Source organism: Thunnus maccoyii, chromosome 13 (assembly GCF_910596095.1).
Source record: "Thunnus maccoyii chromosome 13, fThuMac1.1, whole genome shotgun sequence".
NCBI classification, from domain to species: domain Eukaryota; kingdom Metazoa; phylum Chordata; class Actinopteri; order Scombriformes; family Scombridae; genus Thunnus; species Thunnus maccoyii.
Genome location: NC_056545.1, coordinates 12,454,268 through 12,742,625, shown reverse-complemented (window position 1 = coordinate 12,742,625; position 288,358 = coordinate 12,454,268). Strand labels below are relative to the sequence as shown.

The window sequence follows — 288,358 nt, the reverse complement described above, 5'->3', positions numbered from 1 at the left end:
GTAAAGGTCCAGCATGAAAAATCCTACTTAAGTAAAAGTACATAAGTATTAGCAGCAAAATGTAGTTAAAGTATGAAAGTAAAGGTAGTGGTTTGGTTTCTCTGAGTGATATATTATTATATATGACATCATTAGATTATTAATACTGAAGCAGTGTGTGAGCAGCATGTTACTGTTGTAGCTGCTCGAGGTGGAGCCAGTTACAGTTAGCTAGTTTAGTCCAGTGGTTCCAACCTAGGAGTCGGGCCAAAGGGTCACCAGATAAATCTGAGATGATTAATGGCAGAGGAAAGAAGAAAAAACAACAGATCTTGTATGTTTTGAATATTTATTGAAATGAAACCATGTGAGAAGTTTAGAAGGAAAAATCACTATTTGGTGGAGCTGTTAACAATTCATAGACATCTGTAATGTGACCCCGACTACACACTGCTTTCTGTAAGTTTTCCAAAGCCAAAAAGGTTGGAAACCACTGGTTTCACCTCTAACAATGTGTTGTATTTTAAAAGCTTGTCGTGTTATCCATTGTATCAAATCTTCATCTGAAAGTAACTAGTATAAGTCAGTACTTGAGTAAATGTACTTAGTTATTTTCCACTGCTGATGGCTGCCACAATACAGCAAAGTACACCATTATCAGCATTACTGGACAAAGATGTACCAGAATTAGTATTAGTGTTCAAGTGACACATAGGTTACAACTAGGTAAGGTAAGGTAAAATGTAACATTTCATGGTGTTGCCTTTTGTTTGTGCAAAACTAGATTGCCTCACTATCAATGTAGCTACGTGCAAACTGTTAACTATGCTTACAGAATTGAAACTATGCAAATTGTTAGTTAGATATTTGCTAGGATTGATGCACAGAAATATCCCAAACACCCTGGAATAATCTAATGACAATAATGAAAACAATACAGCTGAAAGGTGGGGTAAGTATGATAATTGTATAATTGTATAATTGTATTTGTGTACCCTTTGCCTTCAAGATTGATTATTTTATCCTAAACCCATTAAAAATCTAATCACGATTATAGGGTCACATCATATACAAAATAACATCAATTCAGTGGCTAAAGGCATGCTTGCAGTTTCCATTTCCATATAATGTCACATAATTATTCAGAGGCCTGCCTGTACGCCACACATGCTCTTGCACAGTTGAGCGATTCAGAGAATGTGCGATGGTATCAAATCACTTCGACAAGTAATACATTTAAATCAATCCTCACCTATTTGCAGGCCTGTGCATTATTCATAGCAACTACTATTTTCAGTCTATTTTGGAGCTGCTTCTTGGTTTTGCATTTGATGTGCAATTGGCTTTGGCATTTGTTTGCATGTGTTTGTGTGGACGTGTGACTATTGAGGGTGTTTAGATGGATGTTCATATTTGAGCAGTTCTGCAAAAACCTCACATCATGGAAAAAAAAACACTGAGTTCCTGAATAAATGCAGCATTACTGTATGGCATCCATTTGGAATCAAAATTACTCGCAGCGGTGCCACTGAACACTGCATAATAAAATGTAGATTGTGTTCTGAATGAAAACTGTAGATGTTTACCAGAGTTTGCGTACAGTCCATGCTAATCAGAACAACAAATTCCCAATATAAGAGTAATTTAGTGATGCATTTGATTTTTAAGGAGAGGATTAGGTTAGTCTTGTCTTAAATATCATGTTGCCAAGTCCCTCTGACAACATTTTAAAGAATCTCAGGCTTCATATTTGATAAAGTAGGCTCTATCCAAGATTACCAAAATAAATCTTCTTTAATCAGGGGCTCACATATTTTATCCTAGCTTCAGTTAATTTCACAATCATCTTGAGCATCTTGAACCCTTGCTACTGGCTAAGTCATGGCTCTGGGCAAATGTCAGCTAATTGCTTGGAATGTCATGTTTATGAGTAAATCTAGTGTAGTCTACATTTGCGCAACCGAGCATTATCTCAGCTTCGCTATGTCACAAACTCATGAGACAAAACTTACCAGATAGCTAACAGGTCTGTGAGTGACTCACATTAAATGAGCAGCTTTGGCTGATGAAAGTGAAATGTCCTATGTGCCATGCTAAAAGCAGCATTAAAATGACCCATGAATCAGAATGTATATTGTGCAGTAGGCTGTTAAAATAAAGTAAACAGAATAAAACCATGGAAACTGACTATGAGTGCTGAGTGCATCTTGGTTGAGGGTGAAATAACAATGATCTTGAAGGTTTCCACCCCCTTTCTGCTCTGGCTTTCTTTCACACACCTTACAATTTCAATCACAGAACAAAAGGTTGTTAGATTTCAATCAGGACCAAATCATTTTGTTTAAAGTTATAATTCTTAAGATTTTCATTTAATCAAACCCCATTTTGATACTTTTTTTGTATCAAAAGAGTCCTTAGTAGTCCTTGGCAAGTTCGTAGTGATTCTCACAGACACTGACAGAAAAAAAATTCACGATCATCTGAATACAAGTAATGTAGCACTCAGACCTTTTTCCCTGTTTGTGTGCATATGGAATTTAAATATTCATACTATCCAGAGACTCTGTGGTGCAAAGACAATACTAGATTACATTTGAAAAAAGAACATATCACATGATACCCTTTTAGGGTTGAGCGTGATGGGCTGCTGCATTGTCAAATCCCTCTCAGAAATGAAGTGACATTAAATGGGCAGTGCTGTCTCACTTTTTCAAGGTATGGTAAATAAAGGTCATTTTGTTGTTTACTATGTAAAAGAATCCAAATTGCCAAACAAAAGTTTTGAAATGAAATAATTTTAAAGGTTGAATGATAAGTGGTTTTCCTCTCAGTAGATAAAAATTGCCACTTCTGGGGCAAAAACTGCCAAAGTTACAGCAATTATTTTATTTTATTACATGTATCCAACATAGGTTTGGATACATGAAATATTTCAACCAGCACACTAATGTCTGTATCAGACTTGTACTTGTCTTAACATACAATATGTACTGTACATGACACACTTGTAATATGTGACAGTTACTGTTCACTGCACTCTTTCTCTTGTTTTGGTTTCACTGAGTTTATCTTAAAATTGGCAGAGCCAGCTAATTTAGCTGGTACTACAACAAGGTGAAGATGGTTTTTATTATTTATATTTGGTTGGCTGATGTTTGGGCAGTAAGTGAAGCAATTCAAAATGTATTAGGAAGTCTTTAGTTAGCCAAAATGTTATTAGCGCTGGTGCAAAAACTCAAAATATCAAGCAAGCAAAAAAGAAGGAAAGAGTTTATATCTCCCTCATAGTCCTTGAAATAATGTTTTCAAATCTTGACTTTGTTGCATGGTAAAAAGTAAAGATGTTCCAGCCTGTTTAAAGCTATAATATGTAACTATTCCGCATTAAAATGTCTAAAAACAACTAGACCTATGTTATATATTTTGTTGGGTTGTGTACTTACTTTATCTCAAATGTTTCCAACAATTTTCAAACCCAGAGAAATCTGTAATTTTAATCAAGGTAACGGTCCATTTCATTTCATTCCCTGTCAATAGCATTATACCCCCTCTACCAAAGAGTATACGCACACAAAATGCATGTGTCTGCGTTGTGTTTGTCCACTACAATTGCGTCTCCCAAAGATCATATGCCTACAAGATAATACAATGGCGTTGTGGCTGTTTGCCACAATGGCGTCTACCAAAGAGTATATGCATACAAGATAATATGTCTGCATTGTGGTTGTTCGTCAGAATTCTGTCGAACTAAATTAAATTAAACTGTTATAAATTGACTTTTATTTGGTTTTAAGCCACATTTTTATGATAAACTTTTTAGATCTTGGTTTTTAACTACATCGGACGTCTGGATCTTAAGGTTTCAGAGAAACAAGTTGGGCGAACGTTAGCAGCAGCTCTGCTATCAGCCCGTCCCAGAAGTGTGGTGCTTGCCGACCATCGTCAGAGAAACATTGATCTTTTACATGAAACAGCTTTATTCAGTATTTTTACGTTTTTAATTCTCATGTACGTTTGTTTTTGGAGAGGAGGAGACTTCTGCGAATAATTGCGCTCCTGATAGACACTTGCTGAACGTCTGGATCTTAAGTCATCAGAGAAACAAGCTAAGCAAACATTAGCAGCAGCTCAGCTAACAGCCCCTACCAGACATCTGGTGCCAGCCGAACAGCACAAGAGAAACACTGATTTTTTTTTTACATGAAACTGTTTTATTCAGTGTTTTCACCTGTTTTAATCACCTGGTCTGTTTGTTGTGGGGAGGAGGAGACCTCTGCTAACAGTTTGGCTCCTGGTAAAAAACACTGGAGTAATCCTAACTCGAAGAAGCTGATTGTTTAACAATTTAGACAACAATTCTCATGATCCCATGCTACTTCACACCGTCATCACACTCACTTTTGTTATTGTTTTGATTGAGACCCCTAGCTGCTGAAATTACATATTGTGTGTTTAATATATATTATTTAGATAACAAATTGATTAATGTGTGCCTTTGTTCTTATCACTGAAGAATACAATGCATACTGAAGGGTGAGACTTGGGAGTGGGTCTGATATTGAAGTGTTCCCATGGTGTTACCTTTTTTGTTTATCATTTTATTTGTTAATGTTTATTGGAACAGTAGTAAGATCCATCATACAGTATGCAGTGCACAATAACTGGGCCATATCTCAAACTAACAGAGCATGTTAAACAGTTGGGTTAAGCAGCTTCTGTACAGCAGCTTCAAAGTACTGCAGTCCCTGCAGAACCCAGTCTGTGGTGGAAACATCACCCTAAGCAAGGTTATTTATTTTCCTCATGATGAGGAACACGAGATATAATGTGCAGTGGCTGTGGCTCAGGAGGTGGATCAGGTTATCCATTAATTGCAAGGTTTGTGGTTCGTTGCCTAGCTTCTCCTGTCCTTTCAACATGTCAATGTGTCCTTGAGCAAGACACTGAATCCAAAACTGCAAAGGGTGATGAATTTATTTTCTTTCTCTGCAAAAATAGAAAAGCGCTATACAAGTGTAATTCATTTAACATTTACATACTGCACTTGGTTGACATCTGTGTTGTAACTGTTGCTTTAGATGGCAGGGACACACATGTTGTTAACCACAATTGCCCACTATTGGTGGGGTAAATGTTTAGTGGTTCTTATTCTTAGACTAGATACAGGGATGCAATGGCATATTAAACTTGTATTCTGTCTACTTGAGTGAAGACGCATTTGGGAGGTTAAGCCTGCTTAGGCTCTATCCATGTCGCCTCAATGAATTCCCAAATCTGATCAACTCAGGGAGCAAAAAAACAAGAGCCGCCATCCAAGTTTAAGGGCTAGCACGTGGCAGCATAACTTTATAAGCACCAGCTATTAGGGACCTAAAGGTTTGGGGCCCAATTTATCAGAAAGGACAGAGTGGGAATGGTAATTTACTGCTCTACAATGTCTTTCATTTGACCCCTTTTAGTATAGTTTCAGTGTAGATTACCTTCTAACCACCACAACTACTCAAAGCAAGTACAGAACTGCTGTTGTTAAAAAGTAATTTTAAATGAGTGCTTTTATTATAAATTTGTTTCCACCAATATTGAACATCACTCATTGTGAAAATCTTTAAGAGGCTGATGCTGAACCATTTTAGATTTTAGACTACTGCTGAGTCTCACAAGAACCGCTTCAATGCGTCTACTGGGTTTACATTGAAATAGATGATGACTTGAACAACAGAGCCTCTTCCGGATCTGGCTATCAGTGAGGTTTTTTTTTTGTTTGGTTTTTTTTCCAAGTGCCTTCTAAAATATCCAGGCCCTCCAGCTGGACAACAAGTTCAGTGGGATCAATAATAAAAAAACGGTCAGGCCAAGGAGCCATTGCATATCCACTTAGGGAAGTGATGTGGCAGAAAAGGCAGAAAAAATGCCACTGTGCTTTAAAAGTCATGTGTTATTATGTGTTTTCACTAGCCTATAGCAATTTCCTCATTACATTTAAAGTTGTTTCAGTTATTGATCACTCCCTTGCTCTCCCACCATTTTATTTTTATCACCTCTCTTGTGTTGTCATGACTAAACAAGCCAACATATTTATGAAAATTATAATTTCTTAATTTACTTTCTGTCATGCAATTTGTGTCATATCCCATGTTCGACAAGTCATTGCATTTCCATTTCGCTCTTTGTGTATTGTATGCACATTCTCTCTCATCTTTATGTAGTCATGACTCTTTTGTGTGTGGAAGTCATTTAATTTCAAAGTCCCTCAAGTTCCTATTTCATATATTTCCAACCCGTATTTGCTACATAGGGTGTGTCCACCTTAGGATGTCCTGTTAGTTATAATATGGCAGTATCATGCTTCAGCAGTGTCACAAGGATAGCTCTTTGGAGAGACAGTTCAAAAAGATGGGAAAAAAACTCATCCAGTACTCCCCTTCCACCCCATTCATGAGTTATATCCTGATGAAGATTAAAGTGAACAGTTCATGTACCCACAGTGAGCCAAAAAGTGTCTCTGCCACCATATTGTGCAGTTTTTGCTTCAACCAGCTAAAAGGATAATTAAGAAACCTTCCTTCCCTCTGAGGACCACAAGTTAATGCAACTGTCAGTAGGCTTGCTAAGTGACAAAATGTATCTATTTTACCTCATATGCTGTATTTTTATTATGCCATTACTTCCATGAGTCACTATAAAACAATGTCATAATGTGCAACATGGATTACCTCTGTCTTGATTTATGCTCTTTATGTGGGTAGAGAGTGAAGAGTTGCTACTGTTTAAGTATGTCTGTGCTAAATGGAGCTAAGGTGATTTGTATAGTATGTGTATACAGTACATTGAGTGTATACAGTATTGAATAGTCCATCCATCCATCCATCCGATTGTTTTACAATTTGTCTGTCAGACTTGTTCATGGCTTGTGCCTACATTATTGCTAAGTGATGACAAAAAAGCTTCAGGCCTTTGCATCACTGATATCATAACATAATCATAATTGTTTTTAGCATTTCATGCCCTATTAACACTTAATAACCCTCAATTATTATCGAGAGCTCTGAGGGATCTTGGCTGCAAGGTTAAAAGTTACTGGCGGAATAAAGAGGCAAAGAGCCAGGCCTTATCACCCAACATCACTGCCCAAATCCATGTTCTTGTGGCTGAATCGGAGCAGATGCCTGCAGCCAGAGTTCAAACTCTTGTGGACAACCTTGCCAGAAGAGTGGGGGGTGTTCCAAGAGCATTTTTTGGAATTAGATGTTCAACAATCACATATGGATGTAATATTTTGGTGTCCACATAATTTTGATCACACATTAGTGCACACTCTAACTAACTAACACTATTATTAAAGGAAATCCTTGGTAATTTGAGGGTGACATTTTTTTTAAATGAAATGAATGAATTAAAAAAAAAAAATCCCTGAGATCTAAGTGCAATGTACACCTGCTGTGTCACATACAGTAGCTTTGTGTCATTTGACACACCAAACGGACAGAAGAACTCAATTAAGGTACAGAAGCAAGGACAGTCCAATTTAGGGAGTAAATGTGATAAAATCACAGCTTTCCCGAAACAGGAAATTAAATCCTGACCCAGCAACGATTGTCATGTGTTGCCCTTTGCTGGCCTCTGTAGAATTTCATATGGTGGTAGCCACGTAGCCATGTGCCTGTCTTGAACTATACGTTGAGTAATTAGTGGGCTGTTGCTCAGCAAAAAGAGCAGAAGGCTGAAAGGTGATCAGTATTTCTGAGTAAGAGGTGATCAGATCATGCTGGCTCATTAGCTTGGTTTGTTTTACTAAGTGTTGTTGCAAAGTGTTTCCGGCAAACCAGTCAATCAGTGACTAAACTGTCACTTAACATCTGCTGACTGGCAACTTTGACACCAACTTCGACACAACAGAGGGCGTGTCCAGGTGGTGGTGGGAGTATTAATGGAGAAGAGGCCTTCACTTCGTCTCTACACCAACCAACCCTCATCCATCTCCTCCTTTTCTTCAGACTCTGAAGGTGAGCTGTTCTCTCCATCTTCCACTCCTTCGCCGCTATCTACCCATTCATCTTTTTCTTCCCTATCTACCCCGCCATCATCTCTTCCTTATCTGTTCTTCACTACTCCTATCAACACATCTGTCCCCTCCTCCTCTAACTCCACAGGTGAGCTCCACCTCCTCCACTACTCAGACTATCTATATACACCTTCTTGTTCTCTTCTTTCCCCCCTCTGTGACTTTAGAGGTGAGCTATTCTCCAACTCAGCACATCTCCTCCATCAACTTCCTCTCTTCTTTTGCTGATCCTTTTTGGTCCTTCCCACTACCTCTCCTTTTATTCTCATCTCTTTGACTTCCTATTTTCGTCCGTCTCTCTCTACTCCTGTGATTCTCACTGTCCAGTTCTCCCTCTTTGTCTTTTCTCATTCATTCCTCTCTCCCTTCTTCTTCTTCTTCCTCTCCATCTTGTGTTGATCAGAGCTTTCCTGCTTCTATGTTCTCATTTAAACATGTTTGTGTGTCTAGCTCTTCTCCATCATGGCAGCGCTGTGGCTCCAGTCTGCCTCTCTGCTGGTCCTACTGGTCATGTTGTGCCCAGGCTCCAAAGCCATTTCATCACAGCACCTGTGTGGCTCTCACCTGGTCGAGGCCCTAAACTTGGTCTGCGGGGACAGAGGCTTTTTCTACAACCCCAGGAGAGACGTCGACCCTGCGCTGCGTGAGACTACCAACTGCAAAACACTTAACAGCACAAAATAACATCACCAAGGCGTACTATATTTTATAACTAAGAACTTTAGGGTCCCTGATGCAGGCACACTTAGGCCAGATAATAATAGCAGAGCAACATTTAAGACTAGTATGTGTGAGAGGGGTTTATCCCATGACATTTTAGGGCCATCTCACCCACACAGCTCTCAGTTCAATCCCTACAAGCTTTGTTTGGGCTAACTTTAAACCAGCACTTTTGACTTTTGCCTTTAAATGCCTGTCCCATCAGGTTTCCTACCTCCAAAGGCAGGCGGAGCAGCACCAGCAGGCAGCGACAACGAGGTTGCCGAGTTCGCCTTCAAGGACCAGATGGAGATGATGGTGAAGCGAGGCATTGTGGAGCAGTGCTGCCACAGGCCCTGCAGCATGTTTGAACTGGAGAACTACTGCAACTGAACAGCCAGCTTGGACCCCAGTGATTTGTTTGTCTAGCCTAGCTTAGCATAGCTTTGCTTCTTGGCTAACTTAGTTTGCAACCTCTATTACTTCCCGCAATTATCAGGAGACCGGCAGTGCTATCATCCCTCTGTAAATCCAACCATTGTCAACCATTGCTGATAAATTAATGAAATTATTTTTCCTAGAAAATAAAGTTCTGTGAATTGAGAAAGACAGAGTGGTTCTTTTTTTTATCTTTATTGTCAAGCTCACTGTCAGTCACGTTACATCATTTATAAATACTAAAAACTGTGGAAGGTGTTGTTCTAATTCTCAAAGTCTAGCCCTCATTAACCAGTTTGAAGCATGTGAAATGTGAAAAGTCATCATGTGGCCTGTGTAGATAGCTGTAATGATTTTTAAAAAAGCGCATCTGTCCATCTGATGCACAAGCAGAGAAGTGGAGTATATTTGGAGTATATTGTACCATGAACGTCCCTTATTTTCTATGTTCTGTGGTCCTTGCACAGTCTCACTTGTACAAGTGAGTATATCACCAGTGCTTGAATTGCAGTAACACATTCCTCTCTCTGATGTTGTTCTTGGCAAGAAAAAAGTTAATTGTGATTCTGAATGGATACGGCACATTTGTATTTTGCCAGTGTAAAAAAATGATCAGTCAGCAGTTTGGCAGGATCATGCTGGCAGCTTCTCTTTGAATGAAGTTGTGTGTGATGGTCACTTTTCAGAATAGTACAGTAAACTCTCTCATATGAATACTGAAATTGAAATATTTAACATTATGTGCAAGGCTTACACAGTATCATGTGGTTGTAAGTAGTCTTTCTCTAAATGAGCAATGGAACAAATACATGATTTTGTGTGTGTGTGTGTGTGTGTGTGTGTGTGTGTGTGTGTGTGTATTTTCTGTCACATTTAGCAGAGGTCAGCACTCCCCCCTGCTGGCTGCTCTGCAGATCTGTTGGAAATTAAATATGTCCTTTGAAGCCTCACAAACATTATAGAAGAAGAATTTTACACACAGGAAAAATAAAAGAAATAACGTTTACATTCAGAAAATGTTGTAAATTACTGTAGGCAGTTGCTTATCCTTCCCGTGATGTTGCAGTATTTTGAAATTGAAATACATCCTACTGGCTAAGTGCAGTGTTCTGTAGAAGATAGAGAGAAGGTAAGGCTTCATAATTAGAGCAATTGCACAGTTCCATATGACTTACAAAGTTTAGTGCAATGGTAATAATCATAAAGCAAATGCATTAGGAATTTGGGAGGGGATGTCACACTGTCCTCCACTGAATACTTACGGAGACACACACACACACACACACACACACACACACACACACACACACACACACACACATATACACACACAGAATCTCTTAGTATTCCACTTGAGACACCGAGCCTCCATATTGCAATTTCCTATTTGAGTCTTATCTAGAGCAGCCTGGAACTGCACTCCAGTGAAGCTTCACGCAGCTCCCTCTGCTCACCTGCTGCTATTCCATCTCTGTTTCTATTTCTCTCTTTTTCAATCCTCCATTCTCACTTTCACTCTCCTCTCGTTGCCTGTGCAATGTCACAATTAGTATGCTAAGAACCAGTAAAGCTTTACCTGGACATCAGTCACTCAGACAATCAGTCAGCTGTCTCACTGTCTGTCAGTCAGCTGATCAGTCCCCAGCTCACACTCCTGTTGAATTACTCATTCAATTGCTCGGTTGATCCCCCAGCGACTTACTCACTCACAGTCATCTTTTTTTTTTGTTACTTTTCTTATTTTTTGTTTTTAGTCTCACCTGTCTGCATCCTGAGGAGCTGTACCTGCACCAGTCATACAGAAATAGACATATTACTTAAATACCACTAAAAATTGATCACAAAAAAGAAATATAGCATATATCTATATAACATATTAGAAGAAGCAATTCCTAGTTGCTCATTGTTTTTAATTTCCCTTCTCTCCATTGTGGAGCTGGCTTTTTTTTTTTTCATTTTAGCCCTCACACTGAACAGTCAAAAGTGCTTGTTTGAGCAACTGTTGAGTGCTCTCTAGGACAGAATTGAGTGATGGTGATATTTCACTATAGAGACATGGTGCAAGGCTTCCTCTGACAGTTACACTCCTGGCTTTTGGTATGTACTGTACATTTGAGAAGAAAGAGAATAATTCACATGACACTTTTTACCAGATGTTACATGACAGGTTTATACTATACAGTGCTTGATAGGATAACATAACACTTTTCACTTGGTGTTTTTCTTATGTCTGTTCTTGAGGCACGTGTGAAAAGATGTTTGACAGTTTGTTTTTGAGCAGTGAGATACAGGATCCCCAAAACTGTCAGCACAGCAACAATGGTAATATTCTGCCTTCAGTGGAAAATAAAATTCTGGCTGTCATACTTTTATCAGCCCTTTAAGGTGACCTCTTTAATTGTTGCAGAAAGAATGTGAAAAAAGAGAGATACAAACTGGCAGGTAGAACAGAAGACGGATCCTGTGTTGCTCCCATGATTACATTCTGTTCAGGCCCTGTTGCAGAGAGAAGGAGGAAGATCAAGTTTCAGCCACAGAATATGAATTTTATATCTGCAATGCAGCCAAGAGGTACCTTCAACAGCCTGCCTGTTTGGCACTGGACAGTTAAGATCTGTCTTTGGGTGCCAGCTGATTTTTATGAAATAAAACTCTTTGGTTTGATAGTAAATATCAGAGTTGACATAAATTATACCTCTCCTGTTGATACACTTCACTGCACTTGAATGAGATTTTATTTCATGCAGAGTTTTTTTTTTTTTTTTTGTCAATTTGTCATTCTGCTGACTAAAGTTGTTATCCTTGCATTTTTGTGGATCCTATCCAAATGCCTGAATAATGAATAATAATGAATCAAACACCAATGATATGAAAACAGATAATGGACAATGTAGCCAAAAAGATCAGACAAAGACAAGAAAGACAAAGAAAAACACACAAAACAGAAACCCTGAGTAATTGGCGTGAAGCCCGAGACACTTGTGTTGGGTTGTACAGTACCTGGTCAAGTTCTAGCTTGTAACAATGAAATATTCATGGATTGGTGCATGTTTCTGTCACAATGGGCTACACTGAATGAAAGGTCATTAAAGTCAATCCAACAGCAGTGTGATGGATGAGTGGATAAATGTTGACAGGGCTCTTCTATTGCCTAATCACCACAGAGGTTTCACAGATTGTTTCACATATAATGGAGGTACCCCTACAAGGTTTATTTATTTAAGTGGTAGATTCTTTATTTGAATGAAATTTGTTAAAGCAGCTAACTCTTTTATAGTAACAAATGTATTGTTTAAATGTCCATAATTCTTTATGATGTAAATTCACCATAGCAAGCCATACTGTATGTGTCATTCAGTTTGTTGCAATGTCACCAGTAGTTGCCACTAAATCCTACACACTGCACCTTTAAAATACAAATGAGATGTTAATGGTAGGTGTCAACTGATCTGCAACAGCACAATACAGCAACAACATCATAACAAACTGGTTAAAATCAGCCCTAAGGCCACAACAAGCCCTTGCCAGGCCAGATATTCTTTGTGACTTTTTCTGCCTAGATCCGGCTCAAGAATTAAGAGGTCTCTCCATATAATGACGCTTCACAGCAGCCCCAATGCATGTAAACATCCCATTACATTATAGCTGCTTTCTCTTGATTGCAGCACAGTGTTGTCTTGCTGTTTGCTCTCAGTGCTTTCGTCTTTTCCACTACAGCCCAGGTGGTCTTCATACACACACATATTTGTCTCATCTATGTTTTATAATGGTATGGTCTGAGTTTTGTGCAGGTGTTTATGACATTGGAAATTGCATGTTTACTCATTATAAAGCAACCAATATGGCACCAACAGTGTGTGTGTGTGTGTGTGTGTGTGTGTGTGTGTGTGTGTGTGTGTGTGTGTGTGTGTGTGTGTGTGTGTGTGTGTGGCTTAAGGGTCCTTAAAGGGTCAGTTCACCCAAACTACAAAGCCATATTTTCTCACTCACTCACTACTGGTATCTAGCCACTAGGAGCATACAAAAAACATCATGTGTGTCCAGTTACTTTAGGAAAACCACAAACTTCACCATGGATGTATCCACTGGATATTGTTTCATCTGACGAAATAGTCCTTTTGAAAACTGTTGACAGCGTCTTCTGTGAATCATCATCAATAATGGGGGCACTGCTTCTAGAAAGAGATGTCTGTGTTGAATTATTTAATGTAGTGTTTCAGTGATGTGAGCACCACAAAACTCTTCAATTGTAGTGGGGTGGAGGCAGAAATTGCAGAGATGGATATCTCAAAACCTGCATGGCCACATACAACCAAAATATCAGCAAGGTTAAATACCACAAGAGGTGAGTGAGGTGAGTATTTTGGGTTATGAAACTACAGAAGTAGACAGTACCTGCAAGTTTGCTGCTGGTGACCAGAGCTGATTGAGCTACAGTGAAAACTGGAAAGGGGCTAAACGCTTATCCACAGATCAGTGTATTCTACTGATCTTCTTCTGACCTGAGCATTTTCCATGGAACACATGGGGCTGAATCACTCACTGACCTGTGAGGAATTTTGTTATTATGACATTCTGTCTGTCTCTCCAGTATGGCAAATCAAACTTAAACCTACATAGACACCTAGACGTGGATGGAATTGGATGTATTGAGTGGGGTAATTGCTAGCCTCATCCACAATGACAATGGATGATTGTGATCTGATCCCAAAGGACTGAATGAAACTTGGTCTTTGAAACAAAGCGTCTCACCTATAATTTCACATTGATCAACTCCTATGGTTCAATCTATCCTGTCCCTTTGGATTAGAGACAGAAAATTGAAAAAAGGGGGAGGTAAGCTCAATTTTTCCAATCTAAACCTAACAATACAGCATCAAAAACATCAAAGAATACAAAATGACACAATGTCAATAGGACATTTTGTTGCTTGAGGCAACATGGCATTGAAAAACAGCTTGAAGATTAGTGTGTGGGGAAAATCTTGCCAATCCTGACAGCTCAAGGTCAGACAATTCCAACAAACACACATGCACAGAAAGAAATACACACTCACGGGCACACAGGAAATACACACAGAAATATTGTATGTACACCTTCACACTAATATACACACATACACACTTGTAGCAGCCCATTGTTGTCAGGCTTGTCAACAAATTTGCCCTTCCTGATGCAAAACATCTGATTCCATTATTACGCAAACCAAATCAAGTTGGTTTCAACAGTGCAAATTCAATTTCAGCACTGATAGGCCTTGAGGAAATGTAAAGTGGGGCTGTTTCACAGTACAGCACATAATAATCGGGGGGGGGGGGGGGGGGGGGGGGGGTCATTGTGTCGTGTTTGTATATCATTATCTCTGAATGTGCACCCATGTATGTTCAACATGAACAGCAACTAGCAAAAAATGTACTTCATTTGAACAGTTGATAATGATCTCGGCTAATATCCAAATGTTTTCCATAAACGGTCCTTCCTATCTGACAAGTCACAAGGAATGAGGAAAAAAAAAAAAAAGATAGAGGAGTGAGGTGAAGGGTTTGGTTCAACATGCACCTACATAGTCAGACGATCCACCTCAGACAATATCTGTAATCTGCATAACAATTTAATTATAATCTGCTTGAGCCTCTCCTCCACAGTTCTCCCCTCTTGAGTAACAATCGCAGCAGTACCAAATCAGCCTCTGATTGTTTTGGCAAAGCACTGGCTATTTAATCAGGTGAAGTGAATGACGGCCACATTGAAGAACAATCCCCCTTTAAAGCATTAATCACAAGATAATTGGATTGAAAATTCGGGAGACGTTGTCTTTGTATTCCATTAGCCTGGAGTGGATTTCTCATCACTCTCTGGCGGTGAGCACTCCCGCTTCTTTTTTTACATACCCCATGCTCTCTTTCACTTCGCCTGAAGGCTTTTAGAAGAACATAGAAAAAGTAACGAGAGAAAAGACAGATAAAGGAAAAAAAGAGTATAGAACGAAAAGGGAGAGAGGGAGTGGAAAGAGAGTAAAAAGGAGGAGTTTGGTAAATTTGATTCACTTAATTTTGTATAAAGGGGGCTGGTGTCCTCAAAGGGTAAATTGACCCAGTCATTGTGATGAATAGGCTCAATTAATCCACCTAGTGTGGGACAGGGGTTAATACATGTGTTAGGAGACACCCCCTTGTTGGCTAATTTCTCAGACATCATCTTACATCTCTTCAAGTGAAGAAATCACTTATTGTCACTTTCTCCTGTCCTCTGTCTTTTTTCAGTGACTAATGTTACGTGGTATGACTTAATGTGTACTTTGTTGCTGACTGTAACACACAGTCTTCATCAACAGATGGAGTTTCAGATGTCATAAGGATGGTTGTGTTGACATGTCAGCTCAGTAGCTGGTATAATTTCATCCATACCACTGTTAGGACTTCTTGTCTGCATTGAACGCATTTAAAAGTTCATTATTGAGCTTGAAAATAGTAGTTTGATAAAATGTACCAGCTCTGCAGAAGGGACAGAAAATAATGCTGGTAGGGTGGTAACAACAGCATTCCACGATACATCTTTACAGACACGTTATTAACTTCTATCATTGTCCTTGTGCCCACTGCTGCCAAGTGACATCCCTCATTATTTAATTAGCTGTTGAGTAATATTTAACAGTCAGTATTTCCTGAATGACAGGTCAATCCCACCCTCCTCCTCGCCTTCTTGATTCCATGTGTCAGAGATAGTTGGAGCAAAATTCAGAACAGACATTTTGACTTGTCATAGTAGGAAAAGCTCAGGCGTACTGAAACTGCTAGATGGAATTCAGCCATCTTTTTATTTTATTTTTTTTAATTTACACCTGTTACACCTTTTCCCTAATGTGTCTGAGCATCTTCCATGAAAAAGAGCTATTTCAGTCTGACCTCACCTCAGAGGTCCTGCACAGCCATGGTAAACGCACACAGGTGATTTTAATTATTGTGGCTGATTAGACCTCTTCTCAGGTCTGTGTGTCTGTGTACAGAATGCCCTTGAGTGACATCTCCTTGACTTTCTTGTTAGCTTTGTTAGCTGTGGGGTGAGACAAATTACACGTATTTAATTCTCATCAGTGCATTGAGTCCTCCAACCTTCAACCTGACCAGAGGTCTAATCAGACAGAAGTGAAAGCACCTGTGTATGTGGTTGTGCACAGGGCCTTTAAGAAGAGCTCTAATCAGGCATTTTAAGTGAAAACATCTGTGTGGTTAAACCATTAGTATGTAGGTGTTTTAATCTTCTCAACACATTGTAGTTCTCAGTAGAGTTCCAAATATATTTTAATATGGTATTGTCCTTTTTGCAGGCATCATTTTATGTACCATGAGTAAATTGATGCACATGTTTTCATACAAATTAGACAATATTTTGCAAATATTGAAGAATATTGGACATCATAAGTTTCAAAATGAAAAATTCAAACTTCTTTTACATATTCCATGGTTTGTGCATGTGTGTACACTTTCACAATGACTGAGATGTATGACAATGAACAATGTGTACATAGAGGTTCATAAATCTGGCACAGAATGCACATATCTGCTTTTGTGCGAACACACTCTGTCATGAATCTATAAAGTTTTATGCATCTGATCCAGGAGTCTAGCCAAGGTTTTCAATACTGTGAGCACTTAGTAAATTGCACAAGAGTAATTTACACTGGACTAGTATGATATTCTGTACATCTTCCCATTCTAAGAAACCCCTTTATATCTCTTTTCTCCTATTTCTCATTTTACTCAAGCTTCAGTGTATTACTTTTTCATCACTTTAAATTGGATATCCCAGAATAATAGTGACCCTGTCTATTATTAATACACCGAATCCATCATGGCAGGAAGAATCAGGATGTGGAAACCCCATGAAAGATCTTGAGGGCTTGGGGAACTTATGATTTCTCTGCACGCACATCCTCTGCCTACCTGTTTGAATGTGTGTCTGATAAGGATTTGAATAGGGTACATTATACAAGACCCCTGCCTGCAGATCTCTTTTCACTGACTGCTAATAAGAACAATATACCTCACAAAAGACACAGCTCGCACAGGAAAGACAGACTCAGAATGTCATCGTTTATCTATTCCATTTTACTTTTTCATATTTGGCTTAAGTCTCAACAACATATTATTTAACAGTGTAGGGAAAAGTAAATCCATCAGACTGGCTTAACTCTGTTGTAAGGAAATACTTTAGAATAAAGAATTTTGAAGCCAACATATTCCTATTTTTTACACTAGCAACTTATACTGTCTTTGTTATGAGCTTATAGTGTGTTCTCTGTGTAAAACTTTGTTATTAAAATTGACTGGTAAGTACACCATCTGATAAATATAGTGGTGCAAAAAGTTCATCCAAAATTAATTGAGAGAACAATCTCACCCAGAGCTCAAATGATTAGTCAATTAATTGGTCAGACAATACAAGCAAGCTGATTACATCACTTTTGGCTCTGGGAAATGGTGATAGGCATTTTTAAAACTATTTTCTGATATTTTATTGACAAAACAATTAATCCATTACTCAAGATTAATTAACGTTGAGAATAATCATTAGTCGCAGCCCTTATCTCACTTCAAGGTCCATACTGTATAGATGTCCTCTCTAGATTTTGATCAGATTACATGATTGTCATTAGCAGATGGAGTTTGTGTTTGTTTTGTTTCTGGGCAAACTCCATCTGCTTATGAAAATCTCTAGAACAGCTACTAAATAGACCTTGAGATGAGATTGTGTTGTTGTCAAAAATGTGCAGTATTTCACTATGAAACCCTGTGGGGTAAAATTTTTAAGTCTGAAATTTGTATGTAAAGTAGCTTACTAGGTACTTAAAAACCATATTTACATAAGAGCCATACTTTCAATTACAGATTTTTGTGGATTATAATATATTAATACTGATTTAACAGCGATAAACTAATATCTATATATTATATTTATCGGTCTAGCTCTAGTTTAAAAATGCTTCAGTACTGTGAGAAATCAGGAAACTTCAGTATTGTGTCATTTACTAGACAACCAACAAACAAGTTTTGAAGAAGCGAGACTCAAACCAGAAACTCTTTGTTGTATTCACCTGTATTTCAAAAGAAAACTCCCATTTCAGTCTATTGTGATAGAGGAGGCCTTAAGGACACTTTAGGGAATCAGAAGTAGTATTGTAAGTTATCAAAAGGGAACAACCACAGGGAAAGTGTTCTTGTCTACCTCCACTTAAAGTCTGTGTAAAGGAGAGATTTATTTTGAAACACATTGTACATGTTAGAAAATAATTGCTGAAAACATGTGAAAAGACTGTGAACTATGCAGTATTGAATTGTGGAGTTAGAGTGTTAAACTGTTTTTCACCATTTCTGTATTCAGGATTTTTTGGGTGGGCCTGAAATAGTGGATCCATGACGTAGAGGGGTGTATAGCATGACCCCTCCCTTAACACTGTTCAAGAACTAGAGCGCCTGTGCAAGGAGTTATTTCAAACCTAGTTGAAGTGTCCATCGGGTTCTGACGGGTAGAGTCGGTCCACCCAGATAACATATCCATGTCCCACTGCTGGTGCAGTGTTGCTGCGTGAGCCGCGTCTGAGTGGCTGCCCTCTCTGCCTCTGTCCAGTCTCACACACGCTGCATCAGGCTGCATTGAGGACGCTACTCCAGTGCCTTCGCCATCACTACAGGCGTACTCCTGCGGCTGCTACATCCAGTCCCTCGCCGGCGCTTTTCATCAAATAAGTGAGTAACGTTGGCACCAAACTTCATTGAAAAAAAACAACAATTTAACATCGTAATGATTTGTGATGGATCACTTGTTGACTACTCATTTAAGTTACATTTTTACTGAAATAAGTACACATTTACCTACAAAATAGGTGCTGAATTAAACAGTGGCTCCTAGTGTTGTGATATTTTTGAAATATCATCCATGTTGCTAGTCATACAGCTACAAACACGTCCTATTTTATATTGTGTATTTTTTAAGGGAGTTCGGCATGAGTTTTGTTAAGTTCAAAGGCTCAGAGGCTGTCCAGTTGGGCCGTACTTTCAGCACCTTCAGTGGACAGACCCCCAGTGCTTCAGAGCTCAGAATACAGCTTGTTTTTCCACGATTTTGAAACTAATTTTATATACTCTGCATTCTTTTTAATCATTTAAATTTGGCTGGTGGTTAATAACACATTTTTCTGTGGTGTGAAAAACTCAAAACACACATTTATTATTGCTTTACACAGACTTTAAATTTATGCAAAACAAAACCAGATGGCAGTGCTCTCCTACTCTATCTTGATTCACAAAGACAGTGCCAAATGCTATATCTTCCCGGGGACATCACAAGAATTAATACAAAGTTTGACAATGATGTCATCACATGTCAAATATGCATTATTTATGAGAATGGCACTGTAGCCAGCAGCTTTTTTTTCAGCAGAACTCCAATACCATGGAAACAGAATATACAATGGGCATCAATCAAATGTCCCCACACCGCAACCATCACAGACACACATACACACACACATGCACAGCCCACCTACAAAATTATGTAACTGTTTTGTAACCTGTAAAGATTTGGGTCTGAAGAATCCTGCCTCATTGTCCAGTTTGACCTTTTAACAAGTTTGTGTCAGCTCTCGCAGCTTGACCTTTTGTTTCCTCCAGCCAATGGTGCCTCACACATTGCAGAGAGGAGCCTCATTACCAGCTAATTTATGGCTGTCAGAATCCCACCTGCCTGATGTATACTTTATACACTGGCTGTGCTTACATGAGTGTGTACTTGTATGAGTATGTGTGTGTGTATTCTTACTGAACCTTTTGTTCCCCAAAGCTGATCAAGCACATATGCACAAATAATCATGCACAGTATTCAGACTCACAGTATGCACAACATGCATGCAACACTAATATAGGATGCATCCACTCTGTGTCAATGTAATTCAGTTCTCAGGGCAAGAACACTTGAAAGTTGCAGACAGGTTCAAATGTATAAAAATGTGAGAATACAAAGACTATTAGGAAATGTTTTATTATTAAGATAAGATGTACTTAATTGTCCCCTTCGGAAAATTTTTCTTGGGCTCAGTGTATCACAAAACATTTATTTCCTAAACATACTTACATACACATCTCACATCAGTATTACACATTTCTTAAAAATTAAAAACATATATATTCATTTATTTATTTATAAATGTTATGAAAAATAAATATAGTTCAATTTCTAGTCTAGTGTATCATAGAGATCTTCATCATGACTGAAAGGAAAACATTCTACACTATATCTAACTCATCAACAATAAAGAGATTTGTCACAATGCTTAACCATACAATGCAGATGAATATGGCTGTTTGACACAATGCATGCAATTTACAACTTTTAAAGCATAACTTTCATCAATATTTGTATGCATAATCCCACAATAGAGACAATTAATGTTGCCCAAATTATAGACACAATCAGGGTTCTTGAGGCACATTGATTTAATTAGAGTGCTCTACAAAACCTACCATTAATCAAAATGTCATAGTGAGAAAAAGTTGAACTGTTTTTTTGTTTGTTTGTTTGTTCTATGCAAAGTTTGAGTATTTACCGAGAATTCACATTTACGTGTGAATTTCTACACAGATCTGTTGGATACATGTCCATTTATGCATAATAATCTGTTAATTTGTACAACAGACAATTGAGCATATGTGCAGGCATGGTGAAGTGGTTTTCAGTGGTTTCTCTGTTATTGCTCTGATTTAGAGTTGCTCTTTGTTCGAGGTTGATGGTGTTTGTCTTCATTAGTTTTACTTTGTCGCTTTTTGGTACTTCCCCAGCCAGACATCAAATTGAATGCCTTGTTAACATTTATAGTGGAGTGGAAAAACAACACAGCACTGGTTTAATATTTCTTTTCTAAATGGCCTGAGGTTGTACCAATTTTCATGGAAAAAGTCAAAGCTGCAGTTGTATGCTTGATGTGTTTACCTGTGAGGCAATCAACAAACCGAGCTTTCAGACATGGGTAATGTGCAGAGGGGTTGCCACACAAGTATATCCTTTACCATAAGGAGGCTATTGGAATCTCTAGTAATTTATTTGAATAACTCATTTCAGCGAAGAAATTTATCAAAAAATAACAGACTGGAAGGATTGTGTTATAGTTCTTTTGTCAATGAAGGTGGGAAACAGCATAAATAAAGCATAAACTATGCTTTTGATAAACTGACAACCTCATATGTCTAATATGCTTACCAATAATAATTCTTTGCAAAAAAGCAAAATAAAAGATGATTTCTTTTTCCTTTTTTTAAACTTCTTGAACTTTGAAAGATCTACACATATTTCAATAAAGGTAACAGATCAATAAAGGTGTAGCCATATGGGAGTAGACATTTGTTAGTGAATCACAGGTCTGCTCACCTCATCATCTCCCTCAGCAACACACAGATGTCTCTAGCTGAGTTGGATAATTGTTAATGCATGCTGGCATACTTCATAAACAGGAGGAAAAAAACAATTATGATTATTATGGTATGGTGTTATGGTATCAGTTGTTTAAACTTTGAGTATTATCTAATTGTTTGACAGTTTGATAATGAATTACAAGCACAATATGGAAGCTGCTCTGGTGGCTCAGAATAGTCTTTTATGTTAATATAAAGTAGCTAACCATAACACAGTTGAAAGAGACACAGCGCCTCTGAAAATATTAATGACATCTGGAGATATATAAGACGCAGTGTAAAACCAGCCATTGTACTATCATTAAATTCAACTGTAAATCCAGGATTTGAGAACAAAGCTTCTCTTCACCGTAAGCATGAGTGACATTCTATTTGCTCTGCATGTGTCCATTTGTCTGTATCATTTGTTGCATTAACAATTATGTGTTTTTTCATGTTCTTTCACCAGTTACACAAGGCCCCGTAAGGAACTGACGACCTAGAAACTGAGATTCTGTCAACTGGCTTCAAAGCAGTTTCAGCAGAGTTTTGGTGTTCTCAGTCTACCCTGTTTGCCTCTGATGTAATACAATTCAAGTGCAAGTGTAACATATTGTCATGGTGTGTGTATGTTTGGGTGTACTTGGACTAATGGTATTTAGGGGACCTGTTCATAGAACTACATTGTGGGGACTCACCCCCCATTTGAGGACAATAGCCTTGTCCCCACAAATTTAAACTTTTATTTTAGGACTAAGACTTGCTTTTTTCATGGTTAGAAATAAGCTTAGATTAAGGTTAGTTAAAGGTAGAGTCAGTCATTCTAGGGAAAGATTGTTGATAGTTGAACTGAACATCCAACAAATACACCCCTCCCTTAGTGCTCCTTCAGAAGCTCCGCCCCCAAAATTCATGGACACGCATTGCCAAAGCAATAACCAAAAGAGAAATATGGTGGAATCCACAGCGATGCATCAGCTGTAGAGTCACTTCTGTTCCTCTCACACATTATCACAAGTGGAAAGAAAATTTCATCTCATGTGAGTCCATCCACACTCTCCACTTTTCTGTGACCTCCTCACTTCTCACTCAACCTGCGCTCTGCGTCTCTGTCCACAGAAGCAGCTGTCTGACAGCTGCAGCTCTTGGCAAGCTGAGAGGACAGCAGCCGGCCAAACTGCCTTCATCAAGCTGACTGACAGCAGAAATTTACTGAACCAAAATCGTTTGTATTTCGGCTCCATGAAAGAAATCGACAGTCTTTGTATTTATTACGGATGCGGTTAACAAGTTCAAAACACATGTACAGCAGAATATCTGTGTGATTTAAACAGCTGCCTGCTCAGATTACACTTTGCTAAAGGCGAAAGAAATAGACTCAGAGTGTAAAAAACATGGGGTGGGGGGTCTCCATGAGACTGTCTCAGATTCAGTGTGAATTGAGACATCTAATAAAATGGAGGTGTATTTGTTCCCTGAGAAAACACTTTCTAGGTGAATTTGCCACGGCCTTTCTCTCTCCAGTTCGCCAGCCCTCCCTCACCATTCAGTAGATGCTGGAGATGGGAGACTGTTATGTCCTCACACAGACAGCTGCTCTCTTGACTTCCCCCGTCCTGTGCACGAGCATGAACGCCCCATGCTGATTGGCTGGGTAGACTTTTGTGGCTTGGTCTAAGACACTTTGTTTGTCTCCCATTGACAGAGCCAGGGCTGTGTATGAACACCAGACTTTATTCAGTGCACACACAGAATGGACAGCTGGCAAACCGTGAGGAGATATTCGCTGACAAAAAGCGTATTGAACAATCTTTCTCCAGGATCACTGACTCTACCTTTAAATGACTAGCTTTGAGAGAAAGTAAATACAATTTACCCAAGTGACAAAAAGACATATCAGTGTGTGAGTTTTGCATATACAGTTTTGAAGGTGATACTTTATATAAACTATACAAATGATGAAAAACCAACACCTGTAAAATGAAATAAATACTTTAGACATTTAATACAGTTCCATGTGGCCTTAGAGTTTATTAGTTTTTTGTACGTGTGTATGTGAGAGAGAAAGAGAGAGAGAGTCAGCTAAAAGTACTAAATGCCATCTCTAACCAGATAGAACTTGTGCAGTAATCTTCAATCTTGTATCCACCCTTCTCCTAAGTATACTGTGTTTTCCCCTATTAAAATTTCATACAGCACAATGTGCTTTTAAATGCTCCTACATTGGTTGGCTTCCCTGTATAAATCCAAAGGGAGGATTTCCAAAGGAACCATGGATGCTGGTAAACCCCTCAGAGGACACAGCTGCAAATGCTGAAAGATGGCAGGCTTTACAGTTCCACTGCCTTGAAAAAGGAGACTCAGTAGACTCAGTTAACTCAAAAAGATAAAACACTGTGTATTATTGTACTGCATAGTGAATGCAATACCCTGGGATACCTATTCTTCTGTAACATTTGAAGTGTAAAATAAATAAATAAATAAATTTAAAAAATCATATGAATCATATGAAGTCTCTAGTAAGTTGCCCATAATCTACATTATAATCCCTAACAAAGTAAGTAAGCAAGTAAACTTTATTTATAGAGCAGTACTAATGGCCACATTGTGTTTTACAGATACAACAATTATATTCACTCAATTGTAAAGTAAAATTTGAGATGAAATTCAGTATATTTAATGACATACTGTAAATTCTTCATGTCGAAAGATGTTTAGTCCTTCCATCAAAAACTAAACACAACTTGAAAGCTGTACTGAACACAGTACATACGTCTAGAAAGAATAGTCTTCCATTTTCTTTTAGCTACAAATTTAGTTTTTTAGGTTCAGCTGTCATCTGTACTCAGTTTCAACCATTTATTGTGGATACACAAAGATACACAGGGGTCAAAGTGTTTTCCATGAGGAAATGACATAAAAGACTCACAGCAAGTAGCATCAGAAGTTGGAAATCAGTGATGCCAAACAAAATTACATCAAAAATTACTTGCTCACTCAGAGTAGCATGTTGACTTATATGGACGACTGAGCATACACCATAACACTTATTGGTGTTTTATGCTCTGGCAACATGGTGCTGTGTTTGTTTATAACATTGTGAATGGCACATAAGAAGTGTGATGTGTCACAGTAAGGAGCTCTGCACACAAATAAATGTTTTTTTATGACATGTATTTCTCTAGCATTCAAATGAGTCAGCCTGCAATCTCAACAATTCTTTACCAGCTTCACTTCATCAGAGATCTACGACATTCTAGCAACCACTGGCTCTCTCAAACATTACATATATCTTTCATCAACAGAGCAGCATCTGCAAATCTAGTTAATGTTTCCAGAAGATGACCATGTCCCAGCGGGTTTCACAAGAAGATCATATTATGTCACTTCTTGTGTGCCTCATTATAGATAATTGCATACAATTATGCAAATTAAAGAAATGTGCTGTTTCTCTGAAGATTTGACACATCTCCTCACCCACTCATTCTTTTCAATTTTGTCTCCTTGTAAGGCCTCTACGATTGGCACGTCTAAAATACAGAGAACAGATTTTTTAAAATTCTTTCCTCAGTGTGATTGGTGTCCTTGACTTTTGCTTCTTTTGTGTATGTGTTCTCTATCCTTAGACCTCTTCTCTATCCTTAGAGAAGAGGTGCTCTTTTGACAGCACCTGGACATTGGATCCATACTCTTCATATATGTTTCTGATTTTCCGTATTGAAATTTGTCTATTGTTATTTTTGTCCACTCTGTACACACATCATCTTATTGTATGCTATCTGTCCTGGAAGAGGGACCCATCCTGTGATTTTCTTGGGGTCTACAAGGAATACACTTGCTGATTTCACTATTGACAACTTCAACCAGGAAGGAAGAACTATTTAGTGAAATCATTGTCAACAAAGGGCCCTACTTGTTTTCCTCTCCCTGCTGTACGCAATGTACATTCTCTGTACTGAAGGACACTCAAAATTAGCTACTAATTAAGCATAATTATGTTAGTGCAAACCAGAAGTCAGTGTAATCAAATTAAATAAAAGCAGCCCCAGAAGGAATAATTTATTTTCAAGATTAGCCAATCAGTCTTCATCTCAGGCATTTCATCGCATGTCATCTGCTCTGTCACGCCACACACACACATACACACACATACACACACACTCAGACAGTGTAGCCTATTTTCAGAGAGCTTAATTAAGCTCAGGTGTGCCTTGTTACTGCCTCTCTTTGCCTGTTAAGCCAAACCCTGTCACAAACTTTACTGTCATACACAGGACTTACATCAACTGACTGGCCGGGACAAGTCAGACACCTGTGGAATCGGTGCCACCAGAGACTGGTGCCAGAGAAGGTAGCAATTGTGGAACACTTAACACACCAGAAATTGGCACAACAAAATGTATCAGTGTATCCAAGTGAAATATGTGGTTCTAGGAGCTTGGTAATGTGGTGGCTACTCACAGGGCTAGTTGGTAAACAACTGTAGCTGGCGAACCAATTGCAAACATGCTAGCCAGCTGGGCAACATGGCAAAGCTGCCTATATATAGGTACACTATCATTATTCCTCAGGTTTTCTGCATCACATTTTATTATTAGAGAAGATATACATCTCACAAAAAATAGGCATTGTTATGCCTTTGGTATCAAGTACAGTAAAAAAAAAGTTAGGTGAGTTGAGAGGAAGAAAAGCCCCTACCAAACTTGAATCTAGACTTTCACAAACTACACAAAAACTTCAATATATTTTGGCAAGTTTTAAAAAGGTTTATGTACCAATGCACTTTACACCAGCTCAGTCTCTTTAATCTGTATAGAAATAACATGACTTTACACTTTCAAATTGTGTGCAGTGTATACACCAAAGTCCAATTTTGCATGCAGGTGATACATCAATCCTACCCAATGAAGTGACATCAATATAATGCAACTTCCTCTTAGTTTATAAGGTGATTTTTGGCTTATTAGGAGGGTGGAGGTTGGGTGGATGGCTAGATAAGTTGTTGGCAACATGGATAGCAGGAGCAGGGGGAGACCACTGTTCGAGACCACCAATTGGATCTTCAAAATCACGTTGGGCAATTTCACCGTACATTTTTAATGTCATGTCTGGCATTTTAACTGGAGATTTTTACCGTCACGTTGGGACACTTTTGCCGCATTTTACTGTTTTAACCCAAACCATGATCTTTCCCTAACTCTAACCTAGTGGTTTTTGTGCCTAAACCAAGCAGCAACCCAGCGGAGCTAAAAAATGAAGCCAACACAGAAGTGCCAAGAACTGCAGTTCCTTAAATACTCACTTCAGGCTGGCTCCAAAAGTGAGACAATACCCATAGACCCCTATGTTAAAATGACCAACTTTACAGCAGAAATAAACATGTTTACAGCCTGGTACAAAAGATGGTTTTGGTCTCTATAGCTAATTCCCCCATTCATGACAACTGTACAGGGGTTGAATTTTTATATAACCCACCTGTTTAAATTTTATTAAGGCTTAAAGTTATGCATAATTAAGGGTGTGGCCACTTTGAGTGACAGGTGGGTGCCATCAAAGGCAAGTCACTACCACAGCAACAACGTTGGTTAGGTAACGTAACCATGACATAACCCCAGATTCACAGAATATAGGTGTAGCCGTAACTGTTGCTATTTCAGTATGTTTTCAGTTCAGGAAAGTTAACTGTAACATTTTGGTCGCCTTAAGAAGTCTTGTTCAGTGTTTGGTTGTACTAAAAGACCCTCTAAGGAGTCAGATGTTCAGTTTTTTCCTGTAAGTACATTTTGTTTTAATGGTTTTAAGTCTAGTTTGTGCTAGCAAACATTAGCATTAGCATTATCACACTTAACCATAGACTGTAAATGCACCATGCTAATCAAGCTAGCAGCTTGCATTAGGGTCAGCTCCACCCTCTCGTCCAAATATGGTCACTTCTTGCTCCAAAAGTCCAAAATGGTGACAGTCAAAATGCAAACTCTAGGCTTCAAAATGGGAATCAGTGATATCATGGTGGCTATGTCCATTTTTTAAAAAAATTTTTTTTACAATCTATGGCATAAACCTAACCAACAGCATTAAATGAGTGGTTTGCATATTTTAAAGGTGAATTAACTTGTTCTCCTACACCACAATCTCACCTTGACTCTCATTTTGACTCTGGAATCAAATAAAGCGTGAAAAAGCATAAACAAGAAGTAGCAAGCAAAATATTTCTCTCTTCCTTTCCTCTCTCCTTTTCAGTGTACCTGTCTGGCTCAAACAAAACAAGTTTGCAAGTTTGATGAGTTGGCTTTAAAGAAATTGATAACATTCAACCATGGTGTATGACATTTTCAACTACTGAACTACACTGAGTGCACTACACTAGTGCACTGAGTGTCTGACACTAAAAAGGTTTCAGACAGTGGCAAAGGCTCTCAGACACATTTGCAGTCTAGTTTCATGTCTGACATTGCATGACTGAAGCTGCCTCTTGCCTCAGGATACAGTGTCTGGTGTGTTGCTTGATTTAGATGTAGTGATGGATGTAAGGATCTGGCAAATGACTGAGAAAAGGTCAAACAACAAGAATGACAAAGTTGTTTTGCTAAGGTCAGAAGTTTGAGAGCAAAATAAAGTATGGTTAAAGGTATCAAACTGTATGGGGAATGTTTCAGTATGTTACTATTACTTTAAATGAGAATCTTGTTTACATTTGGAACCGAAATGATGACTTCTTTAAGCAAACCTATACCCTCAGTTTTGCTGTTAGTCTGTAGTGACAAGTACCTGTGGCTTTAATTTAAATTGGTTGATCAGTAAAACGTTTAAGATTTACTTACTGATATCAATAGTTGATTGCATATTTAATGATAGGAAATAACACAGCTTCCCTTCAGGGCTTCACTTAAGGATTTTGTTTTTCAACTGACATATTGAAGATAGACATATTATCACCTTATAAAGTTGATGCAGCTAACATGTTAGCAAATAGTGATCTATTTATACATCTAGCAAACAAAGAGCAACATTACCATTTATTGGGAGTTGTGTTTCTGTCCATTGTATCTGTTTCACTACATATCCACTGTCTTTTTTCTGTTTTGGTCCCCACCTACACATGAGAGATTTACCAGGCTCTTTAGCTGCTAGATGCTCCAATGTGTTGAACAGCTATCTGTTCACTTTGTTTGTCTGCTGTTTTGTGCAAGATAGCAGGTTAGTCAGAGCTTTTTTTTTGCTGAAAAGAGCTATCCTGTGCAGCTTGAAATGATATTGATGGTAGCAGTGACAGCAGTGTCTGTTATTGTTCAACAACAATAACAGACATTAAAATATAGTACAATTACAGGTATTCCTCTAATAAACAAAGTACACAGCTGTGCAGATAACAATAAAAATGTAAACAGAACGAAAATAACAACAGAAAACGTAACAAAGTAGTTACTTTTTCAACTGAGGATGACAGTTCTTAACCAGACAAGTATTTCCTCCTATGTAGCCCTGTACATCTCTTTACAGGTTTTGTGCAAGGAAAATTAGCCTGTCAACAGCCTCAGGATGTGCCACAGACTGCATTCTTAAGACAGGAAGTGAGTGTGAAGTGAAACAGTCTGGTAAAACGGTAAAACACCTGTCTGTGTTTGACAAGTAACGCCACTGTTTATCATAACCTATCGATTAAAAAAAAACAAGGTCGACCAACTACATGTGAACTCGCATTTTGTGCCTAATAACATACGTTGCTTCTGATACTCATTTTGACGCTTTATTCGCTAGCATCTGAGCTGTTGTCGCCGAACCTGATAGCCTCGCTCTCTGCCTGGACTGGTGCTGTGTTTCCCTCTTATTGCAGGAGAACTTGTGAGCAAGTGGGGGTGGGGTTGTGTGGAGAGTGTAAGAGAGATGAAAACACTGGCAGGGCTTTACAGAAGAAACGGGTTATGTATTTTAATGCATCAAACTATATTGATACAAGCAGTATTGAGGGGGGGGGGGTACTGTAGTCTGGTACTTTGGACTGGTACTGTAGTCTACCATTTCCTTTACATCCAGTGCATAAAGGAAATGAAAGCAACTGGAATATTATGTTAATGTATAAATGCATTAGTGAAAGTAAAATATGTCCTCTCCATGAATAACTAAATGGCACATCATCAACTTAGGCAGACCAGATACATACAGATTGCAAAGCCATTTGATTCTACAAGTATAATCATCTAACAAACCGAGATGTAAACATTATATAGCGTAAAGGCTCTTCCATGAGGCTCCTATCCAAATGAGATGGAGGGAGAGATATTCAACAAACAAAACAACACGAGTGAGCACATAAACACTAATAAAGCCACACACTCTTACACAAAATCACACACACATCTACCAGGTGCTTGAAAGCTTTATAAAAAGAGCACAGTCACTCAATTTATGTAAAACATATGTGTGTTTAAGTGTTTGTGTAATACATTGTCTATGTAACTTTCATGCTTTCCTATTAACATAAAATGAGAATTACAGAATTAAACTCCAATTATATGGTTACAGGCTGCATATATATAAACAGCTAATCACATGATCCATGTTGCATATAAACATTTGGCTCATTCTTTGATTAAGACTAATTTGATGAGATACAAATGAATAAAACATTCACCATATCCACGTACGTCACTGTGTGAGTCACAGAAAGCACAACTACTTAAACCAGGGTACAGAACAGACTTTATAGCCAAAGGCATGCCTTCAAAATGTGTCTATGTTTATTCTATATACAGCAGCTGTACTGAAGCCCGTGGCAAAACTATCCTCCAATGTGTCATAAGTCTTTTGCTTGCAATGACAACCATTCTTACACACCACCAGCACCACAATGTCATCTCCTCCCAGAGTGACACACATCACATATGTGGCTGTTTCATATACACCATATATGTGCCTTTTAATATCTTTTTCTGTGAAAATAAGATGATCACGCTCGTGCTTGTGTTAATGAGTGTGAAACATATCACTCCTCCATACCTTAATCCTCAAATTCAAACGCACATCTAAATTTAACCTGCTAGCATTTTCAGATTGGATGACAAACGTATAGGAGACTGACGTAGGATTGAGACATCATACACATTTAGCCATGTTTTATTTAGCTTTTAATTACTCCTGTCTCTTGGTATCTTGGAATGTGTCAAGATTGTCAACCCACAGCTGAACCAGATGTGGGGGCAGAGAGTTGGGAAAGGAGGCGAAAATAGACGTGTGAGAGAGAAAGACATAGACAATGTGTGAGGGAAAGGGAAATCAAGCAATAACAACTGCATTATGAGTTAAATTTAAAGCTATATTTGCCTTTTCTTTTTCTTTTTTGCCACTTGGAAGCAGAAGAACTCCAAAACAAGCTGCTGTACAAAGTTGCTATGGCCAATGTTTTAGCAATCGATTGCCTATTTACACATCTAGTAGACACAGAGCAACATTAGCATTCATTTGGAGTTTCATCCCCGTGATGAATGTACAACCAATAAACACTGTCTTTTTAGGCCTATTTTGTTCTCAACAAACTCTTAAGAAAAAATGTCTAGGTTTTTAGTTTGCTAGATTTAACTTTCTTCACCAGCTAGTCACTAACTTTGTCTGCAACTGTCTGGTGCTGGGTAGAGAGCATGAGGTGGGTTTATTAGAGACGTGTAGTTGCCTGCCACTGCTGGACAGAACCGTGCTGTAAATTTTTTGACTGTGAAAACCAAAACAGTACACTAAAAGAGGCTATAAAGATCTATAGAGCTTCAGTTGGGTGGTTATTTGTTACTGTTAGTGAGGCCTTTTAAATTACACAGTCATTTGAATATTTGTTAAAGAATTCAATTGGTGATATTCTTTCTTAATGTAAACAAATCCCATGAGAACACCAAAATAAACAAATTGATCCAATTAACGAGAACTGTCTGTGTCTCCAGTGACTTATATAACTTATTTTCCTCTGCTGTAGACTTACATTGCTGTCTAAAAACTATTAAAGACACATCAATGAGCCACACTGTTGCACTGGGTGACATGCTCTATCTCACATGGGCTCCACCCTCTACTGGACTCTATGGGTAATACTCTCCTCCAATCACACGCGCACAATCGCCCACCATGGCCTACAGACATTCCAGTTCATGTTAACTGGGCTGGGTTGGGTCCACTACTGCACTCAAGCAGTTTGGATTATTAAGTAGTAGGAGGGCCGCGGCAACTAACCCATAGCCGGTCGGGCTCAGTGAGGCAGTCTGATGACATGTTACAGCAGGCGAACATTCATCAGGCTCAGCCTGCTATAGAGCGGAGCCTGAGTGAGACAGAGCAAACATTATAAAGGGCTCTGCTTGTGTTTATAGAACTAGAATTACAATACCCAGTCTTACACCATCCACTGAGGTGGCTGAGGTTTCGGGATCAGAGCGGCAGCAAAGCACTGCCTTACTGTGTGAGACACACATAATCGGTAGGTATGTACTGGTTGGCCTTCTATGTACATGCAAATTTCAGGGGGCTTATAAAACTAGGGTTACAATATTATAACCTTTGTTCCTTTATTACCATGAACCATGAACATGGCCACTGTTTATTTTGAGTCAATCTTTCATACTGTGCTGTTGCCATATACGCTCTAGTGCACCACATGTGTATTAATCCACCACTGGAAATGCACTAATTGAATAACATTTGCCAAAAACTCCAGCTGTTTTAGAAAATGACTTAATTCAATTCATGTTGTCATTTTTTTATGAAAATTAAAAATTTAACCTGACACAGACTAACGCATTGTTGGTTTTGGTCTTTTCATGGGATTTGTTGACAGTGAGAAAAATATAGATCAACGGCACCTTATCCTGTAATAAATGAATGAGCTCACATGCTTCCACAGTTACAATAAATGATGCACCTGTAACACAAACTTTTACAGTTTTTGTTTATATCTTTGCAGGCTCAGGCGTTAATATCCACTGTTAAATATGAGGTAGCAGAGTATCTTTTATGACTTGTGATTATGTGTCTGTTTGCTCATAACAGTATTGCAGCTTTTAGCTAATTCCCAGCTACAGTATATGCGTGATATCTGTGCTCTGTGGAGGGATGTTTACCTCAACATTTTCACAGAAGAAATAATAATGTATGTATTCCACAAGGAGCAGTAACAATCATAAACAAAGGATCATGTTGTATATATCAGAACACAAAGATCAAATCATAGATCAAAACAACATTGTCTTTTGGTCTCTATTCCTCTTTCCTCATATACCAACAGGGAAAGAATGTTTTATTCAAGACTTCCACAGGAAGGTTGCTCAGTCTGTTTTTTTTTCTCCCTTTTACGATCTCTTACAATTCCCTTTCATCAGCAGACATGCTGATTTGAGAATTTCACAATTTCTGCTGGAGGCAGAGGCACAGGGGATTCCTAGATTGGATTTATTTGAGTTCATTTTTTCATGGTAAAGGATGGGACAAAAACATTTCTCAAAAGAAATGATAAGGCTTGCTAGACAGACCATCGACTTATTCACAGCTCAGTAGGGTGTAGAAATGCTGAATATTATTTTGTGGTTAGCATTTGGAAATTTGGGAGGTTGTGTTTTTTGTAAGTACTGATCATAAGACACCTTTGAAAATGTCCCTTCAGGAGTCACACTCCTCTTAGGACACGATTTCCATTGATTCTGTCATCCAGAAGTTAAAGCACTTATCAGCATGATTATTACTATAGGGACTGTTTTACAGTAGTACCTTTTGATGAATTCTTTCTGTAATTTTAACACATCCCCCTTTTAATAATGTGACAGACTTGTTTCATCAGACAAGGACTTTGGGAACAAAACTATGAGATGAATATAAATTGATGGTCATGTTAGAGTGTTTCCATATTTTACATGCTATACAGCAGGATAGGGTAACTATTTGACCTTAGCCAAACATGTAATTTCTTGCATCCATATACAACGGTCAAGCTCCAGCACAGGTGCTTGTGTAGCTAAGGTAGAAAAAAAAAAAAAAAAAAAGCGGGTTTGTTCTGTACAGCATCTGACAGCATTGCATTGCAGCTACACTTCGGGTCAGTTGTGTCTTCAATGTCCATTGGAAACATTTCAAAAGCGGAGCATCTGTAAAACCAAATGTCAGCAAAACCCCTCTTAACTATGTTGTAGCTCATTTAGATGTGGTACCAGATGCTTTGTGGCTTGAATAAGACAACTTTTTTAGCTCAATCTCACAGCACAGCTGCTGTCATTAACCTATATTTTGTTAGAGTTTTTTGTCTGATGATTTTATTTTTTTTATCTTCAGAGCAGCTGCTTGAGAATGACTGTTGGTTAAAAGGTAGGTAAGTATGTATTTTTATAAATTTCGTACTCATGTAATCTCAAAACAGAAACAGAAAAATATTTAAATGGGAGTAACTATATTGTTAATTCAGCTGCATTAAAAACACATTTGTGACCACAGAAAAAAGGAACTTAATGGATCATTAAACATTAGTTTTAAGTCAATTTGCTAGTAAATACAGACATTTATATAAGTGAATTTAACGCTTCAGAGAAGCAAGCTGCTCTGACAAAAATAGACTTGGCGCATGAAGATAGTGAAGCGGGCAAAAGAGGCCTGTGTGAGCGTGCATGGACACACATGCACCTGCTAGAATGGCAGTGAATCGTCTCTGGCAGCCCTGACAGAGCCGGAACACGACGCAGCCAGATCCTGTGTCGACTGGCCTGGCCGTAAGACTGTACTACTGACTTCATTTCATTTCACAGCATCAACAATGTTGCTCCATTGGTCTCTCCTGTTATTGTCCTTTGGATAAATCAAGTGTTGGGGGAAAAAAATTCTCCAGTAGGCTTATGAGATGATAAAATGGTTCTCTGGTGGAACAAGTCTCTGACTGGATTCGTTGCTCCAGAGCATGTGACAGTCGACTGTTTCCATGTTGGTCTAAGATTCACATCATTGATGTTCCTGTCACACAGCCACTTTGTGTTGTTCCAACATTTGAAAGTAAACCTAGAAACATGCTGAGCTGAGTTGATATTGTCATTTGTCAAAGACATTTGTCATATAAATATGATCCATTTTACAAAGTGAGTTGCAGCATTTCCAAATTAGGGGATTCAAAACAAGGGGTGGTATTTGAGCTTGCATAAATTTGTTGAGCAGTCTTGATTACACACTACTTGAACCCCTCTTGTTTTTATATCTGACACTGAGAATGGTAGCCACTTGTGTGGTGAGGATAATCAGAGGTGAAATCATAAGAAAACTAAAATTGAGTATTTTCCTGACTAGCAGTGTTCTTACTGAAAACAGACAGCATGTTTTCAAGTAAAACCATCAGTGAACTGAGTAAATAATTAATGCTGGAAAATAGATTTTGGAACAGCAGTATGGTTTCCAAAACAGAATTGCCTCTTTTCAGTGCTGCACGTCAGAGGTCACCACAGAACATGCCTCACAGCACAGCAATCAGTATGGGGACAGTGTCGCCGATTCGGCAGTGATGGTCAGTAATGTTATGTAAATATGGAGAGAAACTATTATGTTCACAAATGGGAGGGAAGTCAGCCGATTTCAGCTGTCTAATGAGTGCGAGCACGCACATGTTAACTCCTGAAGCTGATGCAGGATGACAGTATAAATTAAACATGAGGCAGTCGTTGACATTTGTTTTTTCTATCCTTTCACAGCTGCAGATTGCTGGTTTTTGTGATCATATTATTGACTACATAGTGGTTGTGATGTTGCCAGAAACCACTTTTGCCCTGGTGGGTGCTCCTTAGTATCTGGGGAGAAGTTTGTTTTTTGTTCTTAATTTTCAGAAACAGTACGTCCACACCCAGACAACCAGATTCACTAGAATTTAATTAGGATGAATATAAACAGTTTCTACTGTGGTTATACCTGAAATTAAAAGGCATTTTGGGAGATCAGATAGCTATCCAACTGTGCTTAAATGCCTATAAATTTTGGTGTAAATGCACTGATGGATAGTGATTAAATCACTCTAATTGCTCTTAAAGGTGAAACGAGAAAGTGTTAATATATCCATCTTGTTAAGTCACATCTTTTGTGTGACTATTATGATTTAGAGTACAGAAAAAAGTGCCAATTAAATTGTGGGAGAGAATATCTGATTTTTATCTAACTGCAGAGGACACATCCTCATTAATCAATGTATATTATATGCAGATACAGCTGATCTTTTCACTATCTGGATAAAAGTTGCATGTTAATCAGAGATCATAGGGTCTATATACATAGTGAACTGAAGGGAAGGGTAGGAAATGTGTCAATGCAAAGAGAACAAGTACTTCAGGAAAGATTTGGAGGCTCTCTGCCTACAACTTAAAATTGGAAGTGACTGCTGCTCTGGAGATGAAAGGTCACTCCCCTGGTGAAGCCAGGACAGAGACCTGGTTTGACCAGGCTGATGCAGGGACACAGAGGCAAACAGCCAGCACTGGCAGAACAGAGAGCTAGCCTGTAGACGAATGTTCAGTACATGACCTTTGAATGTAGCATGAGTAGCAATGAGTAGTACAGAAGGAAAGTCAGATGAATGAACAGTAGGATGTTAAAGGGGATGCATCATGTACATTTCCAGGTCTACTGGAATAACTTCACATGATTTAAGGTTCAAAAACTCTTAATTATTTATCTTATTCATTTATTTATCTTACACAGGCTTTATACTTTATCCAGCCCCTAAGTTCAGCCTCTGTCTGAAACAGGCCGTTTTAGCTCCTGTGCCTTTAAGGCACCCCAAAGGCTACATAAACAAACAGTAGTAGTAGTAGGATTTCACTTCTCTTTCTCATTCTTTACTCAAAATGTCAGCTTCTCAAATACATCTGTACATGTTCGAGCCAAAATCCAATCCGAAATATGCAAGTGGACAGTGGCGGACAACCCATGGAAAAACCTTACTGTAGCAACAAAGACTGGAGAACAAAGAATGGATGGCCATCTATGGGCATGCACGAGCATCTGTTCGATGGGGAAGTAGGTGTAACACTGCAAACAGAGCAGGCTGAAGCCTGGGGTTTTGACTTGCAGGGAACATTTTTACATACCTTCACCTCATGTCTTGGAACTTTGCCCATGTTTAACATAGACATCCATCATTATAACAGTAATTATAACAAAATCACAAAAAGCAAGATATGTCATGATATGTGGCATTCTGAAAGAGATAAAGTGGTTGGAGGAAGTCTTCAAGGAAGCTGACCAGGAAGTAGATGCTCAAGAATACTGTTTTACTATAAAATTCTTTATTATATGTAATCAATAAGATCATACTTGCCTTGTGTTTTGTCATTCAAAGGGACAGGCTAATAATTAGACTTGTGGAGAGAGTGAGTAAAACGTAGAGAAAGGCGGTGTAAGAGAGAGTAAGGGGGGATGAGAAAAGGAGACAGTCTATAAGGCTACTTTATATTTTGGTTCTTTTTCTATTAACGGAGATGGATCATCACTAGGTCAAACCTCAATTTGTTATATGACGATAGTGAGCCACAATCAATCCACTAAAATGTTGTGAGTAGTTTCATTTTAGGAACAATGGATTGGAGGAGGAGGAGAAGGATAGGGGGAGTGCAGTGATGGAGATTAATGTTAAAGTGGACTAATGGACTGTCTAAGCACTCGCCATGGACAAACTCTGTAATCAGCCCACAGACGCTGCTTGGGTTTGCGGCAGCAGGCTGCAATGGGGTTGCACATAGAATTTATTAGAGTGTGTCTTGGCAAAATGTCTCATTTCCCAAAGCCTCCCCATCCTGTGATCTGCATCTTAATTGTTTCTGTGTTTACATCCTGATCTGCAACAGTACAGTTTTCTGTTTGAATCATTATAACCTTGATGATGCTCACTGTCCATCTTTCTTTTTTTCTGTCATCCTTTGTCACTTCTCTCCTATAACTCACTCCATCAAATTTCTCCTTCTATTCTAACAAGTCCTTCAAATTAAATGACAAAATGCTGGTGTTGGTCCATGTTCTCCAGAATGATGCATATAAGACACATATATTGGATATGATGCCCCTATCAGCAGGATGACAACGCTATCACAACTGTTTTATGATCTGACAATGCTATGGTTATGTTTTGGTTAGATTTGGGCACAAAAATGACTTGGATAGGATTAGGGAAAGATTGTGGTTTGGTTTAAAATGATTAGGATATCATTATGGTTGGGTTAAAATAACTAAAATGCTACTTTGTTATGGTCAGGGGACCTTTGTTTCCATGGTTACAGTAATAAGAACTTGGTTACAGTTAGGTAATGACCATGGTTACAATAAATGTTAACTGTCTACAAACTGCAGTCTCCTGTGTCTCATAATTCCTACAACCACTAGAGGGCATTGTCACTTGAACGTTAACTTTTTGGGCATTTGCTCGTATTTCTCGGGAGGATAGCCTCTTCTGTTCACTCTCTCTGTACATGGTCTTATTCTCTGTATTCTAACTTCTTGTTCATTCAGCTTAGTCAGCCATATTTCACTTCCCATCCCATCACTGTCTGGGTTAGGAGGCTAAGGGGGTGATATGTGTATCTGTGTGACTGACATATGAAAAAGGTCATATAGAGTATGCGCATGCGGCACAAGAACTATGACTGACATTACACGACTGTCTGAAGCCAGCAACATTGGTGTGTGTGCAGTAATACTGTAATTACACCTTCAGTCTATAACAATTGCTTTTTCTTTTTTTTTAGTAAAAATAAGCCTTCAAATGGCTTCAGTCACAGATGTCTAAAAATTAATAAACAACTGTGACTTGTTACAAGGCAGATCAAATGAGGGCCTTTTTATCCGATCTGCATTGAAAAACAGATTCGATTGAAAAAAAAAATGTGAATGCATCAAGTATATGTGAAATGGCACTGATACTATTGCTTTGTAGCATACTTTTCTCACTCTCCAGGAAAGCATAGCTGAAAGTTGAAAGTGGTATTCTTATGTTTGTTAAATGTATGACAAGCTGCTTTGGAAACATGGAAATGCAAATTGCATTGCCTTTAAACTTTTTCTTTTTACTTTCCTTTTTCATTAATTTGAAGCTTTCATCACATGCTTATATATTTGAAGCAATAAACTTCAATCAGTACCCTGCATATCTAAATTGAATATGTTTTACACACCCTGGACACCCTGCAGTTCAAATAATTACAATAATATTTACACTACAAAGAGGAGAAAGACAGTCGTGTAGTAAATATCAGTAATGTAAAGGCAAATATGCCTGATGGCAAGTGCATTGCATGAAAACAGCATTGAAAAACTAAAATAGCTCAATTAAAAATGCAGTATCTCAGAACTCAGCGGTTGTGGGTAAATTTATGTTTTTTTAAAATTTTACATATATCAGAAGTTTGTCCACATGGCCCGCAATTCGCAGTTAGCAGTGTTTAATTCAGACAGTGGAAACATGGTCTAACAAACAAGGTTTGTGCAAAACTATACAGAGGGAGAAGAGCATTCCATGTCACCTTATCTCATATCATCATCCTATCTGGTCTAATCTCCCATGTGTCATGTTGCCATGGGGATCATAGCCAAGCTCTCTGGGTCTCCTGTCAGGTAATGGAAATGTCTCTGGCACAAACACGATGTGAGTGTGTTCTGAATGCAAAACAACTTGTCTCAGTGTCCAGCCATCAAACCGAGGGAGGCTCTGAAACAGTGGTTGGCAAGCATCCATGGGCTGACAGAGCAAATCAGAGCAGACCACCTGATGTCCCAGAGATGGAAGGAAAGTGACATTTAGATGTAGTTGATCGCAGAGTCAAGCCGCTTTGGATGTGAGCACCCAGTCTCATGAGATTGTAGATGAGAAACCTATACTGACATCACTGTAGGGATGAAGGCAAGTGATGTTTGCTGTGGAATTAAAAACAAGATATAGGAATGAATATGACAACACAGTTTTTTTCTGTCTATATTTAAAAGCCATGCCACTTGACAGAACTATAATAAAAATAAATAGTAGGTAATTTAGGTAAATAATGTCAACTACAGTACTTACAAACTTTATTTTTCCAAAGTTACATATTAGTCATTGGGTATGTTTTTTAGTCTAGGAATGTCCAACCTTCCACTCATTAACAAATAGAAAAGCAGCTTTCTATGATTTTCCCCTTTGTTTTTGTGTTGTCAATCTGCTGTACATCCTCTGTTAGAAAGCACACACGGGGCATGAAGTTGTGTGATGGAGCTTGTGACACATTGTCAATAGTACAACACATGGTAATTATAGTAATGGCAGTAGGAGAAATGTGTGACACACTTATCAATGGCTGTTAATTTGATGTATTGATCATGTGGATGCCACTCTAGCTGTAATATTCACCTATTGAGTCAGTGTGCTATTATTGGTATAATCTAGACATTCTGTAGGTTTAACACTTACATCAATTTCATTTTTGTCAAGACAAATGAACCAATACTGTACCTTGAGTTGAGGTTGATAGAGCTGTTCCACTTGGATGAGAATGACCTGAGGAAGTCTATCCCATGACTATTCAATGGCATAATAATAAAGAAGAGGCATGTACCTGTTGAGGTCAAAATTCAGCAACACTTGTAGTATATAGAACAACTTTACTATTAATATTATGAATTATGAATTATTATTATTATTATTAGTAGTAGTAGTAGTAGTAGTAGTAGTAGTAGTAGTAGTAGTATTGCCGTATAGTTCTAAATCTCATGAAAGTTATTTTCAGACACAAACATCTAACTGGTAAAAATATGAAGGTGTAAGTTGCAGCAAAAATCAATCATTAAATACATATTTCTAACTGGAAAATGGAAATCTTTTTCTCCTGTTTTTAACACTTAAATGTCACTCAGACCCAGACTTTCTCATGCATTTCTTGTATTTTCCCCTTTCAATTTGAATTAGTTCACCTTCACACTACTGAACCAATGCGCAGATTTCTTTTATTTATTTCCTCCTTTGTCCTTGTAGGGGCTGTAGAAGTGACTGAATGTGCTGTTCGATTTGATGCTGAGAAGTGCGCCATGCCCTCATTTAGGTGGTGCTAATTCACACTTCTGTGACTATCATCAAAGTGTCAGTGATGAAATGCATGAGCATGTACACACACACTAACACACACATACACATTGTCTATCACTGACCACTTTCTCGCACCCCGGGCCTTGCAGCTGTCTGTAGCTTGGTTTTAATCACTCTCTTCTAGGGTGAAGACAGGTCACTTTAATCTCAGGGGTAAGTCACATTGACCTTTCATATCTGTGAAGGAGACCTCTACATAACCTTTTATGAGGAATACAGAATGTGTCTCTCACTTGGCATCCAATGCTAGGAAGTATGAACAAGAGCAGGTCATAGCAGGAGTAGGACATGATGGAATTTGGCCCTCAAAAAGAAAGCTAGTATAGACGCAACCATTGCAGAAATGCCTGATTTTTCTATACTTATATTCTTATTCATGTTCAAAATTGTTGTGCACACTGAGTTTTCAATGTAATTTGTCACTTCAAACAGAAGTGCAATAACATAATAATGCCCCACATTAATACCATTTTTTCACCCTGCCCACTCCAAGCTCAGTGCACTATTCAATAAAGATTACAGCAAACCTTGACTACCTCAACCATAACAAATTTTTATTGATTTTAATTTTGACACATATACCTGCTGGGCATACACACCATAGCACAGGAGACTCAGGATTGTCGTACCTTATTACCTTGAACAAGGCATGCATATGGATGACAGAGCCTTGCAGAGCAAGGTAATATAAAACTGAGTGAGATGTGGGGATCTGACAATGACAAGCAGGTTTTAATGAGGAAGAGAAGCTTTAGAAAAATGATTTCCAACAAATCTCCTTGTTCTTGTGACAACTCGTCTCATACATGACCAATGATAGTGTTTACCTTTCCTCCACCGAGATGAACAATAGAGCATTTTTGGGATGTTGTCATTGATTGACTCTGACATGGAGCTGTAATGGTGGTGAGCAATGATAAGGAGACAAACACAGCGGGAAAAGAAAGAGAAGAGGAAGATTAAGTCTGACACACCTCCCTGCGTACATGTATCCTTGCAATTTTTCATTCAGTGTAATTGTGCTGTCTATTTGCAGACCACAAGCATATAAACACAAAAGTATTAATTAGCCAAAGTGTAGGGATAGATAACCTGATTATGCAGGGAAAGAAATTATGAGAGATTAAAGCAGCAATTATGTGGCAAGAGTAGTTTTATTCCTTTTTACCTTTTACAACTCATGCACATAGACTGACACAAAAATGGATGTCTGCAGGAGTCAGAGGCAAAGTGTCAGCGAAAGAGCTGGGACATCTACACTCACAGGGTGCCATCCAGTCTCATGTCTGCCCGTCTCCTTTGCCCAGGGAGAGGTATTATTTTTGAATGCCAGAGTTGTTTATGCACTGCAAAATAACACCCTGAGTGGGTCGAAATGAAATCTGCACAGGAGACTGTGATGGGGACCATATTATTTTCATTACATCTGCTGAGGCTTGAGCTGTAGCTGGCAAAGAAAGTAAAAGGAAGTGAGACGAACACTGTCAGCAGTTCACATTGGACTGCTTCAACATGCTGTTCTTTGATTCTGCTCATAGTACACTGTGGCTACACAGCCACAAGTTACATAAATGCCAATAAATTTATATTACTTTATTGATTTCTGGAAAACCATTCTCCCCTGGTTTGCTCACCTTTCCAAGGAGGCCAGGCCAGGATCAGCTGCAGACTCATCTTGTATAGCTTCACGTCCATCTTAAATAATCCATATCTGCAGAAATTATTGTCAGAAAATGTGTGATAATGAGATACTGCCAAGCCAAAGGCAGAATACTGACAGGTTGTGAGTTTGAAATAGGGTTTTTTTTTGCAGTAGCCCCTGGAGATGAAACCTTGGTTGGTTTATTTTCCCAGATAAATACGCTACAACAGTATAAATAAATACACACTGGCTGCATTGCTAACTTGTATTTGCACATTAATGAATAATGGCTTAAATCCTCCCCATCTCACTGGCACTTCAATTAAATTTTATTTAAATGCTGTGACATTTGACACTTGTCTTGAAATCCCTTGCTTAATGTTAATCCTGGCTTTTTTATGCTGGCTTGAACTGAAACATTTGCACACTGCCTTCCCATTTCATTTATTCTGGGCCCCGACAAGGCCCATTTCATGGTGGTCAACACATTCAGTGTTTTTTCTGTGACTGCAAAGGGTACAGGTGTCTGAATTTGTCACAGTATTCTGAGTTGTCTTGCTTGTATTTAATGTCAGTTGCTCCATGTTTGTTTCACTCCAAAATTATTTTTAAGGTATATTATTTCATCTTTAAACATAACTGGATTGTTTTATGCTGGTGATTGTGCAAATGTATCTAACATGCATCAAATTCTTTTCATCCCCTAAGATCCATATAAAATAGGTCTCACAAGGAGACATGAAATGAATGCACACACATACATACCTCTGCACACCATAGAACATATCTTAAAAGTGCTGTGTGCCGAATATAGTAGCTTTTAGCGGAACGGACTTGGCAGAAATGGAATATTATATTCATAAGTATGTTTTAATTATTGTGTAATCTCTGAAAATTAGAATAGTTTTGTTTTCGTTGCCTTAGAATGAGCCCTTTATATCTACATAGGGAGCTTGTCCTCTTCCACGGAGCCCGTCATGTTGTACTGCCATGTTTCTACAGTAGCCCAGAGCAGACAAACCAACCACTCCGGAAAGGGTCTTTTGTGTTTTTTGTGGCCACCGTAGGTTCTCCTACACACTTAGAGGAGGGGGGTGTATTCAGTTTGTTGCAATCTGCAACCTTACTGCTAGATGCTCATAAATCCTACACACTGCACCTTTAACAAAGGAAGAACATTTCATAATAAAGCTATTTATTTTACAGCCTGGGTAATGATGCTCTGTCAAACACGTAATACAAGTGATGAAATGTAGAAATCACCAGAAATCTAATCTTTACCTAATGTGTGAGGTCCAAATGGCAACCCAATCTGGGAATAGTTATTCTATCTATTCAGCTACACCCACACACACATAGAAACTTGCACACACAGATGAGCATCTCATTCAGAATGGACTATTTCCACAGTGCAGCAAAGCTTCTATTACTGCCAGAGCGGGCATCTTGATTATTCAGTCTATTACAGCAGCACAGCATGGTACCTCTCGCCAATGCTCCTAATGGGCCACTTATTATACTGCCGTATTCTACCACCAGTTCAACTGGCCTGGTTCTGACTGCAATGATTGCTCCAATGTTGAATACCCAAAAGTAAAAATGTAGCACACACACAGATCTTCGGGACAAAGTTGACTAATTTCAATTTCACCATTTTATTCTGGCCATGTCAACAAACATGCTAACGTTTCGGCCTAGTGGCCATCATCAGAGCATCAGATTGCTATGTTTTGTTGCACAGAATAACAATAAAATCTGCTTTTTTTGTTTTCATTGTTGTTTTTCCTTTTGATAAATGTGCAATTATGAAACAGGACACAATTCAGAGGTTGTCAGTAATGCTTGCCTGCTTAACAGTGAATGTTCTGTCTTCCATTTGGAGCATTTTAAGTCTCTGTGAAAGGACCTTTTGACCTACTAATTTTGAAATTCTAAACATACACATTGTTTTCTGTTATTTCTGTGCATTATGCAATCCATTTATTATACATTCCAGTTTTTATACAGGACTCAATGTGCTTAATTACCTAAATAATCCCAAGCTCATCTGCACCTTCCTTGTCACCTCAGGCCACTTCAGCACCACCGCCTCTTGTCCTCGGTAAGTAAAATGATTGTATAACTGCTTCTTTTACCATTATGTCACATAGTTTCAGGTAACAACACTCTACTAACTCTACTGACATTTAATTTTAACTCCTCTCCAGCCATGACCAGCTGTTCAGAAAGGAGATGAGTTCTTCCTCATCATCACAGGCCACACTGGGACTTAACTGTCATGTCAGAGGTAAGCTGCGCATGTGTCGGTGTTGTGTTTGGCTGCCAGAAAGCTCTCAAAAACTTACTTTTAAACTGACTTTTACCTGGCTTTGAGTTGCTTTTTATGTCTCGTGTTTTTAGATATTGGTTGTTTTTAACAATATCTTTTATTGGATAACAGGATTTTAGCCATTGGGTGTCTGATTTTTAGGCTATTCAGAACCACAAGCTGAGCAAATGCCATGACGCTGCTTAGATCGCCTTCTGGCTGGGAGAGCTGTCTCTGTCTCAGCGAGAAGATCTTTAAGATGGAGTAAAGAATTCACAACCTATACAAAATCCAAAAAGCTGAAAAACTCTTGGACACAATTGTCTTCGGAGGCCCAGCACAGGGCACCGTCACTAGTGCTGAAGAATAGGCTGGCACTGCTTCTTATCTGGCTGATGCTGCTTCTCCTCCGGCTGCTGCTGCTGCTGCTCCAGCCACTGTCTCTGCTGCAGTATCCGTCCCTGCAGTCCCCTGGCTCCTGCTTGGGGCTAAACCAAAATCCCTGGTTAGCTGCCCCACTCCATTACACCCGCAGCACTGGGAGGTGATTGGTGACTGCAACAAAATGAGGGGGAGACTTTCCCTTCCCTCCTCTCGTGTTCCAACAACACAGGACATCCAGCTGGTGAACCATTTTGACATCCTAGGTGAAGATTTCCCTTCACTAGCAGCAGGCCAGTGGTCTCTTCCGTGTCTCTCACCTCCCAGGTCAAAACCCTAGCATTGGTTTCCAGTCAACTTCACTGCATGTCCGCCTCGCAATAGGAATAATGTTGCAGCTCCATCTCCATCCCTATGTGTCTCTGGTGGTCTGGAGACCCTGGAAGAGGAGCCAGCTGCCCTGCCAGGAACAGCTACTGTCTAGCAATGGAGGCCTCAGCACCAGGCTCCATCCAACCACGACCATAACAAGCCGGTAACCAGTGCGGTAGCCTGTGGAGCTGCTGTCCGCTCCCACAGCCCCCACCATCAACTGTCATTATTAGTGACACGATTATCAGAAATGTGGGAGTCAGCAGAGCACACACTCTCCGTTTCCCGGGCGCTACTGTAGGAGACACTGCTGATAAAGTCCCAGGCATTTTAAATTCCTATCTCAAGGTTGACAGGGTCCTTGTTCATGTTGGTACAAAGGACACCCGGGAGCAGCAGTCCAAGCTGTTATACCGAGACTTCATCCATCTCCTTAACATCCTCAAACTGTCCCACAGCAATGTAGACGTGTCCATACCAACGCCCACTTATGGTCACAGCATGGGACATTTCTGCTCAGCCTCAACACCTGGCTCTCGTTAACCTGCAACACCAACAATGTGCACTTTGTTGATAACTTCAACCTTTTCTGGAAATACGGTCACCTCTTTGGTGCAGATGGGCTCCATTTAAACAGAGCTGGCACACAAGTGCGTTCCAACAATCTAGAGGACAGCATCCTTCATCCCCGTGCTTCCTTACACACCTGCTCCCCAGCAAGTCATCACGTTCAGTCCAGTGCTGACCTGTCCACCCCATGTGACTGACTGTTTCCCCCATCTGCCACATCCGTCATTAACTCTGTCACCGCACTTTTTCCCTATACAGACAATTATCAGGGACAAGGCATCCCATCCACGCTCCACTGTGTGTGGCAGATCAGACCTGTGGTACCTGTGCCCCTTGGCCAGGGCTATTGTTAACAATAAGTCTTGCCCTTCAGGATAGTCCTGTTGAATGCACACTACATTATAAATAAATCCTTCCTACTGAACGATTTATTCATTTCAAAAGGTTTGGATTTTCTGTTTCTGATGGAGACTTGGCAGAGGTGTATGAATTACGACCCTTTAATCAAACTGTTCCTACCTGATTGCTCTTTTATCTGCACTCTGAGTGCAGATAAAAGAGCAAGATAAAAGGGTGGAGGACTCGCTGTGGTCTTCAGGAACTGTTTTCAGAGTCAGTCGGTGGGCACAAGAGTCTTCTCCTCTTTTTAATTGTAGTTAACCAAAGTTGGTCGTTCTAATCCGACCCCTGGTTGTAACAATTCTTTTACATCTGAAATCAATGATATTTTTTATCCTCCATCATAAGGTTGGACAGAAATATTATTTTTGGTGATTTTAATATTCATGTGGATGACATCTCTTGCAACTTGTAGTCACTGAGTCTTTTAATTATATTCAACACACACATTAGGTGGCATACTCTGGACAATGTTTTTACACATGGTTTAATTATTGACTCCATTTGCTCAGAGGTTCTGCCTATTACTGACCATAATTGTGTTTTGTTCAACCTGTCTTTTAACTTAGATTCTCTGCCCAGTAAAATTTAAAGTGCTCTCACATCTTAAATCATCTCACAGCTGAAAAGTTTTCTGCAGCTTTTGACTCAAGCACAGCGGTGTGTTCTCATGCAGATGTAGATTGTCTAGTTCAATCCTTTAACACACATTGCTCCTCAGTTTTGGATAAAGTAAAATGCGGCTGGTCCCCTCTGTAAATTCACCCCCCTGGTTAGATGACACCATTTGTTGTTTCCAGCATAAATGTTGGAAGGCAGAGTGACTGTGGAAATCCACAAAGCTCCATGTTCACCGTCTTTCCCACAAAAACAACATGGTTAAACAACATGGTTAAAGATGCAAGGGCTTCTTATTTTGCCAACCTTATCTCCACCAGTAAAAGCAACCCCAAAGCCTGTTTGAAACTATAAACAACATTCTCACTCCTGCACCTCCAGAGGTGCCTGTTTTGTCAAATGATGATTGCAGTAATTTTCTCTCCTTCTTTGTAGATAAGATTAGAGATGTCTTCTACTCTCCTCTCCACTTTTGCAATTCGGCCATCAATTCTGGGCTGTTTTTCTCCCATTTCCCTGTAAGACCTCACTGATCTGTAGGGTAGTATGAAGTCCTCCTCCAGTCCTGTTGATATTTTACCCATGTCCATGCCTAAAAATGCACTTCAGTCTATTGGTTTATGTCTGGTCTCTATTATAAACAGCTCCCTCCAATCTGGCTTTGTCATAGCTTACTTCAGACATGCAGTTGTTCAGCCTCTCCTGAAAAAAACAAACCTTGATCCATACGTTCCCAATAATTACGAGCCTATATCCAAGCTGCCTTTTATTTAAACAATTTTAGAGAAAGTTGTTACCAAACAGCTCACTGCTGTCTTGACTGCATGCAACATTTTAGATCAGTACTATTAGGGTTTCCTTCTGAGGCATTCCACTGAAACCTCTCTTCTCAGAGTCTCCAATGACATAATGATGTCTTTTGATGTGGGTGAGTGCACCATTTTGGTGCAGCTGGATCTTAGTGCAGCTTTTGACACTGTGGATCACAGTATAATGATTGAAAGGCTTAGGCAGTGTGTTGGTGTCTCAGCAAGCGTCCTGGTCTGGTTTTCCTCATACCTCTCAGATAGGAGTTTTCTGTGTCACTTGGTCCTTACAGGTCTGAAACTGCTGCTTTTTCCTGTGGTGTGCCTCAAGGCTCCATCTTGGGTCCTATTTTATTTGCTTATATATGCTTCCCTTAGGTGTTATTAACATGTTATTAGCAAATTTAGAGATGTATCCTATCACTGTTGTACTGATGAGATTCAGCTCTATGTCTCTTTTAAGCCTGATAACTCTGACAAACTGCCTGTGTTGCACAACTGTCTGACTGCCATTAAGGACTGAATGTCTAACAACAGACAGAGGTTCTTATCATAGCCTCAGACAGTATAGCTCCCAAGGTTGCTCAGAGTATTGAGTCCCTTTCCTCAGCTGTTCAGTCTAATTTAAGAAATCTCAGTGTTGTATTTGGTCAGGCTATGCATTTTGATCAACATATTAAATCATTGACCCGTACATGTTTTTTCAAACTAAGAAATATCGCAAAACTCAGTCTGTTGTATCACAACTGGAGCTAGAGATGATTATTCACGCTTTCATATCATCTAAGCTGGACTATTGTAATTCCCTTTTGACCTGTCTCAGCAAGTCATCTCTGAACCATCTACAAATGCTCCACAATGCTGCTGCAAGGCTGGTCCAGCAAGACAACTCACATCACACCCATTTTAAGTTCTTTACATTGGCTTCCCATCAGGTTTAGGATTCATTTTAAGGTTCTTGTTTTCAAGTATAGAGCCCTGCATGGACAGGCACCTGAGTATATCCGGGACCTTCTCCATCCCTATATCGCCATTAGATCACTTACGTCTTCTGACCAGGGCCTACTGGCTGTCCCTCGCTGTTGACTGACAACAAAAGGTGATCGTGCCTTTGAAATAGTGGCTCCAACACTATGGAACTCTCTTCCTTAAGACATACGGTCTTGTGGTCTCTGTAGAAACTTTTAAAAAGCAACTGTAGACCAATCTTTTCATATTGGCCTTTGTCTCAGCTTAAGATGTCTTGTGATTATTCTTGTGTATTTCTTTTGGGGTACCCTGTTGCCCGTGTTTTTGTTTGTATGTTAACTTTAACTTGTGGCTTAGTTTTTTAATGTTTGTATGTTTTATGGTCTTAATTTTAACTTTTATTCTTGTGAAGCACTTTCTGAATTTTATTTCTGTGAAAGGTGCTATACTAAATAAACATTATCATTATCATTATTATAATTATTATTATTAAGTAAAATGATTGAATGTTGTAGTTGCCATACACAGGGTAGTGGTTTTAAAAAATATTATACACATATTTATTTCAGTTCAACTGGATTTCTTGTTTGTGCCACATTGTTAACTAACACTAAACCATGCAATGAGAGTCCAGAGTTTCTTGCAAAAGACACACATTATTCCTCTCCATATGGTCCGGCAGTTTGGCCCTAGCAGTTGACCACAGGACCAGGGCTCTGTGGCTCAGCCCCCCTCAGTCTAGGCATATGGCCTTGTTGGCTCCACTGGGCCCAAATGATACACCAGCCACTGCTGCCATCCAGCTCTCTGCCAGGTAACACCCACCCACAGACACATCAGTGAGGTCTGTGATAGCATGGAAACTGTGGTTGTTTTTGAGCAGTTTTGGCTCATGCAGTTTCTGTCATGTTTTCGTTTATTTGCCTCAGGCGTCAGCCCCGCAGCAGGTTGTGCAATTGGTGTGAAACACTGTATGACGGAGAAACACTGTATGAAGCGCTCTGTGGCAACAACATGAGCATCTGTGTTCTTTTTAGGTCAAGTCATTATGCTTTTGAATTAAAGAAATCAAACTATTCAAGAACAGGCATGTAATCAGCAATGCTATTTCCTTTATTGAAATTCATGTGAGCTGTTTACCAAGCCTGAGCTAAATTCCTCTATGGCTCCAGTAATTTGAAACAATCTCACACATGAATTATAGTGTATTTGACTTAAATGGACTGTATTGTGTAACTGCTTTATTTACTCCATTAATCAGAGTAAAAATAATATTTTTCCCTGTCTACTTCAATCTATTTATATAAATAAATAATAAAAGAGCAAAAAAGAAGTGTTCACTTGGATTCAAGTTATTTTCTTTCAAAGAAAGAGATGTTTATGTTTCATACAGAGATTTAGGTGGTGTACGGCATCTGTTAAAAATAGCATAAACGTACAAAAAACAAAATTCTAGATGTGTTTTTGATGTTTTTTTATTGCAGGAACGTGTAATGATATTTATTGTACCCCAACTCTGCAGGGGATCTTCAAGCTTCTCATGCTAATTTAAATATTGACACAGCACAGCGACAGAATTGGCAGAGAGGTCAACAAAGCCATGGACTCGTGCTGTATATATCAAAGTCAAAACAGAAAAAAATACAGGAAAAAAAAAGCTAAGGTAAAAGTAGCACAGCTATCAATAAAATCATCTCATGGTGTGAGATGCAGCCTCAAGCTGTTTTCCTTGTGTCAGTCATCGTTTCTAATTAGTGCACATTCAGTGGATGTCCCGACATACTTTGGCTGAGCCCTCACTGTGCCATTTGATTACAAACAGCCAGTGTTGATTGTGATGATAAAGAGACTTGACCCATGGGTGCCCTCCTCTCAACTGAGCTAGCTCACACCTTAGCAGACTTTCTGTGGATATTTGTGGAGGTAATGAGGAGGCTTCACCAGAGGCAATTAGTGAGACAGTGTCTATAATAACAAGTACTGTCTGTGCCACTGCTAAGGCTTCTGATGCTTCTAATTCAGTTAATTAGTGTAAACTTTAATGAGTAATACCCAATTAACTCCTGAGCTGGATCAATAGAGCCAATGAGCTATCAATATGATTAGCTCTTAACCTTTCAGTTTAGAGGTTGGGAAAGCTTAGAGAAGGATCAATGAGAACACATATGTGAGGTTTGTGTTTTTAAAATCTAATACATAAGATGCAGTGGTTTCTTTAAGTTTATTTTTAAAAACTGATAAGTGGTCAAATATCTTTTGAGTTTGGCAACAACCACGGAGATGATCAATTTTTACTTTGGTGTTTTGTACATGCAGTCACCCAATATATTCAGACAGCATCTTATTATACTGTATTATCAGCCTCCCTGTAATATTCCTAACTAACTGCTCTTGTTGCCAAAAAACACATCACCTCCTATGCTGCAAAGAAATTTTCTAGAAATTAGATGATTAAAACAACATGGTGGCCAGTGGTCATTATTTACCTGGATGAGACCGCAGGCACTGAGGGCTTCTGCTCACACACTAGCAATGTTGTTGTTGATGGATGATAAATAATAAAACTTTCTGGTCAGTCTCCGCTTTCCTAAAGCGCCGGTATGGTGGAAAACAAGAAAAATGAGCTTTGGGAAGGTGGGGGCCCTCCTGTGCTGTAAGATTACTCCATTCTATCTCCTCTGTCTTTTTGAATTATTTCACTGTCTACTTAACGAGACTCAGTACGCAGCAGCATTTTCAACTTTTTGGATGAAGTTTTAAAATATTATCTTTCTCTGTTACTCAGCTAAAGGAATATAATATATCTGTGCTAAAGCTAAGCTAGCGACCTTTGGCTAAGTTTGAAAAAGTTATTTTTACTTTGTTAGGACACTTAGACATTATCTTACTGTTCTGAAACATCCTTTTGAAATCTCAACTGTGCAACAGCAGGTTCTTCCCCTTCCTATTCAGGATCAGACTCTGGTTCATAGACCGCTATATACTGTCTTACATCTCCAGCTGCAGCCATTACTCCAGGTGAAGATGTGCTGTGAGGGAATTTGCGTTATTCATTAGGTCATTTTCCGATTGGCTGGGGGTGAAGGTGGGGGCCACACCTCCAGCCAATCAGAGGTCATAAATAAAGCCAATTATATGTAAATAGCTTCCGAAATAGCCTGCTGGAGGACAGAGGGGAATCTGGGCTGTAGGGGATAATGTATTTAGAGAAATCTAAACAACTTTTGGTGAATAAAATGTCAAAGATGTGTTTAGACAGATGTTCAGTTCAGACACAAATTATTATTCAAAGTATATTTTTAGAACAACAAGGTCATAAACTGACACAAACAGCTCCTTTAGTTATCTATTGCAGGAACCAGTCATTGCAACACACACTAATAAGAGATGAGCCCCTGCAATGCCACATCCTGTCTTTACAGCTGGTCCACCTGGCCCCCGCTAAGCATAACAGAGTTTGCATACCTGTTAAAGCCATACAGGTCATCTTGACCTCACAATGATTCAGCATTTCAGTACACATTTTCAGGAAAATTCTACAGTTGTCTAGCTTGGTGCACTAACCTTTGACTCCAACTGTAGAAGACTGTTGTATCTATTCAAATGAATCTGTCTCTTTTCCTCTAGGATCCTTTAGAAAACAAAACAAATCTTGGATGTGAAAAAAAATCAGTATTAATACTGAATGTACATTAACTTCTGTTTTTATTAGCAAGATAAAATATTGTCTTGACTTGTGATATTCTGCATTCTGTGTGATGTTTAGAGGCCTTGAGCTTCTGAGACAGAAATGCCAGTATGCATACAACAGTGCATATAAAAAGTGACAACTTTTTTCTGGATGAATGATTATAAAAAAAACTTAAGCTATGTTTCAGGAAGGGGACCTTTTGTGTGGCTGATTTTATTTGTAGAGTTTGGTACAGAAGACAAAGTTTTTTGTTTGCAATGTAATGTAAGAAGTTTTGTTCTTGTCTATGTGGGCACTTGTATGAGCATAACACAATTAATAACTAACTAACTATAGCCTACAGGTTAGCCTAGCATGCCAGCTTGCTATTGACCACTCCTCTTTGTCATGTTGCCGACATCTGGTGGACTGGACCAGTGGAGCTGGCAATGGCTAATATTAGACCTAATATAATACTGTATTTTTTAACAGCGTGGAACAGAATGGCTAAAAGTATTTGCTTCTCTAACAATAAGCGACAATTATTGATAGCCTGATAAGTACATTACAGGAACAGCCCCCTTGTCTGGGGTCTTGATTGTTTTATAGGTTTTGGGGCGCTGTCCCTTGTGCCCATTTTACACCCATTTACTTGTGTTAGCTGGAGGTGGGGTCTGGTGGAGGGTGCTAGTGGTGAATTAGCATGGCTGGGACTGCACACATCAGGAAAGAAAAAAACAGATTAATTTTTTTGCTGATTATTTTTATACTATATCTTCTCTTGAAGTAATTCCCAAATGAAAACTAACTAACTTATTTGCTTAATGACTCTGAATTAAGCTTTGCAGCTGGTGGAGCCACACATGTGCCCTCTATCAACTAGTTGCCACTGATGTTGGCAAAACATACAGTACAGTATATTTATTAACTTTTTAAAAAAAAGCTAAATATTACTTTAATGATATTACTATATATATATTAATATACTTGTATACACACTTTTTAGAATCAAACATTGTATTGTGACATACTTAGTAACCTGCTGATAGAACCAAAAGTTGTTCTCAAATTACAAAAATCATTGGTTTAGCAAGGGCTGAGTCTCTTTCCTGAATACTAAAATTAGATTTCACTTCGACTGAAATTGAGACGTTTAGTCACTGCAAAACATTTTAACAATGGGAAAGAAAACATCATTGCTATCCAGCTAAATCATGCCAGAGTTGAAATAACTGAAACAATCTACAGAGGTAGATGAGTGTGTGCATTGCATAATATATTTCAAGCAATGATTAAATGATCTAATGGGGATTATTGCATTTGTACGTGTTATTGATGTTTGCCATCAACTCACACAAGAAGACTGCTGCTACAGATGAATGTCCTCTGAAAAATTGAATTCTTTGAAGTACTTCTCCACAAGAGGTTTTCATTTTAGTGCTCTCAAGAGAGTGATCAGAGAATCTAAAAACGAAACTCAATTAACTGAATGAGATCATCGCTGTTTCTTTCTTGTCCTCCTACATTCATATTCATTAAAATCAAGCACACAAAATACAGTTTGAACACACCCGCACACACACACATACATTGGTTTTACTGCATCTCCATGTGTCACCAGCCTTTGCGCTCAATATGTGCACACATGCAATTTCAGACCAGAGAGAGACAAATACAGATAGCATTTGCGTGGACAAAATTAAAAGGTATTTTCACAGGACTGAAGAACAATGAGGTTAAACATAATGGATGAATATTTAAGAGACACAAACATACATATACAAGTGAGACAAATTCATTGTTTTGGAAGTAACAAGTTAAGTCGGGTTATATCTTCACATTCATCTGTGACAAATATCTAAATTTAGACATTGATGATTCTTTATTCATTTTACAAGACAACATTTACCAAATCTTGAAATCTCGGATAAATATCATGTTACAACATTGTGTCAAGGGTTAACTGACATCATGTTAGATTTGCTTGAATTCATCTCATTTACAATGGTAACAAGTTTTCACATCTGAAAACAGTACCAAACATAAAAAACTTCCTACCTCTCTCTTGTCAATGCTCAGTCAGCTCCAAACACTAATAGAAAAAAATGGCTTCTGTCAGTCACTTGCCAATGAGCAATCATACTCACAAGAGCAATTCCCTCAGGGGCAAACAACACATGGAAGCGTACATTTTAATAGTGAGGGCACAAGTCAATTCAAGTCAAATGGCTAAAGTGCAAGTGAGGTCAAAAGGCCTTGGTGTTTAAGTCAAAGCCCAGTTGCTAATCATCAGACTTGTGACTCAAGTCTGACTGGTGACTGATTCAACCACACTGTCACATCTGTAGCTGTCTGTGCAGAATTTGGCAAAAAGGGAGTCTGGTCACGTCCTGTAGCGGCTGCAGTTCAAAGTGATGTAACTGGCTTTGCTTGCTGTGCATGTCTCACTTCGTGCTCCACCTGTTCCTTTGCCCTAACACCGCACTACGCTGGCACAGGACCCATGTATACAACCACACACAAACAAGCAAATACACACATGCATACGCAAACACGCACACATACACATGGACACGCAAACACACGATGACACATGTGTACATGCAAACACCTTCATATGTTCACATAGCCTGTACATGTGCATTGTGTACACACAAATATACTCACACACACACACACAAACTTCCCCTTTACAACCTCCAACAGCTGCGACAACAGGAGGTTAGAGGAGTAAAATAAATTAATAACATCTGCAGACTGCAGATTAATGGGAGAAATCATCTGTAAATTAGGCATGCAGCTTATTCATCTGCTCATTCATGCATTGAGGGGAGAGAGCAAGAGAGAGAAAGAGAGAGACATGTGAAGTCACAACATGTAACAAGGCAGCCAGCCCACCTTCAGGAATATATTACGAGTGTGTTAATTTTGCAGAATCATTTTAATGGTTTTAATGTCTCATAAAGTCTCATTTGTTTTCCCATGAATTGGAAATTTTCTCAAAGAGCTGTTTAAACTCACTTATCACTCACAGTTATTTATGAATTACAGCACAGTGTGAATAAATGTGCCTTGTCAATATGAAATAAAAGATGATTATTTTAAATTCTTATTCAAAGCATTCTCCATTACAATACAGGGGGTGTACAGTGTGACCCAATGAACTTGAAGATATACTCAAGTGGACAAAACAAAAACACTGATGTTTAACTTTGATAGAATATTTTCCCCTCTCAGCACACATCTCTGCAAAGATATTCAGGAGCAGTCAACCTCCAACATCAACTGCCCTGAGGGAGTATAGATATTTCCAAAATTTCACACAGCTTTCAATAACTGCAAACACATTCACATTTTTGGAAAGTATTTTCTTGGGTTTACTAATACTACCGCCAACTGCTGTATTTGTTCTAGCCTGTTTATGTGTTGGACATTATATCATATTCTGATCATGGATCCCATCAGATGCTAGTTGGGTGGTCGATCATCTGTAAACAAGCATTTGTATCAACGAAGTCTGTTATATAGAGAGCAACAGATTGATTAAACAGTGGGGGATGTTGAAATGCTTGGTAACATTGGCTAAACAATGTAACTGTTGTTCTGTGAACAAAGGTATAGACAGTAGTGGGACTCTTTAGACTTGATCATTTATTCTTCATTCACACCACGCACAGAAAATTTGCTGGTAGGTTTTTGCAATACCTTCCAAAACAACCCAACAACTTATTCTTTATCCTTAAATCTCTTTGCAATGAGTGGAAATGCAGGGAAACTGTACAAAGACTTTGCTGGTGTTCACTGAACTAGTGCTTCACGGTGTGTAACTTTCATTTTATTTCACTCAGGCTTTGCCATCTTGGTGCTTTAAGGGCAAAGATTGATATCCAAACCCCCTGCCATTACACAGACAGGACAACTGAGACTCATGCTGTATAACTGGAGCAAGCTGCCACTCTGGACAGGAACTGGAGTGGCACTACTGTCAAGCAAAACTGAGAGATGTCACCTTTGCAAACATCAGCTCTGAAACTTTTTTTTTTTTTTTTGATATATCACACTGAGTAGCCTGATGCACCTTAAGCAGATAAAATATTTGAAATCACCCTAAAATACATCCATCCCAGAACCAATGCTGACCATTACAATGCTCTACAAAGAGCCTCCCCTTTCTGTTATGTGATAACAAGTCAAGCTTTTTGTCTGAGCGGCTGACCCTTCTTTCACCTTTCTAGCTGCCCAGTGACACCTCAGTCAGGCAGGAAATTAAAGAATTTGTTCATCTGGGGATGCTGCTTTGAAGCCCCGGCAAACGTATGCGCCAAACCACTCTGAATGTGGGTCGTGCTCAAAATAAAATAGATAGCATCTGCATTGTGTAACAACAAGCAAACTTTATGTGCCCCTAGGGTAGTGCTTTACAGATGACTGACAAACTAATAAAGATTAATATACATAGTAAGACAGAATAAATATAGAGAACATTTGGAGACTAGTGCACGCTAAAAATGTAGAAATATTTAAAAAAGGTTAAAGTTTCCATATTTTAATGTTTACTAAGCTGACTAAACCATATGTGGTTGAAGTGTAATAAATACAAGGCACAGCTATTGAATCAAATACAGCTTGTCAAATTTCTTCAAAAAAAACTGTAGCAATTTCCATCTGAAAGTCTGTAGCTGCTGTTATTTTATCTTTGTTTTTTTGATATAGCCATCCACCAAAACATCTCATACTACCTTGCTATCAAAGTCATGTAAGATAAATTATCTTTTTCTCCATGTATGTATGTAAAAACTGGCTTATAACTGGACTTAATTTTCAAAGTAAGTAGGCAGCCTAGTTCTTCACTGATATGGTCCACATTAATGTTATGTAATTTGTCTAAAAGAGAAAAAATTTATCTGAAGTTATTCCTAAAGAGCAGGGTCCTGAATAGTACCATTAAAACTGAGATGACATTTTGAATACTGGCACTTTACTGTATATGTAAGTGTGTATCATCTCCCACTCCAAGTCACATTAAACTCTTCCAACTTCTAATGTCTGCCTTTTACGCCTCCAGCCATACACGTACTCAATAGACGACTGACATGTAAGAGGGCTGAAACAGGAATAGAACAGTGACTCAGCCTCCATATTAAACTTTCACCATAAAGAATTTAAATCTGCTAAACAAATCTGACATATTAGCGGGGGGGGGGGGGGGGGTTCAGTTATGCTTACATTAGGAAATTCAGCCCATGTCTCCAAATCCATCAATACATTTGTAAAACTTGATTGAGGTTGTACTGTCCCAGAGTAATGCACATCCAAAAACGGCCATTTTTTTCATTGATTCTTCTGCAGCACCTGGAGTCTTTATTAGTTGGCACATATTTCTCCCCCTGGCTTGGCCTGTTAAAATGAGCTACAAGCTTAGCAATGGCCTGTGTCCTGACACCTCCTTCGTGAAGAATAGGCAAGAAGCAAGAGGCCAAGCCATTACCATAGCACAAATTGACTTTGCTTGACAAAGTCAATTTAAATTGAACACTGTACAGTTTTTTTCAGCCAAATGAAAACATTGTCAGTAAGAAATTGAATGGATGGATGGCAGAATGGTAGAATTAATGATCACAGAGAAATCTTATATACGAAGAATGAATTGGCTTTGTGTAACAGACCATTAACAGCAATATTGTATTTATAACACGCACCTTCCTCAGCAGGTCAACTCTCATCGACTGTGGCCATGCAGAGCCAATTATATCTGCAGGTTCATCCGTGACAGCAGGTCACGCTGAAAGGTCAACATCATCAGTGCATTCCAACCTGCACATCTTCCCATCTCTGCATGGGTCTTGGCTTTAATGTTATGCTTAGCAGAAAGTATGCTATCATCATTAAATAAAGCTTATGACAGCATATAAGCCAGTGTCCATTTTGATGGTGTCCTAAAGCATGCCATCACTGGCAATAATTACTGTTGTAGGCCCTTTGGGTGAAATAGGTAAGGGCCAAGCTAATTATATGGAGCCTGAGCATATTGATCTAGTGGGACAAGCTTTCTAATCATTGGCCTCATGCTGATAAAGCGTACATGGCTGCTGAAGTCAATCTGTCAAATACATTTCAGGCAATATGCTGTACCTGCACTGATGAGTTCTCCTTGAGTTTGTTCCTGCAGCAGGAATCTCATTTCAAATGACGTGTGCTCTATACTTTGCACAAACTTGAGCTGAATGAAAAATGTCATTTTGATTTAAATCTGTTCTTTCTCATTGTAATGAAAAACAGTTTTACAATGTCCCCTTGTTCCAGTTGCTAATGAGAATACATGGGGGAAGTAGTGGAAAACTTTTGTCCTTCAAGCAGGAAGACGAAAAGGTCCAAATTAATTCACATAAAAATGCATGTTAGGAGTGTTCCGCCTTTTTACTCTGTGCCTTGCTGACCTTTATTAAATTCTGTCTGCCATTGTTCTCTCTCTGTCAGCCAAAAAATGTTAAATACTTTATCATAGGTACATTTTGCCTCTAATAATTTCATATAAATATGTAATTTGTCCTCCTCAATTACAGTAAGTCTTCAGTGTCCTAGACAATTCATCCATGAACGTTAAGAGAGTTCCAGCAGCTTTTTTCATGGTTCATACTTTCTCTTTATTCACACTCTCGACTACAGTGCGCACAGAAGCACAACACACCAGTTGGTTAATTAGGATGAAACTTTCTCCTTTCCATTCATCTGACATGCTGAAAATCATTACAATTCACAAAGCAAAGCTTATGCTTAGTACAATTACTACTTTAAATGACAGAAAATTATGTTGCATCAAAAACTGATGCCGTGTTAAAGGGACCACCATAAATTTCAACACAAGGGTGACATGGCGGACAGAGGTAGACATTCTAGCAGTACTGCTAGTGAGCTAATCTCCTAGCATGCTAATAGCTGGAAAACCACCATTTATATTTTAGATAATCAATAGCTGTGCTTTTCATTGTGCTATGGCTCTTACCCTAAACATTGTGTGCCTCTCACTCAACCATTCACAAGATGGCAGCAAGGCAGTGGGAGCAATTAGGGTTCAGTGTCTTCATCTTGGACTCTTCAACATGTGGACAGGAGGAGCCAGGGATCAATCTGCTAACCTTTGCAATTAGAGGATGACCAGCAGTGAGGCTGATTAACAAACTTTATCATGTGTTTCTTCTTCCTTTAAAAAGCAGATGATTTCAACTTTAAAGTAGAGAAGGTTGTGTTTTTGACTGCTCTACCGATGACCTTCTTGCAGTACAAGGTTGTAAAAGTAGGTTAAAGTATGTTGTTTGTTTTTTTCACTAGCAAGAGAACTCTTTCACTTCCATATACTGTAGTTTCTACAACAGTAAAGAAGTGAGCACCGGTGCTATGCTGTGCCCTTTTAGACTGATTTGAATTATGATCTCTCCAATGTTGCTCTATTTTCTGTGGGTGTGGAGGTATGGTTATACCAACTAAACACAGAGCTTCTTGAATACATAGACAGTGATCAGAATCCTTGCTTATTTTTATCATTGTCACTGAACATCAATAGGAGCCCAGTTTCATGCAAAGAGTGTGTAAAAGGTATGCCATACAGCTTGAAAATTTGACTTTGTTTTCCTTTTAGCAATGTCAAAGTTTCTATCCCACATCTTTCTTTAATCTGTCCATTGCTGCTCATACTGTATCCTCTTACATTAGTAATGCCTCCTTCCCTTCCCTGTGCGCATGTATCTGTCTGTGGTTTGCAGTGTATCTGTTTGACGGAGTGCGTGCGTGATTAGACAAGTCTTAGCATGATGTGTGTGTCATCTTTGAGCACATGTAGTGTATGTGTATGTGAAATTATATGCACAAATGCGTGTCTAGGAGGGCCCTAGCCCTGTCTCAGCAGGCCGCTGGTACACTGGCTTCAGTGTCTGGTGGCAGCTGTCTCTCTGTATGTCCCTGTTTCAGGTGACAACGTAGCTCTTTATGTCATATCATTGTTCTGCCCGAGCACTCAGACACCAGTCCTCTGGCTCAGCTGCTCTCAGTGAGACTTGATAGCTCTCCCCAAAGAGGGAAGGTGCTTCAGAGATAAAAACAAGAATGCTTATTCAAACGCCAAGCCTGCGAAATGGGTGCATGTGTGTGTATTTGTTGATGCATGGGTGTGCATGTGTGAATTTGCATGCCCGAGTGTGTGTGCTCTCTCCTGTATCATGCCTCCAGTATTTTGGGACAGCTGTCTCAAGAGCCCACAGCTCACAGCAGGATGAGCCAGTAAAGAAAGGCATCCACTTTTATTTCTTTATTATCTTACCCAAGGGCATGCTGATATAATGAATATATCATTCTGTTATCTGGAGTGAGCACAGTGCACTTGCTCATACTTTTTGCCAAGTGGACTTAAATGATTTCCAGAAAAGTTTCACATTTAAAAACTTGTCCAGTCCTACCTTTGTACATTTAAGTAGTTTATCTGTGGCCCTCTGAATTTCTTCTGAGGAGTTAAAACTATGTCAAGGTGATCTCAGTTGATATCCTTCCCAGAGTGTTAGTGTCTGTGTGTGCATCTGTGCGTGAGAGTGTGAGATTTAAAGTCTTTTTAATACAGTCATATCAAGGCCCAGTCACAGATAAAAAAAAGTGAGAGCTTAGCTTATTCCTTTACACAGACAAAGTTGTAAGTTAGGTCATCTCACCATCATCTTCCACTTAAAGTGGATTTGGAAAGGGGGCGCTCTAGATTTAAAAAATGGCACTGAATGCAGGTGATGCCCTTGGTGCTGCGGACACATCCAAGATTGCACATACCCCCCAGAAAAAATAAAAAATAAAAATCCACAATCTCTCCCCACACATGCCCCTGCTTTCCGGTTTATATTCAATTACCACACTCTAATTTTGCTCAATGGCCCACAAGACCAAAATAAAGTCTCTTCTTATACGGTCAGTTTACTTTTGAAATTGTTTGTTTCTCTGCCTCTCCTAACTTTTCTGTAAAATACATACTTTATCTCAGGACACAGAGTATCTATTTCCATACAAATTAAAGTTTGACGAAGGCATTTCAAAGTAAAATAGTGGTATGGTTGGAGGAGTAGGTGGGGAGATGGAGCTAAGCCTCTGAGAAACTGGCCCTCTGGGAGGGAAAGGACTAGAGACTCGGAAACCAGGCAATTCATCAGTGACTGAGAATGCTGTGATCTGTTTCAGCCAGCAGCATGTTAATGTTCTTCTCCTGACTGGATCTGTCACTCTTCTTCCTGGTGTGAGCACATAGGGTGCCAGTTTAATCTCACATAACAGATGTTTAGTGGAAGAATATCAAATGGAACTTTCCTTAAGGCGTTGATGAACTATCCAGTCAGTTTTATTCCACATCAACAAAAGCAGTTTCACAGTTTTAGTCTTCAGGAAGCAAATAAATGTAGATAGGAAGATGTTTTGACAGAGATCTCTGGAAAAAGCGTGAGTTGGTTCTCATTATTTGATAAATCACAATCTCTGACTTAAGTAAAACATCTGGACCTTTTCACACTTGCAGAAAGTAAAGTCCGGAGTGCCTATTGAGGTCCTTCAGTTGATGGAGAGCCTCAAACAACTGCCATACTGGCTGGCATAAACCATGGCATTCCCAATCCTGCTAGCATAATTTTATAAAAACCAACTGCTGAGATAGCTAGTTTCACAAATGTGAGTCATAAATGACAATTTCCACTTTGCCAGACACATGTTGTGAAAAAGAAAAAATGCACAAACAAAAGAAATACAAACCTAGAGATAAATTTCATTGTATGCTTCTCAAAAAACATCACCATGGTGGGGGAGAAAACTATAGAAGAGGGGACTACAGCTTGTGTTAAACTTGGAGCTCATGAAGGTCACAAGACTTTGCAATGCTCATGTTATTAATCATGACTTTCAAATTTTCAAAGTTAACTGTAGACTGTCATGGAAGTCTTGAGCTTGCCAATTTAGAAACAGCAGGAGCTTTGGATGTATTTAAGCAAAAAGATTTATTGACAACTTTATCGATCAAGGAGACATGTGGTACAATTCAAAGTGCAGCGCATGTTACTCAAACTCTGAAGAAAAGAATTGACCAACACCTAGTTATCCTGGCAGCACCCATCTCATGACCCGATAAGAAGACTCTGCCTAGCAGACAACCTTGGCCCAAGTCATAACACAGAAACCTTGCTATAAGATAGTTTACTTTAGTGCTGTGGTTCTCATGGCAATGGCCACTGAGGCGAGGTCGGCCTGACCCAAGAGGAAACAGCTGGACTTATGGAAAAAAGTAGTGAAATCCTGTTGCTATACTTTGTTTCATAGTTTGTTGATGTAGCCTGAGCCTTTCAAGCAGCCAAAAGTTGGCTGTGATGCACCTTCTGGAAGTAAACCAATCAGAACAGACTGGGATTCTTGGGAGGGAGGCCTTAAAGAGACAGGAGCCAGCCTGTTTCAGAAAGAAGCTGAACTGAGGAGCTGCGTAAAGGGTCAGAATAAGATAAATAAGAAGTTCTTTTGAACTGTAAATCATACAAAGATATTCCAGTAGAGCCCCAGATTTAAAATATAGACCTGGAAATGTGCATAATAAATCCCCCTTAAGCCATATTACGGTCATATGATGAAAACATATTTTTCTATAAGGTTTGTGTCATATGTACTGAAAACAGATAAAGTTTATGAAAATGGGCAAAGGTGGAGTGGATCCAACTTTGAACATATACAGATACAGCCCATATTTGAGCAAAATTCAAACTTTATTTTAGACCTACAAGAGGGTCCATAGCATATAAAAAGGAAAAAAAAAACATACAAGATAAAACCACAACAATCATCATTCAATTTAGAAAACAGTTCATATGTAGGCTGTTCATATCTCTCCAGAGATATGAGCCTGGATGAGGAGTAGCTCTTCCTAGGGCTGGTTAAAGGCTCTATGATGATGTTCTCTGACTCATCCAAGCAACACATAAAATTGTACATCAGATGTCTCATGACACTGTGTCCTAACTGAATGTGACATGAGTGAGCATCAACAACAAAATCAGTTTGATTACTTTGCTTTCTTTTGCAATGTCCTAACCGGCTGTGAGTGACACAGCATTGCGCAGCGTGACATGGCGGGCCTTTTTGAGCTGAACTTTTGTTGGATGCCCTGTTTCTATTTACTTCCTGTCACTTGCATTGAAAGCGCTATAGGGCACCGTGTCATGGACGGGGAATGGCTGATTCATTTAGGTGAAATGTGGAGCTGTACCTCGTTTCACTACAAAAACCTAAAAAAAAAAGCTGGAGTAGTCTTATCAAGGCAAATGACCATTGGTAATAATAACCTACTCGCTGTTGGCTATGTTGTATGTCATTTCCAGTAAAAAACATATCCCAATATAAAACGTGTGTTTTCTTTTCTTGCTTAAAAAGTACAAACGTAGGAAGACAGCAAGTACTCACTCATCTTTTGCTTGAGTGGTTACATCTCCAGTCTGATCTGGAGCGCACAGCTGATAAGTACATGGTTTGTTTACATGACATAACAGAAGTGCATACTGAATGGATTCAGTGTGGACAGAGAGCATCTGATGCAACGCGATAGTCAGATGCTCGCTTGCTGTTAGGACACGGTGTTAGAGGTGTCTCATATGTAGGAACACCAGACAACACAAACAGTTGGCATTATGCCATCTGGGAACCTGAAGCAGCAACCTCACAACATCATTGTAAGCCACTATGAGCCTCTGCGTGCTACTTTTCTTGTAGCAACACTGAGCTGTATACAGAGGTGTACAGAGAGCACTAAATAATGAACATTTTACATTGACAGAAAACATACTAAACTTGCAAAGCAACATATTGGCCTGAGCATATAATTTACGACACTGTGAAACAAAGGAAAAACTAATTTCCTATCCTCTCTACTTCTGACTATCATGACATTACTCTTTTTAACATTAAATTTAATGTCATAATCCTTGCCGTACTGTGAGCACTACTTCAGGATTGCTGCAGCCAGCACTACATGGACTAAATGTTACCAGATCATCAGCATGCATACTGTAAGATGAATGATAACAGCGTTTCCAACAAGACAGCCTGTGTTACACCCATTCAATTGTTGTTTGTTTGACTTTGACTGTGTAGTTATTGTTGGTGATTTTAACATCCATGTTGACGACCCCGAGGCCATCAACATGTTCTTGATAACAACCACTCTGGACTTAATTATCTCCGAGGGTCTGAACATTTCCAAGGTTTTCGGTGACTGATGTTGCTCTCTCTGATCATTCCTGTGTTTTCTTTGAGAGCACTATCTCCATGCACACAAATGTTCAAACAGAAAAAAATGGTATATCACTGAAAAGACCAGTGAAATATTTATTCAGCCTATCTCTTCCACACCCACCCTCTCTTGGGTCTCAGTCAATGAGCTTGTAGGTCATTTCAGTTCTAAAATTACAAATGTTATTGATGCCATTGCAACCACTAAGGTGAAGGTGGTCTCTGGTAAGAAAAGGTCTCCATGGAGAAATTCTGCGCTGGTCAGAATAGAAAAAAGAGACAAAAAAGAGACATCTATAAAACAAGACTTCACATTTATACTTTGGAACTGAGAAATGCAAGGTGGTCCTTCTTCTCTGACATCATCACCCAAAACAATGACACACATGCCTTGTTTGCTACTATCAACAGGGTAACAAACCCTCCTGTCTCAGTAGCCTCTGAACTTCTATCTACCACTTAAATTAAATTCAAATACCATGACACAATTCCATCCAATCAACCATAAAAACCTGGAGGACATTATACAACATCTGAAATCCTACTCCCGCTGCCTTGATATTCTGCCAACAGGCTTTTTCAAAAATGTCTCAAATTGCATTTTGTTTTTCAACAGCTGAACAACTTCTTGGCACTAAACAAGTGTTTTGATGATTTGATTTTGACCACACCACAGCACTTACACTGTTCTTGTTAAGGTCTTCAATGACATCAACTTAAACACAGACAGTGGCAGAATTTCAGTGTTAATATTACTCGATCCCAGTGTTGTATTCGACATGGTCGACCACAACATATTACTAGACAGACTGGAAAACTGGGTGGGACTTTCTGGCACAGTACAACCAGTAAATTGGTTTGAATCCCATTTAAAGGACAGGGATTAATTTGTGTCTATATGTGTAATTGTGTAATTACACATCTGAGTGGACAAAAATGACATGAGATCCCCAAGGCTCCATTCTGGGGCAATTAAACATCTTCATGCTTCCACTGGCTCATTTTATGGAAAACAACAAAATATGTTACCATGATTATGTAGATGACACACAGATTTACATAAGCATATTACCAGGTGACTCGGTGACTCTGGTCCAATACAAGCACTGAGTAAGTGCAGTGAAAAAATCAACAATTGGATATGCCAGAATTTTCTTCAGTTGAAGTTATTGTCTTTGGAGCCAAGGATGAACAATTAAGTCAGTCAATCGGTAATATTAAAAACCACAAACCAAGCCATAAATCTTGGTGTATACATGAATTCAGACCTGAATTCCAACAACCACATTAAGACAATTACAAAGTCAGTCTACTATCGCCTTAAGAATGTATCAATGAGTAAAGGACTTATGTCTCAGTAGGACTTGGAAAGACTTGTCCATGCATTTATCTTCTGTAGACTTTACAGGTCTCCCTAAAAAACTGATAAGACAGCTGCAGTTGATTCAGAACACTGAACCAAGAAAGTGGATCTTATCACTCCAGTTCTCAGATCTTTACACTAGTTTCCTGTCAATCAAAGAATTGATTTCAAAATGCAACTGTAGGTTTATAAAGCACTGAATGGTTTAGGGACAAAATACATTTCTGAACTTCTGCTACATTATGAACCATCCAGACCTCTTTGCTTTCTGTCCCCAGAGTCAAAACTAAACATGGAGAGGCAGCTTTCAGTTTTCACCACATACTGTATCTGTAACAAACTCCCAGAAAACTGCAGATCTGCTGCAACTCTCAGTTCATTTAAATCAATGCTGAATACTTTTCTCTGTGCCACTGCCTTCTATTAAATCAAATTATTATTAATTTCTTACACTGCACTATAACTTTTATCCTTGTATTTTATACCTGTCTTATTCTATTTTAGGTTATTTTGTTTTCCATCTATTGGCTCTTTAATAACATTTTTTGATTGAATTTAAATGTCCTTTTATGATGTGTTTCTTTTGTACTTTTAATGTTTTATATAAAGCACCTTGAATTGTATTGTTGCAGAAATGTGCTATATAAATAAACTTGCCTTGCCTTAAAGCCAAACTGATTATCAGAGGTGAGAACAAGCATTTCCAACCTTGTTAGCAGGATTCTTTCCAGCTCTTTAGAGAGAATACTGGCAATGGCAATAGGTCTATAATTATCCATGCTATTTAATATACCAGCCTTGTCCTTAATGACAGGCACTAGCGATACAGATGTGATAGAATCTGGAAGGACACCGTGAACTATGAGACCAGTAAAACACACAGCAAGCAGAGGACAGAACCTGACTGGCATTCTTTAGGTATTCTGCAGTAATAGGATCTATACCAAAAGCCTTGTTATCATCTAGCATGATAATGGTATCATAAACATCATCTGACCTGACTACCACGTTTTCAGAAAGATAACATTTTCAACTACATTATTTTTGACACAGTTCAATAAATTACAATAATGTTCACGCCACACATTAGCTATTTTGTCTGGGCCACATGCACCCTCAATGTTGGATGGTTAGGAAGTTTTACTATTATTCATAACTCTGACCTCTCTCCAGAAGTTATAATGGTTATTATTCTGCAGCTTCCTGGCAAGTGAACCAGCGCTCATTGTGCTCTCATCTTGTTTCTTTTGATAAAACAAAGAGCATATTTAAATCGTGCATTGGTAAGGTTTTTTTTTTTTGTACAAACAATGACCCCTGTCTAGGCCTTCCTGAGTCTGACCAGGGTTTAACCTTTACATACTGTTCATATTCTGACCCTTCATAGAATGGAGCAGTTCACTTTTGACCCGGTTCAAGTGTTCCTTAATAAATCCCTATACCAAACCACAAATGTGTTTTGCATCCATATATAGCTTATCAAGAGACAGTGTTTTCTTTAGGTTTGACACTATTCATTTATAAAGAAAATACATTGACAATCCCACTATATTATGATCTCATGTTATCTAAAACAGGAGAACAAAACAGCCATACGTATTTCATTGAATTTCAAGTGAAGGATGCAACAACATTTTTGAATAGTAGGTTTAATTATAACCATTAAAACCATTAATCAGCGCTGTCAGTAAACCTCCTTTTTTGTCAATTGTACACAATCAACTCTGCATTGAGTGTATTAGTCATAAAACAAAACAACAAACTGGTTTGCAAATTTCAAACTAACAACACCAACTGCAAAAAAAACATTACTTTTGCAGTCCTTTTTTGTTGTGCAGAAGTTGCATCTCCCTCTCTTTTGTCCCCTTTTGGCAACTGACTGTGGGACCGCAGACTGATAAGGACAAAGTTCAGAGTACTGGTGTGTGGGGAGGGTGGCATCATGTTTGCATGAGAGAAATCACAAGGATCTTTCCTCCATTTTCTCTATGTTGTCCTCCTCTTCCAATACTTTCTCTTCAACACACTGTCTCCCTTTTCATCTTGGAATAACAGATCCACCAAATCAGTCCTTCCACTCCACCAAATCAGTCAAATAGGGGCTCAGGTACTTTTTATAGTCCTATGAAAGTTGCCCTCCACTACAGGGAGGACCATGTTGGGCAACCACTATGTTGGTTGCCTAGGAATTAATGGGTTTTTGTTAACCTGACACATCAGATAGTTTATTACAAAGAACCATCTTAGAAGTTGTCCATGGAAACTGTTTGGAAAACTTGGAAGATAGTTGAATGAACCATCTGTCTATCACCATCTTGCCTTGCAAGGCAGCTGGATTTGTGAAATCATGAGATCACGCAAGAATCCTCATAGGACACTGATTGGTCCGAACCATCGGTGGTTCGGACACAAGCGTGTAACTTGAAGCCTGACAAGATGGATTGTTGCGTGATGTTGTGATCTTGCAAATCCAGCTGCCTTGCAAGGTAAAGTTCTCATGACAGTGTCAAGGTATTTGTATATTCTGGGCCACTTTAGGAAAAGTCATTAAACCGAACAGTATGTTGAGGTTAAAAGTTTCTCTAGCTGCAGCATGTTGCTCAGCCACAAAATCATTCCATCCACATTTAATGTTATGCACCTTGTTCTTATGTTTACAAAAGGGCTTACTAGAGGCATTAAGAGCAGTCACATTATTGTCACACACGGTTAAATACTGTACCATGATGTGACTTTTTACAGTTCATATTAAAACAGTGCATCGCTAGGCAGTTCAATATTATTTTATATTTGTCCACCAAACATCTTGTTTTATCTGCAGCACTGTGCCCTATATGTAGGCCACATACACTGTATGATACAACCCGGATTGTACTTTTCCTCTTCACTCCCTAGACGGTATCTACTGCCTACTGATCCTTGCTCCAACAGACTCAAGGAACACAGGAACATCATCACTAGGCAGTAGCGGAGAGTTCTGAGAGCTGGTCTGTAGTCAAGTGACTACAAAATAATCCTCATCCTCCATCCTGGAGCCGGCCCATTGCTCGTCCAGATGTGAAACCAGATACGCTGTTGGCCCAAAACCATTATTGGCCCACTGTGCCAAATGACACCAGTCCAGGTCCGTTTAACAGATCTGGGCTAGAATATATTATATATCAGCAAATGTTTTTTTGCTAACTTGGCTGTTTTTTGCTTAGTAAGAAACTTAAAGGGCTTGTTGTGAGGGATGAACCCAAATTGATAACAATATGGAGGTGAGGTGGAAATGTCAGTAGCCACAGGTGCAGAGGTTGGAAACCAGTCCACAAAAAAACAATGAATTAGAGTGCTGTTAATGGGCCGGTGCATTGTTTCGACCCTTCAACATCAAGTCCACCAGCAGAACTTAAGTGCATTTTCTGCAGACTTCACCAGACTTTGTTGGGAAATTTCATAGCATTTTGGATGTGTCAAGGATAATAATATAGAAAGTAGCAAATGATTTAGGTTTTATAGTGCAAATATATCATATTTATTGAAAGGTTCCTTTTTATTTTGATGTATACATTTATTTATGTAGCACGGCATGATATTGCACACAAATTGTCAATGTAAATTCTATTCAAAACTGCACACAAACACAAAGCTGGATTACAGGGTCAATATCTCAGTATTTGTCATATGTGTGGCATCAATTGACATCTGAAGTCTTGTCTCATAAAACATTTTATTCCCTTGCAGCCTTGACATGAAGACATCAAGCTCTTCACACACATATATGGTCATATGACATATGACCAGTCTGCATGGGCCCAGTCTGCAAATCTGGAGGATGGACAGACAGCAAAAACATTGTAAACACAATGATTATGATTGCTTGAAGAACAATAAACACTTGATATTTCTCCACTTTACATTCACTTTTCTCCACTTTACCACCTCTCTCTCTACTCTGTGTCCCACATGAGTGCAAAAAGTAATCAAACACTTGCAAACTTGCAATACACATTTCCAAAACAGCCATCAACCCCTTGTATTCATTCTCAGCATGCAGTATGAGTGCTTGAAGAAAACAAACATTCAGATTTTTGTTCAAGGATTTGTTGGTGCTTTTTTTCCATCTCTCCTCATTCGGTTCCACTGATGGTACTTGAAGCTTTTTTCTTTAATCAAACCCCCACCCCCACCCCACCCCCGCAGTTCACATCTCCAAGGTTATGTGCATTTCCATGTCAAAGGAAGAGTTTCTGGGTAGACAGTCTTTCCAGTCAAAGTTGTGTTAACGAGAGCATGGATTCTCATCAGGTGTAGCACTGTGATTGTAAATGGTTATACTTATGGTTTCACCTAAGCTCTTTTATTACTGCATGTTCCGCATTGGTATTCTGTCCAAGTCTAGGTAAGGGATACGGGATGCAGAGGGCAAACATGAGACAGAATTTATGAGAATTTGCCACATTTTGCATCACTTGTTTACCCAACTGCTCTAAAATTATGCAACCAATCAATGTTTTGGCCTAGAGCAACAAATCAGCAGAGAAAAGATGTGCATACACAATTCATTGACATTCTGCAAATATGATTGTTATTGGGGCTTTTTGTTTTGTTTTTTTGCTTCATACTTTTCATAGTGAAGAAAACAATCCAGAACACAACATGCTGACAAATTTGGGCAAATGTCAGAAAAAAAAAAAAAATCATTAGTCACTGAAAAAATAACGGCAGACTGGATGATTATAGATGTCATGACAACGTATCGTGTCCTGTTATGATGTGACGAGATGAGACAAGATGTGACATGACGTGATGTGACGTTAGGTGGCGTGACATCTTTTGCTCAAAGACAACTGAGAATTTTAAAGCTTAATATGAGATTGCAATGCATTTATTATTCCTTCCCACACTTCCTAGATTTTCAGTTTGTTCAATTGTATAGATCCTGGTTAAATGAGGAGTAGGGGAATCAGATGGTTCAACCTTTCCTATTAAATGATAAGAAGGCCATCTGCTGACAGGTCCGCATGTTAAAAGACTTGCCACTAACAAATACAACACAGTCAATCCAATTCCTCTTTTCTGCATTGTTGTTCATCAAAGGAAGCCCAGAGGTGAAGGTTATATGGGAGAACGTCTAATGGTGTGTGGACCAAATCAATCTATTTCTCCTCCCCAGTGGCTTTCCACAACACGATAAATGGAGGGAGCCTCTATTTCCCATCTGTACTCCACATGTGTTGTGTTAATGTGTCAAACAAGATTTGAAGCCAAATAATCAGAAATGGATTTACCTAATTTTTCAAGTGACCTAACAATTTCAGGTAGGTGAGGCAAGGCAATTATATTTTTATAGTACATTGTATTTCAAGCAAACTCAAGGTGTGCTTAACATTAAAATGCATAAACCAACACGTATAGAAAATCTAATCATTGAAATACAAGTCAACAGTTACATTCAAAGCATGAATTATGAATGTTGTCAGTGAGTGGGTATAAAACCCAGATAACAAGACTTATAATTCTGTCTAAAGTGAACTTGTTGCAGCTGCATTTTCAGTTGTTCATCTGATTGAACAAAGATTTTACAAAACATGTGGGTCAGCCTTTTTCAGCATGTATCTACATTTTGTTAGAAAATTAGAAATACAAATTGTCTTCATTTCACAGCACTGCAGATCTGATTTAAGTTATCTAAACCATTATTAGCTCATTCATTATATTCAGAGTACTTTATGGTACAATGAATAGATTTTTGTCATAAGAGACTACAGTGTTATTGGGAATTCACAGTAGAGACAAGACATGACCATCCATCCGTTCAATCTACACCAACTCTGACCTCTGTTACGAATTTCACTGTCCTAAGAGCCAGCTGTCATGTCAGCAGGCAGCCAAACTGTCTTCACCAGGCTAACAAAAAAAAAGTTTTCATGTGGGCCTCATTAATAATATACAGGATGGAAACTACATTTTTACTTATTGATTCTTTTTTCCCACTGTAACTCAACATGCCAAGTGAAACTGGTTAGCTCATAGTCAAACTGTGGCTCTTGATCATTTATTATAGATACAGTAAATAAGTTCATCACATAGAGACAGCGGCACATGTGTGTGACTGAAACAGCTGCCAGTGGAGATTGCTTCATCAAGCGTGCCAGAGGAGAAAAATAGATTTGAATCATGAAAAAATAGTGTTGCATGGTGTTGCATGTCCCACATGCTTGAGTCTGAGTCATTGTGGAATTTAACATTTGATAGATAAAAGCGAATGAAAATTGTTCTCCCAACAAAGATGACAGCACCAGTTGTTTCAGCAAATGCCCAAAATTACATGTTTACCTTCAAGTGACAAAGCTCTCTAGCAGCTGTAGGACTTGATAACAGAATTATGAAACAATGTGATGTTGTTATAGAGCCCAGTCTTGCAGAGTAAAGGTAGAGTCAGTCAATCTGGAGAAAAATTGTTGAAATTTGAACTTAACACCCAATCAAATACACACCTCCCTTTGTGCTCCTTCAGAAGCTTGCCAAGACAATGACCAAAAGAGAAATATAGCAGAATCCAGAGCGATGTGTCAGCTGAGTAATTTCTGTTCCTCTCACACATTATCAAAAGTGAAAAAAAAAATTAATCTCATGTGAGCACAACAGTCTATCCACACTCTCCGCCTCTCTGCAGCCTCCCCACTTCTCACTCGACCTGGGTTCAGCGTCTCTATCCACAGAAGCAGCCGTCTGTCAGCTGCAGCTCCTGGGGAGCTGAGAGGACAGCAACCGGCCAAACTGCCTTCATCAGGCTGACTGACTACAGGAATTTACTGAACCAAAATAGTTTTCATGTTAGCTTCATGGGAAGAAATCAACAGTGTTTGTATTTATTGATTAATTAGTACGGTTAATAAGTTCAAAACACATACATGGAGGGGCAATTCTGTGATTTAAACAGCTGCCTGCTCATATTACGCTTCATTAAACGTGACAGAAACAGACTCGGAACGTAAAAAATAGCAGGGTCTCCATGAGATTGTCTCGGATTCAGTGTAGATTGATACATTTAATAAAATGGAAACGTACCTGTTCTGTGAGAAAACACTTGCTATGTGAATTGGCCATGGCCACCATTTGACGGGTGCTGGAGATGGGAGACTGTCATGTCATCACAGATAGCCTGCTCTGATGACTTCCCCCTATCCTGTGCACAAGCAGCCTGTTTATTGGCTGGAATAGTGTTGTGTGGCGCAGTCCAAGACACTTTGTTTCCCATTTACACAGTCAGATCTGTGTACGAACACCAGATTTTTTTTCAGCGCACACACAGAACAGACAGCTAGTGGACCGTGAAGTGATATTAGCTGAATTTGACAAAAAGCGTACTGAACAATCTTTCTCCACAATCACTGACTCTACATTTAAGTCCACAGAAGAAGGAGGCTGGATGGTTGGAATGGTCAACAAAATGGAGACTGCTGTTACCAACAGTCAACATAGGTTTCTCTTACTATGTGTTCAGACCCAACACAAAGCCAATGCAAGTCAATGCAAAGACGCAAGTAGACGACGCACAAATTGATGCAAAAACATGACCGTGTGAGTTGAAAATGTTTCATGAATCTTTTATGAATCTGTTACATAAATGAAAGCGAAAATGTGCTTTGCGTTTTGTCTGAACACACCTTTAAGCATGAACGTCATGATTGTTCTGTAACCTTCACTACGTAATCATTTTAAACCAAACCACAATCTTTCATTAACCCTGTCCAAGTAATTTGTGTGACTATAGCATATTACTATAGCAGTGTTAGATAAGAAGATGGTTTTATTTCATTTCTATTTTTTAGGTCTGTAATGGTTTTGGAAGGCACTTATAAGTAATGTTGTCTTACTCAGTCAGCTCAGAAAAATGCTTGTATGTGTCGTTTTGGAAGGCAATCACAAACTTTATTTTGTAGTTTAATTTGCAAGGCTTGTTGAAGCATATCTGTTCCATGCAACAGCTGAGTGACAGACCTCAAAAACAAAATCGCTGAGTCACAACTTACACCCTTGTGGTGGTACATTGTTGCACTATATTCAGCAATACAGAAAATGTGCAGGTTATAAGCACATATGGCCAAAAATTTGGTTACTTCAGTATATTTAGCAATTTTTATGTTGCTGTGAAGGAAAGGTTGGCTATATTATATATTTTTCACAAAATCCAATGAAAAGACCAAAAACACACAATAGGAAGATACAAAATAATGTCATCCTTATTCTTTATGGACAAAATATTTTACTGACATCATAGGGGTTTAGTGGTTACTTCTATTGGGGCAACTAATACATTTAAAAAACATCACTGCATGACATAATAATGTGCCTTACCTTTTTTCCAGTATTAGCTGCCACCCTGCTGAAAATCAAATGTAAATCAGTTCTACTGTATAATTTGTGCTTGTAGATGTTCAAGATGTTTGGTGGGCTACTGTTCAGGTTCATTCAAGGTGGCAACAGTGTTTCAGAAAAGGAAATATGCAGCCTACTTTCTGGCTCCTTGGGCAGCAGATGTGGCTTTACTCTAGACCGAAGGACACATCCTTGGTTTTAAGGTCAGCAGCTCTGTTAATCTGTCGGCCTTAATCACCTTTCACATTAGCATGTTGCCACTGCTGTGGATCGATCACCTGCCCACGCTCTCCATGTGTTCTGGCCTTTGTTCAATCACACTTGTCTGATTCGAATCAACTATAATTTATTTGTCTTACAAGCGGAGGAGACGCATACCAACCCAGCTTAATCAGTGTTGGATGGGGGAAGGTTGGCAACGGATCGATCCCTTATTCTCCCATCACAGGGTTACCTATGTGGGAGGCAGTATACCAGCCAGAGACAGTGATAGCTATAGCATTCACTTTTTGTTGTTAAATGATTCCCTTAATTGTAATCTCCAACAAATAAGGAATCCTAAAAGGCATGCACAAAAGTAACAACCCTGCACAATATTGTTTATGGCAGTCTGATAGTCTGACACTGTGGGCCCCCAGAAGACAAATTCTCAGACAAACTCAATATCCATTTAGGAAAATGTGAATTTGTGTAATTTTACCAATAGAGTACCCCTCCTTGGAAAGTTAAGCATCAGTTGGTTTTTTGTATAATCGCATTAAAACTCATTAAAGGTGCAATATATGACATTCAGCCGCACTAGATGTCACACTAGCACCAGCATCTCAGACCAAAACAAATGTGCGCATCGTTGGAAAAATGGCATCTGAAGAGACAGCTCAACAAAACTCAGATCAAACTGTCAAACTAGGCAATGCTGATCAAGTATGAATCAAGACTCTGTTAGTGCATCGCATTTCTCACCTCAAATGTTTTCAGACACATTTTAATGTTCTGTTTGAGAACATTTGTAAATTGGCCACAGGAGTACACGGAAGGACTCGCATGGACTAACATGCACAGGGACCGGCTATCAAAACAGAGAACACAGGGGCTCGGATTATAACACACACAGAGGTAGTGCGATTTCATTCTCTGCTCAGGTTGCCATTACTTGACTATATCTTTACATGGCAAATAGTTGTTTGCTGATATATAGTGGGGCTGAATGTTGTATATTGGACCTTTAAGATCCCAGGTTATGCATTTTACAAACTTATTTTGAGAGTTTCTTGAGAATTACAAAGTATTCCAAAGTACTTCCGCGGATTCTTGGCTTTAATTTTGACAGTCTCAATGTCTTTGAGCTCCCACATGGATGTCTTGCCATCTGTTGCATCTCAGCTCTGTAACTCAGCCCTTATACATCACCTGTCAACCTATACTCAGTGTTTTGACAGGCTGCCCAATTTATTTCCATATGGCTGATTCCTAGAAAGTAGTTTTTAAGGCACTGCAGAGAAAAGGGCCACACACAGAAAGGAGTCTTGAATATATGCATGTTGTAACATATGTAATAGTGTGGACCTATCCCAGGTGTATTAATGTACCAAACAGATTCTCAGGACAGCACTGCCTTCTTCCATGAATTTACAATTCACTTATCATATAACATTCATGTTTTTATCCGAATGTTTTACATAATTATGTGTCCATCATGCACTCAGACAAGGAATTATACCAGAGAGCCACAGGCCTTCCACCAGAGAGTAGTCTTTCAGACAAAATACTGATCAATTATTCTTCCAATTTTTCCTGATCTTCTTTGTATACTGTACATATGAATGTGTTTGTGGTTGCAGGGCTATATATTAACATTTTATATTTTTGCCACTAACAAATAAGTTCTTATGTAGAGCTTTACTGTATTTACTGTTTAGTTCAATCATATGCAAATTAACCAGATTATTGTGCAACAATTGATTATTTAATGCTTGACATTTGTAAATGTGCTTCAGTTTGAAAGTTTGGATGATCTCCAATCACAATAGCCCCTCTCCTCCTCTTTAACACTATAAAAGCAGCAGTTTAATGAGAGGAGAGTCCTAGCAACTATCTGTAGGATACTGTTCTTCTCTATTGAAATGTTTAATTTAATTTATTATTATTTTGGTCTCATTACTGGTTCTCAATGTAGAAAATTAAAAAGAAATATATCAAAGCTTTAATAAACCTCTACAGTCTCTCTCTGTTACCCTGAGTAATAATATTTTTTTTTAAAAATGGCTTTAAGCTGACCTGAACATTAAACATATTCAAATGACCACATGGAATACACTACATTTTAGCCTCCACACATAGTTTTATGTCTGTCTCTCTTTCTCTCTCTGTCTGGTCCAATATGTATCCTTACAGTACCTCTATTCTCGAAAATGGTCTTGCAGAGGATGATGTCTCTTTGCATCAAGAAACCACTTACTGAAAAACTGACACTGAAACTGGTCAATGAAAATGCTCAGTGGCATTGAGCAGTGTGTTTTACTTATGAATGTGACTGTTTGATTTTGTGTGTCTAGTACAGTGTGTGTGTGTGTGTGTGTGTGTGTGTGTGTGTGTGTGTGTGTGTGTGTGTGTGTGTGTGTGTGTGTGATTAAAGTTAACTGGAATGCTTGGATGTAATAAGTGATGGCAATATGGGATGCATGGAAGCATCTAAGTTCCCTGTAGAGAACCAATTAGATGGAAGCCTGGGGAACGCTCAGAGCCATACGTTAGCTTGCCAGCATGTAACAGGACAAATGTAGGGAGGGGGCCTTACTTTTCTAAATACACACACACATTCACACACACTCACAAACACACATACAGAGCAAATACATATGTGGCATACACAAGTACATGAAGAGCACATAAGCAGCCATAAACATGCTGCCATGTTCAAGTACCAACACAACTGTTTTCAAGTAGTGACTTGAGATGAATTACATTCTCAAGCTGCTCTTTTTATCTCTTTATATTTTGATGTTTGAGGGGGTGTTTAAAATGTCAAAAGCACTCAGAATACAACAAGCAACAATTTAGAAAGCAACTTCCATGGTGCGTATAGGATTTTCTCTTAAATCCCCAACAATTTAACATCACTTAACTGACTTCTGCAGATGCACTCACACATACATACAAACACAAGCAGAAAAAAATTCTGTTAACTAATGGTGGCATAATTGTATGCGTGACATTTTATAGAACCAAACCTCTCTCCCCTTTTTGTCTTCCATGCATGCTCAGTTGATTTGTAGTGGGCTGGTAATTAGTCAAGCAGGTGGGAAGTCATTAAGGAACAGACGCTCTGTTCTCATCAGAGGAGAAACCTGAGTAACTGAAAAAAGAAGTTAGTGCTTTATGGAAGATGTATATAGAGTGTCACAATGTGTAGTATCCATGTTTTAGTAAATGTATTGATGAACCACCATATAAAACACTGGCAAGTTTTATCTGTAATCAAAAAATAAACATTACAATTTAGGCTTAAATTAATTATGAATCATCTCATGCAAATGAATTCAGCACTGGGACCAGTTATAGATTTTTAATGGTTGCTTTGGCAAGGAAATCCATACTACAATAGTCCAAAATATGTTTTCCAAATATAACACAGTTTACCATTCTCTGCTTTTAAAGCAGTATTAATGGATTTTTTGCCCACAGCAGAACAAGCTGTAAACTCAATATCGACATATTATCACCAACCAAGCTGTTATGAAAAAGGTTTTAGAAAACAGTTTTACATTCAGCAGACAGAACAACACTATCATTCATTCATAGTCCAATATTCACTACTCTTTTAGCTCTGGTTTGGTCTCCAACAGCTCCTGAGAAAAATATCTGGCTCTTTTGCTGCTCAATGTTGCACATATTTGTTGCTATTTTTGTCTGTACTGGGCAGGCAGCTTGTAGTGGGTTTATCAGAGCATTTTATCAGAATGTGAAAACAGCTGCCTGCTGCTGCAGGAAATTATTGTTGGTTGATGAGAGTGTTGAGACTGAACTGAACAGTGAGTTGCAGGCCGTAAAACCAAAACAATGCAATCAAAGATATTAAAATGCTCCGTAGAACTGAGGGAAACTGCGGAGTCGGATGATAATTTTCTGTGTGTTCATCATGGTCGTACTACATTAAGTCAATGTAAAATGACACAGATCATGAACAGTACCTGCTGATACAGATACTATGCCAACTCTTGTGTTTCCTCATAACTGCTTGAACTTTCACAGCATCAGCACTGAGTCCTTCCCAGAACTGCATGCACTGCAGCTCATGGCCCAGTGTTCCAACTCTGAATGTGAATCAGTCTACCTCACTGACATTACCTTCCTGTGTAACATGCTGCAGGCAGTAAGGGAGATAACGCTAACTCACATTGATCCTCCATTTCAGCTCCTTTGTTAGCTGATTACTGGTGAGACGTGTGACCACAGGCTGTTACATTGCAGAGGCCCAATGTCAGGTCTAACTTAAGGCAAGGCAACCAGAATATATTATGTAGAGTGGTTCTGATATATCCCTGAGTGCAGTTAATCTCTGATGTTGCACTGGACTTGAAGGACGCTGATGGCGAATTGCCTCTGAGGTGATATGAATCAACATTTTACACAGAACATTGCATGAGCATTGTCAGATGCCTTTGTCTGTTGTCTCCTGGAATTCTACACGTGCCCAGTAGTGAATATGAGCTTGCATTGGGATCCAGGAGAATAAGCATCAAAGCCAGGAATTTATAGAGATATAAAGCTTAAACATGGCATATTCATACTTTTAATGACACTAAAATATATTTTTTCTTTTGGTCTGGAACATGATAGCATCCATACAGACACATAAGATCAACATTTTGATAAAAAAATTCTCTATTGCTGCCAAATAAATAATGTTGCAAGGAATTTGAGAAGAAAAATACAGGAAATCAAATAGACATGTTACACTGAGAGTTTGACCATTTCAAATGCTTAACAGCACACACCTTCTACAAATTAAGAAAAACATTAGGGTTTTTGAGGGTTTTTTCATACATATTTCAGATATTTGATTCTCATTTCCAGCCTGAAACTGGAAATGAGTGCTGTTAAGCCCACTGTACACTACCTGCCCAGCACCAAACGGCAGACAAAGTTAACAATTAGCTGTTAAACATAGTGGAAGGTTCAGCAGCTAAAGAGCTTCATATTTCCCTTAGGTGTTGAGGGAGAACAAAACATAGTTAAATGCAGAGTGAATATTGAATTTACGTTTACCAGATGGCCAAAAACATGATTCCCAGTGAATACTAATGTTGTGCTGACTGCTGGATGTGTAAAAAAAAATGCGTCTCTTTGCAAACTTGTTCACCGTAAGAACTTCATGAGGTTGTGTTTCCAGCTTGTTGTGGTACCCTTAAGTGGCCAAAATCATCAATCAATGCAGGTTAAAACCATCTCTTGCATTCAAAAGACTGCTAATTTTTGGAAGGTGAATAATTTGGTTAACTTAATTGTGAATTCAATACAATTCTCCTCCTGGTGTCACAACATTTTAGATAGCCAGGACCATGACCATCCAGGAGTGCAACACAATCCAAACAAAAGGTGATTATGTCTCCCTCCTCTCTGCCTCAGGAATCAAATAGGACACACAGAGATTTAGCTAGAGGGGAATTTAATCTTCTAGAGAATGCTCTCAAACTATCATTTAACTTGCTTTGGGGGGTCAGATGAGGGGATGAGACCTGTGAATTAAATTTTGGGATAACCTGTTGTTTTTTTTTTTCTCGTTTTTTTTTTCAGGAAGGACAGCTGAATGTCATGTTGCTCAGAGCGGTGTTTCCATTTCATTGCTGCAGACTTTGCTGGCATAGCAGGTGATAACTTTCTGATGTCTCAAAGCAAATATAACATCAGTTTTCCATTACATCGAAGAGAATTCAAGTATTATGGCTTGCCAAATGCTCAAACTGCTTTTATACTGCTTTCAGACCAATTGTTATCATTGTAGCATTTATTGAGCAGTAGTTTATAGTTGTTAAGTAATGTGTAAATTAGTTGGAATTGACCCTCAGTGGTGCAGTGCACTTTACTGTTATGGCTATGGCTTAGAAGGTACCAGATCATCCACTAATTACAGGGTCAGAGTTCAATCCCCATGTCCTCCTTTTCAAAGTGTCCTTTACACTGAAGACACTGTGCCTCAGTTTTTCTCCCAATGGTCCAGTTAGCACCTTGCGTGGTAGCTCGCTGCCATTGGTGAGTGCATGTGAATGGGTGAATGAGAGGCCAATTATAAAGCGTTTTGGAGAAAGTGCTAAATGAATACAGCCATTTACTGTTTTTATCCAGCTGTGTGAAGAGCAACGGTTTCCAAATCTGGGCTCTATTTTGGTTTAATTTTTCTTTAAGATCTGATCTTTTGTGGACTGGAGAAATGCATTATTACTTATTTCACTTTAACAAACAAAGGCAGAAACAAGAACAAGAACAGCAACAAAAAGCAGCAAGTACAACTCCAAGTTAAATGACAAAATACACTATTGGTCCATGCACTCCAGAACAGACACATAGAGTTGTTTTCTGATCTGACTCCCCTATCGGCAGGATGACATAATTTATTACAAATCACTGTTGTGTTCAAGTCTGATATTTAAGTCCATCTATCCACCCTGCCCTCCTCCCTATGAGGACTTCTATGATAACACTATAATACTGAATGTACTGAATGTAAACATATCTCGTTTTTGGGCAGTTCTCACAAAAACACGTCAGTCATGACATATAGATAAGCTAAAAGGTTTTGCTTTGTAAGTTAGTAGCACATGTCTGTGGTTCCAAAGTAATTTCTTGAAAAAATGGAATTGGGTGGAAAATTTGCCTCTAGCAACCCAAACAGGGAGGCTCCATGTGGTGTGTTAATCAAGCAGGTGCACAAGGCTGGAGTTGCCATTTGAGTGTAATTTTAGGGAGTGTGCAAGAGGTATTTCTGTACTTATTGCATTTGCATCTAAGGGAGGATCACACAAATAATAGGTGGAGTTATGTTAACTGAGGGTGATCCTTTAATCCTTTGGATTTACTAAAGTCACACAATTAGCACTTGTCACTTTTACATGAAAAAATTTCTGCCTTGTTGGTGTAAAAATTGTGCAAGTGGAATTTACAAGAGCCATAAGAAATGTTGGTGGAAAAAGAAACTTAATAATGCATCATAAAAATATCTAAAAAGCTGCACTGTATCAGTTACCTAAAAGTGAAGTTAGCCTTTTCTATATCTTCTTCCATCTCTTTATCATTTCCCACAAAGTTTGAATCCTATTGCATTATATTTACAAGATAAAGACTGTAATAATATCACTTTATGATTAATAGTTTTCCTCAGATGGAGTTGAAGTGGAACTAAGTAAATGTTTTCGAGGATCATTACGATATCACTTACTTTCTGAGCTTGTTGAACTTAACCCTCCTTCATGTGCAGAATGGTCAGTTCATGAGCTGCTGCCTTAACAAATCAGCCAACAAATACAAACAGATTTCTGTCACAAACAAAAAAACAAAAAATGTCCTTCGTAAATCTGGCCCCAAGTGTGTATTAAATGCATAATAAGATCAATGTGGTTATGGTGACGGTGCACATTATGACTGCTTACTGTTTGAGAATTCACACCAGGCGTATCCATAGCAACAGAGGAGTAAAGACTATCCTTTTTGTCCCCCTTATGCAGCCTCACACCCCTGTGCCCTTTTAAATTCACATTTTCAGGCTGAGCAGTCAATTTCAAAATACATAAAACAATAGTCTGTCTTTCAACATTTGGATTCAGCAACACATTCACACAGGTTTTCACCATCAGAATCAATTAATCCATTTGATAAACAAGCACATTATATATTTGAAGTGCAGAGACACAGCAAACATACTGATAGAGTTAACTGCCAACTGAAAGCTGAGCTCTGCTCTTAACATTTAAAACCACTGATCTCCTATGCTCTCACCATGAACCCCTCACTGCGTACACACACAAACTCACAGTCCCATTTCTCGATCTTAGTGCTAGTCAGCTACAATAGCTCAAGAGACACTCCTCAGGCCTTTGTTATACCCACTTACCATGTCAGAAGCAGTGTTCATCACAATCTGTTTCTCAAGATGCATCATGACAGCTTCTCCTGTCTGGTCTGGACAATGTTCCCAGTGATGTGAGAGTGAAGGAGGTGGAGAAGTGCCAGGGTGAAGGAGTAGAGAGAGAGAGACGATGTGACACAACAGATACGGAGAGACAGAGATGGAGTTTGTCTGCAAGTTCTCGGTCCTCTATCTGTTGAAAAAATGGGAATGGGAAAAAATGTTGATCACAAGGATATATGTCACACCAGCAATACATGTCCAAGCACAGCGCTGGGTGAGGAGACATTTTTCTTTCGCTTGAGGGGAAGAAGTTTGTGGCATTTGTATTCGACTGTGGTTTCATTTGAGGAAATTGGTGAGATATTGGACTCCCAATCATGTTATCAACATTACTTGTCTGGTTATACTTTCACTCGCTCACTTGAGAGATATGTGCACACCTTTAAGACTCTAACAATGTACTGTACTTTGAAAGATTATGGGCTCCAAAACAGTTTGATGATAAAAGATTTTAGTAGGATAAACTGGAAGCACCACAGTAAATGTGGAGTTGTGTGATGTGATAGAGGGGAAGCACATTAAAGAGTAATCTCAGTTTATTACAACTTCGGTCTTATTTTCCACTTGATCTCCTGGATTCCAAGTCCTACAAACTGCATAAAGACAATTCTCATAAAAAGTAAAAGGGAGAGAAAAGAAGCACAAACAATTGTATTCCTCTTATGTCGAATTCAGACCACATAATATTGGCACCATAAAGGCTTGACCTGACAGATATAGGGCATCAGAAGTGAAAATGAGCATCTGGTGTGTCATAGTGGATGACAACCGAGTCAGCATCTAGGATGCCTCTTGACATCCAGATAAAAAGACAAATGTGTCTGGTTTTTTTTTCTTCTTTAGCCTAGTTTGACATCTACGATGTGTCCCAGGATGTTGACCCGCAGGAGCACAGAGGGCTCCTCACGCACAACTTAAACTTGGCAAAGTGAAAGAGGAATGGTGTGAACCTCTAATCATCACCCTCAGGCCAGAAATGTTACACCAAATGAGTCACACCTCTGGGTGTGACCTCACCCCTGCACACACATATTTTTCTACCAACTGGGGAGGAAAAAGACAGATCCCATCTTTAATGGCAAATGATGATGAATGGTTCCAGGTTCAATTTCATTCATAAAACTATCATTACATACATAAATATCGGTGTTGGTGCTGTTAGTTGGAACAGTGAAGTCTGTCCCTGGCACCTTAACGGTCAGCTATATATACCAAGTCATAAAAGGCAGCAATCTTTGATTAGACATGTAGTCTGGTATGTCTCTCAGCCAAATCATAGCAAGAATTTCTGACTCTATTATTGCCTAATCTGACAGTGACTGGGCCCTATTTTAACCCTGCAAGTGCAACAAGTGCACGGACAGTGTGGGCATCTCCATACACACCTGCTATTTTGGTTCATGTATGTGCAGCAGCGCAAGGTGCAAAAAGGCTGGGTGAAGGTGAAAATAGATCAGCGGGTGTGGTGATTATTAAATACTTTCTCATCCAGTCAAATCATTGCTCTTATTGCTCTGAAATAGCTGCGCCAGTGTGTTGCAGAGATTTAATGAACTGAGGGAGAAGCTTTACATACAATATAAAGCAGCTGTGGAAAACAGATACTGTAAGAATCACCCACATTCATTTATAGATCAATGCAAACTGATTTACTGACTTTCCTGATTTAACGACATTAACCATTATTTTCTGTGTGGTTGGGGAGTGTTTAATTGAAATTACCTGTTTATATTTCAAGCATTAATCCGCTATTGCAGCGTGTTTACAGTGCAACGTCTAGGACCATTTTCAAACCAAAATACAACAATTCACTTTGTGCTGCTTCATTTGAATGAACCTCCCACTAGTTTGCACCTCTCCTCCCACCTGTGCAAACAGACACACACAGACATGTAAAGAGAGTTTCAAGGTCAGGAAAATACCAAACAGCTGGAGCACCGCTTGCAGTGGTCGTTGCCCCTCCAAGAAAATAGGGCCCACTGCTGTCGCAATAGACAAAAATATTTTGTATTCTGATTTCAGCATTGTATGGATGTATCTTATAATAATACAGGGTTGCATAGTTTTATATTCAGATCATTAAAAATGGGTGAGTTAGTCAAGAGGTATTACACAATACATGTATGAATATTAGACTGGTTTCTGTTCCAGTTTCTGCATACTGTCATTTATTGTAGTATACTGTATCTCTGCACTGGTATTTGGTTACATCTCTTCACAAAAGAGGAGTCTCAGTGCAAGCCCCACTCATGAAAAGGTCAAAGCTGAGTACTGTGACAGACATTGTGGATGATAAATACAGGATTACAGGATACATAAGATTAAATGGGAACTGTAGGGCAGTTTTATAAATGAGGGGTTATTGGGTAAAGAGGAATAGAAAGAAAGAGAAAATAAGAGAGGGTAAAAGAGAAAACAGAGGGAAAATAATGGGTTGTTGTTAAGAAAGAGGAGAGGGAGGAAATAAAAGATAATGCTAGTAAAAGAAAAACATTAATAAAGGAACATGAGAGATTATTAAGAGGAGAAAAAAGGAAAGGACAACATATGAATGCGTAGTTGATTAAAGAGATGTGTAAAGAGACCAAGAAAGAGAAATGAGCCAGATCCCTTCGCTCGTTGTCCTCAGCAAGTGATGAAAGTCATTTCAATTTCACAGCCATGATGACATGTCCCCCAATGTCCACTGTCAAATCGATCAACTAGTGTGCGGGTGTGCAAGTGTGCGCTTATGTGTGAATAACCCATTTACAGTCTGTGACTGCCCTTGGAGTTTTGCAGTACTGGCAGTAAGTATTTGTGACTATTATTCCACTCCATTCCATTCACTTGAGTGTGAATACACATGTATATTTGTGGCCTGCATCTATTTTTGTTTGCTAGAAAAAAAAACCCTCCAAAGTCACTATGCTTGCCATATTTTTGTTTTTTGTTTTTTTGTTAAAGATACATTTTCAAAGTGAGAAATTGGGTTTTGGCAGTAAAGTTATAAATGTCCTTTACTGCCTTATCTTTGCCTGATGTTCAATTTTTTCATCTTTATCGTTATTGTAATTATAAACAATGTTTCCAACAAGTTCCACCAATCAACAGCCTGCCTGAGAGCTGAAACCTCAGATCCAAAAAAATTGGCAAATGCTTGTTGCTGCTTTTGAAGATTGCTGCTGTTAGCGTGTAGGTAATAATTAAAGGCAATATAGAGCTTGAGGATATGTCTTTATGAACTCTGAGCTCTTTTCATTTGGATTATGGTGCCTGATTAGACAGATTTTAGTCAGTAAATTAAAATGAAACTGTAAAAGTAGGGAGTTCAAAATGGAATTTCACAGGTATAGGGATTGTTCCCCCTCATCACCTGTGGAAATGCAGTCTGTTAAAGTCCTCACAGTAATACAAATGTGCATTTCAAAAGCTTGTGACCAACCTTGGAATATGTCTCTTTGTGTGTCTGTACTTCTGCTTGTCCACCAGTGTATTCCTTTGTGCGTATGTGTATTGTGTGTGTACTTTTTTTTTTTCCTAGGGTGTGTGAATGGACTTGTCATGTTCCAGGCAGCCTCTAGTGAGCAAGCCAAGGCAATGGTCTTTGTTTTTTGCCTTTGATCTGCCTGACTGTCTGGTAAAAAGGGGTGACATGAACTGTCACTCTCCTCTCCGTCACTGCACACAGAAAAGCTCACACACACCTCAAAGATCACTGTGTCACAGAGGGAGATACACACAAGGATGCACTTTGTATATACAGAAGTTAACATTCACACATGAAGCAATACAAGGAGACATGCTGACAGAGGTACGTGTTAGGGTGTGTTCATAAATGTCGATACACAAAGACAGATACATGCACATACAATTAGTGGGGCCACAGGTGCCTGGATGGGACAAAATTAGAACAGTGTTGAAGGTAGACAGTGAGATTGGTGACTGACTGACAGGCTGCGTAGCTGACAGCTGGTGCCATTCAAGACATTCATGGGACTCACACTTGGGCTTGTTTTGACTCATGAGTATCTGTGACATATTCTCTCACTGGTTTATCATAAAGTGAAGCAGGGTACTGGAAAAAAGCAAGAGAACTCAGCTGATTTTACCTAGGCAAATAAAGGTTACAATCATCCAACCATTTTCTTTGAAACCCCACGCTCTCTGGTGCAGAATCTTGCAAAGGTGATGTGTTTCAACCTCCAACATGTGGTACCTACAGCATGTCCTTGATGTACCCTTTCAATCTGTCTTGCCTAGGCCACATTCAAAGACTGAATCCAAATGTCCGGACTTTACCCATAATCCTGCAGCAATAGGCTATAAAGTGATGGTGTAAAAAAAATACTAATTGTTATTATCAATAATAAAAACATAATAATTATCATAATAATATTAATAATAACAGGCTATGTACAATATTTATTTTTTTCAACATTTGCTTTTCACTTATGTTGTATAAATTAATTGATGTAGTAAGGTATAATGTATACAGAATGATAGGCCTATGGGCTTAATAAATGGATTTGTTTATTATAATCTGCTAAAGTAGAGGATGAAAGGTTTGCTTTTGTCCATCTACAATGTGAAGGTCCTCAGTTCTCAGAGAAGGTCCTCCGTCCTCAGAGGTTTTAATGCGAATATAATAGTAGCAGTTCATGTAAAGGGAAAATCTCACAGAGCATTCTGACCAGATTTGTTGAGAGTAAAGCTGCAAACCAGCTCTTATCAAAACCATTAGGAATCGTCCAGAAAAAGCACTTTGAAATGAGTGACAGGGTCAGGAATTTCAATTTATCTCCATGGAAACACTGAAGGTGTTAAGTCCTGTCTCAGAGCGCATCTTATCCCCTCGTGGCCCAGCACCCCCGCAGACTCAACGTGTTGATGATGAACACATCACGGTACATACAACTGAAGTCTGCAAGGGCTCAGTACACAAGTCCAGAGGGTGGACATTTAGATTCAGCCAAAGGGAGGAATCCAAGACCATCCTCACCACATTTCCATTTCACTTGACTCACCTTGATAGTTCAGCTCTCTCCCTGAGGCCAAATAGAGTAACCAGACTTGTTTTTCATGACTCAGTGATGTCAGTTTTTTGGAAGCTCCACATACTGGTGAACAGCAGCATCTGATGTTGAAACCTCTTCAATTCCATGAGGGACTTATGCATGTAAAGCCCACAATCAACTATCCATCTTGCCTTGAAGGTCCATGTGTTCATTGAAAATTGCATTATTTTCTTCCAGACCCTCAATCTTTTTCTCATCTCTGTACACATGTGTAGTTATACTTGATAGGCACAAAGATTTTTAAATATGTTGTTACCTCATTTCCTGTTGTGTCATCTACTTATGTCATCTCATATCATTCCATGAGTGTATGCAGTCACGCTACCTCTATGCTTCACATTCAGTTTAAACACACCTGTAGAGATGACCACCGCTGAACTGGCAGTTTTATTACAATCTGTGATTCACATTGTCAGATTGTCAGGCATTACATCTATAATAATGAGAACCATGCTGTTATTGGCAATTACATTTTGTCCAATGCTTTATTCGCACAGTAGGGACACAGTATAACACTGAAGCACTTGACACATCATCATGTTCATATGTACTATGTATTTGACAGAGTCACTAAATTATTTCTGTCATTCTCAAAGGCAATTGCACTCACTACAGGTCTTTAGTGCATGGCACCAGATTTGACCCCTTTTATTCGGCGACAAGGATTTTACGGTCAAACACTTTCCATCTAGCATCTCTGGATGGTGAGGTCACGAGATAAAAAGTCTCATAAAGTGCTTTCTTCCATGGTGAGCTATTCAGGCGAGTAAGGGCAATTTGCATACACATAACCTTTGATGTAGCAACTCTCTGGAGAGCTTGTAGCAAGTAAATGGCCCATTATAACAGGTTTACTATGAAATCACAAAAAAATTCCTCTCAGCAGACACGCACATTTACACTCATTCAGTCTGCTCTCTTTTTCACCTCATCCAACAGTTTTCCACTTTTGCCAGAGATACATTGAAGGTGCTCTAACCAAAAAAACTCCAACCACACACTCTGCAGATAGTATACCAGCAGCCTATAACTACTGATAAATTGTGTTTGTGTCCTCAGAAGCTTTTGTTCCATGCAGGCTGACAGACCCTGAGGGAGAGCTCAGTGGGACTCCATATAGCCAGAGAACTATCAAAACTAGACATAGATGCAGAACAGCAGCATATAGTTCCACCTCTTGGGACAAAAGTTAAAAGTTACCCTATTTATTACTCATGGCATAAGCTGCTTCTTCTGTGAAGCTCCCCTCAGGCTCATGGCAGAGGACAGAGTGCTACCAGTTTTGTCCAGTTTTGCCAACATGCACCCACACCCACAGATCCCAGTACTGGAACCGATCCGTTACCCACAATCATCTCTAAATCAAATCGACACTGACACACACATAGGCACACCAGAACCAACTGCTGGCATAAGCAGTATATAGTAGGCAATTGTAAGGGGTGCCAGAGTACTGTAGGGTCACATATTGGCCAGAGGGGGGGAAAAATGATAGAAATGAATACAAAACACACAGTGATACGTTAAGATTGTGGAGGGAAAAGTGCCTTATTTTCATCTACTACCTCTTTTGTGGCTTGTTGGCAGAGGTGCAACTTTCAGTTATGTTGTGGTTTGACATTTTTCATCTAGTGTAGATTTCAATGCATATTAAAATACAACTTTTATGGTTTTTTTCGGTCAATTAAATATCCGTAGTCATAACTCAGCAGCAGGTACATGCTTTTTATCTGCATTGTATAAAAAACTAGTTTTACTTTTACAAATACAATTATTATTAGTTTTTTAACTCCATGCACTTCCATGCACTTTTTGCAGGTGACCCATCAGGTACCTGACAAGGTGCAATACAGCACTCTGGCACAGGACAGCTGCTTTGGTTTTCCCCCACCGGTGTCAGTCCTGCTCGTAAGGGACCTTACTGTAACAAAAGCTCAATAACATCCAACCCTAGACAGTCCCTCTGCATTCGCATGAAATTGGCAGAACTCCAACAGCAAGACAGTAGTAGAAGGAGTAGTTGGTCCTTCATTTGCATAGGGAGAAAGAGGGGTAAAAGGGGAGCAGGAGAAGGAGGAATGTTGCGTTTCTGCTATCTTAAAGTGGGTCACGTACACAGTGCCGCATTTGTCATAAGTGACAGCCCTATTAATCATGAAAGGGGCAGTGTCAATGCCCAATGGCTTTGCTCTGCAGGTGGGTTGTCCCTCCGGAGGCCAGGGCTCCAACCTCGGTGTTCTACCCGTGTTCTCCCTACTTTCCTTCTCCACTTATCCCTTGGTGCTCTGATGCTCTGAAATGGCTCTCCTTGCATGCCCTCTGTGCATCCGACGCTCACCTCTTTCTGTTAATGTCTCTTCACCTGGCTTTTCTTCACTTTCTTTCCAAGTCCAATCCCCTCTTTCCCTGCCCTTGGAACTTTTTCCATTTTTAAACCTGCACTCACTCTCCCATCTAAAGGCTCTTGCCTCTCTAAAAGTCTGAAACATCTCAGATTTCTCTGACTCTTTCTGTCTGTCTGTCTGTCTGTCTCTGTCTCTCTGTCTGTCTGTCTGTCTGTCTGTCTTCTTATCAGTTTGTCTCTTACCCCTTTCAATAATTTTCCTTCTTTTCAGTGTGCTCCCACACTATATATTCCTGCTCTCCCCATATGATGGCTCCAGTTTTAAGATACTCAGCAGGACCTGCATCCGCAATCAGCCAGTTAGTGGTCCAGGCACTGTCATGTTTGGGTTCCCAGATGTCTTGACCAACGTTTTTCTACTCATACACATTCACAAACACACAAGTTCACACACACACACACACACACACACACACACACACCTGTCTCTTCATCCCATCTTCTCATTTCTGTGTAGAGAGTTTTTAGTACTGTCCTTACGGGTGAAGGATGTTAAAGGGAGATTCTTTTGTAAATGTCTGATTTTCAGACAGATTGTCTGCATACTACTGTATGCAGGAACATGGAATATGGTAAGATAGAATTCTGGAAATGCAGCATACTTATATTTTATAAGGAAAGGGAAATACATCTATACATTTATTCCTCAGAGTAATTTTATGTTCTAAGAAAATAGTACACGATGATACATACATTACCATCTAGCAGATTCATATTTGACTTGCCAGGATTTCATGAATGTTAAAGATACGTTATATGATCTTTATTGGCAAACACTAGCAGCTGCTACATTGATCATCAGCAAAAATATACATTTCCTCATGCCATCTTATATTCACAAAAGGATCATTGATTTTACCTTTAAGGCTTTTGTTGCTCTCTTCCATGGACACCCACAAAAAAAGATATATATTATAAAACACTCTGCACGTGGATCTGCTGCAGAAATCTTGCATTCGGATGAAATTTTGTGAATGCTAAAAACATGGCTTTCCCCAAAATGTATTTGTGTAATTTATAATAGATACAGATAAGGCCGTACACAGCAAGACATACTTGAGTTTTTCTAATTTTGTACAAAGCAAGAGCACAGCAGCAATGCAGCATGTAAAGTGTTTTGTTTTTTTCTCTCTCTCTCTTGGCTACATCTGAATACAGATATGTCTGTCTACTGAGTCACACAATAGAAGGTCAATGTGGCCATTTTGTGGACATTAACAATGGGTCTATTAAGACAATCAAACCACCACAGATGCTGTTTCTACAACAGCAAGCTGTCACACTGTTTCCAATGAGATGTTAACCACAACAATGGAATTTATTCTGTGACACTAAGACTCTGATTCACGACTCTTCCATGGGGTCGTCTCTTTTACCGCTGATCTCTGTCTGTGCATATTTGTGTGTGTGTGTGTGTGTGAGAGAGAGAGAGAGCGAGAGAGAGAGAAAGAGAGTGAGAATGGGTGTGCCCATCACTGCTACTGATAGTGTTACATATTTCAGTCAGATTCCACGGTCATATATCTGGGTGCATTTGAGACCCAAGATAAGGAGGGATTTATGAAGGCAGCCCTCTGCTAAGTCAAGGTGAACACCAGAGATACGACGCCTTTGTATGTGTGTGTAAGTGTAGGAGTGTGTGTGTACATCAATGTTTGCGTGAGAGAGCGCAAATGTAGACTGTGACTGACATGTCTGTATTCCATACACATGCAAGTCTGAATGAGTGTGTGTCTCTGTGTGTGTGTGTGTTCACCACTGACTTCAACTTAACTACTCCCTCTGTGGAATGTCCATGAAGGATTTGATGTCTTATGGTTCCTGAAATCCATCCTTTCAATCTCAGTATCATTTTATTCTTTCATTCATTCTTTTTTTTTTTTCTCTCACCAACTTAATGCTTTTCTAAAGGGCCTGAAGCCTTTTTCAACACGCATTTGGCAGAAGGCAGGGATATCCGTGATGGACTGGTGACTTGTGTTAGGTGTCTTGCTGCTTTTCACCTAATGTACTGTATGTAATAAATCTCACAATTTAATGCAGTGCAGAGTCCCCCAATGAACTGATTTTAACATAATTTCTTTTTCATCTGTTGCTATCAATCATTTTGTCTGTGTCGCATATTTTAATGCGACTAGAAAAAAATGTAAAGCTTCATTTATATTCCCGAGCGGACACACACACAGACAGCTGCAGACACCACGGATGGGTAGTTGCTCTGTTTATACTACCCTCTGGGGTCCGCTAGGAGAACGCATTCCAAACATGCGCAGTAGATCGCCGTCTACAGGAACACAGCGTTGTGACTGCGTGGACTGTTGCAGACAGGTCGGCACGGACACAACAAATTGCAGGTACACGAATGTCTGCACAGAGGCTACGCACACACCCTCTGATGATGAAATTTACGTGACACGGACTCACGGTCATGGACACGGAAACTACAATGTCAGCTTACTCATAATTCTCCACATTGTTTTTATTTTTTGGGGGGGGGGTTTGCCTTTATTGGATAGTGGACAGTTAAGAGGCAGACAGAAAACAAGGTGAGAAAGAGATGGGTATGACATGCAATCAAGGTCCCTGGCTGAAATCAAACCAGGGATGTTACGGTTATGTGGCATGCACTGTAACCATTTGGCTAACAGGCCACTCCAATTCTCCACACTGTTGTTGCATCCAAAAACATTTCTCCTGTTACTGAAATTTTAAATTGATATATCAATCATGTGGTTAAAAATAATGTACAATCTCATGGTCATGCAGTGGAAATGACAATACAGTATGCTTCAGAACCTAAACTGTTTTTCAGTTTAAAATAATAACCTTGTGTGAGGCATCAAATGCTCAGTTGTGTGGCACAACTGGAGCCCTTTTAAATTGTTAGTACTGTCTATTTGATGCATGCTGAGGTAACATCAATGAAGTATGGCTTTTGCAGCTGTCATTTATTATTAGTAGGTAGAGGATCATTAGACATAGGTAGATATCGTGCATTACTGCTAGTGTTTTCTCTTTATATGGGTCAGTTGCTGGTGTCAACTTATTTACCTTCAAGAATCTCCACCTTCTTCAGGCATCACTGTTGTTTCACCATGCTCTCCAACAATCATGGATGGATTATCATGACCATGAACCTTGGAACCTTGAAATTTACTAAGGCCTTACCTACATACACCACACACCCTCTCCCAGCACACAAGACAGGGGCACACAATAGCACAGGGCCAAGTAGACTACACACATAATAAGAAATTATGTTGATTATTTTGGTATATAACATTAACCACATTTTAGTTCTGTTTTCTGTGCTCTAAGCATATTAACATTATACATTATTTATCCTATCAGCTGTGAAAAATGCTTCACCTAGACTCCAGACATCCTCGGGCCCATACGAGAAAGCAGCTGGGTTGCTGCTGCAAATCTATGGAGCTTTTTAGCGTCCTTTAGCTCATTGTTTTGGTGTCCTGCAACTTTACTGTTTTGGTGCTGTCTCACTTCTCTTATCAGCCTTGTTTTCACTTGCAGCAGGCAGCTGTTTTCAGCAGCAAAGCTCTTATAAACCCACTGTACAGCACAACAATATAGTTAGCAACTAAGATAATGGGGCCATAGCAGCTAAAGAGCCAGATATTTCCCTCAGGAGTTGGTGGAGACCAAAAGCAGAGCTACAAGGAGAGTGAATGTTGAACATACATTTTTCAGTAAATGGCTGCTTATATAGCGCTACAATGTTTCTGCTGCACACACACTTACACACCGCTGGCTGCAGTATATCATGCAGGGTGCTGGCACAACCAATTAGGGGTTCAGTATCTTGCCCAAGGATACTTCGACATGTGGATAGGAGGAGTGAGGGATCAAACGACTGATCTCCTGATTAGTGGATGACCTGTTCTACCTCCTGAGCCACAGCCGCCCATCAGGTGGACACAAACACGACTCCAATGAATGCCAATGTTGCGTTGTGTCTGTTTGATATGTAAATAAGCTAATAAGTTAGCCACATCAACTTTATAAGGTGATAACACGTCATGATTGTTGCACTTCCCCCAAGTGGCCAATGAATTGAATTAATGCAGGTTTAAGGCCAAGGGCCACCCCTCACTCCAGAACCCTGACACATTGCCCATGTGAGTTTCCATGTATCCATCAATGAAACTTTGGTGTGTTTGTGTTGTCATAGTTGGCTAAAAAATTCATGTAAATCTAGAATTTTATTCCCTCCTTCCCCTTTATATACATAGGTCCACACATTTTCATGGAGACTTTTAAACCGATTTTTATGGAATCAATTTAATAGTCTTTATGATTTCTCATGAACAGACTAACTAAGTGATTTGCAAACATAAGCTCTTCTGCAAAATGGTAAAATAGCTGTCACAGTGAGTGTCAACTCACAGTCTGATATGTTTATAAATGATTGAAAGACCAAAAATGCATGATTAACTGGCTCAACACCCAGGTAAAAGCATAAAGGGGAAAGTCACAGTTGTGCAAAATGTATAATTACTCTTTATGATGATGAGATGGTACCTCAGGGGGCATGGAAGGAGGTATTTGAGGTATACTTTATATCTAATACTTTAAGATCAGAGACTCTGGGTCTTTTGTAGAGTTGTCAGGAATTTTACTGGGTCATGTAGGTTTTGAGAGCATTTGAATCAATACTAAAGGAAACTGCAGTCTTCAGTTTCCAGAAAATACAAATTTGGGGAAAAGTTGAATAGGTGATGGCAGAAAAGTACATTTTGGAGAATAGGATTGGAGACATTACCGTGGAAGAGAGTAGTGTTCGGTGATGTGTGTCACTCCCTATTGGATGTCTCTAGCCCTGCCACCCTGTCCACCGGCACACTTTTGACTGTGGTGTATCGGAATCCACAGCTCACAGCGACTCCTGCCCCCTCGCATTTTGTTATTTCATCTAGGATTTGGACTTTTCTTTCAGGGCTCTCAGTTCCCCTTGTCTTCTCTGTCACATAACTTTCTTCTTTGTCTCTTTTTCAACCTCAGAAAGAACTTTAAAGCTTTTATCTACTTTCTTTAATGCTCAGTCACCGTCATAAGGCCCCCCACGCAAAGAACTGGAACAAAGAAAGATAAAACAGTGGGGGGCTTTTTTGAGGGGGATCACATTTGTTAACTTGCTTAATCTGTTACATTGTTCTTGATATGTCCATTAAAGGTGCAATGAGTAGAATTTGTGGCATCTAGCAGAATGGACTTGGCAGAAATGGAATATAATATTCACAGGTATGTTTTAATTAGTGTATAAACATCTGAAACTAAGAATAGTTGTGTTTTTGTTACCTTAGAAAGAGGCCTTTTTTATCTATGTACATAGGGATCAGGTCCTCTTCCATGGATCCCTCCATGTTGCACCACCATGTTTCTACAGTAGCCCAAAACAGACAAACCAAACACTGGCTGTAGAAAGGGCCTTTCGCATTTTTCACAAGTTTCACAGCCACCATAGGTTCTCCTACATGCTTGGAGGGGAGAGATATTCAGTTGGTTGTAATCTGCAACTTCACCACTAGATGCCACTGAATCCTATACACTGGTCCTTTACATGCCTAAGTAGTAATAATTTTTTTGTAACCAATCTGTCCTTTGACCAGAGAATAGCTAAGACTCGTGGTCATAATGTGATAATGTGATGTAATGTGAGAACTTTATGTCCTTCATATTCAAAACATTACATTCAGCTTTATTGTCACATTTATGACTTCTTATGGGGCATGTTTGTTATGACAACTAAGATAACCATTAATTTCATGCTAGGTTTGACACCCAAAAGACTATATTTTGAAAACCAATTGAAAATTGTATATATATGTGTATATATATACATAAAACATATATATATATATATATATATATATATATATATATTATATATATCTGCCCCATGAGTAAAAACAATGTCTGGCTGCAGGTCTCTAATAAACAGCATTTTTGTGTTCTTGTATTACAGTGTAAATTCTGGCATTTAGGCGTGTGTACAGTACATTTTTGCATCACGTAATGGATTTTTCAACCCTATCATGCTGGAAAATATTCAAACCACTGGGGATTACATTGAAAAATACTATTTTCCTACATGAGGATAAGGAAAGAACATTGCCACCATGGGAGTAAAGCATAATTGGGATACACTCTTACACACTGTAGCTTCCTCGCCGAGTTGGTCAATACTTTCTGTGCTAAATGGGCAAAAAGGTACCCCTGTGCATTCTTTATACTATTTATGTCAGACTGTGGTGACACTAATGACTTCTGTTAACCATGTCCATGCTTCTAGGCCATGGTTATAGACTGCACACATTGTAGCTCTCTCTCTTCCTTGCTTTCCACCTTGTTACTTTATTCTAGATATGTATATACACAGACACACACATATGTATATGACCACTGAAGATACAGTACACAATGTATTATTAACCTCATAAAACTGCCTATTCTTTTGTATTTCTTCTAATTTCATCATTCAGTATTCCAGGTATTCCTAAATTAACTTGTTTTTGATCATCACAAATCCTTATTTTCATTTTTCCTTTCTTACTTTTTGAATAAAAATCATTTTTGCACGACATGGGTCAAAAATTACCCATATTCCTTTCCGATGTTATTTCATGCATGGCTGAGTGTTTCTTTGCTATATCTTTGAAATAAATGTATTTTATCATTTAATATTCCAGGTATTCATTAAATATGTTGTTTTTGATTACCACAAATCATTGTTTTTATTTTTCCTTTCTTACTTTATGAGCAAACATAGGTTTTGTATTTCTACATCATGGGTCACACATGGGTCAAAAACGACCCATATGTATTCACTACGGAATTTGATAGGAACTTTTGATATTTGGAAATGTTTGCACTAAGGAAGATATTTACTGTGGACAACTATTCACCTGCTACACATTTCACAACTCAACACAGTTCAGAAATGACCATGGTGAACTATGTGTCGAAGACGGGAAAGGCTGTTGTCCTCCTGAGCACTATGCATGATGACAAAGCAGTCAATGACAACAGTGCAGAAGAAACCAAGTGATCTAGTACTATAACAACACAAAAGGAGGAATGGACACAATGGATCAGATGGTTCACACCTACTCATGTGCGTGGAGAACACAACGGTGGCCCATGGTGCCCTGGTACAATGTGCTGTTGCCACCCTCAATGTCAACACCACTTTCACTGCACAACACCCTGATTACATGGGTGGTGTAAGCAATGCACAGCGGCTATTCATCAAAGAGCTGGGCAAAGAGCTTGTCATGCCACATATGAAGAGGTGCATGGAGGGCACCCCACCTCCACATATTAAAGAGGTAATGGGAAGATGCAGGATAAAAAAAAACAAAATGCAGCCACCACCCAGCCACAGGAGGACATCAGACAGAAGGGCCAGTTGAAGAGGAAGAGGTGTAAGATCTGCTCAGCTGTCAAAGACAGAAAAGTCAGCAGCTAGTGTCTCCAGTGCACCACGCCTGTGTGCAAGAAGTACAAACATGTAGTTGTCATTTGTGAGGTATGTAAGCACTGAGATGGCAATTTGCCCTGTATCCATGTGATTTTATTTCATCAGTTTTATTTTCTTTTATTCCGTCACATTCACCACAGTTCACTACAGTTACAATACAGATAAACTATAGTTCAATATCAGTGTTATCTGTTATCTGTGATATGTGAATGTTATGTGTGACAAAGTGACAAATAAACACATTTCAAATATTAAATGTATTAAGTATTATGTATTATTAAATGTATAAATCACTGCTAAAATAACTATTTTAACAAAATTATTATTATAGTATTTTTTTTCTTTTTTAAATCACACTTGCATGAATGGATAATTTTTGACCCATGTCTGTAAACTTGATGTAGTAATACAAAAACTATTTTTGTTCATAAAGTAAGAAAGGAAAAATGAAAATGATGATTTAGGGTAACTCGGAATATTGAATGATTAAATAGATTGATTTAAAAAGATATAGCAAAGAATACGAGTCATTTTTGACCCCTGTTGTGCATTAGAAGGAGCTGCTTGTGCATCAGGGCTAAGGATGCTTTGGCAGGTAGGCATGCTGAAACTATTTTGCGTCATTTATAGGTGCTGCTAGACTAAATCTACCTGCTGCAGAGTGAATTGTATTGAAAATCGCAGGATTTTAGCAATGCTTCTGCAGGAGAGTTGTTAAGATTTCATATACCAGCAGAGTTCTCTAGCTGGGTGCAGAGATTTGATATTCATGAAGTCACCATCTTAGAGTGAAATGTTTTATAATGTGGTGAAGATACTATTAGAAACAGGCAGTGAGTTGAAACTGAGAAATGGCATGAGGGCAGTAAAGGCTAAAGGGATAACCTTTAACTTAACCACTGGTGGTTAACTGTGTAGTTACCCCAACTCATGCCCTGACTTTAACCTTAAATTAATCTTAGCTAAAGTTCAATAAATTAAGAGTTTTTCATTGACCCTCTGCAACTACTCATTACCTCCTCTAGACCAAAACTCTAGGGGCCTATTCCTGCTTCCCCCTATTATCCCCTCAGCTTCACTGAATGCGACAAGCTGTGCAGTGGCTGCCACCTCCCATTCAATTTATGTGGAAAATTGCAAATTTTCCACGCAAAGCATAACAGGATTACTGACAACGAGGGAGAGGCAAGCAAAGTTTAAAGTTCAAATAACTGTGACTTGGAAAAGCACTGAAAAATTACACATGAAATCTTTTGTGGATGTTGTATAAGTAAACTTCAGCCTCATCATCATGCTAGTGCTGACATAAAAGTCTAATAAAACTCTGCCAATGCATAGATCTATTTCCCTTACGACCTCAAATATCTACAGCCTTGAAGGGATGCAGTAAACTACATTTGAGCGTACAAAACTTTGGATCCACCTAAAAGTCCCTGATTGTGGTAGGCCTTAGCAGCCTCTTACAGTCTTGTTGCATTCAGTGTGGAAGTTGAGTCAACTCTTTTAGTTCATTTCATCTAATAAAGCAACCTTGAAACTACCATTGCTTTTATCCACCCAGTTAACTGCACCTATAGCCAGCTGCTTTTAGCACCTAACAATAATGCAAACTACCTCAAAAACCTTCCCCACCACCACAAGAGCTCATGGATGGAGGTCTTTCCTGATTGAGCTTTATCTGCTTATTAAACAATTAGCTGACAGTTTTCTATGACAATGCTTGAACTATGATATGTTCTATTAATAGTTAGTTAGTTAGTTTAGTTTTAAAACTCATTTATCTTTTTATTAGTACACATAATCGTCCTCCAGACAACAACAACATCCATTTCACCCCTTGGAACAAAATAGTGTCAGATAGAATGAACCATTTATTAACAACATCTCTTGTTTAGTCCCTGGCATTGGTAGGAAAGTGCAGTCAGGCTGTTTTACATCTGCTTCAGGTCACACATCATCACTGCTGCTGTCCCCTTGAGCAAGGCACAGAATCCTCAAACTCATTTAGTTCTGTACAATGAATGACCTTTTATTCTAACGTCCTTGATGAAAGACTTGTATGTACAGTATGTGTGTATGTTTGTATATGAAAAAACAAGAAGATCTGATCTTAGCTCTACTTCCTCCCTCTCAAGATAGGTCAGAGGGTTCTGTTAAAATTGACCCACCGCACAGGCTTATCTTATCTTATTTTATCTTATCTTATCTTATCTTTTCTTATCCTATCTTATCCTATCTTATCTTATCTTACCTTATTTTACCTTTCCTTACCTTACCTTACCTTACCTTACCTTACCTTAACTTATCTTATCTTATCCTATCTTATCCTATCTTATCTTATCTTACCTTATTTTACCTTTCCTTACCTTACCTTACCTTACCTTAACTTATCTTATCTTATCTTATCTTATCTTATCTTATCTTATCTTATCTTATCTTATCTTATCCACTAGCTTTGCCATGTCTTGTCTGTCATTATGTGGACAGTGATAGAAATAGCTAGGGTGAAAATAGTAATGACAAATTGAGAAGGTGTTTGCAGATTATTAGCAAGCAAACACAGTGACACAATAATTAGCAAGCAAATAAAATATTTCTCTTTTTCTCTACCTTCCTTCTCACTCTCTCTCTCTCTTGCATTTCACTTTTATCTCTCTCTCAAAATCTCTGTTTCTATCCAGTTAGATACTGTTTGAATGATCACGTTCCCTGGCATGAGAGTGCTATTTAATTAACCTATGAGATTCCTGTTGTTGCAACGTGCCTCCTGCCTGCCTCAGTGGTCTCCTCTGGTGGATTATTACTGCCATCTTCTGGCCAAACAGAAACCTGAGCATCCCTACAGTGAGAGAAAGATGTGACAGAGGAAGCAGTTTATATTTTTACCCCCAAGTATTACCTGAGCTGACTTATTGCCGCCCAGTTAAAAGTAATCAACAGATGACCATGCATGCCATGTCTCTCTGCTCTTTATCTTTAGAGGCTATTAGACTCTGAGGAGGAAATCTAATGGGCCCCTTCTGAACTTAAAACTAATAAAAACCCAGAGCTGTACAGATAAAATAAAATTAACGCAGCTCTGGGTTTTATTTATACAGAGCTCTATAAACAAAATTATGTATTTCTAATGATATGTTTATAGCTGTAAAAGAGGATTGGATTGAAAATTTTGGATTGTTGAAATCAAGCCTTTAAATACAGTTGTATGCAAAAGTTTCAGCACCCCTCAACAAATAACATATTTTGGTGATTTTTTTAATTAAAAATATGTAAACACAGGAAAAAACATAGTATTTCCAGTGAATATTAATGCATAGTTACTTTTTATGTCATATAGGCTATTGAGGAAAAATTAAAAAAAATATTTATCATGTGCAAAGGTTTGTTCACTCTACATAGTCAATACTTAGTAACACCCCGTCTGGCAGATATCACAGCTTGCAAATGCTTTTTGTAGCCAGCTAAAAGTCTTTCAATTCTTGTATTCGGGATTGTCTCCCATTCTTCATTGCAAAAGTCTTCAAGTTCTGCAATATTCTTGGGCCATCTTGCATGCACAGCTCGTTTAAGATCTACCCACAGATTTTCAATCATGTTTAAGTCAGGGGACTGTGATGGCCATTCCACAACCTTAAACTTGCATCTCTTGAGGTAGTCCATAGTGGATTTTGGGGTATGTTTAGGATCATTATCCTGTTGTAGAAGCCATCCTCTTTTCAGTTTCAGCTTTTTTACAGACGATGTTATGTTTGCTTCCAGAATTTGCTGGTATTTATGGGAATCCATTCTTCCCTCCACCTATGCAATGTTTCCTGTGCCGCTGGCTGCAACACAACCCCAAAGAATGATAGATCCACCCCCATGCTTAACAGTTGGCAAGGTCTTCATTCCATGAAATGCTGCTCCTTTTTTTCTCCAAACATACATTTGCTGATTGTGGCCAAAGAGTTCTATTTTAACTTCATGGTAATGCTTTAGATTACAGCCCACAATGTACAGCGTAATTACTCCGGAGTTATGGTGTAATCTTTTGTACTAAGAGTGTACCAGTACAGTACATAGCAATATATATATAGCTATATAGGTACAGGGGTACATTGATGTGAAGTTATGGAATAAGGAAGTAACAGTTCGGGAACTTACAAAGAACTTATACTGTAGTTATTTTTTAACAGGTTCCTATTCTATTATTGCAGGGTACAGTATGACCATAACATAAATAACCACATACTTGAATAACCTGTTGGTTATTATCATGAATGTAATTTAATAATGATAATCATTCATTTACATGTACTCTTAATTAATGTGGGAACATAATGCCAAGGGGAGATAAAATACATATACACTTAATATGAAAACAAATGTATATGACTGAAAGTATTAATCAAATAAGATTTGGATAGGAAAAACAATAAAAGCAATGTCATAAAGACAATAATAATGCAAGAGTACTATGTTATTTTTATTACAGTTGTGACCTATAACCTTTCACATCAGCATCATCAAAGTTCATTGTGATATGAATGTGTACGCCTCACAGGAGGTGGTGATGGAGTGTTTTCTATAAAGAAATGGAAAAGGCTGTCCACTCGCCCACCTGTCAGGCATACGCTGGTGAGATGAAAGAACACACCCAATTTCATCCCTGCTAACCTACTTTACAGCGAACATACAGTGGGTAATAATCAAAATATAGTTAGTTTGATAATCATTTCTTAGCTAAGTTACTGGATGTTCATGTCCTAGCTAATACTGTATGCCCAGCTGAAAGAGCAAAGCGTTACCCTGCAGTTTTTCCAAGCTAACACTAATGATTGCTCTAATAGAATTTACAACACTATGTCATTTCATTCAATGTAATACAGTATAACACTTGTAGGTTCGGGTCTTACAGAAGCTAAAACATGTTCTGGTGATTTTATTCATATAGCAACCTACGATAAGGTAATCTGCTACTGCACTGGCTAAACTTTCAACACATCTTCATTGCAACTTATATTTATTAACTCATGATTATTTTGCTTGCAATTAGCAAAATACCAAACATGTCCTATACTGCATTAAGGCTTTGTCAGTAAAATAAAATAAAAGGGAAAATTGTCCATGCTTCTGACTCCATGCCTTATTGCTAGATGACTACTGTTGTTGCAAGCTTGTCCCACCCAGCTACATCTATACTATTTCTAATATGGTGTTATGTTACGTAACGTATGGTAACTAACGTTACAACATCGCCGTGGTAGTGACTTGTGGTAGCCATGCCCTAAAGCATGGGCTGCTTTATCAGAGCTACCCTCTTGGAGAGGTTAATTGGAGAGTAACCTCAACTTTTCCATTATTATTGTATCACAAAGTTGTAATGGTTTGTTGACAAACTAGAAACAATTTTATTAAGCTATATTTCTTGTGTAGCCTTACGTAGCCCATTGATATTGTATCTATTCAAATCTTGAATGCCAGCGATGATGGCTTTGTGGCTGTGTGACCAACAGTTTGATTCTTCTGGCTTCTTACCAAGTGGGAGACATCATAGTTGTCAGAAATCCAGATATCTCAGACTATAAATTACAGTCAGAGACTGACATTAACAGGTTTTCTCCATAGGGTCAACATATGGCCAAGGTACACCAGCTTCTTTCCCCTCATCTCAACTTCAACTGTGTCATCTTCATCAGGAGTTTAAAGGAAGATTAAAAAGAAGAACAAAATGAGGAAGTAATGCAAGAAAAACAAAGAAATAGAGAATTCAATGCTATTTGTTCCTCGAAGGTTTATAATTTATTTTGAAATGTCAACTAAAGGTTTTAAGTTAAGGATGTAAGATTTTGTTATTAATATGATATAAGGCATACAATGTAGGCTACACTGAAGATTACAGCCGGCATATCCTATAGTTACCCTGTAATTAAATGTAAAAAGGGGGGAATTAACAGTGCTTTATATAACAGCCTGCATATCCTGTAGTTACCCTGTAATTAAATAATAATATATATAAATATTTATTTATTTATAAATTTATAAATAATTATTATACATTTATAGATATAATATAACAATAAATATTATAAATATAATATAAATAAATAAGGGGGGAACTATCACCACACACACACACACACACACACACACACACACATACATATATATACATATATATATATATATATATCTTACTCTGTAACTTAAAAAAAGGGTAAGCTTGCACCTTGAGTAGCCATAATGCCAGTCGAACACAATTTCCAGAGAGAAGACTTTCAACATTATAATGAGTTCAAATTTGTCAACATGTGTCTATACCGAAACACAAGTCAGTGACAACTAGATTGGGTGAGTTTTGTCTGCTGATGACAGGCTGAGCCACGAAGCCATAAATGAGCATCCAGTAAAGAAGTTTGCTGGTGAGGTAAACAACAGCTGAGACAGTCCTCAGAGGGCGGCAGCAGTCATGACAATCCACTGTCCCCTGGACTTTTGATCAGAAGTAAATGTACAGATGTACCCCATAGTTATCTAAGTAGGCTACCCCAAAATTATAAAGGAACAATGTAGTTTGCCTGCTTGTTGGTAATAAGGTCATTTTTAAATAAAATCACATTAGATTAATTAAGTGCTGCAGAAGTCACCACTCCATCTTCCCAGATTCCCAAAGGTCCAGATTTTTGTTCAGTTTTATAGTCATACTGTGCCCTGTAATAAAAGAATAAGTACCCAGTGGTTAAAAAATAACTGCAGTATAAGTTTTTTCTAAGTTTCCAAATTGTTACCCCCTTATTCCATAACTTCACATCTTGCCCCCCTGTACCTACGTATATGTATTGGAACGTACTGTACTGGTACACCATTATTACAAAAGATTCTACCACAATTCCAGAGTAATTACACTGTGCATTGGCACCAGCTGACATTTCCTAATGACAATTGTTGATATACCTCAGGCCTAACGAGCTGAGATCTTGTAAAAAAGAATCTGCAACTTTGGAACTCTTAAGCTGCCCAAACTTTTGAACATGCCACAATGATGTTTTTATTTGTTATTTTATTTTTGTTCACTTTATGACATAAATAGTAACTATGCATTAATGTATGCTGAAAATGTGTGTGTGTTTATATATTACATAAATATATTATATATTGTTTTCAATTAAACAATCATCAAAATATATTTGTCAAGGGGTGCCCACATTTTTGTATACAACTGTAAATATTCCTTCATTTAGAAAATGAAGGGGTGCAGGGTGGAGGGGGAGGGGGGTACATTCACATATGTACCTCTTTCTGTGGCTGTTTGTATTTCACTGATAGATGGTGAGGACTTACTCCTTTTCCTACATCTCTCTGTTCAGCAGAGTTTTATCCCAGCAGGATTTCAACTTGTAGCATTCCGTTAAACAATCATAAGGTTTATTTTGTTTCTTTGTAGGTATTACTTTTTTTCTCTACTTGGTAGACAGGTGTATTAGTATCAATTTCTCTCTAATAATGTGTGTAGTATGTGCTTACTAAGGCTAATTATACATTGAAGCTGCATTGAAGGGGTTTTATCTTGGAAGCGTGATGTAAAAACACTGTAATTATAGATAATGTGGGTGTAATTAGGTACTTCTTAATGAACAGACTTTAAATGAGATGTTGCTTGGATGGGGGCAGGAGCTAGATAGGACAGAGAGATTTTTTGAGTTATTGTACTCATTTACAGAGGTCTATTTCTCCTATATGAGCTTGCACGAACAATCTTTGATGTGAAAATGGAGGGCCTCCGTGTTGTTCTCTCATCGATATGACCTCACAGTGCAGGCTAATCAATCCAAGTCAAGTCAATTTTATTTATATTGCGCCAAACACAACAGAAGTTATCTCGGGGAACTTTTCACATATAGCAGATGTAGACCATACTCTTTGATTTGCAGAGATCCAACATTCTCCCATGAGCAAGCACTTGGCAACAGCGGCAAGGAAAAACTCCCCTTCAATGGGAAGAAATCATACAAGATCCAACGACTGCTTTGTCCGTGCTCACCACATTTAACACCTGGGATCAACTTCATTATGAGCAAAATTAGCTTGGTCTCATTTTCCCTACTGCAGGTAAATCCTGAACATTACCAAGTCCATCCATAAATAAGCTATGTGCCAAACATTATAAATATATGAGAGTTTTGTGTTATGTGTTCCTGTATGGCTATTTCCAGCCTGAGAAACTGGAGTATGAATCTTTAGCTTATAAAGACTCCGTGGAAGGAAATAACCTGAATAAAACTTGTTCTTTTAAGAAAGCAGCATTTTAAAAACATCCTCTTCTCTCTTTCTCTCCCTCAGATACTTGTAAGGGTGACACAGCTGACTGCCATGTTTTTCAGAAAGTGACTTCATCCTCTCTTAATTCATCTATTCCCCTGCTACACCTCATCTTTCGCCGCACACCTCTGCCTTCTTCCTCATCAAAGCAAAGGGATGTGATTTAGCCACCCTCCCTGCTGTGTTTGATATTCTCACTTCTCCTCCGCACTGATCCATCAATCACAGAACTGCGCTTTGATCCATACATGATTGGCCCTGACATGTGTGACATTCATCGTCTTGACCTGTCACATTCACCACTGACGTTATGTCCACCCCTGCACAGTTCAAAGGCTTCGCTCTTTAAAGTTTAGGCTCTACCGCTCTCTTTCCAACTAACTAGTTTTACTTTGCCTGCTGTGACTTCATGATTTCTCCCCTTCACCCTTGTATTTGTTGTGTCAGAGGCCCTATTAATTCTCTCAGAATGAAGGCTGTGAAGTAACATGAAGGAAATGTTACAGGTTAAAGTGTCGAATTGAGCCATTTGTTTGAACAAAGAAGATAAGATACACATAGGCTAAGTTACTCAAACTATTCCAAATGGCAACTTTTTTTTTTTTTTTTTTACAGCAAACAGCATTATTATAAGATGAAGCTCTGAATAAAAATAGACATTTAGTTTTTAAAGATCATATGACTTCTTTCTCTATACTTTTTATATCATGTTTACACTAGTGGGAAGAGCACTAAGTAGAGTGGACCTCAAGCTGTGCTGAATGCAGACATCCATTGTATCAGATGTTATTTAATGCTATGGAATAACACTGCACCCGGTCTCTTTCATTTGATGCAAGCCCATGCCTTTGAGGATGTTGGGCCTTAAGATTCCAGTCACATTCAGTCCTCTGCTTTGTTGTCTTTTCTGCTTGTTGCTCAGGTCAGCTTTTAACTTGTACTGTAGGTTCATGGGAATTCACAAGAGGGATGAAGGACATGGATTGACATTTGTATATCTTAAAGAATATGTTTTGCCTAAATGTTGTTGTTTTGTTCCCTGCAGACCAAGTGAGAGAGACAGTGACGTGTGACCAGACTTCTGTCCATCCAACGCCCTTTGAAAGCCCTCCCTTGACAGACATGGAAATGCTTTTAGTAGAACCCATTATTCAGACATTGGTGCCCCCTGTCTTCTGCCACCAGCATCGCAGAGTTCTTCTCCTGCCCGAAGGCACTCTTTTGTCTGCTCAGGCTGGCTAAACACCTGCTCCCTAAGCCCCATGAATATGTTTACAAATCGACAGAGCCAAGTGGGTGTGACTGGGCCGCTGTGTTGAGAAAGCTGATTTAGACCCATGGAGTAGTCGATCCATCAACAGACCACAGAGCCCTTTCACGAGCCTGTTTTTGTGAGATGTTCCTTTTACCTGAGCAGCAGAAAGGGGTGCAGAGAAAAAAAAAACAGAATGAAAGAGTAAAAGTCATGTTCATGCCCAGCAATCGCACAGCTTGTAAAAAGGGTGATATATCGCTGCGTTCTTTTGATATTTTGTCAGCCAACAGTTCTCAGTTGCAGTGCCTTCAACCTTCACAGAGAATAGCCTCACTGTGTGCTTTTTCTTTACAGATGACAGGGGCCTGAATGTTATTTGATGCAGGCCTGGCAGTTTGCTGAGGGGAACAGGAGGGAGAGGGAGGGAGAGTCAGGAGAATTAGAATGTATTTCAGGTCTGAAGCAAGTGGTGCATTGCTGCAACTCATATCAGGGAAGGAGGGAGTTTAAAGGGGGGTATAGAGGAGAGGAGAGGGAGGGGGAGGCTTTTGCAGCGAACTGTTGCTAGGAAACACTTGTGGCATCTCTTCTCCCTCTCCTTGAAATGCCAGAACTAACTGACAGAGAAGCCGGAGTGAAATGTCAGTCCTATCCTCCCAGGAGTTTGAAGAATGTGGCACGTGTTTCTATTTAAGTAGCCATGTTTATCAAAGGGTTCACAAAGAGTCAAAATAAGCCTTTCTTCTGCTGGAGCGGAGAGTGTTTAGGATGCAGGAAGGCTGGCTGGAGATTCGACTGCTTCTGTCTCATCTTCTGTTTGTCTGGCTGGCTGTATTCTTTTCTTCATCTTTGATTTTTTCCTTGTATTCTGTCTGTCAAGATGTTTCTGCTCCTTTTTTCACTTCCTCTTCCTCTACCTCCTTCCTCCAATCACTCACTCACTCACTCACTCACTCACTCACTCACTCACTCACTCACTCACTCTCAGTGCAGAGTTAATACTCTGTACTCTCATTATTCTCCCCTCACTCTATGTATTTTATGGCTCTCCCCTCACTCCCTAATTCCCTCTCTCCTTTTCAAATTCCAAGCCATATGGTCCATCAGCGTAATCCTCTGCCCACATATTTGATTATCAAAGCTTTCTGGCTGCAAAATACTCAACTCACTACTGGCCGTTATTGAGCCCACTCTCCTACCCTCAGTACATTGTAATTCAGAGAGAGTAACCAGCGCTGAATTAGAATGAAAGCATTCAAATTCTACAGTGACCTCATCTGCACCACAATACATCAGTAGAGGAAGATAGACTGACATACAGATGAAGAGAAACACTGACCCTTACCACTGAGAGATTTAATATAACAGTACTATGCCTGCTGACTGCACTGCACATACTGTATGTACCAATGGATTCATATGGGGGTATAACTGGAGCCATGAAAAGAAAGTCCCAGTAGGACTTTAGGGCATGTTTGCTACACTGTCTCAAGTAAACATGGCAACATTTTGTCTCATACTGCCTTTTTGGACTGACAAAGAATGATAAAAAAAACAGATTTTGTGTTAAAGTTTTGTAGCCTCGCAGTTGACATTGTACTCATGGCCTGACAAGTCTGTGAACATAATCCAGTTGGCAATTATTGCTCCCTCCTCAATTTAATTGGGAAAACTAAAATTAGTACTATATAAACATAATTTCTAGAAGACACAGCTGCAATATAATATCTTGAGAAATTGTAATACAATTTCAAAAGAATTTAAAATGTCCCAGTATTATATTATATATAGTATATTTTTAAAGCTTCACTACCTCATGATTCTTCTGAAGAATTTCCACTGAACTAAAGGTATATTGATGATAGAACAATATGCTGAAAAAATAAGTCAGTGCATTGTAATAAGAAGACTAAGTTATCTTTACTGTCAAAAGAGACTTTACTGAAGAAAAGAAAATCAATAATATGTCACACGAGATAGCACATAATATTTCAGTTGATGATTTACAAAACATTGCAAAATAAAGAAAAAGGAGATTCAAATGTCAGCACAGTTGGTTCAAGTCTTCCAGCTGCTTTTTCTCAGAGGCCAATAACTGGCTCTGTATAACTTCCAGTATAGCAACAAAAAGTCAATAAAGTGAGCCTTTTCCAGCAAGTAAATGGCTGTGTTTTCTAAAGGCCAATATCAATATTGACAGTGGGGGAACGTCCTGTGGTCTGAGCCTGCAGCTTTCACAGCAGGCTGGTCTTCCAACAGTCCCTGCTTTGTGTTTCTACCCACTGTGCCTGCAGCCACACTACGACTTCTCCATAAGACCGGTACGTATAGTTCAATTTTCTCTCACTAGAAAATCCGAGCAGTATTCTCTCAGAATGGGTTTGGTCCAATTCTATTTGGTCTTTTTTTCTACTGTATTAACCGAGTCACTGTTCAAGAATACACCTCAGATTTGATTTATAGTGTGAAATAATTATGAGAAATAACCCTGATATACATATTAGCTTGCAGCTTTATATGAGAATGAAGCCATGTTGGACACTTATCTGACTAGATTAAATAAGTTTTCTATCCTAATTCCACAGATTTTTGAGTTCTGACCTGATCTTCTGACAATGAGAATGCTGCTGAGGGTCTGTCTCATTGCAGCTCTGCTAGTATGCTGTAAGTAGCCTATTTTACGCAAAGTGTACACTATACCAGCCGCTTTTAACATGCACCATAACATATACTGCACAGTGCAACATATACCAGGCCTGGAGTGTTTATATAATTGTATCAAGTTGACCACACAAACACAAACCCAGAGGTATGTACACACATGCATATGCACGAAATGTCTACTTACCACCACTCACCATGGTCACGCATGCTTAGGGACACTCACATACAGTACACGCACACTTCATTTTACCATTCAGCAGTCTACACTAATAACATTCCTATTATAGGAACAATAAATGGTGTGTAAATATCTGTCTGCCCCTGGAGATTACCATGAACTGAGCTCTATTAGGAGACTGTAAACTCCTGTAAACACAAGCCTTGAGGGGTTTGGGCCTGATTGTGTGTTGGCACAAGTGGATGAGACATTTAAAGCATGATTGAATGCTTAATGCAACATTACATCATTGCATCTGACTGCAAAGCTTAAGGCACACTGACTCTGAGGGACTGTTGAGCGACATGAAAATGAGACAGCCATCTTGTTACAGTACTAAAATGATTCATGCCACACAGTGGACACAATTCTCACTCTGCTGAGAGGTGCCCACTAATACTGTATGTCAAGTGGAGTTGAAGAACACATGCCAGCCAATCAGAAATCAGAAGAGTCCTGTTTGCATTAATCCGTTCAGGTTTACTGTTGGTACTCTTTGACACTCAAAGAATGCTATGATCCACACCTTTCTGAAGTTCTTCAGTATTGTCATACATAGTGTGTGAAGCTCTGACAGACGCTTTAGAGAAAAAGGTCAATGTAATTATAACAGTCTAACAAAAAACAAAGGTGTCTTTAATGATCTGCATGTTTAGTTGTACCAGCTTTGGTGCCACAAACGTGAGAAGGTGACATGTGAGAAGCCAGTCAAATTAAGAAAATGGAACAACAATAAAGATGCAAATGGAAATTTGGCTGTAGCTGGCTAAGATATAATAGAAGTGTCCACTGCCCAGCAAGCACGACAACTATTCCTACAATATTTTAAAAATTATTAGATGTGGTCTTGGCTATGTCTGGTGAATGAACAACTACTGCAGGTAACGTAATGTGAAAATGTATTATTTGATTAGCATTACATTGCATTTGATTTGTGTCCTGGATAAGAGGTTTCAGCACCATGGAGAGAGACAGACAAAGGGGTTGGGCTTGAACGTTTCAGCCCCTTGGATAGCGACAAGTGAGACTGGTTTGAACTCAGTGAACGTACCTCTGAATACCCTAACAACCACGCCAAACACCCTGGCAACCATCTAGCCAAATCCCATGACATGAAATTCACTACATTGCAATAAAATAATGACACTCTAACAATCTACCCAAACAATGATAAAGCATCTACCAACATCCTAGAGGCAACATAATGCAGCAACCACCTAGCAATTCTAACAACCATTTAGCAAACACAAATAAACCCCTAGTCCAAGCGAATTTTGTTCAGGCAATAGGCACACACTTTCTTCACAAATTTTTGCCTTTTCTAATTTTAGTTCACATACTGGGGAAAATTGCTTTTCCATGCCACAGTCAGCTATCCTGCCCGACTGTCTCACAGCCATTAAGGCATTCCAGTGATAAGCAGCTTCTTTCAATCACGGAGCCCAGTGTGTGTTCCTGTGCCAGGGCAGCGTGATTGAAATATTTTCTGTGCCTCTGAGGTTAATAGAGTTAATGAAGATCAAAGACTCATGTCTGGGCAGGATAATTAGTATGCTGTCAGAATGAAAACGCTCCATGAATACATGAACTATGACTCTGTCTATCTATATAGACAAGTAACACAGTTATCAATAAGTGGGCCCAGGCGGTGAGCTAAGGTGTACCTAGAGACTTTGTTCAGATATAAAGAAAATGTTATGATTAACCATGACTAACAAATGTATTCCATAGAAACAACCAAAAGCACGTTCCATGAACTCATTTAAGTTTTCCCATTAACATCCATCAGCCGTTAATGCGTCTAGAAAGCATGCAATTCAGCTTTCTTTGAAATATTACAGGGTTTTCATGGCATTTAAAAGCAATCAGCAGTTATGTGTGACTTAGAAAGATCAATTGCTTTATCATCATTTGTTCTAGGAAATAGTAATGTAGTTTTCTTTCTTTTTTTATTATGTAATGTCTTGTGATTGGTGGTTTTTGAGGCCTTAAGGTTATAGAGAAGTGAATTCCCTATATATAATATATAAAATGTATAATAGATAAATATATTGGTAATTTGAGGACAGTCAGTAAAGTCATCTCTGTATCCTTTGGATTTTTTGCTCAGATTCTCAGATAATTCTTTAGCATACACAATTTTGTATGATAATTTGTATGTGGCATTATGTCAACAATATTAAAATCGGTGGCTTCAAATTCTAATATTGAAAGTAATCCCACGTATCAGTCTCACACAAATTTGATATAATCCTTAAACCAAGAAAGTTGTTTCAAGTCACATTCTCATTTTTAATCCTCCCTCCTCAACTCTCTTAATTCTAACTCTCAGTAACTTTCATCTCTCCATAAGATGTCCTGTTAAGTTGTGCTTCAGAGCATAAAAAGAGGAAAGGTGAAGAATTTCAAAGCTCTGACAAGAACACTGACAGCACCATCCAGGTGAAGAGAAATTACACAAGAGCGCATGACAGGAGACCTAAGGTTGTGACTCGCAGGAAGACGGTCAAGAAGACAGGAAGTAAGAACATTTCCATGGAACCAAGAAGTGACACCGGCTGCACCAAACTGGGAGGCATCTGCCAGCCTAAACGATTCATCTGCCAAGGCCAATACCTGAAAGACAAATGTTCAAGGGCTAAAACACAAAACCGGCAATGTTGTATGCCAGGTAGGCATAGTGACACGGCTGCATGCAAATATAACAGACGCTAACTTTAGATGAGAAATCCCCAGCACTTCACTACTTTAGATACGTCTTTCATACACAGTAACACAAACACACCGCTGCTCTTCGCAAAATTGGGATTAAAAGGGTCACGGACTGTTCTTTTCTGTTTGAGTCATGAAAATGTGGATGTGAGGCTGTATCACTATCTGACACACCACTGATATTAAAGACATCAATAAATGACATTTGAATAGTGTGTTTCTGCTGTAATTGGCCTTATTTCAAAATGAATAGAACATAGGGTGACTCAGACTCAGTGGATGTTAAAAGCTTTTTTTTTAAATATAATTTTTACGCTTGGCCTTTTGGAATGCAATTTAACGTTTTTTTTAATGGTGTATTTTGGGAGGAAACATATTGGACTTTTTAAATGTTCTAACAGTTCATTTTTTTCCTGTCTCTGTAGTTGGAGCCTGGAGCGTCCTTTGTGCTGGCCACCACAACAACAGAGTGAGGGCGTGCGATGTGCATGGCAGAGCTTTCAACTCCAGAGGGTGACTCTTTCTGATCTGATTTTTATGCTTAAGCTTCAGAAGATAAATCCACGCTGCAACATGAGACAGAGTAGATGCAAATCAGTCAATAATGCAGTATTTCCAGTGTTGCATACTCTCCAAAACGGTTCCCTCTGTGGCTTCTGAAGCGTCTTTCTGTGTGAGCTGAGAGAGTTATGAGGTAGTTTGGCATGACAAATTTAGCTCCGCAAAACAAAGAAATTGAGAAGCTAAAGAATTTTAACAACTAGTAATCATTTATAGTCATTTCATTTCATGGCATAGCACATACCAACCCAATCTGTGATGGGTCTATACTAAAGGGACAGGAGAGGTCAAAGTTTTATTGATGACCAGTCCAGCTTTCTCTGAGAGGAGGGCTGGCTTTCTGTGGGCAAAGAATGTCTGTTTAGCAGCTAGGGGGGAAATCTCCAGGGTCTCTATCAGTATGGTTTAAGTGTTCCTCTGTGTTATGCTCCCTATGTTGTGATTTATCCTTTTGAAATAACACACTATGCCAAAAGTTCATACAGAGTGCATTTTAGGAAGAAAAATAACCCCCTGAAAATCTTGTTTTTTTCCAACTTCCAATGTTTTAACTTTGACCTATTCCAACCAAACTCAGAAGTGATGCTGGGTGTGGGCAGAGGTGAACTGATTTTCAACCTGAGAGGGCAGTGAAATACTGCTTTTCAGCAAGGTGTTAAGTTACTCTTGGAGTTTTTCTTTTTTTTTTTTAAACATTTTTTGTCCAATCTACCATATTTTACATATCTGACATTTCATATGGTTGGGTCTTCTGTGAATATGAGCACTAAAACTGAAAAAAGGTATTTCCAGTTTTAACAGGCATGTATTGTTTACAACTAGAACTTTAGATTAGCTACATCTGACCAAGTGAAATGGGCCGTTTGTGATGGCTTAATGCCAGTCTTTTCTGTTGCTCCTCTTACAGTGGTAAAGGCTTCCATAAAGCAGTGGACTTGGTGTGTGATGACTATGGTATTGTCAACGCTCCATTCTCAGGCTCTCTGGCGGGTCCAGTGAGTCAAAAAGACCATGCTGGAATTCAGTATGATGGGGTCAAACTTCTCAACGATGGTAAGAAGGATAAGATGTTGATACAGTACTTGAGAATGAGTGAGAGGAGAGATAAAATTCTGAGGATCCTCAACAGCAATTTAAAATTTGAGGATCCACTCTGAAAATGCTTAATCAACTAATCTTGACATACTATAGAGGTCACTGTTGGAATCAAGATTTTTGAGAGCATCTGTTCACTGAAAAAAGGAAAAGTAAAGAGTTCATTCTTACTTTGATACTAATGATAACTGTATAATAATAAGAGTCTACAGCTATGCTAGTGGCTCTGTGAGGCAGCCAGCATGCTAATTGTAAAGAAAACCAAACTGTTAACCAAACTATCATTGATAAACCAAAGAATTGGATAAATTGACAGTTTGACCTGATGATGATGTTGTCAAGACATTTCACTATCAGCTACAATCGTCACCATGCTGGTGGCATCAGAGAAAAAAGTCAGGGGATTAATCAAATCATTAGGATTCATCGTCTGGGAACCATGAGTGTCTATACAGAATGTTGCCCCGATCCATTTAGTAGATGTTGAGATATTCCACCATGTAATTGGGGGATCACCAAAGACATTAGGATTCATCTTCTGGGCACCATGAATGTCTGCACAGATTTTCATGGCAGTCAATCAAAAGGTTTTCAGGTAGGTTCCACCTAGAAGTCATCTGTTTTTTGCTATAATGAAAAATAATGAAAAAGCATGCTTTATTAAAGCCACTGTAGCCTTGTACTGCTACCTCTACGAGTAAATTCCTGTGATCTATAGTGTATAGGACCATGGTTGGGGCAAAGGCAATGCTAGGTCATTATGGTGGAGGCGGGATGAAAAGAATGAGTGATTTAGATGGATAAGTCAAGGTGCTGGAGAGGGAGGCTGAGATTCCACTGAACTCCTGGTTGCCTTTAACACCAGGATCCAGCTGCATGTGAAACCCCATCAAAGGCTGTTCATGAATGATGACCCCCACTAAGGGCCATCATTACAGTACAAAGCAATGCATCAGCTTTTACGTGTTTGTGTCGATGGAGCCAGCCAAAACAACACGCACATGCCTTGGCAATATATATTTTTGTCTGTATATGCGCTTGTGTGCGTGAGTGTATTTTGAAAGCATCCTGAGTTGATAAGGCACTGGAATGATAAGTAAACATCATTAGTCCTCATTCTGCCTCAACCCCTAATTGAACTGTATTATCAGAAGAACACATGTACTGTCAGCTCCTTTCATCTCCGGGTAAAGCAGAGACATGATTAGACATCACAGAGGCACATTACCTCGCCATGATACCCACACTAATGCTGAGACACTAATCATTAGGAGCTCATAGGATTTAATGACCGTGTTGAGTTTGCTGTGGCCTAGCCCACTTTTGGGTTGTTTGTTTCTAAGTCAGCATCTTCCTTGTTTTTGTCTGCTGAAAGGTGAAAAGGAGAGGGTAAGACTATTATTATTTAGAGTCTTTAGCCATCGTTGATCCATTTAGGATTATAAATGAGCAATTATAAGCTGTTTATCTCCACATTTCATATTATCTGCAAGACTTAAGAGCATTTTCATTGACACAGGTGTACTGTGCATTTGTACAAATTGTATATAGCGTATTAACTTGGATTGTAGCTGTTATGAAGCAGCTTGATGAAGGTGAAGGGAATAAAAGAGTTGTTTAATTCCTTCACTTCTCCACAACCAACAATAATTTTCTATTTAAATTGATCAGCTATTGACACCTGTTCTATGCATCAATTCATCAAAAACCAGGAGAGATCAAGGCATTAATATGCACAAATGCATTGTTCCATATTTGTTTCTGTGTCATTCAGTGCACTGTGTGAAGATCTTCAACATCCGTCCTTACCGTTACATTGGCCCAGCGGCTCAGGGAGAACCTTTGGGTTATGTGTTGCCACTGCAGGAACGCTTCTCTGGCATCACCTCACACCTGGAGCTGCAGATGTGTGACGGCACTGACCCTTCACCTTTGATATGAGCCCTGACACACGGTCTTTTCTATGACCTCAGAGTTTTTACCTTTGTGACCTTTCCTTATCCAATTTTCCCTTCACTTTTAATATGACTTTTAACTTTTATATGTCATGTAACCTTTGACCCATGACCCTGCAAATAATCCCTAATACTGAATACTTAAATATGATTATGACACTTAATGTTACTTCTAACTTTTCCATTCCCTAAACATTTGCAGTTGTTTTGTTCAACAGCTCTGACACTTCACTTTTCATATCACATTTAACATCTGGCTTGTGATGCAACAGTATCATATTTTCATCCTCTACTGTATGTAGCCTACACAACTTTGGGCTCTCCAGCATTTTAAAACCAATATCTCACATTTTGAGAATTATTATTATATTTATATTTTTTCACCACCAAAGGACAACTGTTTCTCTGAAGTACATAATTCTTAAAAGCTCATGATGGCCAGCGTTTGTGTGACTGATGATCCTTTATCTCATTTTTTTGTTCATATTTTAGCCTTTGTATTTTCATATTACCATTTTTCCACTGAATGTCATGTTTTTTTTAAAGTTAACTGGAAAAACTAAATTTATCATATCTATCATAACTTACATTTATTTTTACACACATTTCTCTTTCTTGTGTATGAAAAATGTTCCATCCCTCAACATTGACTCATACAGTATATCCCGTTTTTTGTCTTTGTGTTTGAATGATACAATAAAGTCTTACTTTCATTTCTGCTTTTGATTGACATGGTTTCTATTTCCTATAACCCAGTTGAAAGTAAAAATGTATGATGTGGCAAGTTAAAATTAGGGACTTAATACAGAGTCACATATTTTCACTTGACATAAAACAATTTTTTTAATTTTCTCAGTACTTTATTCTAAATTTTTAACTTCCTATGACAATGCTGACTCCTTGCACTTTTTTCCTCTTGCAGCCATCATTTGATCATTTCATCAGCTGCAACTCTACAGTAAGGGGGTGTACCCATGCAGAGAGGGGAAAAGTGCCACATGTACAAATATCAATGTAATGAGTATAACATACCAAAAGATGGAGCTGTTTTGCAACAAAATTGTTAGTCAAATCTCAAGCTTGATCATTAGTCTTTTTATAAAATCAGCAAATAAGGGACAATTTACAAATGTATCAACTTTGTAATTCACTTATAAAAGCTTTACACCTAAATCTAAAACAATAAACTACAGCATAACAGCCTGTGATATAAATAGGCTGAAAACAATGACAATTTTATACTTATGAAGCACTTTTCTGAAACAAAATTTGCTAATTTCCATCATACTCCATTACTGCTTTAATGATCTTATGACTGAAACATTTACCACACACAGACATGAGGATAGCCTATCATGTGATGCAGCCCAGTGAGTCAGGCCTGACTGTTTTCTTTAACCTCAACTTTTTATAATGATCAGTGACAATTTTCCACCATTACTGGAAACAGAGACTTATCCAGCAGGGATGTGGTCTCCATATGCTCAAGGAACAGCGCCACCACTGCTGTACATGTGATCCTGGTTACAAAATCTAGCAATCATAAAACCTAGAACTCTATTTCTGTCTAGATACTTTCACACTGACTAACAATGGGTGAAACAAAAATCAAAATAGGACACTTTAATCTGTGTTCTCAAATTCAGACCCATTAGAATCGACAGTCTTTACAGTCTGTGCAGTTGTGATTCCCAACCAGAGATACATTTTTGCAAGGTGACTTCTGCAGTTGTCAGCAGTATGTAAGATTGGGAGTTTACCAGCTAATTTGAAAAAAAAAGAAAGAAATTATGATGACATAGTTACTAACCATATCCAGTACAGACTGACAAACCACTAGTCAACTAAGTGGGAGCGAGCAAGCATGCAAGTTCAAGCAGTTAACTAATGGCTAAATGGTTGAAACAGATATAGCTAAATTATTAGAATAGATAGCTAAAAGTAAAGGTGAAATGCTTGAGTAAGTTAATTGTTAAATGGTTGGCTAAAAGTAACAGCTAAATGGCTGAAACATTTGGTGGACATGGTTGAAAGAGTTAACATTGGCTAAAAGTCATGGATAAATGGTTGAAGTAATGTTAGCTATTAAATTAGCCGTTTCACCCATTTATCTGGGTTATGTGATTGAAATAACTTAGTTGGCTAAAAGTAATGGATAAATTGTTAAAATAACTTTAGATAGCTAAAAGTTATGGATAGCTAGCTTAATTATTATGTGGTAACAAAATGGATAGCTAGAAAAATAATGCTATGGTTGCGAAAAGTAAGGTAATGCATTATTCTTTGGAAAAAAAAAAACCTTTACAACTTAGCTAAAAGTAACGTAATGGATACATGGTTGAAATCGTTAGCTAAAAGTAATGGATGGCGTTACATGGTTGAAACGTCCACTTATGCAAAGTTAAAACCGACTTTGACATTTAGCTAATTTAGCTAACGTTACATGAAAAGTGGGTGTTTGATTTCATCTGATAAGGATGTAGGGTAGCTACATCTGACTTAAAGGGTTTGGGAACCACTGCCCTTCTAAATAGCCTCTTAAAAATGCAAGATATGTCTCATGGAATAGAGAGAAATAACAAAAGTGAAATTATGCTACAATATGCAGACAGAATGACAATATCAGGTAAATAAAGAGCAAAGATAAATGAAGCAAGAGTTCCCTTGAGCATCATGATGCCTTTCAGTTCTAGCATGGATTTCTCTCTCAACTCTCCTTTTTTGGATTATTTATGTTAAAGGTGTTTACATATGCATCACAATGTACTTCACACCCTATGATACTGCTTTAAGTGCTTGGATTTGAGCCTTGCAGTGCTCCTGCGCAGCCTGTGCGGTTTGCTCTGACGCTGCCTGGAGGGTTGGTCCACGGAGCATAATGGAGCGTACTAGTTACTCAAATGGGAGTGGGCGAGCTGGGATAGGCTGGGAGTTTGGTTGGAGCCGTCAGCGGGACGGGACAAGAAGGGGGGAAACGAAGAACCGACCGACTATTAACTTCTGGCTCCGGAGCGGCTGAATGTTGGACAGGAAATTTGACGTAGACTGGTTTGACGGAAAAATAGCATTTGTTGCATTCAGAGGTCACGGATTTGAGCGGCGCGGATGACAAAGAAGCGTCGTGGTGCAAACTTTCTCAACCGGGGTTTGATCGCTCGTTAAACCCAGCAGGGGATTCTGATTTCTTTTTAACGGAGACGTACCGAAGAGAACATCATGCCACGGCGCACCGTGCACGAAGTAACAGTGCAAGATGTCCAGAAGCGAAGGAATCCGAACAAACACTATGTAAGCTTGATTAAATTATCACAACAACAGCGCTTTCTGCTTGAAATTGAGCAACAGATCGAGGTTACTGTGCAGTTTTTCTCCCACTCCTGTTGGGTAAAGTAAAAACAAAGAGAGTATCAAATTACAGTTTACGAAGTCAGCCGAAATGGCCAGATGCTTAAAATCTGGCTTTGTTTCACGAGATTTTAGGATTTAAAAAAAAAAAAAAAAAAAAAAGTTCAGGTTAAGTTCAGACACAGTAGATCAACAATGTTTTAACATTGTCAAGCTGTTAACACAGTGAAATGTAGCAGCCGGCTTTTTTGGTTCCAGCAACTCCCAAAAAGTGAAGACCATAAACATTTAGGCTCAGTTTGACACTTGCAGATTTAATTGGTGTCATGTAAGTTGCTCTTTTCGTATGATCCAGGTTTACTGTTGTGTTAAAATACATAGATTAGTGTTTTTTTTTTAATTTTTTTATCAGATCTTAGTTTGGGCCTGCTATTTAACCAACAACTTGAAAGTTTTTGTCTCCCAACTCCTGAGAGGAACTCAGGTCAGTGTTGTTGCTCTGGCTCATGTGACCTATGGCCCCTTCCTGAGTCTGCATATCTTTAGTGACTACCAGCAGTTAAGTTTCTCTTGTGTGTTTATATGGGAATAAAGGCATTGTCTGCAGTCTAACAAAATCTCCTCCAGTGCTACTCATATGCCTGCTGCCACGTGTGTGCCATCATAGAGGAAGGTCCCAGAAAACATCTTAATAGGCAAATCAGTCAAGTCCGCAAACCATCCAGACTAATCCTCATCATGAGAGAGCTCAAATTGAGCATCCCAGCTTTGTCACGCCTCCAGGCTCTCCAATTTATTTAGAAAAACGTACTTGCAGACGCTGGTAACTGGGAAGTATAACTGACAGACTTCCTAAGGGTCATCACAGTGAACACAATATGTTTTAACAAGAGGAAGGCCTAAACATTACCATATGCCATCTGGCATTTGTAGTTTTATGACTGGAGTTCTTCAGTACAGTTTTCATTTCTGCCAGTTTTAGTGCTTTAGTTTGATCAAACATGTATGCTTTTAGCCAAGTTTTTACTTTCACATAATAGCTCTACTTCTGTTGTGGTTTGGCTGATGGAGACGTTAAAAGTGATAATATCCTTATCCTGATGTCTATAAGAGATGACGGGTGATAGGCTAATGCTATTATTATCTTGTTATCAGTGTCTCTGCTGGCATACTGTGTGTGGAGCAGGTGAAAAAGAGGGATAGACAGAATATGAGGATATTTTCTTCTGTTTAGCAATCATTTCCCATTGGTACTGCAGATCTTGTGTGGGAGACAAGAATGTCAAAAAGACAAAGACTCATTTCTTACTCTCCTGCAGTTCATAAACAATGGAGCTTTTATCAGTTTCGTCTGAGACTGAGTTTGGAGGGTACACGTGGTTGAGTTTGTCTGTAAAAGTGCACACACTCATTTTAAAGCTACACATATCATGACATCATCTGATCTACAGGGCCAACAGTGAGAGTCATTGCCAAAGGCTTAGCAGGTGTTCATGTTAGTTTTGTGTACATGGTGTGTGCCCGTGTGTGCGCTCTCATGCATATGTTTGCATCCATGTATGTGTGAAAATGATGCCTGGGTTGAAGGACAAACAGACCTTACATGCTGCGAGTGTTAGCGGTCAAGGACACAGAGTTCTCGAGGTCCTGTGTCTTCTCCATCTGTCTCTTTGCTCTCTGGTGTAGCCCGGTGTTGTTTGGTGCCTCTGGTACTCTCTCCGCACACGCAGGCCCTGACGTCATAAACCTTTCAGAACCCTGAGGTGTGGTTAGAAGTACAAAAAGCTGCTTAACGCTTATCCACTTATCTGAGCCTAACCTATCCCGAAGAAAGGAAAAACAACAGAAAAATCATATCCCCGGGAGAGACTTTTAAAGATATGAGAGCATTTTATTGCCAGTATTTCATTGACTTGAGGAGCTCGGTTAGTTAAAGTTATAGCTTTTGTTTTCCTCCGCAGAGTTAAACAATCAGACAGTACCCTGAAAATAGTCTTGATGCCCATACACTCTTATGAAATGAATTTTGAAAAGGTATATACTGTTTTTAGATATAACTCTTATTTCCTGAGGACGGCCTCCCTGTTGGCTTATATAGCTCCAGCAGTTGGTCCATCCATGGCCATATCTGACTCCAGTGCCCTGAAAGAGAGAGCGAGGCCAGAAAAGGTCTGGGAGTGGGGCCAACCGCATTCAGCCAGACACAGCCAGCCACCAGGGAGTTTCCAATCACCTCCCTGCCTCTCCCCTCTTCTTCTTCTTTAGGGAAGGAAATAAAGAACTGTGTTTGTTCAGATTGGGCTCAGACTCCAGATTCTGACCATTAAGCTAGATGCTTTGGATTAGATGCCCTATGTCGTTCAACTGTTAAAGTTGTTATTCTAAGGAGAATTGGCATTTTAATACGTACAATAGGGCTTTTAATTTAGCTTAGTGGCAGAAATGACACAAACGTAACAACAATAGCCCTGTATTTAATGATGTCAAGGCACTCTGCATACATTTAGGATGTGATGTAATGCTTTATTACATCCAACTCATGAATTATGTGTCTATAGCTGGTTTTGTTGCCCAGGTTTTTTTATGACAGTACTTCTCATCACGCTGTTTCTCACACAGCTGCACTTTTGAAAGGACTAGTCAGATCTGCTGAATCCATACAGGACATGACTTCCTTTTTAGCAGGAAGTGATGCAAATGGATTGGGAAGTGAAATAATCGGATATTCCTGTGACGTTCATGTGAACGGATGATGACAGTGACTACCGTTTGATGTTGCCTCACAAGTGTGTTCTTTGCTTTTCCTCATGCTACCCTCAGTAGGAATCACGCCACTGTCATTTACTGGCAGTATGAGTCAGGAGTGATGCCCAAGGGGGGGGGTTGGATTATCATGTGGTTGATAGTAATAATTGTTTGTTGGTTCAAATGTTCTAGTCATGTTTCTCTCTTGTTTTTCCAGGTTTACATCATCAAAGTGTCCTGGAGCGATGGCAGCACAGAAATCATTTACAGACGCTACAGCAAGTTTTTTGACCTGCAGGTGAGTACATGTGTTAGTGTGTCTTTGTGATTTGATACTGTAGGTGTTTGTACAGTTGCATGTTTTAGGGGACAATGAGTATGACAGGTTATAACTTTTCCACCGGTGAAGACTAGCATACTGAGGGTCAAGAAGGAAATGGAAGTACTGCCTCCATCATATAACACGTCCCCCCAGAGAACTGGTACTTGCAGCCAAGCTCTCCCTGCCCCACCCATATGACACTGGTAATTATATTGTGCGAGAGGAGTCGGAAAATGTCCCAATGAAGTTAATAGAGGCCAGTGATGAATGTGATGACCGCACTGATGACCACAGAAATGTCTGAATCATTCTCGAACGTCATGTTGGCAGCCTGTGTTGCATGAGGAGGGAATCTCATTAGTATACTAGTTTCCCTTCCTCTTTCGAAGGTAATGGATCTGGGGCCCTGGCCATATCTGAGCTTAGAGAGCAGATACTCCAGGAAATCCAGAAAGGCAACCGCTTTTAATGAGCACATACTCAATTTAGGTACAGTGCACTGTCAACCTTAATTGGATTAAATTCCTTTTAATTGATTAGGATGGTCAACGCATGAGCAATTGAATAAAGAATTATAATGCTCCACCTAGATTTTCTGAGGCTGCAAACGTAATGCTAACTAGAGGAATGTAAACTATTTCAATACTAATTTCATTAGTGTGATTTAAGCCTGCAAAAGCTGCCAACAGTCTTATTTATAGATCAGCTCATATCACACTCATAATTGTTTTTAAATCATAGCACCTTTCTGTAGCCTTGCCATTTCCATGTATAGCTCTTGACAGTAATAGTTGTGTAATGAACACATTGAGTAAGGGCTGCTTCTCTGCTCTTTACTGATTTAAAGGGGTATTAAGTCATCTGTGTCCACTGTTGAAACATTGGCAATCAATAGGAACTGCAACAACAGTTAAACTACTTGTCTCCTCCTAAACAAGCGCAGACGTCATCCCTCTCATCCCTCTTTCTCATTAATTACTATAGTCTATACTGACTCAAGCAATAAAGTTGCGTTTTCATATAGGAAAAGAAATATAAGAAAGATGGCTAATCTAAAAAAGAATCTAATAAGAGAGATCATGTATATTAGTGCTGGAGATTATACAAAGGCACTGCTCAGGGCTCTATCTATATCTAAAATCTATATCAATAAATTGTCATGTTTTTCTTGATATTGATAATTGTAACAGTAAGTTTTTTAATACATCACTACATGACATGTTCTGTCTTGTGCTGGCTGACTTTCGAACTGACTGTGCCCCTCACTGATTGATTGTTTGGTTGGAGATCTAATGTCTTTGGCTTCTGTAGCTATTCTCAGTTACACAAATGTAATTCAGATTAATTATGTATTGACAAATGTGACTTAAGTAAATTAAGATCGGTGAAGACTTAGTGAGTGGTGTGCCTAGGTGAGAGGAGCAGATTGGGAGACCTTCCAATATCAGTAAGAAGGCTTTTTACCAGTAAGTGAGCTTTGAAAGCCAGGAATTTTAGCCAGTGATGAATCAATTTCCCTTTCAAACATCCACGAATATTAATAAAACACAAAATTAACTATGACTGATCGTTTTCAACAGTATAATTCCATGCTTATTTCGTCCATACTTTATCTTATTACAAGCACAAATTGCCAGTACATCACTGAGACGTACAGTATTAGATCAATGGCACTGAATCAGATGAGCATATATGAGATATTTTCAACCGGGACATTCCCCGCTGGTGTTCACCCCTGCTATGCCATTCAGCTGCTTCCTGCTGTGTTGACAGCCCGTGGGTGGGCTCTCACTGGTGAGGGAGATATAGATAAACCCAGCTGGAGAGATTACAAGCCAATCTCTTATCTCCTGTTAGGTTTGGCATTAATGTACTAGGCCACGTTGAGGCTGAGGTATTTCTCACAGAAAAGTGGCTGGTTGGAATGCATTAAATCTCATCAACTCCTCCATGATAAAAGGATTATACATGTTTTATGTGGCAATTTAGTTTGAAGAACTTATTTTTTTCTTTAACCTATTACAGTATAGACTATGATAAGGCACAAGGCAGTGATTTTGACATCAGCGGACGTCATCCCAGGTGTCTGGCCAGGATATTGACATAGAGCTGAGTCATTCAGCTCCCCTCATTGCCTTTTCTTCATTTCCCGTTGCCCTCCTTGGCTTTCCTCCATCTTATCCTGCCTTTGTCCCATCAGCCCTGGTCCTCGTTCTGTGACAGGATAATGTTGTCTAAGTGACAGTTTTGTGTTTCAGAAGGGGTTGATATGAAAAGAAAAAAGATGACATGATACTGTAAAAATAACATTTGAAGTATTTGTGGTCAATACAACACGCTACTGCCAGACAGGAAGTGTTATTCATCACATCCCATCAACACAACTGGTCCAAACAGCTGATCCATGTGCTTTGATCGTGCGTGTGATCACTGACCACAGACTGCGTATTCACACAAGTTTATTCCTTATGCAATATGTTTTCTACATTTATTCCAGTAATTTTTATTTCTCCACAGCTCCTTAGTAATCTGTTTATGCTATTTTGCATTTCAATGAGGCATATAAATTTCTTCTATTCCCAGAACAAGTTTTGTTGAGTATACTGTTGTCTTGATAACAAGGAGAAAAACACACAATGTGTCATTAGATAACTATAATCTTAATGCAAATTTACATTCCTTCACATTTTTAAAAGTAGTTCTGCTACATTAAGTCACCTAGTAATGATTGTCTTGCCTTCATAGATTAAAGTATGTACCTGTTGTTGAGGTGATAAACAAAAATAACATAGAATTAACTCCACCACATCAAATGCATAGTCTACATCGGAACAAGGCCTGCATCATGGCTCAAACTTCTTTCTGATTACTGATGTCTTATGCCTGACTGCACTCACCTCCTGAGAATGCTCAAACAAAAGCCAGATGTTCTTCTCACCCAAGATATTTCTGCTACTTCTCACCCACCTTTAACCCTCAACAGCCAACCCTACTGTGTGTCTCTGCTGGCATACACTATCTGTGCCAGTCTATGTAGCTGCTCAACCTAACTGGCATTAAGTATCTATTTCTGCATACTGGGTGAAGTACTCCATGGTGAGACAGAATTATTGCCGGCACTTATGCGTAAATGTATAAAATACAAAGTATGAGTTTAGTCTTGAAAGCTGTTCAATAAAAGGGAAGGAATTAACAGTGAGCACTGGCACATAAAACCTGTGTTTGATGTCTAAATTGTGAGCAGAAATAGACTGATACATTGCTACAGAAAGATGGAAACTTCAGCGTTTTTTTTCTGCCAGTGGGTCATCCTATTGGCTTTGCAGTTTTATTTCCATGTCACAAAGAGCAGTTTCCATGCTGCACACGTGTCCAGTCAACTTCACAAGCTTAGTCTTCCAGCATTCCCATTCGCTTTGGATACAGGATACACTTTTACTTTAAAGCTGTAGGAAAAATCCAATGCATCTCTACTTGCTTATTCAGAGTTGCACAGCTGTCACATATTTTCCATCTGCAGTAATCAAGTAACAAAACCTTTTAAAGGGGGGTAGGGTAGATTTTTCTTAGAGCTTTGGGACTGCCTGTTGTGTGCATTTCACAAAGCAAGCTATTTTCCTCCATGTTCACAGTAACTTTGGCCACTTTCGCAATAAAATGTCCTGTATGTATCCTTAAGCGGTTAGGGTTAGGGTATGTACATAGGTTTTGGGGTCATGGTTAGGTACAATTTCATTACAGCAGAAAAAAAAGAAGGGTAGAAAATAACATTTTGGTCTTTTTATTTTGACAAATGTTAATTTCCAACAATGGCTTATCAGCCAAAACTTTTACTGAAACAGTTTATTTGTGCTGCAGTGGAAAAAGAAAACAACCATTTCTTGTTGTTTCTTGTAAAGAATCAGGACACCTGCTGACAGCTATTTTATGCTGATTTATGGTCTGTAAAGTAGTTCAAACTAGCTCCACCTCCAGCAGCTACAACAGTAACATGCTGTTTACACACTGATGCTTCAGTATTAATAATCTAATGATGTCATACATAATAATATATCAGCCAGAGGGACCAAACCACTACTTTTACTTTCATATTCTACATTTTAATGTTATGGGTCTCTTGTTTGACATTCTGACGGCAGCGACACTACAGGGTAAAAAGGGTAACCAAGGTAACCAGGCTACCTTGGCTAAGCTGGCTAGCATACATTCGTAAGCATGCTACAGCTAAGTGGTGCACTGCCAAAACGTTTCAGGTGGAATTCACACTCTTGAATTATTGTTCTACACGTCAGAGTAGGTTTGACAGTAATTTTTTCGGTCACGGAGCGTTTTCTTCATACAACTGTATGCACCGAACTGTACCTTCCGTACCGTGACGAATACACATACTGTTACCCCCCTATTAAGAGGTGCATCTCAATTCCTGGAACAACAACCCAAAACGTGTCTTTACTTAGAGAATGCTAAAAGACGGACTGTTAATATTATGTGATGTTGTAGACTGAAAACACTGAGACGAATCATTTGTTAAAACATATCAAAGATACCAAAACTATTCAATGTACTTAAATTGTTTTTGATAGATGAAGATGAACTATTGCTGAGACTCTATTCTTCATGATTCATTGAAATAAATACAAAAGACCATGCCAAAGTTAAACATCACATTTTATTTTTTTTATTATTTGTATTATGACTTGGGGGTGGCAGTGGTTTCTAAGCAGCGTGGGCCAAACTCACAGAAAGTCAGATGAGAAAAAAAGGAGGTCTGTTTTGTGTCTTCACCCTCTGGCTTCTTGAGGGGGCACTCCACTGATTTTATACATGAAGTTCACTTAACTTGTCATAAGGAGCTCTGTGAAAACAGTTACATAATAGGTTTTGTGGCTGTGGAGTGAGATTTCCAAAGTTTGAAAAATCAACCCAGATGATGTCATCAAGATAATCCCGGCTTGGCCTTGAGACATAACATTTCAACAGAAAACCTGCATCACAAGATGGAGCTGTGGGGTTTGAAAGAAATTATTATTTAGAAGGAAGAGGAGAGCTAATGAAAGATGTAAATGAGTTTAGAGCTGCAATGATTAGTTGATTAATCGATTAGTTGATAAACAAAAAATGAATCTGCAACTATTTAAATGATGGACTAATTGATTCAGCTTCTAAACTGTGAGGATTTGAAGCTTTTCTGTTTACTGCATGACAGTAAACTCAATATCTTTGGATTGGACTGTTGATCAGACAAAACAAGACATTTGAAGACATCACCATGGGCTCTAAGAAATTATAACAAGCATTTTTCACTATTGTATGACATTTTATGGACAAAACAATTAATAGATTAATCAAGAAAGAAATAGAAGATTAATCAATAATGAAACACATTGCTAGTTGCAACCCTAATCGAGTTACATTATGGGAAATGCAGAATCCAGGATTTTTGGAGCTTGAACTGTATTGAGGATTTTTGCTACTATTTTTAGCATTCCTCTGTTAATCTGTCTCTTGAATCTGAGCCAACTTTATGAAAGTACAATACAAAATCTCCGGAGTACCCCTTTAACCATTTGGTGTCATTGACCTGTCATGGTTAGGATTAGCTAGCATGAATTGCAACTTCCTGTCAAATGGCCAGCCTTATAGGGATTAGTGATGTTACAGGGAAATGAACACAATTAGTATTCCCATCTAATGAATGTCTCTACCTTAAGTGGCGAGAAGCTAGAATTGAGATTGGTAAATTGTGTTTCATGTCTTGTGATAGACTGGCGACCTGTCCATGGTGTACCCTGCTTCTTGTGCAGTGCATGCTGGAATAAGCTCCAAGAATAGATGACTAAGTATAGAATACTTCATACAGTATTTTTAACAGGTTCTGGCAGCATGGTTTGGTTGGGAGATACACAGTATATGGTGAGACAATAAAAATGTGTCAATTTGTTAAAAATGTTGCTATACCATTTACTGTGGTACCTATCCCAAGAAATTATTTTATTGGTTTCTCAATTGAACTCTCAGGAAAACAGTAGAATAGAAAATAGAAATATAGTGATCAGGGAGAAGATCGTCAAATTAAGGATTCAGGATGAAGCCACTTTACTGGCAAAGTCTACCCTGTTGAAGTGTACTTGAGAAATACTGAGCTACAACCACACCCTCAAGCACTTCTGACCCTTGGCTTTGATCTCCCTGGAGGTAGATACGCGAAAAGACAATCGCCCTACAGGGACTAACTAAAGGTATCACTTTAAACCCTAGACCCTGTCCACCTCCAGTGTTAGCATCACATTGATTTACTGTGGATGGCTCCAGGTTGATACTGCATGTAAGAATGTACTTGTTCATATAAAAGAAGCTATGCATAATAGTGTCAATATCATCCATATATCCCCAAAGATTTTGCTTAGTGTTTACTATATGCTAACATTAGCATAAAGAATGCTAACTAGGCAACTTCTGTAGTATTAATCGAGTATGTTAGAAAACCTGAGCACTGAAGACTCACACATGTTGAATATAAATAGATGTAATTTACTCATTTATCCATCCATTAGTTATACCTGGGGGGTCTGGAGACCTTCCCAGCTCACCTTGGGCTGTCAGCCTCTGTTTTCACTTCCTGTGGGAACAGGGGAAGCAGTCCTTGGTAGTATCTAGAGATACTATACTTGATATAAACCTTTGACATCATACAATGTAATATATTGTTATTCTCATTACTTAATAAGTGGGCCAAATGCTCAGCCTACCATAATGTGGGTGGTTGTCATAACAATATGGTTGTCTGCAATGGGTTAAAAATGACCTCACACAAGAATGTAAAATGGAAGTGTGGAAGAATCAGACTGCTACCAAGCTGCACAGAGAGCAGCCATTGTTCTCAGGCCTTTTATACTTGTGTTCACCAGACTGTGATGCTTCTCAGATCTTTATTTGAAAGCTGATGATCTGGTTAAAGCGGATATAAACTAGACAAATTACAGCCCTTTGGAAGATTACGTTAGTCTCTGAATCAGCAAGAATTTGATAAAATGAAACAACAGTGTTAAAAGTTTTACAGCATCACTCTGCGCATTAACAGGGTGGTAATGTGACATGTTGACAGTGGAAAGCTTTGTTCTTCTTCCTGTGATGTTCAACTGAGGTCTCACCTCAGGAAACAGATTTACTTACATCCTGATACCAGTTCTGTTGGCCTACATTTATTCAACCAGAGACTAAAAAGTGAATTTAAAGATTTTTTTTATTAATGATTGTACTGTGATGTGTCAATTTTACCATTAACACACTGTGTGTTGTTAACAGATTCTAAACAGTTTATGTTAAAAAAGTGGGTTTCCATTGCCATAAGTAAACTTACTGCGTTACCAATGTTTAGATATTCTTACAGTTTTTACTGAGAATAACTCCACATTAAGTGAGCCTGACCAGGTTAGGCTAACCCATTGTCACTAAGTTCGGGGCTAACCCCTTTTACTTTTCAAGCAGTTGGGGAAGCAACAGATGAGACTTTTCTTTGTCTAGAGAAGCTGCAGCATTTATTAACTGACACGCTGTAGCCTGTACTGTACATTTACTTATGTAAATTCAGTCACTTTTCTGCTGCTCACTCTGTGCACTCACTCAATCACACACTCACTACACACACACACTACACATGGCAATATTCCCTTTAAAAAGCTACGCTACTCTCATAACAGTACCTGTCACATAGATGTCCTTTGAAGAATGAGGAGAGGGAGGATTCTGGGATTTGATGCACCAGTCGATGACTCAAAACAATTAAACAATAATGTAGGCTGTTAGCGTGCTTGTAAAGTGTGGTGCACTACTGCTGCAGAATTACGAGTGCCGCTGCCAAACTTTCACAAGATTATCATTATCAATGGGCTACTAATGACACCCTAGTTACTGTGGAATTGTTTTGAGTCATTGACTAGTGCATCAAATCCCAGATCCTACCTCTCCTCATTCTTCAAAGGACATCTACATGAAAGGTACTGTTTTAAGAGTAGCGTAGCTCCGTTAAGGAATAGGGCAGTGCATAATGTGTGTGCGCAGCAAGTGTGTGGTTGAGCGAGCGGCAAAAAAGTAACAGTGAAAGCAAGCGGAGCAGAGGAAAAGGTTAGAAATAAGTTGTCAATATGGCAGTAAATGTACAGTCTAGGCTACAGTGTGTCATTTAATTAATGCTGCAGCTTTTTAAGACCAAGAAAAGTCTCATCTGTTGTTTCCTCAACTTGCTGGAAAAGTGAATGCTGGTAGCCCCGAACTTAGCGACAATGGGTTAGCCTAACCTGATCAGGCACACTTAAGGTGGACTGACCTTTTAAGGTGGACCAGCTATTCTCATTTTAGTGTCAATCTCAGCTGTTCTTAAACAAAGGACGGAGAAATGTCTGGTTGCTGAGTCTCTTCCGAGTTCTTGCTCAGCCACCCCCACCCTGCCCTGCCGCCGCCCCCGCCCCACAGCAACTTAGGGGAAACACTGTAGTACCAATGTGGCCTGCATTTCTTTCTAACTAAAATAAACTCAACGCCATTATTTACAATAACATATTTCAGAATAGCCTTGGAAAGCCATGTGGAGCTTGACTGTGCTCCGCCGTCATCTGTCCTGCTCTTTCTTGTAAAGCATGAATATTTGATATTGGGTGCATGATGTAACTGTTATTTTGAAGAGACATCTTTACTCTCCTCAGATGCCTTTTCTTGTCAGAGTGGTTCTGATTACAGAGTAGATGCAAGGGTTAGAGTAGACATAGGGACTGGGTGTGTCTGCACTCACAGTAACACACATGGGAACAATTACAGTGTGTGGGGCATTGGCTGTTCTGTGCCTGTCTCTCTCTCCGTCTGCCTGTCCGTGTGTTAACACTGCCTCTCTTAAGGTGGTACTGTGTCAGTGATGAGGCATCTCACTCTTACGCCACTCTTTGCCTTGTTGTAAGAAACTACAACACTAAAGACCAAAGCAGACTGATTCAACTATTCCCTTGTCTTGCTTTTATAGACAGAGAGGGTTTGTGGCTCCCTTAACTTTTCATTGTTTTTTGTTTAACAGAGGAAATTGTGGCTTTAACTTTATGATGCTGAGCTTAAACAGTCAGAACCAATGAGAAGTAATTTAAGTGCAACCATATCTGGCTTGATATTCTTGCCTGAAGGCTGATTTCGGGGGTTTATAGTACACAGTGACCCCCCTCAGCCCCCATCATGAATTTATTTGTATTTTCAATCAAATCCAATCTAGATTTGTGATTTTTCTTTCCAGTTTTCTGAGATACCATTAACACTAAAACTCATATCTGACTGTCATCATCAAGGTATGGAAGCCAAGAATGTTATTGGATGATTTGTTGTGTTAAATCATACTTTCATCTCTTTATTTAGCTAATGTGGATTTATCACAAAGGATTGCTTGTTGTTGTTTGGCCAGCTCTGCTCATTTTTAAAGAGAAGAAAAATAATCCAAGGTCCTTTTGAGGTGGGAGAGTAGGTCGAGTTAAGCAAACACTGGTGGAGAATTAGATTTAGATTTTAAAGCCAGTGTCTTATTTCTTGGCAAGCCTGATGCATTGTCGGGCTCGCACAGAAGCCTGTGAGGCTCATGGGAGGTTCCATCCCTTGTATATGAAATTAAGTTTCTGCACAAACTAACACAAATGGACGTTAAGAAGTAGGAGAAGGCAGACAAAGAGTTAATAAAGAAATAAAATCTAGTGGGGAACATAAAGGAAAATGGTGTCTTTCTGAAGATTTGTAGACTTTTATTCACCTGTAAAACTTATGTCCTCTTGTATGCTTAGACATATATCATGTCTCTTCCTCATGACTGATGCTTTTAAATCCAGATGTCTATAACTAACCAGGAGTGGTCCTCTCACACTGTAGTTGAATGGTAAATTACTAGCTGTAATGCCAGTCAGGTACTCTTGTTGTATTATTTTTCTCTTACTTTTAGATTACTGACATTTTTGTACTAATATACAGTACCTATTTCTATCATGGGTGTTTATGGGTAACATCAAATACAGTTTTGCATTAGATTTCATCATTCAATCCATCTTTCCATTTGTCTTGGTCTGGATCATGGTGGCAAGAGGACAAGTTGTCAAAATGTCTGTGGTATTATATGTTTGTTAGTCCATCTATGTTTTCTACAAAATTGAAAAGATGTCATCCTCTAGCTGTTAAGGTAATTTATGACTGTCCTAACTTTATGATACTCTTTGTTTTATGGCAACAACACCTCTTTGGCTCCTGAGTAGACTGAGACAGCGCATAAAAATCATTAGAAAATATTATTTGGCACAGGTCTCTGCCTTTCCCACAACCTCTCAATCACCTCACCTCATATTACACCTCTCCCTGTCTTTGTCTGATAGTCTTGGCTCAATACAACTTATGGTTTCTTTCAAATTTGCCAGTAGGCACTTCATTTTGATTTTTCAGAAACTTGATGTAAAAACTATATGATTACACCAAAAAAAGCGTAGTATTTTAACTATTAATAGCAGCTTCAGGGCAATATTGTACCACAGAAATCCTATATCCTATATATACTATAAACTTGACTCAATTATCAAATTCATACTAAAACTAATGTTTGATGAACAGATGCAATGCAGAAGCCTAGACACATATTAGCCATTGAGGGTAAAAATACCAAGGTCAAGGTTTAGATATATTTAATGGTGGAAGGAATGAAAATCATCCTTGGGCCAGATTGTTTGCGAGCCATTTCTTTCTTTCTCACATGCCTCTCTGGAGCACAGCCTTTATAGATAAATCTTTTTTTATCAGGTTGACATTGAACAGAACACATTCAGAAAATGGTATTATTCTCTCAACTACACATGGCCCACTTCTAACTGCATTTGCAGACCTTCGTAAAGCTTTAAAGTTGTTTTTCTTCTTGGATCAGATACTTATACAATCTGATGTCACTCTGATTTCAGTTAAAACTTAACTAACTTTGAAGCACCTTCAACTGAGAACAATTTAGAGATTTGCTCTTCAGTCAATCATTTGCTAACAAGGACAATACTGAAACCAAAGTGTTTTCTGTTTTTAATTCGATCCAGTAGGCATTATCTCAAAAGTGAGAACATTTGAACTTGTAGTACCTGCACTGCTGAGTAGTGAGTATATTTAAAGTGTGTAAGACTATGTCTTGCAGTTTTGTGTAAAAACACATACAGGAAGACAAAAATAATCCTATGGAGTTACTAGTATCTAGAATGCTGCTCATCTGAAGTGTTAGCAAGGGTTTTATTTTCCACTTGTGATTTCACTAAATTCAGCTCAACTTTGGCTGGTTCTGCGGAGACATGCAACACTTACTTGAATCCCCATAACAATATATTTCTGTAGTCAAATAAATATAGATTTAGAAAGTGAGTCTTCTCTTAATGTTTTTAAAGTATTGAATTATGTACTCTGGGTGCAATATCAAAGAAATTTCTAAACACTCCTCTCTCAAAACATTTAATCCAGTCAAATATTTTTGTTCTAATACTAGGCTAAATCTTTTGGTCAGAGGTTTCATGTTTTATTCACTGAAGCACCATGTAAGGATCCATAAAAGAAGACAAAGTGCAAATCCATTGTCAGAAAAGTGCATTAGAAAGAGAGCGTGTACTTGGAGTTCATTGTTCAATATGGCCAGGTGTCATTTAATTGCCCTCAGCTGCATAGTGAATGGAGGACGAGCACAGATGAACACACATGCACACACAAAAGAACACATGCAAACACTTATATATATATTTTGTATACGTATCTATAGATCAGTGTGATAAAGTGAGAAAGGCAACATATGTTGAAGTAGAAACCAAACACTAGGACATAAGGAGTTTTAAAGAGAAAGAAAAAGAACGATCAAGAGAAACCAAGAGAAAGAGATTGAGACATAAGGAACTGCTGCTCTCCACCACTTGAAAATTATGGAAACAGAAATGTTCCACTATGTCAGTGGTGCTTTACTGCTAACAGCCTCTTAGCTGCAGCAGCATATGAGGTAGAGAGGAAAAACCATACCATCTGCTCAGTACATTCCTAATCATCGGCAGGCCTTCCTTTTATTGGCCGAATTCCTTGTAGGAACTGCTGATTTGTAAAAACATGAACCTTCCTCTCCAGCCTCAGTTTTTCTGTTGTGTGTTATGTGAAGTGCGTGTTTGTGTGTGTGTGTGTGTGTGTGTGTGTGTGTGTGTGTGTGAGTGTAAATACTTTGTGTGCTAATACGTTTTAATTGATTGTGGTGTTTCAGATGGAACTGCTGGATAAATTCCCAGTGGAAGGAGGCCAAAAAGACCCTAAGCGCAGGATCATTCCGTTCCTACCAGGTAAGAGTTAAACGCACAGTGTCCCCGAAGGCCCCTTTACACACATACATAGCACACACATACACATACATAGCACACACATACACACACACACCTGTGACTTATTTGGAATAAACAGAGGAAGAATTATTTGGATAATTAATCTCATAATATCTAGAAAAATGCCAAACACTTGCTGGTTCCAGTTTGAGAATTTTTTAGTATTTGCTGCTTTTTCCTATTTTATATGAATACCTTTAGGGTTTTTGACTGTTGGTAGGACAAAATAAGGAAACTGATGACGTCATCATAAAAAAATGATGATGAAAATAATCGTTAGTTGCAGCCCTATTGATGATAAGATGTTGCCAAAGTATGCACATAACAACACACAAAGAACACTGAGCTCATGGTTTATCACTTTAATCACTCTGTACTTCCCCACTCCCTGTATTGTCGTGTCCTTGTGTCAGTCCCCCTCCCTTTGATTTCCCTGTCAGAAACTAGCCCGCTTAACACGCATTGGGTTAAAATGTGGAATACAGTGACTCACTGATAGGCTGTGGAGGAAAGCAGAATATTTTGTTGGGTTTGCATACTGCATACAAAGGAACCAACCAGACCAATCTGCTGCAACCATAATTGGTCATAACCTCACTGTTTTTGTGAACCAAGCAAGAACATGTCTCTCCATCTACACTTTAAACGTTCTGCTGACTCAGCTGATCTCTCAGCATATGGCCCATAGACATATTTGACATTGCGTATAAATAAAGGTTGGAGCATTAGGGTAAAGCAATGAATATTTGCCCTTTTGACGTAAGAACACGTGTACTAAAAGGTTACTTTTCATTATCATCTTTGGGGAAAAACCTGACCAACCTTGCCAATTTTTTTTTTTTTCTTTTTGCTTGCCATTATGTTCCTACAAGTACAAATGTCAAAGGACTTTTTTTTTTGAATAAGGGCTTTGGGTGTGCTTGACTAACATTTGAAATAGTCTGAGATTTAGATCCTGTTGAAAGTAATCCTTTATGAGACTTTGGGAGAAGGCCTCACCCAAAGACCCCACCCACATCTCCCCTACCAGGCTTGGGATGGGTGGGGGATAAGATTTCTTTGTGGCCCTGCAGGTCTGGAACTCATTGAGAGAATACACACACAAAAACACACGCACACTCAGACTGTTTGATGAACTCTGAGTGAGTAGGAGGAGGGGAAGAGGGAAGAGAGATAGAAAAACACTGCTTTTCATACTGTATCCCCTACTAGTCCCTAATACAGCCAGACAAAGCATACTGACCACGGATACTATTACACATTCTCATCTACATTAAACTCTGTCTACTTCCTTCCTGCTTTTACTGTTAGAGTCTGAAATTGAGGAGTTTTGTCTTTCTGTTTTTCCATGAAAAATCTTAGCTTTCTTTTTTACTGTCTTGCAGTGAAGCTCTGTGTGTTGGTAGAATCTGTCCCTCCTCTTGTTTTCTATGATAGAAAATATCCATTGGCACTTCAGTGGTTATTGAGGAAGGCACTAAATCTCCAACTGCTTCTGTGGAGCTGCTAAAACTCCAAAAGTTAAGGATTGATTGGACTGTTCATGTTATATTCTAGGAATGCAGCTGTGGAGCTGTTAACGTTTGTGGCAGGATGTTGCTAAAAACATGATTTATGCTCAGTGCCAGATTATAGTGAGGTTTTAGAGAATGATCATTTCTAGTCTCAGATCACAGATCAGATCAGACACCTTATCTTGAGAAGGATTCCACGCAAATGTCTGATTTACAGAAGAATTTTCCTGACAGCCAAGAAAATCCTTCACTTACAGAGCAAAAGTCTGGGCTGTGGACTGAGACCGAACTAACAAGACATGGAAGTGGTTTTCCCTTCATGGTTTGGTTTGTTCAAGGCCCCAAGCTGTTTTTACTCTTTGGTATCTCCACATCAGCAAAGTGGCTTGTCTGCATATGTGCACAGTGCAGAATTTCTGCTGTGTTTTTTGCCAGGTGCCCACACCAAAAGCTTGGCTGCTGCTTTTTGTTCTGAGTCAATCCCTGACTTCTTAAGAGGAAATTCAAAAAATTGTCCATCTTTTTTTTTTTCAAACAGGAGGAGACTGTTTTATCTGAAGATTGCATGATATATGTGCAGAATATCTTTACTGTTTGTCATCTGAATAGCTCTGAAGTCGCTGTGCTCCTTAGATGAGTTCATACTTGACTTTTAGATAGAAGTGATACATTTAATCTATTTACCCTAGAGCCCTGAATGATGCTTTACATGGCTGTGTCAACAGGTCAGCTTTTGAAAAAGGGCTGATATGTTCTCGAGCAATTATCTAAAGCCGAGGTTCTTAGAAAACTATGTCAAAACTCAAGATGGAATGTCTGTGTGTTTCTTTAGGGCACTTGCGTGATAAGAGAGAACATTTACTTTCATGAACTTGAATCCCAGAAATACACTATGCATTTGTAATTTGGTTTGACTTCCCCCCCCCCCCCCCCCTCATAATGATATATCTCCAGTTCCTGCTTTTTCCAGCTACTCTGTTTGGCTGGGGATCTCTCTGCCTGCCACAGTAGGAGGCACAGTATGTTGGGCAGGTCAAGTACATTTCTACAGAGCTGAATAACTCGCATTCCCCAGTTACCAGAAAAAACACAACATAGCTGAACAGTTAGTATCACCTTGTTGCTCATACCTAATTCATATCTGCTCATGCCTCATTCATATCACGTTCATCTGCGGGGGGGAAAGAAATCACTGCTCTTGTCGTCGTGAGTGTGGGGCACCGGTAGCAGACCTTGTCTTTTATGGCAGCTTATGAAGTTGCGTCTGCCCTTAGTCAGCAACCTACCTAAGAACACAGTAATTCCAAAACACACACAGTTTATTTTTCCACATTTAGACTTAGAAGCCACACATCCCTTTTCGCAGGGTTATGTAGAGCCTTTTGGGGCGAGTCCACATCAACTCTCAAGTTTTTTGAGACAAGTCTGAGTCAAGTCTCCTGTTTAGCTAGTCTCAAGTGGAATCACATGTCTTGTAATAACAAATTTCAAGTCGTCATTGGCAAATCGCAACTTATTTGCTAGTCTGTCACATACTTTAATGCTGAAAATTAAAGTGGCTTAACATTTGAGCATTTTCATTTCAAAGCTGTTTTTTAAATAACTGAGAACAAGTCCGCTTCACTGCATGGGTCTCATTAAATTTAAATATTCAAAGGGTGTGCCTACACAAGGCCTGTTTGTTGCTTGTATTATTAATTACTTCTTTTGGATTTAACATGGTAAAAACTGGAGACTTGGATATGTTTGCTTCCATGTCCCAAGTAAAATCAAGTCAAGTCTCAGAGCAGTCAATCAAAGTCAAGAAAAATCCTGAGTGTTGTGTCTTAAGTCTGACTAGAGTTCAAGTATTCAGTAAAGGTTTTGACTACTCAAATACATCTGAAGAAAAAACATAAGGTGAAAAAACAGGAGGAATTCATGTGTGGTGAGTCCAGTCATTAAGAGGTGAGTGCTGAGAACAGCTCTCTGTGTGTGAAATGTGTAAAAACAACCCTCTCTGTGTTCTCGTCTCTGTCCATCTCTTGTCTCCAACTACCTCCCTCACTTTGCTTCGAAAAGTTCTTACCCTTGGTCACTGCTGGCTCTCAGATTTGCCATAAAGTCTGCCCTGCCCGAGCCTTGGCAACAAGACAGCAGCTTTCCTTCCCCCCCCCGGACCCACCCTCCATCCCCAAACAAGCCCTTTTCATCGGCTGCACCCATGAGTTGCCGTGCATACAGAGTGGGCAGTGTTGAGTCAGTGCTTCTCTCCTGACCCCAGAGAGTTTTGGAAAACCGTCAAGAAAGCTCTCTGTTTGAGGAGTGATGAGGGGAGGAGAGGAAGGAAGAGACAGAGAGGAGGAGGAGAAGTAGGCATCCGGGGGTTGACTTTCAAATCTCTTTAGTTATCGTGAGCTGTCCAGACTGTGCGTCCTTTCTCCTGCTCTTGCAAGATGTTACCAAAACCTTGGAGATCTGGAATGTCTAATCTCATTTTTCATCAAGTTAATCTCTTTTTTCATAGTCTCCGTCACGTAGAACTATAGTACACTGTTGAGGTCCGATGTTTGTTTTTGATCCTTGGTATGTAAGGGTAAAAGTGTAAATATTAGCCAGTGGGTGTTATCAGGGTAGTGATTTGGTAACTTACATCAAAAGGGTTGCACTTGACGAAAGAGTCAGGCGTTCACCAAAGTCTTGAGGATACATAGTTAATTAAACACAGCAAAAACAGCACTACAGGAACACCCACGATTTTGAAGATTTGACTTTTCCGACAAAGTTGACCCACCAATTCATAATATTGGCTCAGATGAGCAGCCAACTGTAGCATTTGCTTGAGGTTATATTAATCTCCAAACCAATCAGGCTTCCTTATTCACTGACATTTGTAGTCTCTTTAATATTATAGTAGGCTACACTCTCTTATGTTTTACAGTATCTACCTCTTATCTTTATACACATACTATAAGGAGGAAGTGTAAATTTACATGATGGTTTTGATTTTTGCTTGGTTTTGTCGACCACCTGAGTCAAGTAAGAGATTACAGTCAGAGCAAGATGGTTGGCTACAGTACAGAGTTCAGTGTTGGCAGTTGTGGTTATTATATAAAATGTGTGACATCCGAGGTATTTATAGGTAGTCACCACACGTCTATTCACTCAGCAGTTTACAGCTACTTATTATCTTGTTTTTTCTTTACCTTCATTTATCTTTATTTTCTTCAGTCTTGATTCACAAGACAAACAGTAACATGTGAACATAAATATATGCATAAACTTTGATGATCATAGACGGTCTTTATGTGTCTGTATTTATTTTTTTCATCAGTATGTCTCACACACAAAAAGCAGAAAAGCCATTTCTTGAAACACAGGTGAAATGGTGGCACCGTAGGAAGGTTGACTGCTCCGTAGTAATCTCCTGTGAGATAGATTCACGTTTCAACAAGTCTGCTTTAAATTCTTTCTAAACAAATACCATAACCCCTTGATCGAGGTGATACAGTAACTTCTCAAAACATGTCCCTTTATGCACTCAAGATCTCGTTACAGCCTTGATTTCGTGCCCAATTTGTATGTTTGCATTAGAGCTGTCTCACTGAGTTTATTGGAGGAACTTCAGCAGCTAAAACAAGGAGAAAATAGATGTTGGCTCTCAAATTTCCTGCATACCGCTAAGTTCGGAGAGTGTTTTAAGAGGCCTATTTGTAGCCATTTCTTGTTATTGTTATGGCGACCCAGCTCGTCTGTGCCTGTGGTTATTTGTGCCTGGAGATAAGAACAGGCAAGTAGCATTTATGCTGTCATGCAGATATAATTTGCTTTCCCAAAATCATTTATTCATGACTTAGAAAGGCCAACTATTCACCTAGCTTCTTACCCACCTCATTGTGCTGTCAGTGTTATTGATGAGACGACTATATTGTGTCTGCATGCTAATTCACCGACCATGTTTTATAAAAGCCACTATGTCCTTATTGTCCTTCAATGGACCCCTAACTTTTTAAAAGATTCTCATAATAAGAGCATCAACGAAATGAAAAAGCAGTTGAGTGACACTGATTATTTCTGTTCCTTGGGTAATAACTCTTTGAAAATACAAGCTGGGTATCATGCACACACACATTTTAACAGTTTGTATGATGATTATCATACTAAGATGACTGAAGTGATTATATATTTGGCTTTTCTAAAATATGGGCTCCTAAGTCTCTTTTTCCTACTTTGTTCCAGGGAAGATCCTGTTTAGAAGGAGCCACATCAGAGATGTGGCCATGAAAAGGCTAAGGCCCATCAATGAATACTGCAGGGTGAGTATGTTTACCAGTACATGGCTTTAACCTCTTCAACTCCACTCCTATTTTGGAGAAAAAATGCCTAAAATGACACCCAAATTAAAATGGCTGTAGCTTTTGAACCACTCTGACTATATACATGGATGAGATCTTGCCAGAAAACCCCTAAAGTTTCTTGTGAAAGTGTCAGAAACACTCAGAAACAGAGCAGTGTGAGTCAGTAAAAATGGAAAATTTCCGTCCACCTAAAATAACATTAACCTGAAAATACATCACATTTCTTGTAGTTCATGAAAGCTACACTAACCAGTGAGCATTTTGGATCCTGAGCACACAGTACCAAAATTATGGTAGAAATTGCAGTGTCCAGAGGAAAAGAAAAACAAGTATCCCACCCACATTGTAGCAACTTAGTCATAAACAGGAAAATGGAAAATAATCTTTTCATGCCCTCTGTGTACATATGAGCAACAAGAGTAAGTGTTTTCCCCAGCACATTCTGGATTACACTGAGGGACCACACCATCAGGTCTCAGGATAATTTATGTGTTATTGGTGGATATTTCTTTTCACAATTTGTCATATTTGTAACCATTACCTTAATTTGTCAGATATTAACAGCTGCCAAACAGACACACAGACAGTGTAGTTCTTAAAGAAATCAAACATGGTTATATTGATTAAAATTAACCTCATAGCTACACTGCAAGTTCACATAACAGATTTATAGGATCACATTGTTCCAAGAACAGCTCTTTGAATAATGCCATTGCCTTTGCCTTATAAATTGGCACTATGTAGTTAGTACCATGCTTAACTCCCCAGAGCAAGCCTTTGTGACAGCAGGCATCCTCCCCAGTGAGGTGTCCTAAAAGCTCCCCAGGTGCTCTGTAGCTGACTCTGACCTCACTATAAAAAGAGACAAACTAAAGTAGAGTTTCTCTCAAGGGATCAATAGTGTATAAGCAAAGCAAGCCTTCTATGTGGCTATATGAGAGTAGGATGTCATTGTACCAGCCAAATGTACAGTAAACACTCATAATCCCTCTGCATAATTGAATTTATAGGTTGTTCTTAGTGATAGAAGTAAGAAAGGGTGGACTCCAGTTTTGTAGAGTATAAAAATGTGTTGAAATGTGTTTGTGGTGCCTGTTTTACCATTGTAAATACCACAGCTCTTTCCATCAGTTAAAACTGAGATCATGTAAAACCTGTACGTTATCCAGCCCATTACAGGGCTTTTTACCAAACAGATTAATCACCAGGCCTCAAGGAAGTAAAAAAAATGCAACTGTACATTTTCCGGCTCCAGGGTTGCAGAACTGCAACCATAAAACTGCCAATAGCTAGTAACTAATTGCTACAATTTGACAGAAATGTAGCCACAGCAACCTAAATGAACACATTAAGAATGATGTCTAGCAACAAGACAACATTTTGTACCCTTGAATTAAATTCAAAGCTGCAGTTGTTTAAAAATGTCTATCTTTCCAAATTAGGTTGCCAACTGTTTGTCTGCAGTAACCAAGCAGTAAGTCTGTTTTGCAACCAAGGATCATTGCTTTTTATGATCAGATAGCTACAAAACAGATATCTTGGCCACAAAGCCACATGATATAGGTGTGAAACACTGCTCTGTTATTCAAAAATAGCAGGGAGGATGAGCTGGTGTTTTATCTCATGTTGTGGTGGTAAATATCAGCAGAGAGTCGTGCCAAAGGCAAAGAGCTGAATGGTGCTGAGTTTGCTCTAGTCAGCACATCCACAACCCGAAGGCTGTGTTTTTGTTAAATTTAACAGGTTTGCCTTCGGGCCTCTAAACCATACACACCTCCTACTGTCTCTATGTGAGGGGAAATTTGAGGGTGTTTTTACTAGTTCTGACTTGACTCTTACTCACGCCCTCTTGTATTTTCAACTGTATTATTTCATTTATATTTCACTTCTCCTTTCCATAAAGGGCCTCATGAAAGCATCACTGTATAAACGAGTGCCTGATAAAATTATATGGTGACTGGACAGACCTTTTGCCACTTCTTCCTTCCTTGATAAAAACAACAATTCATAAAGCTTCACATTATGATAGACAATTTTGAGGACTGGAGGCTGGTGAATGTACAGCTCTACTCCACAAGTGTCGTCTGGGGTTAAAGGAATGTACATCTGGTGTAGGCAACATCTTTAACCACTTATGTGAAAAATAAGAATTTTGGGGGAGGAATGGGTAGAGTTGTTGGTTCATGTCTGTGGTGTGGATGTTTATTGAAGTAGTTGAGCCACTTTTACATCTGAGGCAATGCTGCAGTCAAAGTTGTGGAAATGTCTTAAAAGTTGTAAATTATAAAAACTAAACACTAAAATTACTTAACATTCAACATCACAGCTCCATGAACCATAAACATACTGTCATTGATTCCCTGGTGGCTTCTTCATGATGCTAAACTATCATTGATTTTTAATATTTTAGGACTAAGAGGGAACCTGAATTCCTGCACAGTGTTGGTCACCTATTTAATTTATGATGTTCCCCCAGGTAAGATTCAATGAATCAAGCTCATGAATCTTACCTGATGAAGTTCTACTGAGTGAAACCTTGTAACAACATAAAGGGAGCAACGGTGTGCAGGAATTTTTGGTCCTATGTACCAGACAGACAGATTTTGTGGAATGCGGGAACTTTAATTGAACTTAAAGTAATATTTGAGGACAGAATATCTCATTATGTGCGTTATGTGGAGTGTACATTGATACATTCCAGTCGTACTGTTTTTTAGGAGGTCACAACTCGCAAGGCAATCCCCAAATACTTTCACACATATCAACAGTGCGTGTTGATAACAATTTAAAACATTACTCATCCCAGTGATAGCAGCATAGCAGATTGGATCTCAGAATTCAGCTTTGGCAGTGAATACAAGGTTATGCAATAATTGCTGAAACAAATCTGAAGTTGACTGCAGGCACAAATATGGCATTTTCATCCACCCCCATATACAGACTGGCTTACAAGGTGAAACTCGGTTCATTTCATGTTTTTCTTTGGGAAGAGCTGAGTCAGCCCTTGTGTTGTACAGCTGAGGCTTTAACTTGACTCATATGGAATTCCCTGGTTGTGAAATCTTGTGTTTTTATTCAAGTCAGGAAACACAGTTGCATAAAAAACATGGAATTAAGGATTGTTTGCATAATCAAGACTGCTGAGCTAGGAGGACTAGCCGGGTCACACAGCTTGATGAAATGCATTATTTCAAAAAGCTTTTTATCCATTAAGTAATAATGCAATTTCCACCTGACATTCCTTTGTCAGTATACAGAAGTTTTGAAAAAAATAATCTTTGTAAGCAAAGCATCAGAATGCATAATTGATATGTCCTCTGTTCTCATTCCAGCAGTCTCTTTTGAAAGAAAATGCTCCGTTTTTATAATATATTCACTGACAGCCCTTTATTTTTTTGGAAATAGGCTCACTTTTTTAGCAGATGATGCCTTTTTTTAATGGTAATATGCAAAAATATATCATCTTCTGAAAGCTTAAACTTAGAATGTGCAGACATATAATCACAATGTACTGTGGGAATACACAAGTAGATCTCTCATTTCCATTACCTATTTGTCCTTTGAGAAAACACACATGCATACACACACACACAAACACACACTCACACACGCACAGGCACACACAATTACCTTAATGCTGCCTGCTGTAAAGAACACCCATAAAGTCCATTTGCAGTAATGTACCCTGAGCCTCCCTCCTGTCTCCTCCCTGGGGAGAATTGTAATGAGTGGACAGGCCATAGGCTGACACGAGGAGAGGAATAAATCCAAGGAGAGGATAGCCAGTTCAGGATGCACTCTGACCCCAGGCACAGTGCGGCTTTCTGGGCTGCAGGACTAGATGTTCAGAGTCCTCTGAAGGTCACCAGAATATACTCTTAAATTAGCTACTTAGCTTCGGTGTCTCAAGATATGGAGAAAAGTACTATAAAAGGGGGATTTTAAGGTCATATAAAAGCATAATAATCTAGCAATATTGTATGTACCATGAGTCAGCACACATGTACATGGGTACACATGCATCCTCACACTCCCTATGACTTTGTGGCTAATGGAAAACACTAGTTATGCTTTGTCCATGGCAGTGGTCCCACTCCTTTCCTTCCACACAAGCTATTGACATAGACTTATGGTCATAAGTATGACAAGGCAATGTGCCACATGGGACAAGGACACCTTGGTTGGGACTTTGGCTTCTATTCCATATCCGTCAGGCCTGACGTTATATCAGTGTGTGTCAGAGAGTGTGAGAGGGAGACAGAGACTCTGCTGCCTTAAAGGACACCACTGAAACACTTAGGAGTATTAAAATCAGAGGTAGAGGCCAGCAGAGGAAGCTTGATGGATAGCATTGAGGTTTGCCTGCCAGCAAAAGGAGAAGGAGGGGTGGTCTAGCTCCCTTAGCTGTAAAAGTGATAGTCACCATGGGGTTGTTGGCAGCAATTATTCTGTTTTCTAGTTTGGGGCATCAAGCTGTTGGGGGGGGGGGGGGGGGTATCTTTTTCACTGCTACCCTTTAGTGGTTTGGTTGAAAGGGAGTGAAAGACAGAGAAGGAGAAGCAGATAAGGCACAGACTCAACAGAGAACAAAAGAAAGGCCCGGAGACAGAGACTGCGATAACATGACCAGCCGTGTGTGTGAGAGTGAGATCACACTAATAAAGAGAAAACTGAATGTGGCTGTTTGTCTTTCATCTCCAGTCATGTTGTCAGGGCTCATCTATTTGCTGCTAGTGATCCTCCACAGAGGCATAAGATGAGGGAGGAAGGTAGGTGAGACGGATCAATGGACCAGAGACAGAAAACAGAACCAGCTGGTGTGATTGAAAAAACACTGCAAAAAGAGAAGGGAAAATGGTTAATTTAGGCTGAAATTTAGTCTGAAAATGCCCTGAAAATACTGAATTGCTTTCTCTTTGACTTTATGGATGCCAAACACCCAATTCACATTATATGTAACCTCTAGTTTGACTTCTGTATGTGGTGGAGTGATTGTACTCGCCAGTTTGTGTGTTTACCTAAGTTTCCTGCTATCTTGTGTGCCTGCAGGCCCTCATTCAGCTGCCGGTCTACATCTCCCAGTGCGAGGAGGTCAGAGTGTTTTTTGAGACCAGACCTGAAGACCTCAACCCACCCAAGGAGTAAGTACCACGCATGGACACACACACACACACACACACACACGTCAACTGTTAAAAACCCTCAAACACAATGGAAAACATATGACATTGTTCTTCTGTCTCATGTCATGACATGTCCTGCCAGCACTTAACCCCAAACCTGCCAGTAATGAGCATTCATTACACCCTCTAATGGATATGATTTCATACTGTTGCACTACTTCCTGATGGGTTTCTCAAGCAGAAACACACTTTATGGGTCCTTTTTTAAATGCTGAGTTTGCACTTAAACATGTTACTGCAGTTCAGTTCAGCCACCAGGCTCCAAACAGCTGAGACTGCACAGTCGCTCAGAGAAGGCACACAGACCTGTTGTGTTGTCTCTTGTAAATCTCACTCAACACACTGGCGTCATATCCATTGCTGACAGTTACTATGTGCCAAAACTAAGACATCAGCAGGCAATTAATGCCAGTGTCTAACACACACATGCACGTCTTGACACACATATAACTTCACACACAGGCCTCGGTTGCAAATGTTTTGTTATTATTAAGGTTACCAGCACCTTCAGGGCAGTGAAGGTTACGAATGGCAGCTTTCAAAGACACCACAATGTAAGGCTCACATTTTGACCCTGCAGATGGTTTTTACACCAAAAGCTGTCAACTGAGGCATTAGTTTTAACCTCTCTGTCATCGCGTACTAATGTGTGGCACCGAGCGTTGAGAAGTTGCCTCGGTTGATAGGAAATTGGGTTGATAAATTCTGATATATGCTGGCCAGCAGTGAAGAGGAGAGGGTGTTTTTCAGTCTGCAAGATGTAATTGTAAAAATCTGGATGTGTTCCAATTCCATACTGCACACTAATACTTTATTACTATACTAATAACATGTACTGTACTCAAAATATCTGTGCACTATTTTGCCGGTCACTATGCAAGAAAATAATGCACGTCATCATTTTGCACTCAACTAACCAAATGTTTTTTCCTCCATTTAAATTGTGCAATGCATTGTGGAACAATAGTGTCCATCAACACCACATTCGATAACCGAGTGACTTCAGTATGCATCCTGGCAATACACATTCATTAACTACACACTCAGGAACATTGTTAGAACTAGTGTGTAGCATCCTATTTGTATACAGCTTATGATTTTCCACTTTTTAGATGTAATGCTGTTAAGCAAGGCTCTTTTTCAAGGACATTTTGGTTCAAGTAGTCACAGTCTTGCACCGACCAAGTGCAGGTGTGAGTGTGTCTTTTTGTACACTAATTGTCCTGCCAGTCACCTTGACATTTATACTCAGTAAAACTGCGGAGCAAGTGAAATTGCCAGATGTTGCTCTTTTCTTATAATATGGTTGTTCCTGGTGCATTTGAGTGTATTTACATTCATATTCTCAGTATTTAGCTTATGCCTAATAAGGAGTGACTTGCATTGAGTGAGCAGCTGGTGTTTCTTTCTCAAGGACAATTAAACAGGACGCAAAGCTGTTATGGGGATTGAATATGAGAAGGGTACTCGAACCAGCCTGCCTTATTGTCATATATAACTAGTCGTGTGGATGGATTGAATGTGACGTGTAAGTGATGTGTCTGTTGCAACCAGGTAGATCACTATGGTTACTGTACTGCTCAGGCCTGTGATAATATAATCAGCATTTCGGGAATGTGTCCCCCAGAAGAGATGCTCCTCTCATTCTGGCGTTTTATCAGTGTGGCAGCTGTAACCCTACGTGACAGTAAAAAATAGAAATTTCCTCACATCTGCGACACTGTGATTAATATGACAGTACTTACTTCAGTATTTGTGAGCATGAGTAATGCTTCTTGTGAAAAATGTGTAATGTTCTCAGGTTATTTGCAGAGATCCTATAAATAGGCTACATAAATAAACTTTATGCTTATATTGTAGCAATCATGCGACTGATGTAAAATTATCTATTGAAGACTAGACTAGTCGGAAGTCACTGTGTACATGTACTCAAGTACTATACTTAACTACAATTCTGTTGTACTGACACTTCACTGAAGTATTTCATGCTACCATATACTTTTATTGCACTACATGTCAGAGGGACATGCCACTATATTTCATCAACTGCTTTTAGCAGATTAAGTTGATGAGCTTCTAAATTATGATACATTATTTTACAGTACATTAAAATGCCTATTTAGCCCCTCTGCTACCAACATGAACATTCAGATTATGCTTAAACATGAATGCATATGTAATAATAAATAACGTAAGGCTGGGCTGCCATTTTTCTGATAATAATTTTACTTTTAGTATAAATAAAATTCCTGGATTCAAAATTTTACTGGGATTGTTTTACATTGTGGTATTATTATTTCACTTAAGTGAAGGATCTGACTACTTCACCATTGGTATTATAAAGCTGTGCAAAGCAATTCTCAAGACAAAATGTTATTTAGATGTGCATCTACTCAGTATGCACAGCCAAGAATAGTCAATATTTGAGTCCTCTTTAATGTAGGGAAACTTTTCACTCTCTGGTGGTTGTCTGCCAGTTTTATGATTAAAATCAGACACAGACAGACCTCTAAAATGGCAACAGTAATTGTCTGATGGCAAATGGGCAATATGTCTGCAAGAATCGAAAGCCTGTCAGCGGACTGTTGTTCTCTATGTATAGTTCCTGACAGGGAGACATCTCTCTGTCTCTCTCACTTGCAGACACTCATGCATTTCATATTCTGTCCTCCCTCGGAGGTGGTTGCCAAGGACACATACCTCCTTACTCCTCATACAAAGCCCCAAGCATGTGTTGGAAGAGGCAGGAAGGAGACGGAGCATTTACTCCAGGCGGATGAATATAGGAAGGACCTTGGTTTGTCTTTACTGAAATTGGATTAATGCTTTCTGCTAGTGCAGCCTGTTGTTTGGCTGACTGACAACAGGTCTGGTGTACAGACACAGCAGCCACTGTGGGAGAAGATTTATCACGGCCTATAAATCTACTGCACCGAGAGGGACACCTTAGACTTTCTCCATCAGAGCAGCAAAGTAACAAGAGAGGGAAAGGGAGGAGAGGCTGAAGATGAGTACAAAAGGAGTACTTAACTGTAACAAGGAAGTAGAGTGTCTGAGAAGTAAAACAGAAGGAGTGTAGAAAAGAGGAAGTGTTACAGGCAGCATGGGGGGAAGAAAGGCAAGGGGAAAGTAGAGAAGGATCATAGGGGGAAGGTGAGTGAGAATTAGATGGTGGATCAAGATGTAATAAGAGCTCAGAAGAGGGGCCAGAGGAGGAAGAGGGTGGATGGAGAGAATAAAGAGGAGCTCATATACAAGATGAAGAAACAGGTTGCACTAAGGAGGGGTGGGAATAGAAGAAGAGAGATTATGAGAAGTGATTTCATTAATCATTCAAATCAGTATTCTGAGTCCTCTGTGGTACGGCACCTGTTTGCCGTGTGGTTTGGCTCCAGGTGTAGAAACTTTTATTTTAATAGGTTTCCAAGAATGGGAGCCCAGAGCGAATGTATCATATACTCTCGTATAATAGAAGCTTTGATAGATATTTTAGTAGACTTTTAGGAGTGTTCTCACACTTCCTCTGTAGTGATAGTTTATCCTTCCATTCATCATGTCACCATATAACTCAACAAAGGTCGCCTGATATGAGTGTTCCCATGAAAGTTGAAGTTGCATTTGGCCCTATTGATAATATTCTTTTTCATAACCAGCTTCTGAGTAACATGACAAATGATGAGTAGGAGGATTAATTTGATTTGATACTCTGTAGTAGTTAAAGTAATCATATCAGGCCAAGGATCCAGGTCAGTGGCTATGTCCTGCGCATTATTTGACCGTGGTTTCACCTTAGCTACAAACAAGCAAAAACAGCTTACACACACATTCCTGCTCTATAATAATCCCAATCATTAGTATTGCTTAGGTTGTCCCAGACAGGGATTTCTTTTTATAGTGCATTAATGGGTACACTTGTGAGTAAAGATTTATTGAGACTTATTAAGCCTCTGCAATTAACAGCTCTGCCAATCGAACAGTGCTTTATATGCCTGAGAGCCTTCACGTTGATGCAGGGAAATGAAAAAAGGAGTAGCTGCCAAGAAAAATGAGCAAGGGAGATGAAGGAGTGAGTTAAGTAGATACGGAAGATGTAAGGTGGAAAAAGGAAGGTGATGGAAGGCCGTAAAGTAAGGGAGTAATATTTAGATAACAAAGAGGGGAAAACAGTGTGTGAGAGAGAGAGTAGAATGCTGAACATTAGCAACCATTAACTTTCCGTGGCATCTGGACATTGAATCAGCTTCTGACTGCTGCTGTGGAGTGATGGTCTATTTATCAGGCTAATGTCTAAACCAGACACAGCAGATGCTATATTGAGTTTAACATCAGACTAAATTTCAGGCATTAGCTATCTAGAGGCTCCTCATTCACATCTGCCTGAACCAGAGAGTGAAGCAGAGAAATCCTTTTCTCATACAACAGATAGTAGCATGTGAGATAAAGCTGGTGTTATCAATTATTATTAGTAGTAGTAGTACCTGGTTATAATAATTATACAGTGGCAAAGTCCTTTACAATCATTATTACTGTGGTAAATTCAAAAATCAAATGATATCAATTTCAGATCAGATCACATCAAATCAATTCAAACACGCATGCGCGTGATTTACATAGAAACAATGCAAAGATGAACACAAGGTGCAGGAATCTAATATCAAACACATACAGTAAATTGTAATGGATATTACTGCTTGTTATTCTAGATGTGAAATAGTAAAGTACATATTTATTGTAGAACAAATCTCTGTATCCTCTTACGAATCAAAGAACAACCACTCATTGCCATTGTTTATTCTCAGCTAAATATAGTGGCAATAACTCACATTATTATCACAGCAAATAAAAGGCCATGCAAAATGTAGACTGAAAGATAATAAAATATTCCAAAAAAAAAAATTAAGTGTGATCCAATAATAAAAGGATCTGCCTTATCTTTGCTCAGGTTTTAAGACATTCTGTGACATCCATGAGTTGATGAGTGAATTATATTGACAACAGTATTTGAAGGTCAGGAATGTCTCTTTACGAAAGCTGCAACTGTTAGTCAATGAATTGATTAGTTGTCGACTATTAAATTAATCACAAACTATTTTGATAATCATTTGGTGTCAATTTTTGAAAGAAAACAATGTCCAAATTCTCGGATTCAAGCTTCTCAAATGTGAATATTTTCTGGTTTCTTTAGTCTTCTATGACAGTAAACTGAATAAACTGAATATCTTTGGGTTGTGGACTGTTGGTCAGGATAAAACAAGACATTTGAGGACGTCATCTTGGGCTTTGGAAAATAGTGATTGACATGTTTCACCATTTTCTGACATTTTACAGACCAAACAACTAATCGATTAATCAAGAATAATGATTATAATAATGATTATAATAATGAATAATCAACAGATGAATCGATAATGAAAACGATCGTTAGTTGCAATCCTACTCCTTATCTTTGCAAACTGATTTGATATTCCATGGTAGTGATGTAATGGTTTCCTCTTTTTACCAGGGAACCAATCGGAAAGAAGAAATCAGGTAAGAGACAACTTTATTCATTTGGAGTAAAAATGGGTTGCTATTTATAAAAAAGAATGATTGGACAGCAGAAATAAATCAGGAACTTTATGATTGTTAATTATTGTTTTGCTGCTTTTATGAGACTCCCACTTATTCTGAGCTTTTTTCATTATAAATACAATTCCTCTGCTATTTATTTGTAATGTATAATATGACATTATCTCCATCTAGTGGTTACATAACAGCATTGAGTCCACCATCCCAGTTGTTCTTGTTTCAAATATTCTCTCAAATGGCTTGAATGTTTTCCTGGAGTTGACTATTACAGTACCGGAAATAGAAAAGAAACCACCTTCGCTATTGTTTCACTGTTTCTTTTTTTTATATTCTTTCTATCGTCTCCATTCATCTAATATTCTTAAGTTGCATCCATGTCAATTTTTTTCAGTTTTCTTCTCCGTTCATTTTCCTTTCCATCAGGGCTTGTGGACAGAGCGACTACTTTCCTAAAGCGAGGTAGTAACACACTGTCATGCTTGGTCGTGCTGTGTGTGTGACCCGACAGGTTGCTGGTGGCCTGTTTCCCCTCTCCTTCCCTGGCCTGGGCAGGTGGGATGTGGCTATGTTGAAGGCTTGGGGCTTGCATTGGTTCCTTAAAGGAAGCATACAAAATAGTTGGTGATCTTCAGAATCTGTGTGGCTCATTTCTTGGGTGTATTCAAGTATGTAGTGTTGGGTAGTGTTTTCAGCATCGGGCAAAATCAACAATTTCAATGCAGAGCCCTAGAAACAGAATTAATATTTATAATAAAACTATTTATTTAAAAGCTAACCTAAGTTAGCTTGTCAGACTAGCTGATAGTACAGGTTCAAAGTACGTTTACCAACTCATCTAATATTAGCATGAATACATTTTCATTGTTAATTCATTAAGCCATTCATTTTTTCGCTTTTAATTTAACTATCTTTGATTCTTTGCTCAGAATTGAACTCAACCTGATGTTAGTTTCTCTCTGGTTCTGCTTCTGATAAATGTTTGTATAAACAACAGAATTGAGTATCTGTTGTAGATTAATTGGGGAAAATATGGCTGATCAGACCTGTGTTCTGTCTGCTTATGTGTTATAAACACATGTTGGCTGAAAATGTCCTTAATGTCCCTTCACCATTCCTGAGCTTGATGCAAAGGTATAAAGGTTATATGACAAGTTTTAAAGAACATACTGTATATAATGAGAAAAGAGCCATGGTGATGAGTTTTTACTACTGGTTGTATTGTGAGCCTTCATGTTTTAAAGTTGATTTTCCTCAGCCTGGCTTGGTGCTAACATTGGTGGTGGGTTTTAGTGGTGCTGGTTTGTTTCTGTGTGGAAGTCACAGTCATGTTGATGATTGACTTAACCCTCTACATTTTTTAAAATCCCTTCCATTCACTCCCATTCTCCAAATCTCCCTTTCTTCCTCTGTCAGCTCGTTGTTTCCCCTCACACCATCCTCTCCAATCACATCCGCTACCTCCTTTGTTTGTGTCTGGGTGAATCTCCATACTCTAGATAAGCCTCCTTTCATTTAAACTTTGTACTCAGCAGCTACTGCACAGATTTTGACCTTAGAATTATTGTCAGCATTTCACCCAAAATCAATTGTTCACTTATTTCAAGTTCTACAGATGCATTTTGGATGTTTTAAGACAAGACTTAAATTGGATTCTTAGTAAAGTGTGTATAAAATCTGATATTTTAAAAAGGTCATATTACATTTGGTTAAGAGCTGCATAAAAATTTAAAGGTCAAAATCTCAAAGCCTCATAGATCATGGATGTAAATGGTTATGGCCTTGATATCACATTAACAAATTTTACCAAAGATCCTCAGTGAATAACAAGTTAATGAGTTGTGGCTTCTTTACATTATTGAGATTTCATCCCTAACCTGCCTGGAAAAGGAGTAAAAAGGGAAAAACTTAACAAGCCTCTGTTCTGGTTTGTTCCCCTAACAGGAGATTCCACCTCAGCAGACCCTCTCCTCCTCGACCAGTATGTGGCAGTAACAGACTATGAGAAGCAGGAGAGCTCTGAGATCAGCCTGCATGTGGGTCAGGTGGTGGAGGTCATTGAGAAAAATGAATCTGGTGAGTCCTGTTCAACAACCAGTGGACTCTTTCACTGTTTTCTGAGATTTAGTTTGAGCAAAGGTTGCTGATTTAAATGGAAAAGCCATGTAGGATTTTTTAAATGGTGGCTTCAGTTGAAAGCTGCGGTGCCATGCTAGAGATTATATAATTGCTAGTTTCAGTTTAGCTATTACATGAAATATGAAATTGAAAGACTACAAATATGCATCTGGCATTACAATAGTAAATTACCATTATATTGAATAGTTTCCAAAGATCTCATATTTCACTGTGTTTATGATCTTTTCACTCAGGGTGGTGGTTTGTGAGCTCAGAGGATGCCCAGGGCTGGGTCCCTGCTACATGCCTTGAGGCACAGGATGACCCTGATGACTTCAGTCTTCCAGGGGAAGAAGGTACATACTGTAATGCTCTACATCTGGGTGTTATTGTTTAAATTCCATAATCCTTTGAGGAAAAGTTTAGAAGAGGCCATTCAAATGTTACTCGAAAACTCTACTGTACATTTAAGTTATTTCTTACCCATGGAATAATGTGATCTCACGTAGAAGTGGAACTGTACTTGTATACAATTGACAAATATTTTATATTTTGTGCTGTAGTCTTCCTTTTGCGATCTAAAGTGCAACACACACCACATGTAGAATTGTGTCATTTGACACACACCATTTGACTCCTGTATTAAACACCAGACATGCAATATAAACAGAAAAAGCAGCCAAGGTTCAGTAGCTGGGATGTACTGATCCAGGGGGCGATTGTGATTTAATGCTGTTTTTCTGGAGAGTTGATGTGGCCAAGACACCAATGGTGGTGGGCTTAAATAAAAAAACATTTGGTGCTGTTTTTGCATGCACCATATTGTGCCAGTGTGTGTTGCCCTTAAGAACAGCAATAGAAATATATTTTAATACTCAAATTATTGCACTCATTAAGACAATATATAAGGCAAACATTACAAGGTTAAACTTACTTAACAAATGTACGAGAAAAAAAAAACATCTGCCATGTGTGGCATAAATCAGGGTAGGAATCCATATAAAAGCAAAGTTTAGATGTTAAAAGAATGATACTGTAATAAATTGTGATGATATGGAAGGACATGCTAAGCAGAACATGGTACACATCCAATATGCAAAATAGAGACCATATTTCAAGTATGGACATTGAGCTAGTTGTCCTTTGTTGGACAGATTACTACTCAGAGCCCTGGAATTAGAGTCACTCACTCAACTAGCAATTGAGCAAGTACATAATAAAACAAGGTCAAGTTGTTCTTTTGCTAGTCAGCATCAGTTTTGCAAGTCTTCTAGTAATGACGAAGGTTTAATGAAATAGTCCTAAGAAAAAGCTCATGGCCAACGTCACCCCACAGATCCTAATGAACCATTAACCACAATCTATAACCTACTATTAAAAGCAGAGGTTGTTGGTTAAGCGACCTTTCCTGTAGTAGCATGGTACATTTGTATCACCAACATACTAGTAAGGACATAAAATTTGCACAATGTTAGAGGAATTATTTGTCAGTAAATGGGTAAAACAGCATCAAGCCTGCCAGAAGAACTTTGATTTCTACTGGTCCACCAATACTGAAAATGCTTTAATTTAGGATGAAAACATGGTCCAGATGGCATATGTAATGTTCACTTCCTATTTTGCCTCACTTACTGTGCCGGGATGTCAGTGCCTCGGAGATTCTGGTCACTGCCAAGGCACGTGGGTCGTCGCAGAACTTTAGGGGATCTATTCAGCACAGGCTTTGGGCAAGGTGGAGCGCACGCCTTTCTTCTCCCCCTATTCTTAATGTGTGTGTGTGTGTGTATGTTCACACACATGCATACACAACTGTGTGCATGTTTGTCCATGTGTATGCATGTCATGTATGACGCATGAGAGATCCAAGCATGTAAATTAAATCCTTGCATGCAAAGTGGATTGTGTATTTGTACCTGTTACAAATCAAAATTACAAAAATTAACCAGCATTAATAAGCACTTGATAGATTAGTAGTAGTTTATGGTATCTATGTATATTAAATAATAGTAGAAATAATAAAATAGTTTTACTGCATTTGTAGTACAGTAACAAGTTTGTCTTGTATGTGGTCAGTATTTGTTGAGGATGTATGTGTGTTTTGTGTGTTGTACATGTATGTATCTTACATCTTCTCACTCCACAAGATGCTGCTCAAGCCTTGCCTCATTTAATCACTTAGCTAATGTAAAACCAATACACCACTTTAGCAACTACAGCATAAGGTCTTAAATCACACATGGAGAGGGTCGTGATGGAGAGAGGATTTTTAACCTTTTCATAAAAGCTTTTAATCAATAAGTCTGAATTTAATTATTTTAATTATTTCATTATTTATTTTTGGGTTTCCATCTTGAATTCAGATTTTTTTTATAGTTTCAACATTTCATCTTTGCTGCAGTTTGAATTTGAGGAAAGCTTCAGGTTCCAACTTCAACCACTGTGTGCTTTGTCTCCCAAACTATTATCCTACATTAGTATTTTATGTGCTCCCTTATTTGTGAACCTACTGTATACACAGTAATCTTCAAAACTGACATTATGTTCTTATATTAAACAATATTGTCTTTTTCTGACTCCAGAAGAGAAGTATTCAGTGATTTACCCATACTCGGCCCGGGACCAGGACGAGATTGACCTGGAGAGAGGCATGGTTGTGGAGGTGATTCAGAAGAACTTGGAGGGCTGGTGGAAGATCAGGTAAGTCACTGACATTAACTAAGTTACATTTACTAAAGAGGACTTGGCTGGCAATTTTCTAACCAACAATGAACTCATCCAACTTACAAGTATTGTGCATGTATCCAAAGCCTGATATATCTTACTTGTCTGTGCTGTAGACCTCCGTTGCTGTCCAAAAACTATTAAAAACACGTCAATGAGCCACACCACTGCACTAGGTGACATGTCCTTCATCCATGAAGACGGCAACTACCGTAACTTGTTTAGAAACAATATATATCTTATTCCTCTGTGTGAGTAAATATAGCGATAGTATAACCCCAGTGGCAGGTTACTGTCTTATTGTTATTTTTACTCTTTTGAGCTGTTTCTGAACAAGTTACGGTAATCACCATCTTTACAGGTGAAGGAACATTTCACCCATTGCAGCGGTGTGGCTCATTGATGTGTTTTTAATAGTTTTTGGACAATAATGGTGGTGTATGGCACAGATGAATACAATATATCAGGCTTTGGATACACACAGAATACTTGTAAGTAGGATGAGTCCGTTGTTGGTTTGGCTCTGCACATGAGATTTGTTGACAATAAGAAAAATATAGAAAATCGTCAACCAAATCCTTAAACTGACTGATCTCATTGCACAGACTTTTTCAATGTTGTGTATCTCTTAGCTGAAGCCACTGAGTATACATCTCTCCTCCAATCAGGTACCAAGGCCGCGAGGGCTGGGCCCCAGCTTCCTACCTGAAGAAGACTGACATTCAGAGCCAGAAGCAGTCAGCAGGCGGTGCTGCACATGCCAGTACAAACGACCTAGATGGATTTTCCAAACAGAACCAGCAAAACAACACAGCCAAAGAGAACCGAGACAACGGCCAGAAAGAAAACAGGCTTTCACTGTTCTCTGATAACAAAAGTAAGTGAATTTAACAAAAGGGCACAACTTGTGATTCAAATACAGTAAGCTGTCTTTCACGCTTTCTATATCTATTTTGCTGCTGCAGCACTTAATGTTTTAAATTTAATGTTTTTCATTTATATTTCAAAGCTTCTTTAATAGCTAGCATACCCAGTATTTTACACCAAACCTAAATGTAAAATGTTATTTCTCAATACAAAGTTGTGCACTTCTGCTTTGCAAATGTACAACCCAACAAAATTATTGATTACTTATGTTTTTTTTCTCTCCATAGAAGTGGGATTAAGACAAAGACCTCCTCCACGCAGAGATCTTACCATTGTAAGAGACCGTTTTCAAATCTCCATTTGACACAGTGGGGGGATGGGCGTGGATTCTATTATGTTGGAAGATTGCTTTCCATTTTTGACAACAAAAAGTTATTTATTGACTTAACCTTTGCATGTCTCTGTCACATCCCACAGCCACGTGGTACAAACCTCCCCAAGCCGCCCATTCCTCCTCAGGTCGAGGAAGAGTTTTACACCATAGCAGACTTCCAGACCACCATCCCTGATGGAATCAGCTTCCAGGCTGGAATCAAAGTCGAGGTGAGTCGAGCACTTCCCAAAGTTGTATTAAAAACATGTGAGAAAAGATTCTTTTGGGCAACATATGACTTGAATAAAGGCTTGTAATTTTCATCTATTTGATTATTTTGATGATTAATCTTGGAGTGATATAGTGAAATGAAATGACCTTTTTTTTCTTTTAACCTACCAGGTGATTGAGAAGAATGGAAGTGGTTGGTGGTACATCCAGATAGATGACAAAGAAGGCTGGGCCCCTGCCACCTTTATTGACAAGTACAAAAAGACTAGTAGTGCCCTGCGACCTAATTTCCTTGCTCCTCTGCCCAATGAGATGGAGAAGCTAAGACTGGAAGATGGTGGTTCTTCAAATGACAGCTGGTCCAAGCCTTTACCAGATGAGCCAACCACAGCCTCTGAGTCCTGTGCCCGGCCTAAGCTGAGAGATTGGAAGGCCAGTGCCACCAAGGGGCCCTCTGCCTTCTCTGGGCCATTACCTCCAGCCCCAGCTGCCCCTCCAGTCGAGGAGAAACCAGCTCTGCCACCTCGAAGGGAGTCCATTAATAAAAGCTTTGAATTGGAGGTAGCAGAGAAACCAAGATCAGATCATTCCAAGCCTTTGCCCCCAAAACCCCCAGCTCCTGGGGTCATCGTGCCGCTTGTTTCACCTAAGGCAGCTGCCCCCTTCAAATCGGACAAACCACAAGAGCCCAAGAAAGAAGACAAGAGCAAAGCTCTTCACCTTCGGAATGAGATGGGTCTTGAATGTGGTCACAAGATCTCTGCCAAAGAGGTGAAGAAGTTTAATTTGAAACCTGTACCTAAACAGCCACCAAAACCAAAATCAGAAGACAAATCAGAGGAGAAACCAGAGGCAGCTGGCCCAGCAGCGTTTATGAAGGCCAAGCCAGTGATCCGACCTAAACCTGTCCCAGCTGCCAAGCCAGATTCCCCAGCAGAGAACAAACTTGACATCACGAACCTGAGAAGCAAGCTGAGGCCGTCAAAACCTGCCGACCTCGGCTCTGCTTCAGCAGAGGTAAACCATCAGAACGACACAGCAGTAAATAGTTCCCACCGCAGCTCACCCCCTAGCTCTCCCCCCATCCATATCCCTACTCTCAATAATGGCAAATACTGTGATGAACCAAAATTTCCCCCAAAACACATGAATGGTCATAGCCAAGAGAGCTCATCAACGTCTGGAAAACCATTAGTGCCTCCCCACAAGGAACCCCCTCAGAGACCCCCCTCCATGGTTCCAAGGAGACCTCCTCCTCCAAAGAAGACCGACCCATCCAGCCCAACTGAGCTCAAACCTCCGCCTGCTCTAAAAGAAGCCCAGGACATTCCCAAATCTGGACCACCCCAACTCAGCAGACCCCCTCCCCCTAAACCCAAAGGACTCGCTCTGCCACCTCCAAACAAAGAAAAAGAAGAGTCCAAGGTTAATAAATTCCAGATTCCTCCCAAACCCCAGTTGAAGAGCGAGAAGCCCGGCCCGCCCAAGGACAAGCTACCACCTTTACTCAAGGAGACCAGTAAGGATGAGCTGTATCTGGCTGTGGCTGACTTTGAAGGGGATGACCCAACATCCAGCTTCAAGGTGGGTACAGTGTTTGAGGTGCTGGAAAAAAACAGCAGCGGCTGGTGGTTCTGTAAAAATGTAGGACAAGAAGTCGAGGGCTGGATCCCCTCGAATTACTTGAGCAAGAAACCTTAGGCAGTGAATGTTCTCTCAAAGTCATCACCATATGAACAAATAAATAAACTAGGGATTTAAATGAACAAAATATCACTACTTTGTAGCTTATTAGCATTTTTTTATTTATAGGTACCTTTTTTTTATTGACACATTTTGTTATGTATCATTTTGATAAGGATATTCTTCCAAAACTGAACCAGCAATAACACATGACCTTGTTGGGTCTTGTGATGTTTACTTTGTTTGTGTTTTTGATCTAAATATTACATGAAATCTTAGGTGGATTTGTTGCTACATGCTAGTCGCAGCCTGTGTCAGTCTTGCCATTACATAGGCTAGATGGTAGAACAGCAGTAAATGTATCTCCACCCATGCCTTCTATGATACGGTGCCTCAATATTATATGCAAAGTGCTTAATATACCATATGCAACTGTAGACGTAGTCCCTGTTGGAATCTCAATGTAAAAATCAAAAATCTGTGTCACAGGAGAATACACTAAATGTTCAAACCCTGCCAGTCTTTTTGCAGCAGTAGACAAAAAAAAAAGAAAAAATCTCGTAGACAAAGACTGCACATGAACTCACTGGGGGAGTTCAATGACTACATCTGGGCTTTAAGTGCTAGTAGCCATTACTACAAGAGATGTCTTTGCCAAGTAGAAGTGCTGTTTGTTATACTAGAAACATGCATATTAGTTTTTGTGCTATTGTAATGCTTTTCTTCTTTGACTGCATAATCAATGTTGCAGTGAATTGTGACAGATGTGCACTTTTTCAGTCATTTCAGATGAGGTAGGGTTAAGGTTTGCACATGCTGAAGGAAGGGGAAGAATGCCACAGTGCATTTCATTTCTTAGCTTTACTGGTCATTTTATCGGCAATGGTTTTTTTTATACTCACTGTAACAAATATCCACAAGTGTAAAGATGAGGCTAGAACAAGCTTAAGTGAGAAGAGTGAAAAGAAGTTCTCTGTAAAAGTATTTAATCCTAATCATGGTATCACACACCCGAAAGAGAGAATTGTGAAATGTGACTTGTCGAACACATCTGCATATCTGTACCAGACGTCTGACCCGGCATAAGAAATTGGAGATCTACAGTGATTTGTGCAATGATTTACAGTATTGTAAGTGTACAGTCTGTTCATAACCGAAGTTTGGTGCTCACATAACAGCAAAGTATGTATAAAAAATGTTTTACATTAATGCTTGACTGGTCTCAAGCATGGTCAGTATGTCAAAGTATTTTTTATTGTACAGTAATGAGAGGCATATCTTAACTGTTGTCACTTTTCTTTGATGGTCCACCTGTTAGGTCTTTTACGCTGTACTGATGAAGGGATTGGAAAGAGAAAGAGCTGAGAATGAATTTGGTTGGTTGATTTATGGGATTTGCTAATAAGAGGAAATAAAGAGGGTCTTAAATTAAAAGTAAGTCACTTCACAAAAGTGTATTAAACAGCTGGTCCAGAAATTGTTTAATATGCATTTTTAAATTGTTAGGTTAACAAAGTAAATAAGCAAAATTTGAAAAAAAATGTATGTTCATGGTTCTGGACACAATCAGACAAAGCTACAAGCTGTAACACTGATTCTGTTCTGCTTCTAGTCGCTATAATGTTATACCACCTTGTACCCATGTTTTATACAGAAGTGACGGTAAATGAAAGACTAAATACACCGAAAATGGTATTGTTAAGGAATATTATGTGGCTAAAAGACAGTAAGGTACAGTACAGTTCAAGGAAAATTGTATGGGTTGACGGTGTCATCATTTCAGTATTGTAATCTATTTACTTTTTTGCTATGTGTTTTTCATTACATTGTGTCTCCTTTTACTTAAGTCAATAAAAGTTTCTGATTTTTCAGTTCAGCTGTCATACTGTGTCTGAAATTATATTTTTTTTAAAATCACTTTGAAAAAATGTTTACTACGGTCATGGTTTGGGGATTTTCCTCCACTTTCATCACCCTTGTTTACGCGCAGCAGGCAGCTGTTTTTGGGGAAAAAGCTTGGGAAATTCCACTGCACACTACCTGCTCACCACCAATTGGCAGATAAAGTTAGCAACTAGCTGGTGAACATAGTAGAGCTTTTAGCAGATAAAAAAGCCTCAGTCGTTGGGTGGAGAGAATTCACAACTACAAATAAATGTTGCTACAGAAGGGGTTTAAACCATTTGTGGTGGTGACCCACCTCTTATCGCACTCCTACTTCAGTGCCCCTTTGCTGGTGTGGAGGGCCATGACTTCTGCTTCTGTGAATAATGAGAACGAACATGTGATTAAATATGGCAAGATATACTGTAGTTGGGAGATGACAAATGGTCGGTGCAAGTACTTGGATGAAACTTAACGTACAGGTGACTGTCATCTTGCCATTTCTTCAAGGTCCTGCTTTTCTCTATGTAATAGATGACTTTGCTCCAGCCTCTGTTGTCTGAATCTTGTGGCATCAGAATTAACATATTACAGTCTTCATAACATGATATGTGCTCTGATGGTGCCACTAGCTACCACTATTAGGAAAAAGCCGCTGCCACAATCCAGTAATTAGAAAATCTGCATTTATTAGTTATTTACAACAGTGGTTCCTTCTGATACAGTTTCATTCACACTCACAACACCTCCATACAAATAATGTCATGTAAACTGAGGCAGAGGAAGACTTAGAGGGAGCCATTAAACTTGACAGAAAAGAGAATTTTTACAATAAATTTAAATACTTCTGAGATAGTGTGTGAGAGGGAGAGAGAGATTAAGCTGTACCTGATTGCTGACCTGACTCAATATAATTTGCAGGCCAAACTGGTTTAAAATAATAAAGAAAAAAAAAACAAAAAACCTTTCTCTCACTCAACAAGGCAACACGTTCCACAGCTGCAAACTTTAGGTTTCAGAGGAAGATTAAACATCTAGAGGCATCTTACAGCAGACTGAATTGTTGCACTCCCTTAAAAATGATATAAAGAGTTGTATTCCAAAATCAGATCATCAATTATAAATGAAACGCCTAAATTATTGCTGACAAACATATATTCCAAAGTTCTTTGCTTAATCAAAGTATGAAACTAACTTTCAGGCACTCTGGAATTAAACTCTTCATATTATTCCCCCTCTCAGTGCAAAAGAAGGCAAAGTTTAAGAAAAAAATAAACCTCTTTAAGCTTAGCAAATACATACATGTAATATTGCACTTTGGTTAGCAGGCAGTCCCTTCACTGCACATAGTAAAACAATTATACACTTAGTACATTTTTTTTTTTAATTCAGATTTAAATCCCCTATCTAACATCCTTCAAAAGAACACAACAGTATTTTGCTTTGGCTTTGTCAGTTCCCATCCAGTGTGACTGATTTTACAGTAAAAATACAACAGAATAAAAAAAAAAAGCCATAATATGTGATTAACAATTACTCTTCCCTTGTCTGTTAAAATCTAATTTCTAAATAATCATTTAAAAGAAATTATTAAATTCTGGTAACGTAATTTAGCCGCATCCCCCATCATTTCAAATATACAAAATAATAAGAGCATCCTTCATACCATTGGTTTTGGTAAAAAAAAATAAAAATTAAATTAACATTTACAGTGATGAATCTGGATTTTCACTTTAGGTTATTCTTTCCCAGCAGAAATAAATAACAACAGACTTTGGCAGCTCTGACATGCGTCTGACTCAAGGACAAAACTGGTCAATGAGTCGAGGCATACAGAAATGGGAAAAAGGTCAGTAAATTACTACATTTTGGATGCACTTTTGGTCATATTCGGAAGACGGCACTGAAAAATTTAGGGTAAACAAAAAGTGCTTAGTCACTGGCTCACTGGCATTCATACAACCATCGTTCTTCCTCTGCATGCAAAAGGAAATTCCCTCGCTGGATGCTTTGAACAACAAATAAATTTGGTGTAAGAGCAATATAATGTGGACTTGAACAGAAAAGAAATTAAAACACTGTATGGGAGCAGATACTATGCACTTGTAACGTGAAGCACATGATGTGTTTTAAATCCATCAAATAACACATATTTTTTCAAAGAAAAAATCCTTAGAACACAAGTTAAAACATAAATATTCACTAAAACATTAAAGGAATCTAATGGAGGGAAAGGTATGCTTCCATTACAGGCAATGCAACTAAAAACCGAGACAGCAGGCAATTGTAACACCTATTTTTTTGTGAGTGTGTATATGGTTATGTGTTGGGTGCTAACAGTGGCCTGGTGAAATTGTACAACATCACAGCGGCAGTTTTTTTTTTTTTTTTTTATGTGGTAGAAGAGTCTGGATAAGGCACAAACTTGGAGAGTTTGTTGGGAGAACTGGGATTTGGGCAATCAGAGATCTCGGTCATCCTGAAGAAAGCCTCCTGCTCCCTTTTCTTCATGTTTAGCTCATCTTCAAGGGCCTAGGAGGGTAAATGGAGAAGGGGGTTGGGGAACGGGACCAAAATATGTATAAGATTACAAGCTTACATAGAGGTATGGAAACTGGTAGGCAGGTTTTTGTACGGCTATTTCACATAAACACTCAAGCCTTTCTCGTCACTTAGAGTCTGGTACCAGCATTTTAATTATTTTAGTACATATTTGATAGAAAATCTAAAAATATTAAGGGGGAGATTAGTAAGTAGACAGTAGGAAAATTGTATAACAAATTGTAATAGCATTGCGACAAGAAACATGTACCTTCTTCCTGGGTTTCAGCTGATCCCTCCAGTCCTTCATCAGCTGGTTGTGTTGTTCATCCAACTGCTTGAGCCTCTGGGTCTCATTCTCAACCAGCAGGTGGCACTTTTCATTCTGAAACACAACATCCGGCCATTTTTAACAACAACAGGCTATTTATTCTACTCATATTGGCTACAAACATCCCAGTGGAAAAATGACAGACACAGACATATACAATGACATGCAGGATAGTCACCTGTAGCTGCTGCAGTTCTCTGATATTGCTTTCACACTGACCGATCATCTCTCTCATCTGGTTCTCGTGTTTCTGCTGCTGATGCAGCCTCTCTGCCTTCTGCCTCTTCTCCTCCTGCTGAGAAAACTGGAGAGAGAAACAAAGGGAATTAATGACTAAATAATGAACTGAATGCTTAAATATGGCGTAAAGAAAACTCCCCCCCCTACTTGTTTTATCTTCTCTCTGTCCTCTGAAGCGCTGCCTGAAGAGTTGATGCGGAGGCTCTTCTTAAACATGGCCATGCGGGTCTTTGCCTCACCGCGCTGGATCTTAGGCAGCCGGTTCTTCTCCTGCTGCTGCCGGGCTTTCAGAATCTCAATCATCCGCTGGTTGTAGCACTGCATCTGTTCTTTCTCCTGTAGAACAGAGAAAATATACAAAATGTCACACTCATGTCATATTTAGTCAAGGAATATGAATAAAAGTTAAATGGTGGGTGCAGGGCATTGTGATCCACTGATTTATTTACCTTATCGTGTTTCTTGAGAAGCTGATGCCTCTGGAGGAAGTACTGGTCTTTCAGCTGCTGCTTCAATAACTGGTGTCTCTCATAAAGGTTTTTCTCCTCCATGTCCCATACTGTAGCTTCACGCTCTAATCAAAGAAAGGAGGGTGCAGAAAAAAAATTATCAAGAGTTATTAAAAGATTTGTCTGAAACACAATATATGTCAACAATGTACAAATTCAACATCCCACCAAACCAAGGGTGGGCTCAGAACAACAGGACTTTGAGGTCATTTGATCACGTTCTGTGTTTGGTTTGATATATGTACCTCGGATTAAGTGGTGCTTCTTGTCAAGACAATTCCTCTCCATCTCTGCGATCTCTCTTTTGTTGTTGGAAGTGATTCTCTGCAGCGTGGTGTCAAGGTAGTTCTTCTGAGCTGCCAAGAATTTCTCCTCCTAAAACACGGAAAAGAGAAAGACGTGGAGGGAAAGTGTCACTACCCTACTGGAGGATAACATGAGCAAGATGGGAAGAAATGAGCTCTTTTTTTTTTTTTTTTCATATCACGATAATGGTTAATGAGCCTTAACAGTAAGCAGAAGAAAATATGTTGTTTTTCTACCCGGCTCAACATAAGTATGCACTGAAATACCGTAAGCCCACATGATGTTGACCAAACAACTCACCTCTCTTATCTTCATTTCTTGGAAATTATACATCCCTTGCTTCAAGGATTCTTTACGCTGACTTCTGGGCAGCTTATCAACAGATTGTTTTACCTGAATAAAGATAAGAAGGCACATTGTAACTATAATCAGTGACACACAACTTAAAAAGTAGACAAACAGGTAAGCAAGCAAAGACCTATTATCATTTCTATGTTATCTCAAGTGTACCTCCTTTTTCTTGTGTTTTATCTGATCCTGGAACTTGTGGTGGTCACGTTCCTGCTGTGCTTTGATGCGTTTTGTCTCATCCTTGAGTTTAATATTGTGGTCCGTCTCCATCTTCTCAATAGTCTGCTTCTGGTGCTTCTCCAGGTTTTCCAGCTCCACATCGTAGTGCTTCTTCTTGGCCTAGGATGAAACAACACACGCTGTGAGCTTCAGAGGTGTGATAAACAAAACACTTCCATATGATCACAACTCTTTTCATGAGAAAAAATACTTAATGTGTATCAGAAAAGTTAGAAAAAAACAAATTATCACAAGTCTCCTGTCACCAAAAAATTAAATACAATAAACTAAAGAAAACAGCATCACATACTGCAGGTTTCAAAATGATCATAGAGTGAAGGCAACAACTTTGTTCTCAACAAAGACAATATCTTCATAACTGTAGAATTTATCACAGAGCTGTTGTATTGCATCACATTATATGTACCGAAATTAAGTGGCAACTCATTGTGTGAACAGCTGTGACTCACATTCATCTCCTGGTCGAAACGTCTCTGCATTTGTTCTCTCTGAGACTCCAGTTTGGTGTTTAGAACAGCCTGAGCACGGTGCTCTTCCTTCTGCAGCAAACGGAGCTCACGTAGCTCCTGACGTCTAAGCACACACACAAACATGTACGTCATTAGTATTAACATATATTCAACTTTAGTTTAACAACTTCTTAAACAAAGTTATATAGTTTATACTAACATTTAATACTAAAAAGTTAATACGGTTACTATGTATTAACTCAATCATCAAGTCTAACTGAAATCACAATTTTGGAAGAAAAATGGTATTTGGGGAAATGGTCTTTTTCCTCTCAGTCAGCAGGAGGACACAGAAACAACTTATGGGTAAACAGTGTTTTGGTAGCAGTGCTGTTGAAGAGTAGGAACTAGACCAGCATCTAAAGCGACCAAAATGACATTTACATATGTTTAGCCAGCAAACAGACATTGGCAGTGCAATATTCCTTGGTGGTCAGCATGTTTGTTTAAAGGTGCAAGACAAGACATGTGACCTTGTTTGTAAGTTAGGTAAGCAGATGACATTAGAGGGGAAACTAATGTGTTTTATTTGAAGTTTGTGACTCTTGAGTTGTGTAGCAGGCTGCTGTCTCAACGTCAGTGTGACGTTATTGCTTCATGCAAATGTATTTTTAGTTTTAAGTTTAAAACAATTTGACTGTAGGAAAAGTTCTTCACTTTACTTAGAGAACTAACAGTATCCTGACTGTTTAATGCAAACGAATGAAACCAAATAATGAAACAAACAAATATGGCAGATATGTAAGCTATAGCAGAAAAAAATCATGCAGTGAAATTGAATTTTAGTTGGACTTACTACACTGAAATAACTGTAGTTATTTGTAAAAAATTAGACCAAAGTCTAGTCATAGATGCAATGTCTTCTTCTGCCACTAGATGGCATGAGTTATGCACCAGGAATTCCCTTGAGCTTCAACAGCAGTGCAGTGTATGTAATACTGCCATAGCTATACAAATTGTTTATTTTAAAGCATATTAGGCCTATTAAGTAATTTCTGTCATCAGGCAACAAAAATAATACTGTAGGGATCCAGAACATCTGGTCCTCCTATGCCAAAAAAATACAGCTAACCTAATTTTCACCCTGGTCTGAAATGTTATTTTTCTTTCAAACCATAAATCAAAGGCATCTTTTTCAATAAGAGTTTGGATATTTGACTCTAATCTCAAGAGGCTTAAGCCTAAAAGAGCAGGATGCCTTAAATAGTATTTGAAGTAAAATCAACATGCAACAGGCCCCTGAGTTCATAGCCCTCCTTTACAGAGAATGGAAAACAGATAAATTTATCCTGGAAAAGAAGGAACAAGAGATGGAGAGCGTGCACGTCTCTAAACTCTGTTTACCTAGATGCTATGTGGTGAATATATATTTATGTGTATGTGCACTGAATGTGTGTTCTGTAGAGACATACCTCAGGAATCTCATCTCCTCATCCTTCTTCTCGTCATCCCTGATGATCTTGGAGGTGGTCACGCTCACCTGCACGCCGTCAATAACAAACTTCCTGGTTCTCTTCAGAGTCTTACTTGAGAAGTCCTGAGGGGAGGACAGAGAGGGACAAAAAAGGGTGATAGATTAATTCAGACCTTAGGCACAAGTAAAATCTATGATTGCACTTACGTACACGCGTCACAGTATTGTCTGTGCTTGAGAGTAAACATTGAAACTCTGCCAGGAAATTGTTCAAGTAGTCAGAGAGACATGATGGGGGCTTAAGAGTATGAAAATGGAGCTGGGAAATGAAACATGACAGTTAATTGTGTCACAAAGATATCCTATATTTATGTTTTACATATTTTTTTTATAGTTTTTTTTATAGTTAACATACGTGTGAGATTCCCAAAGTCAACTTTATTATCTAGCAGAAGGAGAGGCAGCTGTGTGTATATGTGTGTGTGTGTGTGTGTGTATATGTTGACAAAGGCATTAATATTCTTGTCAATCTGGTTTCACTGTAACCAGCAGCAAGATATTATGTCACTGTAATGGGGAGCACTGTGCAGGAAGTAACCCTGTCGAACAACGACACATGTTGCCAGTTCCTGAAATGGTCACAACAAGAGCAGTCTATTTCTGACTAGAACAGGCCCATGACCTTTTTTTAAATTAATTTGAATTTTATTTCTGAGTTATGAGGAAGACAGCATGGACCAGCCAAACCGTGTCTAGGGACTTCATAATATATGTAATAGATCAAATATTTAATATGAGTCAGTGCGTTATCCCACCTTATAGTTGAATGACAAAATTGTTTCCATTTCCAATGTCCCCTATCTAAATCAGCTTCCATTGACAATATTTACAAAACTGATAGGGCAGGGTTTACTTGGCAAACACTGGGTGGCTCAAACCCTGGATGTCGTCATTTCCTGGTTTATAAATAGTTTCGTTATAAAGGAGAGGGGAGGAGAGGAGAAACACTAGTAAAGACTAAAGGTAAGCTCTTCTCAAGGCAGAGCAGGGCTTTAGTTTGTGCAAACTGCTGTCCACTCCGAAAAAGCTTCCTTATGAAGCCACTACAGCTGAGCAAACAGACTCCATATGAGACAGTGTGAGGCTACCGCCAGGGATGACAGCTGCTGGATGCTACTTTTGCGCTGTTGTGCACTGTTGATTCCCTTTGTGCCCGACCAAATTGTTTACAGTAGCAATAAATCAATGTACTTGTGTGTTTTAATGTGTTATTAAGCACGCTCTGTCGCTGTGTTCAGGGGACGTTTGGGTCATTCTGTAGCTCAGCACTTGTCATTCACAAAATCACACACATACACAGCTCTCTTGTACACACAAACACAGATGCTCTTAATCATACACTTGTGCAGAAACACACTCACAAATGCATAGAGAGTGAAAGACTGTTAATATGCCTGCCTGTCCTCTAACGCAAAATAAAAAACAAAGATAGCCCATTCACTCTCACTCTCTCAGTCGCTTGCTGAATAATCTGTTCTGGAAAAACTTAACATACCACAAACACTCCACACACAGTCAATAGGATTTCAATCATGGTCAGTCCATAAGCCTCCAGAAGCAACTGAGTGACAATGAGCTGCATAGAAACTTCCATTCACAGTGGTGAATACTGAACTGTGCCCACACAAAGGCCACATTGGTCCTGATGAATGGAAAATGTCACATATTTTGCTTCAGAAAGGCTTGGTGTCTAATGATTTAAATGGTTTGTGTCTCCTCTTCCTCACTGGGATTGTCAAAAAAGTACAAATTTGCTGATTTTTTAGAGAGCTAAATGCTCCTTTTCAAACCAACTGAATTATCTGTAAATTGCACTTTCAAACAATGCTGCTCTTCTTTCACAATTAGACAACTTGGATATAAATAATTGCCACCTTTTACTTTTCAAATACCTTCAATGCTCAGTGTGATTGTCTGCTTCAATCCTAACCAGTTAAAAAGGAAATAAACTGAACATGTTCATATCGCTTAAAAGCATAAACAGTAATAAACCGTTACATTCAGTGTAATGCGTGGGGAAAGCAGAATCCTCCATTTCAGATGGTGAACACCCACACCCCAAAACACAACACAATGCAGTTTCAGTTCCTCTGTGGGGGCCGAGAAATAGTTTTTCTAAGGCGGTGTTTTCCTACAGAGCAGAGAGCTGCCTCTGTACCTCTTTGACACTTCAGTACTGCTCTATTTCACCTTATAGACGTGTTCTGCTGAAACATTTCAGTGAAAGAGGAATATGTCAATATTCTGAGTTCATTCATCTTCCCTATATCAATATCCCATTATGTAAAGCCACCTTCTACTTGGCATTTAAGTAAGAAGACTGAATGGATGTTTATACAGGACAGATCAGGGTGCTTTCTAGGTAACAGGAAGAGAAAGTACTAGGAAGAGAAAGTTTTGCTTCATGTTGACTCACCCTTGAAGGCATTGAGATGTTTTCCCTGTTGTTAGACATGTCCATGCTCTCTGACGTCATGCTGCCTGAATAAGAGTACCGTTTGTTGATTATCCCTCCATTGATATAAGGTGAGACAGTCTCAGCGGTTCCTCCTGTCGATGACCGCTGTGGGGTACCCTTGGTCATGCTGTCATTCAGCCCAGAACGGGGTGTAGGTACTGGGGTCGGAGCAGAAGATGTCTCGGGAGTGGGTGTAGGAGTGACAGTAGCACTCTGGCTTGGAGTTGGTAGGTCTCCGTTAGTCATAACGCTGCTCTTCTCCTCAGTGATCTGGATCTTGGGCACCTCTGGGTCTGTCGAGACCATGATGATGTCGATACCTTCCTCAGATGTCTCGGGTTGGGGGAGAGATGGTGGCTGTTCTGTCTCCGGGGTCTCCATAGAAACCTGAAAAATTCATTTTAGTGCTATTATTATTATTATAAAATCTTTGGGTACACCACAGTCAAACTTTAGGAATATCCACCAACAGATAGAATGTTTTCATTTTCTCAAAGCTTGAATAACTCAACAAGAAACTCTCAGTCAGCCTAATAAATGAAAATACAAACTGGTCAAAGGTCACTGAACAAAGGTTTATTACGCAACAGACAAAGAATCTAAAAATTCAAAATACCTTTTCCTCCTCCGATGTGGGGGTACTCTTCCCATCCTCAATGCCCGAGTCTGAGCTGGACGTCTTGGTTAAGGCCTCGCTATCAGATTTCTCTGAATCAAGAATGACGTCATCAGGCAGTTTGTCCCCCAGCTCCACCTGGTCTTTTGGAGGGAGATTCTGTCGCGGTAGGGGAACAGGGACCACCATGACAGGTTCTGGCTGCTCCTCTGCCTCTGCACTCTTCCTAGGTGAAGGTGTTGGTATGGTCGGGGAGGGAGTGGTGGGGCTTGGGGTGTCCACAGACTGGTCTCCTTCCAAACTGGTCTGACTGGTCTGGCATGGCTCCTTACTGGGAGACTAAAGGAATAAGGGAGAGGAAGGAGGAAGGAGAGAGAAGAGTATTGTTATGCACTGATGTGACAAAACATTTGCGGTTTTCAGGTTTTAAGTTACTGGTGTTCTCCCAAATGTTAATGTTTTCAACCTTCCTGAAATTTGGTTTTAGCCCAAATGCTAATGGACAAAGTCCTTCAGGCTTTCCACCTTCAGTGAAGTAAACTTAACCTTTGGTTTAGCAGGAATGCAATCATTCCTCGCGCTACAAACATTTTCATTGTGGCCAAGATGGCTATCTAATCAGTAATAAGTGTACTAATAATGACAGAGGTGAAAAGTCTGTGTAAATCATGGCTGACAACCAAGGACAGAGAGTTTCTATTGGCATTATAACCAATAATTTTATATGATTCTTGATAAGCGTTTTGCAAAATAAATCATGTGCATTTTATCTATTACATTAACCTTAATATAACCAAAAGAAAACAAGTGATTTGTCCAGTGAGATACAAACATAAAACAGATAACACAAAATAATGTCACAAGGTCAGACTTAAACAAAAATGCATTTTTAAAACTCTAGATAAAACTGCCAATTTGAATAATGTAAAACATCAGAAACCAGAAGAGAAAGAATCTCTGCAGCAATTATATACTGTAACTTCACAGAAAAAGCCCATTTTCTCAGTCTTCAATCTAATTGCAGAAGGTTCCAGACATGACAGTTCTTTCGTCTGTAATTATAAACACCACTGAAAATGTCATTTCGGGACTATTTGCACAGCTATCTGTCAAACTGAGCAATTCTGCCTCTTGAAATACATACTCCTCTGTCTCCCACCACAGGTAAACAAAACCATCAAACATCTTTATGATCAGGTGCAGCTTCTAGCTTTTCTAATGTCTCAGCAAACATCTCTGTCTGGCTGTGTACGATATATAGGAAGAGATAAACGGTCGGGTAACTGCTTGGCCGGCCTCCAGGGTCTTATGGCTGTACTGTATGTGTCAAAATGTTGCTCTGCGCCCTTGCTGAAAGAGACAAGGAAACAACTGCAATGATTCATAGTTAGCCAAGGACTGAGGACATAAATTTAATATTTTATGTTTAAAAATCTCATTGTCTGAGAGCATTTTCTGTGTCAGGTATAAAAAACCTCAGTCTCCTTAACAGAGCAGGATAAAGCCAAACTAGAAAATGAACAGAACATAATTTACAGAAACTTAAACTTAATCCAAAGACCTATAATTTTTGATTTATAAAATGTCTGGAAAGGGCAGCGCAAAAAACACCACAGCGATGACGGCTGTGGAATTAAAAGGCTAACAAAAAAATTCAAGGATGTATGAACTTTCAAACTACATTGTCACTACACTGGAGCCACCTCAGTAAACTGGGAAGTCATCACACTAACTTGTTGATGTTAGAGGAGGAAGAAAAATGTGGGCAAACATCCATCTTCATAAAGAGAAAAACATCCACACAAGCTCCACACGTTTGTCTCGTCACAGCTTCCTGTTAGCAAGAGTATTTCTAGGATCCTCTATAGTTGTGGGCCGCTGGCGTATGGTAAACCGTCTGTGTTTATTTAAGGGTCAGAGTATAGCAGCAGAACAATGTACGACCTTAAATAATTTACTCCATCAGGGGTTGTGAGGCGACGGTGTTTCTCTACAGGATCGAGGCCGAAGGCAGCACCTATATTTAACCATGTGTGGGTGTGGGTGAATGCCAGTATTCCGGTTTCTGTTCCTTTGTTTGTGCTATGGGTGGAAAACTGCACTTTCATGCTATGTCACTTTCTAATCTTATGCTCTCTATGGATTTATGAATGGCTTCTGCATAATGGACCTCCGATCCTTCAGCAGAAAGGCTGTGTTTACCAAAAAATGCTGTTCAAAAGGGGTCAACAAGCATGGACTTCAAAAGTAGGAGACGTGGAAAGTTATGGCAGAACGCATGTGCTGTTTGGGGCATGGGTGCATACACAGGTAAGTACATGCTTGTGTATTATTATGTGTGTGTGCTTCAACTTAATTATATCATCTTGTGATACAAAAGAAGCTCTTTTCCAAATTTAACCTGCCCAATTCAGCTTCAAACAGCACAGTGAGGTCAGAAAATGACATACAGCTTTCACTTTTCAGTAAAATGTCACATGTATGACGAAAAATGTAATCTAGTGGTTTTACTTTTACATTTCAAAGTAGATTACGATCACGGTCCCATTACTGTCCTGAACCTTCTGAATGTGAGCTCTTACAACCCACCGTCTTACAGCCACCAGACCTTTCAGAAAAGCTACTGGAAGAACAAAGACTGCCCACTCAGACAGAGAAGAAAATGAAAGGACAGAAAAGAGAAGATCCAGGTTTGGTACCACAGTGAGCTCCATGGCGTCGTCTTCCTCTCCTTCCTCTCTATTGTCCTCTATTTCCTCCATGACCTCAGCTTTGGCCTCGGCCACCAGCTCCCGTAGCGGACGGTTAGACGTCACTGAGCTCACAAAAGGGTGCTGTGGACACAAGAAACAAGAAGAGAGATGGATGTTGAGATTAACTAAGGCAAGACACATATCTCACAAAGAAGAGAAACTTTTTTACCCCGTTTTTAATTTTAAAAAAATCATATCCTGAGCATTAAAAATAAATTGGCTGTAACCCTAACCCTGTACAAAGAGGGACAAAGACTTTATGTGACCACAGGATAACAACTAAAAACAATATTTACTGGAAGGAAACAGAGCACATTATCTATGAATCTGAGTATCATTAGACAACCATGAAACAACCATGACACTGTTGCTTGAGGGATGCTGCAAGTACTGGACTGGGGATGAAGACAAAGAGATACGTTTTGGTATGTTAGCGGTTTTGGGCTTAAAAGCTGACAATACAAAACATAGAGACATCAGTGAGATGAAGGCAGGCTACATAATAAAATTAAATTCTGGTGGAAAACATTCATTTGCAGTCAAGTACATTAGCTTGCCTGTGAGGCAGCGAGAGACAAGAAGCACACCAGCAAGGCAACGAGGGACTTTCACTGCTGAGGAAACTCTATCTGCCACCTGCCAGTTCCTGAACTGCTACAACAAAAGTGGCTCGATACAGTACAATACAACACTCCCCGTTAATGGCGCACTGATGTAACAACATTGAATATAACATCATACCCTTAAAATAGCAAGTCATCTTTAGCTCTACATTTTCCAAAGATAAAATGTGTTTTACCAGAGTGCAAACAAGGCGTTAATAAGCTGAGTGCAAAGAGAATAAAAAGCTAAATTATAAGTTGAGTGCAGCGGGGGTAAAAGACCAACCATCTATTATTCAGATGCTTTGCACTGCTGTGTAATTTAATTGGAACAGCTGACAAAGGGAAAGGCTACAAGTGGGGCTGGACCGTGAAGTGTGTATAAGTCAGTGTGTATGTGTGTGTGCACATTTGTTGCGTGTGATCACAGTTGTTTGTGTGCATGGTCTTGTCCTTGAGGATTACATTAGGCTTCAGATTTTAATTTCTCCAGTGACAGTCAGCTATTGCCTAATGGGTCTGGTTGTGTATGTGCTGAGTACCATCTAATCGTTTATTACTGAACATCACATTTAAAAGATGAATAAGTGAATGAAAAACATTAGGCTTTTTTTTTTTTTAAACGCCTCACACTCACACACACACACACACACACACACACCTGATCATAGCAGAGTCTTAGTATTGGTAATGTATTGGCTAGATAGGGACATTGTTACATATTCAGTCCCATCTAATAGTATCTTACGGTGAAAATGTCCTGAAAAACATGGCACAGTTACAAAATGATTCCTCCACAAAAACAGCACGGAAACAGATTTTTAAGATTTATGAAACATTTTAGATTAGCCTATTCTAATAGGTTTAGATTAGCCTATTCTAATAGGCTAATCTAAAATTTGCATATTATTATTATTCACTTTGATACATCACAATTGTTTTATGATTTCAACTCAAGCTCAGCAACTGGTGCAGAGGAAGGCCACACAAGTGTAACTGAAATTGCTCTGACAACCACACTGCCACTTCCTGAGTACACACTAACAGGCTGAGAGATCAGCCATGAGCTTGTAAAAACCATACAAACATGTGGTGCTCACTGCGATGAGCAAATAGTTGGACTTTGATTTGCAGCTACGTTGAATGTTCCAGATATACTTGAAAAATTCCTTCTGAGTCTGTGATGCTTAGACGGGGGTGTGGCACATGTGCCAGTGTTGTAGTAAATAAATAACCACATCTACTCTTCCACTAGATCCACAAGAAAATGGCTACTTTATATACGTTCTTACTTAATAATGGATTTGAATTTTAGAAATATTTTGAAAGGTTTAAATTAAAGCCAAAGGGAGTTTAAACTGAATCAAGCAGAACTATCAGATGAGAAAAGCTCCATTAAAAGAGTCACAAAGATTAAGAAGAAATTTAGGTAGAGTCAAAATAAGGTGAGTACCATCCTTAATTAAATAAAAAGAACATCTAGAATAGTAATATGTCCTCTGGATTATTTTGTCCAGATAAGCCTACACACTAAGTAAAATTAAACACTGGATTTGAATCAAAATATTATCTGTGTGTCTCTTCTTCTTTCCCTTCAGGCACAATTAAAAAACCAACAGCACAGTAGTTAACATCTGCAATTTTAACCTCAAGCTATTTATTGTTACAAGTGAACTCAGACCTCCCATACTCGAGCTGAATTCAGTTTCTCTGAGGCAAATCAAAGGGAAAAAAGGGCAATCAGTGTAGAGTTCCTGCCCTGTTAAATCTAGTCATGTTGTTTTACTGCCATAATGGATCAAGATGTGGATCAGTGGAGCTTATGTCCTTTCTTTTAGGTTTCAAATTGCTTCAGACTCAGTGAGGCTGGAGATTTTCACGTCTTACATTCATGGCCAGGTGTGAAAAGGTTAAATGTGAACAGAATGGCCCATTAGGGGACCAGAGCAAGGGGATGCATGACGGCAGAGATACCTTTGTAGCAATGACAGTGCCTTGTGTCTTTGTAAGAGCTTAATTTGAGTTTTAGAGGTTTTTTTTTTGGTCAGTCCTCACTTCTTCAAAAGGGCGGTTTGGAGGTTATGACTTGTTTTTAGGGTTGAGGTTGTAATTAGGTTTATGTTAAGGTTCGGGAAAGAGTTAGGGTTAAGCATGTAGTCATTTTTGGCTACATAAATAAAACTGACTTGACTTTTATTTGTCCACGTTTTGCCATTTACTTCCCTCAAACTTCTCACAGCATTGAGAAGTTACATTTAAATAATTCAACAGAAACTTTTATTTCCTGAAAAATAGTCAATAGCTTGTTCTGTGGTTTATCCAGAATAACAAGGACACAGTTTCTGCAAGGAGATGTTGCCCTTTTCATTGTTTTTTATGTAATTTAGTGCTGTAAGCTCCATGGGTAAAATTCAACCTCCTTCAGATGATGGAAGAAATCTCAGAGATGAATATCTCAGAACCGGGACATTTATACCAAAACAATCATGCATGGTTAGATACCACTAGAGACATGAGAAAATATGTTTTCTTGTGATTTGGGTGAATTTCCCCATTGATGCTATAATTAGGCTTAGATTAAGGCTTGGGTGAGAGTTGGATTTAGGCATTAGTCATGATGACTAAGGTTAGGGTTCACTTGGGAATACAGAGTTGTGTGTGTGTACATGTAAATGTTGCAAATCAACTACAAAGCTCTGGTTCCGAGAAAAGCTAGCCAAATAATCCCATGGCAAAATCACTCAACAACCAAGCGTGCTATGATCAAAAACTGAAAAAGCAGAAACATGAATGGGAGCTTCGCCAAAAAAACACCAAAAAAAATCCTGACCATGAGAAACTATGTGGGAGGAGAAGCTATATTCAGTATACAAGTCCTCCAGATAGTCTCCCGCCAGCCACACAGCCAAAGTGACTGATACTGTGTCATGTTGTTTTGTATACATTCCTTACAAGCACACATGTGGGGCAGACAGAAGGCAAAGCACAGAGAGAAAGAGGTTTAAAGATGTTCCACACTAACACCACCTCACTCTACTCTTGGAAAAGCTATGGCTTTGTGAAGTTTTGTGCTTTTGTTATCTCCACCAAATCTATAAATATACATATATATACTAATACGGTCACACACATCTCATACAGTTCAGCATCCACACTCCAGACCCTCTTATCTATGATTCGTCATTATCTCCCTGTTAATTTACTGCACTACATCTGTTTTCTACATCCATATGCTCCCAATGAATAACTGCATTACAAAATCTGCCTTAAAACTTGCCACATACACCAACAGACATCATCCATCATCTAATGTACAGCAGAATTCATCTCATCATTGCACAACTATCTCCAGTAAATGTTATCTGACAGCCGTTTGGATCAGCAGGCATGATAAACATCTAAAACCTCCAGCACGGCACCAAAAACCGGACCGCGCCCGTCTCTTTTCCCCCCACTGGAGAGCACATGCAGAATTCCCAGCGGGCCCGGGTCTAGGATTTTCATCTCTGCCTCTCTCTAATTGGCCAGAGGTGGCGAGCTCAGGGTGATCCAGACATACTATTGGCTGAGAGTGGGAATGTAAATAGCTGGCATTCCCTCAGCTGTGGGAAACAGACAGGAAACTGTGGCTCTGAATTTTAATAGACACTGCTCTCGTGCTTTAATCCACACCCTGTTCACTTTTCCTCTTCTTCTTGCTTGAGATTCTGGATTTTGTGAAACATTTATCAAAGCTCATCCTCAGATATTAGTGAGTCCTTTCCTACTAGAGCCAACAACCTGGATTTCTGTGTATTTACTGTTGTTGGAGAACAAATGGGACTGTAATAATAAGAAACAAGAGCTATTTGAGATACTGAAAGTGATGATTCAAATTTTTTGACAAAAAAAACCCCCCAAAACTGTATTGTCCGTAAGATGAACATTTTTTGAATGTGTTTCAAAAGTGAATAAAAGTCACTTAAATTTTTCACTTTTTATACTCCTGCCTGCTCCATTTCTTGCCCACTCATGTACTTTTTCTTTTCCTCCCCGACTCACATGCCCTCCAATGGGCACCACTCACTCCCTTGGAATAGATCACTCCTTTCAGGTCTTAAAATAGAAGATTAAAAGGCTCCATATATGTGTGTTGGTGCGAGATAAGGACAGAGTGAGGACAATGTTCCGTCATATATCAAAGTGCAGTGCTGTATAATATAATATTATTCGCTAGGTTATAATTGCACATTGCATCAGGGCCTACCTCCATGAGCTGTGCTGCAGTCGGACGGGTCTCTGGGTTTTTATCCAAAGCTTTCCTCAGGAAATCTTTAAACCCCTGTGACCTTGGGGAAAAAGTAGAAAAAAGCATTAAATCAAAAAGAAGAGAAATTAAGGTGCATGTTGGTACATGTGGATCATCTTTGTGCACAGCTGTGCTTCATAAACAAAGCTTTCAACAGGAATGGTGAGTGTGCGCCACATCCCCAAGTCTCCTGTCAACAACTGATAAATGCAGTTTTTGCAGCACTAAATTTGCTGCTATGAAACATTTGGACTCATTTGATTGGGAACAGTCATAGTTTGGCACTTGCTGAAGTGTCTCTCTGCTGAGTTGTTGCTGTAGTTTCAGAAGGGCCAAAATGGTGGAGGGGGGAGGACGATGAGATACATGAAGTGTCTACAGTAGATTACAGGACAGTGAGTGTGCAAAAATTTGGAAATCGAAATTTAAATGACCTAATGCAATGTAGATGGAAAGATACAATCCCCTGTTGACTCCACCTGTCATATCCAGTGCCAAAACTAATGAATCTACATTATTACTACAAAATAAATGAAGATGGACCAGGTTTTTTCTCCATTTACTCAAACTTTCCACTTTCTCTCTCAATTTGCACGTTACTTGATACATTTATTGACCAATGTGCATCAGCTGAATTCTGGTTCATTTTAAACATACAGTAGCTCTCACCATTTGTGTGGCTGCTCCAGGTTGGGGGGCTCTGACTTGGCAATCTTCAGCAGCACCCTCATGGGGTTGAGCTCGTGGTGCGGAGGTTCAATCTGGGCGAGCTCAATCAGAGTGATTCCCAGAGACCAGATGTCAGCCTTGTAGTCATACGGAGCATCCTTCATTGTTTCACACATTACCACCTCTGGAGCCATCCTGAGAGTGAAATAAAACAAAGGTTAAACAATTGCTATTTAGTATATAACTAACTATTTTGTGTAAATGCTGGAATGTATGGAATGTGCAGCATAGTATTTAACTTTCAGGAGAGAGAAGATAAGAGCATATGATCTTTGATATAAATAGAAAGAGAAAGCTGTTTTTAAAATCACGGCCATCCTGTGGTAGAATCATAATCCTAAAATGACGATTTGGGATTATGTACTGAATGTAAAACGCAGCTCATGTTTCTGGCCACATACTGTACAACCAATGCACCTTAAATCCGAGATCAAGTTTTTAAAATCCTTCAAGTATTTTCATATTTTAGGTGAAAGTGTCATAATAGCCTGACCCTGAATAAAAACTTGTGATACTAAGCATCAAGGGACAGCGCTAATAAGTAAAGATTTTAAATATGACATCATGCTGTAAAAATCTGGTTTTGTGAAATTGACATGTTATAGAAAAATCTGATCTGATATAATAAAGACACACCTACATCATCTCTGATCAGCGTCAGCCAGACGACTGACTGATGGTGACTGCAAGGGGATAAAGAGTGTTTCTCTTCTCTGCTACTCATCATTTTTGCATGTGTCAACATCAAGCACACTTCTCCTGTCGGCCTGTGTTTACTGACAATTTGCAAAACGGCTCTCATAACCTGAAACGCAAATCTGAGCTCTTGGATTTACAGTGCAAAGAAAGTTATGTTTACACCCTGTTTCCTGTTGACTTTGGTAATCGGCACGTTCAAAGGAAAGGTATACACCACTTTCTGTAATATTCTCTTGAGGACTTATCAGTATTGTGCAACATGAGGGAACAGCCGTGTTTTCATTAAGCTTGGAGGGGAATGCCTGATGGATGTTAACCTGTTCTAGTCAATGGTTAACTGGGTCCAACCATAATCACATAAGGGATACCACTATGGAACAAGGTTCACCAAGAAGATATCCTATTTTACAGGTATAGAGGAGAGAACTGCACTGTTGTGACAACAATGGAAGAATAAAGCACTGAGTTGAGGTATTGAGTTGAGTTGTGTGTGTGTGTGTGTGTGTGTGTGTGTGTGTGTGTGTGTGTGTGTGTGTACACAACATCATGCTCTTTCAAGTATCATGGAACTATTGTGGGTAGCAGGAAATCTGTCTTCAACAAGCAATAAGCTTGTATTTATAGCACATGTAGGGGCGGTTGAACTGTGTACAGCTATCAGTTTTGCTATATAATTTATACCAAACTAAATAAATGGTCCAAATAGAGCTGCAACGATTAGTCAATTGATCGATTAGTTGACCAAGTATAGAGTGCGTGTCTTACTCACCAGTATGGTGTACCAATGAAAGAATCTCTTCTTTGTAGGGTCTTGTTGTTTTTTGCCGACACACCAAAATCAGCTGAAGAAATGAAGAGAGACAAAAGGATGACGTTAAACAGCTGGAAGACATTCCCCAGCAGCATTTCTCAGTAAAAAAAAGGAGTGAACCCAGTTCAAAACCTTCCATCTTTTTTTCCCTTTAAGTAGATACATAGTTTGTACCTTGTAAAAATGTCACGACATTGTGATGGGCAGAGACAAAAAAGTCAGAATCTGTGAATTTATAGCAGTCCTGCTTCCCAAACAGGCTCCCCCATTTCCTGACATGACCCTCAGATTACAGGGGTGTTGTTTTCATTTTGGCTGAAGGCTTTTCTCTGTGAGTAATAATATTTCAAGAGGCATGCCCAGGGTTGAGAGGTGTTTGGCAAAGGCTGTAGGATTTTTACTCGCAAGGCAACAGACTAACTGCTTCAATTACAAACTGGCATGTTCTATTATAGGGATATAAGTGACTGTCTTGGTTTTGTAGACTACAATCCTCAACTTCCCAGTCAAACATATCATTTGGGCTGCTGCAGTCTAAACCTCTGCAGAAAGAATTTTTACTTCCGACGAAGACAATAAAGAGTACTACTGCTTTTATTGTACATCACATGAGAGTTTACACATCAATGTCCTGAAGGATATTAAAAGGATATTCTGGTAAAAGCACGCCAATACAGGTTGACCCAACGAATGCAGAAGTCGAGTATGCTTCTGTACTTCTCTAAAATCTGCTGGGTTTAACCTACAGTACTGCATGTTCCCTGGAAGAATCACAAGAATCACAAAAGGGTGCGTTTCTCAAGATTGATTCACAGTCCAAAAAAACCTCCTTATTTATCTTATACTGGCCCTTTATGCAGCCCCTCAGTTCAGCTTCTGTCTGAAACAGGCAGTCTTAGCTCCTGTCTCTTCAAGGTCCCCTTCCTGATAAGCCCACTCTGTTCTAATTGGCCAGCTTCAGGAAGCCTTGCATGGGGGAGCACATATCGGAGTCGTGTTAGGTTACTGCTCATGAAAACCCAACATTTCTTGCTTTTATTGCGTATATTGAAAGCTTTTAAATGACTAAATAACGGGAGACTTTTATTGTGAACAATTTATAGGAAATGAAACGTGTTCATCACCGCATTGGTGGAGCTTCGTTAACGGCCGCTATTCTTCACTAAAAACAGTTCTACATAACAACACATGGAGACAATTGGAGTTCTTTGTTCAGCAGATCAGTTAGAAATAATGCAGGGAGGAATAATACGAGCAGACACAACCACAGTGATGATGATTTTTGATGAAGAGTTGCAGACAACCAGCACACCTCCAACAGGTAAACTGCTTATGTTACTTTGCCATGCTGTGTAATGGAGAAACACTCACAGCGTGCCAGCTCAACTCAAGTTATGGCTTGGCATGACTACCCCCAGAACAATGGAAAAATGCTATAATGTTAGTGTAGAAGAGCAGTGAACTTGCGCGCTGTGTGTGGAGCAGATGACCATATAAAGAAATGCTTAACGAGCTGACGTCAGCTTGAGCTGAAAGTAGAAAAAAACGGTTGGAAACTGAGGGTTCAGAGCAGTATGAAGCCGGTGCTTTTAGCTGACAGGGATAACTTCTACATACATTAACCTTACTATTTGAAACTTTGCCCATGTTTAATATGAACATCTGACATAGTTAAATTACATACTAGTTAAATTACATACTATATATATATATATATATATATATATATATATATATATATATATATATATATATATATATATATATATATATATATATATATATATATATATATATATATATATATATGACTGGAAATAAGGAAAAGCAAAATAGGTCCCCTTTAAGTGGGAAAATACAGATAATCTAACAAATTATAAGCATTAATAACAATACAGCTTTGTTGCATGATCATTACCTTAATAAGGCTTGTATGCAGGATGTGCTCTCAAAATTGGTCCCATTGCAGAGCATACCTAGAGATCAACAGTCTCTAAAGAGATTTATAAACATGATCCCAAGAAGTTTACCGCTGGCTGTGCTGCATGAATTTCTCATGCCATGTATCCCATGTATCATAGGCGGATGTAATATTTGGATGACCCTGAACGACAGTTAAATGTTGCGTTTGAATGTTGAATGTTTGAATTTGCATGTAGTAAGATGGAGACTGTAAATGAGTCAGTGTCATGACTTAATGATTTTAAAAAGGGGAAACTCCCAGTGATTATATATAACGATGTTGTGGAAGAACGTAAGGCAATGGAAAAGGTCTCTAACAAGAAGTCCAGCTCAGTGAATGAAGTGGCTGACAAACTGTCATTAGAATAAAAAGAAAAAAGGAAACCACAGTCATAAAATGATGAACTTACAAACCATTTAGGATAAAATTACACCAAACAAAATGTGACCTAACTATAATAGACTGACATATGACTTAATAGGTTAGCTCAGTTAATTTGGGGCTCCATCAAGTGATGTTTGTGATAAAACATGATGACACCATATCAAATTGTCATGGGAAAGGATTGAGCTGACAGTTCCAAAGACTGAGCACCTGAGTATGAAGCTCTATGCAGCTTAGAATTACTCACTGTTTTTAATTTGCAGGTCATGACTGAGTCATTCCAGCTCTTACCAGCCACCCCATACACAACCATTGGCAGCGACTCCAAACACACAAGCTCACACAAGCCAAATGGGCACTGCCCAGCCCAATGCAAAATGACAGAGAGCCAAAGAGAGTAAAGGAAGTGAATTGTCATGCAAGGAAAAGAGAGCCAGATTTTTTAATCAGGAGTTTGCAAATCTTTAATTTCTCTTTGCCAATATGATGCCAATGTTTCATGCTGAATGTGTTAGTTACATTAGGTAATCAGACAATAGTATATGAAGGTCCAGTGCTGTGTCGGAAAAATAGCTTAATGCAGTTTAAAGTTTTACATCTGAGGATTCATATGTTGGGCAGCTACTTAGAAAAACCAGCACGTTCTTAATTGACACTTACATAAAACATGATAACAGTAGGGGGTAACAGTAAGAAACCATTTCCCCTATTCTGGAAAGCTATGCTTTAATCCAAAACATACTGGCCACTGGGTTGGATCCACAACTTCAGCTGTGCAATGTGAAGAATGTGGAGGACTCTTCAAAAAGCCAATAAATGAAAATATGCTCAACTTCCCAGAATGCAGTTTTCCCACATAATGCTCACTTGTGACCCTCCTACAGCGCCACAGGAGGGGTACAGGGCCTCTAACTGTGTGTGTGCTCACATGTGTGTCAGCATGCATGAAAGTATTCCTGTTTACTTTGGTTTGGTCAAATGTTTTTGCTTCTTTTTACATTCAGTGCATGTCCTGACACTACGTAACAACAACACTTGAAGAATAATATGGTATCTTTTATTTCTTCAACTATACAAGCATCACTTCCATGTTTCCAAGAAAAGTGGTACTGTTTAAACCCTCAAAATGTTAACCACCAGTTAGGATTTCTAAAAATGTGGGATTGTGCACACATAACACCACTAAGTGTTTCCAACAACTAAAGCACAAACAAGATTTTGCATTAGACTGTATAGTCTGCACAAATACAATAAGGAAAATATGGTGTTTATTGAACTAAACTCCAATTAGATTACCTCCTACACATACAGCTTGTTTCTGACTTTGTAGATCTATTTGTGTGTGCATGGACAAAATGGCACTTTTGTATACCACGGCATCAAAAACTAGCAATATTTTTAAGCATAAATATCTAAAGCCTCACCTAGTTTGATGTCCCCATCCAGCATGAGGAGGATGTTACCAGCCTTCAGGTCTCTGTGAATGATCTTCATGCTGTGGAGGTAGTCCAGAGCCTCCAGCATCTGCCGACAAACCACCTTAATCTGCGGCTCTGTCAGTCCACGATCCAACTCTGATAAGTGCGGGAGAGGCGGAGGAAGGAGACAGGAGATGGAGAGATTAAATACAGGGTATGGGAGAGGGGTGAGGTTGAAGGTGGGTCAGGAGAGAGAAGAGCGGAGGTTGGAGGAGGTTCAAAAGAAAAAAAAATGCACATCCTGCACATTCCATATTTAGTGCACATACAATCATAGCAAAACAAAGTCTTGACGACTGATGTAGTGTGTGAACTCCTCGAGAGAAAACATTTAAAGGTAAACCTGAGATATCAAGCCTCTCAGATAGTGTTGCTGGATAAGTAATCCCAGATCAGAAAAGCTTTCACACATCGAAGCTAGTCCTGCCCTGCAGACTTTATTCTACTGTGTCTGTGTTTGGTTAGCTGCAGTGGGGGTACAGACAGTTATGAGGATGTGGATTATCCAGTGAAAACAGACCAGGGGGATTTCCCACACCGGAGGACTCCACTATGTCTGACTGCTTTCTAGAGCATCCAAGGCCAGATTAGTGAAGCTGCAGTGCATGATGATCGTCCGAGCAAAGTGAGATTTTTCCAAGAGAAAATAAACTTGAACTTTCAAATGATATCATAGCTTGACAGCACATCTTTGGCCTCGTATCACGTCTCTACATTTCCTCAAAGCCACTGCTGAACAGACAGGTGTAATTTCACAGAATAGCCGTAGGTGTGGAACTCGTCTCTCGTGACAGGGAGGAGGAAGGTGGAGCGCTTGTAAAAATACAAAGGAGAGCAGAAAGAGGGCCCTACCTAGCATCGTGGCATCCACAGCACCTCCAGGGCAGAACTCGATCATGATCTGGGGAAAGAAGGGGAGGAGAGAAAAGGGTGAGATTCAACTTGACAGTATAAACATACAATTGACAGCTGCAATTTAGTTTTCCAGGAATTGATATGTAGCAACAAGAAGAAGACATCACTTTTATCCTACATCAGCACATGTACAACTACTATTTAATGGGCATCATCTACAGATTCTCTTGTACTACTCTAATATAACGATATCTGTATCTCAACTAACAGCTTTCATTAGCATTCAAGTTTTTACACAAGTGGAAAAAAAAAAAATGATTTCATCAGATGGTCTATAAATATAACTGAGTATCTCTGTCTTCATGTGTTATGAGCCAACACTGTTGACTGTTAATGTTATGTCATCACTACCTGCAGAGCTCAGCCTGCCCTTCATCAGTCAAACACTCTTCGACATCTGTGGTGAAAGTACTAGAATACAAACACTTTGCAAAGTAGACAGCTGGATTCAGACTAAAGTGTGTGATAGACTGTCAGGCCATTAACTCTACACACTCCCTAGGATTCGTTGCCAAATATATAATACCAGTTCAGCAGTAAAGTAAAAACAGAGAGAAAGAGGAAGAGAGAAAGAGAGAGGAGAGGAAAAAAAAAACTGAGAGCACTCTCCCTAAATGGTGTCTTGTTGGCCAACAGCAACTTCCAACAACAACTTTCATTTCCTAGCCTTACATAGTCAGTCTCACACATAAGCAAGCACATACACAACTGTCAGAAAAACCCCTAAATGTTTTATTCAAATGAAGTGGTACCAAACAAAATAAAGAGAGGATATAGGATTTCTTGATAATCCTGTGCAGAGAAGTTGTGTTTGCAAAACTGTGTGTTTACATGTGTACAATGTGTAAATGTAGAATTGTCTGACACACACATAAGAAGTCAGTGATGGCCCCCTGTTTCCAAATGATCAAAGATCAGCCCTAGGCGGTTTGCAGCATACTTGCTGTGTGATGTCATTGACATTTAATCATGGAGTCCTGCTTGCCGTGACAACACTGTCAAAGCATTAACCTGGTACTGGACAAGGCGTGGAGTTTCAGTCCAGACAAAGCCATGCAGAGAAGTACAAAAGGTGCACACACACAGACACATACAAGGAACAATGAATATGAGTAAGTATGCATACCTCCATGCACACAGTCACATGAAGACACTTTGTGGAAAGCCAAATGATGAGGAATGTCAATCTTGGCATGCAGCTCAAGGTGGAACAATGTTCTTTTGTAATATTTGGATTGACAAACCCAATCAGTTTGGGTTTTGTCATGTATTATCAAGGATATTTCAATTTGTCATTATCTCTTTTAAAAAAGAAAGTGTCACATCTTATCTTTATTCTAAGTGACAGACAGCGGAGAGACAGTCTAGCCTGCGTGTTACACGCTCGACTGCTTCCAACTTGTATCTCTCTTTACTGTATCACAAAGATCTGCTCGCTCTTTATAATCTTTGTTCCTGGAGACACAGACATGATGACTTAAGTTCTGTTAAAGAATCTGAAACCTAAGTATTTGTGTAACACTGAATATGTGTGTCTAAATAATGTAAAATCAAAGTGACATTAGTTTCAGTACAAACCACTTCCCTATTCCTGCTCTCTTCTAACCAAACCAACATTATGATATTCTCTTCTGATTAAAAACTGATGTCTGGCAGTATTAGCTTAATTCAGATATAGTATATCATTACAGGTGTACAGAAATTGCTGCACAGAAAGACCAAACTAGCTTTAAAGTTGGGGTTTGATGACACTCTCGGTGACCAGAGAGTGCTGAAAAGTTAATTTTTCAAATGTAATATGCCTCGTTTAGTATGTAGCTTGGTCACAATTTAAAAAAAAAAAAAAAAAAATCTAACTATCGGCCGATATATCATCTGATTTTTTTATACTCCCAAGTACATCAGTATTGGCCAGGCTATAAAAAACCTTCCTCTTAAATTAAATGAAGTGTGATTCAGTGGTAACATACTGTACTGCCCAACCTAAACAGCTGTACATCACACTCCAGTTTCAGAGGCAACTGGTTAGTGTTTTTGTCAGCGTCTCTGCAGCCAGATTTGTTCTCCCGGCCTGAAAGAATTCTGGATGACATGTTGTGCTGCGGTGAAGAATGTGCCCCGACTGGTCAAGCTACATGCAAAGCATACCCGCTATGGGCTGAACACTCATACAGACACAGGCTTTTCTCTCTGTTTCTGTCACACACACACACATACAAGACGACTTGGGCTCAAAATTCAGCCAAAGAAACAGCCTGTTGTTTAGAGATGCCAGTGTTTCTGTTTTAATGGACAGTATTAGAATTATCTACTAATTCTATTTATGCAGATTAATTTAATTTTTTACTTAAGAGATTAATCTGATTTAATATCAGTGTCACTAGACATAGCAAAGCTGGTGTTGCGCAAAGGCTTATAATAAATAACATCACCATATTTGAGTGCCTCTTCTTTTTTCCTTTTGAGTCAAGCTGAAACAAGTTAGACACAGTCCTTAAAATCTAAAGAGCCTTAAAATAAACAGAGCAGGCTGCGCTGATGCTGTAGTGTTCCTCCGAATCACAGCTCTGTACTTTCACAGTGATTTCCCACCTCATTTTGTCAGGGGTGTCTAAAGAATGTAAGAGGCTGTTCGCCAACAAAGACCTGCTGCAATCCCAAATAAAGAAAGAAATACAACCATCACACAGATACACTGTTATACTTTCTCACTCTATGGACATGACTAATGCTTCAGTGATCTGCATTTTCTCTCTGGTGTATATAAGGGAGTGCCAACAAGGACATAACATACCGACTTCTATTGAGACTTTACAGTGTCATTAAAGTCTTCTTGCAACCATAGCTGGTGCCATTATATAGACCCTAACTGTTTGCAAATAATGGTAAATATATACAATAAAAAAAACGATTATTGTCCTCGCACTTCAGTACCTAAAATTACAGTGTGAATCCAGCGAGCTGGAGGGCTTAGGTCACCTTTTGACTTGTTGTCTCCTCTGCAAGATCTCAGTGCTTTAATGGGTTAAACCACAAGATCTTATATTAAATCTAGAATCGGTCTATAATCATAATTTTTACGTAGATAAATTCTTGTTATTTCTTTTAGTCAATACTTACATAATCTCTATAAACAGATATCTGCATGTGAATGTAGAATCTGTAGGCAACAGGACAAGATTTTGGTACCAGAAGCTTTCTGGTTTCCGTTTGTAGTACATTTGTAGTCCAAGTAGTATTGACCAATCATGTTTGAGCTGGCTGTGGTTGCATGCAGGTAAACAGTCCATGTGTAGAGCAAGAGGCGGAATGCATTGGGCAAAATGAACCCATCGGCTATCGTCTGACAATGATTTAGCTTTTTATTAGCTTTTTTTTAAAAAAAATTTATCTACACTCATATGCATATATCTGTGGCTGACTGGCGCACAGATAGCCGATGGGTTCTGAGACTGTTGATCAGTTTCAATGGCTGCTTTTGACAGATGCTTGAATTTTTTTTTTTCTTCAGAACTCTAAATTAGAGCAAAAACACCAGAACAAGTGGACTTTCAAAACAAATGTTAGCTGCTAAAACCTACAAACACTTGTGATACTGTACATTACCTCTTCTTTTGACATTTCTGCTGGATTTCTACTCAAATGACCAACTATAGGCATTAGTATCAGTTACTGGATGTCACTCACAGGCCACCATATCAGTAAGAGAATCTGAATCATCTTTACTGGCTAAGTATGTTTATGCAAACAAGGAATTTGGCTCTGGTTTAGTGGCTCTCAATGTTCTTACACAAAATAACAACACAACAATCAGTGTGAGTTTTAAGCCTGTGTTAGACACATCTTTAGTTGAAAACAAGTTCTACTGATGTCGATTTAATTGCTGCTGCACACTGACAGCGATTGATAAAGGTGCTTAATGTGCCCTTAGAAAGAGTTCCATCAGCCTTTACAATCTCTAAAAGGCTTTAAAAAAAAAGAAAAACATTTTACTCATTTAGCTGTGGTGGTATCTTAAATGTATCTTAGAAACAATGTCCCCATTACTCTGGACAATCAATAGACTTCACTGTCAACAGTGACAGAAAACATGCATGATTAGATACGACTACAGGCGAGTCAGAAAATGTGTTTTTTTGTCATGTGGGTGAACCAGAGTTTTAAACAGGCAGCCTTAACTATGCTTCTAAATGATGTGACTAAGTTCTCTCTTCGTTACTGTCTGTTTAAACATCCTCTTCTCTTTCCCTCTCTCTTTCTGTTCGTTCTTCTCTGCGTGCTGATGTCAGCAGTGCCACCCCCATGTTAAAGGCCCCCTTTTTCTCACGCTGTGGGCCTGGCTGCCTCGCTATAGCCTCAAGACCAGATTGTTCCTGAAAAGGGAACAAACAGCCCTTCTCTCACTGTCTCTGTCTTTTTTTCTTCCTCTTTCCCCCTCTTACTCGGTAGAAAGCAGAACGGGTGGGTCGGCACTGGAATGCATCATCTCACCCCTGCCCAGTCCACCCAACCGGAGGTTACTGAGGCCTGACCGCCAACCACTGGGCTAATTGTTAAGATCCTGAGGCTTGCACACACACTCTCAACAGTGATGTGCAATGCTTGTTGCACTTTGTCATGTTGTATATAATTCTTCTACTGCCTGTCATGCTCGTATGGCCATTTTGTCTGCAAGTTTTTACACCAACAAAGAAAAGCGTGGTTGCACATACAATACAGACTATGGAGAGATTGAGATCTAAAGGTGGAGAAAACATTAGTATTTGAACACAGCTTGGAAATGAGCAAAAGCAAAAGCAAAAGCACACACACACACAGACACACACACGCCCACAGGAAGCATGTGGTTTGAATGCTGCAGACAGGGATGTCCGTATATTTGACTTATCAGCACAAACTAACTCAGTCTTGCAGAGTCCAGCTTTGACTAATGGGGGGACGTTCACCTTCCACGCTCAGGAATTCCAACTATGGCCAACACAACCGTGACTAGCTCCAGGGCTGTGACACAGCTGTGTGTGTGTGTATGTAGAGGCAGATAGAGGTCTTCTAGTGATGAGTGGTTTTTCAGCTTTGAGGTGTATGACATTTGTGTTATGCTCACGATCTTGGACCATACTTTTTTACCATTTTACCATTAAAAAAAAAAAAGTAAAATAACTGTTAATTCACTTTTCAGTAATGACTGAATTTGCAAATTCTTCTCTCACACATTTCTGTAAAGTATAAAACACACACAAGTTAAATCTGAACTCTAAATGCTATGTTTAACATAGCATGAGAGTTATAGGGGTTAAAAAAAATGACTAACGCAACTATCTTTAGTCTTAATGCTGCCTTGTAATTCCTTAGATATTCAAGGTCGCGGCCCAACATGAGGTCACTACTATTTTCCTTGGCCAGATAGACTCAGAGATTACAGAGGGAGTTTACATTTGACCCAGTGAGCGAGTGTGGAGAGGAAAAATAACTCAAGAGCAGAATACACTAAACTGAAACTGATCTTCATTCTTGCAGTAACATTGGGGTGAGGGTTGGGTCATTTCTGATGCATCATGTCACCCGAGGGATTTTCTGTCATTCCCTTTAGGGCAATCCACCTCTTACTATTACTACTTTCTTTTTCAATAGAGCTTTCATATGTTGGAGAATATACTGTAGATGACACATGTTTTCATAAACGGTGAAAGTGTTTTTCCACTTCCCAGCTGATCGTGTGTTGTGGCTCTGTATGGAAATGTTGCAAAGGAAACTTGGTGGACGGACACAGAAACTGCTCAGCACAGTAAAAACAATACATCTTGTGAGGAAGTTCAGTGTAGACATCAGATAAGGTCCCTTTGGTACATAATGCACCAGTCTTATACAACTGCCACCCTGACTGCCTGTTCATTTAAATAAACTGTGTCAGCTCTCAACTTTTTTAGTCATATTCATTGCTGGACAACTACAGTTGTAGTACAATTTCTGGCTTAACTAAAAAATATGTAGTTTTACATTACTCTGGTTTTGTTTCTTGTTCAGTATAAGAGCTAAAATATGTAAACACAATGATATCACCGTTTAATATCTTGATGGCACACATGTTCAAGAGTGTTCAGCACAAAGAAGATGAAACAGGAAGCTAGGTGGGGTGACAAGTGTGTGGTTTCCACTTGAAGATGATTAACTTGACCAGATGTTTGATGCTTGTGTTACCTACCCACAGGTTGTTGTCATGGTAAAATGCATCGAGCAGCTTGACAATGAAACGGTGGTCACATTTAGCCAGGATGTCAATCTCAACCATGTAGTCCTCCAGCTCCTCTTCACATTTTGTCTCAATCACTTTGGCTGCAGCCAGAGCTCCTGTCTCCTTGTTCTGGGCCTGAAAGTGAGAGAAATATATCAACATTAGATTCTTGCAATTTACTTCGTCTCTTTTAGGTGAAACCTCTCTAACCACAAAATTAAATAAAAGACACTTTTTTCAATGTAACTAATCCTATGAACTCAGAATTTCACTTCTCCAGAGAGAGCAATTTGTAACACTTAAACCTCCACAGAAAATCAATAGTAGGGGAAATAAAGGGTGTGGCTGTGCGATACAACAGGCATATTTTGTTTCAAAGATCAGTTTATCGCGCTATTGTGCTGGCCTGACTCTTCTACCGCTGTTGTAACCAAAAGGAATCTGAAGTGTCAAGAAACTCAGCCATTGAACTGTTGACTAACTAACATTTAGAGACAAAACAGGAAAGAAAACTCCACACCCTCACTGAGCAACTGGTGAAAAAAAGAGGAACCACAAAACCCATCAAGTGTCAGTATGGCTAAACTAAGACACACACAGATACAATGTACATAGTATTCCTGGTAGCTCTGAATACTGCGCGAACACATCAAAAACACCCAAACAATGGAGTGACTCAGAGTGAAGCATATGGCGCCAAACACTTGTTGTTCGTCCTTATGTAACAGAATGAATGTTGTGAATGCTGACTGATGGGCTTTTGTGGGTAAACACAACATTAATGTGCCCCGGCAGTCAGAATCACATGTTCAGTGCGAAGAGAATCACAAGAGCACAACTGCAGACGAGCAAAGATTTATAGTCAAAACAATCTGAGTCAAAAACAAAGAGTTAAATATTGTAAAGAACCACTGCCTTAAGGTAATAAGAGGATGGAAATCATCATGGTGTTGGTGATTTAGAGGAATGTTAGGCCTACAGACTGTGTGAGAGTGTAAAAGTCAGTGCATTAATGATGGAGGAGACACCATTGTTCATGTGTGTATTTCTGCGTCCACCCGGTGACCTGCAACTCAACAGACTAAACAGCCTGGTGGGGTCTGATGCCTCCACGCTTTACAGAGGCTGTGGGAAAACATCTGAATAAACAGAACAGACTCACAGCAACACACACACACTCCTGAACTCATCTCAGTATACCATGTTTGTGTGTGTGTGTGTGCGAGTACGTGTTTGTCAAACAGAGAACCAGAGAAGCTGAACTACCCCGACCAGGGTAACCCACAGTGTGAGTCAACAGGACGTCTCCTCTTGCCGTCAAACCATCAGTCAGTCTGTTAACAAGCCTTGACAGTAAACACTAAGACACCAGACGCTTTCACCTCTCTGCTAACATCTCAGCTCTCTGCTACTCGCTCCCCTACTGCACCCCAACGATCAGCCTCGACAAACTCGCTGCCTGGGCTCTGAGTTCAAAAACCTACTGACATATGCATCTATGTTCATGAAATGGCAGTGTTAGTCTGTACTCTTTTCTTTGATGTAATGCCAAGTGTTGAAACACAAATGGTTGAAACAATTAGTGAATCAACAGAAAATTTGACTATTTGACTACTGATAAATTGTTTAAGTCTATCATCAAGCAAAAAAACACTAAACATTCTCACACATACAGCTTCTAAAAATCTGAGGATTTGCTCCTTTCTTTTGTTTTATATGACTGTAAATTGAATATCTTTGTGTTCTGGACAACTGGTGTGACAAAATAGTATTTTATTTATTTTACACTATTTTCTGCTGTTTTGTAAGCAAAATGAGTATTTAATGGGTTTTAATAGATACATCAATAATGTAAATAATGGTTAGTTGCAGTCCTAGTAACGTAATGACATTTTTCAAATCAATTGCACTGACTGACTTCCTATCTGGACATGCATTCTAATTTTAGCACATAGCTCACATCTGATAAAAGCAAAAATATTGATTAAGGAAGAATTCAAGTTACTGCAACAAGACTGATTCATTACACCTCCCTAAATCAAATGCACTCAGCACCATTTCCTTGTTTTTTTGGTCTGTAAATCTGCAACACGATAAGAGAGAATGAGAATGATGGCTGTTGTGTATCTGAACCAGTAGGAGGATGCAGCGTTTAGTTGATGAGGGGGATTACCTGCCCATATTTTCCCCTGCAACAGTGGTCTCACAGAATGCAGATATGAGTGGCTCCCACCACATCAAAAAGATAAAATTAGTCAAATCGTTTCTTCACAACTATGTGCAGAGGTGGAAAATGCTACAAACTTTTTGTCATGCTAAAAAAAACAACATGAATTGCACACAGATATACACCGACAAGTAACCAAGACATAAGGTAGTTGCAAATCTGTTTTTTTTTCTGCTGTTGTGTAGTGTTGACCTTTCAAAAGCTCCATTACCCAGCTTCACAAAGGCATTCACACACACACACACACCTTTACATCTCAGTGGGAACAGGGCTGGGGAATGTGCCTTCAGATGGTTGGGGGAGTGGGCGAAGTGGGTAGACTGAGAGAAATGAGCATCGCACAGTTATGTGTTGCCTTTTGTGTGGCGGTGGGAATGTATTACGTCAATGAGGGTCCTTACAAGTAAAGAATGCAAACATGTGTTTATATGTGCACCTTACCAACTGTATACACTGCACAGAGAGGAAATTACACTGCAACGCCTCATTGTGTCTCACATGGGACCCTCTCGCTTCCTACAAGTTAGCATGATATCAATGCACAAGTGTGTGTGTGGATGTTTGTGCATGATTTGGTAGGAACACACAAAGAGGGAAACAAGGATCGATGTCTTCTACTTACTTTACATCCTGATATACTACCTCAACCGTTCATGCGCTTATTGCATCTTGAAGATACGTAGTTTTAATTCCTACAGACACTCATTTAACTGCTGGGCACAAGATGTCTCCTGCTTCACTGGAAAGTTCATTCTCGGTGTTTGTGCACTGGAGGCTTCAGGTTCCCACATCACTTTTGTAAGTTGAACACTGGCCCGTTATTAGCTCCAAAGCAGTTGTGACCTCACAAATCATGCTCGCAGGTAGAGGCCTTAAACTCAGATTTTCAGTGAGTACAGAGAAACGTTCCTCTTTCAGCACATAATTGTAAAAACAGCCTTTGAGTGTCAAACTCTGCACATTGAAGCTCAAACAACCAACTGAAGGAACAAGAGGAAAAACACATTTTTGAGTGGAGGGGGCTTTAAAGTTTTTACACTTAAGCTTGATGTCATATTTTAATAATAGATGGGAGGAATTATGTGGTTTTTGCACCTTTACCATAATAGAATGATGTCATTTAACAGAATCAAGTGACAAGAAAACGAGAAAAAAAAGCACATATAGATGCCGGATGTCAGAGCATCACAGCAAAGGCTTCCTCTTCTGAACAAAGTAAGACAGAAAACACTGAATTATTACATCATAACAGTGCACAAGCACAAGACTGAAGGAGGAAGAATACACTTGACTGCATACTGTAGCTGCTGTAGCCATCCCAACACTTCAAACAATACTTCACTGTTTCTAAACCACTAACTCTTCACTCTCTCCAACTCTCTTCCTGTGGCTTTGTTTGGGGTCTGGTTTCCATGGAGATCAGAGGAACTTGTTTCTGCTCCATCTTGCAGCTCTTCTCACTAGATCTCTGCTTGGCTGTTCCTGTTCATTAGTGACTCAGCTTTCATGTAGGCTAAGTGCAAAAGGATTATCTACGAGACCCAACCTGGCAGAAAAGCAGATGCATTTACACTCTTCTAGGGTTTTAACAAATTGCCTAAAACGACCAAAATGTTAAATTGACATTGTGCTTTTCAGTTATCTGTAGAAGTCTGTTTTCAATTTGGCTTTAGCAAATTACTCTGCATGTAAACTGTGCACAGTTCACTGAGTTAAAGACCTGCAGACTATTAAAATTTTAGAGACTGTGAAAAAAATTAGAGAATTTATGAACAGTCAGGTAAAAGTCAGTTAAAATTTGCAGGGAAATCTAGTTAAATCAATGATCAATCTTCGTAAATCAATGATCACAAAAAATAAAAAAATATCTATGTTTGAAGTTACAATTAGGCATGAGGTCTCCTGTAGGTTTAATCTTGGGGTTAAGGCAAAGATTAGATAAACAACTAATAAACAACTTTTTAGGTTTTGGTTTTGCTAGCTTATCCAAAAAGTGACAAAATGACCCAATGTGAGCCAGCGAGAATGCGCATCAGGCACACAACACTGTGTGTGACACAGGATGTAAGGCACTGCCCTAGGAGATATAAGTTTTTAGAGAGTCCCTTACTTCCACCATATAGAGATATTTTTTCATCTTGCAGCGTGAAAGGAGGAAATACTTAACATCTAAATAAACACAATGGAAAACTGAAAGGATAATTACAGTTCTCGTGCTAGGCAACCCCTCCCAAATCCCTTGAGAGCACAAAGTCTCATGAGTGACTTGCAAATCTGTTTCCCATTTTCTCTGTCTTTCAATCTATCCGTCTTCCCATGTATCATCTCACTTTTGTTTAAATGTCACATGTTATTTTCCTGTTTTAAATCCTCTTATTGTAGCATATGTATGGCCTCTCAACCATCCGGCCTCATTCATTGTCTGCCGTCTGTACCGTGTTTTGTCTCCATCTCTCCCTCTTCAAATTTGTCTGTCATCTCTGCCCATCTATCTCTCTCTCCATCTGTCATGTATATCTATCCATCTGTCTTCAGTAACTGTCCGTCTGAAGGCCGCAGTCCATGACTGAGAAGCACATCCACACTGCAGTTCAACAAAAGCTTTAGAGAGGGTAGAGCTGTAAAAGCAGATGTTACTTAACCACGTGTTAGCATAAAAAAACATACTGTACATATTGGTGGACTAAGTAAACACAAACATAAAATCTCCCAGCCTCATGTGTGTCACATGTAGTATTCAGACGCAGTCTTTTCAAAATGCATCCAGCTAAAAATAATAATAATAATAATAACAACATTTAATACTGCATGTGTTGACTATCAAAGATTACTTTGAGTGTGTTGCTTTAAAAGCAAAGCACTGAATCACCCTCAAAAACAAAGTAAAAATAACCTGAAATAGCTCTTAACATCCTTTTTTTTTTTTTTTTTTACTTTCATAACACAATTAATGCCGGACTGAAAAGAATAAAGAATAATTAATCATTTTGTCAGTGGGCCAGATGACCTAATGCAACTGGAAAGAGAGAACTTTCCCTGGGGTCAGTCACCTCCAGGTTAAATGAACATACCACATGCTGACGTGTATGCTGTGTTACAGTCTCAACTGAACACACACACACACACACACACACACAACTCCCTTCAAGAGAATGCATGTATATTAGACCTTTACCCCACCATAAATCTGTAAACAACCCGCTCTCCTCCTCTGTAGACTCTCCCCATGTGTCCGTGAACAGGAATGTAGTTGTCAGCTCCTACATAATGACAGCAGCCAGTAAAACCTCACCTCTGACAGCAGACGTCGGTGGAAGTGAGGATCTCTCATTCAGATTCAGAAGGTGCACAAGGAAAACAAGTCTAAGCTACATATAAGTTTTTGATTTGTTTTAGAGCATAAGTTGGATACGGTATCTAAAAACTTTTTTTACTTGTGTAAGATAGGTGTCATTGTGAGAATTTGGGCAATGTTGAAAGCCATCGCAAAAATGATTTTATATTGTGACTTTTTGGGGTAAATTCTTTGTCAAGTTTCAGTTCTTTATATCAAGACTACACTTTTTGGCTGGACCGCAGCGGGCCAGCCCTATAAACGCAAAACTCTGTCCTTGACTGACTGAGTGTTGAAGTTACACCATTGGTCAACTCAGTCAGCCAAGTGATGCCACTTCCTGTATCAATCATTTCAAATTTAAAGACCCCTAGTGTTTCACACGGTCCAGCCATATACTAGGTTTTGACCTAGTCTTGTTAATTAGACAAAAATAAGCATGTCTTCTACAGCTACAGCTAAGACAAATTTACTTCATGTGCTTATGCCTCGAATGATTTTGTATGGAATGCCACTGTTTTGCTCATGATTCGGAAAATACCAATGATACAACGTAAAGTCTATCATGAAAAAGCAGAGTACCAGCAGGAAGGAAAATTGCTGGAGTACGATGCCTGTCATCTCTACTATTTTTTCATGTAAACCACAGCAGCATGGAGGCTGACATTTCTTCAGGGAGTAAAAGAAGCTTTGATTTTTCTGTCTAGTCTGAGACACCAGTTAGAATACTGTATATGAGTGGGGCAAGACAGAGGCAAAATTAACTTGACCTAATAAGCATTAATTTGGTTAAGAAGATACAACCACATTAGGGCCATATTGTTTAGACCAGTGGTTCTCAAAGTGGGGTCCGGGGACCTCCAGGGGTCCTTAAGGGGTTTCCAGGGGGTCCCAGCAAAAAGGGTGAATAATTTATTTTCACTATAGTTCCATCCATAAGTAACAATGACAGAATATATGGAGTATTTTGGTCATGGGTTTCATATACTTTCTGTAATAAAATATCTAAAAGCAAATATCTTATCAGAGGGGAGTCCATGGTCTAATTTGTGTCAGTTTAGTGGTCCTTGACGTGAAAATGTTTGAGAACCACTGGTTTAGACTGTGCAGTCACTATGTTATGCTACCAATATATTAATCAAACATAGGCTTGATCAGTGGTCTGTTATATTTTAAGGGTTAGGGTTAAATTTGTCACTGCTACCAAACCAAACTAAAGAGTTTAGTCATTTTAAGACAGAAGGTTCTTGATTTATTTACAACTTAATATCCAGGAAAGTGACTGAAAAGTTGTAGCCATTTCAAAAATGAAAAACTGAAACTTACTTTCAGCTAACACCTTAATTAGACATGTGAACTCTATAAACTGAACGTAATGCAAATAGCTCTGCAAGAGGAAGGGTGTTGAAACTGACGTTCAAAATAGAACGTGGCATATTTTTTTCTATTTTTCCTATTCTCAGCATCAAGATTGTTCCTCTCTTGCATAACCTGCTGACTGACTGAAAGCAAGATTTTATGCATTTACAGAATGTAACTGGGCGTGAAGTACAAAACAGAGCAGAGCTTAAACTTAGACACCCTAAGATGGAGTCTTTTCAGGATGTGAAAGTTTTGATTGAGGTGGCAAAATGTCCCACATTCAAAACTTTAAGTCACACGTACAAAGCAGGTCAGTGAGGCAGGAAATCATGATGAGCTACAGAGAGCCTTGAAACTCATACACGTCTTTCTTAAATCATTCATATTCTTGCAAGGACTTGTACAATATTACAAACGCATGAATCTCATGACAGATGAGATAAACTTCCTGACTATGGCCTACACAATACAAGAAACAACAGATCGGAGGGCTCACTCACTCATGTTTAGAGTGTGCTGCTAAAACCAAGTTCAAACAAGTATTACAAGATGCCAGATTATTCCAAGTATCTATCTAGAAATCATCTGAAATAACTCTGAATGGCACAGTGACAATGTGCTTCAATGGTAAATTAAAAAGGGAGAGAAAATCCAAGAAAGAAAAGCAAAACAAAGATGTCAAGACAAAAACCAAAATGTATACGCAAGTGTCTGAAAGCAAACAAAAGAATACAGCTGCTGAATGTTTGTAATTCTGCTTCTTTTAATCAGTCCTTTATCGATCCTCGTCTCAGAATGGACTCTGGCTTTACAAGACTGAAAATCAGTATCGTAAATTCTAATGAAAGCCCCCGGCATCCAGCTTGTCAAAGCCCCATAACGACCAGCAGTATATGGGGTGTAGAAACACAGAAGACGCTTTCTTGAAGTGCCATTAACGACGTCATTACGAGGATGGAGGGGACTCCCAGCATGCTGAGCCCACGCCCATCTAGCAGGACTCTTATCAGTGACTGTGGTTCCAGCTGGCCCCCCGAGATTAGACACAGAAAGACCCAGCAGCACTGACGACAGTGTCATTAAAGGCACTTCAACATACATCTTAGTGGCATTGCTGTATTATGAATAAAACTACTGTATAGCATCTTACATAATATGTCAAGATTTAGTTTATTGACATTTTCTTGTGTACTTGCATACACAAAAAAAAGAAATTCTGTTCCTCCTGGCCCACAGCAATGCAACAACAGAAAGGATAAAGACAGACATCTAAAAATTCCCTTAAAAACCATTTTAAAAAAACCAACATGTAAATCCCAAAGAAAATAAAAACAAAAACAAAAGAAGAATGAACAGTTAGCAGCGCAGTGCATTAAAGTGCATTTGGAGAGAAAGTGCATGTCTCAGTTCGATGTTGACAGCTGGTGCATGTCAAGGGACCAGCACTGATGACGGGGTTAGAGGGTAGGTGGGGGGCGGGGCATGTTTGTAGGGGGCACAGTCTGTTTATGATCCTGACTGCTTGTGGGTAAAAGCTGTTTAGCATTCTGCTAGATTTGGCACAGATGCTCCTGTACCTCTTCCCAGACAACAGGAGGGAAAGCAGACTATGAGAAGGGTGGTGGGGATCCTTGATGATGCTGGAGGCTCTGCGAACACAGTGTTGATGGTAAATCTCCAACAGGAAGGGGAGTGGGGCACCAATGATCTTGCTAGCTGTCTTCACTATCCTGTTCAGATGATGTTGTTCTTTACAGTTTCTGAACCAGGAAGTGAGTTCGGAAGGTTAGAATGCTTTCAATGGTGCCTCTGTAGAAGGAGACTTGCCTTTTTAAGTCTCTGAAGGGGATAGAGCAGCTGTTGTGCTTTTTTCACAATGGCCGAGGTGTTATTGGTTGAGTTCAGGTCGTCCGCCAGGTGCACTCCAAGGAGCTTGATGTTACTAACCCTCTACACAGCTGCACCATCAATGGTCAGCAGCGTATGATGTTGCCTGCCATCCCTCCTGAAGTCAATAACCTTTGTTTTGTTGACATTAAGGGAGAGATTGTGGGACCAGGCCATTAGCTGCTCAACCTCCATCCTGTATGCAGATTCATCATTATTGCTGACGACACTCACTACCGCTGCATCATCGGCAAACTTGACAATGAGATTGTTGTTGAATCTGGCAGTACAGTCATGTGTTAGCGGGGTGAACAGCAGCGGGCTCAGGACGCAGCACTGGGGTGAACCTGTGCTCACCGAGATGGATTTTAATCTGTGGTTGCCAACCCTGACTGTCTGCTGTATGTGGTTTTCTTTTGCAAAGAGGTTGTTGCAACCTGTGCACCCTCACTGATGACACCCGGTATGTTTCTCTTTCACTTCACTGAGGAGGATAATCCTGTTTGAAGGCACTGTGGAACTAAACACGTTTCCTATTTTGTACTCCATGTTTCCCACAACATCTTCCATAAGATATCTTCATAAGACACTGGACTTGCTTTGAAATTAACCCATTATTCTAATCTGCATAAATACATTCTCAAATAGGACAAATATTGTTTCCAAAATGGACCTGAGGAGTACACCCTTTCCAAATTGGACCCAGGGACAATTAGACCTGTTCCGGCCTTGACTGGAGAACAATCAGACCCATTAGGCTGTACTTAATAATATACTACAAAAAGAAAAACACACTGTACCCTAGACCCATTGTTGCGCAATATCTTGGCCATCTAATCCACTGTCTTTTCCTTTTACAACAATGTATCAAAAGTCTGTTTCCACTTGCCAATTTCTCTTTTCACAATGCCACACCATTCATAGTTCACACTCTTGACTCCAATAACACAAAAACCAAAAGAAATTGTATAAATTAAAGATTAAAATCCTCATTTTTGACATTGTGTTCATAAGTCACATTGTTGTCCAAGAAAGTGTCTGATTCAACTGAAACTGTATTCTAAACACTTGCGTTTAGAGCCATCTTGATCAAGAATTACAAACTACCAAACAACTCCTCCCAGCACAGTTTAAGTCCGGGTTTAGCACACTGTCTTTACAGATCATCAGGGATAAGATGCCCTTTTTTTTCATCCCACCATGGGAATTAGACGGAGTGGAACGTTACAGCCTGCGCGTGTCTATGGAAACACTTCCGCAGCGGCAGCAGGGCAATGTGCTCAGCGGCACGTGGCCCATTAATTAGTGAGAGGAACCATACAACTCCTCTGTTTCATGCTTCAGTTGCAGCCACACACCTCCACACATGTACATGCACAAAAACTCTTTCCAACAAGTGCAAGCATGCATAGACTCGTGCAAAACAAAGAAAGCATCGGATGACACACTGGACGGACAGGAACTGAGATATCATCCTGTCATGACTGGGAGCATGAATGGGACTTAGGCGTTTATGGTGAGGATGAGGGAGACAGAAGTATGTGGGGAGAATTTTAAGAATCACCACAGTATTTTAGTATAATTACATATTTGGAGGGGTGTGCACAACATTTTCAGCTTGACAAGGACCTACAAGCACCAAAACCCCTATCATATACGACAAATGTGATTGAACTAAACTACATTTTTAATCTGAAAGTAGCACACACACTGATTAGACTGTAAATCCTTTACATGTTTACTTGTAGCCTGATTCCTGTAGCCTCCTGTAATGTGAAGTTTGGTCAAAACTCAAAATCACTTGTAAAAGTGCTAAATACTTTCATTAAACTTGATCCTATAGGGTGAGGATACTGTTTCTACAGTATATATTTGACAGTTTCACTGCTGTATTTCACTGTCACACTGATGGCAGACAGAGATACTCTAACCCTCTGACACAGAAAACCTGAGAATGTCAACAGCAGCTTGTTTGTATACATGTCTGTGGTGTTACACTATGAAACCATGTTTAAAAAATGAATACTATGCACATGGTTTGGTCATTTTGTCAAACTGTGAGCTCAGGCGCTTACTTAAAATTATTTGTAGCAATACTTTTTTAAAATTAAGTTACTAATATCAACCATCAATTGCATTACACACACTTTACATTTGAATTCCCAGTGAATATTCAGCCACAATCTGCACTTAATTATGTGCCAAATTATGCCCAACAAACTTTTATTAAACTTTTTTAAATTTAATTTGCATTTGTTTCACTCTTCATGCAAATAAAAAAATCATGTGACCTCTTCGACTCCTGTCCTTCACTTTGGTAACAGCTGTCAACAAAAGAAAAGCACAGTTGCACCTACAGCGTACGACTGCAGTACATATTTGATAACGCAGGGAGTACATTGTATTTTATGAGATCCTTCTCTCACAGTGTTCCTGCGCTATATAAACACACAGAGCTCGATTTGTCCTCAACACTCCCCTTAAGCAACAAAGTGAGTTGTTATTCCCCCAATGGTGTCATTAACCTTTAGAGAGTCAGTTTGACAGGAGCACTCTGTGCTCTCAACCAACGCTGTATGATTGAAGAGGTCTGTGCTTAATCTTTAAGACAGATGTTGGCAACAAAAGAAGCTTCCTAAGCAGGGGTCCTTGCCATGTGCAAATGACGAGGATTAAAACTGTCTTTTCATGAAGAGACAATTTGCCTGTCACACGTCCAACTCCAGCTTTTTTATTTGACTCCTGCCCCTAACAAGGCTGATAAGCAGCTTATTTCACTTGTGACAGACACTTGGTCTCCTCCCCTCACGCCTGCTATCAACGACTATAACAACGGAAAAACATGTGAGATTCACCACTTGAGGCCTTTCCCTCCCACAGACAAACTGATTATTCGGAAGTTTAGGAGCTGTGAGAGGAAATCGTCCCCTGATGCAGTCCCACGATTTCCTCTCTTGGCCATGATCTGCTCCCACTCTGTCTGCCTGCCTCCCTCCCCTCAATCTGACAGCTGCAGGTGTGGAGCTGTCCTCCTCCAACCCACTCAAGGACAGGAAAGCTTGATATTTGTATAAGAAATAGCAAACATAGAAGGGAGGGAAGGGAGACATTACATTTCAGACGACTGGCCAGTTATTCAAGTGGAAGGATGCACTTGTTCACAATTTATGTATGAGGCACATTTATGCCTTTACTCTACTAAACTTGGAGCTGAATTTTACTGCGTGAGTGCCTCAGCAATCAGATTGTAAACGCACAGGAATTTGTTGAATTTCTACTAACTTTTAAAGACCTCTTCAAACTTAATGCACCTCGTGTTCAGTCAGTCCCTCAGTTTCTCAGAAGCAAACTAAAAGCATTGTTTGTTTCCATGGTATACTATACTATGTGTTATCAACAGACTATATCCACCGGATGTCTCACATGCTCGCTCTGCTCAAAAGATACATTATACGGTAGGACAACTGACGTAATGTTTAATACACAGCAAGAGTTTAACACTTTTCATTTCATTACTCAAATGCCTCTCTTACACTGAAATTCGGACCTTAGATATGGAGGTAAGATTTGGGATGACATGGAGGCCTGAATGACCCAGTGGAAATGTATTTACTAGTCATGTCATGTATCCAATTCCCACCCTGCGTTATACCTGTCTACTGCCTCTCCTCCTATTCCATTTCTCCAACGTATCTATACTGTCCAATAAAAACAAAATAGCTAAATAAGGCGGAGCACTCTATAAAGGCTGCATTTTGTGTTGAATGCAGGCCTCCGGTAAGGCATCACTTCTTCCACTGAGGCCCCTGATGTGTCAAAGACTTTCACTGTGCTCCACTGGGCAGTGCACACACAGAGGGCTTGTGCCATGCTTCACAGAGGGGACAGACCAGCGAACAGATCCAGATTAAATAGCTCCTCTGAGCCAAAAGTGCTGCTGCTGCTGCTGCTGAGGTTTGGGAGGAATGGACACAACTAATGAAGAGTGCTTTCACTGTCCCTGTGGCTGGCTTCACAGCAAGGAGTGGGGGGGAGAGGCAGAAGGTTGGATGGGTGTTTTAGGAATTCGCTAAACCTCCTGTACTGCAGTTTTCAGAAAAAAATGTGGCCTCTTTTACACATGCTGCAGTTAAACTATGATGGTTTAATACTGTCAAACTTGAGGAAAGACAAAACAAGTTACAAAACAAACAAATAATAAACTGAGGGTGAATATATATCTCAGCAGGGATCTTAGACTGGCATTGTAAGAGCACAACAAATACTTATTTTCCTGAACAGGTACACTCCTTCATCCATTAGATGTTGGATGTGGCAAAACTTTTCCATGACACCCAGAGCTACAGTATGATGACTATTTCAGCTTGGACCAGCGACATAGTTGAGATATTAGTCAGGAATCTCAAACAAATGCGGGGATGGTGAAGCACTCGCAGGTGATAAGAAGTAGTTCACAACCATAACCTGACATGTAGGCTATATTCTAAGAAAGAGGGTACTGCATTATAATTGAGCATCTTTAAATCATGAAAGTACAGACAAACTTTATGTCTTTAAGGGAGAGTTAGCGTTTGGAGAGCGATGACAGAACATAAGTTTAAATTTGAAGATGAAACTTTTCTAACATGACAGAATGTTACTGGTGCCAAATTTAAAATGACAGACAACAGGTGACAACACAAAGTGGTATTTCATCAATTAAAATTTGCTACAAACAATGAACAAAAATTGTTTGTCACCACACTTATCTGGTCAGTCTGCACTGTCCCGTGTCTCTGAAATAACACTTACCTTGTAGACTTTTCCAAACGCGCCATCGCCCAGCTCGCCAATAATTTCCCATATGTCGTTAGGATTGACGTCTCGGTGGACGTGCTCGTACTGCTTGGCTTTCTTCTTTATTTCAATAGTGGGCAGACGAAGTATCTTGCTGAATCTTGCGAGCGCCATTATTTGCAATACAACAACATTCAACTTCAAATAACTATCAAAAGGCTCGGATCTCTACTCAGAGAGCATTACGCACGCGGTAACGCGCAGCCCGTCAAAAACAGTATCTACTAATTTACAGGCTTCACTTTCCGCTTCTTTTGGAAAAAGCCAAACTACTTCAAAGCTTCAAAGAACTTATTCTACTCCGTCCATTTCAACCCGTGCTCTGTAGGCTCTGAGGTTAAAACATCTCATACTCCCATTCACAAGCTGCGGTGAGGTGCCGGACGCGCGGTGACCACCTGCCGTTAGAAACACGATGGAGTAGCTGCCTGCCTGCTTGGGCAACTTGTTGCTTCAAACTCTGCGAAAAAGCCCCACCTTGTTACTCCACAGCCCTCCCACTGCCCGCCCTCACGGAAATGTAGTTTCTTTGAAAGAAAAAGTCGTCGTCATCATTGCGCCGATGAGGTGAAAGGACTTCATGTCCGGGTCGGTGCTGGGCGTTCCCCAAACAGCTGTGACATTAACAAAGCCAAACGACTGAAGCGCTGTAGGAGCTCAATGAAGTGCAGGTGTGAATTTATTCTTCTCATATGTCTTGATGCATTACTTTGGTGTGTAATACTGTTGCTTTATATAGGTTTTCTTTATGTTAAAGAACAACACAAGTGAGACACAGAGGTACAGTTTAGATTATTGAAAATGTCTGCATTGTCCTTTTTTGTGCAAATTGTAGGCCTAAACATCTGAAGTCACTACTTGCTGGAATCAGTCCTTCTTTTCATACTGAACCCTTCCCAATGCGACTCTAATGTAAGAGATGAGAGACAAAATCCTCAGTCCTCATATGCAAAAAATGTACTCTGATGTGCAGCTAAAGCTAATATGAGTCTGAGTTAGTCAAATAAAGTGCATATTTTCCAATTTTGTTCCTGATGACAGTGTTTCAAAGAGGAATTTCTACTAAAGTAACATAGTTAGATATCCATTTATTTTGTCTGACTCAGACTGCTGAAGCTTCATATATATATATATATATATATATGTATAACATATCAGCCTGTGCTGCTGAAATTTCATTGAAATATTTTTTGGAAGAGACCTCTTCATGGCCAGTGTGGACAAGAGGAACAATTACAGTGACCAATAACTCTTTCTATAATCTACATATGAGCATGTGAATATTGTTTTAAGACAGACTTGAAAACAGCTGCAGACTGGCTGAACCAACTTGGCAGTGCTGTAGTGCCCTCTAGCGGCATTTTCAGCTCAATGAACTTGTACCTGTCGAGCATGTGGAGCATGAAATGGACCAAAGCATACAGAAATGCAACAACAGATGATGAATATATTATTAGTGTTGAAATAATTTGTCATTAATCAATTAGTTGATTGGCTGAAAAATATCTGACAGAAAGTTTGATAGCTGAATAATCATTTCAGTCATTTATCAACTAAAAATGCCAAACATTCTCTGTTTCCAGCTACTTAGTTGTGAGTTCACTGCAATTGAATATCTGTATATTATGACATCAGCTTACTGACAAATAATTGTGTGTTTGTCTGTCTAATGCTTTTATACAATATTTTTCCCCTGTTTAAATAAAAGATGAACACAAAGAGCTAGGTGAAAAATATGACTATTATTGGATGATTTATCCTCTTTCCCTTAGCACTAAATATCAAAAATTGTTCCCTATTCTGTGACTTTATGCAGAGGAACTGCATGTCTGATTTTTGTAATCTTTTGGCCTTCGAGCTGAGAATCTCAGGAACTTTCCAAACATCATCAAAAGTTATGAAATAAGACACAGACAGAGATTTTTGAACAACACATCTATCACGCACTGTGTTATGTCAGGTATATTCATGAATAGAAACTGGCCTTGGTTGAAAATGTAAGTGTTAAAAGAAAGAGTAAGGTTATGTCTGACAATTTTAAAATGAGAGATTTGTTCTCTGTAAAAAAAAAAAAACTGTTCCCATTAACATAAAAAACTCAGGTCTGATTTATGACTTAACACAATACTAACATTTATGGGAGATGTAAGCACTGGTAATTTTGAAATATTAGGCAATGAACTTCAGTTTACATTTCCCTTCAGAGCACATAGAGCAATCCAGAATCAAACTCGCTGACCTTCATTTACTATCTCATATGCACAACTCATTTTCTCCCTGAATTCTGTGGAAAGATTAGCCAAACAATTAACTGCTGAATTACCAATTATGGACAGGAGGATTGCAGGCAGTGGGGTGATGCAATGCTTTGCTTGCTCATCAGTTAGGCACCGGCCTGTTTAAATGGGTTGGAAAACATCATTTGGTCTTTGGTTACAACAGCAGCTCTACTGTTTCACACTGTTTTTCACTTTTATGAGATGTGGCTTTACCTCATGTTTTCTCCATTTTAGGAGCATATTGGTTCAAACTTCATACAAACCAACCGCTTTGATAAGCTTTCTCTGATATCACTTTGCATTCTCTATACATTGTGAGAGTCTCAGCTTCAGTAAATCCCTAAAGAACAATTGCCTACAGTAAAGAGACAAGCTGATGCAAGTCAATGCAAGCCTACAGAGGTTTCTGCTAATCCCATCACGCTAAAGTCATGTCACCATTGCATGTGTGTACTTACTGGGGTTCCTATGACAACAAAATTGTCCAACTCATTTAGAAAGATCCAGCATGTTAGTTAACTTGATGCATTTTTATCTACCTCCAAAAACCTTGAAGTTCAAAGTGGATGATTTCAACATCTCATTATCAGTGTAAGGTCCATGAAAGATAGAAATTATCAAACACACTGTGCTGGAACTACTGAGGAGGCACCTTGAAGGAGAAGAGCGGACAGTTCAGCTTTTATTTTCACATATTGACGGCAAAATCTTTGTGCGCATTCTGTGGTTGAAATGCCTCAAGGCCAAACAATCTTTAACAGAAAATAGATTTTAACTTGATTCACCTCATATATAACATGTATTCTTTTTTTTTTGTACCAGGTGTGTGAACTCACTGACCCTAATCACCACATCTTATATAACTGGTGTAGTAATTAGAACAAGTGAATAAAAACTATTAGAGAAATTACAATATATAACTGGTGAAAATATTTTAATGAGGAGCAATGATCTTAAATGTTGAATATGTCAATTCTGACACAAAGTGGAGGAGAATTTAACCCAGACTGCAACATATTGCAGTGTTCCTCCAAATTATGTTAATTGACAATAACAAAAGACATCTTAAATGTTTCCTCTATAGTTTAAAAATTATATGTTGCCATTATAGTCAGAAAACAGATGATTTAAGGTACATGTTTGAGTAACACAACCATACAGTTTAACCAAAAAAATAAGTCTTTTGTCTTCCATTTTTTTTATCATTGCAGAGGCTTGAACAATATAAACACAAGCACTATTTTGCTGTCTCTCCTCCTTTCTTTGACAGTGATATTGTCATTTCAGGATCCAGTGTGTTAGCGCTCCAGTGCAGCACAGTCATAGATCGTGAACACCAAGTCCTATAAAAACAGAAAGGTAAAATAAAAGTCTTTGTGTGAAATGTGTGGGGTTGGATAAGTTCGTTATTCGGGAATCATGACAAGATATGTTGTAATTCCACCTGCCTTCATATTAAATGCATTAAATATAAATAAAAACCCTCAGCAGAAGGTGACTAATGACACCTGTATGCTCACACCCAAATTTCCAGTCAAAAACTGACCTTAATTAGATCTCCCCCTTTTCCTGTAACTGAAGCTAAATGAAATGACCGTAATGAAAGTGATTTAACTCTAAACCTTTGCCTGGACATGGTGTTCTGGTCTGCACAGACAGGTCATGTCAGTCTGTTGGCATACTGAAACCAACCGCACATCCAAATGTGTCTGACTCACAATTCAGGTGAGGAGGATCAAACATGCACAGAGCACTCAGCGTTTTTCATAATCTGCATCATAAACCCTGTTTAATCCTGTGAATTGACCCACTGAGTGACCCATTAAACGGCAGTCAGTTTGAATGCATTTCATCAGTTTTAGTCTGTTTTCCCTTTTCTGTTTCATGTTGGGCTGCACTACAGTGACTCAGAGTTTGGCTCAATGGATATACTGTAGAAATATGTTTGGTTATAGGTGACTTCAAATAGAAATTAACAATAAATTAACAGTTCTTTAGTTTATCTCAGAATCCATAATGGAAAGTGAGTTGCAGACTCTGTACAGAGTAAGGGAACCCTAATTCAGTGCTGGACTACAGCTGTATTTTTCACGTAAATGTGCCTATAAATGATCTGTAGTTCAAATATTTGAGAATGAAAACAACTGAGAATGATCCTCAAGACAGTTGATAACAGTGTTGAATCATAGATGAGATTAATTTACTGCAAAACAGGAGTGGTGATCTATGAAACGGTATTTACATATCTCAATGAAAAATTGTTTGTAGTTGTCACCCAACAACAGGTGTATTGTCATTGGCCTTTGTCATAAGAACAGGCTTTAATAGTTAACACATCTTATTATCTGCCAATCACAAAGCAGCTGTGACACAGGAAAAGCATAAAGGTAGTGATAATGAGGATTTTACATCACAGCATCACAGAAAAGTCCCTTGGGAATATATTACAGTTGTGAAGGAGTCTCTAGGAATAATGTTATTGTGCAGGACAATTAATTACTGCAGGACCATTTTGTAAGCACATCTTGACTTTTTTTATTCACAAAGGACACAGTAAGAGTGCACTTTGTTTTATTAAAAGTACTAGTGAGTTTTTGTCAATCACTGTTTTGTGATCCACCTAAAAAGCCACCTAATAAATCTAGACCTAAAGATTATGAGGATTTGTTACACTGTTGGACTTCTAGACTGCTTTGAAGGTAGAGATGAAGACACCATGTTTTTAAGGTTTTTCAAATGAGGGAGAGTGAGTAGATGAGCTTTTAAGACTTTCTAAAAAGGCATTTTAACTATTTTGGGGGGAAACCATATCAGATACAAACTGTAACTTGTTATGTCTTAAAAACAAGTCTGTAGGGGATCTTTAAGATACAGAAAGGTATTGATAATATCAGTATTGTTTTCTGTGCAAAGTAACTTGAGGTACAGGTAGACATTACACTGATCAACCTTTAACATATGTTTTTTGAGACATTGGTAGTATGTCTCAAATTAAAATGAGGCAGTACATATGAACTTGTAACCTCTACAGACACTCATTGTGTTTAGTCACTAATTTAGACCATTTGTCTGGTCTTACCCCGTGACATTTCTCTGCCATGATGATGAAGAGCTGTCTCAGAGTGACACCCAGCTTCCTCACGTCTCTAGTGTAAGCGCAGCGGCGCTGTCGCAGGCCTTCCACCAGGGAGATGTAGGTCCTCATTTTGTACATCACACAAGCATTCTGAAGGCATGAGTAGCAATTAGTGTCCCTGTGCATGATTTACAGCAGCTGAAGGTTTTAGTCAAAATACCACAGAAGTTAGTGTAGAAAATTCCCAGACAGCCAGATTTCTCAGTGTCAGAGATAAAAAACAACAGTACATATTTCAACTTTGGTTAACTTTCAGATTATGCCAATTAGACACAAAAATTGATGCCATTTTGTAACATTCTGATGCAAAATAAATAGATTTGGTTACTATCATGGCAAATTTGGCAGCAGTTATACTTACATGGACATCAAGGTAGAGATCTGGCATGTGTGCCATGCAGAAACCCTGGATGAAAAGAATATGAGCATTATAAAATATAACATTGGCGGGAGCATCTCATGCACCTTTAAACATCCCATCACCTTCTCTGAAAAAAATCGCATTTTTCTCGCATTACAAAATTACACCCAATTATTTAATTTATATATATCCTACAATCCTACAATACTTGGATCTAATGTGATTGAACTAAAGTTAACATGCATGATTATATACAGATAAATACTGAACTTAAAAAATAACTAATATTTCTACTGTGGTCCTTAGTAAAACATCAGAATAGCAAATGAGCACAAACAAGTAAAAAGGTAAAAGAGAGTATGAGTGAGGAGCACAGCAGTTGACTCACAGTTTCAGGGTCCCTCTTTAAATCCGCTGCCCACTGGGTGAGCTCTCGTGCCATGCTCAGCACCTTGGTGTAGCATGTCGGTGGGTAAAAAGGGTAGCTCAGCACCAGCGGCGACAGCAGCAACGAAACAAGCAACAAGTGGTTAAAGATCGCCATGACTCTCTGACACCTACTGTACTGACAGAGCCTCTGTTTGTTTGTGTCGCCAATGCACACATGCAGCCACGTATGCATGTGGATGGACCATAACACACCCTTTGTTTACTCCATAATAATTATGCAATTGCAGAAGAATGACAGGAAATAACCCATTGTGTCAAGTCTTTACAGAAGAATCAAAACAGCATCAGGAGATTAGATTTATTGTCAGAAAATTGGAATACTGCTGAGTTAGTCAGGAGGGAATTCAGTACTATTCTTCTTAAATCAGATTTCTTCCCATACATTTCATCTCTTAGTATCAATTGAGTATTTTCTGATAGCCTACATACATTCAGCATGATCATCAGTGGATGATTTACACAACATGAAAGTAACTTTCTTTACTCCAATAGCCTGCACTCTGTCCAAAGATCCCAACTCAATATATAGCACCTTTGAAATGAAATTGATGCATGTTTTTAGTATATTATATTATATCATACATGTTACTTGTTGAGGAAATGAAATGTGCTATATTAATAAAACTGCCTTGCTTTGACTAATCTAGACAGTCAAGAGACCAAGAAGGAACGAGATGAATTCAGTATTTGACTTTAATATGACATAGAAGGTATTTGGAGCTTTATTGCATTGGTGCAAATATCTTGCCATTGTGTATTGTTATTACATCAATCTAAGAAGCAATGAAAAAGATATGAAAGCAAAACACACCCATCAATTACAGCAAAGAATTGATGCGGGCTACCAGAGCAATATTTCAAATTTGAACATTATGTTTGTCCTGCTTATCTTAATGTTACCAGCCAGTTGGATACAGTTGGGTTTACGAATCCAAGAACATTTCAGCAAGTAACCCTAAATATTTTCATGATTTTTTTTTGTTGTAGCTTTACATTTTCTGTAGCAATATTATGCTCAAAAAATTTGAACATTTTGAATTAAAAAAAACCCAAAACTTTTAAAGCCTGTATATTAATATATGTTTCGCATAATGAAGTGTTTTTACATTGAGGAGTAGAACTAATACTTCAACTGGAATACTTATCATTAATGTGAGATTTACAAGATAATATTCCCATAAGACCCTGTCAGTGCTGATACAGTATTATACTGGTTGTCACCATCCCATATTATGCTATGTTTTTCTATCCACTAGATGGGGCTAATTTAACAGATTTACATTTTCTCACACCTTCATTCTCAAAGTCCAGCTTCCTTATATGCATCATGTTGACATTTTACAAAAACTCCTAATATGACCTAATATGACTGATTCTCATTACAGGGAAAAAAATATTTACACTTACAAAACTGGGACAATGGTGGCACCTGCTGAGGCCACCTGCACCCTAAGTAGCTTTACTCACCTGTCCAGCCAGGTGTGATGTGACAATGTCATCACTCATCTCATCTAAAAGAGCAGCCTTCTTCCTGATGCGTTAAGAGACTGGCCTGGTTTTGACTGATGCTCGTCACCTCTCAGAGGGTGCGTTGAGAGTTGGAGATCTGTCCCTAGTTTCCATATGAAGATGGATGGCCCACACTGAGTGTATCTTGGCATGACGGAGAGGCATAAAGAGGAAGAAAATGTGCAGTGTGCACTGTAAGCATATCTCACATCCCCTAGTCCCCCCACTCAGCCATTCTCCTCTCGACCTTGGCTTGCTCAATTAACAGGGGACAGTGGTGACCACGCACTCCTTGTAATGGATAGACGTGTTTTACAGTTAGTAGTTAATGGCTGCAGAAGTTGATGTATGATGAGAGATTGGACAATCTGCCCAAAAGGCAAATTCCAATACAGCAAGCACATTCTGGTTTAAAAGCCCAGATATCCATCACATGAATCATAGAACCGCTATAAATAATGTGGAGGCACGTCTCTTTAAAATATAATTGTCTAGGGAACAACTGAATCTTGCTCACCTCACATTCAGCTTTTTTACAGGATGTCCAGTACAACCATTATCGCAAGCCCATGAGCAACTATGCTGGAGCTGTTGAGAGTGAAGTGCCTTGCTCAACAGGACCCCAACAGTAACAGTAGTTGTTGAGGTAAGTGAGGAAAGTGCCATTCATTCACTTCCCCAACCCATATTTTTTCAGATTTTCCAGACATTTGAACCACTTGCTGTGTAAGTTTATCATCACATGTATGACTAATCTTGTATTTGAGGGTTACTACATTATTTTAATAACAACTTTATAGAAATTGACATTATAATGATATTATCCAAATCTTTGTGAGATAGTCTGGATAATATCATGACATTCTATCGTAAGGATTACAAAGTATTACACTAAACCCAAGGAGATAAAAAAAAAAGAAATGCAATAAAGCACAATAAGCTCATTACAGACTCACAATTGACCACCAGAGAGACATTACTATCTATTGTTCTCGGTGTATAATTACTATTTCCATATAACATTAAAGGCTATTATGAGGTAGCAGGCTCAGCTAGTCTATAAAGAGACTGTTCCTCACCTGGGGGTCTCCAGGCTGAAACAGCATTGTCGACATTATGCATTGCTGAAGTACCTTTAAGCAAGGTAGCAAACCAATATCAGTTCTGGGGGGCGCTATTCTATACATGAACTCTGACTCCACGGTGGTTACAAGAGAGATAAATATGCGCTCCCCGCAGACAAACATTGAATACAGTATGATGAGGCAGTTTTATGGTGACACTTTAAATGAAAAGATCAGCATTTTTAATCCTAGAGGCAAGCAACTAATAGGCAACTAATATGTAGTAATCAGGCCATTGATAAGATGACAACAACCTCATCATTTAAGATAAAAACCCTTAAAAAGACAGAAAAGGAAAAACTACAGAGGTTATAAAAGGATTCTGGGGTGTTTAACTGTGATTGTGATGATTGCACAACAGCCTCTCTCTGATATTTCTAAATACTTCAGTAAATATTTTAAGATGTAATCTGTTTATCTTGCTAAAATGCATTATGGGATACAACTTTTATTATTATTTTTTTTTAATGAGTGCATGAACGACGGGGGGAGACCTCATCCCCTCAGCTACAGCAGATCAGCCTGGCAGCGTATGAGACGTGCCTCTCCAGACGCACGGTGTTGGCGAGCCCATTATACACAGGCGGCGATGTGGAGGTCAGTCGCTCATCAGCGCAGCGTGCCGAGCAGTTTCATTCTTGAGTTTTGCTCCCAGTGTCCTCTATCCTCCAGAAACGAAACGAGGGATTTCGCATTGCACTCCGTCGGCGCATCCCGCAAGTCACGTCTCGCTGTGAGGTTCCGTTTTTCGGGCGGCAGGTGTCCCGGTGCGTCGTCGCGTCCGAACACCGGACAAGTGATGCCTTTGAGCCGCACTGTTGCTCTCCAGTCGCTCCTCTTCTCTGCAGTAAACCGGGCTGGAAATGGTCCGATGCTCCACAAGCCGGCGGCGTTCAGAGGTAGGTGCCCACAGCTGCCCTGCATGGATGCAGAGAGGGGGGTTACTTTCTATTCAGCGCATGCCCCCCCAACCCCCCTCTCATGATCAGATACGGGCTCCGAGCACAATGTCCTCTACGGGGAGCTCAGCAATGCGGCTTCCCGCACTAGTTTTTGAATATTTCATTGAAGCCAAAAGGGATATTCAGATGTGCTGTGGTGACCTTATCATGCAGCCTGGGAATGACATTCATGAGAAGGGTTTCCCCTTGTGGATTGAATGTTGCCACGGTGACTTCAAGTTTGCCTATTTATCCCACGAATGCATCTTATACAGTAACTCAGCTCTGTCATTCAGTCTCCTTTTAAGGTATTATGGGACAGGCTATTAGTCATTTTAAAAGGACACCATAGCAAACCATCATATGATACTAAATAACTTAAAATAAACTTAGTTTTTAATGCTCAAACTCCTTATAGGATGAGGTCATTGCAGGAATATCTTGTAACATGCACACATGATAAACTAACATGTTAATTAATTAGTACACATCCCAAGCTTACATGTTTCACCAGGCAGCAGTTTGTCTTTTTTTTTTTTCTTCTTCTTTTGTTGTCTACTACAACATGTAGTAACTCATGAAATCACACGTCCGGAAGAGGGCAGCCTGAGGGATTCCATTTATAGTACATAACATCAGCAAACTATAAATCAGAAGCCTCCAATTTTGTGCTCTTAATAGGAAAACAGATCACACCATTAATCACATAGAGTATACTCAAGACTGTGCTTCTGTGGGATGATGATCTGATTAAAATGAATTCAATTATTGAGAAATGACTGACGAAGGAAGGAAGGAAGAAAGCAAAGGAAGGAAGGAAATGTGGTTATATATTAGTGATGAAAGTCATTTTTTTCCCCCTCTCTTCATTAGCCAAATTGATTTTTAATCAAGTTAACGTGAATGGTACTGCTGTCCTGCAGTTGTTGCAGGTTATTTAAGTTTGTAAGCGTTTTATCTTAAATTCTTAACATCTAAGAAAATTCTGTTGATCATTGGATGCTGTTCATGTCTCAGAAGCTCTACCTCTCTTCTTTTTCTCTCCCTCCCTCTGTCCCTCCTTCCTTCACTCTGCTGGCGGTGTCATGTTTTCCTGCCTCCCCTCACAGGTTAGACTCTCAGTCAACAGAGGGTCACAGCCACAGACACATCACTCACCATCCTCGTCCTCCTCCTGGCTTGGAAGAGTCATCCGTCTGCCTGCATTCATCTGAACAGCAGTGAAGACTGACAGGAAACTTACGCTGTAGTGGTGCTGCCTGTGTGTGTGTGTCAGCGCTTCAGTGCCTTTAGTGTTCCCCCAAGCCCTCTTTTGTGTGTGTGTGTGTGTGTAATGATATGTGATTGTGTCAAGGTGGAGAGATAAGAGGAAGACGGGACCTCTTCAAGTCAGCAAAACTGAGGCAGCTGCTGTGTATGTGTGTGTCAGGGTTGAGCAGTCCAGCACGTGAAAGTGTGTATGTGTGTTTGTGTGTGTGTGTGAGGGGCTAATATTGGCCAGGCTATGAGTGCGTCTCAGAGGGAGAGCCGTTCAATGCTGAGTTGAGCTAAGGGAGCAGAAGAGGAGAATCTGAAAGAGAGGAGCAGCCATGGGGCTCGGACAGTCCAGCAAGGCTCCGGTCACCGATGACACAGATGAGGGTGAGTACCAGTGACGCTTTTAAGATCTTTTAAGACTTTTCTTCTCTTTTTTTGTGCTGTTGTTGTTGTTGTTGATGTTGTCGCTCTACTTTTGTGGCTCAAATCTTGAGCCACAAAAGTAGAGCAAAATCCAATCCAGCGAAATCCAATCTTTATCCCAAGGTGCACACTTTTTTTTTTCTGCAGCCTTATCCGTGTGTTGTTATTACTACCTAACGAAATCAAGTGCACTTACATTAAGTGGTTAGACGGATGTAGTGATGATTAGGTCTGCCCTTAGTCTTCCACAGCAACAGGAAAGAGGGATACCCCCTCACAGTTTGAGTTTGCCTTTGAATATGGCCACAGCAATGCATATCCATACTCAGATGCAATAAAAATAACAGGAGAGCTCTTCTGGACCTTTTTTTTTTTCTCATTTTTAGCTTTGATGGGGATTTTTATGATTATTGAAAAGTGCTTGAATTTTGCCAGGCTATTACCTTAAAATCTCCAAAAGTAAATACCATCAAGGTCAGCATCAAAATAAGTTATTACTTTGATTGGAAAACATCTTAGTTGGAATTTATTTCCCTTTTTCTCTGTGGCCTGAGTAAGATAGTACAATGTGAATTTATTGATCTAAGTCAGTCTCTGAAATTAATTCCACTCTGGCTATACCCTAAGGACTTCAAATAAATCAGTTTTACATGAGTCAGTGATTTAGTTAGAAGTGAAGAGGCTCTCCCATGTTTTTCCTGACTGTCGAGTAAATTGTTTATTTTCTCTGTATCTGGTGTCATAGATGATCTCATGCATTTGTTTCTCTGCATGAAGTTGCAAACTAAGGATGTAACATTTCTTTTCAGTTCAACTAAACAGGTTAAAATATATCATGAGAAATAATATTCCATTAATTATCATCAGAATTTCCTTAATTTGTTTGCTGAGATAGAAATTTTATTTTTGTGCGACAAACCATGATTTATTTTCACCATGACTGTGTCAAATTACGGTATCACACCCTCTAATGAAATCCAAATCTGTGGCTTTCTCTTTTTCACTAGAGGCAACCTCTATCAAAGAGGAAATCATTATTCATAGCTAACCTTGCTGCTTAGTCATCTAGCGTGCTGTTCTGGAAATGTCACTCATAACAGGGCTTCTTTGAACCCCGAGTTAATGCAACAGTGCTCCATCTCTGACTTCTCTCACAAAACAGCGTGGGTGTTTCACCAAGAGCAGGGGAATAATAAACACAGACACACATTGTTTTGAATTAGAAGAAGCCCTGCTCACTGGAAATAAGGTAATCCCCTCGCTGATGAAACTCATGTCAGAGACAGGCAGGGTTCTCCCTTTGAGGTTGAAGTAAGCAGACGGGTGCTCCTTGACTTTTTTGTTATTGCTTAACACTGCAGCGTGGCCATTATATTCCCTCACTACCCCATACACACTCCTAAGATACACAGGAATCACAGTGCATGATTGGAGCATAGAGAGAGGGAAAAAGGAGGGAGGATGAGGAGAACTAATTGGAGCTATGGACACAAAAGTGAAAAAGCAGAAGAGTGCTGATTTGCACTTCACATGGTTACAACCATCTTAAGAAAAAACCCGACTGCAAGCGAAGAAATGAAAAAAAAATTAGATGAAATCGAAAAGAGGAGCTCAAACCGTTCTATTGTTATTTTTAACATGGATCATTGATATGGAAACGGTTGCTCCTGATGTTACAGCATCTCCTGATAGACCGAGCATCTCCGATTTTAATCTTGTGACATGGGTCAGCGGTCACTGCATGTTGAGTATGCATCATGCACTCACTTTGAATAGCAATAAAGATGCAAATTGAGTTTTGAGTTTTCTCTTTACGCTTAGGAAGCTGAAGTGCAAAAGGTTGCTTCAAGGTGATGATGGCCATGGAGGTGGATTTTATGTTTTTATTTAATAGTGACTATTTCAAAAAATATACCATCAATGTATGTAAGTGCTCTGAGGTTAGCCAATTCATTTTCACATAGTTCCTGTGCTGCTAGAAACTACCTGATAGCTTTAAATATAGTTGGTAGTAAAGCTCTGAAGAACATTTCACTTGTTCATAAATTTGGATGTCTTTGAGCCTTTTAAGTTATTTCCAATTTAGATTGTGGTTACACACCATAGCACCACAATCAGGCCAGGCTTGAAAAAAAATGTCTCTCTCCCATATTTTATTATCTGCTCTGGCAAAGAGCTCCTCTTATATAGTTACAGCTACATTTTGATATATATTACAATCCATTTTTATAGTCTTTACAATCAATGTATGTACAATAAAATAATAGCAACTTAACCTATAGATACAAACCAACCAAGACATAAAATACCTGTCAAAAGTTGTCGAAATAAAGACAACAAATTATAATTTTGTTTAAAATTAATGCTGAGAATCTCAATTTATTTGAAGAATAAACTTACAGAATGTTTTCCTTGCTGGCATCAGTGCTTATACAGATGCATATTTTACATTTCACCCTGAAGCCATATTAGTTGATTTACTTAGAGTTGTGTTAATGAAGGTGAACCCTGTCAAGACATGTTTATCTCCTTTGAGAATGATGTATGTAACAAAAGCGTCCCTTATGTGCCACATACATTTTCCACTTTGTGTAACCGGGAGAGTCTGCTTAATGGACAGGCCCTGTTTACTGCTGATCATGCTTTATTCACATCACAGTGGCACATGGACCCATGGGTTCTGTTTCAGTTGTCAGAGCAACAGCGTGAGCGCTGATGTTCGTCGGTGGGTATTTAAGTAATTTACAGGCTTCTGTGTGAGAGGCAGGAGTGAGAGGAAGAGAGTCAGAGTGCGAGCCAGAGTGAGAGACTGTGTCTCTGCAAAATTTGAAAGCACCATTTATGTTTTTTCACACTGAAAACCTAAATAACAGTAAAACAGTTAAATCTCCTCTTCTTCATCCTACACACAAAACTCTTAATCAGAGTGAGACAGACAACCTCTCAACTCGGTTTAGTTCCCTCCTGCTCTCGGTTATCACCTACGCTACGTTTTGATACAGCCAAACTTATGATTTAGTTGTTCTCATTTACACATTTTTTTTTCTTCTGTTGGCAGACAATGGAATCACTATAAACAGTGATTTGACTGTGAATCATAAATGCTACTTGTTAACCAGGCAAACACATTGCTCCATCAAGTAAAGGCCCCTTTACACTGGGCTGTTTTGGACTGCCTGAGACGAAAGTTGGCATTCACGAGAGAAATGCGGTAATTTCTTTGGTCAGCAATCCAAAACAGCGGTCCTAGATTGCACTGTGAGACACGTGCACCAACGACTGCTGTGGCGCTTTGGTGACCAAAGACACCCTGAGGCAAAATCCTGACAGTGTAAGAAATTTAAGACCAAAGTCTCACAACGTGACTGCCGCTACGACCCACGTCTACAAACAAAACCAATCAGAATACGACATTAAATGACACAGAATACACTGGCCGGCATGACATTTTGTAAGTGTAGTTTTTGAATGAAGTTTAGGGGCATAACATATTTGTTCTTCATAATACATTCATAGCACACAAAAGCAAAAAACGATGGAGGTAAAATGAAAAAAACTTCAGAGCAGCGCAGATGGATGATGTGAGCTGATGACATGCCTCATATTAGTATTGTGCAGTTTGACACAGATTGCATAAGCATCTTGCACAATGTGTCATGCAATAAACGATTGTTGTTACACATTATAAAGGCGCCTTCAGACATCAATCAAATCACTATTTTATGATCATGAGGTTGTATGTCAAAATCAGCATAAATACAGGTTAATGATAACATCTCCACTGTGTGATCGGCTTTATTGACATTTAAAATAAGAGGATTAGAGGCAACAGAAAGTTGTCTTCTTAACTTTACTGCCACACAAACACACGTGTGAAGACGTCCACTAATGTAGTATAAATGGAACCAGTATATGAAGGCCTTCAGTGTGAACAGTGGGCTGGAACAAAGAAAAAAATATGCATTATTAAAATTTAGCCGGCTTAGTTTGGACATACTCAGACAGACAACTTGTGGCAGACAGAAAAAAAAAGGCAAACAGACGGTATAGTACAGTGACACAGAGAGCATGAGAGACTCAAAACTGAACAAGTGTGATTACTTCAATCCAAACTGATTAACATGCGCCAGTCAAATTCAAATTGACTAGCAGACGAGTTGCTCAGTCAGATGATTTTCTCAGTGAGTTTAAGCTGTGGAAAGGGCTATGAATGTGTCAATTCCCCTCATGTACAGATTTCAATCATTACACGCTCTGTTACTTATGTGTCCATCATTTAACACAGCAGCACATTAAACCATTCAAAGTTCTGCTGGTGTAATATGACAGTCTCCATCTCCATGCAATTCTCTCATTCGGAGCTGTTATGTCTCTCTCTTTCCCACTCTCTCTCCCTTTGTATGACTCTCTCCCTGCGATTACAGAGCTCGGCCCCTCCCACCCACGACCACAGCTGTCTCTCTGAAAAACCCATCAGAGTAGAATCTCCAAGTGGCTTAGCAGGAAAATGACTATGTTTATCTGCAGTGTGTGTCTGTGTGTATGTTGAAGTCCCCCTCCACTCCAAAAATATGTTTTTCTTCTTGTTCCTGCAGTTGAATGTTTGAGCTTCACTGTGCTGAATGATGTATGTGCAGAGTTTGACACTAGAAGGCTGTTTTTACATTCAGCTGCTGAAAGCGGAAATTTCTTTGTGCTCATTGAAAATCAGATTTTAAGGGGTAGGTCTACGAGTATGATTTGTGACATCACAACTAGTTTTGAAGTCAATCTTAGTCCAGTATTCAATTCACACAAATGTGATGTGGAAACTTGAAGCCTCCAGTGCACACTGAGAATGGACTTTTCAGTGAACAAAGAGACATTTTGTGTCCAGCTGTTAAACTTCTGAGATTAAATATATTTACATATTTATAGATCTGGAATTTTTAATGAGGAAAAAGGAGTAGAAGTCCTTTTATGGATTTAATTGTGGTAATTATACTTTTTTTTTATAGAAAAAAACATATCAGACACACATTATTGTTTCAAGCAGAGTATTTTTGTATTGTATTGTCGTCTTTGTATGTCTGGAGGGGATCTTTACACAGAAGCGACTGTATGTTTGTGTAAATGTGGGCCTCATATGGTCCCTATCAAAGTAGATTGTGTAAACACTCCAACACAGATAGTGTGTGAGGAGGAAGTGGCAGTGATACGTGACTAACAGAGCATAACATTAACTGTCACATCCAATACATCCAGAGACTGAAGGCAGAGAGTGTGTGCGTGTGTGTGTGCACGCACATGCTGTGCTGTTGCAAGACAAGCAGGTAATCTTTTAAGTCAGCACTATATGTCAGATATACGTGTGTATGTTTGAAAAAGATGGTAAATGTATTGGGAATATATGTGTGTGTGTGTGTGTGTGTGTGTGTGTGTGTGTGTGGTCAGATGAGGTGGGAGAGTGGGCAGCAGCTGTTCCATCCTCTGGGAAACAGCAGAGAGGGGAAACCTTCTACCCTGGTTGTCATGGCAGCAAGAAACAAACAGCCCCATCCGGTTCCAATTGGCGATAAATGTTGCTGGTAAATGGATGAGAGTGAGATAGGGAGTTAAGCTCTGGTTCAGGTCATGTGTGTGTTGAGTGAGACCATATTCAGTAAGTGGTGTGCAGAGGGGAGGATGATAGAAAGGTTGGGAGGATACTGAGACTCAAAACAAAAAATACAGTGTGTCCTATTTTTAGTGGAAAAACATGCAACGTTCAAAAAGTACATCTTAGTGCGAAAGCTTATTTCAGTTCTCCGCCATATAATGTCAGTGACCACTGGTTGCCCTGGAGACCTCCATCTGCTTCAGCTTGACAGTCACATTGTTCAAATGAGCTCAAAACAATCGTCACAGTAAAGCTACTGTAGCTGCACTGACACTGAACATTCATCTCTTTCCATCTCTAATGATGAATGTGTGTCGGTTTGTAGTTTGATGTAGTTTCACCATTTTGAAAACAAATGTAATTTGATTTCAATATAAGTGTGTATCTACTTGTAATGTATTTTCATAAGGTGTATGTTTCCCTCTATAGTAGCAAGCACATACAGTTCATGAAGTTCAAAGCTGAAACCAATAACTTTTCTACGACAGATTATGTGACAGAGCATCTAGTATCTTGGTATTTTATTATAATAACAACAATCTAATTTTTAAAAAATGGATTTTGGGTTTTAATTTCTGTTTTGTATCTCATATAAATTTACTGAGATTTTCTTCTCTTCTTTCCCACAGTCAATTTTGACCACTTCCAGATCCTGAGGGCAATAGGAAAAGGAAGCTTTGGAAAAGTAAGTCCATGTTTCCCAGAGTGTTTGTGTGTATTCAGATTGGAGGAAAAAAAGATGTACCCATGCTAAATTGGAATAATGTTACAGTATATTTCAGCTTCATGACAGATAACTTTATTAATCCCAAGAGGGGAAGCAAGTTTATTTTCCCACACAAACAAATATATAACAAAGAAAGTCAAACAGTCACAACAAAGGAGACATATAAAAGACATACTAACACTACAATACTAGCACTGACACACTAACACATACTCCAAGAGTAGTGTCGATCAGGAGGACGCCAACAGTAGCTAGTAAGTTAAAGGACAAAAAATGTGTGTACAATTGATCCACTAATAAAAGTTAAATTATTAGAGAAGCACCTAAAAATTAGACCATTAAAAATAGGAAATATATATTAAACAAAACCTTTAAAAGCCCAAGGTATTATCTTCACATTGTTTGCTTTGTCTGACCAACTCTCCAAAACCTAAAGATATTCAGTTTTCTATCACATTATACAATAAAAAGCAGTAAATCCTTACAATGTAAAAGATGGATCTAGGGAAAATTTGGCAATTCTGCTTGAAAAATAACTTAGCTGCAGATTATTTTTCTATCGATCGACAAATTCATGAATTGAACAATCGTTTCAGCTCTACGTGATCCCCCTTTATTTCCTTGAATAGGGCTGTTAACATTAGGCACAACACATCAATATAAATAACATCCCACCTCTCCTCTCTCTCTGTCAGTAGAGTATTATGATCTGCAGTCTACTAAAGCCTTCCTGTTTAATTTGCTCAAGATCAACCAGCAGCTCTCCAGAAACAAATCAGCGGTGGTAGCAGTCATGCTCCCTCTTGCTTTTAAGTCATACAGTGCAAAGTAATTCACATCAGCATTTACAGTACATGCAAACACATATAGAGAAACTTATGTGCACATGTATACACACAACACGTGAGCACACAGCATCAACATTCTGTCCAACAACAGATAAGCAGTCTAATCACAGTAGATGGCAAGCTGTTCAATGGGAGGAGTGATGCGATCAGGGTTTGGCTGATTAACTGTGCCAGCTGGTCTACAGATCACTCTCTTAGATAGCAGTAATCACTGTGCTTGTAGCACAGACAAGCACAACTACAAATAAATATAGGGTATTACACCGATGCATATTGAAAATATTGTCTATACTTTGACACATTGTCAAAAAGGTGGTAATCACACACAGTTTGATATATACATGAAATGACAGCTACCCAGACTGCACCAGGTGTTATATTCTGCATTTCGCTGCATCAAATAAAGCTATTTATTCCCACTGATCTAAGTACACAGACAATGCAGTTTGGAAGCATTTTCATTCAATTTTGAAGGAAACATCTACATTCCCTGCTGACGTACCCACAATTCTAATGAATGCTAACACAATGTTTCCCATCTCTAAACTGCAAAACATACTGGTGTGAAAAGTCTAACGTCTTAAGAGAGGATTAAATTCATGATCACAGTGATTAAAGAAAAGCCCTAGTTTCCTTTCCAACCTTCTGAGATAGACAACATTTTTGGCTATTGCAGTGAAGCTACTAATACACCATGTGTCCATGTGTCACACGTAATAAAGCTTTAGGGAAATATGTACAAATGGTGGAACATGCACTACTGTATTGCAACATCTTGTACATATGTACAAAATGGTTATCTTGTACATAGTGTACAAAATGTTGGACTCCTTGTATTCCAGGCTGTTGATTGAATTTGCCCGTTAGTCCTAATTTGTTGACAGCTGTTAACCATTCCTCCAGTTCTTGGTTTGTCACAGAAAAGCAGCGTCCTGTAGAGTGTGGTAGAAGGTTTTTCTGAGACTCTTTATGGGTTTCTTTGTAACCAATGGGATTCGGCTACCTTCAAGAGAGAAGTGGAACCGGTCAATCACCTTCCCTCTCTTCAGTACTAAGGACCTGGATTTTGCTGGCTTGAAACACATCTGAGCCCAAGTAATTACCCTCTCCAAGCCGGAAAGGATCTATCTGCTTCCTGGGACTAACATTGTTGTTACTGTCAGGTGCATCCAGTGATGATCTCTTTCTCCAGTCAGTGCCACTCACATGTGATTGGCCCAGAAGTGAACCTAAGATTAATGTTATCATAGTAATCCAAGATGAGGTCCTTGATGTTACTTGGGACATGATACCATTCCAATACCATCCACTAGTTTATGGGGCATGGAACCATATGCATTGGTCCAGCCATTGTACTGCCAGGTCCCCTTCTGATGGTTGTCTATATCCTCTTTTGAGCATGCAAGGTGGCTTCTACACTTCTGGCCAAACACTTGTTTAGTAAACCCAAAGGGATTTGCTTGGAAAGCAGTGTGTTTCCTGGTTCTCTCTTTAGTCTGCTTCTTGTGCCACTCTGCTCCACAGAGAGTCATACGTTTCTTCCTAAAGATGCCGCTGAGTTGCTTTCCTAGGTCCACCCTCATCTGCTAGTCATGTGCTATTCCAAGGAGGCCTGCCTGGGCTTTTGATTGGGGATTTGAGAGTTCTCCTGTTCTCACAAATGTGATTCGGTGTCTTGGTAGTTGGAGATGCTTTATGTTATGTATTGATGGTGCTGCTGGGCAGACCATTGTACACAGACTGGATGAGAGAATTGATGTGGAAGGTTCAGCCTTCCACAACCAAGACCATGAGATCTTGCAGTCCATCGCCTGTTCCCATCTTGTCCATGCACCCTACTGCCGCATCCCCACCATCTGGCTTGCACACAGCTCCACAAACCTGGCTCTCACTTCCTTCTGGACCAAATCCCACCTCTCTTTGCCCTTGGCTTTGTTGTAGTTGGTTGTTGGAATTCTGCCTAAACCTGCTTGGCCAACTGCCACAGATCCCACCAGCACTCTGTGACACAGCCGAGATTTGCCTGGTCCACTACCTCACGTACCCTTCACTTCCTTCCAGTCCTCACCTCAATGCCAGCCTGGGAGACCTCAGTGTTTCACTGTGTCAAAAAGATACAGATGTTTTTTTTTTTAAATATGGTGAAACGATACATCTCACAACTTTGTTGAGGCATTTTTAAAAGTTAAATGATTAGCATCTGATAAGGGGACACTACACAGTTTTTGCCATATGTCATGCAACATAACTAACCAATAACCATATTGAACAAAACATTATGAATGATGATTCAAAATTACAGGATGCTGCCCAAGAGGGATGACAATATCATGCTCTTTATGATATTGGCACTGAGAATTACTTAATTTGTATGGACGATAAGTTATCTGTTTAAACTTTGCAGAGTCATTTTTGTAAAGCCTCGCAAGTACTATAACATACACACCAACAAATACATTCAGATTGTTTTGACCATAGCAGTGAATGAATTTACCCTTCTGTGATCTTCTCAGGTCTGCATTGTGCAGAAGAAGGACACTAAGAAGATGTATGCCATGAAGTACATGAACAAGCTAAAATGCGTGGAGCGGAACGAAGTAAGGAATGTCTTGAAAGAGCTGCAGATCATGCAGAACCTTGAGCATCCTTTCCTGGTCAACTTCTGGTAAGCCGACAGTCTTTAGAGAAGTATTTGCATGTGTAGTTGTATCAATTACATCTGTAAAGTTTCATTTGAATAACCTTGGGTTACTTATTGTAGAGTTTTTAAAAAATGCTTCTGAATACTTTTTGATTTTGAATGTACTCAATGTTAAATTAAATGTTGAGTAATGCATGTACAACACGCTACTGTGTGAAATCTTCTTGAGTACATGATGAATGATTTCATTGATTTGACTTCAGCAAGTCATCTTGGCTTGTGTTTCATACTCGTCATTACCATCAGCCATAAGAACCATTTGAATGATTTTGTAGTGCATTCTGTGTCACCCAGTTGATTTTTACAGTGATTGTATCCTATCCATTAAATCAGCGAATGCATGGACACAGAGAGAGAGCATCACCCATTAAAAAAGCCTTCCTAACAGTCCTCAACTGAGTCTGCAGGCTTATGCAGAAAGGTGTTGACCACTGAAGAACACTCACAAGCCTCCATTCATGTTGTCTCACCCAGTGAAGTTGCTAAAAGGAAAATGTAGTTTGCTCACTGATCCATGCTCAACTTTTATGGGTATGACTCTCTTGGCAGCATCTCCTTTGGCTCATCGCATATGGGGTTGAGGAAGTCTTTCCCTCAACACTGTATAAGCCCATTCCAACTGTGAGTGCTAATCTAAGATGACTCGTCAGGTACTTTTAAGCAACTCATTCATCATAATTTGAAAGTCGGAGCTTATTGAGCACCAGGAATTATACTTTGAGTTGCTTGGCTTGTTAAGTTTCTGTCTGAAAGGCATCATTAATTCTTGATAAGCACTCCCACTCTGCGATTTTTGAGAGGAAGCCACCCTGATTTCTGTCATGCAGAAATGCAGAGAAGAGGGGAGGACTGGCATATCTGACCAAAGGCAATAACTGCCACAGTCCCTGCAGTCCAGTTTTCAAAATCAAGGAACTTTATTTCTATTATTATTTATTACTCCTGACTTACAGGTTTAGTACTTAGGCAGTTCCATCTAAAACACACAATATTTAAACTCAGTTTGAAGTGATATTCTGAACACTTTAAGTACATAATTTGAGTATTGTGTCACCATCGCTCCCCAGGTAGCTTTTTTTCCTTTCACCTTTTGTTCTCTGTCCCACTTTTCCTTTCTTCACCCCCTTCCCTTTTCTCCCATTTCAATTCCACATCTTTTCGAAAGCACCCCACTACTTGGCAGAATGAATAGCTGTCTTTTAATTACTAATTTGACAGAAACAAAGCGTAAGTCCTCCCATGGTGGGAATGAATGAGAAGGGACTACAGCGCAGTACAAGAGAGGAAAGGACAGTAAGGTGCAGGGAGAAGGGAGAAGGGAGAATAGCCACAGAGTAGAGAGAGGGAGGAGGAAGAGAAGTAAAACAACAGAGGAGGTAGGAACAGGAACAGAGAGAAGTGCAGTGTACAGACTCATCAGACAATCAATGCCAGTGCTTGCTTTCTTGCTTGATTGCATGCTGTGTTGGACAAAGAAAAAAGGTTGGAAGTTAATGCTTTTGGCAGCTTAAACCCCCCCGGGTGGGGGTGATTTCCTCTAGAGATGTGCTTGGGTCAGCGCTGTGCCCACTCGCCCACTCTCTCTCCTGCTCTGTCTCTCTTGCTGTGTTGAGTTGGCGCAAGTTATGATTGTCCTGAGGTTAGCGCTCAAGGTCGAGGACGGAGAGAGATTATCTGCAGGCATATGAACTGCACTGAGCCAGCCACATGCAGAAAAGTAGGCTTTATTTTTCTCTGTCCCCTGGCCTGTCCTCTCATTATCATCCTTTGTCCTCGTTTTATTCACCTCCTCCGCATCTTCTCTCGCATTCCAATTTTTTCAACCCCTCCTCTCCACCACCTGCTTCACTCCCTTTTTTTCTCCTCTCGCTGTCACTGCACTTACGAGTGGGCATGACCTCAGGTGTCTGTGCACCGCATGCAGCCAAGCAATAATACACTTAGAAGACAGGAGCGAAGAAAAAAAGTATCTCAGCTTTTATACTTCTAAACAAGTCATATTCCCTCCATGCATAGTCTTATTACAGAACATAGATTTTGAAAACTCATAACCTCTGGCATTAAATATATGGTATGGTCAGTTTATTGATGTGCCAGCACCAGAGGGGCAGCCCATTGTGCCTGCGTTGCACCAAGTTCCACTGTGTAACTGGAGCCCTTATTGGCACTGCACTGCTTTGACACAAAGGCCGAAGATACACTCATACTGTATCAGACAGATGGAGGGAGAGATGGCAACCAGTATCAGATGCAGCTGAAATCAGCTTTCAGTCTTGCTGCCTCTTTAACTGTGGATTCTGCAGTTGATTTGTTTGTTGATGGAGGAAATGTCACAGAGGAAGAACTCCTTGAAACTCTGCTGGTTGTTTGGTGTGACGAATGTTGAGCACAGGATGTGTAATGCGTTCTCTGTGAGCAACACATTTGTCTAGTGTGTCAAGCAGAGAGCTAACAGTAGTGCAGTATTATTTTACCACACTGCACTCTTGAGTTGTTGACTAATTTTTATATTCCAGAACTGTTATTAGAATGGCATCTAAGAAAGAACTGTTTTGAGGGAAACAACTATATTTTCATGCATTTCCATGTTAACAGATAAATTGTGAAATTGCAATTATATGTGGAATGTTGTGAGTACCCCAGACCTATTGTTTCCTGTTACTCTCTTATTTATTTCAAACATGTTAAAATAACAAAATAAAACAAAACAAAAAACAAAAATAACAGCAAACTTTCAGTGAGCAACACAAATAACCTCTCAATGTTCAAAAAGGGAAGGGATGAAGTAAAGAACTTATTTAACTAACTAATTTTTAAAGATTTGTTTAAACTTACTTAATGTTCTACATATTTTCATTTCTTCACTACAGTTGTTCCACAGATTAACTCCCTTTGTTGTGATACAATGAAGTTTTGCATTTGTCCTCAATAATTGTTTTTTGAACATACATATTCCTCTGAAAACATATTTACCTTCTCTCATTTGAAACAAACTTTGGATACTGTTTGGTAACTGCTGATTTTTTACTCTGTACATGATCTGAATAGTTTTGAAGTCAACCAGGTCCTTAAATTTTAGTGCATTTAGTTTGATGAAGAGTGGGTTTGTTGGTTCTCTGTAAGTGGTTTTCTTTATGAATCTTATGGCTCTTTTTTGAAGGATGAAGATTGGATCTGTGTTTGTTTTGTATGTGTTACCCCACACTTCCACACAGTAGGTAATGTATGGGAGTATGAAGGAACAGTACAAGGTATATATTGACTTCACAAATAAACCTGCTTTTGACAAAGTTTATAGCACACTGCATTACATGACATCACATATGACAAATACTGCTATGATGTAATATGCTATTGTAAGTAATTGCGTAACTATCAAGGACAAGAAGTACAGTAACAAAAGTCTGATACATTGTGGAGTAAAAGCATCATTTGCTTCAGGGAGTCCCTCTTGCTCTGTTATTATGTAATCTTACTAATGCTTTGCATTTCTATGCAGAGCAAGACATCATTCAGTGTTATTCCCCTTTCAAGTGCATTTTTCTTCAGAAAACCAAACAAATGACATAACGTCCCACAAAAGCAATGCCATTCTAAAATTAAAAAAATAAAAAAGAATCCAAGAGAAGTATTCCTCCAAGCATCCAGTAATAAAAGGTTGAATACACCAGATACAGTACAATGTATCATACAGACACTGATCAGCCTTAGTGACAGTCTGCGTGGGTTCAGGATACATTCTGAATGAATGGAATAAGCTAAGATAAGCTTAATGCCTGACTCCAATATTACAAGTAAGCAATAGTAGGATCTGCTTGTGCCGAAGGTACAAACTGTATCTGCAAAATGTGCAGATTACAACTTCATTTTACCTTTAACACTGCAGGCATAGCCAAACACTAGAAAGCAGCATGTCAGCATGTGAAGCATTTGACATTGTGTCAAGGTGAAATGGTGAAATAAGAACAAGAAAACAACATGATCAAGTACTGCTATAAAGTCTAAATGTTACTTTGGTAGAAGTGAAAATGTAAGTGGAAAGACCTACTCTAAAGTACAGAAATAAGACTTAGATATATGGAGTTTTACTGTATTCTACATGTAAGATTATTAATTTCTCGTAAGCTGTTTCATAAGGGATGAGTGAATGCATTTTTGCACATGTTTGCTTCCATGTATGTGTGCTCAGGAAGCGTCAGACACCCACTGATGGGAGCTGTCATTCAAAGAGGGTGTTGGGAGATGGGGTACAAGGAAGGTCGGAGGGCTGTTGGCATCGATCCAACATGTCACAGTCTGAGTGGTTGGCCAGCCATGTCGGTTTCAGCAAGAGGCTGTGGTCAGTTGGTGGATATGTGTGGAAATGTGAGTGTGTGTGTGTATGTGTGGGTAGTATGTATGATAAATCACTGAGACTGCATTACCTTGTGCTGAACAATGAAGTCTTGATTAGCCATTAAATACCAGGATTCACTAATGTGGATTTTCTGCTCTGGACATTACATAGATTGATGTAAATGAACAGAAATCATTCTACTGTCAGGTTGAGCAGCAGGACGCAATTGCAGAGACCAGCATGCAGAGATTGCAGGGTAGACGAAAACCTTTAATATTGAGGTGGACAGGACAGGACAGGGCAAAACAGAACAAGCTGAACAAAACAAACGATCCAACAAAGGCTCAACTCACAACCAGACCTTAAATATAGACTTAAGTAATCAGGGAATGAGAACAGGTGACGAGACACAAGGGCAGGCTGGGAGTGATTGGCTGAGGGAAACACAGGAAGCAGGGCAAGGCTGAGGAGACTGATACAGGGCAGGTGTGGGGAAGACACAGAGCAAGGCTAACGAGGGTGATGCAGGGCAGATGAGGAGGAGCACATGAACACACAAGGGAAACACAGCAACAAAACCAAAACCCAGAAAACACAAAACTCCAAATACAACCCACACCAACCCGCCATGAACCCAAACCCAAGTACACAACACGCCAGGCCCAACAACAAAAGTCAGTCCAAACCCACCACCCAAATACAAGAAGAAAACCCACATGACCAGAGGGACTAAACAGAAGTGCAAACCAGGAAACCCCAAAGAACACAAAAACACAAAGAGACCAAAAAACACACAAAGTCCAGGCAGGGTGCGACATCTACAGTTTAGACTGACATCACAAAAGGTGTTCAGGTTATGAATGATGGGTTACTGTGAGGGATAAACAAGTCCTTCATATAAGGAGTCTGACATTATTTCATTTAGTGAATGGGCACAAGTGATATTCTTTTTCCAGAGAGGGGATAAGTCTAGGAATATTGCCAATATTGTCACTGCCTTTACACAGAGAAACAGTCTTTATTTAAGCATGTACTGTACTATAATGTAGTGAAAATGTGTAATTTTTTTTGCAGAATATTGCAATAACATCTGTCTTGCTTGTTTAAATAGCTTCTTAAAACAGGAATTATTTTTGTGTCTGAAATATTTTATTTCTGTAAGAAACAGAAACTTATTGCAATTTGGAAATTGCAGCAGCTGTAGTATTATTTTGATGGACCGCGGGGCCTTATATATCATATCTATTACTTTTGACAGTGAGGAGAGAAGTCTTTTTGTAAGGACATGTTAGCCATTAGCTTCTGAGCCCCTGTGGGTCCTGGAGACTTCCATTACTGAAAGTGGCCTGGGGGCTTCTGCCTCTAAAAGCTCCATGCAGGATGCTCTCCCACCAGACTGACTGCCTGGAGGCCACAAAGAGGTCACATTGAAATGCATGTGTAGCAGAGCAGGGACAGATACTGAAAGAGAGACATAATGAAACAGAGCAAGGGGGACAGCTAGAGGACAAGAAGAACTGAGAGAAAGGACAAAAGAGAACAAGCAAGCTACAGAAAAATCAGGCTTGATGTCAGGGAGGCTAATGAAAAGTCTACACCATTTCAACAAAATGTACAGGTGCTAATCTACAGTCTGACTGGTGTTCCCTACTCTCTACCCAAAATGCTGGTTGAGGCATCAAGCAACAGCTGCTAATGGATGCTCAAGAACTTGTTCTTTCTGTTCTGTTGCTGTATGTCTCTTCACGGCCCCTTGCATCTGCAAAATAAAAATGAGACTATTGTGAAAGTGAAAAAAGAAGAAAAAAAAACTCAATAGCAGGATGATTATTTTCCACTCCGAACGTGTACATCTGTTGCCATGTCTTTCGTTCTTTCTTATTTTTTATGATCATTATTTTTTGCATGTTATATTGTTTGTTATGTTAGTTATAAGGTTCATGGAAATGAGTGTTTTACAATGCTACTATCATTGTAAAACAGCCCATAAAATCCTCACAAAACCTCACAATTGAATTCTGAACACTAAGAAATGTAACCTCATACACTTTCATGTTTTATTTAGTTTAGTTGTGCAAATTACATGCTATCATATGTTATTAATCTGGGTGTCAATTTTTAATTGGATAATACTTAACAGTTATGATATGTGTTAAAAGAAAAGTGAATAACATGGATAGAAGTGTAAATTGGAATACTTGGTGACTGTGATGGCACTATTTTTCTACATCACCTCTGACTTGTTACAGAGCATCAGATTCAACAGTAGCAGGGGAGAGGTTAGTTCTTAACTATTGCAAACGATTGCTTTTTGTATTTTCTACATAAAACTAAGAACACCTATGCACATCGTCAACATCGAGCGGAGTCCTCTAACTGTAGTCATATATGTTGTCATATTAACAGTAACGGGTAACTTTTGTAACCCAGTGCTTACTTGTGACGAACAGCTTAATGAGTACCATTTGTAATTCATTTTGACAGCGGTGGCAGCAGGCCACTGGAGACTTCATTCATATTCAGACACCTTTTAAATACTGTGTCCGCATGTCAGAGAGGGAGAGCAAGAGAGCAGACTCATATTTTATCAGATATTGGCCTTTTATTGTCAAAGGAGACCAATTTACACTCTAAGTAGAGTGGAGATGTTGCTGAAAAAGCATAAAATAGAAAGCTCAGTTAGCACCTGGTCAGCCAGTCCCAAAGGGAGGTTGTTGATTTGCACCCATAATACCAAACACTAACATACTGTATGTATAGCACAAGAAATTTTTAATAAGTGCACTAATGTGACACTTACACTCAGATAGTGAACTGCTGAAACTGAGAAAAAGAACTTAGTTGATGACTTTGTGTATGTGTCTACAGAATACAAATTTCAACTATGTACTGTATGTGTGTGTGTGTTTTTATTTGTTTACATGTCTGCTTGCCTAGGCCTTTGTCTGTGGGTGTATAGGATCTATTGAGGAATTTCAAAAACAAACTTTCAGTTGCTTTCACTGGATCTTAAATAAATAGCTGGCTCACACAGCAGGCTGCTGGGTGGCTGTAACTAGCTATGTCTAGGTATACATTTGTATGTGTACTGTAGGTGTTTCACTATGTGTATTACTGTGCCAGGCTGTCAAACTTCTTAATGGCGGCTTTTTTTCTGAGCAACCATGTAAGCGATTGCAGTGAGTCAGTCAGTCTTGTTTGCTTAAAAGTCAGAACAACTTCCCCCCAACGAGAATGTCCAAGTCCTTTCACTTTTTACCACCTTGGCTTTCTGATAGAAGGACCTGTGGGACAGAAAACATGGAAACCTCAGCCAAGCATGAGAGCTGGTTTTCTACTCGATTAAACTGGTTTCAAAGAGGATTCAAGCGTACTATCGATCGCCTTGATGGACTTGCTGTCTGTCCTTAACACAAACCCAACCTCCTCACCAATTGTGAATATTCATCCAGAAATTACATATGTTAAAATACCACATATTGATATTTGTTTTGGATTTTTCTGTCAACTGATATTATAACCAGTTGATGGAAACTGTTATATCAGATTTTCTTCTCTTAAACATCAGTAACAGATGGGATTTCCAAAGCGTTAAAGTGTAAAGGTTAAATCATATTTAAGGATTAAATTACAGCTGATAAAATTGAAGATTACGACAGTAGAAGATCATCTCTCACTGTACAGTGTATATATTATAGCACATAAATAAATAAACAGTTTTACTGGTAGAAGCCAGTGTTCCTCTGCCAAGAAAAGAGCAATTAAGAGTCTCATTTGTGTCTCCTAAATACTTGTGACAGCAGCCTCTTAGATTAATTTTCACCTTAACTAACTCTGCTCGGTTGAAGGTATTTACACTCTCTATATGTGTGTGCGTGTGTGAGGTAGAGAGACACTGATGTAGACTGAAGGCAGGAGAGAAACAGGCCGGGAAAGAGAAGGAGAAAGAGAGCGATAAAGAGAGTTAATCAGGTGATTCATAGAGAGTAAAATGGAGTCCATCCAGCAAACACAGACTGCTGCCTTGCTCACAGTTTAAATCACATGAAAGCTTGTTTTTCCTGTCTTGGTTTACAGTTTTCTGCTAGTCTTGTTTTTAGCCTTGGCTATCAAATTTTAGGTCATGGATTTCTCTCAAAGCTTTGATTTTTTTTTCTCCCCCAGAATATTCTCTCTAATGGCCGTAAAAGCACGTCGATTTTACAGTCAATGTTATTTCTGTTTTAAAATGAAAGCTTCAAACTAATAACGAGTCTCCCAAACTCTTCAGAGAAATTCCAGCATTTCAGAATTTGTGCTTGTTTCGTCCTTCACATATCCATGCACGCACACAGAATACAGAGTGGGAGCATTGTGGGTAATTTGGGAGGGATGTTTTGACCTTCTGTGAACTCAGTCAGAGACATGTTGGTCTCAGAAACTACAAATCCTGCATCAAAGTGAAGCATTGCTTTGATATTTAAGAGAATGTGATGTTAATATGATGCCTATTTGATCTGTGTTTCGTCTCTCTATGCCAGACTAAAGTGTCACATCATTTTCCAGCACTTTCCCTCTCTCTCATATGCATGCACACACACAAACACACAAACACACACATTAATCCACTCTATCGCTTCTGTTATCTCTCCCTTACATCTAATGGTAGCAGCTGTAACTTTGATTTTTTTATTTTTTCAGATTCATGTCCCCTCTTCTCAGAATATGAGGCTTTTAAGCAATTTTGTCATTTTCGCTAAAAATACAACATGCAATAATTCCCATATCACCACATTACTAGTCATTTAAAATGTATTAACATTTTCTGTGGAGTTATTATCAATCTTACATGTTAAAGGCACAATTGAAAATAAAAGAATAGGTTCAGTCTCCAAATCTTACTGTCTGACTGTTCCATAAGGTTCCACTTGTGATCCAATTAGTGCTTAGAATAAACACAGGAGTACCAATCAAGAACTGCCCGTTTACTGTTTCAATTCACTGTTCATTGCCGGGTGGATGAGCTGCTGAGCATATGATGAAACAGCAGATCATTTCAGAATTTTTATACATTTCAAAACTGATGATGGTATAATTTTTAATATTCAATTTTAACGATGACTATGCAAATTTAATATGATGAAATGAAGTGAAAGGAACATGTAACCTTGCAGTTCCATGTATGTATTGACTTTTAGATGGTATTAGAAGCATTACAAGGGTCTATTGGCAATCAAAGTTCTAGAAAAAAAAAAAAACTTTTAAAAATTTGATAAGATTTTAATAGATGTCAGTCATTTTGGCCAAAAAGAGAAAATTGTCCCTGGACAGGATATTATTCTTGCTATGCAGGAGCCAAAGACTTTGAAGCACAACATCTCAAAAGCAAACAGCACAGATTGAAGCTTATTGTTGACATTGTTTTGAAGATAATACTTATTTCTCTCACTTATTTGGTGGTAGTATATTTTTATATGCTTTATACATGGCTTGTATCATGCAATGCTATAATCAATCAGATCATTACATTTTAACGTTATCAATTTTATCATGGAATTTGGTGATAATTAATATGGTTCTCTGTAATATGAAAACTGGGTTTGTATGGGTTTTATATGCATTTTCCTTAAGCCTCTATATGGAATAATAATTGAGGATACAACACATTCTGATTTAACAGATCTTAGCTTAGCTTTGTACAGTAACTATATTCAGAATGCTACTTAAATTCTTTCCAGAACATTAAAAATTATTTGTATCATCCCGTTACACTGTCCCTTTCTTGTGGCACATGCACACTCACACAGAATAACTTTGCCGAAAACTTTGAAGAACCTGAGGTTAGGTGTGGCATAGGCATTGCTGCTTGTCTGATTGATAATATTGCAGCTGGTCTCATCCATTCAGCTCTATAGTATAGTGCACTTTTAAGTGGACAGGGCCACCCTCTTCATTTCTTTTGTCCTTAAAACTGATATTCACAGGTATAGAATAGCTTGTTTATGTGCTGTTTGTGCTTGTGTATGCCTGTGCATCTGTGTGATTCAGATAGAGTCACTCATTCAAATTTAAGATGTCATGTATTCCCTCTGGTTTAAGGTATTTCATAATAATGTTTAATAATGCATGCATGTTATAATTTTAACATGGAGTTCAGAAGGAAGGAAAACTGTACCATATGTGTGTGTATGCTCTTGTGTATCTTAAAGGGAAATCTCTGTCTTTTTCAACCTGGATTTTATTTTCCCATCTTTTTGTGTCCATGTGAATAAAGGGGACAAAAGTTTTTGAAACTGGTCCAGTACTGAGCGAGAGCACTGCAGCCGGCTTGCTCAAGGAGAAGTCCTGTTCTGAAATCTTGCGAGAGTTGAGTTGTTGTCAAAACCAGCTAAATATTCAGCCATGACAGAGCTGGAGAGGAGTACCAGGAGGAGTTTGTCATGTTGGAGAACAGAAAGTGTAACTTAATGTTATCCAAAAGATTTTCAAAGTCATGGCTGAATATTTAGCTGATTTCTACAACAACTCTTGCAAGATTTCAGAGTGAGACTTTTCCTTGAGCGAGACTTGGTGAGACACAATAACAAACAAACTGGATCAAGCGAAAGGTAAAGAAAAAAGTTTTACTTCTCTGTACGGTCCTCTCCATAATGTTATCAGACATTTATAATAACAATCTGAGCCTGTCAGTGGCAAAAACAAGCACTTTTAGTGGACGTACATTAAAGGTGCGCAATTACCCCATTGGATTACATTGCAACCTGTTTCGCAGCTGCTGGCTGCAGCACTCTCGCTCAATACTGGACCAGTTTCAAAAATTGTTGTCCCCATTAGTCACTTAGACACAATAAGATGGGAAAATACGGTCCAGGTTGAAAAATACTGACATTTTCCCTATAATGCTCCTCATTGTGAATGTGTATGCGTCTTCAGGATGGACATCTCACAGATAGTCTTTCCACACTCTGAGGCCAGTGGCAATCAGATGTTAAGTGGTCTCAGCATTATCTGAGCCTTAGCAGACAGTTTGGAGTCAGCTAAATCAATCCCCATCCATCCAGTGCTGAAAAGCACCACCTACAATTTAGTGGACAAGGGCCTCCAGGAAGAGAGTTCACCAGTGTGGCAAAAAACCTCCCTTGGTCATTGAGCATTGAGTGATAGTCTGCACAGAGACATATTTGCCAGTAGAAACCCCTGAGGATCCTGTGCAGAAAGAAAAATGCACTAGTCAACATAGAAACCTATATTGGAAGTGTGTCGGTAGTGTTCTCCAATTTTAGAGAAGATCAGAACTTGCAGATGTAGGACGTTGTGTTGCAGACTATAATTCACAGAGCAACACTTTAGGCAAGCCACGAAATGTTGGCTGGTGCAATTTTTTAAATATTATTTTTTGCATAAATTTGTTTCTTGTGGGAAAGACTAATTGGCTCATCCTTTGGTTGGGAGGGGGGAGTTTGGCCCCGGTGGAAAACTTGGTATGTAAAATCAATGGCGGTTTGTGCAATAGCTTCTCAAATGGGGAAGTAGTGGGCTGCATGCTGATACAGGCTTGCTGTGCATGCCAGTGCCTGATTGATGGATGAACACAAGTAGCGTTGCCACCCAGACATTCCCTCACACACTAATAGGGGATTGGGGATTGATGCACACACATGCAAATACAGGCTACAATAAAGTATGCACTGAAATCAACCTAATACAAAATTCAATATTCAGCACTGAAAAAAACATTTAAAGTTAATTAATACAGATGTTATTTAATTCATGAAAAAAGTAGTGACGTTTTCTGCCACTTTCCCTGTTGGAGACACCTAAGGAGGCAGTTAAGTTTTCCTTGCCAGATTTTTGGACCACACACTGGCACAAAGAATATTTAATAGATGTACTGGTCTGCTTTAATGAAATGGCAAGACACTTGCCAGACTGATGGAAAACCCGCTTACCCTAAAGAGAGATAGAATCAGGGCAGGGAGCCATCTGAGCAGACAATGTTGCTGAGTAGATGCAGAACTGTGCTCAGTTATCAAGCTAGAATCGTCCTCTATCCCTCCAGCAATGCTGGAGGGATAGAGGACATATAAATGCTGAATAACACAGTGCACATCACTTCATGTAATGTAAAAAAATAAATAAATAAACGTGGATAATCTGTTGATCACTAATGTAATCACAACAGATGATATTTTCTCTGTTTTGACTGTCCTCGTTTTTTGTCGTGGAAACCAGCTGTGATGATTATCTTCGGTATTTTAAAATTTGCAGATGATATATTGACTTTTGTTTTCCTACATCAAGCTCGTTAGCATCATGGAATATTTGAGTGTACAGCTTTTTTTCTTCCCTTCATAATTTGCATTAATAAATCCAATCCAAACAATCCAGATAAAGATGAAGAGACAGATGATGTAGAATAAATAGGTTTTTACATAGTTTACAAAGTCTCCATCCTGTCAAAATGCAGGTGTCTTTTTAAGCTGTCAAAAACATGTTCAAATTGTAACACTGTGTTGCCTGTCTCATCTGTCTCCTAACGACCACAGCCACTTCAGTACAAAGTGATAAAGGATTTTCTTAACTTGTTAGCCTTGAAGACAGAATAATGAGCATTGCCTGAGGCATGACTCAGCCAATATATATGTGCTCCCTCTGCAATGTGAAAGAGTGTGATGAGTGTTTTTCTTCTGCTTGTAAGTCATACAAAGCAGAGCAGCATCAACCCTCGGAGACCCTGGGAGGCTCCTGAGGTTGTGTTTTCTGAGATCATGGGGTTGAAACACTGATGGGTAATTTTGTTGAACCATTTGTTCTTGTCAAATCTTTTGTACTGAGGTCTTGCACGCTGTTTTATAAGGTTGATTTGCCTGAGGAGCACAAGGCTGACATGAGTTCAATTTGCACTTGTCATCCTCTTTCATTTCTGTTCGGTAAAACTGTTGTATCTTCAACGTTGCAGCTATCCAAAAAGTTAGGATGGAAAAAATTTAGAAAAACAACCTTCTACTGAGTTAGACAGTGCACATTCCCCTAGCATGGGTTCCCACAACTCAAAACCCTTTTCTGGACTGTTTACTGTTGAATATTTGATTCTTATTTGTGACCATCTTCTAACTTTCATTGTCATTCTGCTTCTTCCTCTCCTCTCATCACAATCTTCTGCTTCCTCTTACTTCCCTCCTCCTCCTCTTCTTCTCCTGCAACATCCACATCTCCATATTTACTTTCCCTTCAAACCTCCCCCTCCGCTGCTTGACTTTGTTTTTCCTCATTTCTCATTCTTTCTGTCACCACTGTCATTTTCATATCCATTTCTGATTTCTTCTCCCCCTCTGTTCTGATTAAATGTCTCTCTCTTCCCTCTTCCTCCCTTGTATGTCCATATCTTCGCCACTCCTCTTCATTCTCTTTGCCAAATCTCTTTTATCTGCACCATATGTTCCTCACCACTACTTGCCATCCATCTGGCATTGTCAATCTTCACTCCTGTCCGTCTTCCCCTACAGGTACTCCTTCCAGGATGAGGAGGACATGTTTATGGTGGTGGACTTGCTCCTGGGAGGAGACCTGCGCTATCACCTCCAGCAGAACGTCCACTTCTCGGAGAGTACTGTCAAACTCTACGTCTGTGAATTGGCCTTGGCTCTGGGATACCTCTGCACCAAGCGCATCATACACAGGTGAGATGTTTTTTCTCATGAGTTCCTTCCTCTAAACCCATTTTTTGTGGTTTTGTGGTTGTTGTTTAGTAACCTTTAATAATGCAGAAAAAGGTTTGCTGCCACTTCTTTCTATACAAATAGTCTTTGTCTCATTGTCCCATTATTTCTATTCCCGCCACAGTACATGTCCTCCCTCTGTCTGTCCCTCCCTTACTTTTCACCATCATAGAGTTTGAGCATCAAGTATCCTGGTGTTCTTTTCTCCTTGGCTGTCTATTTTCATATTATTTTCTAATACAACTGCTCCATCACTGGGCAGAAAGGTCAACCTGTCTTGACATGAAGGTCACACCTGACACAACAGTTTACCCTGAGCTGCAGACTATGGCCATCATAAAATGCACCAGTTCTGTCTATGCTGCTGTGTCGATGCCTTATTTAATTTGTAAAATGCAGGTTAAGTGCTTTTTAGGCAGAAATATCTGCTGCTACTGCAAAGAAACAGACGTGCGTGGCCAAGAAAGATATGGCTACAACCCAATGTTATTATTTTAAGTTGTTGAAATGAGCATGTGATATCCAATTATACTGCCAAAATACTATGAGTGAGCAAAAAATTAAAAACTGTTCGCTTTTCCTGAGGCCCTAACGAGGTGAGACTTCCTTACTTGCAACAAATCTTATTCATATTATCTCTCATAATGCAGATTTAGAAGTATTTTTAAGTTTATTCATCTAATTTGATTTGCCAAATACATTTTGTAGGAAAACATCTTCAGTTCCTGAACTTTGTAACATGACTTGTATCAATGGAATTAGTGCTGTGGAAATGTACATTATGCTAAATTTACCATTTGAGCCACTGAAGTAGGCTACTGGTAATTCTACCCCTCTCAGTGTTTGTTTTTTTGTCTGGCTTTTCTTAGCAACTGGTCCTTATTTGTATGTGCTGGCCACAGCTATTATTTGAACACTGGCTTTTATATGAAAATACACAGTAGTTTTGGGCTACTGAACTACTCTGTTATGGTTAGGGAATGACTGTGGTTTTGATTAAATATTTCAAATGGTTACACTTCCTGACTTTACATTTATGAGCATTTTGAAAATTCACTCAAAATCAACATTTGCTGATGTCAATAAAAAATTGAATCTGGGCAGGATTACATTTCCTAGTGAGAGTGTAATTTTTATGACACAAAGGTTACTTAAGATTAACAGATATATGCATAAACCACTACCAACACACAACATACTGTATACTTTCTGTCTTTTAATGACCCTTAAAGAACTGTTAGTGCATACATTTTTATTATGCACGACCTCAGTGGGAATCAAACATGTCACGCTGATATAAATAGTGCTTTGCTCCAATATCTGAGGCACTGTGGTGGCCATGTTCCAGCCACTGCTTTAACTTACTCCTCCACTCTGGTGACTGAGCAAAGAGATAACCATAGAGAGAGGCCGTTCCAGATCATGACTAATAAGAAACATCACTGCAATAGAGAACACTAATTCATCACACCCCCAGATAACAAATTACGCCATTTAACGTAAAGCAGACTACTTGCTCTTGTCCACGCATTTAAACCTCCGTAGGACAGAGAGGGGGAAATAAATGGAATGGATTATTAATTTGCTTATTCATTCAGTCCATTGAGGGATATGAATATTTAAATTATGTTTTCTATTTTAGTGCTGGAGAGGACAGACTTGCCAGTTGATGTGCAGGTGTTGGGGGCGTTTGTTTAGACAGAATCAACATCTTTTCAATCTGCATTCATTAGCTTCAAATAGGAAGAGAGGCTGAAAGTAACTCTCAGCTCATCTCTATGGAAATTGAATATATAATTTCCTCCCTCAGATGTGGACGTGCAGACTTCGGTAGGGCAAGTGAATGCACTTAACGCCTTCAGAAAGCATTTATGTTTGTGTAAGTATGCACCTGTGTATACGTGTGTATATGCAGGATGTATGCACTCTCCTTCCGTTGGTCTTTGATGATCTTGATGATAATGAGGTTAGCAATGATGATAATGACATTAATTGCATGCAACAAGATGATACAGTAATTATGTTAGTTACGAGTTTGATCATGACTAAGTAGTTTGGTTCAGCATTATGGCTAAATGGCAACAGTAGCTTTAATTATTCAAATAGTCTCACTAAGATTAAAAAAAAGTCTTTGAGAGACATGCCTGAGAACAAATCACGTATTTACAAGTAAAGTAAAATAGGAATGTTTCTTTAAAATTTAAACCATCACAAATGTTATTAAAATTATTAGTAAGTGGAACTTTAATGAATCAGAGTAGGAACACCAAAGGTTTGTGCTGTTATGTTGTCTTTTAGTATAGTAGAGTATAGAACAAGCTTTAAATTATTTGGTATCATCAGCATAAAAAATTACATGGCTAGAGTCTGTGGATCCCACCTGGGTTCTGGGCAGAAACACTGGGATTTTTTTGATAAACACATAGGTTCATTTTAGGTATGTCACTTTATTAGCTTGGAAATCATTAAGTTCAGATATGACGATTGGTGTAGTTGAGAAAAAGGTAAAGATCTTGGAGGGAAATCTGTCTCTATATTGGAATCCATAATAACACAACAACAGCAGTGATGACAACAGACATCTCTGTATTTAGTATTGCTAATTATTTTCAATAATGAGCTCTTGCACTGTATGCCACTGTATGGCAAGTATGAACAATCTCAGGAGAGTAGAGACAGAGCAGCAATGAGGTTAACAACAGCAGTTTGGCTCATCTTGACAGAGCCTGGATGGAAAATAAAAGATAGGGTAGCGTCATCATGGGACATAGAGAAGCCTCTGAGCATGAAGTATGATGCAAGGTGGAATTTAATTTAATTCCACTGTGTTATTAAGTGGAAATGGATTTTATTTGAAAACTAAAACGTGGGAAAATGTCTTAGAAGTGATTATATTCATCTTTAAACAATACTATGTGTTTGCATTTGTCATTTGATGCTTAATGTTAGAGATACACAAATATTATTTATAATTTTGGTTTATTACAATTTGGGTCTTATTTTCATGCTTGTGTCCATCTTCTGAATTGGTTATGATATTTTGCACTCTTCCAAGTAATTGTTGAAATCTAGAAATGCTGTGCAATTGTTTGACAGCCAATGTTTTATGCCTTCATAGATTTCTTTTAAGGCATTCTGCTCTGTTCCAAGATCTCAGCAATTAACCTAGTGAGTACAATATTATTATTAACCATTGAAGTTATGTCCAAAACTATATATTAGGTCCATGCTATAATAACTACAATTATGCCTTCTTGTTTTCATCATGCTAAAACCAGAAATGAATAATCTTCACTCACAGTGTAAAACTTCCTACCATAAGTTGAAAATTTAACCCATGTTTTCATAGTCACATATACATTTATTACATTACATTCCACCATATATGATATGTAATACTACTACTGTTATACTAAGTCTACTGCTAGTCTCATCTCCTCTATATAATTCTTTTGTGGTGGGAAAAAATATTTTCTCAACTTAAACATGTATTTGCATTTTGACACATCAGGCTCAGAACATGATCAACCTAAGAGGTGTCATATATCTGCTTCAACCTACTGTAATTTAGGGTTGGTTAGTGAGTGTTTTTAACACTAAAGCCTCTGAGGAGTTTGAATTATTAACAACAGACTGAGTGTCAGTTAGATGGCATCTTCAGAGACTTGATGAGTCTCTCCAAACAAGTGGAAAGATAAATGGCAGGTGTGTGTGACATGGAAAGGCATATGTATATGTGTGTTTTTGTGTCTGAGTTGTAAGGATTGTGCACAGCCTCTATGACATCAACAACACTTATCTCTGGATGAATCCTCCGATGCATCTGGGTGCCTCTTGGGATCCTCAGACGACTTGCATGTTGCCAGCCAGCAGATGCTCTTAACAAGTTAATATGCCTCAGTTTCATTTATCAAACATGCTGCCCATGAAAGTCGTTAAGGGACCAATTGGTTAGCTCTTATCATATTGACAGAGATGGATAGAGATCCTGCGGACGGACCTCACTTTCCAGTTAAAGTGGAAGTTCATTTTGCGAATCCTAACTGTGGTGAGGAATCTCACAGAGAAACATGTACACTCCAAATGTTCATGTAGTAGTACACTGGTTTGAAGCATCAATGTGTTGCACAAAGTTCAGACAGTCTTTAAAACAGTTAAACAATCCATTGAAAATGGACACTAATTGAATAAAAATAATCATTTATAAGATACTTTAAGAAGATAGTATAATACTTTGTTGCTATTGCAATGTGTGGGCTTTTATGAGTTTTTATAGAAAGTATAGTAGCTTTTCCTGTGCTATGCAATTTCTATTTTTATTTTGTATCTACACAAATTTGAAAAGCAGTAATTTAAGCAATGAACAATTGTTATTTTTCATAATGTGTTGATGGTTTCAAGTACAGTAGCAGTTTAATAAAAAAACATAAGGCTGGAAAAGTTCAAACTTTTTCGATGGTCAATGAAAAGACCAAAGCCAATAATAAACTGATCCTACTAAAAAGTATTGTCTGTGTTGCTTATTTCTCAGTACCATAATGCTCTATTGTTGTCCAAAAACTACTGAAAATGCTCCAGTGATCTAGTCTTTGCACTGGGTAACATTTTTCCTTCATAACCTTGAACATGGCCAGTGTAGTTTAATTTGCGTCAATCCCACATATCTGTCCTGCTGTAAATGAGCAGAAAATGTGTATTAATCCACAGCTGAAAATAATCCTCAACAAATGCACTATTTTCCTCCTGTTTGAGTAACATTTGCTAAAAACTACAGTCCCCAGCTCAATCTACTTAGCACTAGTCAAATATAAAACTATATATTTGTGACCCATTTTTAAAGATTTTCGCATTCAGTGGGAACAAATGGGCTTGGGGCTGACTGCCACAAACTGGCTGGGGAAAGTCCTGAGAGACTGACTAACGCATTGAGTGTTCTGGTCTTCCTATAAAATTTGTTAACCATTAGAACGATATAGGATAACACCAGCCTTATTCTTTGATTAATTTATAATTGAAAACAGCACACAAATAATGCTTTTTTTAACGTTCAGGTCTGTTTATTCAAATTCCTATTTCATATCAAATGAAGTGAAGCATCTCAGCCAAGGAGTCTCTTTTGCAAGCTCTGATCTCTACTCCACATCTGGTCTCCCTTCCTCTCTCTCTCTCTCTCTCACACACACACACACACATACGCAGAGTGTGTACAGTACTTTTCTCTCATAATCCCTCTCATTATTGCTCCCCCTTATTCCTATCTTGTGCTATTTTCTCTACCTACTGTACTTGAATTTCTTTCCCATGCTCTTCTTTCCCTTATCCTCATTTCTTGGTCTCGGTTGTGCAAGGTTTTTTCCGTCTGTCTTTTTCTCTGAGGGAGTGGCACAAAGCATAGCTGGGCTTCAAATAATTTATTTGCTCCTTTTTGCCCTTCTTCTCCAGAGGCCTTTAGCCAAGCTGCCAAAAGGGAATGTAGTCTTGATGCACCATTCTTAATTGAAGGTGAATGAAAACACAAAAACTGTCTTAGTGGATCTTATCATGGATAGCTCTTAAAATGAAAAGATAGCATACAGTACTGCAAATTGCATATATGGAGTAAGACTAAGTCGTTACTCTTACTTTCCATCAGCTGCTGGAAATGGGGAGCATCTGTCATGACTTCAAGTGAAGTATTCTTTATTCATGGAGTGTGTTAATGTTTTATTTCAGCAGAAGAAGAAAAAGAAGAACCAGGAAGGAGGGAGGGGGAAATTATACGCTCATATTTCATAAATGCAGATTAAGGTGCCAGCTGCTGCCAGCTTTCTGATTTCAACCACAAAATGGTGAATTGAGCATTATCGTTGACGAAAATCTCCCTCAGCTCAACCCAGCTCACAACAGCAGATTAGCCAATGGGAGGAGGTTTGTGCTCTGAACATGATAGAGTGTTTACCAGCAAGTCTGCTCCAAAAAGGCCACTAATTGCCTACTTGTGTATCTAACTCACGTGTCTGCCTGTAGAAGATAGAAAGAGAGACTTTGGCAGTCTGAAAGGAAAACTGAGAGACAGAAAGAAAGAGATAAAGGTAGAGATACAGAGTCAAAGAGGCAGGCAAAGAGGGTGGAGAGAGCTGACATTTTTTGTAACACTCCTTGAATGTTTCTGACTCAGTGAATTATTCATCACTTGTAATTGTGATGTGAGTTTTGGCCTTGGATTTTTAGTGCCGACTGGCTGCTTTCAGCGTGTGCTCGGCGCACTCTGTCTCCCAAAAGCCGTCTCCAAATGAGACTTCAGACTTGTCAAACCCGACTTGATCAACCAGCTACACTCAATATGTGTTAAAGAATAAGTAATGAACATCTCTCAGCTCAAAGAGTTGCTACTGTCCTACTGCACACACTAATAGACACACAGAGTGTTTACCCATATGCGACACAACACAGCGACAAACACGTGTACACCTGTGCCATTCCCACACTGGTCAGAGATGCTTTTCGTCAACAGAAAGAAGAAAGGGTGAGGGAGAGATGCAGCAGTTTTTGTGGAGCGGAGCTGTTAGCCTCTGTGGGTCTAGTTGGGCTTTCAATTCACGTTCAAAGGAAGCGGCTGTCTGACTTGCTCTTGGATGGCTGGTGGGCGTGGGCACTTAGAACTGAGGGATTCTGACACTGTGTGCATCTCCACTGTGCATGCATATTTCTATGCACTGTGCGACCGCATATCTGTGTTCATGTGTGTTTATGTGTGTGCTGCTTGTTTTGAGTGTGTGGTGCAGCTGAGCTGTGGGCTTTCTGGGGCTTCCAGAGCTCCTCTACTCTCCTCTGTAACAGCTCTCTCTGCTTTTATTCTGGAGTAGAGAAGAGAGCTACTAAAGCAAGTAGAGCCATGAAAAAGCCTCTGATTAAACTGCCTGCAATCTACGCCCAGAAAACCAATAACACCATTTTCACTGTGGCAGCTATGGATTTTTTTTAATGGAATTAGAGTGGAAAACCTCTAAATTAAAGATCTATCCATTTTTCATTTTTGCCCAAAGCTAGAAAACACAAAAGCCAGACAAAGAGTAAACAAGGGCTGGGTATCAAATCTCAGTCCTATCTGAAAGAGTATTGAAAACTATCAAGCCCCAAAAGCTGGCATCAAATATGGTAAGATTTGTAATCTTGTTTAAATATTCTTAGATAGGATGGATTTTATTCAGCTGTTTATGTTTAGACAAAATTTGACAACTATGGATGTTTTGCAGAAAATAAAATCCTAAGTAAAAAGATATCTGGATTCGCTTCACAGACGACAACTGGGACACTGATTTGTAGACAGACAGAATGTGTCTTGGTGTTTTTATCCTCATATGGTGATTGAATATCTGGCAGTATTATCAGAAAATCCCCTGAGTGTTCTTACTGCCTCGCAGTTCACATCTAATAGAAGGGAACTGTGTCTTACTTTGTTGTGTGTGTGTTCGTATTGGCCTCTGTGGTGGATGCCCGTGAGCATGTATGCTTTCATGAGCTATTTGAATTATCTAAGTGTGGTTGCGTGACCTGTGTGTGTGTATAAGCCTTCGTTCTCAGGTGTGTTGGCCCACTCTAGTATCAGCGCAGTATCCTATGACCAGGTACAGGTTTCAGTTACCCCTCTACCTTTGATAGCAGGCTGTAATGAGGCCATTAGATCCTGCTAATAGCTTGTAGGGCAAGTCAACCGAGAGAAAAGCTGAGGGGATCAGCTTGCACTGAGCTCTCCCAGCCCTTCCTCTCACTCCTTATTCCCCAATTTTTTTTACCTCCTTTTTCTTTTGATCACGTCATCCCTTTTTACCCTACTTTGTACTCTCTACCTTTAATTTACCCTTAGCTCTCTAAATCTCCCTTTTCTGGCCCAAGCCATCTCATCGTCTCTCAACTTCATTTTCTCAAAGTGTCCCTACAGTACAGTATAGCATTGTATATTCTTTCTTCTTTCAAACCCCCCCCCCACCCCCAGTGTATTCATATAGCTCTTTATCTCTCTCACTCAATAAATGAATAGCTGTCTTGCTCACTAGCTTAGTTTTACCTCCTCCCTCTCAGTCCTGTATCAAACGGTTTCTCCCAATTCATCCCAGCTGCTGTCTGCCTTCCCTCCAGTTTCTGCTTAGACAAAGCTGTCTCCTCTCCTCCTTTCTGCCTCACATCATCCCTTTTACCCCTTTCTCCTCTCTCCCTCTAAGTTTATCTTTATAAATTTTATACATCAACTTTATATCTCCCCCCTTCCCTGTCTCTCTGCCTCTCTTCTTTTTTTGGCAAAATGATTCATGCAGAGTTGTCAATTAATGTTTAAATTGCTGTGGATTATCATGTTTTCTTCACTTTTTACTCTTATGTGAAAAAGGTGAGGAAAAAAATAAATCAGAAAATCTGAGAATCAGACTGGAAAACGTGCAGCTAAAAGAGCTACAATTTCATTTACTACTGCAGTGACAAGACAATGAGAATGACAGATACTACTAATGAGGTTTACTGATTTAAGTGTTTCAGTGTTTCTCCTATAATTGTACAGGCCTGTCAGGCCACCAGGCCAACAAAAACCCCCGCCAGGCCAAAGATTTTTTTTAAATGCCAAAAATAATGCCAAATATCCATTCATTCGGAAATCAATAGCGCCTGGGAGCCTCTGAGCAGTGCTGTTTCGAAACGTGAGTCAACATATGTGTCGTTGCCTGGGAAACTCCAGGTAGCGTAACTCCTTTAAGGAATAGGGCAGTATGTAAGTGAGTGAGTGGTTAAGCGAGAGAGTGAGCGTCAGAGAAGTGACAGTGAATGTGAGCAGAGCAGAGGAAAAGGTCAGCAGTAAGGCCGTATTCAGACTAAATCAGGCGGCGCGGCGTTCAGTGGCAGGGTTGAGCGGAGGTGTGTGGGGGTGTGGGTGTGTTTATTTGTCCTCCGGAACGTAACCTCTGTGAAACAATCAGAAAATAACGTTTTATTGATCTGATTCACCGGCATTGTCTACCAGCACTCCCTCTCTTCATTCACTCTCTAGCTCGCTCGACCACTGCTGCTCTTGCTCTCACTTTCTCTCTCTCACTGGTGCTCTCTCTCTCTTTAAAAATGAGTCAGGAAGCAGACAGCAAAGCCTAACTTTACTTTCAACATTAGTTGTTGTTAGTTAGTAAGTTGTCAATCTGACAGTAAATATGCAGACTACAGTGTGTCAGTTAATAAATGCTGCAGCTTGTCAAGACCAAGAAAAGTCTTGTCTGTTGTTTCCCCAACTGCTGGAAACTGAAGGGGGTTAGCTCCGAATTAGCAACAATGAGTTAGCCTAACCTGACGACGCTAAACAGAGAATAGAGAACAGCCCCCCCCCCGCCCCAGCCAGGCCAAACCACTCAACCTAAGGGAAACACTGTTTCCTAACTTTTTTTTTTTTTTGTGACCACATTTTATCCGAACCAAATGACAGAACAGTGTAACCGCTTCATCTCATACGCCTATTTGTTGTGTCACCCCTGAAAGCATCCCGTTCAAAGTGGTAAACGCTTACAGATGGTTGACATGTCACCTAGCCAAACAGTCCCATCTTCACAGCATTGGTGTGACCGGGGCTGCAACAGACCCATCTGTTTCTCAGCACTAATAGATGCTGCATAGCAGTTATCAAGGCTAATACACAGGAGACAGACTACCAGTTGCAATAAGTGGGTGTCAAGTAAGCGTGCTTTCTCAAGTGTTCTCTTTTACTGTTTTGTAGAAATAGATGATACTGTTATGCGGGTTAATTCACTTGATTCTTTTGGCCGCAGTGTAATAGAAACAACACAGATACAAATAAAAAAGACAAACAGACAAAACAGCACCACCAAAAACTCACTACATCCTAATATACATAACATGGACAAAAGTGAAACATTGTTTAAAAAAACTTTAACAGTTTTCTGATGTTTTTAAAATACATAATCAGAACCTTCCTGTAGTTGCAACGATGAGGTCATTAAAAAAACAGCCATAGGTGAAAAACACTGAAGTTTGTTTTCAATGCCGACTCAAAAAAAAAAAAAGATCCTGTGAATATTAACACTGCTTTTTCCCCAGACATCATCATTACAGAACTGTCTGACCTACTTCCATTAAGACTTTATTTGTGATAGAGAGACTTTAGTTAGTAGTTGCCTGGTAATTCTTTTATGTCAGCATCCATAAAAGGAAAATATAATTTAATTCATGGATTGTTAATCTAGATGTAACTGAGAAACTGTGAGTATTGATTGTGACTGTTAGAATAGGCTTCATAAGTCTCTGAAGTTTATAAATTATTGACTATTGTAGTGCAAAACTCCTATTTATATAGGCCGGAGCCCATTGAGGGTGTCTGAATCTATTCTTCTATTTGTTACATTTGTTTTAAATAAATCTCATTATTTTGCATCCTGTAACATGATGCTTATTTATTCATTTATTTACTTAGCAATGTAACACTAAATACACTTTTTGAGTTAGTACTACCATATATTTACTTCATTATGCTATTAATTAAATCTATTAACATTTAAATGGCAGCGTCATGTAACAACCAACAAGTCCTCCAAATTTAACAGCCATATTATGCCGCTTAACAAAATAGGAGCGTAATATGCTGCTTTCCAAAACCGTTACAAATCACTGATAAAAAATAATTATGTTCTGTGGTGTGGCAACGACCCTAACCCTTTGGTTAGGGTTAGGGAAAGATCATGGTTTTGGCTAAAATGATCACTTGAAACGTGGTTAAACGTGGCAACTGTCGTTGTCTTGGAAACACCACGTTACAACTTTTTTTAAAAATGTCCCAACTCGCAGTTGAAAACATGACACTCACAGTTGGAAACGGGAAGCAAACAGTGGTCTTCAGCATCTTTTGCCACTTTTTGCCATCTAACTAACTATTTAGACATCCACCCAACCCACTTCCCCAAGGAAGTCACCTCATATTGGCATCATCTGAACAGCGTCACTTCCCCGGGTCATAATTACTATGGCCACTAGATGGTGTCTGTCACTCAAACGTAACTATAGGTTGTTTTTGATAACTGAATTTACAACCTATAGTGTTGTTTTGGGAAAAATTTTGGAAAAATCTGCATGTTTGCACTCAAGATACATCAGCTATCCTGTCACTTGGTAATTTTAGCCAGGACTAGGTAATATTACCTTAATTCAATATCACAGTTAATTCACTTCTTTACAGCTCCAGGCTGAAAAATGTGACAGGGGCATGTTCAAGCTAAAAAGGGTGTCAAGTTGCTCTTGGATGTACACTGTCAGAGGAACAGTTCGGTCTTGGCCCTCATCATCATCACCACCACCTCTACAGCTTGGCTTTTACCATGTGCAACCTCCTAATGAGCCTTACTGCTTTGCTTTATCTCTTGAGCCAGTTGTCTCGGCCCCTCCTTGTCCTGTGGCTTCACAATGGCAGCGTGGCCTTTAGCCATAAAAGAAGCTTCCTTGTTCTCACTTACAGACTGCTTTTTTAGCTGCAACACATGCCCCTCCTCTCTCCCCTAATGCCAGCCTTTGAGGCAAATGTCAGCTAATTAAGGGTAACATGGTCGACCTTTCTCACCCGCACCTGGCGGTCTGCCAGAGCACCAAAGAGCCACGCTTCATGCTACAGGTTGAATGTGCCACAGGAGCACACACACATGCACATACGCATACACAAAATACAAGTCAACTTTGCCTTTGATATGCTAAACATGCTGGGTTCCTACAGGGCAGTAGACTTAATTAGAGGAGACGCTCGCTGTCGGATGCACAATGAGCTGACTGTCAGCTGAGACTGCTGCAAACATGATCTGTGTGTTACAGTCTCAATTTGGTGTAATTCACCAAAATACATTAATGTCCTGCCAAGAAAGTTTCACGTGCTTTTGAACAATTGTCCATTTTGTTCACTGAAAACCTGTATGGGTGTGTGATTTTGTTCCAACAGAAGTCTCTAACAACAGGTCATTGAAAATGCAACAATCCCTCGCTCCTGGACCCCCTGGTCAAATGTTGTAGGTGTAATTGGAGTCATTCATTGTAACCTCTGCAATCAAAAACACGCATTTGAGTCCACTTAAGAATAGCATCTTGATTTCGCCATCCCCGCTAACGTACACACAATAGGTACTTCTTAAATGTCTTCATTCTGTAATGTTTATGTCAATTTGAGGATGTGGTAACCCTGAAAATGAAGTGCTGGAACATTTGAGAAGGGCACTGAATATTGAATATCGTCTTGCCGTTCCAGAGACGAGAACAGAGAGATGCTGAGAACACACTGTACCCTTCCACTCTTTAGGTCTGCAGCCACACACATGCATAAAGAAAATGGACTGTTGAGATGAAAAAAAAAGAACTTGCACATCTTAAGAGAGAATGGTAATTATCCAAATCTGACACCGTCAAAGACTGCAAGTTTGTGTGGTTGCGCATGCCTTGTCTGTGTGTAGAGAGGCTATGTTTCTGTGTGTATTGGTAGGCAGTGGTAGGGACCAAAAAGGTCAAATGCAAAAAATGTATAAGCACATATGATATTTGGAGGTCTGATAATGTTGTGTTATGAAAGAAAGAGAGGTGACAGTTTCAAGGACAGATAAAGATCAGTGAAAATGAAAGAAGAGAAGAGAATAATTTGGCTTTGAATTTAAAAAAATGGCCAGGAGGGACATCATCGGTCACTGAACTGTTCTTTGAAGTATCTGACTGTCATCAGGGACCTCGGTATTTTTACTGGTGCCTTTATGTCACTGTCTAACAATTTGGGATTGTATAGACTGAAATCTGTTGTTCTGTTGAGTCCATTCTCCTCTCCATAACATTCACTTTTTATGGTGATGAGTATTTATTCATCCCGAGTTCTTTACACTCATGAGAAGTGAAGTGATTTGGAAGTGTGCATTTATCATGTGTGTAATCGCAACAACAAAGAAGGCATGAGTGGCTGAATGTGGCTCATTTTCATCAACATCAAAATACTTCAGTAGTTAACTTTGTTGAGTACTGTTTTCTACCAAAAAGAAAAAATAAATTACAGAAATTTCCATGAAAGTATAAAATTGCATTTACAGAAAAAATATGGCCAGTTTTCACTGTATTCAATAAAATGTAATATATAGGAATCATTTTATAATTTTGTACTACATTTCCTCATAAAATCTTTTAAATCTTTGAAGTCTTAAGACCCGATCCAACACATCTTTTAGTGTACAGTTAGTTTACTGCTTCCACGAACAGATGCGTCTTCCAGAACAATGTGTCATTTGGATTTACATGGCATAAAAAATAGAAAAATAGGTGCAGCGGAATAAACATCTGCTTGAAAATTGTAGTAAAACAGAAAATGCAAAGGAAGATGAATAACAAGCAGGAGCAATGAGTTTGGGAAGAGCCTCAGTCTACACCTGTTCCTCTTCTCAGGTGTCTCAGCTACTCCCACAGCTTAACCTGCTGTCCCTTCCTCCCCCTCAAATGTATTTGACATTCATTTGTTTTCATCACACACCTGGCATACACTGGTGTGACAGAGTGCCATTTTAAAGTTTCAGTCGGAGGTGTTGTATGTCCATTTTTGTCCTTCACTGAGGCGAAATTGTTGAACACAATAGTAAGTCGACCTATAATCAGTTTCAGAAATCTTTTATCTATTCATCTAGTTTTGCGTAGGTCATTTCCAGAAACAAATGCTCTGTGGTTTGTTTAGAATAAGTAGAAGGAGAACTGGGTAATTAATATGAGCAATGTAACCTCAATGGCAGAACAGACAAAGAGGAGAGTGCCACCTACAGAAACGCAAACGTCATCAGCAGTAAATAAGACATCGGAATACTACCCACACTGTTTTATTTACAGGTGAACTGTGGGAAGTGCAATGCACAGACAGCAAAGCCATTTGTACTCATTACTAAAGAAGTTTTCAAAATCAGAACAACCAACTTAAATCAAGTAACTTGTAGATTATTACTTTGAAGCATATTTTTAAAGGACTCTCTCCTATGGGACCAAAACTTATGCAAATGTTTGTTCTGAATGTGACATCATGTCATCTCAGTCTGACACTGACTGGTCTGATTTTGATAAATGTTTGTGCTTTTTACACAACCAGTCTAATTTGGATAAAAGTTGGAGGTATGATACAAAATGTTACATCATTCCAAATGAACTAACTTATAGTTAACTTTAGGCAACTGAAACCTCTCATCTCCTACCTCCTACTTTGACCATACGGACGGCAAACATTTTATAAACTAGTTGTTCAACAAATTACCAATCCTGTTATTTCACACCACAGACACAACACCGTGATGTAGTCTCATACTAATTAGTTGGTGAAAATCTGTTTGGAGTCATGAGAAAATGTCCTCATAAAAATGAGTAGAGCTGATCTGAAGCAAGCAGAGTGAAGGTCAGTACAGCAGCCCAGATTCTGTCTGTTCACTGTCTGTTCTGTCACACTCAGCTGCACACACACAAACCATGACTACACTGGGCTTCTTGGGGATTGGATTACCAAATGTTTAAGCTCACAATATCAGGGACACAGGTAGTTTAAGGTAATAACAAATTATACTAAACTGGCTTTTTTACATTCCATTACTTTACAGATTTTGTTTTACTATGACCATCAAAAATCTCTGCCAGATTTTGCAAATCCCACTTCTCCTTGTCCTGCAAACAATGATGTGAATTAGAATTTTTAATATTTGGACAGAAATTACATTCAAATATTATCTGATCCTGATTTGACCCACTCCCCCCCCCCCCCAATCACTATACACGCAAACACATACACACAACAACACATACTAATCTCACTGTACTGTGTTTGTGTTTCCCCTTCCAGAGACATCAAACCTGACAACATACTACTGGATGAACATGGTAAGATCCATTTTCTGATTAGATTTTTAATCCATTCATATAGAATTGATTTATATAGAAGCGAGGTGGAGGTGGAATTCAAAGTCCCTTTTGTTTACATACTGTATGTTCATGACAGTTGACTCACATGTTGACCTGACTTGACATAATGTGCCAAATTCAAGACGTTAATTGCCTCTGACTTGGGGTTTAACCAAACCTCCAACCTCTGGGATCACTTCTGCACAGATCAAAGGAGTTGCAGTACCGAGAAGCAGGTTTCACAGTTGTTGCCTAGATAGGCTTTAGAGCAAAAAGAAGAAAAATACCTCATACCTTAATTTATTTTAACAAATGCAGCATAGAGAGTGAGTGCACAAGTGCATTTTATTTTCAGTCCACACCGCCAGAGTCAGTTGAAGCACTGTGATATGTACATGATGTGTTTCTTTGTTTTTCTTCTCTGAACTATGGGATGAAATAAAACAGAGGGATCTGATGCTGTACAGGAAAATCCTCTTCGGAATGACTGATTAAGTCTCATTATAGGCTTTAGTGTCAGTTTCAGTTTCACACAAATTGGCATACACACATGTACACACATACGAAGAGGAAAGAGGGAGAGAGAGCATTGTGTGTGTATAAGTCAGAGGGAGGAGGAGAATTATAAATCAAGTAGACACAAGACTGTAATGTTTTCATCAATATGTTAATCAAGAGGAATATTAATGTACTTCATGATACACAGAGACACACAAACATTCTCAAATAAACATGATGCTGCAGTATGGTACATATGCAACCTCAAATTGTGACCTGCACCCTGATTTAACTGTTCATCTGCTGTACAAACAGTAGACATAATACAGATTTCGTCAGGCTCACAAGATCCGAGTAAAGCTTGAGCACAACTCAAATGAGCTTAAAAATGTCCACATACTTTTGGTCATATAATGTGCACACATACATAAACGCACACAAAACCACAAAACTGAGATCTCAGAGGGCACCGGGCAGCTGCTCAAGGGAGCTAAGGGGATATGTGGGATGGCAGCCCTGCTGTCGCTACACACTGGAAGCAGACAAAGAGAGAGAGAGAGAGAGAGAGAAAGAGTTAAGAGAGAGACAATCAAGAGGACGAAAGAGACAAACAGGGAGAACTACGAGGATAAGACATAAAGGAGGAAAGTGATGAGCAAACATTTCTGGAAAAGAAAGATTTGTCAGAGGCAGAAAAATTGGGTAGGCAAAGAGAGAAGATGACATGGGAAGAAGAGAGATAAAAATGAGAGGGATAAAAGGAGAGATTGAGGGAGGAGAAAGAAAGAGGCAGCAGCGTGTGTGTCCTTTCAAATTCAATCTCTCTCCCTCCCATCTTCTCTCTCCCTCATGCATTCTACTCACACTGTTTTTCAGTGCAGACCGGTAGTTTAACTCTCCACTGAAGTCTAACACAACATGAGGTATCAGAAGGGGGCAGAGGGCTGTTTGATTTTTGCACACCACGTCAATTTTGCAAGCTGGAACCGACCTGTTTCTCCTGTGTTCCTCTGGGAGCTGCTTCATATAGAGAAAAACAATTTACTCATGCACGTGTGCTGTCACTTTGTTAAACAGCATAGCCTCAGGATATTGAGAGGAGCTCTAAGAAGGCTGTTGCCTATATTATTGTGAAGACGCAAACATGCAATGAAAGCAGACAGTACATTAAAGGCATAGTGTGAGAGAAACCACAGGTCTCTCCTCCTCTCCCAAACACAAAAAAGCACTGGAGCATATACATGCCACATCAATACTCATGGGACTTTAAGTAGGTACTTTCTTGATGAGTTAAACCAGTTTGAGTTTTCAGGGAAACAGAATCATTAAGTTCATATTAAAAACTTATAAAGTCAATATACACATGCAAGCTAATGGTATTGACAGTGCATTAAATGTTATTTCCTGTCCTGTTGTACATGTCATTATGTTGTCATGTTGGTGTCTGTGTGTCTTTTTGTCTGTGCCAACAAGCAATCTTGCCTTAAAAAAAAGAGAAGATATCACAATTATAGAAGCTTAAAGTTTACACAACAGATTTTGGTTTTGGTGTATCTTGTTGCACAAGTTTGCATCATTCATTCTCCTTAATCAGGGAAACGGATGTGAGTGTAGCTACGTTAAGTGCTTACAGTTTTGAGATGCAGAAATGATATCAATTGATGTGTTGTGTGTAGACAAGCATGACCCCATAGAAAAATTGGCTAAGTACAGTATTCATTAACTTAATTGATGATCAAATCGGCATGATTGGAAATACTTAAACTTTTATGATGCTTAATTCATCATTATGATTTGGCAAGTGCCTCTTGTTCATTATGGTATTATGGGTTTTAAATCAAATACAATAGTGTTTAGGCCGTGGATGTATAAAGAGAACTGGATACAGCATCAGGGGCGACGCCCTGTTAATTCCTATGAAAGTTGCTCAGTGGCGCATGAAGCCAAAAAAGCCACTTCTTGAAAACATACTGTGCACACCAAGCCCCCAGGAACAGCGCCGGGCTGTGAAGCCAATTTGACATAGCGGCCAAACCGTGTAATTACAACGTCACGCCGCTATTGGGCCCAAAAATACATTTTTTTGAGCATCACAACACCCGCAAAATGACTCGTCTCACTATCAGAATTTGATCCGTTCGGTCCAATCACATTTCGAAAGCCTGAAAGAGCCGCACGATTGAATTGTTTTATCCCCATTCAAGTTAGCCGGAGGGCTAAACCAGAAGTAGCCGGCTTGGCTGGCGAAAGTCACTAGTGCGCTTGCTCTGTGGGCCCAATAATCCCGGGTAATTTTATATACGGAAGTCAAACTTTTTTGGCTTCATGCGCCACTGAGCAACTTTCATAGGAATGAACGGGGCCCCACCTTCGATGCTGTATCCAGTTTTCTTTATACATCCATGGTGCACACTCTATGGGCCCAATGTGCCCATGGAGCATGCTCACTAGAGACTTCTGCCAGCCGAGACTGCTAACTTACGGTTTAGCCCTCTGGCTAACTTGAATGGGGATAAAACAATTCAACTGCATGGCTCTACTAGACTTTAGAAATGTGATTGGACCAAATGGATTAAATTCTGATAGCGAAATGAATCATTTCGTGGTGGTTGTAACGCTCAAAAAAACGTATCTGCTGATTTACAGACGTCACATTGACGTGACATTGTAATTCCACGGTTTGTCCACTATGTCAAATTGGCTCTTGTTACTAATGTTCATGTTCCAGTTTTCATGGGGATTAATTCAACAATGAGATGATACATATTAATTACTTTATTATTTCTAATATATGATAATCTAGCGTAAAGCCCTGCCGTGGCTCAAACATTTTTTAATGTAATAAGTGAGTTTATATATTGAAAATAGGTTGTGACCACCATTGCTGAGACAGATGAGGTCCTGGATGCTGGTAGTGCTACAGAGAAGGAGAAGTGTTGAGATATACTGAAAATGTATTGTGATATGATGATGAGCAGCTGTAAACATTTCAATTTCATACACATCTTCATTGTCAACTAACAATTACAAAGAACGCTGTCACATTCACATGATGTTCTATCAAATCAAATTTATTGGTAGACCTCTGGTTAAAGGATGGGGTTACCATGGAGAAACAGAGAGGGAACCCAGAGAAAACAATTGATTGGATATGGAATTATGCATTAATTCTGACTCTTAACAGGAGTTTGTAAATTGTGTCAAGGAGAACATCTGTGGTTACATTACTCTTGCTTTGTGAAACAGGCCAGTTTAGTTTGAGTGATATTACATAAATATTGTACATAAAGTTCATGTAGAAGTGCTCAAAAGCCTAAATGTGGATACTTAAAGTGGCCCACAGAAATCCATAAGGGGACCACTGGCAAATTCATTTCTGTCTGTACAGTACTGTATGTGTTATGTAGTTCTCATCGGTGGTGGGGTTGTTTTGAGGCAGCAGCAAGCAAAGAGAAATTAAAAATAGAAGAGATATGCAGCAGCGTGATATAACGTAAGGATCAAATCTCAACAGTTGTGCAGCTAATCCAAACAAAACACATTAGATAACTAAGCCACCTGCTGAACCATTGTTCAGCCACTGCAGATTTTAACACTCACACAGGTAGGGAATAGTTTGACTGGAGACAAATGGGGGTTAATTTCACTGACTGACTACAGATTTTAGATCAAGAGATTTTATTTGAATTTAAAGGAATGGTATCACTCTGAACTACATGTATTATTTTAACAAACTGTAATTTTCCCTTCAATGAGTGCAAACACATGATCAGAGTGGGCGAAGTGGCCATTTCAAAAACAGTGCAATAGCAGCTTAACCCGAAACAAGAACATGCTACGAGAAACCATCATTAAAGCTTTAAAAAAAACAATTATATTAAAAGCATTGCAACAGAGTTAATTCAGGCATATTTGGGCTTAAAAAAAACTTCTTTTATCTACAGCGTAACATGTCAACATGCTAAGCAAGGAACAGGAACAGGGCATTAAAAATGACTTTGCTGAAAAGGAAAAAACAATACTTAAAAGGTGCATCAGCTAGCTAATGTTCAGACATTTTATTATATTCTGCCACAGCAGACTCTTGCTTATCGTCTACACCAGGAAATGCTACTTTAAAATAAAAGACACCAGTGTGGTGAAAAAACTTTGTTACCCAAAAGCAACGTATGTACATTTTCGGAAAAAAACATTGATTTTAATTTAATCTCTCTCTGACTAAGACTCAACTCATGTTTGTGTCTTTTGACAGCTGACTCAGTGGCATATCTGCTCTGCGACTGAACAAACAAATGTCCCAACAACACTTGTCAACTCTGAATATTTCAAATTGAAAAATGAACAATTACTAATACTGAAGCAAACCCATCAGTGTAAAAGCCTTTGCTATTTGCCCCAAGAGGCTGCACTACTCCTTACACTCAGTACACCAAAGAGGTTTCAATCTGAGTGTTCAAAGCATGTCTATTCAAGATCTATTTTTTGCTTCTAGGGACTATTGGCCCAGCAGCCCAACATTTTGATAATGGCTGTCTGTTTCTTCCCGCTGGCTACCATAAAACTCCTGTCCTAAATCTGTCTTCTGCAAAGCTAAGAGAGATGAAGACAGAAAAGATAGAAGAGAGATAAGTATGTGACAGAGGCAGGAGGCATCATTAAATATGAAAAAAAAAAAACAATGAAAGGAGCTCCACTCTTACTCAAGCTCCACTTAAAGTCTGAGTCAGTCCTGCTGCACCTCTGTCACAGTCATCAGACTGCATTAACAATCGGTCCTTGTATATGGGCAAAGCACCGCCCGATCTCCCCCCTCTGCATCACTACACATCTACACTCATGCACCACGGCTTTGAACATAGTATGTGAGCACATTTCAAACAGCAAAGGACATAGAGAGCTAGAGAAGCCAGAGCATAAAATAGTAAAAAGATGGGGGCTTTTTTTGAGGAAGAAGAAAAGTAAAACTTGAATAATGAGAAGAGGATAGAGGAAGATACAAGAGGCAAAAAGCAAAAGAGAAGAGAGGGGGATAATAAAAAGGCAGACAGAATAAAAAAAACTGAAAGAGGAGAGCACTGCAGCGATAGAGAAGGTAAAGAAAAACCAGTAAAAGGAGAACAAGCGAGATGGTAGTTTGTTTTTTTTTCTTACATGGACAGATTATTTCTGGCAGTTCACTTATCTTTAAGGACCAATGTCTTTGTGTAAATAAATTGTCTTTGACTGGCCAGCTCCTGCCTCCTTTATATTCACACAGTTATCTCTGTGTGTGATAAAATATTCTACCTTTTTATTTTATGTGTGAACAGTATGGCTATGTGCGTTTGTGCATGTGTGATCTTACTGTATGTGCTTCTAGGTTTACAGGGGACATTCATTCATGCGACAAATACTCTTTTGCTCTGTCTTGCTCTGTCAGTCTGTATGACACACACAGGCACACACATATACTGTACCATCAGCTCATTAGCGTGTGCTCAGTGTGCATGGCAAAGACTCTCGGCCATCTTGCGGCACAGTGAGAAACAGGTCAATGGTTTGACATTGGAAACCAGCGAGATTGCCGCTAAAATACCCAGGAAGCTCTTCTAGCTCAATCACAATTTAATAACATAAAATTCAATCAATGAAGCCTCAGTTAATTAGCTTTTGATACCTTTTAATAATTGAAATGTAAGAGCATTATGATTACATTATTAGAGAGCATTATTTCAGTGTTTCAGTTACACTGTATATTAAAATCCCTCATATTTGCATATCCAACATTTACATACTTTAAGCAGCATACAAAGTAGGATATCTGCTATCTGTAGGCTGATTTAATTTAATTCCAAAAGCTTAAACTTTAAGGGGAAACAGTTAAGACTGATGTTTTAAACAGAGCTTAGGTTTCACACAAGTGATACACAGTAAACATGTATTATAAACAAAATAATCTCTATTCTACAGGACACGTTCATCTAACGGACTTCAACATCGCAGCCATTGTAAAGGAAGACCTAAAAGCAACGTCCATCGCTGGGACCAAGCCATACATGGGTAAGAAAATACATTTTTGACCAGTATTTCACAAGGCAACTTTAATGCTGGGGATCTCAAACAGCATCTAGAGAAAACCATTTTGAAACTAGGAGCTTTAATTCACAGAAATTTTGTGACATAACTTACAGTAATACTGCATTTAGAAACCAACATTTATCCTTTTCAGCACAGCTGCAAGTGTCCTCCTCATGACTCATTATTACAGTAGCGATCCAGTACAGATCCATGTAGATTCAGTTCCTTAGAGATCTGATAGGAACTAACAGGATTTCTGGGGAATATGAATGACAAGGCAGCCTGTGTTTGTGTGTGTGTGTGTGTGTGTGTGTGCCTGTTTCTGTCATTATAAGATGCGCGTTTATGTTCATGTGTGACAAGTTTTCTGGCAAATACTCTGTGGTGTAACAGAAACTCATTGGTCTTCTGGGAAAAAGAAAAAAAACCCTCTCTCAGAAGCTTCAGTAGATAAACTGCACTTTTCTTCCTTAGTGAAAAGGCAGCGCAAACCTGCCACAAAGGAGAGGAGTGCGTGTGTGTGAGTGTGTGTGTGTGTATGTGTGTGAAATGCTTTTCATCACAGAAGCAACAACAAAAACTTGGCAGTTAAGTGTGAAACTGGGCTGGTTATGGGCTCAATGTGGAAAATGATACAATCCTTTTCAGTAAAGCCTATTGCCAGTTTCTCACAATTCGGAAGACGTAACAACAAATTTGAAATGTATAAGCAGCTCGTACAGTGTTTCACAAGCCCCTTTTGTGAGATTTTACATGTTGTTCTCATACCTGAATAACCTTTAACATAAAGTTGCAACAGCAATCTGACTGAGTGGGACCTTGTAACATTTCTGTGACACATCCAACATCTAGTCTCCTTCCCTACAATTTCAGTTTTATCCATGCTGAATGAATGGAAATAGGCAGCAGAATTTGCCATCTAATAAATGAGAAAACTTATATAGGGTTTCACTGTAAGAAGAGGGTGTAGTCTCCTTTATGGATGAAGCTAGCTATATTTTCCATGTCTGAAAAGGGTTATATTTGAGATAAACTGTCCCCAAAACAAAAATGATGAGAACCATGAATTCAAGAGATGAAAATATACTAACACACCAAAGTCTGTTTCTAACCTAGGCACCACACTTTTAATTTTGTTGTACTTATTTTTCTGTCTGTCAGCTCCTGAGCTTTTTCAGATCTTCGAGGGGTCCCACCCTGGCTACTCCTTCTCTGTTGACTGGTGGTCGCTGGGTATCACAGCCTACGAGCTACTAAGAGGACAGGTAACGTAGGCACACACAGAGCACCATCACCATGTCCACATCTCAGCTCGCTTTAGCATGGCCTGGCACACTTTATTGCAGTGAATAATACATATGACACCAACAAGAGTGTGCTAGAACTACAGTCAGTAGGAAAGCAGAAATACAGCAAGTCCTCAGCCTCCAAAAAACAAAAGGAGGCAGAAGCTATAATTGAATTTTACATTTAAGATGACCTTACTGGGGAAGATGTTTAAATGTTTAGTCACGGTGTGAGACAAATCGCTGGAGGAGAATAAGAAAATATAATTTAGTTATTTCGAGAGCCATATAATTGAAATAGATTTTCTAAAATATTATTTATTTAATTTTTTGCTGGTCCCATCTGGAGGAGTTTATTTCTGATGTCATGGAAATAAACACAGGACGTAATGTTTTCACTCAATCTCCTTAATATATCTGGCTGTGTCTGAGCTGACAGCAGCCTCTTGGCTGCAGCTGTAGAATTTCCTCTCATATTTCAGGATGATGAATACACAAACTACAATAACTGTCTATACTGACAAGGACCCAGAACACCTGAAACTGATCTGGAGCTGTCATAATTTGTCCCTGAAATCCTTTCCTGTTTTTAGACATTTCCATGCACTCCCTCTCACACTTCTCCATAAACTGTGACATCATTATTTAAATGCATTTAAATGCATTTTGTCCTTTTTCTGACCCAACTTACCCAAACTGAAATATCTTAAGTCCACTCTCAAGCTTTATTTTTCCCTCAAAACCTGAAATGTTTTGTCATCTTTCTGACATCAAATCGACATCTTACCTGTACCAAAATGCCTTAAATCTTCTCTCTTACCTCAAAAGTGTGCCCTGTGCTTTTCAAGTACTCCTTAACCTTCACTCATTCAGGAGAAGATTGCTGAGCACACATTTACACACCAAGAAATTGGTGTGTAAGTGACAAAGAAGTTAGCCCCATTTCTCTCTTTTTTGGAAATTCCTCTATAATCCCTGTCATTGACAGTATGTAAACCCTCTCCAAGACTTTCTTTCACCCGTCTCTCTGCACACCACCCTCACCTTCTCCCAGACAATTCATTTTCACTTCATCCCCCTGTCTCCCGGGGGCTTTCTCCTACACTATTCTGTGACAGCCACATTTCAAGACCATCTATAAAGCATAAACCAGTCTCAGGGCATTGAAAACTGGCCTGTTGGGTGTGCAGAATTATTTTGCTGTTGAAAATGGAGAGCTAGCTCACTATTATCCAGCTCCAGGCACCTTTCGATCCCTTCTCAGCTTTTACTTAATCGTATCGCCCTCTTAGGCTCCGACCACATCTTATTTCATTCATGCTTTACTCTCAGACTGTTAAACTCCTTTCTCACTAGCCATGCTTTCCTGCTGGGCCTAACCACTGGTTGCAGATGCAGGTCCAGGCAACTCAGCATCTCTCCAGAATCACAAATCAATCACTCTAACTTAGTTTCTGTTCCTCTAGCCTCCATTTTTCTAAATTAAAGGAAACAACCCTGGAGAAGGCAAACAGAGACTTCATGGCAAATCTACAAAATAATGTAAACATATTGCAATAAACGAGCCAATTTCTGCCTTATCCACCATCTGAGTTTTGAACATCTGACTCCAAAACAATATATCAGTGGTTATCTGACACCTTGTGAGCGCCCTGTATGGGTAACATCTGCAGAATTGGAATATAATTGCTATCATGCATCTGAAAGAGACTAATAAAAATGAAGAATGGCGAGGCATCCATCTAGGTTGCATGTCGCTCCCATTTCTATTTCATTTTTCCCATTTCTTTTCGCTGCAAACCAGCAGACAAAGCAAAAATGACATTGAAAGTATTAGTCAAAAAGAGAATATTTGCCCATTTATGCCTTTGCTCTTCCATAAACAAATGATCTGGGAGAAACAGGGCAAACAAGGACTGTCCACGTCCAACCACCCTGATCTGTCTGTGTCTTGTCGCTGTGCCAGTCTCCATCTGAAATGAAAGAAGTTTCTCCACCCCATAGGATGAAGACAGACAGGTGTGAAGAACTCTCAACAGGCTTTGCTTTGTTTTCTGACCCAGAGAAAGCCCTCTCAGTGTGTGTCTCAGAGAGTCGAAGTTGTGTTTTGAGAATAGTCCCTTATTCTTTGTTTCCTCTATCATTGGTCCCCATCAGTGCAGATAATGGGGTCACAGAAGGTAAGCACAAGAGGAAGAGAGACAGTGGAGAAGGCCAATTGCGGAACATACTTTAAGACACATACTTTATCAAAAAAACTCCTCCAGGCAGTGCATGACTGTGAATACAAATTTCCTGTAACACTCTTCTCATCTCCCTGTTTCAGAGACCATATGTGATGAGATCCAGTACTCCGGCTAATGAGATCCTTCAGACATTTCACAAGGTCCATCCAAGCTACCCAGCAGCCTGGTCTTTGGAAATGAAGTCTCTTCTCAGAAAGGTAAAGGAGATGCACAGGCATAATGCATTTATGTCACCTTTTTCACATGATACAACACTACTGAGTGGCAAAACGAACCATGCCCACCATAAACAGGTAATGATGAAATACTGTCATCAGAAACCAAGATCCATACAACTACTGGTCTTTGAATTACATTATGTGCCAAAACAGAGGTTCCTGAGACACGTATATGTGTATAGCTTGACATCTAGGATGTTAACGCTACTCTGAACTAAGCCTGAGGGGGTAACATAAAAACGGTACATCTGCCCTCATTTCTTGCACAGATTTGAATTTTTTATTTTCATTTCATTACATGCTTCTGTGTGCTTGGTTAGTTAATGTTACACAGTCCCCAAAAAGTATTGCTTCATGTTGCTTCTCTTCTCTTTATCTTTCAAGGGTCTGTAAAAGGAGACTTGTGCTTTAATTGTCTCTTGTTCTATTTTGGCAATTAATTTCACCAGCTACTCTTTGTTTAGAAATCTTGGCAGTGTTTTGGATGTTTTGCCTCATGTGAATGCTCAGTGGGGGAAGCACACTGTTTCATATAGGCTGCTGTGTAGTGAGCATGGTATCATTCATGTACAGTGGCATCATGTGCATTCCATCTAACAGTAGCACTTACCAGTGCTAAGGATCTGAAGTAACTCTGCTGCGAGATTTGAATGCATGCCAAACCTTTCTCAAATGTGGGTGGTTGAGTGTCACCTTGTACAACAGATGTTTTTTTTTTTTTTTGAATTAGGTCCACCACACCTCCCGAATGTACTGTAGAAGTCATTTATTTCCACCTGCACTTGCCAACTGCCTGATGGCAAAATTTAACTTCAAAACCCCAATTCTCCAATGTAATATGAAATGTTATTAATATATATCAGACAAGGCAGGCAAAAGATCTAATGTTGGCAAGGCTAGCTTTTCGTGATGGACCACTTGCTATTTTGTAGGAGATAGTTTGCATTGTTCTGGTAGGTTTGAATTCAATATTTCCTGTGGGCAGACAATTATTCATGATTGACACCAGCACTTCATTTGGCTAAATAGGGTGCATCTAAAGAATCTTAATTAGGGGGTGACTTTCATTCTTACAGCCCTAATTTGTATACAAGGAGTTTATTTGTACCTGAAAATCTTGTAGCATGTAGTGCAGCTTTAGAATTATAATCATATTCACGTACAATCAATATTCAAAAACAGAAACTTGTGTTGTTAGTGAAGAACAGTGAATCATTAACTGTTACACTGCTACATAAAAATATGTAAGGTACAAAGTCAACAGGATCTCACAAAGTGCAAGAACAAAGAGCAATACCTTGGTATTGAAAAATTAAGACTACTCATAACATTTCTCAATTACTATAATTAAGATGTACATTTTTGACATTTAATGTAACTGGCATATTCTAATCTCAAAAGTCAATCCATAATTAACTGTCACAAGAAGTCTATTCCTCTATGTGCTATTAAGCCTCTTGCAAAGCCAATAGATACACTGTTGCTGTAGCATTTGGGTTTTGTCTTGGCAGCGATCCACTGCAGTCAAACTGTTGCATTGCTTCGTGCTCAGACTCTTTGTACCTCATTGGCATTCCAGTCGCATGTGTAAATCTGTATGTGTGAGGGAGGGAAAGGGAGTGTGTGTGTGGTGTGTGTGTGTGTGTGTGTGTGTGTGTGTGTGTGTGTGTGTGTGTGTGTGTGTGTGTGTGTGAGCAAGAGAGAGTGAAAGATGTAAAGAGAATGTTAGGGGAGAAATCCATGCTCAATATATTCGTCCTTTATCCTTCACACTTCACAACCCGCTGAATTCTCCTCATCACCTATATGCATCTCATTTTCTTTACCTCTCTTTCTGTCCCCTCTTTCTGTCACTCTTTATCTCCTTCTCCCTCCATCCTCTCCTGACCCTTTCCTCAATATCTCCTAACTCCAACTACTTTGTCCCTATATCCTCATTCATAGACAGACCTTTAAAAGTAAATGTGCTCGTCTCTCAGTAGGACTCTGCTTCCAACTTTTCAACCATGCCTCCCAATGGACAATTTTTCTTACTCTAATCATTTTGTCCCCTTCAGTTGCTGTGCATAGATGTCCAGAAGCGCATTTCCTGTCTAGCAGAGCTACAGGATCTGGACTACATGTCAGACGTCAACTGGGATGCTGTGCTCAGCAAACAGCTTCCTCCAGGCTTTATTCCCAATGTGAGTATCAGAAATAAACTGAGCACTGCCTCAGTATACTAACCAACAAAATGTTCATATCTGAATAGAAGAACATGTTTTTTCTGACATTGTCCTGTTTTATTGTGTCGCTAATCAGATCCACCACACTTTCTCTGATCCACCACAATGTCCAATGTTTTATAAACAAAATGATAATTAATTAAAAAAAAGAAAGTATACCATATGGTGATTAAGCCATCTGTGCATGCTTTAATCCAAACTACCTTACAGCATTACCATGAGTATGGTAAGAGAGTATAATAACATGAATTTGGTCCTTTTAAACACTCCAGAATAAAAAAACTGTCCATCCCTGAAACCTCTTCTTCCCTCTGTCGCTTCCCCATACCTTTTCCCACACCAGTACTTCCCCTATGGGGAAAACATTCAAGGGAAAAGATGAAGCCAGAACAACCCACTCGTCACCTAATCCTTTCTTTTAAAGCTGTAGACATCGCCCCCTGCTGGGCTGAGCTGGATCTCCCACTGAGTGTGTAGACACCCAGTCAGACTGTACAGATGTAGAGTAGGACAAAGTAGCACACACTTGTGCATGCCTCTTACATATAGACAAAGGCAAAGAAAGCCTCTGCATGTCTACCTGCAGCTCTACAGGTGGTCTCTGGATGATTATGATGAGTTGAATGGAGAGAGTGGTTGCATGTAATAATATTAGGCAGCAATTCCAGCTTTTTGGTTGGCAAGCTGGTGAACTGTGCTCTCTTTGTGGTGTCAGGTTGTTACAGAAGCTGCACTGATGTACTGTCCCCAGTTTCAAATATGGAAAATCTACAGGAGAAAAGAGAACCTACCATGCTCAAGAGTCTACATGCTTCCTAACAGTTAACTTGACTCAGTCCCGTACAACTGCAAGGAGCTGTCATTGGAGTATTTTAATCAAACTGGATCTATAATTCCTCTGAAAATACTGTAACAATGGAGTTAATCTGTTAGCTTTTACAGGCATGATAGATTGATTGGGGTACAGTAATGACAGATATAATAACCATAGCTGTCTCTTGACTTGTCACTCACAACGATGCAACGATTAAGCAATACAAAAACTATCCTGTATTGTTTTAGTGGCAAACTGACAGTAACAGTCATTGCTTTGTACCAGAGCTGAATGAATGCAGAATAATGACTGCTCTAAGTGAATAGATGACTAAATGACTTTATCTAATTCCAGTAAAAGTCCACAGCGACTGCAGAGCAGCGGGTGTCCCCAGCGGCAAGGCTGGCACAGCAGAGGAAAAACACAGAGGATCGATGGGGAATTGACAGTGTCTCTCTATCTAATTACAGGCCTTTCCTTTCTTTAGTCCCCTACAGACTATTAATGTTTGAACATGAAGGGAGAACTCAGCCCTTATGTTTTGTTTCCTAACTTCCAAGCACTCAGTGTATTTAATGATTTGCTCTCATTTGAGTCTCGATCCTTCCTGTAGAATAAAAACGTAAATTATGTAATCCTGTATTGTATCATATCATACTGTATAAAACTTCAAGTTTAATCATTGCACATCCTTTTATGGGATGCAAATGCCAGGTGTTCAGTGATGCTAGATGCTAATTGTTGCTCTTCATGTTTTATCTTTAAGTAATAATTCCAACATTGACACATACATCATCATGTTTTGTATGCACCACTATAACACATAACTGATACACAGTTCATGAAGCCCTTACTGCCCTTACATGCTTCTGTCAAAGGCCCTTCCAACAAAAAGTTATGTGGCACATACAAATGTTAAAAACTTTGTATTTTCAACTTTGTATTGTATTTTAGCTTTAGAATAGTCTATACTGACTTAGTGTAGTGAAGAAACATCTCAACAATAATTGACTATGATCAAAAGTGTTGCCAAAATCAAAACCATGAGAATCTCAGAGATTACTACTTCAAGTGTAGACTTGGCATTCAGTGTACTTATATGTTGTGGCAGGTCTCTAAATTTTTCATCGACTTGATTCAATATTTAACCCTGTTTTTTTTTTACATGAATGCCTGTATGTGTATGTGACTTCACAGAGGCGGAGACTAAACTGTGATCCTACATTTGAGCTGGAGGAAATGATCCTGGAGTCCAAACCGCTTCATAAGAAGAAGAAAAGGCTCGCTAGAAAGACCAAGGACCAGGGATCTGATGGGTCTCCACAGGTGAGGCATTAGAAACATTAAATACAGTAATTATACATGAAAAGGTTTTGTTCCAAAATGAGACACCTATCCTATAAAAGCAGTAGCAAACGAATACTGTTCAAGAGACAGTGGAAAACTTAACTGAGGTTTGATTTGCTCAAATCACTTTTACAGACCAGATCATTTATAATTTAGGCACTATGCACTTCAGATGTTTTTTTTACTACCAGTGTTTAAAAAAACAAAAAACCCCAACTATGTTTAAATATGAATTCAAACTCAATTTTAGGTTGGTTTCTCCTGTTTCAATGGATCACATATACCTCTTAATAGGTATCTCTCCCCCTCAGTGCTCATCATTATTCATTAAAGAAATCTGACTGGTGGTTCCATTTGGCCCAGTTACAGGTGATAACTTGCTCTTTAGTTTGTCTTTTAAATATGTCTGGAGTGCTATTATGAATGTCAAGGACGCATTTCAGAGCTCTGTCCTCCTTCACCTTCATCAGAATAAATGGGCTGACTGCCTGCCGTGTGTATGGGGAAGGCAAAGAATGCAATCACCTAGCTCTTTTTTAAATTTTATTTCCAGTCTTTCACTCCGTCCTCATAAATCAGCTGTTGTCCTCTGGGTGTTTATACAAAACAGAGAGGGAAGCACCAAAAGGTTAATTGGATCGTCCGGTCAAGTGAAACATTGGAGGAACACACACATATAAACACACCACACACCTGAAAACACTAATGGTGAAAGTAGATAGGCAGCATTGCGAGCTGATCAGTGCTGTCTTAGTTTTTTCAAGACTAACTGTAGCTCAAAAGTACCTCAAGTCATTTGCGTATACTTGCATCTTACGTCCAACCCTAAAGCATGATTTTAGTTTGTGTACTTTTACCAGCAATAATGCAAAAGGGTGTGTTGGGTCAGGTTGCTATCCTACAACATTGCACCACACCATAAAAAACTGCCTTTACACATGCAGTGCGCACACACACAAGCTATTAGACAGTGAATACGTTTGGACCTTCTCCAAATCTTTGGCACATTAGAACAGTTTATGGGACTCTAGTCTAATAGAAGTGAAGCAGTTTGTGTGGTCAGGACTTTAGAGCACATACCCTGCCAGCTTGCAATGAGAAGTCAACGCTGGCCCAAAGTGTGCCATGTTTTATGTAAGCTGACGGCTGCTTGTGGAGACCTGCCTGCAGTGATATCTTACTATGCAGCCAGGCAATATTTGTCATCCCTTGTACTATTCAGACAAAGAGAAGGTCCCCGATTGTAATTAAATAGCAGACTTCCAGGAAAACATGTTTTATTTTATGGAGATAGATGAACAAACAGTGTGCAGTTAGAATAGGGGAAACTGACATTAAGTGAATGAAATGGATTTGTACTCTTGTGGCATGGATTTCCTTATTAAATCACCTCATTCAAAATGTAGGACTGTAATCAAATTCTTTCTGTTCAGTCCAAGTTGAATCCAAGATGTCTAGTTGGGTTTAAGTTAAGACTAGGTGAAAAGCCAGAAAGGCCTAAAGTCTAAGAACAGAACTAATAATGTTCAGCCTAAGACAAAAGTTCACGGTTATTAAAAATTGACATATTTGCTTGACAGGTATTTCACATGAACAGGAAGAAGGCCACTCCAAAGCTTTCTAAAAATATCTTCAACATTTGACTACTAGTATCATGTATTAAAAGAAAGACTGAGGTTGTTGTGAATTCTTGGATGATTTAGTCTCCCTCAGTATGTGAGAGTTTTTATGCATATCAGTGAGGTTTATTAGTGGTAAATAGTAACAGTGGTTAAGATTTGCTGAACTTTCTTGAGGAGATCAAAAGCAGAACATTATAGGAAGAAATTTAAAGCCTTGTTTAAGTCCCTTTCTAAAGCATTAACATTTTAGCGCAATACAGTAACATCAGCAAGCAGAGTCTGGGGCATTTGTCATCCTCTTTTAAACAACTTATCAAATACCTCAGTGGCACTGTAAAGGTGTTTTTCATTTATTAGTTTGTTCAAAAAATAATCCAGCTCTCGATAAAGAATAGTCTTTTTTTGCCTGGTCAACCTGGAGAGAGACATTCAAAATCAGAATCAGAATCATCTTTATTGGCCAAGTATGTTAACGCATACAAGGAGTTTGACTCCAGTTTAGTGGCTCTTTATGTATTGACACACACAACACAACAAACTTCAGAAAGATATACAAGGAATGTCTATAAACAGGTGAAACGGTTTCTGTGAACTATAAACATGATACAAATAGTGCAAAGAAGTGAAGAGTGCAAGGAGTGCTGAGATAAATATTTATATTTAAATAATATTTATATTTGTTATGTTAAGGGAAAAATGTTACTATATAGTAGGTGGTTATGTAGAGTATATAGAGCCTGGTCAAATATACAATAATGAATGCCCAACTTCAGATCTCCCCAACTTATTTGGAGATGATCTATTAGTCTTGCACAAACTTGCCTTTGTCTGTAGCTTGTTCAGCATGCTGATCCTGTGCTGGCATATTTGCATTAGTTCCTGGCTTGTTATTGAACTGACTTCAATATCCTTCCTTCCTATTGTTTTTCTAGCTATTGATGGTGCTGCTCCTGGGTTTATCTCTGAGCTTTTTGTCCTTTTTGTACTCTGCTGTTTTGTAAAGATTTTTTTTACATACTGGTTTGTATGTTTAAATGACTCTGGCCAAGGTGTAGGTGAAACCTTGGAAGTGTATCCAATATTTTCAAAAGTGAATGGCATCCAGCTAATCACCTTAATACCACTCCTTCACTCCTCGCAGCCAAAGATAAGTCTTTGGGTCCAAAAATGCTTTTAAGAGGAATTATCAAATTGTCAAAGTCAAATATACACTGTAAAGAACAATATTAAAACTTTTCACCTTTATTTCAAAATGATTAGTTTGCTGTGTTATCTATTATTCATTTCAAGTAGTCATATTTTGCAGCATGTGCTGATCTGTCTGTCTGCAAAGGAGAATGCTTGCTTAACTGTCTATAAATATCAGTTTGTATTAGTGCAATGCTTTACCATATCCATTTACAAAGGCCCTGTGGGGCCACTTGTCATGAATGCATATGAGAGAGAGACTAAGAAAGAAAGTGAGTGTTTGGCGTGTGTATGAGAAGGAGAGAGGGAGTTAGTGCAGAGTTTCTGAAGCACAGCAGATCAATATTGAATTAAGACAGTTAGCTGCCCTAATGCCTGTTCTAGACAGCTTCCTTTTCATTACTTGACTGCTCTGAATTCTATTTGCATATTCCTCCTCTACTCATCTTTCCCTGTTCTCTTTTCCAACCTTCTTTGCCATCCCTTGTCCTCAGACCCCTACCACAATGCTGTCTACATGTCACCCTCCCTCCCCCATACAGTACAAGTCCCCTTCCTCATTCATTTTTCTAACTCCTCTTTTATCTCTCTGCCTCTCCCTCCCTGTCGCTGCCACGCTCATAATGTAGCACAAAATTAGCTCAATTAAATTACTGATAATATACAGCAGAAATCTGGACGCATGCTGTGAGAACAAAATAAATTGGCACACTCTCGTCACACACACACCCACATCTCTCTCTAATCAGAGATTTCATTCAAGATTATTATTAACTGAATATGTATATACACCGTCTTACAAAATTTACACCGGGGTCCATTCAAAATAAAAACAGTACAGTGCAAGAAAGTGCAGAAGGGTTACTGTGCATATGTGTGTACGTGTGCATGTACATGGGTGTCTGGATGGAATTCAGAATACATTATAGCCATTTTAAGGACACATCTGTAATCATTGTAATGCCAGAGTGAAGATGATGTGGATGATGGAGTGTTTTAATCACAGAATTTGTGCTATTTGAATTAAGTTAGCAGCAAACTTTTCATTGGTATACAGAATTTAATTTAAAACCAGTTTAGAATAGTAAAATTAAGTATTACAACAACAGTAAACTGTATTACAATTATCATTTCCAATTAGCATGAGCTTTTTCAACTCTTATCATTTGCAGCACAAGCAAAACTTGCTTAGACAAGGTTTTTGCTAGAATGTTGCTAAATGTTTGGTAGGGTGTCGTCTGCTCGGGGGTTGCTTCATAGCTGCTAGAGTGTTGCTCAACACTTTCTCAGTGTTTGGAAAGGTTGCTATAGTGTCATCCTAGGTTGTTGCTATGGTGCATTTCGGTAGGGTGTGGTTAGATGGTTGCTAGACTTTCATTGTTACTGTGTTTCCACGTGGTACCTAGGTTGCAGCCAGGGTGTTCCACATAATAGCTAAAATAGGGTTGCTTAGGGGCATTATCATGCTGAATGTTTTATGTGGTTGCCAGGATATTGCTAGGTGATTTCTAGGGTGTTTGGGTGTCTGTTCTGCATGAGTGCTGCAGAGTGCTGCATGATTGTTATGATGAACTGTGTGTGTTGTAGATTTGCACTGTGGAGAGAGAGATATAGAGAGAAACTGGGTTGAAATGTTTTGGTTCCATGGAAAGAGACACAAAGAGTTTGAATATTTTCTCTCACACCATCCAGTGGCAAAATGCATTAGAGGAGTAATTATGCTTATATCAAGCCTCTCTGTTTTATTGCACCTGCAAGTAAGTGACGTTAAGTAGTCACCAGAGGATGTGATAAAAAATAAATAAATATAAATGTTATGTTTGTTTTTGTTTTTCCAAACTGAAAAGAGGAGAAAAACTCAATAAAATGTCTGTACTGTTCAAATTATGGTCTGAGCATTTTCTCCCTAAATGATTCATTATTCCCAACGAGAAAGATACAAAAAAAGTTGCACTTTTCACATATTTTTGTGAAAAATATATTCCAGTTTGCTCTTCTAAAGGCCATAGCACAGGTTTGATGTCATATACAGTATGTGTGTGGTGGTAATTAGGATTAATTTCAGTTACTGGGGTATTATTTATTCTATCATACATCATTTTAATGTCATGTAATTACTATTTCAATCACTGTATACATCAACAGTCACATTACAAACAAAAGCCGTCTTCAGACGGAAACACAGTAAGCCCAGACAAGGACGTTGAGAAATGTCCCTGTTGGGCTCTTGTCCAGCAGAGCACTCCCTGTCGATATGTTTCATTAAATGGAAAGTTTAATCTTGCAGTTGGAACAATTAGCCTCTGAACTGTCTTTTTAAAGACATCAAGTAAAGAGAGAGTGGGAGAGACGGAGAGAGAGAAACAACTGCTGAACTGTCTACAGTTAAAGCATTATTGTTGTCCATCTTTGGCAAGGCCAGAGGCTTCTTTTGGCATCATACATGGATGCAGTTTCCAGCAAGCTTCCTTTCCAACCTTCAGTTCCTATCTCAATCATCCATACATCCCTAACTAAGATCCTAAGGGGGGGAAATCGACAAGCTCCACCTAAAATCACCCGTTCACAAACATGATGTATCGGACTAGTTCATGTTTTTAGACAAAGATGATTAGAGATCCTTCAGCAAAATCTACAGTTTATTTCCCGTTATTTTTCTAGACACTTGATTCATACTGTAAATTAATAGAAACCAACAGTAATTGCTTTCTTCCAGAGCAAGACAGAGATGGAGAGAAATTAATTACAGACTCCAGATCCTCCATTACAAAGACAGAGAGCAGCAAGGAGATGCAAAACGCATAAATTCAGTGACTACAGATGCCAAAGGCAAGTGAAAGCCAAATTGTGATTACATAAACCTAATTAAGAATCTGGCATGACTGAACAACTTTGCAAAGGTAGCAGAGATAAGAGCAAAGTGACAATTTGACAGATCTACAGATTTTAGATTAGACCATATTTACACTTAGCCACTTAATGTGTCTTGGGCAGTTAGGAGAGCAATCAGGTATCAAAGAAGGCAAATGTGAATACAACCAAGAAGATTTAGAGACAGATTGAAATTGAATTGCTTGAACCATCGTGGTGAGGTGGTCCACAGGTGTTTTGAGATGCATTTTAGGCAAGTTTATGTGTCTTGGAGAGACATATGCATAAGCTTTACTCCCCCCAAGAGGAAGTACATCAGTTGAACTGTGGAATTAACCTCAAGACAGAATCCGTCCCATCAGGCAGCTGAAGTAACATTGAAATTAGCCACATTTCCCTGTTTCATTAAAGCGTCAGTGAAACCACTGTAGGCATGAGTGGAAAGCCCATGAGGGTGATAAAAGCTGTGTCTCGCGCGTATTAAATCTATGCCAGTCATCCATAGTTCTTAGCAACCTAGCTAAACTGTTATTGTTTTTGGCAGTTACCAAACAGTTTCAGGTGCACCCTCTGGTGGGGTCTAACTTGAGTTGCATGTACCTTGCAATAACCAAGACAGATGCCATCAGATTTGTGAACTGGCCAATGACGCATATTTGTGGCTAAGTGTAAATGAAAGTGTATTAAAAGGTTCCCTGTGGAGTACCCGGACCGCAAAAGGGAGAGGCTCCATTGCAAGCATTTCAGCAGTGAGGTTTGTATTTACAGTCCCTTCTTCCTGCAACTGATGACCAATGCCAGTGCTGTAGATAACAAAGTCTTGTTCTGGTTCTTTGAATCAAGATTAAAAAGAGTGACAAGAGCAACAGAGACATGCTTTGTAAATGAGGTGGCTGTTTCATTTCTTGACCACAGCTGTATTTTGCTACTGTGTTTCTGAGTTCCTGTTCCTTGTGTTGTATGTCAAATAAGTGTTATTTGCTACAATAATGTAACATAATTAATGGATGTTTATTTGAAAAAAACTAGGTAACTGATTACTTGAATTGCAAAACTAACTAGTAACACATTTTGTTACTCGTTACTCATTACAACAAAAAAGTAATCTGGGTACTCAAACACTGCCCTAAATTGGTTGATGGCTTTTGGTCTGCAAGTGGCTGCTCTCCCACTGTGACAGCACCTGTTCAGGGTCTATCTGCTGGTCTGTGTGACTAACAGGTCTGGGCTGGGAGTCTGAGCAGTAAAGAGGCTTCCTGGACCCTCAGTTTGGAGCTTTGAGGGCAAATATGACTGGAGGGGTGTGAGGGGAAGTAGTACATGCTTGTGTGTGTTTGTCATCATGAGTCATCCTTTTTTCTGTTGAGATTGTGGACTGCGTGCCCTTGCATGCCCTGACATTAAAAGGTTAAGGAAAATCATCTAAGGTGAGGACTTTGTGGAGGTCCCAAGGGGCCAGCTTGGACTGAATTCTTTAATTGGGGGTTAATTTTGACATTTGGATTTATGATTCTCATATGTTACACAATCTGCACAAGCAAATGAACACACACATCTCAAGTTTTTACATCTTCTCTATCTTGTGTTCTTGGGTCTCTATCTGCTAGTTTGTGTCTCGCACACACACACACACACATGCACACACACAGAGAAAAACACACACAGAGTACAGTGTCATGATGATGATTTATCTCTATGATCTCTCTCCTGACTGCCTCCTTGGGAGAGTGAGAAAGCACCTGTCTACTTGTCTTGGCACTACAGGAGTGTGAGGACAGCCTGGCATGACAGAGCCGGATGTTCTCACATGATTAAGTGGGCCAAATATGTATGAGTACATGGAGCAGTTGGAGGCATCAGAGCATAAGTGTCCTCTAAAGTTAGGTGAATTTCCTCTACTGGCATCTTGTTAAAGGAGAAGAAACTGATAACAGTAAAGCTGTCTACTGTGTGTGGAACAATTTGTGAGGTTGTATGTGCAAAATATACCAAATGATTTGCCCTGGTTTTGTTGTTGCTTTGATTGAGTTGCTGATGTTGTTCTGTGTTTGTCTCTCCTCCAGAATGGTCAGTTGCAGCAGCGTTTGGATAACGTCCAAAGAGACTTCATTGTCTTCAACAGAGAAAAGTAAGAAACCTCCAATACCTGTACTACACATTCTCCTCTACTAGGGGTGTAACGGATCGTAGTTGATCCATGATCCGTACGGATCGCCCCCCACGATTCAGCACGCATGTGAACTGTGGATTAATTGCAAAATTTAATGTCTCATTTAAGACAAAGTAAACAAACTGTTGTAAGTACAAGTCATGGACAGACAATGCGTTGCTAACAGGGATTTTGAAGAGAAACGACCAATCCAGCATCTAACAGGTCCGAAGTGACATCTGCAGGTATATTTACAAGCTGTTTAATGTGCTGCAGCTGATCATGCCCTATATTGCAATTTAATTTAACAATTGAGCATTGAGTATTTTATATTTAAGATATATATTTTAAGATTTTATTTAAACATTGGACATCTTGAATGTTGTTTTCATTTAAGACCATGGGCAAAAGTTCCTTGCTGTGTTTTACAGAATATATAGAAAACAAAGTTTTATTTGTCTCCCCCTTATTATTAATTTTTTTGCTGATCCAAAAAACGATCCGGTCCGTGACTCAAATCCATAATGCAATCCGAATTGCGAGTTTTGTGATCCGTTGCACCCCTATCCACTACAAATACAGTGCATCTTGTTGTGGAGTAATTGGCATGGTAGAAACACCATAGCTGTCAGCATTGTGAAACTAATAATGTTTGAGAAATAACACCTCTTTTTCAAAACTAATAAGTCACCAAAGATAATAAGATATTTAAAGTTGTTTTCAGTAAAACAAATAATGTCTGATACTGTAGTAGACACAGTTTCAATGAATGCTCTGTTACAGTAGGTTGACTGTATGTATGGTTAACTCTGTAGTTTGATGACTGGAGCCAGACAAGTGAAAAAAAAACTGTTTTCCTTGCTGGCTGGTGAAAGCCTGTAGGATGGTGTGAAGGGACAGTAATGTGGCTATTTGTGGCAGAAGATCTGGTCCAAATATGTGGGTGTGTGATTAAGGCAGAAACACAGAAACTGGCAAGGAAAGTCCCCCCCATTTTGACTATATATATATATATATATATATATATATATATATATATATATATATATATGAAAATTAGATGTTTCTGGAAGTAAATGCTAAACTGACTAAATTAAAGGCAAGTCAAGAAAAAATATTCACCACTGATTTGCATAAGTCAGTGTTTAAACAGGTGCCATGTTGATTCATGCAAGGGAGAGCCAAGACTGGCAGAACTAAATAATGAGACAGAATACAATTTTATAAGAACAGAAAATGCTGCTAAGATGCTACCACAATGAGGTCAGTTGTAGTCTCTCGTAATCTGTCTGAATCATTCATCAATCTTTGCCTTCCCTGGAGAATTCACAAAGAGAAACCAAACAGACATTACTTATAAAACGCTTTGAGGAAGCTTAAGATTTTGAGGAAACAAGCTTGAGATGGGACCTCTTCTTCTAAAAGGCTACAGAGATGATAAATGTCTTAAAGATCAGACTTTCTGGAGCTTTGGAAATGTAAAAGTACAGTACTGAGCATAGTTGCCTTCTAGGGGTGTGTATCTCCCCTCCTCTGATTTGAAATGTATCTAGATACATCGTCCACCATCCAATACAAACACAATACAGATAAATTCCAATGATACAATGCCATACAAATATGATACGATTTGATTCAGCTGTGATTAGGAATTTATATTTTTACTTTTTGAATAATAAGTGTGATTAAAATAAACATTAGAAATAAACACATAATTATTTCTTTATTTCTTATGTCAAACACTAAATCATAAACACTCCAGAAAAGTATGTCCTCTGCCACATGAACAGTAGTAAACATGGGAAGAGATACACTGGATAACTTTGTAGCCAAGGCATTTTTTTTACTAAAATGCTGCTGACTGTATTGTTTACCTCAGCCTGTGTGTCGTGGGCTGAATATCTGATTCTTGTATCTGTTTTCTGATACTTATCGGTTCATCTTTACACCCCTATCGCCTTCAGAAGAATCAATACAATTGAAATCAGAACTTTTAATATACAATGTGTTTTAAAAACCTTTTGAGTGAAAAAGGTATGATGATCAACACACTAAAGAATAGGTCACAGAGATAAGAAAGCCTAACCTAACTAGCTAGCTAAACTAACAAACCAATGAACAGGAAACTCAAAGTAGAAAAATGTTAACAACTTATCAAAATCATCAGTGCAAAGCAGTACATGTTTTAAGATGTAATACATCATCTTCAAAGAGTTAAATGCCATCTTATAGAGGCTTTAAATGTAAAATATCAGTAAAAACTGTTAAATTTGGCTATCACATAGATGTGGTAAAAGGTAAATGATAAAATAGCTGCTAACTTTAACCACTACAAGGTTATGGTAAAGGTTAAATGCTTAAAAAATCAGGTTAAAAACCATTAGACAAATCAATGTAATGTACAAATGATAAAGTAACATTAGCTACACCGTCACAAGATTAAGTTGAATAATAAATTATGAGTAACATTAGCTGCTAACTTTGGCCACCACAGGGTGATCATCAACGTAAAATGATAAAATATCAGTAGAAGTTGGCGTTACAAGACTAAGGCAAAGACAAAATGATAAAAGCCATCATTTTGGACATCATATGTCTAGAGACTATGCAAGTAGTCAAATAAATGGGAAAATACAAATGTATACAGTCTTAATTTTTTCTTTGATTTTTACTTCTCTTCTGTTTCTTATAGAGCAGTTCTGTTATGTTTCTTTACGTACTGGCATCTATTCTGTATTAATAATAGATGTTCTTTACTCAACAGGTCAAAGAAAGCAGAGGTGGATTCAGAGTCCTCTGAGCTGTCCATGAGTGAGAAGAATAAAGCAATAGAGGATGGACAGAATAACAATGTTGAGCCAGCCTCCTACTTATCAGGATAGATCTTATGACTCCCCACTTCCTCCCTTATCACTTGCACCCGCCCACAGCTTGTAGATCAGCAACTTACACCCAGACACCTATCGTTCTGTCAGCACAAGCACTCATATCCTCGATGTTCCTGCACCACTACATTGCCTATAAAAACACAGACTCAGCACTGTATGCACATGTGCATCACTGTTCAATCACAAAGACCACATTATCAAGAGACTGAGTGAAATGAACTTCTCAAGCAGCAACCAATGCCAGAGCAGGCTTTTCGCTTTCCTGTCACCCAGAAGAATGACTCTGAGTGTAACTCATATCATGCTCCCTAACATCACTCAGGTGCTCTCATATCTGCTCAACCTCTCCTCTGGGCAGTGTGCTGAAGTGAAAAGGGAGTCACTCCCCTGACAATGCCACACCTGCTCGGCTGTTACAGGAAATGAAGCCTGATGTGGTGAAATACTGCTGCTGCTGCTGTCTTGGCCGGGACTCTCCGATTTGTAATCTCTGTGAGCCATTAACTGGTTACATACAATTATTTAAAAACAGCAATGCTTGGTATAGAGAGTTGGGTTGGCAGCTTATATTGAAAACCAAACACTTAGGTGGATGGCTTTGCCCAATGTGATGCTTACAACTGGATGGATTGACTTGAGATTTGAGCATGACAATAAGAGTATAAAACATTCACATGAAGAGGTTAATAAGGGAAAATGAGGCCTTTGTTTTTAAGACAGCAACCACAGATTCCTCTACTAAGATAGAATATTAATAGCTGAACCATAAGCTTGAGTGTGAATGGCTCACTTTATCATAGCAGCAGATACATGGTTGTAGAGGTCATTATGCTTAGCTTTACTAGTCAAGCTGACAAAGATGGTAGGATTACATCATTTGGTTCAACGTCCCAGCTCCATCAGCTGCAGAAACAGGCAAAACATGCTGAAAGTTTTCTTCTACTGTGTATGCTTTAAGTTACTGTTGTGGCAATACAGTAGTTTGAAATATAATAAGAAAAAATAGCTTAAAATTCTTAAAATTCTCAAAACTCTTGATCTCAGAAAAGACAGTTTATATGGACTTGCTCAGTTAGTTAACTGACCAACTCCATCTGCTGATGAAGGCCATGAGATGTGGCTCAAAGCTTCAGAAGTTATTGGACCTTGAAAGTAACCTTTGCCTCAATCTATACATGACCAGTTGGGACTTAAAATAAAGGTTTATAGCTATGAGAAAGTCAGATGGTAGATGTTATATGTTCTGCACTGAACCTTGCTTTGCACATGCTTCTTCATCAACTGTAGCATTTATTCACAGAGAGACAAAAAAAATTCTAAAGCTGTGAGTGAATACTTTACTCCCATAGGAGGGATGGTTTTATAGACAAGGATTAAGCTAAGTCCTAGATAAGATTCATTTTCAGTATCTGTCTGCATTGAAATTTGTTTTTTGTCAAATTATTGTCCTTCCTCTTTTGTGTTGGATACAACCAATTACATATGTAACACCAGATAAGTCTGTAAATTTGTATTTTCAATTAATTGCTCCAAAACAAGAAGGAACACATTTGCAATCTGCCTCTGCAACAACATTCTTGTGCAGATTGTATTAAACAGTACTCTAAAATTCAGCACCAGCTGGATAACAGTGGAAAAAAACCTTCCTTATATTGATTTTCACTTTCCTTCTGGTACAAATTTGTTATCAAGAAAACAATAAAGAAAACCAGACAAACCCTCATTCATACTGTAAGACTTGACAAAAAACATGTTTCAGAAACTATACCTGCCTCTGAAGTTTGCAGAGGGATGCCTTATACCATAGAGATGGCACACAGATCGTTCCCTATTATATATGTGGGTAGTAAAAACCTGAGCTTTTTCACCATCAGTAAGTAAATGTGATTTCTACCTAGTCATTCTATTGACCTTGATCTTATCTTCCTGCAATACAACTCAATCCTTTCAAGTCTATGATACTTGTAAGTATATTTAAAACATATTTCACTCTATTAAATTCATTACTGTTGGCACTTTTCTATTGAAAATTGGTACAATGTTTTGACTTATCTTTGTGTTGTTGTTGTTATTGATGTAATTTTACAGATCCAAAGGTGGTTTCCTGTATAAGTTGTAAGATAATGTGGGATAGTTAAACAGATGGACTGATCCTGGGTATACCTGGAGTATATAATATTTGTGAATGATTATCTTTATGTCTTAAAATATAATAGGAATACCAGATGGGTGAGGTTTACTGTATCAGGTTGGTATTCATCTGATGTGGTAGTCTCAACTCCTCCAAAAAGTGAAGGTATAAAATAATCATTGACAAATAGTATTTGAAAAGTAATATAGTTTTCAGCAAACGTCTGTCTAAAAAAATATATATTTAGTCTGGGAACAGACTTGTTCCACACCTGTGAATTTTCATCCCTATTAAGGTTTTGTTGTCCTTCAGTTGTCACTGTGTGTTTATTGTATTCAACTGTGGAGTTGCAAACTATAAAGGTGTGCCTTAAATAATGACTTTCTTTTTCTGAACCAATCTGACTATGTCTTGTCCTTCATTTCATTTTTAATGTTTTCTCTGAATTAATGTACTTTATTAAATAATATTATAAGATTATAAGTAAAATGGGACAACGAATGGTACCAGTAATAGCTTTTTTTAATATAAAAATCAAGAATAGTGAAAGGAACTAAAAAGGAGGACGTGTGTTTATCATGCTAAAAAATTGGAGCTGCATCTTTTCCCTTTACTAAACTTGGACATACAGTATCTACTGTATCTAAGGAGCAGCTGATTGCTCTCCACTACTCTAAATACAATGCTGCCCCCCAGTGTTAAAAGACTAGTAGTACAGCCAGTGACCTGCAGAGGGATGGAGACATTTGGTACAGTATGAATACCTACAGGTGAACATGCAAAAATATTAGTCAATATGAGTCAATTTAAATATGAGTCAAACAAAAGGAGAAGTGAAAACAAAAACAATTCCTCAACTTCAGGGGCCTTTTTTTTTTTTTGTTTTTTTTAAGTGTTTGTACCCCTAAATAAAATGGAATTGCAAGGAGCAGACCAACTAAACAGTCCAAACAACCATACACAATCAGTACATTGGGTGTTGCTGACATGGTGAAAGTTACATAAACTTATATCTTCACATGCCTGTGTTTTACTCTCTTTTGCGTAGCCCTAATAATGCATCATAAGCACCTGAAATGCATCTATGTTTTTTGTATTCTCTGTCTCGCAAACACAGCTTTCAGATTTGAGCCTGTTGAATCACCACAGATTTAAAAAAGCAAACTTCTGTTTATACCAGAAATGTCACTTTTACTGTTAACTTACTTGCTCACTGTGCACACACAGAAAGATTTGAGCTAAACCACCACACCACTGTTAGTGTTGGGGCTGCTGACTCATCTCTCTGTCCAGGCCTACACTGAACTTTACAATCATCATCTCTGCCGCCTGACATTACTGTGATGTCATGAGACATTTACTCACCATTAAACAATACACATGGGACCTTGCAACAGTTTTACTGCTGGACCTCACAATGAGTGTGAGTGTGTGTAACCCCCACCAGTAAGGTACAAGAGAAATATGATCAGAGTTAGCAATGCAGCAGCAGCGCTAATGATTTTCCATAGGACTGAGAAAAGAAAGGTCAGACTTACCTTGGAGTTTTGACGTTCACCTAAAGTGCAATAAGAGTCTGCTACATGCACTGCTTCATCTAATATGTTCTCTTCTTATTTCTTCTCTTACCATTCCTCCCTGCAATATTGACAAAAGGTTTTCAACTTCACACATTTTCTCAGCAACCTCACCGCCACTAAATCCTACACACTGCACCCTGAAAGGTTGGCCAACATTAGCAAAATAGCTAGCTTTTTTCAGGATTGTCGTCACAATCCTGGAGGGTTAAATGAAACCCCCGTGACAGGTCTTTGGCATTAATAAAGTTGCTTACTGAATGAATGTTGGAACTTTGAAGTTATGTATGTGTGGAGTAAACATGGGTGTAACCATAGACTTAAAAAAAATATGGACGTAGTCACCCTGACATCACCCATTGGTTTGTGCATAGATGGGTTTGTGGACAGCCTCAAGTTCAGCAAGTTGACCATCGCCATCTTGAATTTGGCCGTTGCCGTCTTTGACTTTTGGAGCCATTTTGACTTTTGACTCCTTGGTGAGAGGGTGGAGTTGACCCTTGCGCCAAAGAGTATAGAACCACTATCATCAGTAGTCAAGTAGTTGTCACAAAAACTGAACAGCCGACTCCTTAGAGGGTCTTCTAGTGCAACCAAACGCTGAACAGGACTTTTGACGACCAAAATGTTACAATTAACCTTCATAAACTGAAAACATGCTGTGAAATGGCGGCAGTTACGCATACGCTTGTACTCTGTGAATCTGGGGTTCAGCCAAGGTTACGTTACGTCATCGACGTTGTTGCCGTGGTAGCGATAAGTCAATCACTTACACCATCATTTACAAAATTAACATTATGCTGTATTGAAGAAGACTTGAAACTAGCGATTGAGACCATAAACTCAGTAAAACATTTACTGAGGTAATAAATCAAGTGAGAAGTAGGGTCATTTTCTCATAGACTTCCATACAATCGGACTTCTTTTTGCAACCAGTGGGGTCGCCCCCTGCTGGCCATTAGAAATAATGCAGGTTTAAGGCACTCCCGCATTGGCTTCATTTTTCAGACCCGGAACTTATAATACATCCATAGGAGTTTCCCGCTTGGTATAAATGCTTACTCTCATCAGTGGTGGAAAGTAACTAAGTACTATACTAAGTACTGTACTTAAGTACAATTTTGAGGTACTTGTACTTTACTTGAGTGTTTACATTTTATGCCACTTTGTACTTCCACTACACTACGCTTCAGAGGGAAATATTGTACTTTCTACTCCACTACATTTATTTGACAGCTCTAGTTACTTTTCAAGTGAAGATTTGGCACAATGGATGATATTACAATCTTTTAAAATACAACACATTGTTAAGGATGAAACCAGTGGTTTCCAACCATTTTGGCTTTTGACGTCTTACAGAAAGCAATGTGCAGTCGGGGTCACATTTAGATGTCTGAGTTGTTAACAGCTCCACCAAATAGTGATTTTTCGCTCTAAACTTCTCACATGGATTATATGTTCATATGATTGAATATTTCACCAAATATCAATGATTACAGAAAAAGTCCAAAAATTGAAAACAGATTTGTGTATCAGAACTTTGTTTTTCTTCTTTCCTCTCCCATTAATCAGTTTTATCAGGTGATCCTTTGGAGGGGCCCGACCCCTAGGTTTGGGAACCACTGGACTAAACTAGTTAACTGTATATAAAGCAGTTCAAACTAGCTCCACCTCCAGCAGCTACAACAGTAACATGCTGCTTACACACTGATGCTTCGGTATCAATGATGTAATAATCTCATATACAGTATAACAATATATCAGTTATTGCAGAATGAGCATTTTACTTTAATAGTTTGAGTAAATTTTGCTGCTAATACTTATGTGCTTTTATTTAAGTAGGATTTTTCATGCAGGACTTTTACTTGTAATGGAGTATTTTGCTGTATTGGTACTTTTACTTAAGTAAAGGATCTAAGTACTTCTTCCGCCAACTCTGATGCACTACTCCGCTGCCTCTGGTGGCCGCAAGATATATTGCATCAAAATAGTTCCATAGACTGTTTCCACTGTTGACTTGAGTTGTTGATCGAGTTGTGGGAAAGTATGTTCATTTATCTTGATTTTTTTTTCTTTTTAGATTTGGTACAGTTCTAACATCTGATATGTCTGGCGGACTTATCACCATTGGTAATCTCTGCAGAGGTTAGTTTGTCAGAGGTGCTGGACTGATGCTTCACTTTGATGTCAACAATCCACCCTCATCCAGTGTTGCTCATCACTTAGACCTCTAAAGTCTGTTAGAGTGTTTCACACAGTCAGCCACAGCCATATGACTCACTGTCTAGAGAAACAAGCTGTTTGTATAATATATAAACAGAGAGACAGGCCACCCAATAAAGTGGAAACTAGGTGTTTTAAACACGTACATCCATAAAACATGTTGACACAGAGATGTAGTGCTGCAATGTTTCAAGTAGTTCTGGTTTGCTAAAGTAATGAGGTTTTATTCAACTTGTAGGAGAGATGTGATGACATGTAAACTTCATCTGCCAGAATGGTGTCAAGAAAACATGGTGTGTGTTATGCAAAGTTAATTCCTAAGAAGCCATTTATCATGCTTATTGTCATATCAGAAAAAACATTTGTATCCTACTCTTAGACTCTAAAAACAAATGATAAATAATCTTTGGTGCATATGTCTTGTTAAGCTGAATAACAATATAAAAAAGAACTCTCAGTCAGTCAGTTGCAACTCATGTTTATTCAGGAAACAAATCATACCTCCACAACACACCTTATTTTTGACCTGCCATCTCTGGGTTTTGATACAACAGTAAAAAAGAAACAACATAAAAACAATAACAAAGGTCGTCAAACTAACATAAATACAACAAACCACCACTTGTGCCTGCCTCAGAGTCTGCCAGACCACTGCCAAAAAAAAAAAAAAAACGCCACCTCCTTCCTTCTCCCTCCCCCACAGTGGAACAGCGACAAAATAAAATCTTCCCTTACTGCACCGCAATCCTCTGCCTTATCAGAAAATAGCAGAGACATAAAAAGAGCTCTAAAGCCCCCCGACACAATCAGAGTATTTAAGATAAACTGTGTTGGACCCACAGTTTGTCAGGCTGATGTTGAATTAGTCAAGAATTGGTCAGGATTTAATTAGAGGGCCGTTGGGATGGAGAGGTAATGGTCTTTCTTTTACCTTTAAATGAGAGCCCAGTTTGTCAGGAATGAAAAAGT

General features: G+C 39.1%; 6 protein-coding genes and 2 long non-coding RNA genes across 12 annotated transcripts; 5 read left to right on the top strand and 3 right to left on the bottom strand.

Moving 5' to 3' along the window:
• The first annotated feature begins 7,888 nt into the window (after nucleotides 1–7,888).
• LOC121910621 (insulin-like) lies at nucleotides 7,889–9,282 on the top strand. The gene is made up of 3 exons (XM_042431867.1): nucleotides 7,889–7,982; nucleotides 8,492–8,684; nucleotides 8,967–9,282. The coding sequence occupies exons 2-3, from the start codon at nucleotides 8,504–8,506 to the stop codon at nucleotides 9,131–9,133; spliced, it is 348 nt and encodes a 115-aa protein (XP_042287801.1). The 5' UTR covers nucleotides 7,889–7,982; nucleotides 8,492–8,503; the 3' UTR covers nucleotides 9,134–9,282.
• A 5,673-nt stretch (nucleotides 9,283–14,955) lies between these two features.
• Nucleotides 14,956–22,574, top strand: LOC121910880. Its single transcript, XR_006099749.1, has 3 exons — nucleotides 14,956–15,039; nucleotides 18,806–18,924; nucleotides 22,091–22,574. It is a non-coding gene; the product is annotated as an uncharacterized LOC121910880 (long non-coding RNA).
• An 86,720-nt stretch (nucleotides 22,575–109,294) lies between these two features.
• Nucleotides 109,295–116,973, top strand: LOC121910735 (leukocyte cell-derived chemotaxin-2-like). The gene is made up of 6 exons (XM_042432038.1): nucleotides 109,295–109,485; nucleotides 109,750–109,828; nucleotides 112,399–112,716; nucleotides 113,183–113,270; nucleotides 114,226–114,371; nucleotides 116,188–116,973. Exons 2-6 carry the CDS (start codon nucleotides 109,780–109,782, stop codon nucleotides 116,352–116,354), a joined length of 768 nt encoding a protein of 255 aa, XP_042287972.1. The 5' UTR covers nucleotides 109,295–109,485; nucleotides 109,750–109,779; the 3' UTR covers nucleotides 116,355–116,973.
• Nucleotides 116,974–118,180: 1,207 nt separating this feature from the next.
• On the top strand, nucleotides 118,181–161,644 carry sh3pxd2b (SH3 and PX domains 2B). 3 transcript variants are annotated; one of them, XM_042430845.1, is made up of 14 exons: nucleotides 118,181–119,656; nucleotides 122,676–122,756; nucleotides 135,055–135,130; nucleotides 140,902–140,978; nucleotides 146,070–146,161; nucleotides 151,707–151,732; nucleotides 152,195–152,230; nucleotides 153,713–153,844; nucleotides 154,141–154,242; nucleotides 156,466–156,583; nucleotides 157,276–157,484; nucleotides 157,762–157,808; nucleotides 157,952–158,077; nucleotides 158,250–161,644. In XM_042430845.1, the coding sequence occupies exons 1-14, from the start codon at nucleotides 119,585–119,587 to the stop codon at nucleotides 159,777–159,779; spliced, it is 2,724 nt and encodes a 907-aa protein (XP_042286779.1). In that variant the 5' UTR covers nucleotides 118,181–119,584; the 3' UTR covers nucleotides 159,780–161,644. The 3 variants fall into 3 exon arrangements, with proteins under 3 accessions (XP_042286779.1, XP_042286780.1, XP_042286781.1); XM_042430847.1 differs by lacking the exon at nucleotides 118,181–119,656 and adding an exon at nucleotides 120,120–120,197; XM_042430846.1 differs by lacking the exon at nucleotides 152,195–152,230 and having other exon boundaries at nucleotides 118,182–119,656.
• A 670-nt stretch (nucleotides 161,645–162,314) lies between these two features.
• stk10 (serine/threonine kinase 10) lies at nucleotides 162,315–206,168 on the bottom strand. The gene is made up of 20 exons (XM_042430367.1): nucleotides 205,676–206,168; nucleotides 192,045–192,209; nucleotides 185,780–185,828; nucleotides 184,874–185,023; nucleotides 181,061–181,133; nucleotides 179,533–179,727; nucleotides 178,822–178,903; nucleotides 173,920–174,054; nucleotides 171,221–171,559; nucleotides 170,563–170,991; nucleotides 168,085–168,209; nucleotides 166,613–166,736; nucleotides 166,083–166,262; nucleotides 165,873–165,965; nucleotides 165,512–165,641; nucleotides 165,207–165,331; nucleotides 164,905–165,093; nucleotides 164,696–164,821; nucleotides 164,458–164,571; nucleotides 162,315–164,177 (listed from the first exon to the last, which is right to left on the bottom strand). The coding sequence occupies exons 1-20, from the start codon at nucleotides 205,832–205,834 to the stop codon at nucleotides 164,037–164,039; spliced, it is 3,123 nt and encodes a 1,040-aa protein (XP_042286301.1). The 5' UTR covers nucleotides 205,835–206,168; the 3' UTR covers nucleotides 162,315–164,036.
• Nucleotides 206,169–206,273: 105 nt separating this feature from the next.
• On the top strand, nucleotides 206,274–283,988 carry stk32a (serine/threonine kinase 32A). 3 transcript variants are annotated; one of them, XM_042430368.1, is made up of 15 exons: nucleotides 206,274–206,391; nucleotides 209,287–209,358; nucleotides 213,995–214,101; nucleotides 216,630–217,161; nucleotides 223,468–223,523; nucleotides 226,927–227,078; nucleotides 240,936–241,109; nucleotides 255,991–256,028; nucleotides 262,497–262,586; nucleotides 263,766–263,869; nucleotides 266,217–266,333; nucleotides 268,412–268,537; nucleotides 270,591–270,719; nucleotides 278,485–278,549; nucleotides 281,335–283,988. In XM_042430368.1, the coding sequence occupies exons 4-15, from the start codon at nucleotides 217,110–217,112 to the stop codon at nucleotides 281,450–281,452; spliced, it is 1,221 nt and encodes a 406-aa protein (XP_042286302.1). In that variant the 5' UTR covers nucleotides 206,274–206,391; nucleotides 209,287–209,358; nucleotides 213,995–214,101; nucleotides 216,630–217,109; the 3' UTR covers nucleotides 281,453–283,988. The 3 variants fall into 3 exon arrangements, with proteins under 3 accessions (XP_042286302.1, XP_042286303.1, XP_042286304.1); XM_042430369.1 differs by lacking the exons at nucleotides 206,274–206,391; nucleotides 209,287–209,358; nucleotides 213,995–214,101 and adding an exon at nucleotides 214,985–215,478; XM_042430370.1 differs by lacking the exons at nucleotides 206,274–206,391; nucleotides 209,287–209,358; nucleotides 213,995–214,101; nucleotides 278,485–278,549; nucleotides 281,335–283,988 and adding exons at nucleotides 215,393–215,478; nucleotides 276,267–276,373.
• On the bottom strand, nucleotides 209,257–212,262 carry zmp:0000001268 (CYTL1 domain-containing protein). The gene is made up of 4 exons (XM_042430371.1): nucleotides 211,885–212,262; nucleotides 211,497–211,541; nucleotides 211,079–211,225; nucleotides 209,257–209,342 (listed from the first exon to the last, which is right to left on the bottom strand). The coding sequence occupies exons 1-4, from the start codon at nucleotides 212,116–212,118 to the stop codon at nucleotides 209,298–209,300; spliced, it is 471 nt and encodes a 156-aa protein (XP_042286305.1). The 5' UTR covers nucleotides 212,119–212,262; the 3' UTR covers nucleotides 209,257–209,297.
• Nucleotides 223,669–285,765, bottom strand: LOC121909737. The gene is made up of 3 exons (XR_006099509.1): nucleotides 285,512–285,765; nucleotides 285,128–285,227; nucleotides 223,669–226,514 (listed from the first exon to the last, which is right to left on the bottom strand). It is a non-coding gene; the product is annotated as an uncharacterized LOC121909737 (long non-coding RNA).
• Between the last annotated feature and the right edge of the window lie 2,593 nt (nucleotides 285,766–288,358).

What these genes read in the sequence shown, in the direction of transcription:
- LOC121910621 (XM_042431867.1), top strand. Translation starts at nt 8,504, where the DNA reads ATGGCAGCGCTGTGGCTCCAGTCTGCCTCTCTGCTGGTCCTACTGGTC. An exon ending in AGACGTCGACCCTGCGCTGC is followed by an intron (nt 8,685 to 8,966) that starts GTGAGACTACCA and finishes CTGTCCCATCAG; the next exon opens with GTTTCCTACCTCCAAAGGCA.
- LOC121910735 (XM_042432038.1), top strand. Translation starts at nt 109,780, where the DNA reads ATGAGAATGCTGCTGAGGGTCTGTCTCATTGCAGCTCTGCTAGTATGC. An exon ending in AGAGCTTTCAACTCCAGAGG is followed by an intron (nt 113,271 to 114,225) that starts GTGACTCTTTCT and finishes CTCCTCTTACAG; the next exon opens with TGGTAAAGGCTTCCATAAAG. An exon ending in GGTCAAACTTCTCAACGATG is followed by an intron (nt 114,372 to 116,187) that starts GTAAGAAGGATA and finishes TGTGTCATTCAG; the next exon opens with TGCACTGTGTGAAGATCTTC.
- sh3pxd2b (XM_042430845.1), top strand. Translation starts at nt 119,585, where the DNA reads ATGCCACGGCGCACCGTGCACGAAGTAACAGTGCAAGATGTCCAGAAG. An exon ending in GATCATTCCGTTCCTACCAG is followed by an intron (nt 135,131 to 140,901) that starts GTAAGAGTTAAA and finishes ACTTTGTTCCAG; the next exon opens with GGAAGATCCTGTTTAGAAGG. An exon ending in GACCTCAACCCACCCAAGGA is followed by an intron (nt 146,162 to 151,706) that starts GTAAGTACCACG and finishes TCTTTTTACCAG; the next exon opens with GGAACCAATCGGAAAGAAGA.
- stk10 (XM_042430367.1), bottom strand. Translation starts at nt 205,834, where the DNA reads ATGGCGCTCGCAAGATTCAGCAAGATACTTCGTCTGCCCACTATTGAA. An exon ending in CGTTTGGAAAAGTCTACAAG is followed by an intron (nt 192,210 to 205,675) that starts GTAAGTGTTATT and finishes TCTCACTTTCAG; the next exon opens with GCCCAGAACAAGGAGACAGG. An exon ending in ACGCCATGGAGCTCACTGTG is followed by an intron (nt 171,560 to 173,919) that starts GTACCAAACCTG and finishes TTATTCCTTTAG; the next exon opens with TCTCCCAGTAAGGAGCCATG.
- zmp:0000001268 (XM_042430371.1), bottom strand. Translation starts at nt 212,118, where the DNA reads ATGCATACGTGGCTGCATGTGTGCATTGGCGACACAAACAAACAGAGG. An exon ending in TAAAGAGGGACCCTGAAACT is followed by an intron (nt 211,542 to 211,884) that starts GTGAGTCAACTG and finishes CTTTTCATCCAG; the next exon opens with GGTTTCTGCATGGCACACAT. An exon ending in TGGCAGAGAAATGTCACGGG is followed by an intron (nt 209,343 to 211,078) that starts GTAAGACCAGAC and finishes CTGTTTTTATAG; the next exon opens with GACTTGGTGTTCACGATCTA.
- stk32a (XM_042430368.1), top strand. Translation starts at nt 217,110, where the DNA reads ATGGGGCTCGGACAGTCCAGCAAGGCTCCGGTCACCGATGACACAGAT. An exon ending in GAAAAGGAAGCTTTGGAAAA is followed by an intron (nt 223,524 to 226,926) that starts GTAAGTCCATGT and finishes TGATCTTCTCAG; the next exon opens with GTCTGCATTGTGCAGAAGAA. An exon ending in TGGGACCAAGCCATACATGG is followed by an intron (nt 262,587 to 263,765) that starts GTAAGAAAATAC and finishes TCTGTCTGTCAG; the next exon opens with CTCCTGAGCTTTTTCAGATC.